The sequence below is a fragment of the Dipodomys spectabilis genome, unplaced genomic scaffold, assembly GCF_019054845.1.
Source record: "Dipodomys spectabilis isolate Male_0828 unplaced genomic scaffold, ASM1905484v1 ptg000148l, whole genome shotgun sequence".
In the NCBI taxonomy this organism is placed as follows: domain Eukaryota; kingdom Metazoa; phylum Chordata; class Mammalia; order Rodentia; family Heteromyidae; genus Dipodomys; species Dipodomys spectabilis.
Window position 1 is genome coordinate 1,075,680 of NW_024870825.1, and position 288,358 is coordinate 1,364,037.

Genomic DNA, 288,358 nt, shown 5'->3' on the forward strand with positions numbered 1-288,358 from the left:
AGGCCCAGAGTTCAAGGCCCAACCAACAAAAATAAAGATGAAGATTAATTTTATCATGATGCATCAATCTCACCTAGGATAATGCATTAATAGTTTCACTTTATCAATGATGCAATAGCACTCTATGTCTCTCTAAATACTCACGTGTATGTGGTGTGTGTATGTGTATGTATGTGTACATGCGTAGCTTTTTTGCCCAGAGTCAGTGCTCTACCACTTGAGCCACAGCTCCACTTCTGGCCTCTCACCGCTCACCTGGAGATAACACCTCTCAGATTTGTCTGCCTGGGCTAGCTCTGAATTGCTATCCCCGGCTCTCAGATTCCTGAGAAGCTAGGATGACAGATGTGGGCCACTGGTACCCAGTCTGCTTTGCTGAACTAAATTCAACAGAAACTTAAAGAAAGGCGTGCAGTCTTTAAGAATTCATGCTCCTCCGAGAGAGGGGTGACACCATCCCAAAAGCAATGTACTCATTACCTTTCTTCTGAAGCTGTAAAACCCTCTGTATATCACCTTTATAATGATAATTTAAAAACTTTAATGGGCTGGGAAGGTGGCTCAGTGGTAGAGTGCTTGCCTTGCATGCTTGAGGCCCTGGGTTCGATTCCTCAGCACCACATAAGCAAAAAGAAAAAAGCCGGAAGTGGCGCTGTGGCTCAAGTGGTAGAACACTGGTCTTGAGCTGAATTGATGAGCGACAGTGCCCAAGCCCAGAGTTCAGGCCCCATGACCGGAAAAAAAAAAAAAAAAAACCTTTAAAGAATATGTGCTCCTAGAAGTCCACTAAATTCTAATGCTACTAATGAATAACAATTATATTCATTATTTATTATATTATTATAAATATTATAATAATTATACTAGATATTATATTGTGATAATTATAATATAGCTATATGAATAGTAATTAATATAGCACTTTAGGACTTGTGAAGAATACCATTAACTCTGTGTCAGTTGATCCTCATGTCACCCCAGGATGAATGATTTATCAGTTGCCCAGGTAGAGAGTCCAGGTACTCAGAAGCTGCTGAGGATCTGGGGGAGAAGGTATGAAGGACAAGTGTTTGCTTCTTGAAACCTTTGACTTTCCAATTTGACCTCAGGAGCAGCGCAGAACCGTTCTTCAAAGTCTGCTTTTCGTCGTGGCTCACGTTTGCAGTGGACTGCCTTTCTACTTCTGCCTGTGAGGTGTGCAAACGCTCATTTAGAAATGCCAGTTGTGGGGCGGGGGGGGGGGGGGGGGGCTCCGTAGCACCTTTTACAAGAGTTGGGTGATTAACATTCATGGCCTTGGCCTATTTCCATCCCAGAAGGAAGCCTGGCCCTCGCCTGCTCAGCCTCCCTGCTGCCCGGGTCTGCCCCTGCAGGGAGGAAAGCCAGGCAGGGCCCGAGACCCCACACAGGACAACCAGGCAAGGGGGAACATTCTCACTGTGTTTTCCTTTGAGACATCTGAGGACCACCTGGATGCAGAAATCTGAATTTGCTCTTGCCTTCAAAGGAGAGGAGAATCAAGGCTTAGGAATAATTTACTTCAATCAGGTTCAAGTTCACCTGCCTGGGCTGTTTATTGTAGAGCTGTTTTGTAGACCTGGCATCTTTCTTCTCAATGTGAAAGACACCAGTTGGGGGAGATGCCCTCTCCCCCTCACCGAGCTGAGCCTGCTAGTGGAGTGGCTCAGCACTGTCTTCTGAAGGGAGTTCAAAGGCTAATGTATCACACCCAGGTTGTAGCTCCCTTGAAAATATATCTGCCTGCTAGTCCTGTAAAGAATAACCGTAACAGTCAGGTGTCAGGGCTCAGGCCTCTAATCCTCACACTCAAGAGGTTGAGATCTGGGGATCTGAGCCAGCCCAGAGAGAAAAGTTCATGAGATTCTTCTCTTCAATTAACCACCGAAAAGCTAGAAGTGGAGGTGCAGCTTTACCGTATCTTGTATTCTTTTGAAAATATGTGCTAGGTGATAGGTGAAAATCCACAAAGTAGCAATAAGTAAACTGTGATAGAGCAAAGGACGACTGCTTTGTGATGCTATGAATCTAAAACAATATAATGTTCACATTATTCAAAAAAATTCTATAAAAAATATAGGGTGGGGGCTGGGAAGATGGCTCAGTGGTAGAGCCCTTGCCTTGCATGCATGAAGCCCTGGGTTCCATTCCTCAGCACCACATAAGCAAAAAGAAAAAAGCCAGAAGTGGCGCTGTGGCACAAGTGGTAGAGCTCTAGCCTTGAGCTGAAGAGCTGAGGGACAGCGCCCAGGCCCAGAGTTCAGGCCCCATGACCAGACCCCCCCCCCAAAAAAAAAAGAAAAGAAAAAAGAAAGGAGTTGGACAGTTATGAAGGCCACCCGCACTTCGCGGCCGTGGTAGGGAGAGTCGGGAGTGGGTGAGGCCCAGCACTGTACCTGGGCCTAAAGGCCCCAAGTGCCAGGGCTCCATGTGCCTCATTCCTAGGTTACTCTTCCCAACCAAACCTGCATGCAGAAGAATTGTTGGCCACAAGCCAGAGGTGCTGAGGAGACTGCCACACACTCTCCCTCCTCCCCAGGCCAGGTCCCTGGCTGAGGTTCAATAGAAAGGGCAGAAGGAGGAACAGCAGGAGGAGGAAGAAGAGGACGAGGAGGAGGAGGAGAAGGAGGGGGAGGAGAAGGAGGGGGAGAGGGAGAAGAAGAAGAGGAGGAGGTTGGGAAGATGGCTCAGTGGTAGAGCGCTTGCCTTGTGTGCCTGAGGCCCCTGGGTTCGATTCCTCAGCACCACATAAGCAAAAAGAAAAAAGCCAGAGTGGCGCTGTGGCTCAAGTGGTAGAGCGCTAGCCTTGAGCTGAAGAGCTGAGGAACAGCGCCCAGGCCCAGAGTTCAGGCCCCACAACCGGACCCCAAAAAAAAAAAAAAAAAAATATATATATATATATATATATATATATATATATATATGGTGAAAAAACTCCTAGACATATTTCTAGGAATACAGAGATATCCTTGGCCAGAGTAATTAAAGTATCATTGCAAATGCTGATAGAACCCTAAGGTTTTCACTGGAAAATCAAATGATCACTAGAAGAATTTTCCATTTGATTTGTGAGTATGTGTGTGTGGAACTCAAAAGCCAGGGCACTCTGCATGTGCTTTCTTGCTCACGGCTATGCTCTACCACTTGAGCCACACCTTGACTTCCAGCTTTTTGCTGTTTAAATTAAAGAGTTATATGACCCTCAGATCTCAGCCTCCTGAGTAGCTAGGATTCCAGGTGTGAGCTATAGGTACCTAGCTTGATTTTTTTTATCTTTCCTGAAGAAGAAAGAAAGAACGAATGAAAGAAAGAAGGAAAGAAAGAGAGAGAGAAAGAAAGAAAGAAAAGAAAGAGAGAGAGAGAGAGAGGGAGAAAGGGAGGGAGGGGGAGGGAGGGAGGGAGGGAGGGAGGAAGGAAGGGAGAGAGGAAGGGAGGAAGAGAGAAAGAGGGAGGGAGGAAAGAAGAGAGGAAGGAAAAAAGGAAGGAAGGAAAATGAAAGAAAGAGAGAAAGAATGAAAGAAAGAGGAAGGAAGGAAAGAAAGAAAACAGAAAAGTACTTACTGGAATCCTAAGAGGCAGATTCCAGTTCTTCTCAATTAGTGAGTTTGAAATCAAAATAAGCATTAAAGCAAAGGGGTGGGGGTAAGGCATTGGATCAGAACTGGTGCATGAAAGATTTTTTTTTTTGCTTCCCTACTGGGGATTTGTTATCATTTCTTTTCTTAAGCAGCAATCATACTCTTAAACCAGTTTTGAAATGCTAAAATAATTTTAAGATGTCAGTGGCTAACGTTTTTTTTATATTAACTAAGCTGAAAGTTGTCCAAACTCCTTTGAATAAGAGATTTAAGAATGAAGGCCGTACGCCTTTCAGAGGAGACTTTCCTTCTCAGTGGAGCAAAGCACCATTTCCAAAATATCTGGCTGGATCTTAAAAGTCATTCGTGACAGGTGATAATTGATTACATATTGCATTTTGCCAGAAACGCTAATGTCACTGGCACATAAAGACACAGCATTACCACGGGGTGCATGCAGAGGCCTGGAGTACAAATAGAGGGCTTCATAAATTATATTTAATGTTTCATGGCTCTTCTTTAACTAAACAAAGTAGGTGTAGAAATTATTTTTAGGTAAAATATATTTCTGTACAATATAAAAATCCAGCCTCTGAGTGTATGTATAGGAAAATGAAAGCAGAATTTTAGGTCATGTGTGGCATTCACATTAAAAGCAGAAGAAGAAAAGAAAGCCAGCACCAGCGGCTCACACCTGTAATCCTAGCTACTCAAGAGGCTGAGATATGGGGATTGCAGTCTGAATTCAGTCCATACAGACAAACTGAGAGACTCTTCTCTCCAATTAACCCGCAAAAAATCAGAAGTGGAGCTGTGGCTAACGTGGTATAGCACCAGCCTGGAGCAAAAAAGTCAAGAGAGAGCAAGAAGCCCTGAGTTCAAACCCCAGTCCCAATACAAAAAGAAAAAAAAAAACTAAGAGGTTCTCATATCAAAGGGGGCAAAAATCACACTGAAACGTTCAATTATTTCAAGCTCAAACACTACACAAAATATAAATAGGATCATTACAATAACAAGCGTGCACACACCCAAATACACACACATCCAACTGAACAGGAAAATTGTCAAGTAGATAATACTTAATTATTAAATTCATTTATATATTTCAACTCAAGCTGGACACCATCACTTTGATTTCATTCAAAGGTCAAATTCCTCTACTTGCTGATGTCCAGAGAAACAAGAGAAGGAGTTGAAAGTAAATGAGAAAACTCTCAGAGCTGCAATGTGTATCCCACACTTCACATTCTACCCTCGAGACTGAAAGCAACAGACCAGCAGCCTGGGTCAAATTAGGCCCAGACTAGCTTCTCTTGGCACAGATGATGCCTGCTGTTTTGTGCTTGCTCTTGTGATTTTGTTGATGTTTCTTTACAAAATTTACACACGTCAGTATTCAGTATGCAGGCAAATGGTGGCCATATCCAGGCAAATGCCCAGGTTTACAGTCACTATTCAGTGGTGGTGTTTTTCGTGTGTGTGTGTGTGTGTGTGTGTGTGTGTGTGTGTTGGTACTGGGGCTTGAACTCAGGGCCCAGACATGGTCCTGTAGCCTTTTTTGCCCAAGACTGGTAGGCTACCCCTTGAACCACAGGCCCCCTTTCTGCTTTGTGCTGATTAATTAGAGATGAGTCCTTCCCAGGATGGCTTTGAACTGTGAGCCTCAGATCTCAGCTTCCTGAGTAGCTAGGATGACAGGAGTGAGCCACACACATCTGGCAGTACAAAACAATTATTCTTTCCTTGCCTCCAATGGGATCTTTGCTTGCATTGCTTTACCATGAGCCCTGAATGTGCTGAGCAGCGACCCGCCAAGATGCAGGACCTAATGGGCTAAAGTCAAGCCAGGCTGGCAGCCAAAAGAATAAAAGATCTAGAAGATGAAGAGGAAGGAGGAAGAAAGAGATGGCAGAGAGGGGCTACGTAAGAGACTGATGGTCTAGCGTTTGTTAGGAAGAGATTAAAAAAAGAAAAGATGGGGCTGGGAAGGTGGCTCTGTGGTAGAGTGCTCACCTCGTGTGCATGAAGCCCTGGGTTCAATTCCTCAGCCCCACATACGCAGAAAAAGCCGGAAGTGGCGCTGTGGCTCAAGTGGTAGAGCACTAGCCTTGAGCTGAAGAGCTGAGGGACAGCACCCAGGCCCAGAGTTCAGGCCCCATGACTGAAAACAAATAAACAAACAAACAAAGATGATGATGATTTAGAAAGTCTAGTGACTATTAAGGAACACAGGGAATGTCTCCTGTGCTGCTTGTTGGAGACTCTTCCGGAAGCACCAGACGTGTCAGTGCTTTCTGGAGTCAGGTTTGTAGGACTCTCCTACTTCGCTGTGACCCTGAACACTGATAATTTACAAATTCAGTGTCTGCCACTGTGTGTTTGTTGGGACTTCTGAAGGGGGTGTTTCAGACTCGCTGGACCCCACAGCCACATGGCCACAAGCTCACGGAGTTCACACTGATGCACTGGGCCGTCGACTCCTCATCCTGGTGTTGAATCATATTCAACATGGAATATGATGTTCAACTCACCCAGAGTTCAGGCTTTGACTCTTTGAAACCTTTAAAATCATCAAGAGAAAGGCTTACCAAACTGACATATTTTTTTTTTTTGCTCAGCTTAAGTATAAACATTTAAGAAAGAATATCATTGTCCCCAATGAGACTATTAATTACTTATAGCAGAAGTACATACACTATTCTTTCCTGACATGCAATCTGTTCACAAAAATGAATTTTTATTGCATCTAAACAACTAAATGTAACTTGCTAGGAATAAATCTAAGTCCCTGGTCTTATTCTGTGTAATTCTCTGACCTCCAAGCTTTGGAGGCAAACCACTTATGTGACATTACATTACTCCAGGGATTGGGCCATTTCACTGCTACTCGCATTAAAAAGTGGCATGTCACCTGACCATTCTAACCCTGAGTCCTGTGGACAGACAATCGTGCAGATACCACAGCACTAAAAGCTCAGCCAGTCCCATGGTTTGCCTACCCATTCAGGGCCAATGAACTCTGCGGATGCACACTGCATTGTGGGAATATCTCAGAGATGCTCCTGCCACCATGTTGCAGAAAAGCATTCTCCAATAAACAGCACCAAACACTTGGTATCCTTTTTTTAATATTGTAAACTCAGCTCCTACTGATGGCTTTTATCAACATAAGCATCAACTATATACATATACATTCTAAGAGCAATAAAGAGTGTAGCAGTAAATGATAACAGCTCTCAGGATATCTCTTTATATGAACTGACATCTCTTGACGATTAATTCCATCTTTGTAAGTTCCTTCTATTCCACAACTCCAGCTCATCACCAAGATCACAATGGGCTTTCCTTTGATGTACTTCAATCTACACATCTGCTTCAGCTTCTCAGCCAGATGTTCTGATTTATTTATATTCTTTCCTTAAGTTTTTGAGATACTTCTGCTCTGGGGAAAAGACGTATTAGTACAATAAACTATATTATGCAAGATGTCAAAAAAAACTAGTGTGTTCACCAGAATTAAGCATAGCTGCCTTAATCAACTAAAAGTGATATGATTCCAGAAATTTTCTTAGACATATACACATATACATGAGCTCTTCAATCCTTCCTTAATTCACATTAGGGCCCCGTTAATAATGAAGTACTCATTGGTACAATGCAAATAAGCATTCTTAAATTGTTTCAGCTGCTTCCAATTGTACGATACAATTCACCCAATTCTATCTGTGATCATTGTGTGTCCATAATCATATCCAAATCACCTCTGCAATTGTTTCCATAGGAGGTAATCCCAACTGCTGATGTGTGTGGAGTATTTACCATGTATCAGAAAAGTACTGTCCATGACACAGACACCTCCCTGCACCCTCACAGATCTGTGCAGATAAGCACTGTGACAGTACCCAAATTAGAGATGGGGAAACTGAGGTTGCATGGAGGGGTGAGCATCTGCAAAGGGCAGCATAAGGAATTAGGTCTGGAACGGCCAGCTTCTCTCCTTGCTTCTGTGGTATCTGTTGGACACAACTTTAACCCTAAACAGAATGAGTTCTATACATCAGGCATACATGACTGGACACAGCTAGCTCGGTATAGCCCTCCCTCTGGCAGGGAGCTGGGTGGGGGGAGTGGGTGGCAGGGTCTCAGAAAGACAGTGGGCACTGTTATTTATTTATTTATTTATTTCCCAAGCCCAGGCCCACAAGTGAGGTGTCCTCCCAGAAAATGAACTCTTCCTCAAGATCAATAATTCAAGACAATTATTTTGTTCAAAACGAACACAGGTCTATCCTGGAACAAATCAAACAAGTCCCTTAAATTTTTTTAAGTCAAAAGCGACAATTCCAGAGCTGAGCTCTGCTGCAATCCTAATTGCACATCTAGCGGATCACAGCATAAAGCCAGCCCAGACCAAAAAGGAAGAAAAAAAGTCTTTGAGATTCCATCTCTAAACAACAAAAAGGTAGAACTGGAGGTGTGGTTCAAGGGACAGAGCACCAGCTGAGCAAACAAGCCGAGAAAGTATAATACCTTGAGTTCAAAGCCCAGTATCAAATCTCCCAGTCCAATTTTTTTTGTATTAATTTAAAAAGTGAGGTCTCCAGAAGGTTCTGTGCATGGCCAGCTTTGCCCATTCAACCTCTCTGCGAGCAGAGTCCCTCAGACCCTGACCCTACCCAATGCTCTCTCACCCAAGGCTGTCTATCACGGCTTCAAGACCACTGTGTCTTCTTTTCCCAACTCCTTGCCTCCAGTTTGGTCCACACCTATGACTTCCTTTACCACTTAACCGTTAGATGACTAAAACAATCTATATCTAAATGGGTGTCTCTCAGGTGACTGCCTGATCATACGGAAACCATGAAAAGTCGAGCATTGGTGGCTCACGCCAGTCATGCTAGGCATTCAGGAGAATGAGATCTGAGGATGGAGGTTCAAAGCCAGCTCAGGGCAGACAAATCCAACAGATCCTTGTCTCCAAATAATCTCCAAAAAGCCAGAAGGAATAGTGTGGCCCAAATGGTAGAGCACACTACCCAGGCCCTGAGTTCAAGCTTCAGAGCCATCAAAAAAACCAACCAACGACCGCCACCATCTAGCAAGTTGTCTCCTCGAACTCCACAGGCCAAAGCCTGGGCCCTCCCTCCGTCATCATCACCCTGGGCACTCTGCTGTGTTATGTGCTCTGGTCACTAATTTCTGAAGCCATAGTCCCTCATTTTCCCCATCCTCATTTTCCCTCATCAGTCCAGGCAGCTCTCAGGCCGAAACACCATGGGGGTGATTCACCCAAAGATGGCTCTCATCTACCTCCATCGCTGCCCACCTGGTCTTTCTGCCCTCTGGTCTTTCTTGCTAGAGGGATGGTTCTAAACTGTGTGTCTCAACATCAAATCATACTACCCGTTGGTGTAAAGAATACATACCTGGTGCAGATACCAGTGGCTCACACCTGTAATCCTAGCTAATCAGAAGGTTAAGAGCTAGAGGACCGTAGTTCAAAAGGTAGAGAGTGGCCCATAAGACTCCATCTTCAATAGCCAGCAAAATACCAGACTGGAAATATGGTTCAAGTGGCTAAACAACCAGCAGAGAGCAAATAAGCCAAGCAAGAGTACAAGGCACTGAATTTAAACTTGATCACTGGCACACACAAAAAAATAATAAATAATAAATTTCCCCAATAGATAAACACCAACTTTAAGGAAAAAAGTTTACATATCTTAACCTTCTTTTTTTGTTTGCTTTGTTTTGTCTGTCATAGGGCCTGGACTCTGGGCCTGGGTGCTGTCCCTCAGCCCTTCAGCTTAAGACTAGCACTCTACCACTTGAGTCACAGCACCACTTCCGCCTTTTTCTGCTTATGTGGTGCTGAGGAGTCAAACTCAGGGCCTTGCGCATGCAAGGCAAGCCTCTACCACTGAGTCACCTTCCCAGCCCATCTTAACATATTTTAAAAGTCACTTTATGACTCAGAGCCCTGTTCAGTATGCTAGATTTCATATCTACAATCTAAACTCTGTATCAAAATCCAGATTATTTGAAAGTCCTTACAGTGTCCTGCCCCTGGACCTCTGTAAATACTGTTTCTTATGCCCGGAACAGTTTCTATTTTCTTCCTTAGCTGAACTCAAGCCTTGTATCAGATGACATCAGAGCCCAGGAAACGCCGAGCACCTGCTTCACTTTTGCACGACAGTCCAATCTCTCGCCACGCTCTGGCCCCACCTCCATGTATGGTCAATAGCACTTTCTCCTCTAATGCTTATTTTCTTTCCTCAAAAAGAGTCAGACCCCCATTCCCCAATCATCCATCTGCAGCCATGCTTCCGTCCCATTGGACAACTTACCACCTCTATGATTGTTGGCTTTTTATTTGTCTCGGCAATTAAATCATGGTGTCTTTGAAGGCAGAAGCCTCACACAATCATCCATGTGTGTGTGTGTGTGTGTGTGTGTGTGTGTGTACCCGCACAGGACCTAGGTACTGTCCCTTCACTTTTTTGCTCAAATATCGGTGTTCTACCACTTGAGCCACAGCTCCACTCCCAACATTTTGCTGGTTAATTAGAGCTTAGGGTTCCACAGACTTTTCCTGCCAGGACCAGCATTGAATGTTCATCCTCAGACCTTAGCCTCCTGCACAGCTGGCATTACTGGTGTGAGCCACCTTCTTACTTACCCAAGCACACCACTCCCAGCAGACAAGTGCTGGTGCACAGTGAGTTTGTGTGGGAGCATCCCGGAGCCCCGGCTGCCCGTGCGCTGGTGTGCCCACAGAACCAAGGGAGATTTGACTTGTGATAAGCCCATAAGTCACCCCTTATTTCACAAGGGAAGAGGCGGAGGTCAGGGAGGCCAGGTTAAGGCTGTTTCTGGGAATGACATGATGGGGAGAGGCATCCTGGTCTCTCATTTCAGCACCACTCAGTTGCCAACAGAACGCAATGCAAGCTACTCACCAATGGCAGTCAGCGTTCAAGCCAAATAGTGTAATATGTCAACCAAAATTGTTTTATAACTCCTTGTGAAATAAAAGCTGAGTTTTCAAAGACACTTTTCTTAAGTCCTTAGCTTGGTGTCTCCTGCTACAGGCTGTACACTTAGCACAGTTTACAGCTGAGAGATTAAACAGCAACACAACTAGACAGCAGGGTATCTCCTACTACCCAGCCCAGGTCTCTGCAGGGATTGGAGTGCAGGGCCGGGAGGATGCAGAGGAGGCAGCATCTCCTCAGCCCCTACCTTGCAAGGTTCTCAGTGCTGTGCTCGCTGGGAGAAGGTCACCCAGAGTCAAAGAAGACAGAGGTAGAGGCCAAGCCCTTGCGGCCCACCCCCGAAATCCTAACCACTTAGGAGACTGAATCTGAGGATTGCAGCTCAAAGCCAGCCCAGGCAGGAAACTCCATGAGACTCCTATCCCCAGTGAATCTGCAAAAAGTCTGAAGTGGTGCTGTGGCTCAATGGGTAGAGCACCAGCCTTGAAAAAAAAAAAACAAAAAACTAAGGAACAATGCCCAGGCCCTGAGTTCAAGCTCCAGGCTTGGCACAAACATACAAAGGAGTAAGAAAAAAAGAAATCTTGTGGACTGATAACATTTCTATCCCTAAAGTGAAGAGCACCTACAGCTCAGGAGGCCGCATCAGGATGTGTCCACCAGGGTGCTGGTTCTCTCTATCTGGCCTTCTGGAGTTGCAAAACCAGAGTCACCAGAGAGCCTAGACTATACTGGCACCACGCAGGGTGGTGGGCGGTGGGGCTTCCCGGGAATGAGGCTCACAGGACTCCAGGCTGCGTGGAGAGTGTGTGGTTTGGATCCTTTCCACAGACTATTAAATCATACAAGAGTTCTCACTCATCCTCGTCGTGGAGGTCACCGCGTGACTTCTCCTCTAATGAATTCTTTATATTGGCAGCTCTCCTGGTTTCCTCCTTCCTCCCTGGGTCCCTCACTTCCACCCCTGTCCCCTCACGCACCCCTCCCTAGCTCCAGCTCCTCTGCCTGGCGGAAGCCGGCCTCTCTCCTCTGCTCTCTGGGTGGGAACATGTGGGAACGCTTCCCCTGACTGAGGACCTGAGCTTGCTCAACACCTGTGCTGTCCATCAGCTGCAGCAGGAGTGGGCACATGCGTTGTGCATGTTGGCTCGGGGTCCCTTGCAGGAATGGCCCCCCCCCCGCCTCTCATGTGTCTTCAGACATGGGGACATGGGGAGCAGGGGGGAGCGGTCCAGGTGTTGATCCTGACATGCTGGTTAGCATCCATTCTTCCACGGCAATTTTGTGCACTACAGGGTGTCTGTCTTCATGAATCAGAGCTTGGACTGACTTACAAGTCTGAAGCTCAGAAGGGAAACAAAGGAGCGGGGTAGAGAGTGAAAGAAAGAGGGGAAGAAGAGAAGAAAAACCTTTCCCTGAAGGCATTGTCTATGACAAGTACTCCCCTGACTGGATCATGTGAGGATGATGTGAAAGCCTTGCTTTCATTGCATATGTGCTGGTGTTGGGACTTGAACTCAGGGTCTCACACTGTCTCTTGCCAGTACTGGGCCTTAATCTCGGGGACTTGTACTCTTTCTGGGCTTTCTCTCAGCCCAGTGTAGATACACCTCCACTTTTGACTTTTTGCTGGTTAATTGGAGATAAGACTCTCACCTCATGGACTTTTCCACCTGGGCTGGCTTTGAACCATGATTCTCAGATCTCAGCTTCCTGAATGGCTAGGATTTACAGTCATGAGCCACTGGCACCCAGCTAACTAACTTTATTTCCACTTTAGGATGGAAATCACAGGGGCAACAGCTCAAAAATATGGGAAATCAGTAAATAAACATTGTGGTTGATGAGCATTAGAAATGCTGGATAGAAGAATTTGACCAAAACAGCTTTTCTACCAAGCTCTGCCCTATTCTTGGAGCTGGTCATAAGACATGAAGAAGATAGGAAGTTGTGCTATGGCTCAAGCGGTAGAGCGCTTGCTTTGAGCTAAAGAGCGCAGGGACAGCATCCAAGCCCAGAGTTCAAACCCCACGACCGACAAAAAAAAAAGACATGAAGAAGGTAGATAGATAGATAGATAGATAGATAGATAGATAGATAGATAGATAGATAGATACGCCACCATCCTCTCTGTCTGCACACACCAGTGTGAGTCACCATCCACAATGGAGCAGCTGTGTCCCAGCACCCCACCCCTTTTCCATTTGGAATGCCCACCATAGGAACAATAGCCAGGAAGAGGAAGTGTAGAAAGAACCTAGAGAGCAGGTGTGAAGAGTTCTTGCAAATAAACCCTCCCCAGAAATCTGCAGAGCATGTCAGAGGTAGAGGAAGAAGAGGGATGAGCACCCTCAGATAATGGTGAAAAGAGAAGCCCTTAAAATGACCCACACAAGCTACGTCCTCTGTGTTCATAAGACAGTGAGGACAGCTGAAGGACAATGAAGAGGAAAGATCCATTTTCTCTGATGGCTCACACCTGCCATCCTAGCTATTCAAGAGGCTGAGATCTGAGATCACAATTCAAAACCAGACCAGGCAGAAAAATCCATGACACTCTTGTCTCCAATGAGCCAGCAAAAAGCCAGAAGTGGAGATGTGGCTCAGGTGGTAGAGCACCAGCCTTTGAGTGAAAAAAAAAGTCTTGGAGAGGAGACTCTTACCACACCAGCCTCTTTGCTGATCCTCCACTCTGTCAGGAAGCATCCTTCTCTCACCCAGAGCACAGCTTCGCCGGGCTGCAGACACGTGCCCTAGATTGGCACCTGCTCTCTTCTCTTTCCCCTGTGCTCCGGGGCTGAGGCATGCATCTGGACTCTGAGTGGCTGGTGCAGAGCTTGGTCCACTGGTGGAAATCCAAATCCACAAGAGCCGTCCACATGCCCTTGTTTAGCCATCACGGGAGGGCTTTCTCTCAGCCCCAGTACCTCTCTCCTCCTGCTTTGTATGTCAGTGTCCTCTTTCCCCAAAATGATCCAGAGAGGCAGCACCTGGCCCCTTGATCGCTCCCCACTGACTCCTCTGTGCTTTTGAGCACTTTTCTCTGCTCATTCCCCAAGGGCAATGTATGGCTCCACACAGCTTCTCTGATTCCAATCCGGCATGCGTCCCACAGTTCCTGGTTTCCCCACACTCTGATTTTGTGGGGCCTGTTGCCTATTCATGGGTAACCTTTGACCGGAGGATTCCCCATGCTCCAGCAGTGTGCCAGCACCCCCTTCCCCTCTGCTAACATCTTCCATCTCCGCCACACCCGTACCCCCACCTGTACATTTATCCCATCTGTGTCTCGGCCTCGGATGCTTGTTCATTCTGTCTTCGGTGAGCTTTCTTGGGGAACATTAGATTTGAACACATGGCATTGGCTCCTCCTAGCACAATTACTATGGTGGGATTTCTTGGAGATTTTACCACCCTGCATCTCCCCTTATGTTCAATCTATAAAGTAATATTAGAAAATATCAGGATACAACCTATAGGGTAAATTTAACCATCTTGAGTCCTTAGTCCTAGAAATAACTGGATGAATAAATTCATAAGTGGAGAAGCAGCGGGAAGCAGTTGGGCCTCCGTCTGTGGCCCACACCTGAAATCCCAGCTGTTCAGGAGGCTGAGATCTGGAAGGTTGTAAACGGAGGGTAGCCTGGACAGAAAAGATCCAAAATAACCAGCAAAATGAAGGGCTGGGAGCAGATCACAAAGGCTCAATAGCTATGTGCACAGGATCATATAAAATGGAAACGAGAGGATTTTGTTGGTATTATTGTTGCTATTTTTACTGTCTTGTCCTTTTGTCTTGTTTGATAGATTGTCTTTGGGAGGGGAAGGAGGGACACAGGAAAGGTGGGAAGAGGGATGAACAAATATAGCCATGGTCCTCACTAGACATGATGCGGAAAACGAACTCTACAACTTGTGGGTGGGAGCGAGAGAGAAAAACTGGGAGAAAGTGAGGGAAGGGTAACACAGTTCAAAAAGAAATGTACTCATTTCCTGACTCACATAACTGTAACCCCTCTACATACCCTCTCTACAATAACAATAAAATACATTTTAAAAAATCAAGTGTGGAGATATGGTTCAAGTGTAGAGCACCAGCAGATCAGCCACAAATTAGCACAAAAAAAAATTCCCAGAGAATAATTCCAAGTTCTTTATGTAGATGCGGCGCCTCTAACAGAGGAGCCCACAGTGGGTCACATAGAGTCTTCTTCCCAAATACACAGTACGGACAGTTGAAAGGGCATTTCTCCTTCATAGAGGAAAAAAACAGCCAATCACTGCTTTAGCCAGGTGATTCAGGCTATCATCACCAATCACAAATTGTGTTAATAGCAGGTGTGTTCACAAGAGGCAAGGAAAGTGACCCTTGATATGTCTGGTCTTTCTCTGATTCCATCGCTTCAGTCTAAGAATGAGGGGGAAAAAATCAGATCAATCAATCCTGAGGGACATCAGACAGACTAGTATATCATCTCAAAAATTTTGAAGTCATGGAAAACAAGAAAAGTCTGAGAAATGGTCAAATTAGAAGAGCCCAAGGAGAACTCTAAATATAATGCTGCAGCATAGATGGAGACCTGAAAGCTATTAGTTAATAATAGAACCCCAGGATTAGCTCATTAGTTGAAACGAGTCTGCCATGCTAATTTAAGATGCTAGTAGGAGAAACTGGGTATGCATCATTCTGCAACTTCTCTGTAACTCTAATGCTATTCTAAGATCTACTTTGCATTTTAAACATCCTAAAGTTTATTTTTATTTATTTACTTATTTATTGTCGGTTATTTATTTTGTCGGCTGAAGTCAGGGCCTGGGCATTGCCCCTCAGCTCTTCAGCTCAAGGCTAGAGCCTACCACTTGAGCCACAGCGCTACTTCCAGCTTTTTCCTGCTTATGTGGTGCTGAGGAACCGAACCCAGGGCCTCATGCATGCAAGGCAAGCCATTTACCACTGAGCCAACTTCCCAGCCTCTAAAGCTTATTTTTAAATTGATGAACACCAGTGGCTCGTGTTTGTAACCCCAGATACTCAGAAGGCTGAGATCTGAGGGTCATGGAGCCAGCCAGCCCTGGCAGACAAATCTGAGAGACCCTTATCTCCAACTAGTCAGCAAAAAGCAGGACATAGAGGTGTGACTCAAATGGTAGAGTGACAGTGTTGATGGGGAAAAGCCAAGTGAGAGCACAAGACCCTGAGTTCAAGCCAAGGTACTGGTATATACCAAAAAAAGAGAGGAAGTTACTTAAGAGGATAAATAGGCCCAAATTGTGGGCAAGTGGCCAGATGAAGGATTAAGATGGTGACTCAGGCAAAGTATGTATGGTTATACAAAAATTATCATAAAATGAAATGGCCCTGGATAACTAACATAAGCTCCTAAAATCATAATAATCATAAATGTTTCCAAGTGTGGATGACCGGGAAGCTGCGTGACTTGCTGGCGATCCAAAATAGAAGCCCAAATATTATAGCCAAGGAATAAAGCACTGTGGGTACCTTTGGAGCATACTGCCACTCACCAGAGAAGGAAGTGAAGCCCAATGGAAGCACTGCGCACACAGAATGAAGTTTTGCCTTGTTTAATGCAGGGAAATCCAAGAAAGAGCCAATGGAGCTGCTGTTTGGGTAGGGAGAGTTAGAAAGAGCTGGTTCCCAGAAGGGAGGTGATGGAAAACCTGAATAGACCCATTCAGGAAGAATGGGCACAGAAAGCAGCCTGTGGCACCATATTGAGAAGCTCTTTTGTTCCGCTGATTGATGGGTATGGTAGCTGAAATAACTAATGGATTTTCTTATAGTCTTCTTTCCTTCAGAATATTTAACTTCCAAGTTTTTTCTTCTGTCCTTGCATTCAGTGTGTGTGTGTGTGTGTGTGTGTGTGTGTGTGTGATTTGAACTCAGTGCTCTTCCTTGACTTTTTCACTCAAAGCTGATGCTCTCCCACTTGAGTCATGCCTCCATGTCTGGCTTTCTGCTGGTTCATTGGCTCTAAGAGTGTTGTAGATAGGTCTGCTCAAACTGGCTTCACACTGCAGTCTTCAGACCCCGACCTCCTGAGTAGTTAGGATCACAGACATGAGCGAGCTACTATGAGTTTTTCAGAAGGTGGAAAGGTTGGGAAGAGAAGAAGAAAGAAGTTGAAAAGGAACTTGGTAGACATGACTCTTGACTCAAGCCTTCATGTATAGTTCTATGAAATCCATCAAGTTCCAGACAATCATCTTTCCCAAGGATCACTCCAGGTTCTAGCGTGGGGTAACTAAGTGTAGTCTGACAGGTTGAAATAGGTTTACTTAGAGTTCTTGTACACACACACATACACACACACACACACACACACACACACACACACAAACGCAAAACCCTTGTCATTTAACATAGCAAAAAACATATCAGACATCTAATAAAACATTAAGAAATTAAACATATAGCTAAGCTTTAAAAAAATGACTGACCATGAGTTATGGATTTTTAAATAGTCCCCAAAGAATTAAAGGCAAATCCCTTTCACTGGAGGTATTTAAGATTACTTTCAAAGAAAAGCTAGAGTGAGAGAACACTGGAGTGAAAAATCCCACACTCACAAATGTGAAACAGATGGATTTCAGCTTTGTCTATTTTTAATACATACAATTCCTATTTTTCTGATTCATTGGGAAAAAAGAAGCAATTTGGGAATTTAAACTCTCTTGCCACAAATAAGATAAAAATTAAGTCAACGGTACTTATTATTCCACAGATTTCAAGATGTTACAGCACAGTTTTTGGTTTGGTGGGCCATTACTGGAACTTGAATTCAGGACCTGGGAACTGTCCCTTTTCTCTCCAGACTGGAGCTCCACCACTTGAGCCATCCCTTCATGTCTGGCTTTTTGCTGATTAGTTGGAGCTAAGAGTTTTACATACTTCTCTGCTCTGCTCGGCCTAGAACCATGATCCTCTGGGATATGAGCCATGATCTCTCAACTAAAAGTTGTTTTTATCATTGACATCAACAGACAGTTGTTAGAGAAGTTCTTTAGAAAATGATGCAACATTCCCTGACACCCACTTGAGACTGAGACTGGCAAGACCACAGCTGATTTTAATTCCCAAAATTATTCAGAGAGAAAGAAAGAGAGGGGGAAAGGGGGAGGAGAGGCGATATCTGAAGGAACTAGCTTCTAAACAATGAGAGGTTTAAAATATTAAAGTCAACATTAGAAATCTCACTCCACTCCAGACTGAACAGGGCACAAACTGACCACTGGATGCAGGTGTAATATGCTCCAGATGTTCTATAATATTCCAGATGTTCTATAGTATTCTATGTAAAGGCTTGAAACACTAATATCAGGGCGTAAACAAGACATACACATAGGGGAATGAACATGTCATTCAGCCTAGACTGCCAGCTGAGGAAATCTGGACATGTCTGTAATGTCTTCTTAACCACAGGTAAGCGACATGTATCCTGAATCTACAGAATCCTGGCCCCAAAGCAAATTTACCCACAGCTCCTTGTGTTCCCTGCAAACAGAGGAAATACTGCAAGGATCAATAGACACTATAGCCTTCCATGTGTGAAAAGGAATGTACTTCACTACTGAGTAAGAATTCACAGAACACTATGCAATCAAAGTATACAGCTTGAAGCTGAGCGCTAGCGCTCACCCTGTCATCCTAGTTACTGAGGAGGCTGAGGTTCAAGCACCAAGTTTCAAAACAAGCCCAAGAAGATAAAGCCAAGAGACCTTATCTCCAGTTAAACAACAAAAAGCTGCACATGAAGACATGGCTCAAGTAGTAGAGCACCAGTCTTGAGAGAAAAAGCCAAGAGGGAGCATGAGGTCCTGCGTTCAAGCCCCAGTAATGGCACCAAAAAAACAAAAACTTGCAGAATTAAATCAGTCCACAATCATAAAGAAACATCCTCAAAGTGACTCTTGACCTTGACATATTAAATGCAAAAATCCTACTGGAAATATTAAATCAAACCAGGAGTCCCCATACCAATGGCTAAGAACATTCTCCAAATAAAGTCGTTTTGTTTTAGTCACTGACATATGGGAAAATTTATGTAGTAAAGTATATGCTTATAAAGTTTCAACTTATATTTAGTGGGGGAAACAATTTATTACACTGAAAAAAAAACATAAATGTGTGACAGATGGTAATACTTTTTTCCCCTGCTCTTGGCATGGTATCCTTTTTGGTTGGATGGCCTTTGCTTCTTAGAACTATGAACTTTGCCATTCACACCTATTTTCTGAAATTAAACAGACCAGTTCTGCCATGAAGCCCTCTATAAATTTGGTTACTGTATAATATCTTTACATTTTGTATCATAAATTATCTAGAGTACCACTTTCCTTAGAATAATGAAAAAGACCAAAAACTGGGCAAGAAGGAATTCTGTAATAAGCCCTCTATTTTCAATTCCTTAAATCAATATGGGTAAACTTTCCATATTTAAATTTCGTCTGCTAGGACTTTATAAAGGAAACGAAAAGATTATGGTAGAACTGGATTCTTACATCCTGGGCTCTTTTATTTTATTTTAAATTGTCAAGTCTCACCAGTACCAGTGGCTCACACCTATAATCCTAGCTACCCAGGAGGCTGAGATTTGAAGATCACAGTTCAAAGCCAGCCCAGGCAGAAAAATCAGACTCTTATCTCCAGTTAACTACTTTAAAAATGCCAGAAATGGAGCGATGGTTCAAGTGGTAGAGCGCTAGCCCAGAACAGAAAAGCTCAGAGACAGTGCCTAGACCCTGAATTCAATCCTCAGGACCAGAACAACAACAAAACAACAACAACAACGAGACAATTTTCACCCTTTTAAAATTATCTTTAGTTGCACAAAGGGATTTCCATTCAATTTGTCAGTTTGCAAGCATAATGCATCTATGTCACCTGTCTATCTCTCCTAGCCCCATCCATCCCCCCCTTTCTTTTTGTCAGTCATGAGCCTTGCTGTCCCTGAGCTTTTTTGCTCAAGGCTAGCATTCTACTTCTGATTTTCGCTGAGGGTTTCATGGACTTTCCTGCCTGGGCTGGCTTTGAATCACAATCCTCAGATCTCAGCCTCCTAAGTAGCTAGGATGACATCTGTGAGCCCTGGCACCAGGCTGGGATGAATTTTAACCTTATAATGCTAGGAAACTGTGCATGGTGCAGCCATGGCTGGATTGATGGTTGCTATGGAAACCCTCAGGCAACTCCTCTGTCACCACCAGGCATCAGCCTAATCATGACAAGAAGAGCAGGTGTTTGGATACGAAGCAGGGACTGGCTGTATGTGGAAACTCCTTGGAGTATATAACTAGAAATGTCTTTAAGTCTAAAAAAGGTTTGGTTTTTGTTGTTGTTGTTGTTGTTGTGAAAGACCCTTTGTACAAGTTACGCTTTTCTTTTGTAGCACTACTAGAGAATTCAGGTGGAAGAAAAATATCGTATTCCATTGGCCCAAATTAGGGACAGGAGTTGAAAACAAGTTCCATCATCAAAACTGACCCCCTGAGGCAGGAAGCCTAGGTGAGCCGGCTATGCATCTCTGTGACAAAGCAGGAAAAATCATCAGCTGATAAACAGGAGAGGTGCTCACTTTGGTTTGTAGTATCAGAGGTTTCCCTCCATGGAAAGGTGTGTGTGTTTGTGTGTGTGTTGTGCTGGGCCTCAAGCTCTCCCTAGGCTTTTTTGCTCCAGAGAGGCTCTCTACACTAACTTTACTCACACCTCCACTCTTGTCTGCCCAGACTGACTTCACCAGAATCCTTACATCTCAGCCTCCTGAGTACCTGCGCTGCATTTTATGTCCCTTGAGACAGAAAAACACCACTCATCAACTCTGAGGTTTGTCCCATTGAAATGTATTGTTCTTTTTAAAGATCAGTCCGTCCCTCCCCCCCTCCAGAGAAGGTGTCTTATTTCAACAGGCCTCTCTCATTTCTTTGTTGGTTGGTTGTTTCTGCATATGTGGTGCTGAAGAATGGAACCCAGGGCCTCATGTGTGCTAGGCAAGCCATCTACCACTGAGCCACCTTCCCAGCCCCCTCTCTTTTCTCAGCAGTGGTACTCTATAGGGTAGACAGGCTATACTTGACTGCGTCCTCGGTTCTGATCCTGGCAGAGGTGAGATTTAATACATAGAACCTGGCTGTGAGAATTAACTTATAGAACCAGGAGTGAGCCGGGCGCCATGGCTCTCTCCTGCAATCCCAGCTGGTCAGGAGGCTGAGGTCTGAGGATCGCAGTTCGAAGCCAGCCTGGGAAAACAACTAGGAGAGACTCTGATTTCCAATTAACAACATCCACAGCTTCTACTCTCGGAGCTGTGGCTCCAAGAGGAAGGGGCCCGCCTGGCGGGAGGGCCTGCGGCCATTTGGCTGGGGGTCGGCAGGGGGCTGCGGCATGGGGTGTCCCCAGCGCATAGGGTCTGAGCCTCCTTGCAGTCCCAGGACCGGAGCTGGTGTCCAGCGAGAGGGCGGGGCAGGGCATCCGTGCAATCGCTGTGGCTGCGGCCAAGGCGGGGCACAGGAGGTGCAGGGGTTCAGGGGTATGGGGGTGCAGGGGTCGGTGGGGGTGTATGGGGGCACGGGGATACAGGGGTTCAGGGGTGTAGGGTGCAGGGGTGCGGTGGGGTGTATGGGGGCGCGGGGGTACAGGGGTGCAGGGGTTTGGGGGTGCAGGGGTGCGGTGGGGGTGTATGGGGGCACGAGGGTGGGGGGTCCGGGGGTGCAGGAGGTGCGGGGGTGCGGGAGAGCAGGGGGCGCGGTGGGGTGTATGGGGGCGCGGGGGATGGGGGTGCAGGGGTGCAGGGAGTGCGGGGGTACAGGGGGCGCGGAGGGGCGCGGGGGCCGCAGGGGGCTTAGGGAGTGCAAGGGCGCCTGGAGGGTGCAGGGGGCTTGGCCCGCCCGGGCTCTGGACCAGCCGCTGGGCACCGCCCCCAGCGGTTGAGCCGCGGGCGGGGCGTGCGTCTGGAGGGCGCCGGCGTCAGGGGCGGGGCGCGGTTGCCATGGCAGCGGACGCGCGGCAAGGCCGCCTCCTCCTCCGCCGCCGCCGCCGCCGCCGCCGCCGCCGCCGCCGCCGGGTCCCCAGGCCGCGGCGCCCCAGCCCTGCGCATGGCCCCCAAGAAGGAGAAAGGCGGGGCTATCAGCGAACCCCCGAAGCCCTGGGAGCCCTCGCTCATCGCCGCGCAGTTCAATCAGGTGAGCCGAAGCCGGGGGGCCCCACCCCACCCGCCAACCCCACCCCACCCCACCCCACCGACGGGCCCCACCCCACCCCACCCTACGGACCCACCACACCCCACCTACCGACCCCACCTCACCCGCCAACCCCAACCCCCACCCGCCGACGGACCCCACCCCACCCCACCTGCGGACGGACCCCACCCCACCCCACCGCGCCGAGGGACCCCAGACCTGCCTTGGTCTCGGCTGCCCATGCAGCAGTCCAGAGCCAGGCCCTGGCTGGACAGAGAAGGCCTCAGACCCGGACCCAGAGGAGGAGGCGGAAGAACGGCCGGGCCGGGCCGGGCTGGGCTGGGGGCTGCACCATTCCCAAAGCCCGGCGCGCCCCCTGGGCGGTCCTCTCTTCTGGCACCTTGTGGTCCTATCTATGGCCTCAGAGTAGACCTGATGAGGCCGAGTGCAAAGGGACAGAGCAGAGCCCAGGAGGGCCATGGGGAGGGCGGCCGTCCTACCAAGGACCCGAGGAGGCTCGGCCCAGATGTCCTTCCATCGGTGGGGGCAGTTTTTGTTTATTTTTATTGATTTGCCAGTCCTGAGGCTGGACTCAGGGCTCGGTGCTGCCCCTGAGCTAGTGGTAGGCCGGTGCTCTTCCACTTGAGCCACAGCACCACACCTGGCTTTTCTGCACATGTGGTGCTGAGGAATCGAACCCAGAGCTTCATGCGTGCCAGGCAAGCGCTTTACCACTGAACCACCTCCCCGCCCCATAATTTTTTATTTTTGTGGTTGTGCCAGTAGTGGCAAGTGTTCCCTTGGGTTTGTCGCCATTTGCTTTGTGGGGTGCCAGAACTGGGGCTCATCCACCCTTTTCACTCAAAGTGGGTGCTCAACCACTTGAGCCATAACCCCACCTCAGGCTGTTTTGCTGAGTAATTGGAAATGAGAGTCTTTCAGGTGTATCTTCTCTGCTGGCTTCAGACTGGGCATCCGGCTCCAAGTTTTCATGGGACTTGAAGGTGAGGGAGGTAGGGCCAGGAGCGGCTGGACGGCTGGACGGCTGTGTGGACGTGGGAAGAAAGCCTAGGAGCAAACGAAACAGCCATACACGGCATGCACCAATGACGTGACTAAAACCTAGGAAGAAAGAATTCTTATGTCCAAGGTCATTTTTAATGCAGATTAAGAGTTGGTTACACCCGTGATCAGCTGGCTCTCTGGCCATTGGACTATGGGGTTCATCTTTGTCTGCGGCCAGCCCTGCCACGTGACTCCACATTGTTGAAGATCTGGAAACTGACCAGCTTACCCACACCCACCTTCAGCCAGTGGAGAACAACAGCTCTGAACCACAGCAGGAACTCATGCCTAGACTGTGCTGTTTCTGAGACCAGGCACTGGAGAAGAGAAAGGCTGTTTCTAGAAATTCAAGTCTGCCATAATCAACGGTTTTTAAAAATGGAAAGAGAGTCTGGGCACAGGTGGCACACACCTATAATCTTAGCTCCTCAGGAGGCTGAGATCTGAGGATCGAAGTTCAAAGCCAGCCCAAGCAAGAAGTCCATGAGATTCTTGTCTCCAATGAGCCAGCAACAAGCCAGAAGTGGAGGCATGGCTCAAGTGGAGCACAAGGCCCTGAATTCAAGCCCCAGTACAGGCACAAAAGCAGGAGGGGGGGGGGGGGAGAAGTTTTTTTTTTTTTTCACTTAGGCCTAGAGTTTGTACTTAAAGAAAAAAATGGATCTTAAAGTCTTGTCATTCCTCCTGAGAAATATTAACCTATCTACAGTTTCTTTCCACTGGAGTTGTCTTTTCCTATGAATTGTAATTCTCTGTGATAGAGAAATTGGTCCTGCTGCAGAATGGCATGAGGAATTTGATTCTACTACTAATGGGGCATTGTGGATTTGGGGGTCATTTCTATGACTTTAGAAATGATGCATGTCTAACTCAACAATCCCCAGTTAGTCTCAATTTCTCAAAGATGTTTTTCAAAGTGCTTTTGTGAGTCAGAACCAGTCAGAATAATTTCCCTCCATTCTCATTGAGATTATGGAGGCCAAGTCAGGCTTGGGGTGAACATTCCAGGCTGAATTATATACTGCTGAACAGCCAAGTCTGACACTACATTTGCTTTCGTGTTGCAAGTATGCAGTTATAATTTTCCTAATTGAATGGAAAACCTAAAGGCACTGCTCCCGCCCCCGCAAGACTTGAAAACCTGAAACAAATATTCAGCATTCTTGACCCTACACAAACAATACAGTTTCAATAAATCTTAGGTATGAATAGAAAGAATTTGAACTCAAAGCAATATGTACATTATACCTTGGATAGAATGAAGTCAATCTTCTTTCTGTTCATTGGAATATATGTTTTCTTATTAGAAGAGGAAAACAACTCTCTTCCATTTCTTCCATATTTTTTTTTCTCTCAGTTTGGTTTTGTGTCTGATACAAAAGGAAATTTTTCAGATGAACCCAGCAGTCCAAGGCTCAGGGGCCTAGCCTAACTACCAGTGTAACATACTCTGAGTGGGGGTTAAAAATGACTGTGAATGGGTGAATCCTCTCTCACTCTCTCTCTTTCTTTTTTTTTGGTCAGTCGTGGGCCTGAACTCAGGGCCCGGGCACTCTCCCTGAGCGGTTCAGCTCAAGGCTAGAGCTCTACCACTTGAGCCACGGCTTTTTCTGCTTATGTGGTGCTGAGGAATCGAACACCCAGGGCCTCATGCATGCAAGGCAAGCGCTCTACAACTGAGCCACCTTCCCAGCCAGGGTGAATTCTTTATTAGTAGAGCATTCTGCACATACAGTGTATGAAGGAAGACTATTATTGCTTTCACTCATAATTTCTTTCCATGTAATTGCTGTTTGTGCACAGGTATGTCTATGTTACGTGCACATGTGTGTGATAGGGGTGGGTGACAAGGAAGGAAGTCTCTGGTTTTCCTAAGCCAGTGTTTAGCGTTAACTTCTGTAAGAACCCAACTCAGTAGGAGGGGTTTATTGTTATTGTTTGTCAGTCTTGGGGCTTGACCTCCGGACCTGGGCACTGTCCCTGAGCTTTCTCGCTCAAGGCTGGCACTCTACCACTTTAAGCTGTAGCTCCACTTCTGGTTTTCTGGTGGTTAATTAGAGAGGAGTCTTACAAACTTTCCTTCTGTAGCCAGCTTTGAACCACGATCTTCAGATCTCATCCTCCTGTAGCTAGGATTACAGGGGTTTTTGCTTCAATTTGGCTTTTGGTTGTGTGTGTGTGTGTGTGTGTGTGTGTGTGTGTGTGTGTGTGTGTGTGTGTGTGTGTGTACTGGTGTTTGATCTCAGGGCCTGGGTATCATCCCTTAATTATTTTGTTTGAGGATGGCACTCTACTTGAACCACAGCTCCACTGTCAGCTTTTTGCTGGCTTATTGGAATAAGAGTCTCAAGGACTCTCCTGCCCAGGTTGGCTTTGAACCGTGAACCTTAGATCTCAGCCTCCTGAGTAGCTAGGATCCACTGGTGCTTGGTCCAAGTCAGTAGTAATTTTAAGCTCAGGTTCATTATGGTCTGAATTAGGTTTTAAACTCACATTTGATGAGTTGATCTGTGTCACTGTGGGCTGTCCTTGCAGGCTGGACCATTGTAAGTTTCAGTTGGTTCTAGAAATATAATACCATCTAATAGTCTAGTATCAAGCACTAGAAGACTACATAGAGGGCTGGGAAGGTGGCTCAGTTGTAGAGTGCTTGTCTTGCATGCATGAGGCCCTGAGTTCAATTCCTCACATAAGCAGAAAAAGCCAGAAGTGGTGCTGTGGTTCAGGTGGTAGAGCACTTGCCTTGAGCTGAAGAGCTGAGGGACAGTGCCCAGGCCCAGAGTTCAAGCCCCAAGACTGACCAAAAAAAAAGATTACATAGGGACTAGAAGTTAAGAAGATGAGCTGAAGAATTCTTTGCAAAATCTCATCTTTCACTGGGCTGTAAAAACACAGGTAGAGTTTGTCAGATGAAAAAGGGCAATGATTTTAGGTAAGGACATCAATTTGTGCCTTAAACAAATCTGAATTCTTAAGATTGAAAGAGAGCAAATGTAGATTAGACAATATGGGAAGACTTAACTCCTGTATTCATTCTGTCTATCGAACGATTATTTGCTGTCTTTGCTACCCATATTCCAGAACACTCAGCTTAAACAGTACATGTGAACACTTCAACTTAAATTCTATGAAAAGAGCCGGGCACAGGTGGCTCATGCCTATAATCCTAAGTCAAGAGGCTGAGCTCAGGTGACTGCAGGTCAAAGTTAGCACAGGCAGGAAAGTCTGAGACTCTTAATCTGCAGCTAACCAGCATAAAACCGGAAGTGAAGCTATGGCTCAAATGGTAGAACCTAGCCTTGAGTGGAAAAAGCCAAGTAAGGCACACAACCCTGAATTCAAGCCCAGGAGCAGTGCAAACCAAAAATTACATAAAAAGGAAGTAGATATATTGGCCAAAAGATTATGAAAATGCACTTTGATATAAGGACAGGGATATTCTGTTTATGACTTTGAACAGCATCAGAAGTCTGGCACTTCCTTTTACCCACCATCTTTACTTCGATGAAAGTGTGCACTGTTAAAATTTTTATTTTCTTTGCTTACATTATCTACACAGGGTGATGGGGAGGATTTGATTGCCTGTTCCTCTTTTCCTATAGCAGTGGCTGCCATTTTCTTCTCTGTGATTGCAGTTATCTTCAGCCCGCTATGGTTAGACAATGGGAATGTGCAGAAACAAACAGTTCACACATTTTACAGGACATAATGTTCTGTGGAGTGTTTGGAGCAGCACCCTTCCCATGCCTCCGTGCCCTGCTTCACACCATCCCTCCTGCACATGTCACCTGCATGTGAGTCACTCAGGAGCAATCCTGAATCACAAAGAGGCTCTGTGCTGTGACCTCTCTCGTTTGGTCTCCCAGGGCTCGAATTCTCCACTCTCTATACTATTGTGCTTAACAAGAACCCTAATGCCCAAGAATAATGGTGCTGGAACTTAACTATGCCCAAAACGATCTGAAAGAAGCTTCTTTAAGCAAAAAGGCAAAAGCTGTTCACTTAATAAGGAAAGAAAAAAATCTAGTGCTTAAGTTGCTGGGATCTAGGAGGATCTAGGAAGATCTAGAAAGATCTAGCCAGCTAAATGAGCGAGAGACCTTGAGTTTGAACACTGGTACCATCAAGACAACAACCCCACAAAATGTCACAGTAGATCAGTCAGAAAATATGAGTAGTACTTGAGATAATTGCCTGAATCCCATTTCACTCTCTGGAGATAATTTACCGGCCAACCCAGAGGCATCCTGAGTATCACTGTGTAGAATGTGAACGGCGCCATCTCTCCTGATGAGACGCCAATTGAGGAATCCTATTTTTCACTTATTAACCCTGGCTTAGTGATAATAGCTGAGTTATATACACTTGGAAAACAGTCACAAAGCTTAGAATTCTTGCCAACGTTTGGAAAGTGGTTATGAGTTGATGATACATTGCTGACATATTAATACTTCAAACCTGTTAAGTAAACAAAGTCATAAAGCAGACAGATACTAAGATGATAGGGAAACTGAGTCAAAGTAGATTTTCAAGGGAAACGTTGCAGTTGAACTCAAAGTGCTTGAAACCGTTATAAGTGTACTTTGTCAAAGAGGGAGATGCATTTTATTGGCTAGAACTCTTGAGCAATTTTTGAGAGGCAGTGAAGGGCGTTTTTTTCCCCCGACATTTTGATCTTAAACAGTAAGCTATTTCTCATGTTAATGTGTATTTAAGACTTACTGGAAATACTCATAATATGAGCTGAAGACGGGCGTCTGGCGGCTAGCATATTTCTGAAATTGGGTTGGTTTTTATTACTATATTTTTCTGAAATACGCTTTCATTGATATTTACAAAACAAATTGCCGGTTCACACAAAGGTTGTTTTAATAAAAGCCAAGGAAAACAACGGAGTTGCTAGGAAGAATGTTAAGAGGGAAATGGACTTTTCATAACCTCACATTATAATTTCTGTTTGTTGGACAAAAACGTATTCTTTGAATGAGTTTGGAACTGAAGGGAACTAGTATGTCAAAATATCTCCCTAGATGTTATATGTGATCATTTTTATTGCAAGTGAAAAAAAATTAAATATAAGTCAAGTGTAAGTGCTGCCAATGAGCTTGGCAGAATCCTAGGAAAATGTTAGTTAAGAAATGGTGAATGTTGACTGTGGTTCAGCTCTGGCCAGAAAAACCATCATTGGCCCCCAGTTCCAACAGGATAAAATCCAAGCTGTTCCATGCAGCTTTCCTGGCCCGGCCACTCATGGCCATCCTCTGCCCATCCACTCCTATCTTCTGGTACTCCAGGGGGTGTCTGTGTGATGCCCCAGGTACTTGAGAGGCCCCAGCTGGACAATCGCCCAGCCTCCATCCAACTCCTCATCTGCATCTGTAGATCAAGTCATGCCATCCAGGCCTTGTTCCACTGAACTGCCTCAGTGTTTACTAACTTTAGACACTGCCTATCCTGAGTTCCTGCTCAACAGTCTCAGCGTTGTCTACCTGACCGACAAACAACGCCCCTCACAGCATTGCAGAGCCAGAGAGGACACCGGGAGCTTCGTAATGCCCTTTCCTCCTTCCCGTCCTGAGCACACAGTGTGCTTTGGTGAACACCCACTGGGTAAAATCCACTACCTGCGTGCAGGCTGCTCCCGGAGTTTGTTTTCTCCATCCACATCCAGGGCAGTGGTAACACACTGAAGAGATCTCATTGAAGACACATGTGAACGGCGGTCACGCCTTCCTTGCAGACAGTAAAAACCCTGCTGCGTGGACTCTAAGGCCTCCCGCATGTGGTGTCTAGAACCTTCCCCCATCTGGATTGGAAGTCTGGTTTCCCCTTCCACCCCACTCTTGGCCGACTTCAACCTTCTCTTGCTGAACGACATCACCAGTCACCATGACACCTGTGAGGGCCCCCAAACTCATAGGCACTTGCCCTTCCTTCTTTCACACTGTAACCCACTCTCAGTAAACCCTGTTGTCCCTACCTTTGAACTGATCTCCAGTCTCCCCTCTTGGCACCATTCCTGCTGCTTCCCACCACCCTGCACCCCCCAGCCCAGCAATCCGATCCACAACCATTTCCTGCCCTGACTACAAAACAGCTGCAGAGGTTCAGAGCTCAGTCTCCCACTCCCTCTCTCACTGCCTGCCATGGCAGAATCCAATCTATCCAGGAGCTGTGGGGGTTCTTTTCATAGCTCTGCCGCCGCCTGAGACTCGCAGCCTGGGCTGACTTCCTTGTTCCCCGTTGTCTTACTCCCTGTGCTCAGGCCGCCACCACAGCCATGCCCGTGTGGCCAGAGAGCCTCAAGCCTGTCAGGAAGAACATGCGACCTTTCAGCCCTTGTTACTGAGTCCTCTGCCATGCAAGAGCATCCACCCTGCCTATAGGATTCTGTTACAAAAATGACCACATCTCTGATGACCCTGTTTGAACAACTCTACCCGCATGCCCTGAACCCGTTCATTCACTCCTCCTCCATCTCCTCCCATGGCCTCACACAGGGAGGGCTTTGGTGCCGGCACCGGTAGCTCACAGCTCTAATCCTAGCCACTCAACAGGCTGAGATCTTGAGAATTGTGGGTTGAAGCTCACATGTACTGACAAATCTGTGAGACTCTTAATATCCAATTAACCAGCAAAAAGCCAGAAGTAGAGCTGTGGCTAAAGTGGAAGAGCACCAGCCTTCAGTGGAAAAGCTCATGGAGAACGCCCAGCCCCACAACTGGCACCAAAAGAAAAAAAAGGGATAGTGTCTTTGTTTATACTGGGTAAAAAGAAGAGAATAAAAATGCTTATTGTCTAACTTGTACATATCTTGTGAATTTCAGCACAACCTGAGGAAATGTTTGTAGGACATGGTTTCCCTCTGTGGGAATAGCTGTGTGTGTGTGTCTGTGTGTGTGTGTGATATGACTCTCTGTGATGACACTTTTGCTCCTTTAAGTCAAATTTAACTGGTTTGGGGTGTTGGGTTTTTTTCTTTTCAACCTTTTCCTTTTTTGTACTAGGGATCAAACCCAGGATGGTGCACTTGCTAGGCAAGCACTTTGCCACTGGGCTACATCCCAGCTCTCTTTAAGCCAAATTTAAAGGAATGAAGATATGTGTACCTGAAGAAACTTTCTCTTGCTGACACCCTCATGTGTTCAGTAATCAAGAACAATCACATCTAGAGAGCAAATATTTTTGGTTGTATGGACCACAATTCCTGGAGATTTGAAGTCCAGAACGACCTGGGCCTCAGCTGGTACTCTCTGCTCACATTTCTGGGCCTGTGTGATACGGAAGTCACTGTCATCTGTGATTACTAGAAGAAGTTTGCTCTTTGCTTCTTGGTCAAAGTCCTTTCCTTACTGGTATCTCAGCATGGCATCATTACCCACCCGAGCTCTCTTTTTGCTCTAGCAAAAACAGAGGCATCCAGCATTTCCTCTCTCTTTAGAATTTTAACTTACCAGGGCAGGGGAAAGCTTCAGAATAATCTAATTTAATGTGGTCAGTGAAACTTTTTAGTTCAATGAACAAGCAACTGGAAAGCAATTTGTTTGGCATCAAGAGCAACTGTGGTTGACCTGGTGTATTAACATCTCAGCTTGGATTAGAAAAAGTGGGAGTTCGGCATGGCTTTGTCAAGCAACTACATTGAAAAACAGGATTGCGTGCCTATTAAGCTAACGTCCTATTCACAGCATGGGGTATGTAGAAAGGAGAGGAGTAGGTCCAATAAATGCAAGGAACAATGAAGTGCTCTAACTAGTCAGAGGAAATGGACACCCTGAGTTCTAAAAGTGTGGTCCCTGGGCCAGAAGGAGCCCATCAGTTGGGAACTTATAAGAAATGCTGATTCTCAGGCTTCACCTTAGACTTTTTCCATTGGAAATTCAGGGAGATTTGCGCTTGAGTAAGCATGGCCGTGACTCAGGCATGAACTAAAGTGGCAACTATGATGTAAATACAGGTCTGGCGGTGGTGGTAAGTGGGTTGGAGCGTTTAGAGTGATCTTTCACCTGCAAGGGGGAGGCATGTGGAAGAAATGGATGAGTTAGCCAGAGAGCTGAGGGAACAGCGGATCCTGGATACCACAGCTAACAGCTAGACTCTTCATTAGACGTTTTACATACACCTTCCTGCCTACACACCCCCTCCCCCTCAATGACCTTCAAAGTAGTATTCCCATTTATGTGAGGAAATTAAGGCTCAAGAATTTGTACATTGCAATTGGCCCAAGAGCTGTAAGAGTTTAGAAAGGTACTGAAAATTCCATGTGAAAAACATATTAAGAAAAGCTAAGTGGCAGTGGCTCACGCCTGTCATCACAGCTACTCAGGAGCCTGAGATCTAAGGATCTCAATTTTGAAGCCAACTCCAGCAGAAAAGCCTGTGAGATTCTTGCTCCAACTAGCCAGCAAAAAAGCCAGAAGTGGAGGTGTGGCTCAAGTGGTAGAGCTCCAATCTTGATTGGCAAAGCTGATGATCAGCACTTGGGCTCCGAGTTCAAGCTCCAGTACTGGAACACACAGAGAGAAAGATGGATAGATTAGAGATGCAGAAGGCAAAGGCATGAGTATCCCCCCCCTCCCCCCGCATGAGTTGTTTGCAGTAATCCAAATTTAGTTATCGGTCGTACCCTGAGTATAGTCATGAAATTAAAAATGGGCAATTTTTTAAAACTCTGGAAAGCTGTAGCTCAGGGTCTCTTCAGCCTGTTCTGGGTATCTCCTCCCCAGATGGACGCCATGTCTGCACCCCATTCCCAGTGCAGGGCCCAGGGTTTGTGATTCCTCTGTAAACACGAGTTGAATGCAGGACGCCTCTTGGCTTGTTCTCCTCTCCTGAGGGCCCAGGCTATGAGCGCTTGCGTGTTTTTCCAAGCCCATGTGGTTGGAATCAGGACTAACAATCTTTTTATTACACCATTGAAAGAGCTATTGTAAGGCCTCTATTAGGGAAGCCAGAGGAGAGGAATAATTATTATGAGTTACTACCCTGATGTCTCCAATAAATAGATGCCACAGACCTGTGTAATTGGAGATAATTAAGAACCATAACCAGACCTGGGGCTTGAGATAGATCCTGACTGTTGCCTGTGTCTCCTCGGCCGTGTGGTCGCGTGGTGAGGTTAAGCGGTCTAGAAGTGAGAGTTACAAGGGCGCGGTGGGCTCCTGGAGCCAGGGGCTAGGAGGAAGCCACGTTACTCGCACAACTGAGAGTCCCTGCGAAAGTCACAGGTCACCTGACTGCCTTGTACTCTGGGCTCTGAGTCCCCATCCGGCTGCAGCCCAGGCCCCTGTCCTCCCTCCAGCTCTCCTCCACTCCCTGCTACCCAGAGCTCCTAGGACAGGTGATACTGAGCTGACCTTAAGATCAGCCTAAGAGGAAGCTCTCTGGATAGTCATCTGCCCACCTGGAAGCCACTCTCTCCCAGATCTACCAGGTTGGATCAGCTCGGTCTGCCCTCCACCTGTCTACCTGGGGTCCTGCCCCATCTTTACTCAATCACAGACAAGTCTGCTTCTTCAGTGTGCTTCAACAACTCCTGGGTACCAGGCAGCAGCAGTCAGGGTGCCAGATCTGGAGAGGAGAGCATGGCACTCCCTTGTTAAGAGCTAGCCAGGGAGTGAAGGAAGGGGGGACTCTATCCCAAAAGAGATGTGCTCTTTATCTGACTTATGAAACAGCAACCTCTCTGTACATCACCTCTGTAATAACAAAATATATAATAATTCTTTCAAAAACTAGTCAGGGACCCTAGGTACAGGCGGCACATGCCTATAATCCTAGCTACTCAAGAAGCTGAGAGCTGAGACTCAGCAGCCAGCCAGGGAAGATAAATCTGCAAAACTTTATGCTGTAATATCCTGCAGAAAACCAGAAGTGAAGGCATGGCTCGAGTAGTAGAGCACCAGTAAGTGACAAAGCCAAGTAAGAGCACAAGGCCCAGAGTTCAAGTCCCAATACCAACACAAAAACAGACTAACTAGGACAGTGGATGGAACCAGACACAATATTGTTGAGTTGATTTCAAACTCTTAGTCATCTTTGTTACATCCAACACGTTGTTTTAAATGCTTGGAGCTCTTCTCCTCCTCCTCCTCCTCCTCCTCCTCCTCCTCCTCCTCCTCCTCCTCCTCCTCCTCCTCCTCCTCCTCTTCTTCTTCTTCTTCTTCTTCCCCCCTCCTCCTCCTCTTCCTTTTTTCTTGAACTCTGGGCCCTGGGCTCCTTTTGTACAAGGCTAGCACTCTAGCACTTGAACTGGAAGTGTCCAGTTTTCTGTGGTTAATTGGAGATAGTCTCACAGACTTTCCTGCCCAGCTGGGTTTGAACCACAATCCTCAGATCTCAGCCTCCTCAGCCTCAGCTAGGATTATAGGTGTGAGCTACCAGTGCCCAGCTGGAGCTCATTTTTGTTAAATGGAGGCAGGAAGCAGATTCCTGCCACTGGCCCAGGATGTGTTACCCCACGTTTTCCTGATTCCTCCTAAGAGAATTGTTGGAGAGACTCCATCATCCTCCCCCACCGCAGCCCACGTTGCCGCCTTCTAGAAGAACAGGCATGGCCCGACATAACCTGGAGACCACACTTCAGATCTCAAAAGTCAGAATGCACAAGCAAAGGGTGTTTGTGTTTCCCAGTGTGGAAGATAATCATGAGTGTCATCATTCTGTTGCCAAGATATTATTTGTTGGCGTTTTTTTAATTTGGGATACAATGGGATAGAATTTGTTACCAGGACAGTCTTATACTCTTGTATTGGTCAGAAGTCACTTGGGTATCGTATACTTTCTCCAATGGGTATGGAAAATAAACTCTGTCAGTGTTCTGTGTGTGTGTGTGTGTGTGTGTGTGTGTGCGCGCGCGCATGTGTGTGCGTGTGTGCGCACACATGCACGCACGTGTGCTGGTACCAGACCTTGAACTCAGGGTCTGGATGCTGTCCCTGAGCTTTTTTGCTCAAGGCTGCCACTCTACCAGTTGAGCCACAGCTTACCTTTCAGATTATTGTTATTGTTGTTGTTAATTCATGCTGTACAGCCTTTCCTGCCTGGGCTGGCTTCAAACTGAGATCCTCAAGTCTCAGCCTCCTGGGTAGCTAGGATGACAGCTGTGAGCCACCGGTGCCCCACTCCTAACAGTGGTTTTTGTAGGGAATAAATAATAAATGAAGTTACTTGCATTTAGTGCAAAGAGCAGGTTCTCCCTGAAAATTAACCAAGCAACAGCTGGGTGGAGAGGAGGGGCAGGCTGCTTATGTTGGTACCAGGCAGTGTTTGTATAAGGCAAAGCAAATTCATAGTGTACACCATAGTACATGGTAGTAAATGACCTTTACCTTAGAGGAAGGAGAGAAAGGAAGGGAGAGAGGGAGGAGAGAGGAAGAAGAGGGGGGGGTGAGAGGGAAGGAAGGAAAGAAGAAAGGAAGGAAGGGAAGGAAGGAAGGAAGGAAGGAAGGAAAGAAGGAAGGAAGGAAGAAGGGAAGAGAAGGAAAGAAGGAAGGAAGGAAGGAAGGAAGGACAAAGGAGCAGCAATAGAATAAAGATCCCACTCTAATACTGAGTATTGGAAATCTATCTGCATTTTTAATATACAAGATAGTGAGTCAACATTGAAAGGACTGAAGGAATATAAAAGAACTTCTTGAATCTGAGGGAAAAAATTGATGAAAGGTTGTAGCTTTTAATACAGGATGATGAAAGAGCTCTCCTTTTCTCTGGGGTGAGTCCCTGATTCCAATTTTACATTTGTGGAGCAATTAGCAGGACTCCTCTTGGCTTTCCTTGGTCTTCTCTCTTAGAAGAATGTCTCTGATATGTAATATTTGTCTGAACCCCCCCCTTTAAAAAAAACTTGTTTCCTTTGAGGTTTGCCTAACTTTTTATGTTCTGAAGTTCATTTTGGACCTCAGATTTTGCTCCAAGCAATAAAAAGAGTTGGATCGTAGGAACATAATGGAGACGTAATTTTAGCCAACTGTGGGGGGTGGGGCAGTACTTAGGTGTGTAGTGGTTTCTGTGGTTTTTCCGTGGAGTAGAATTCTCTACAAAGCTTTTCCATGTGGTGTTTTAATAGCTGTCTTAAAACTCTCTGATGCATGGAACAAAACTGAATTGGGCTCATGTGCTACATTGGTGCAATGGGCCAAGGACTCTCTGAGAAATGAAAGAAAAACAACCAAACAGTCAAAGCCAGAGGCAAACTGTCCAAATAGGGGCATATTTAATTGTGTATGTGTGTGTGTGTGTGTGTGTGTGCGCGCACGCGCGTGCACATCACATGCTAGTTGTCAATGGCTTGAATTATAAGCCTCAGGCTTTCACTTCACTTTTTTTTGCTCAAAGCTGGCACTCTGCCACCTGAACCATGCCTCCACTTTCAGCTTTTTGATGGTTAATTGGAGATAAGAGTCTCACAGACTACTGAGCAGGCTGGCTTTGAACCATGATCCTCAGCTCCTGGCAATGTCATTTATTTATTTATTTATTTATTTATTATGTTTTGACCCCATTTAGTCAAAACTTCATGTAATAAATCCATGAGTAATAATAAATCTGGGGTTACTCTACTTAAAAATGGCCCAGTCACAATGGAAAGACTTGGAAAAAATCATTAAATAAAGTAATCCAGACGCAAAGAAACATAGGTCCCCTAGTTTCTCTTATTTGCAATAGTTAATATACATCTAGGATAATCTTAGCAGATGAGCAGAATAACGCAATAGCTATGTCCATGTGACCATATAAGATGATGCTAAGCGAAATGAACTCCAAGGCATGGACACAAGAAGTTTTTCTTTGTTGTTGTTTTTAATGAACTATGTGATTTTTTTTTTGTATCTTTTGTATGTTTTTCCCCCTATGGTTTATCCCCTGTTGTCACTGTGTTTGATTTTGGTTCCCTGGTATTATATATAGATTTATCTGAATTAGGGAAGGGAAGGGGAACACAGAATGGTGAGACAAAGGACAAGGGGGAACCAATGCAACCACGATATTCACAAGACAATATGTTGGAAATGATCTGTACAACTTGGAGGGGGGCTGGGGAGAGGGAAACTAGGAGAAAAATGAAGGAGGGGGTAACAAGTTCAACAAGAAATCTACTTATTACTTATGTTATCATAACCCTTCTGTACTTCACCTCGACAATTAAAAAAAAATGGTCCAGGCCCCAAATCCTTGGGTACATTCACTTACCTGATTGGCAAATCTACCACCAAGAACCTGAGCTGAATATGTGTTGCGGAAGAGAACTTCATTCTGTCAGAAGGAAGGAATCAATTCTGGAAAGATCTATTAGGGGACGTGGGTGACAGAAGACAGCATCAGGCCTGAAAACCTGTCTGAGCTGTAGAGAGGAGCTCACTGAGGCATCATCAAAACTAACCTTCAGCTCTTTGTATTGGCCATGGTTCTCAAGAACTGGCCCTTTGCAGCTTCTGTATTTCGGATCTAGATTTGCAAAACTAACCCGCTTAATAGTGGTGATTCAGCCAGCAGCCAGCCCATCCAGTTTTATGCATTTGGAACACGTAAGCAGATCCTCACGTCGGCTGGTAAAGCGTGCGGCTGCCTCCTGCCCCTGCCCCCAAGAGGCTGTGCCAGCACCACCACCTCCTATGTCAGACAGTGCATAAACCTGCAGCCGGCACTGCTCACTCGACTCAAAGAGGTTTCATAGGATCCATTTTGTAAGACTGCATAAAGCTGGGTTACAAAAAACATATTTTTTAAAGCAGACAGCCATTGATTTGCCACAGAACAGGGTGGAGGCAGCAACAGAGAGGGAAACAATTATAGAAGTCCAACACATGTGGCTCACCCTGTAATCCCAGCTACTCAGGAGGCTGAGATCTGAGGCTGAGGTTGGTTTGAAGCCAGCTGGGATAGGAAAGTATGGGAGACTCTCTTTGTCAACAATGAACCACCAGAAAACCAGAAGTGGAACTGATGGCTCAAAGTGGTAGAATACCAACCCTGAGTACAAAAGCGCAAAGATAGCACCCAGACTCTGAGTTCAAGCTCCAGGATCTCACACAGACACACACACACACACACACACACACACACACACACACACACACACACACACACACACACAAATAATAATACATGGTTGTCAGTTTGGTCTAATGAAAATTTTTCTTCAGCTAGCCCAAAGTCCATACTGACACTCCCTTGCTGACAGAGACTGGAAAACCCGGTCTAAGCAAGTGTGTCACATGCCCCAGTGTCTGTGGATCTCCCTAGCACATTTCCATTTCCAGCAGTCAGAGAGTCCAAGTTTGCCCATCAGTACCGTGTTCAACCGCCCATTATAAAACCAGGCTTTCAAGTGCCCCGTGAGGCTATGTGACACTGTTGGGGCCTCCACCAATCAAAGTGCTGCTGGCTGCAATCTCATCCCTGCAGAAGGTTCTGGAAGCATCCTCTCAGGCACTGGCCTGCCTCCAAAGGTGAAGAAGAGAACATGGGTGCCATCCGTGGCCTTTCCCCGTTATCTGCATCTTCCTTGGACAAAAACTACATATGTTTTTTTGTTTTTGTTTTTTTCAGTGTCCTGCGATCCTGTTAGAAGGTGGAATGCCGAAGTCAAAATGGGGGAAATTTTAATGCATGGAAGAAAAATTGGTTTAAATTTCCCCTTTGTGTGTCTCCCTGGGACAGGAGGCTTGTGGAGACAGTCAGGCTCTCTGCGTGTGCAGGAATGCTTTCTTGCTCTAGGAGACTAGTATGTAAGTGTTTGGGTTAAGACGCCCTCCTGCTAGGCTTCAAATTAGGTGAGACTGACAAAGTAAATAAAAGGTAATGGATTGTGTCCATACATGACTTCATTCCATCCCCTGGATGACTTGATCAATAATGGCTAGGCAGGGTTCGGCAGTAATCATGGGTAATGCGTGCCTCCGAGTAATTGAGAGCGAGGCCAGCCAGACCCAAACCTCCCCCTTCACCACGGAACACAGCCAGCGCACACTGTCTTTTCTTTTCTTTCTTTTTGGTTTCTTCCTTGAACTCAGGGTCTCATGCTTGCTCATTTCGTGCTCTACCACTTGAGCTGTAGCTTCAGCCCAGCTTTTTCCTAGTTAATTGGCCATAGAGTCTCGAGAACTTTTCTGCCCTGGCTGGAACCTTGATCCTCTAGATCACAGCCTTCTGAGTAGCAAGGATTACAGGTGTGAGCTACCAGTGCCCAGCTCCAAGGTGGTTTTTCCTCAATGATTTGTGTTTCCTTTCTCTAGGCCTTACCCTCATCACAGGGAAGCTCTGGATCACAGATGGGTGTGGCCTGGGCTCACAGGTGGCACTTCACAAGGTTGTGCGCCTCTCCTGCTCCCCGCCCCTCCCCTCCAATGGCTAGCCATTTGTGTTCGAATTTGGTTTCTCTTCCTCCTCTATGAACTGAAACTTGCAGGCTCTACGTAGCTGCACAGTGGAGCATGCAGAGGCATGGTTATGGCTGCGGGTTACTGTCCATCTACTGGTGACAATCTGGAATCTACACGTTTCCCTGAGTAGTAAGAGGAAGATTGGGAACGCCTGGACAGGGGGGCTGCCTGCCCTGCTCCTGGTGGCTGGGGAGCTGGCATTTCCTAGCATCTCGCGCCCCCTGCTGCCCAGGGCCGCAAGTGCACCTGTCACACCCAGCTGGGCCCTGAGTGGCCTCTGCTTTGCCTGCTGCTGGGGTTCGGGTCCTGTGTTCCCATCAGACACGAAAGCCAAAACTCCCACAAAACCCTTCTCGGGCTTTGCAAAAGTCGGTCCAATTTCTGGAGCAAGTGTTTTGCGGATAAGACGGCGTCGACAGGAACCGGCCCCAGCTGGCCTCTTCAGACCCCTTCTAGGGGGTCTCACAGAGCACTCTGCACCCATGTGCCCTGCTGTAGCTCAGGGGGACACTCTGGGACCCCACAAACTTCAGTACAGTGCCTCAGATCGCAGGACCACTCCTGAGAGATTCCTTTAACCTCTGATCCTTTATAAAGATACTGTTGTTGTTGTTGTTTTTTTATAAAAAAGGTGGTTATATGATGTGCTAATGATTTAGTACCCAATCTAGTTTTCAATCCTCTAAGCATTTTATTATGCAATATATTATGCAACATAAATCTTCACTAGTAATCTAGGGTAGGTTAACGTTGATATTCAAATCCCAGAGACTTGCCCTCAAGAAGGTCTGAAATGATGATTTATGTAAGCCTTGTCTATCAGGGCTATGGATTTCTATCCCAGATGACCACGAACCTCATGGGTGTCGAATGTCCCTGGACCCGTTCTTCACACCTATAAAGAAAGCATTAGGGCCCCTGTCACCTGGCCTTGGTAGGGATCCATTCAGATACCATCTGCTTGGCATGTGGCAGACACAATGCTCAGGTCCTTCCTCCTTCCTTCCTGTCTGCCTCTGACAGCAGATACTAGAAGGCAGGTAGGAGATGTACCCCAGTACCCAAAGCACTAAGAGGCGGCCTCTTCTTGTCCACATAACTTCCACGTATTTGCAGAGACAGCAATATTTGCAGCAAGGAGTAGACGGAGAGGCAGAGAAGAACATCAGAATCTTCAGTGTTGGAAAGTGTGACTGCCAGGAATTGCAAGGTATTGCCTTCCTGCAGCCAGGACCAGCCTTGAGCAAAAAAGCCAAGCAATAGAGCAAGGCTCTGAGTTCAAGTCCCAATGCTACCACAAAAGAAAAAAAAAGCCCAAGCAGCTAATTCCTTGCTCTGCCCTAAGGGAATTGCTTCTTCCCCAGCAGAAAGGATCACTATCACAAACAGAGAGGAAGAAATTACTAAACAAGGTCATTGTCTTTGACATTGTTTTTAATTAAGTAATTATACAAAGGGATTTCAGTTCTGGAAGTCGTGGGTAGGATGTGTGTCAATCAGTGTCACCCTTGCATTGTTCACTGTCTTGAGTCATTTACTTCTTTAAATTATTGGGTGCAAATTTCACATCCAAGTATAACTTTGATTTTCATTTTCTTTTCTTAGTGGTGATACCCCTGTGCTGTATTAAGAGGAAAGATGTACTCCAGTCCTTACAATCTAATATCAACAACAGTCAACAATTATTTCTTGGATTCTCGCTATACTCTTAGCATCATTCAGTCTCAGAATGTGCCAGGGAACGAAGCTAAGCCCCCCTGCCTTTGTTGTCTTTGTTGTGGTTGTGGTGATGGTGGTGGTGTACTGGACCTTATTGTTGCAATGATGGTGAAGGTGGTGGTGTACTGGACCTTGTGGTGGTAGTGGTAGTGGTGATGGTGGTAGTACTGGACCTTGTTGTTGCAGTGGTGGTGGTGTAATGGACTTGTGGTGGTGGTGGTAGTGGTGATATACTGGACTTTTTTGTTGCAGCAGTGATGGTGTAATGGACCTTGTGGTGGTGGTGGTAGTGGTAATGGTGGTGGTACTGGACCTTATTTTGGTGGTGTGGTGATGTACTGGACCTTGTTGTTGCAGTGGTGATGGTGTAATGGACCTGGTGTTGGTGGTGGTGGTAGTGATGGTGGTGTACTGGACCTTGTTGTAGTGATGGTGGTGGTGGTGGTGGTGGTGATATACTGGACTTTTTTGTTGCAGCAGTGATGGTGTAATGGACCTTGTGGTGGTGGTGGTAGTGGTAATGGTGGTGGTACTGGACCTTATTTTGGTGGTGTGGTGATGTACTGGACCTTGTTGTTGCAGTGGTGATGGTGTAATGGACCTGGTGTTGGTGGTGGTGGTAGTGATGGTGGTGTACTGGACCTTGTTGTAGTGATGGTGGTGGTGGTGGTGGTATACTGGGCCTTGTGGTGGTGGTGGTGGTGGTGTCTGGACCTTGTGGTGGTGGTGGTGGTGTACTGGGCTTGTTGTGGTGGTGGTGGTGGTGTACTGACCTTCAACCCAGGGTCTCATGCTCTCTTGGCTTTTTTGCTCAGGGCTGGTACTCTGCTGCTTGTGCCACAGACTCACCTCCAGTTTAGGGCTAGTTAATAGGAGATGGGCCCCTCCTGGGCTTCCTGGAGGCCCTGGATTTGAACTCTGACCCTCCGCCTTCTGCTTCAGAGTCTCTGGGTGACAGCAGGATTTTTGCTTCTGAGAACAACTTCTCATGTGTATTTGTGACACAGACCTTACACACCCGTTCCAAGTCACTAACATAAACCATGCCTTCCTCAAGAGCTTGATGCTCGGGCCTGAAATCGGGCACAACGCCACCCCCAGCCAGCACTGCAAGGTCAGCGCAGCCCTCGGAGGTCAGCCCGGCCCTTGGAGGTCAGCCTGGCCCTCGGAGTTTAGCCCAGCCCTTGGAGTTCAGAGCAGCCCTCGGAAGTCAGCGCAGCCCTCAGGGGTCAGCCTGGCCCTGGGGGGGGTCAGCCCGGCCCTGGGGGGTCAGCGTGGCCCTTGGGGGTTAGCCTGGCCCTCAAAGGTTAGCCCAGCCCTGGGGGAGTCAGCCTGGCCCTCGAGGTCAGCACGGCCCTCGGGGGTCAGCGCAGCCCTCAGAGGTCAGCGTGGCCCTCAGAGGTAAGCCTGGTCCTCGGGGGTCAGCCCGGCCCTCGGAGGTCAGCACGGACCTTGGGGGTCAGCATGGAGCCTCCCGCCCCTGCGCCCTCCCCAGAACACTGGCTAATGCGGCTGGCTTCCGTCACAGAGCGACTGGAAATGCTCGGTGGCCTTCGTGGTTGGAAACCAGATTGAAGATGAGCTTCTCCTCATCGAGGCCCTCACCGCGGTGGTTCAGATCCCCCAGAGGAGACTCTTCAGTGTGGTGACCTGGCCGGACATCCTCCAGCAGGTACCTGCCGTGCCTCGCCTCTGTGCATGCGCCAGAAGGTGCCTGATACCCCTCCCAGCCCCACCTCCCTGCCTCTGTGCATGTCCCAGAAGGTGCCTGACCACCCCCCCCCCCCGCCTCCTAGCCCCACCTTCCTGCCCTGCGCATGCTCCAAAAGGTGCCTGGACACCCCCTCCCCCCAATCCTCCAGCTGCCCCTCCCTGCCTCTGTGCCCTGGCCAGAGATTTCAGTCCAAATACTGGGTGTTTCATAAAATTCAGTGCAGTCCTTCAAATCAAATACATAGCTAGAGACAGCAACTGGTGCTGATGCCTATAATCCTGGTCACTGAGGAGGCTGAGATCTGAGGGTCCCGGTTCAAAGCCAGCCCGGGCAGGAAAGTCCATGAGACTCTGATCTCCAATGAACCAGCAAAAGGCTGGAAGTGGAGCTGTGGCTCAAGTGGTAGAGAGCCAGCCTTGAGTGAAAAAGCTCAGTCCCTGAGTTCAAGCTCCCAGAGTGGCTATGCACAAGCACACGCACACACACACACACATACGCACACACTGCAACAGACTCACACACACATACACACACATACACACTGAAACTCAGACTCACACACTGAAACACAGACACACACACCGAAACAGACACATACACACTACATACACACAGACTAAGTTCAGTTGTCTAGTCGGGAGGCGTCGCTGCCATTAGGATGTGATCCCTTCACCACCCCTTCGCTTGTCACAGTGCTGACGTCAGGCTTGCTGAGCTCTGTGAGGTTATCTGGTGAAAGATTAAAGAAGCATAAAACACTGGGCTCAGAGAGCCTGCCAGAAGGTGCAGGACATGGCAGAGGCAGCTGTGTCCCAGCTAGAGCCACCCGGAGCCTGCTGCACCACTCCCGGCAGGCAGCTGCCTGCTGCTTCCTGGAGGCCCAGGTCCTGGAAATGAGTTTTGTGTGTGTCTGCTTCCTGCAGGTCAGCCTCTTTCCAATGAGTCTATTTACTCCTCTTACAGATCAACGAAATAAATGCACTTATTGGAAATGTCCCAGCCAAAAAGGGGAAGAAGAAAGTAAGCATTGGCCTTCCATTATTCTACGAGGTAGGTGTGCCACAGAGGTTTCTAGAAAAATGACAACCAAGTGATCAGTATCTTATTTTTCAACTTCATTCTTGGGTTGAAAGTAAATTTCTCATCCTCAATGAAGATGTTTGTTCCTGATGGTGAACACACACACACACACACACACACACACGCACACACACATACATACATACACACATGCACACATACACACATGCACACATACACACATGCACACGCACATGCACGCACAGTTTTGCCACACAAACAAAATCCACCTTTAGGAATAAAATTGTCTCTATTTGTCATTTGATTAGCAGTTAACTCATGATTAATTATTTAGTAATTTAATATTGGTATTGATTCTTATTATAAATTTAACTATAGTAATATTTACTTATTTATTATTTAGTTGTTTATTATTTAAATATAACTACAGCCACTTAAAATTATAGATCAGAAACTTATATACAAACTGTTTGATTGTACTTTTCCATGAAAACTACTGTGCGTGCTGTGTGATGGTCCCATGTGTGTGTGTGTGTGTGTGTGTGTGTGTGTGTGTGTGTGTGTGTGTGTGTGTGTGTGTGTGTGTGTGTGTTCTGGAGCTTGAACTTAGCCTGGGCTCTGTCCCTGTGCTTTATTTTGTTCAATACTAGTGTTATCTCACTTGAACCACAGCTCCACTTCTTGCTTTTTTGGTAGTCAAGGGTCTCATGGGCTTTCCTGTCCAGGCGGGCTTCAAACCACAGTCCCCAGATCTCAGTCTCCTGAGTACCTAGGATCACAGGCATGAGCCACCGGCACCAGCTTGTGAGGGTCCCTTTCAATCAGGGATTGATATTTGAGTTGTACAAAGCATTGGTTTAATGAACAATACACAAGTTCTCTGACAAGACAGAACCACAGCGAGAACAATTGTCCGTCAGCTCGTGGACTTGGCACCTTACAATCCAGGGGGAGGCAGTGTTCTTCAGACTGAGGATAGGGCCTGTCCCAGCTCCACTCGCTGCTTATAGCAAGTGTATGCAAAGGGTTCAGAACCAGCGCTCAGTGCAAGAGGATTCCCCAGCCCACCCTAGGCCTGCAAGGAACGACAGAAACCCTACATCAGATCCTGGTGTGTGTGTGTGTGTGTGTGTGTGTGTGTGTGTGTGTGTGTGTGTGTGTGTGTGTGTGTGTGTGTGTGTGTGTGTGTGTGTGTGTGTGTGTGTGTGTGTACCCAAGCTTGAACTCGGGGCCTTTTGCTCTTGCTTAGTTGGCACTCTTATCACTTGAGCCTTACCTCCACTCTGGATTTTTGCTGGTTAATTGGAGATAAGAATCTCACAGACTTTCCTGCCTGGGCTGGCTTTGAACTGTGATCTTCAGATGCCAGGCTCCCCTTCCCTCCCACCCCCAGGAATGAGTATTACAAGTGTGAGGAACCACCAGTGACCAGCCTTAAGACAAATTTGTTTCTACTTCAGTCCATTGATGTCCATGTCACGTGTCTCCGGTCTGGAATGTTCTGTCATGATCTCTTGGGCCCTGCTTGGGCACAGTACTACCTGAACCAGGCTCCCCGGGTGTAGCCACGGCCTCCAGCCCTCTGGGTTTCATGGGATTACCTCTGCTGCCCTGTTCTCACTCCCTTTGTGCTGTCCTATCCCATGTTGGGCTATTTGGAATGTGCACGCTCAAGTTGAAATATGATGTGATACCTGCCTCCAAATGATCGGAATTTTTCCTTCTGAAGTGGTCATAGCCATCCCGGGTCCAAGTCTCGGGCCTGGGACCAATTAGCTCCCCCAGAGGAGGCTTTCTTCTTCAAAGATGCCCGGCGAGAATCAGATGATAACAGGCCTCGTTTAATCCGGGCAGGCATCCCGACTTGATGTGGGCTAGCGCCCCGCGACAGCCCCGCATGGGTGGACCGCCCTCCCTGCCCAGGGAGCGCTGCGACTTGGCCCGCCTGGCCCGCCCTCGCCTGGGGAGGTCCCCCCACATCTGGAGCCCCCACATTCTTCCAGAGGAACGTTTGGGCAGCAAGCGTCCCACACCCTCCCGCACACCCTTTCTGAATGGTTCCAGAAGCTAGGGGAAGGCAGGGTGGAGTAGCTAATGCAGGCGTTCATTAACATCATCACTGCCACAAAGGAATGGGAACAGATAGCAAATGCAGGCTGTGTGTGTGTGTGTGTGTGTGTGTGTGTGTGTGTGTGTGTGCCTGTACTGGGACTTGAACCCAGGCTTTGTCCCTTAGTTTTTTTCATTCAAGGTTGGCACTCTACCACTTGAGCCACAGCTCCACTTCAAGATTTTTGCTGGTTAGTTGAAAATAAGAGTCCCCTGGGCTTTCCTATCCCAGCCAGCTTTGAGCCACGCTCCTCAGATTGCATCCTCCTGAATAGCAGGATTACAGGAGTGAGCCACAATGGCCGGCTCCAGGACACTCTTGTGGGCTTTCAATCAGGGCCTCGTCGTTCTGACTTTAAACACAATGAAGCACCACTGTGCTTCCCAATCTCCTGTTCTCCTGGCCTTTGGTTGATTACAGGAATCCAACAAAGCTGAGACTTCATGGCAGTGCACTCCACCCCTGACAAGTACCAGAGTGCCAGGACCTCGGCCCATATTCCCAGGGACAACCCTAGATGTCCGGGGTAGGGCTGCATTCCCAAGCAATGCACTCAGGGTTTGGTTTGGATGGTTTGGTGTTGTGTACACACCGCCTCATTTCAAATTGTATAATTTCCCCCCCTGAAACCCAAGAATTCCATCTGGCCGTGAGACTGTCTCTGTGAGATACTCTTTCTTTAGAAACCAGAGTACTTTGAAAAGCAGCTATGCTGCGTGCTCATGTCGCCCCGCAGAGAGAGGGCCACGGCTCATTTGCCTGTTCATCCAGCTTTTCCTTTTGGACCCCTTGGCCTGCTTGACTGGAGCAGCTCCAAGAACTCAGATGGGGTGGACATGTGTGCAGCTGCTTCCCAGTCCTCATCCCCAGTATGGGCGATGGGTGGTTCTGTGCACTGCGGGCAAGTGTCATCATATATGCAGCCCCGATGGGGCCACACGTCAGTTTGGAAATGGATATGTGAATATTACCTGATTATACACTGACCAGATCCCACATATAAGCAAGTCCTCATGCAAGCACCCTATGCGGGGCAGGGGGAGCCCACATAACCCTGAGGCACACCCCCAAAAAGGGCAAAGTATCCGTCCATAAACCCAGTGCACAGTAGCCCTTCCATAAATGTTGCTTGAATGAGTGAATGAATGAATGAATGAATGATTCAATAACAGGAAATAGTCAGTGGAGACTCTGAAGGACAAGTGAGAGGTATACAAGATGGAAAAGAAGATGAGATCACTTGCCGGAGTGTGGGCAGAGGGAGGGGAGGGACTCAGGCCAGAGGGGAAGATGGCGTTTGCAGGGAGGACTTGATGATTCTGATTTGTAAAAACAGCCTCCCAGGCCAGGCACTGGTGGCTCACGCCTGTAATCCTTGCTGCTCAGGAAGCTGAGCTCTGAGGATCACAGAACAGAAAAGTCTGTGAGACTCTTGCTCTAGTTATGCATCAAACAGCCAGAAGCAGAGATGTGGCTCAAGTGGTAGAGCATCAGCCTTGAGTGGAAAAGCTGAGTATGATCAGCCAGGCCCTGAGTTCAAGCCCTCGTATACACACACACACACACACCTAAACATGGGGGAAATGTACATGTTTTAGAGTCATAGCTGAGCTTAAACTTACTTGCTGAATCTGTTCAGACACTTCCCTCTGTGGGCTTCCTGACCCATATGGAGCACTGTCACCATCATCGGAAAGGGAAGCACTGACAGGCTCCAAACCTCCTCCCACATGGGATGGAGTCAAACACAGAAGGTCCACATTTTAAGGTGGGTGTGGAAATTTCCCACTCGTCCCAGTGATTTTGGTAAAGAAGGAAGACAACACTAACCAGTGGGATGTGGGTGGTTTTACAGCATATGGAAAGTTCTTCGGTTCCATTCCCTGTTTCTATTCCCATCAGAGAAGTCCATGAGACTGCTATCTCCAAAATAACCAGCAGAGACAGGGCTGGCGCTGGCTCAGAGCATGAGGCTCCGAGTACCAGTGCTCACGCCATACTTTGGTTCCCGGTTCCTGGGTGTGGAGACGTTCCCGACCAGCTCCTCCCATGCGTAATTAGGCAGAAGACACACTACATGGGAGAAGACTCCCATGCCATCTAGCCTACCACCCCTTCCCACCTCCCTCGTTTGTGCACAGTGTCTCAAATGAGCTGTCGATCCAATCAAATCGGAAGCCCTTTTAAGGGTGGCCCCCTGTCAAAATGAAAAATGGAAAGTTCATGCCGCGGGTAGAAATGTATACTATGTGAAAGTATTTAAGGGGTTTGGCATTATTAAAATGGCAGGTGCCCTGGGAATAAGGAGAGCAAGATGTCACAGAAGGAAGGAAGGGAAGGAGAGAGAGGAGGCCTTCTCTGGCCTTTCCAACCCTGCTTTTTGAAACAAAACAACCCCCCCCCAAAAAAAAATTGCTGGAAGAATTGGAAGGTCGCCAACCTAATGCCATTACTTCATAGGGCTGAGGGACACCCCAGGAAATTACAGGCTACTTCGTTTACTTGCGGGGAGAGTATTAAAAGCTGCTGCAGGAGATCGCCTAATGGGGTGCCTCAAAAAAAAAAATACAGCTTGATTAAGGCCAGCCTGGCCCACGCGTGGTTTTCTGAAAGGGAAGGTCATACCTCGGGAACTTGGTGAAATTCTTTGAAGCTGCTAGGGCCTGCACCGTGTTGAAAGACTGTGCAGCCCACAACTGGAGTGTCGTGTCTGTGGTTCATTGGTGTTTGGGGGTTCCCAATTCCCTAACCACCAGCAGAGAGAAGGATAGGGGGAAATCACCTCTGATGGTACACGCTGGGAGCTGGAGCAAATGAATACGGCCTGATACCTATTAATGTCGAATCACGACACTGAGGACCATTTGGCTGTTACATATCTAGGAATTACTGTCCCCCAAACTGTCCCCCAAGGCTTTAGAGGCCTTTCCCACTCACAGAAAGGAAGAAAGTGCTCAAAACTCACAGAGAAAAAGGTTAGGGGGAGTTGGAACCCAATGAATCTTGCCACATGGAGAAAGAGCAGTCAATCGTGTCCACACCTGGAAGAGGCCAGCACAGCCCAGCAGAGAAAGTAGCGCCCAGGCCTGGATGGAGAGGGGTGGAAGGCCAGGGGTCTGCTGCTTTACGAATGGGATCAGGGTGCAAATATGTTTGCTCCTCCTGGGAAACTTGGGGCTCTGATTCATAGAAAAGTGCAACTCAAGCAGAAACATGGGGAGACAAATCCCAATTGTGCCAGAATCATGTGCCAGCCTGGCGCTGGCAGCTGACAGCCCAGGGGACAAACAGGCATCAGGACAAACAGGGTGACAAGCAGGCCCCAGAGGCCCGGCACAGCACTGAGACTCAGACTCAGGACAGGTCCTCCTAGGAAGTTTGTATTTCTGTTTCATAGGAAAGAGGAAGCCAATGATAAGACTTTCCAAAGGAGGGGAATATAACCAATGGTGCTTTAAAACAAAACACTTTCTGGGCTGGGAAGGTGGCTTAGTGGTAGAGAGCTTGCCTTGCATGCATAAGGCCCTGGGTTCGATTCCTCAGCACCACATAAGCAGGAAAAAAAAGCCGGAAGTGGTGCTGTGGCTCAAGTGGTAGAGTGGTAGTCTTGAGCTGAAGAGCTGAGGTTCCCGCCCAGGCCCAGAGTTCAGGCCCCACGACCAGACCCAAAAACAAACAAACAAAAACACTTTCTGGCTACTAAATGAGAACCAAGGTTTGTAGCCAGCCAAAGCAGAGAAGTAGATGAGATTCCATCTTAACCACCAAAAAACTGGGCTGGAAGCATGGTTCAAGTGGTAGAGTGCCAGCCCAGGAGCAAGAAAACCGAGCAAGCAAGCATGCTTAATAAGCATGCTTAGTGCCTGAGTACAAACACCTAGTAGTAACAAAAAATGAAATGCATATATATTCATATCCTTCACTATTCTCTATAACAGAAGATATACATCTATATATTATATATTGTTATGTACAGGGATATCTATATAGAGATATGTACATATATGTGGCTATGTATTTATCTATAGAGATAAATTTATATACAGTAACTTTTAAAATGTTGCCAGTGATTCACACAGGAATTGAGTTGGTTTCAGTTGTGCTCATTCATGCATGGTTTGTAGTGTAAATTACTTTTTGCTATAAATGTAAATTAAAACAACAACGAACGGTCCTGTTCGGCTCTGGTGGCTCACACCTATAATCCTAGCTACTCAAGAGACTGAAATCTGAGAATTGCAGTTCAAAGCCAGCTTGGGCAGACAAATCTGTGAGACTCTTATCTCCAATTAACTAGCAAAAAAAAAAAAAAAGCCAGACATAGATAAGCCAGACAATGATAAGACTTTCCAAAGGAGGGGAACATAACCAATGGTCCTTAAAAAAAAAAAACAAAAAACACTTTCTGGGCTGGGAAGATGGCTCAGTGGTAGAGCGCTTGCCATGCATGCATGAGGCCCTGGGTTCGATTCCTCAGCACCACATAAGCAGAAAAAAAAGCCGGAAGTGGTGCTGTGGCTCAAGTAGTAGAGTGCCAGCCTTCTGCAAAAATGCCAAGCAAGCACACAAGGCCCTGCGCTCGAGATAAATACCGGCACACAAAAAAAGCTGGAAAAAAAAAAAAACCATCATCCTAGAATTTTACAACCCAGTCTTACACTGTCATCATTCTGCATTTTCCCATCTAGATCATTCCCCTCACTCTTACACCCCACCTTTATTGAGTTTCCCATCTGTGCGAGGCCCGGGCGGTGGAGGTGTCGACGCGCTCAGCCCACCTTGGCCTCCATCCTTTGTGCATGGTGTGTTGCTTCCTGTGGTCCTGTGTCTGGGGACACCTTGCAGGAAGTCTGATGTCGAAACTACGAAGTTGAGCCTTGGGTGTATCTGAGACTGCTCTTCACTGAGGCTCCTGGCTGATCGCCTTATGGGACACAATACACAGCAAAGGGCAATGATGCCAGGCATGGTGTGGAGGGGAGGGAAGGGGGAGGAGAGAGGGGTGGAACCTTCCAGAAGTCATCAGGGATGCAGCAGAGATACTGCAGGCCCTGGGTCCTCAAAGGGAGAGATTGCCTGGCTGGAATTGAGGTATGGTAACGATTTTCATGCTTAGACACATTTTTTGTGTGACCTCTATTCCTGGAATTCTTTTTCCTTACAATCTTTGATTGTAAGGAAAGGAACAAGAAACATCAGATAGGTCAAGGGAAAGCACTCTGTCTCTGAGGTCAAACCCCAGTTTCAGCACTAAATAATACATACATAAATATATAAATAGGCATAAAAGCTGGGATCCTTCCTTCCTTCCTTCCTTCCTTCCTTCCTTCCTTCCTTCCTTCCTTCCTTCCTTCCTTCCTTCCTTCCTTCCTTCCTTCCTTCCTTCCTTTCCTTCTTTCTTTCTCTCCCTCGAAAGAGGGAGGTACTGAGGTGCAGGTACTGGGGCTTGAACTCAGGACCTCACACTCTCACTTGGCCCGTTCCCCCCACCCCTCAGGGCTGGTGCTCCACCTCTTGAGCCACAGCTACACTTCTGGTTTCTTATTTCTGAAAGAAGAGTCTCACAGAGTTTCCAGCCCAGGCTGGCTTCAAACGACGCTCCTCAGATCTCAGCATTCCTGAGTAGCTATGCTTACAGGCGTGAGCCACCTGTACCTGGCTGGAAGAGTATATTACTGGATAGAAATGTATTTCTGTTTAATGAATAGATATTGTGGATGTTCATTTAATGACTTTCAAGCACATATGATAAGCTCATGCAAGTTCATTCTCCTGTTTCTCACATATGATTGGTCAGGAAGTTACCCTCAACACCCTCAACCCTGGTTGAGCAGCGCGGAGCTCTCTAGGAGCAAAACATGGGCCCTGTACTCCTTCTGGAATGTATATATAGAAATATAGTTATAAATTTGGTTATGGGAACTAGAATACCAAATCCTACAGATTCTGACCAAGGTTAAGGCATGGTAATGCATGGCTTTAGTCCCAGTTCCTTAGAAGGTGGGGATAGGAGGCTCAAGGTCCAAGGCCAGCCCAGACAGAAGTTGCAAGTCGTTATCTAAAAACCAAAATTACAAGAGCAAAAGAACTTGGGAGTACTTGGTAAAGCACTTACTTAGCAAATGTGAGGCCCCAAGTTCAAACCCTAATGCCACAAAAAAAAAAAAAAAAGAAAGAAAGAAAAAGCTGAACTTGTTCAATAAGCCCTGTTAGTAGGTTCATATTTCAGCTTCAAGCTTGGTTGGATCGCAGTGCTGAGGCTGTTTGAAATCTGTAAACTCTGACAGTGACCTAAACCAACAACCGCTATGCACAGCCCTCCATGTGGTGCCAAACACGTCATGTGAAAACCAACGAGCTTACCATAGCCTCAGACAGCATTCGTCTGGAATTTATATGAGCCAGGCAGCCGTGGCTCACACCTGTAATCCTAGCCTGACTGAGGTGGCTGAGATCTGGAGGATCATAATCTGAAGCCGGCCTGAGCAGAAAAGTCCTTGAGACTCCATCTCCAAAATAACCAGGAAAAGGCCAAGCTGGAGGCATGACTTAAGTGGTAGAGCACCAGCTGCACACAAGGCCCTGAATTCCAACCCCAATACTGCCAACAGAGACAGACAGAGAAAGGAGGAGGGAGAATTCATATGACAAAGTCTACATCTACATTTCTGTGTTTTCATCCCAGGATGTCTTTAATTAGATCCAGCTCTTATTAGAAATAGCTGCTTATCTTAGCTATTCCCAGTCCTGCTGCTACCCTGCAGAGTAGCCAAGCGGGGCGGGAGGGGGGAGGGGTGGATCCGAGGTGACACAGGCCTCTGGGAAAACCGCAGAGCCCCACTGTGTTGATGAAGACCTGGTTTGCATTGTATGCCTCCAGACTTGTTTTAGACTATCATTGTGGGGGGGGGGGGGGGAGAGGAAGGGGGCGGGAAGAGGACAGATTTGATCTGAATTTAATGCAAGAGGCTAATATATTACTTTTTGTAACTAATAAAATTTCAGGGACTGACAGCAAATTTGGGATTTGCGTTGCCGTCAGTAAAATGTCTGCTTTGAATTAGGCAGCCCGATTTCTTCTTCCTGCCCAACTTGTTTCAATTTCCCGTGCACAAACCATGCATGGAACATTGCTGAGGCTTTCCCATGCTGGCTCATTTCAGGATCCTCATTTGATGAAGGAATACACACACACACACACACACACACACACACACACTGGTCCTCTTTTCTGAAGCAAGTGAAGGAGATACACTAGTGGGCTATGCAGATGCCTTCCGCCGCTGAAGGCTGAGACTTATTCGTCACAAGCTGGGGAAAGTCTCAGCCTTGCCCAGGGCCAGCGTCCGGTTTTATGAACACAGTTCCTGCCCTGGGTGTAGGTGGAGAAGCAATTGCCGGGCTGTGATTTAAGAGGTGCTGGAAATTCTGCTTGTCCAAAAATAGCCCCCACCCCCGCCAGTTGAGTTCAGGCACCGTGTCCATAAAAGCCAGGTTTAAATGAAATGAAATTGTGCATTGAGAATGGCGAGCCAGCTCTGCTGGTCTCTCTGGATGCTGTCCCTTTTCCAGGAAGCTGGGTCCTGGGTCCAGATGGGGGGGTGGGGGAGGGGTCAGGGCGGGGAGGTCAGCCAGGCCCAGGGTTTAGGGCAAGACATGCATTGCTGGGAGCCATCTCTGCCAATCTCTTTACTATCCACTCTGCCTTTTTTTTTTTTTTCTTTTTTCCACTCCTTGCCATGCCAGGGCCTGGGCACTGTCCCTGAGCTTCTTTTGCTCAAGGCTAGCACTCTACCACTTGAGCCACAGCACCACTTTCAGCTTTTTCTATGTATGTGGTACTGAGGAATCAAACCCAGGGCTTCATGCATGCTAGGCAAGCACTCTACCACTGAGCCACCTTGCCAGCCCATCAACCTCTTTTCTTGCATAATATTTTCTGGAACATGTGATTTCTTCAAATACATTATACTATTTGCTGGGACATTTCAAGAATGAAATAATAAGAATTCGTGTTTCAGGGTATTTGTTATTTATTAGTATTTGTGCCAGTGCTAGGTTTTGAATTCAGGGCCTCATACTCTTGCATGAATTTTTTTCCCCCACAAGGCTGGTACTCAATCTCTTGAGGCAGACCTCAACTTCTGGATTTTTGCTGGTTCATTGGAGATCAGAGTCTCAAGAACTTTTCTGCCCTGGCTGGCTTCAAACTGTGATCCTCATACATCAGCCTCCTGAGCAGCTGGGATGACAGGAGTGAGCCAGCAGTGTCTACAGCTAGTATTTTTTTTTCAAGTGCAATGGAGAAAGGTGAACACTGAATTTAAAAAAAAAAAAAAAACCAACAACAAAAACAAAAATCCTCAGCCTCCACTGGGAAGGAAGGCCATGGTGGGCACGCGTGTGGTAACTTCCAGTGCAAGTAGTGGAACGGGAGATCCATGCCAGGAGGTGATCGACACCTCAAGTGAGCAGGGGTGCAGAGGCTTCAGGGATCCCCGTATCCACATCCCAGCACAGCCACAGGCAGTGACTGTCAGTGTCGCGGTCCCCCGTCTCTATTCAGGAAATGATTTGGGCCAGAAGAAAATGGAGGAAACGGAGGTGGCCGCCAGCCAGGGGTGGTGGGAACTGCGGGCCCCTCAGATTCAGGGCGGGCGGTCCTGAGCCACAGGTCCCCACTGGGCTAAACCCAGAAGAAAGCAGCAGCTCAGCCCATTGTTCTGAAGGCAAAGGGCAGAGGCAGAAGTTGTAAGAGCAGGGAGGGTATTTCATTTAAACACAAGATCTTAGGATAAAGCACTGTCATCTCCACAGCAGGCTGGAGACCGGGAATAGGGGAGGCGGGGGCAGAGGAGGGTCCAGCCGCTCCAGCCAGGGGTGAAGAAGCCCTCAGGGGTCACCACACACGCTGGTCAGGAAGAGAGCTCTGAAAGTAGACTGCCTGTATTGGAATCGCATCCCCACACCAGAGAATTTCAGAATGCGCTGGAGAGCACGCAATCTCCTGGGAGCAGGAAAGTGTGCCGGACTTCTTTTGAAGGTTGCCATGATTATAGAACCCTCTTGAAGATCTATTAATCCATTTTAGAAGGTGGGAGCTCTTGCAGCTAACGACAGCAACAACAAAAATCCTAATCTAAGGAAAGAAAGAAAGAGAAAGGGGGGGGGGAAGGGAGGGAGGGAGGGAGGAAGGAAGGAAGGAAGGAAGGAAGGAAGGAAGGAAGGAAGGAAGGAAGGAAAGATGGCCATCTTAACAGCATCCCACGTGCATCCCACATGCCGACGCACCCTGAAGAAAACCCCTCTTCAGTGTCTTCAGCTGCATGGTTGAGCTCTGGGTCTCTGTACTTTTGCAGATACACAGAAATACTCTGTAACAAATAAGACATTTTGCTTTTTCCTTCTTTAAAGATGAGCCACACCAGGTGCTGGTGGCTCACGCCTGTTAGCCTAACTACCCAGGAGGCTGAGATCTGAGGATCATGTTTTTTTTTTTTATTATTATTGTAAAAGTGACATACAAAGGGGTTGCTGTTACCTAGTCAGGTAATGAGAACATTTCTTTTTGAGCAGTGTCACCTCCCATTTCCTCCCAGTTTTCCCCTCCTGACGCACAGAAGTTGTATAGTTCGTTTTCACCATAGTATCTAGTGAGTATCAGTGCTGCATTTGTGCACCTTTTGTTAACCAGCAAAAAGCCAGAAGTAGGGGTGTGGCTCAAGAGGTAGAGTACGAGCCTTGAATAACAAGAAGAGAAAGAGAGTGTTAAGTCCAGCAAATATTTCTGATATAGACCCAACCTTTCTGACGGAGATTGTACGGATTCGATTGTCAAAATACCCATCTCCCCAGGGGATTCATTACACTCCAAAGTATCCCTGCATGTGGAAGCGTGGATTGGGCCTGCCTTCCATGGATCCGCTCTGGCTACCCCAAAACTCCCTGACCGCCCCCCAATGAGGCCTTAATCCCTGTCAAGTGTTGTTATGCAGCCTTGGGGTTGTTTATTTAGTTTCAGTAACTCCTTGTTACTGCCAAGTATTATTTCATTTCAGCACCGATGTAAGGGGTCCAATGGCTGGAACTATTTTACATCCCTGACATGGCAGGGAGATGGAGACCGTTTCATTACAGACAGCTGAGCGTGATGGCCGAGCCCCCGGCCATGCGTATTTATCATCATTATTAACTTCTCACCAGGCTCAGCCGCGTTCCAAGGGCCTTAGACAATGTGATCTAGAAGGACCCCGCGTCTCCTGTCACCTTTAAATTTATGAATGGACAGTTTAATATTGCTTGATTGTTTTCTTTTCCTCTTCTCAGAGGGAGAAAATATGTTACTGTCACTCACATTTTTTTTCTATACTCTTTTTTTTTCTCTCCTGTTTCCATCACTCTCCCCCCTACCCCCGTTACCCCAATCCCTCCAGGTGGTTTTCCAATTATACCTCGTTGGAAATTATTCATTACTTAAAGAATGCGAACGGGATAGACCAGACACACGAAGGACCCAGTAGTCCATTGACTGAAATGTAGCTGGCACTTCATAAATGCAGGAGGAATGGGGCTGGGCGGGCAGAGGGAGCCGGAAAGAAGGTTAAGCAAATGCAGGAGGAATTAAGAACAACAGAACTCTCACTTCTAAAGTCCTCTGCCTTCTGCCCTGTGCTGTAACAGAACGTGTTTCTGTATTTGTATTTTGTCGCTCTCCACCTTTCCATACTAGAGCCAAGCAGGTGAATCTTGTAATCTCCAGCTGATAGGAACCCTGGCTGCTGTCCTCCCCAGGCCTTTCCTCTCTTTCCTGACCCAGGCTGTGAGGCCTTTAAGAGTTACAGTTCTGGGCCTGAGGACCATTGGCTCACACCTTTCATCCCAGCTACTCAGGAGACTGAGATCTGAAAATCATGGTTCAAAGCCAGCCCAGACAGAAAAATCTGCGAGACTCTTAGCAATTACCCAACAAAAGGCTGGAAGTGGAGGTGTGGCTCAAGTAGTAGAGCACCAACCTTGAGAGAAAAAAATCCAAGTGAGATCTTGAGGTCGTGAGTTCAAGCCCCAGTACCAGCACATGCACAAAAAGCTGCTTGCTCTATAGGCTTCTATTGAGCGAGCCTATGAAATCAGGAAGAAAACCACACAGAATTTCTTCCTTGTTCCTTCTTTCCTTCTCTCCCTTCCTTCCCTTCTCCCTTCCTTCCTCTTTCTTTCCTTCCTTCCTTCCTTCCTTCCTTCCTTCCTTCCTCTTTCTCTTTCTTTCTTTCTTTCTTTCTTTCTTTCTTTCTTTCTTTCTTTCTTTCTTTCTTTCTTTCTTTCTTTCTTTCTTTCTTTCCTTCTATCCATCCATTTAACCATCCATACATTAATCTAACCTTCCTCCTTTCCTTCATTCTTTTCTTTCTTCCTTCCATCTACCCCTCATTTATCCACCTATGCATCCAACCAACCTTGCTCCTATCCATTCATCCATCCACCCATTCAATTATCCATCCATCCATACATACATTCATCTTTTCATCCTTCCTTCATTCGTCCATCCATCCATTCACTCACCTATCCATCCATCCATCCACTCACCCACCCACCTTTCCTTCCTGCCATCCATCCACCCAACCAACCACCCATTGTTTAGAAACCCAGCACTCTACAGTTCTGACCCACCAGAAGTAACTTTGATGGCCTGTAGAACCCCTTTCTCTGGGGTACGTTGTTGGGCTCGAGCACAGTCTACCATTCATAGACTACTGGGGACAGGGCCAGGAGAGCACCTCCAGCATCTCATCCATCACATGAGCCAGGCAGAGGTGCCACCTCCCAGGTACAGGTGTATAGATTGTGAGGAAGAAAGACTCCACACACATGCTGGGTAACACGTTCCAATGCTGACTTCACATCAGCACTGCGTTGTCTTCATAGTGCAGGGAGATGCTCCATGGTGCACCAGTGGCTCATGCCTGTAACCCTAGCTCCTTGACAGCCTGAGGTATGAGGCTTGTTGCTCAAAGCCTTGGTAGACAAATCTGTGAGACTCTTAGCTACAATCAACTACAAAATCTCAGGACTGGAAGTATAGCTCGAGTGGTAGAGCACCAGCCATGAGCAAAAGAAGCTTAAAAAAAAAAGACTGTGAAACCCTGAGTTTGGGCCCCATAACCAGTACAAAATCAATCAATTAATTATCCAGGTGAGAATGCCTTGGATCCAGAGGTTACAAAGCTGCTTGGTTGTCAATACACTGTTCGGCTAGTAGTAAACAATTCTATTTCAAACCAAATATTCAGCTCGGTGTAGCAGCTCAAGGGAGGCTGAGGCAGATTCTAGCTTAGTAGGCAGCCTAGGCCACATAGCAAGCATGAGGCCTGCTCACCTCATCTTGCAAGAGCCTTTCTCAGAAAAGAAAAGAGAGAAAGAAAGAAAGAAAGAAAGAAAGAAAGAAAGAAAGAAAGAAAGAAAGAGAAAGAAAGGAAGGGAGAGAGAGAGAGAAAGAAAGAAAGAGAGAGGGGGAGGGAGGGAAAGGAAAAGAATTACACCAAATATTGACCCTGACAGAGTCTAGACTGGGTCACATGGCCCTCATTGGCAGTGAGTGCCTGAGCTGCACTCAGCATGAGTTCCCTCCCTCTGGCACCATCACCCCTGCAGGTGCCCTCCAGTTCTGTTCCCAGGAACTCCAGCCATCATGCTCCTCTCCTAACTTGTTCCAGCAGGAGCAGAGCAGCCGTGAGAATGAAGCACTCTGCCTCCTGAGGACTGCTCACAGAACACACACCAAACTTTTCTGAAGCGTGTCTTTGCTATGCATGTGCCAGTGCGTGCACTGGTCCCAGGGTTTGAATCTGGGACCTGGGCACTGTTGCTGAGCTTTTCTGCTCAAAGCTAGCACTCTACCACTTGAGCCACAGCTCCACGTCCAGCTTTTGGGTGGTTAAATAGAGAGAAGCGTCTCATGGACCTTCCTGCCTGGGCTGGCGGCTGGCTTGGGACCTCAGTCCTCAGATCTCAGCCTCCTGAGTAGTTAGGATGACAGGCGTGAGCCACTGGCACCTGGCTTAGTCTCTTTGCCCTGTAGAAAAGAAGCATGTGAAGGAATCTCTCCCTGGCCCTTCCAATCTGGAAGTTCCCTTGTGCAAGCTTAAGAGGCGCATTCCATTTGGACACACCATCATCCTCAAGGTCCTGTTAGTGACAAGTTCCGTAGGCTCCTCCCTTTCTTTCAGCTGGTTCCCTGGACCTAGGGGTCACCAAACCCCAACCAACAACAGGAGCAAAGCGCAGGGGAAACCCTGAGACACAGTGGACATGGCCATTGTCTCAGACCCCGGGGCCTGAAATCGACACCATATGCACTGTAGTTTCAAGCAGGGGGGGAAAGCCACATGTCAGAACACTTTGTAACACCTAATTCATCCTTAAGTTAGAAATACATATGATGCTCCCTTGAAAAAAACAGAAGTTGAAAAAAAAAAGTCTTTTAACTAGGTTATTTCTGTGACAGTCCTTCAGGTAGAGGTGAACTTTACTAGGGAGACACCACGATGAAAGAGCAACACGTAACCCCCTTCGGCGGTATATTTTACATGATATTTTTTTTTGCAGTAAATAAAGTGGTTATAGGGCTCCAAAGGGAAGGGCCCAGATGTTGGAGAGTTGTGTGAAATTTAGGGGAAACAAGCTATAAAAAAAATACAGTCATAAAACAGGCTGTCAGTGCCATGCATCTGGACAATACAGCTGTATGTTCCCAGCGGCTGTCGTCACCCCAAGAAAACTCAGTAACCTTATTTCACCCCAATTAGGCTGCACACCAACAGGAGAAATGTTTAAGTCGCAAGAGGGGAGCAATATTTGTATGGCGCCTGTGTGTCAAGCAGCTTTTATCTTGCCTCTGAATTCCGTCTCCAAGAAATAAAAGACTCCTAACATCATCATTCCTGCTATTATAAAAAACCCTGCTGAATGTCTTATGTCCTCGTAAGTCAGAGTGTGGCAGCGTGGACCACTGGCGACACCAAGTAACGACCGGCCTTGTGTGACGTGAAAGCGGCCTGTCGCCCGTGCCCCCCTGGACCTCCCTGTCTTTCCTCTGCCCTCTCCGGAAGTCAGGATCCAATACCGCCACAGGATGATAGGACGCAAACTCCAGGCCTCTCCCCCCGGCTTGGCTTTCCTGAACAAGGCTGCTGCTCTATCATGCAAGTGACAGCTCCACTGCTGACTTTTTGCTGGTTAATTGGAGATTTTAGTCTACCTGAGCTGGCTCCTAATCCTGACCCTCAGAGGTCAGCCTCCTGAGTAGCTAGGATTTCAGGTGTGAGCCACCAGCGGTGGCCTCTTTCTGTCTTATTAGGAAAAGGAAAGTGATATCTAGACAACCAGACCTATTTAAAAATCACCATACAGTGTTACTTTTCCTAATAATTGTGTTTCTTCACAGGTGTTAGTAGCAGCCAAAACAATTATGGACAGTGGAGAGAAGTTAACCCTGCCACTGATCGGGAAGCTCCTGAAATTTCAACTTCTCCAGATTAAACTAAAGGATCAAGACCGCCGAGAAGGCGAGAAGAAGGTGGGTGAGAGCGGCCGGGTTGTCTGCAGCGGGCAGTGAAGGCACAGAGCAGGCTTCTCCAGAAACACACTCTTCCTCCTGAAGCCACTATTTAGTGTTAGCTGGCATAGTTAGGTGCAGTTTCAATCCAGGGAAAAGACTATCCAGAGATCTATTGGGGGGATTATGAAAAATCCACTATGGGGGAAAATCGATGAAAGTGGTAATATTCAGAACTTGTTAAGATTCTTGTTATTGTAGTGTTTTTGCGTAATTGTGGAAAGGAAATGACCCAGAAACAGAGAACCAGGAGAAACAAAATGGGAGGAAAGCCACTCAGGGCAGGATCCATTTGCTATAAGTGACGTATAATATATGGGTGATTATTAAAATACAATAACATGACATAACACAGTGATTGCCCGAGCAGAAACCCATCACTCCTATGTACATATACATCCAGCAGTTTCTTTTCATGTGGACTTCTCATTTATTTCAGTTTGTGGAAATTGATCGGTCTACTTTCACAACTTCACATTTGCATCTGAAAAGTAATTTAAAATTCCTTGAGCAAAGTGATGCCAGGTTCAAACCCATTTGTTACGATCATTACACAAAATGTGAAAGGCTTTTCTTATTTTCCAAATCAAGTGGAAATCATTTTGTAAAGCCAAGATCATGCTTCAGGACACCCATAGGTCACACACGCGTGTGATTGTACATAGAAAATGGATTTGCACGTAAGTACTTAGGATTTCAGGCAGAAAAGGCAAAGACAGTGGAAAAAGAAAGTGTGGAAATATTCCCACTTATGCCTTCTTCACTTGTAAGACCCTAACAACTTAGTTTCCTATCTGAACCCAAGTTCTGATGAATAGTTGTAGTCATTAAAATACTACTACTACTACTAATAATAATAATAGTAACCATAGATGGGTATGGTGCTCACATCTGTGCTCACACACTCAGGAGACTGAAATCTGAGGATGGAGATTCAAAGCCAGCCCAGACAGGAAAGTCAATGAAACTCTTATCTCCAATTAACCAGCAAAAAGATGGAAATGGCACTGTGGTTCAAGTGGTCAAGCAGCGGCCTAAAGTGCGAAAGTCAAGCAAGAGTGCAAGGCCCTGAGTTCAAGCCCAATGAATGACGCACGCGCGCGTGCACACACACACACACACACATTTTTGCAGTGTTATTTTGCTTGGCATTTCTTTAAATTGTGAATGGAAATAATACTGTTACAGAATTCTAAAGATGCAGAAATTATTTATTTGTTAAAATTTCAACATCCTGAGGAATCAAGGCTTAAACTTTAGATACTAAAGTCAAAAGTATTAGATGGAGGAAGATAACTCTTTGAGCCAACAATTACATAACCTAATTGAAGTTCTCAAAGCTCCAGCCTCCAATCTCTGCTGCAACCCACGAGAGTAGGTGCTAAAGAAATTGACCTTCAGGGCTGGAAGCGTGGCTCCATGGTAGAGTGCCTGCCTAGCATGCACGAAGCCCTGGGTTCAATTCCTCAGTACCACATACACAGAAAAAACCAGAAGTGGTGCTGTGGCTCAAGTGGTAGAGCACTAGCCTTGAGCAAAAGAAGCTCAGGGACAGCGCCCAGGCCCTGAGTTCAAGCTCCAGGACTGGCAACAAAGAAAAAGAACAATTTGCTCCAGGGAAGTTAGAATGAACTTGTGACTTTGAAATTATGTAATCATTTAATCACAATCAAAAAAAAAAGAACCTCGGGGAAGGGAGGGAGGGAGGGGATGGTAGGGGGAAAACAATGGAGAGGGTAACAATGTTCAAGAGGAAGTGTACTCATTACCTCACTCATGTAACTGTAACCCTCTGTATAGTAGCTTTACAATAAAATAAAATTAAAAAAAAAAAAAAAAAAAGAAAAAGAAAAAATAGAACAAAGAAATGGGTGAAAACCGTTTGAAGCAGAGTACTCTCCACAAGTGCTCGGCCCTAGCTGGAGGAAAGGAGACATGTAGGGTCGGGTGATCCATGTTCATTTCAGCTACTCAAGAGGTCACTTGGTACAATTGAGGAGAATGCTTGTCATCCAGGACTTTGTCAGAAAGCAAAATGAATAGAATGTCACATGATACTAAGCAGTGCATTAGCAAATGAAAAAAGAAAGCAAAAAGGTTTTCCCAAATGTCTTCCTCTTTACCAAACCTAAAAGAAGGTCTGGCACTGCGGGAGGGGACCTGAGCTTTTGAACCACAATGTGAAATCTACATAGATGATTTCCTTTCAAATGCTAATTGCAGTATATTGCTCACATCTGTACAAGCCCAAGAATGTTTTTGTATCTTCTGCGTCTAATTTTGGAGATTGAATTTTTAAGAATGAATGCTTTTGAAATATCCAATGCAGTAATTACAGAAAATATCAGGGAGAAGGCGAGGACAAAAATAATAATAATACTAAGGTCTCTGTTCTTTTTCCCCAATGGAACAGATGGAATGTCTCTCTATAGATTTGATCCTGCTTTTAATCAACGGTAAATCATAGTTTCCTTTGTCAAGTACAATCGAGATATTATTTTACACCACTGAGTTTACTAAGTTGTAACACGTTAGTCTGGGATATGCCTTACATAGCTTTTGCTTTCTGTTTTGAAAGACAGCTTGCTGGCTAATTAATATTAGGGGGGAATGATTTAAAGCTTTAAAGCCTGTAGCATTGAATTTCTGAGACATAAATACTGCCTTCTTGTTGAAGAGAAGTGGAATCCATTTGAATGTATTTATCTCCGTAGGAACACTTTACATCCAAACACACATTTGACAAAGAAATGTACTCTATAAGAGTATCTTATTATTTTGGAATTTCTGAATGTGACTATCTCTCACTTAACAATCTGAAATTTGATTATTAGTCCATCCTTAAATTTCAACATGACAGTGTTTTGTTTAAAAATGAGTTTTCCTTATTTCTCCTTAGCGTCGATTCTGTATTCTCAGTTCCATTATTATTAATATGATTTTAAGTTCACAAATGCCACAGACATTTGTAGAAGTGACATTGTTGTTTGGTTACTGATCTGAATGATTTTTTTTTTTTTAGCAATTATCTGGATTTTTATTTTCAATCACATTAACTCCTGATTTTTATGCTTTAAATCAATTATAGATATTTACTTAAGCACAAAAAGAAAACATTTAATCATGAAAATAGGTACAATACCAAAAAATCATTAGCCACTTAAATAATTGGCCAGACTAAATCCAGTCTTCCGTCTCTGAGCTGAATTGAGAATTTTGGCTCGGGTTTTACGAACACATGCACACAGATTCCAACCATGCTTTCAATTTATGAATTCACAGAACCAGTCCACATCCTCTTGGATTTTTTTTTTTTAGTTAGAATATCTTTCCTATAAAATCTTCCATATATCTTTTACATCTAACTCATCTGCTTCCACAACAAGTTGTTTTATTTCTTGATGAAGCAGAGAGGAAAAGAAAGTATCTATGAAGAACTGTGGACAGATAGTATTTGGTAAACTCATCTTAAAACACTTCAAAATTAAAACACCTGTGGTTCAATGATACCACATAATGAAACCCAACCCACCCAGAGCCTCCCCAAAAAGAGGAACAAAGAGGAATTAGAGGAGCTTTCACAAAGGTCCTCAAACTTACTCCGGTCAAAACTTACTCCGGTGGAAACACTGGAGATCAGCCAGCTCGATGCCATTTTGTGTGTGTGTGTGTGTGTGTGTGTGTGTGTGTGTGTGTGTGTGTGTGCGCGCGCGCACATGTGTGTGTTTAGTCTTAAAGGAAAGGCCGTGGAGACATACCAGGAAATTAGTTAGTTTGGATTCAGTTGTGGTTAAACTCCTCAGAAACTATTTTAGGAAATCAAACAGAGGAGGAGCAGGAACTCGGTACAGAGGGACCCGAGTGGTTTGAGGAAAGAAATAACTGGCCCCACTATGGGAAGGAATCTTTTGAGGCTGGATTGCGGAGATGAGTGAGTCCACGAAGATGAATGGAGTCACCGGGGTCCACAACTCCCTGGCTGGCTTATCTGGCTGTTTCTCTCATGGGCCTCTGATGGGTTTCATATTCATTAATAAAACTTTTTATGGACTTCTAGAACAATGTAAAAAAGAAAACCCGCAGAGGTTTAAGATAGCTGTGGTCTCCGCCGCTGATCCTACATGCTGACGGGCATCTGGACACGCCATGTCATTCAGTCTTCTTGAATGATGGCATGAGGTGTCGAGAACTACATCCAAGATGCAGATGGTGGAGGGATGGGGTGGGAGGGAAGTGATTTCCCAAGCCAGATAATGAGTCTCAGAGATGGAGCTGGGAGTCAGACTCCAAGGGCTACGACACTAGCCACATACACACCTCCCTCCCACCCCACTTTTGCTCTGAGGGCTGCTAAAGACACTGGCACAGGACCAGAGCTTTGCTACCCAGCCTGCCCACCCCCCGCTGGGGCTGCACACGGCATCCCAAGGGGAAACGTGGGAGTCAGGGTCAAAGCAAGGAGCAAAACTCACAGAAGTTGAAGATCAGCAAGACAGCAAACTCCCACTCCAAGGTCCACCCTGCTGTACCTCCAGTTCCTCCCTCCTGCTGAGGTCTCAGGTCAGAGCTAGCCAGAACCAATGAATCCAGGAGATACTTAGCTCCTAATAACCAACAAAAGGCCAAAAGTGGAGGTGTGGCTCAAGTGGTAGCATGCCAGCCTTGAGCTGAATGAGTATGAGGCCTTGGTTCAAGCCCTAGTAACAGCACATACACAAAAAAAGCTGTACCCTGAACATACAGTCTGGCACTATAGGTCATTGTGTGGAGTCATAAAATTACATCATTGGGACAAATGAAACCAGTGCCTTCCTAAGCATGTATTTCCCACAACATAACAGCCTCTGGAGAAGCCAGTCTGTGATCCAACTTTGTGTACTATATTTTCTGTCCAGTGGGGGATGGGAGAGAGAATAAAGCAGGTCAGAAGATAGGCCATGGTAGGAGGGAACAAACAAAACATTTAGAAAAAAAATAACAGTTGCAATGTATGTTTCCTTTCTCCTTCTTACTTTACAGGACTATGGTTATTGCAGAAACATTTCTGACCTAGCTTTTGTCAGTGAAAATACATCATACGTTCACCCATTATGCCAATTATCCACATCTATCATTAGTATTGGTTCCCACCATCTTTTTTTTTTTTTTTGGGTCCGGTCGTGGGGCCTGAACTCTGGGCCTGGGCACAGTCCCTCAGCTCTTCAGCTCAAGGCTAGCGCTCTACCACTTGAGCCACAGCGCCACTTCCAGCTTTTTTCTTTTTGCTTATGTGGTGCTGGGGAATCGAACCCAGGGCCTCATGCATGCAAGGCAAGCAGTCTACCACTGAGCCACCTTCCCAGCCCCCACCATCTTCTTAATTACTCTTCTATAACATTAAAGCCATTTCTATAGCTTGGAAGAATAAATAGTAATACTCTGTGGTGTGGAAGTTTCTCTATTTGGAATAAGGCCTGCACAGATTTCTGGAACTGGATTAACTGAGTGTGCTTCCACAGTGAGTTCTGTGGCCCAAGTCTCCATTTATAAAAGGCAAATGAGCATGGAAACTATTGTACATTATGTACATCCGTGGAGACTGAAGCACCCAGGAACTGATTCAAGATAGGAGTTTTGTGGAAAGATCTGTTTACTATTGGGTAACCTGTCTACCAATTTATTTAATCATGTTCATTGTTTCTCAGCCTATCTCTTGGGCTTCCAATACGGGGAGCCGGTAGATGGTTGATGAAGATGAGTAATGACGAAAACTAAAGCAAGACTCGGGGAAAAAAGTTTCTCATGAACCCCATGAAGATGGAGCAAGTTAGTTGACCTTCCTGAGTAGATGGCTTCTTATCCCCATCTTTAACAAGATCATTGTAAAACCCGGGCACCTGTGGCTCACAGCGTAATCACAATTCAAAGTCAGCATAGACGAACTCTGACATGTAATGAACCAACAAAAAGCCAGGAATAAGGCATGACTCAAGTGGTAGAGCACTAGCCTTGAGCAAAAGAGCCAAGTAAGAGCACAAAGGCCCTAAGTTCAGGCCCTAGTACCAGCACACATACAAAAAAATCAAGACCAAGTTGTAACTGACTACACAGATTTGCTATTAACTATAAGAGTAAGATGAAGTATAACTGGTCATCTTCCAATCCCCTGTCTTCTAGGCACACCTCCCATTCATAGGCAGAAGGAGAAGAATGAATAACTCTCTGAATTTTCACATCAAAAAGTCATTTAAGGGCTGGGAAGGTGGCTCAGTGGCAGAGTGCTTCCCTTCCATGCTTGAGGCCCTGGGTTCGATTCCTCAGCACCACATAAGCAGAAAGAGCCAGAAATGGTGCTGTGCCTCAAGTGGTAGAGTGCTCACCTTGAGTTGAATTGCTGAGAAACAGCATCCAGGCCCAGAGTTCAGGCCCCACAACCAACCAAAACACACACACACAGACACAAAGTCATTTAAATCTTTAGCCCATTTATTAATGGGGTTATTATTTCTTTGAGGATTTGTTTGGGGTGGTTATTTTTTTTAGCTCTAGGTATATTTTAGGTATGAGGTACTGCCTGATGCATAGCTAGTAAAGATCTTCTTCCAATCCGTGGGCTTTCTGTTTATGTTGCTAGCTATATCGTTTGCCATGCAGGAACTCTTCAGTTATCCAGCCTTTCATTGATTTGTTATGTTTCTGGATCTTTACTTAGGAAGTTTTGACCTGTGCCAGGGAGCCCTAGTGTTTCCCCTACCCCTTCCTGTAATATTTTCAGGATATCTGATCTTACATTGAGGTCTTTGATCCATTTGGATATGGAATCAACCCAGAATAGATCAAGAAAATGTGGTGTATATATACACAATGGCATCCTTCCATCAGAAAGAATGACATTGCCCCATTCTTAAGGAAATGGAAAGACTTGGAAAAATCATATTAAGAAAAATAAGCCAGACCCAGAGAAACGTAGGCTGCATGGTTTTCCTCTTTTGTATTAACTAGAATATGTCTAGGGTATTCTTAGGAGAGGAGTACAATAGCTCAATAGCTATGTACATTTGACCATATAAAATGATGCCTATTGAACGGAAACAAGGGTTTTTTTTGTTGTACTGTTTGCAGTTATTTCTTTTTTCTTTCTTTTTTCTCCTCTGGTTTGTTTCCTGTTGTCACTATTTTTGATTCCAGTATTCTTTGTCTTGTATATAAGTTTATTTGATTTGGGGAATCACAGAAATGGTAGGACAAAGGGTGAACCAATGCAACAGCGATACTCACTGGACACTATGTTGGAAATGAGCCTTACAACTTGTGGGGAGGGGGCTGGGAAGGTGGCTCAGTGGTAGAGCACTTGCCCTGCATGCCTGAGGCCCTGGGTTCGATTCCTCAGCACCACATAAGCAAAAAGAAAAAAGCCGGAAGTGGCGCTGTGGCTCAAGTGGTAGAGCGCTAGCCTTGAGCTGAAGAGATGAGCGACAGCGCCCAGGCCCAGAGTTCAGGCCCCATGACCGGACCAAAAAAAAAAAACCTTGTGGGGAAGGGTGCAGAAGAGGAAGATGTAGGAGAACGTGAGGGAGGGGGTAACACTGCTCAAAAAAAAATGAACTCATTACCTGACTTATGTAATTGTAACCCTTCTGTACATCGCCTTCACAATAAAATTTAAATTAAAAAAAAAAGTAATTTAAAAATGATATGATTGAGGCTAAGATCTGGGGATTGTGGCTCAAAGCCAGCCCAGGCAAAAAAGTCTATGAGCTGCTTATCTCCAATTAACCAGCAAAAGGCCAGAAGTGGGGGGTGTGGCTCAAATGGAAGAATGCTAGCTTTGAACAAAATTGTTCAGAGATAGCACCCAGACCCTGAGTCCAAGCTCCAGGACTTGGCCTCCAAAATTCATCCATCCATCCATATATATACACAAACGTACGTACATACATACATAAAATATGATCTAAACACTTTAAAGTACCTAATAACAAGGTTGCTTAATACAAGGCAGATTTTTTTCTTTCTGCCTTTATAGTACCTGAGCTGGGCGCCGGTGGCTCACACCTGTCATCCTAGCTACTCGGGAGGCAGAAAAGTCTGTGAGATGCTTATCTCCAATAAACCACTCAGAAAACCAGAAGTGGTGCTGTGGCTCAAGTGGTAGAGCACTCTCCTTGAGCTGAAGAGCTGAGGGACAGCGCCCAGGCCCAGAGACCAAGCCTCATGACCGACAAATATAAATAAATAAATATATATATATATATATATATATATATATACACACACATATACACATATACATATATACACACACATACACATATACATATATACATATATATACAAATACATACATACATACATATATATCATGCCTGAGATCTGAGCTTTCTGTAGATGTCTCTGAGGCTGGCGAGAGCACTAGTTTTATTTGTTGCTAAGACCAGGCACCCTCATCTGCTCTGGGTTAGAAACCCCGGGCCCAGTCGGGCCCTCTCGGTGGAAGGCATCCAGATGCGTCGTGTATACGCTGCACTTTAAAGTAGATGTATCCTGAAACGGATTCACTCCCTCCCCTTCATGTGTTGGGGAACAGCATGCATTCCCCAAATGCGGTGGAAAGGGGGCGATCGGGGTGCCCTGCCTCCTCGAATGGAGGGACAGGAGTTCCCACCATGGTGGTTGAGCTGTGAACAGCTGACCACAGGATGGGAATTCCACATGGAGCTCAGGGGCCAGCCTTGCTGCGTGCTGGTGCCCCGGTGGAGCCCCAGCCCCGACACCAGGACAGAAGGAGGGGACTGCTCAGAATGAGAGAAAAGGAAGAAAGATGGGAGTAGTTGCTAGGAAGGGGCACTCTACTTCTAGGCTAAGGTACTTTCAGGGGTCACACAGAGCCAGAGCCCGCCTGGCTGAGCCTGAATGTGGGAGGTGGGGTCAGCCCTGGCCACAGGGGAGAAGCAGGGAGATGGACGCTCTGGTCGGTCCCGTGAGGACGGAGGGGAGGGAGGGGGCCAAGGATTGTGCAGAAATCCATGGATGGCATCCCTACCTGGGCCTGAGCCCAGCGGGGCCTGGGCTCTCTCTCCTTCACCTTCTCCCCCTGCTCTGCCTTAGGGGGCCTCCGCCTTCAGGCCTCAGCTGATATCCTGACCCTGCCATTTCCACCCAACGTGGCTCTGCCATCTGTCTGTCTGCTTTTCTCCAGTCCCTGGCCCTTGAAGCCAGTCACTCTCAGGTCTTCTTCAAACCCTGGCTGGGTGGTCTGGCTTCCAGGCTTCCAAACCCAGGGCGCTCCCCGCACTGGCCTTCTGCCTTCCCCAAGAATGGTCATTAAGTGGAAAACTTGATTCCCTCCCTCAAAGACAGGAAGTCCGTACAGCAGGGGCTGCCTCTCACAGCTCATGCCGGACCATGCTGAGCTGACCCCAGGCCCTGACCTCACCCATCCCCATTCCTGAGCATGCTGCACTCCCGTGGGCCTTCACACGCATCCTCACTGACACACACTGTCACACGCATTCACACATGCTCGCACTTGTTCACACCATGCCCATTCACACCATACATACATGCATACTCACACACCTTCATGCATGCATGCACACATACACATGCTGTCATGCATTTACACACCACGCACTCATTCACACACATGCACATGCATGTTCACACACACCTTCACATCATGCATATACGCATGCACTCACAATTCATGCGTGCATACTCACACACCTGCTCATTCACACACATGCGCACACACATGCCCATTTACATACATACACTCACGTGTGCGTTCACACATTCACATTTACACACGTGTGCACTAACTCATGCACAGCCACACATGTACTCACACACATGCACTCATGCTCATGCACATGCATACACCTATGCATGCACGCACACACACACACACACACACACACACACACGTTTTCCACTTTCCCCTCAAGGGTCACCTCCATGGGACCAGCATCCATCCCCACCTGACAGAGAGGTCATTGCACTCTCTATCACCACATCTGGTTTTGTCCTTCCCATTCATTCCTTCAAATTAGTCCTTGCGTTCTCGTCCATTTGTCTACATGTCTCCTCACCTTTCTTTCTGCGAGGCTGTGAGCTCTGAGGCGTGGGGCTTGGCACTGACGTCTGGTGTGGCATGGCAGGAGCTGACCCGCCCTTCCTTCCCTCTGCATCCAAGGACCAGGTGGAGTGGGAGACACTCCTCTCCCCACGCCCCACTTGTACTCCTTCCCCCCGCATCACACACGGGCAGCTGGCCTGGGCTCTTCAGCTTCCCCTCCCTCCTCCAGCGCCTTGGAGGTTTTTAAACATAGCCATGATCTTAGGAAAGCCGGCGTCAGAGTCCAAGCTAGACATAGAATAACTTATATTGCTTTGGCATTTAGCTGTATGCAGTGTAGAAAAAATAATAGGAGCATATTCTAGAGTTTCTGTACAGGCATCTTCCAGTCCAATATGACCAAATTATTTTCATGAGGGTGGATGGAAAGAGGGTTCCATTGTGAAATACCGTGGTGGGAGGGGGGGATTTTTGGTTTGAAAATTGAAATGATGGGATCTTTAGGCCATGACCTGAGTTCACAGTACAAAAGAAGGAAGGCGCATGCCCAAGTGAGCCAGGGAAAAGAAGTGGAATCTATGTGGGTCGGGATTTCGATGGTTCGGGAGGGGAGGTGATGATGTACTTCTCTCTGCAGATGTCGGAGGACAAGCTGAAGATGGAGAAAGACAAGGGGAAGGCCAAGTCCCCCAAGGAGAAAAAGGGCAGCTCCCCCAAGGCCACCAAGGGCAGGGGCAAGGAGCAGCCCGAGTCCATCGCCACCATGAAAAAGCCCACCCAGCTGAAGCGTAGGGGAGAGGAGGACGAGAGGAAAGCTTACATCGGTCAGTAGCACACTGCTTCCGTTTTCCTGTGCAGAATGGTCGTGATGGTGGTATGCATCTGTGTGTGGTGTCTGTGCGTGCGTGCATGCGTGCATGCATGTGTATGTGTGTTTGCTGGGACTGGGGCTTGGACTTGGAGTCCCATGCTCTCACTTGGCTTGTTCATTCAAGGCCAGTGCTCTACCACCTGAGCCTCATCTCCATTTCTGTTTTCTTTTTGCTGCTGAATTGGAGATCAAGGTCTCTTGGAGCCAGGCACTGGTGGCTTTCACCTGTAACCCTAGCCACTCGGGAAGATCTCCAACAAGCCAGCAAAAAACCATATGCAGAGCTGTGGTGAAACGTGCGCTGTGTATTTAATCTTTTTAACGTCACAAACGCATCCTGGCCGCATGGCTGAGCTCAGCACACAGGCCGGCTCTCCCGCACTCTACACAGAGCTACACTCAGAACTTGGGCAAGGAGCACATTCACATCCAATATTTCCCTCTTCTGTAAACACCTCTCCTTATAAAATACTGCAGAGCTGCAGCTACTTGTAATTCAGGAGCAAAGCCAGATGTTGCTCAAGAGAGATTAGAACCCAGGAAAAAAAAATCCCAGGCTCCACTCTGACCACACACACACACACACACACACACACACACACATTCTCCAAGCCCCCAGGCCCTGTGTTAGCTTCGTCCTCCTCTTTCCACCTCCGTCTCATTTGCAAAAGTGATTTACTATTTTGTAAAATGGCCACGGAGTTCTTCCTGTGAGAGCGATAATGAGAGTCAGCAACACCTCCCCCCCCCCCCCCCCCCCCCGGGTGGCCGAGAGGACCCAGTGTGTGTGCATTGGCCCCACCCCGCCATGCCCGCCCCACCTACAGCTTGCCCTCTGCCGGCTGCTCTGCTTTATGCTATTCTGAACAGATGATGAACCTGACGATGGCGCCCAACATTACATTATCGTGGTTGGCTTTAGAAACCCTCAGCTCTTAGCCATCATGACGGAGCTCGGCATTCCCATCACCAGCGTCATTAAAATATCTTCAGAGAATTACGCTCCTCTGCGGAGCCACCTGGCAGAGCTAAACGTGCAGCAAGAGGCTTTGCTTCTGCCGGAAGGTAAGCAGCCTGCCATACTACTTGTCCAATCTGCCCATGTTCCCTGCTGTTCTTAAAGGTCCCAAACCTAGACCTACCATACGGCCACTATTCAGTCCTTTCAAGGCTCTGATTTGCTGTTCATTCTACTTGGAGCAACCAAGAGCCATACATTGTGCACATGAAAATCAGACTGTGTTAAACAGGGAACGCAGACCCAAAGGCTGGGCTGTCCAGCTACATGTCTCGGGAGTGTTGATCTGCAATGGGCTGGGTGGATGCCCGCTGACCATCCATTCTTCCAGACTCCCAGCACCAAAGGGCTTGAGCAAGATCCCAGGCTCACCTTCTTGCCCCTGGCTCCCTGTGACAAGTCCAGGGCGTTCTGTCTCCTAGCCCTCAAGCCAAGAACGGGTAGATGGAATCCCAGACCTGGCACCAGGGAATCATCCCGCTCCCTCTCAGCCCTGGGGTCATCATGCTCAACATTGCACTCCATGCCTGCTCCCCTCCCCGGCCTGGCGCTGCCTTCCGCACCCCCCGTCCCCCGGACTAGACTGGAAAGCTGCCACGGTCTCCAGGTAACAGCCCAGGACTCAGTTCTGGTCTGTGCCTCCCGAAGTCCCAGCCTTCCTGCTTTGATTGTCATTCATGGATATTAGTCGCACGGTGCTCTGTAGCATTCACAGCCACATCCTGATTCCAGCAGCACTACACTTCTTTCCTGCTGTCGCTTTTCAGAGGAAGTCCTCACTACTCCTGGGCCCAGGATTTAAAACTAGCTTGAGGCCAAGGTTTCCAAATGCGTGGACTCAGCCATTCTCACGCAACCATGGAAGTGTGTATTTTTCCCCCATTTTGCCAAAAAGAATTCTACTCTCAGAGACAATTATTAAGTAAAAGAGTTGAGGTCCAAACCCAGGCTACTCCCGACTGTCACACAGGACAGTCAGGTAGATTACTGTTTTCTTAAATATTGTTATTGTCTTTGAGTAGTTGTACGAAGGAGTTGCCTTTAAACAAAGCAGTTGATGAGGTTAGAATTATTTACTCCTGACTCTGGTGACAATACGCTGCATGGGTATCAAGACATATTCTCTTTATAAGCACCTCTGTGTGCAAAAGAAATTAATATAAAAGTAGACTTTACAATAAAATAAGCGAGCTCTTAGTAGCAGGGCCCACTACGGAGTCGTAGGTGTAATTGTAATCAATGTAATACCGCAGGCAAAATTTCACGTGTAACTTTATAGAAATCTGTCAGTATTTGACAGAAAGCAAGTGCCCACAGAAGAGTGTATCTGTTCTCATAGATCCAAAAGTTACCAGAAGCATAAATCGCTGGCCCAGACTAGTTTTAGTCATGTGAGAAGAAATGAGTCAACGGTACTTTCTGCTCACGTCACTGTAGTTTTGGTGGTACCTCGGTTTGAACTTAGGGCTTTTGGCTTGTTAAGAAGTCATGCTACACAGTCACACTTCTCAGCCATCTGCATTTTTGACTAACAAATGTGGTCACAAAGTCAGTTGGCTGCACGTTGATGCAAAAGTTTGGTCTTACATTGATACAATCTAATTGCGATGGAAATCTTAATCATCTTTACGCTTCACAACGTGTGACCTACAGCAGAACCTTCCTGTGCCTTCACCATGAAATGAAGAGGTAGGATAACTCATATTTAATATCAAACTCTTTTGGTTTTATAATCTTGTTGGACACTTTCACAGACTTCCCCAAGCTACATCTCTTTGTTCGCATGTTTCTGCTACATAAACATACCTTGTAACACCCGTGACTCACTACATCTGGTTAGAGTGGGAAGAAATTCAATGCTCTCATTTCATAGTAAAACTTGTTGCTATTTTTAGAAATAGAAGCTGAAAATCTGAAGAGAAGGAAAGCCATAAGGGAACTTGAAATTTTCTGGAAGTACCTGGAACCAATCCTAAATAATGACAAACCTGAAACAAATCTCTTTGATGTGGCACGACTGGAATGCATGGTCAAAGCCATGGATTTTCCTTCCGACTGGTCAAACCTTGGGATGATGGTTAGTGCCCACCTTTGGGAGAATACGGGGTTCCAACATACCTGGGTGATGCGTTTGCTGTGTTCTTTCCTCCCACATTCGACTCCCGCGCACTGCTGGTGCTGCTTAACCTTCCAAATCACCGACTATCCAGGATGGTAACCGTCAGATTCTTAGTATATGACTTGATGATAAAGAGTAAAGACAGCCAAGCACAGGTGGCTCATGCCTGTAATCCTAGCTACTCAGGAAGGAGGCTGAGATCTGAGGATCGAGGTTCAAAGCCAACCTGGGCAGGAAAGTCCATGAGACTCTTATCATAAATAAATAAATACCCAGCAAATAAATAAATATCCAGAAGTGCAGGTGTGGCTCAAGTGGTAGAGTGCCAGCCTTGAGCAGAAGAGCTCTGCAAGAGCTTAAGGCCTTGAGTTCATGTTCCAGTACCAGCATAAGAATAAATGAAAAAGTGGTAGTAGCTGCTATATTTTACATCCCGCCCCCCAAACACAAATAAAAAAATACTAGAAGATGTTCGAAGAGTTTAGACTGAAACTTTATAGCAAAAAAAAAAAATTAGCAGCTTAATTGAAGTACTGGTTCTTAGAGAACATTCTTGGCTTCAGATCTAGAAGATTCTAGACCAGTATTGTTTAGTTGGGCCAGGAAAACACTCAGCTCTCTAGAGAGCTATCAAGGCCTGTGTGGCCCCGCTGGTCCCTCGGCAGCCAATCTGCAGAAGGGCTGAGCGTCCTCGTTGCTCCAGGCATTAGTCTGGGTCCAGCTATAGAAATCTTAGAAAGCCCAGGCCGGCTTCTCTGCGAGCTCCGGTCACTGGAGGTGCTAGGGTGACCTCAGAGGCTGCTCAGCAATGAAAGTGAATTCCAACATAAATTACCCACAACATTTGGGGGGAGGTTGAACTCAAGGTCTTGTACTCTCAGCTTGCTTGCTCATGGCTGGTGCTCTACCACTTGAGCCAATGTCTCCAGACCAGTTTTTTGCTAATTAGCGATAGAATCTCACAGGCTCTTCTGCTGAGGCTGGTTTCAAGCTGAGGTTCTCAGATCTCTAGCTCCAGAGGAGCTAGGATTACAGGCGTGAGCCACTGATGCCACACACACACCCACTCAAGTTCATTTTAAACTTAGGATCACTTAATAAACATAAAGGTGACAAACCTCTAACAGAAACAGAGCACATTCATAGTACCATGCTCTCGCCTGTTATCTGCAAGTTCACAGCCGCCTCGTATTCAGCACAGGAGCCAGCCACCTGGTCCTTGTCCTTCCTGTTTGGATGAAAGCATTGTGATCTTCGGTGGCAAACGGTCAGTCAGGCTGTATTTCTGCAGGAGAAAGGTCACAAAACCCTGACATCAAAAAATAAATGCCCATTGAAACGAGCTAAGGCCTCATGAGAGACCTTTGCAGCGTCTCAATTTTAAACTCTGGCTGTGGAAATCGCTTTCTGAGGCCTTATGCATAGCATTGCTGTTGGATATTCAAGTGACAAGATGTCCAAGAAACACAAGTGCAGGGTTCTCTCTGTTAGAATTTAGGCAGAGAATACCAGGAGAAAGGGGAACGGAAATCTCTCAGTCTTGGTGTGAAGTCCCTCACGTGAGAGAGAAGGTCAGGTGTGCTAGGAGGACAGGCTGTGCCTCCTGCTGCGCTAGCTCCAGACTCTGATTGGCCGGCCCACGGAGGCCATCTGGCGTCCCTCACTCCCTCAGCTCAGTCCCAGAGCAGCCTGGGTAATCCTGCCTTGCGGCAATCAGTGTTTTCCTACTCAAGAAATAAAACCAACTGACCGGTAATTTGTGTGCCAGCCCATAAAACGTGGGAGTTAGAGAAACCACACCTGGGTGATTTCTTGACCAGTTTTCCCTCAAGATAGCACAAGAGAAGGGAAGGAGGGGGGATGGAGGCTGAGTGTACACTCACCGTTGCGTTCTTGGGTGGGCGACCCTCAAAGCTGCACGGCCTCTGCCTAGCCCAGCAGTGAAGCATCTATCGCTTGCCTTGGGCTAAGGTAGAAACACCCCCCTAACACATTCAAGCAACTGAGAAACTAAACACACAGGCCAGTGGTTCACATCTGTGGTCAGCTACTCAAGAGGCTGAGATCTGAGAATCACGGTTCAAAACCAGCCAGGGCTGGAAAAGCTGTGAGAGACTCTTGCCTCCAATTAGCCAGCAAAACTTGGCAAGTGGAGGTGTGGTTCAAGAGGTTGGGCTCCAGCCTTGCAGTAAATAAAGGACAGTGCCCAGGCCCTGGGTTTAAGCCCTAGGACCGACACCAAATAACAACATCAAAACCCAATAGTCCAGAGTGCAGAGCTCGATGCTTGTTGGTTTGCAGTTAGTACTCACTGACCTCTCTTCCACCAGCCTAAGGGAGCAGTCTGCACTATAATGAGCAGGGAGCAAGAAAGGGTTCTAGGCTGAGGATGGCTGCCAAGGCCGGTGATCCCTAAGAGACACACAAGTGGAACTCTCTGCTTCCAGTACGCTGTCTCTTGTGTAGGTGGAGCTGGGCACAGTGATTTTTGAAGACGTGGCCTGTTTGATGTATGACAGCCTGGACTGGAAGAGGCAACATCAGCACTATCTGAGAAACATGCAGATCATCAACATCCCGCAAGTGACCAGCGAGAAAGCTGCACTAGAATCCATACCAGAGGTAGGCTCTAGCCCACGGGTGGGCTGTGATAACATGACCCACGCTGAATGCTAGCACTGTGTGCAACGCTGCCAACCCCGCTGCGAAGATTCCCTCTCCTCACTGAGGCTGACTATTGACTATGCATGCATTCATGTATGGCTGAACCTGTGGCCTGGGTGCTGTCCCTTGGCTTTTTCACTCAGGGCCGATGCTCTACCACTTGAGCCACACCTTCAGTCCTGGCTTTTGGCTGGTTAATTGGAAGCAAGAGTCTCATGGACTTTTCTACCTGGGCTGCCTTTGAATCTGGGTCCTTGGGTCTCACTCGGCCCCCTGAGGAGCTGGGATCACTCGCCTGAGTGCTCCAAGTCCTACTGAGCTCGTGAGGCCCGGCTCTCAGGTGATTGGTCTCCATGATTCTTACTCCAGACCTCACCGCCTGTGGTCCCCACCCTTACAAAGAAGAAAGTGTTGAGCGAAGAGCAACCAGCTTCACACTCAGTGCCTCCAGGCGAGTATGAAAACTGTGGCTGGAGGCCCAGCCTCCGAGGCTGCATCTTGGGGAACATGACGGCCTCTGCCCTCCACGTTGCTTCCGGCTTCTCCTCCATCTGTGGTTCCCATGAGTAGGGGCAAAGAGCGAACGCATGCATGAGCATTTCCTTTAGGCCATACTGGGTTTTCAACTCAGGGTCTTCTCAGGCTTGCTACATAGGTGCTCTGTCACTTGAGCCATGGCCCCAGTCCCTTTCTGCTTTTTGCAGATAGGGGTCCTTCTTTTAGCCCGGGGTCAGCCTGAGACATGATCCTCCTACCTAAGCCTCTCCTATAGCTGGATGTATAGCCATGAACCACCCCTAGTCTGACTCTCTGTTGAGATGGGGTTTCTGCTAACTTTGTGCCTGGGCTGACCTCAAACTGTGATCCTCCTGATCTCTGTCTCCTAAGTAGGCTGAACCACAGGTGTGAGCCACCATGCCCGGTCTATATTTACACTGGGAAATTTTGGCAGAAGAAATGAAGAACATACAGTAATTGTGTGTTTTTCCGTAGCTTCCGTCAGCGGTGTGGAAGTTGACATGAGGTATTACAACGACCTGATGAACCCCATTCCAGAGGAGTTTGTTTCCATCCCCCTCATCATGCACTGCATCCTGGAACAGGTGAGCACACCCACTGCCTCTCCAGACCCACGCTGGGCCCATCAGCCCGCAAGCATGAGGATATTTCTAGAATTCCTAAGCTTCGGCCTTCTGTCTTTTGTTCTGCTGTGGAAGAGTTCACATAGCATTTCCCAGCATTTTGGTAGAACACATCCCTTAAAAAAAAAAAAGTCACCATGTAGACGGAGCTCAGTGGCTCACACCTGTGATCCTGGCCACCTGCGGGGCAGAGACTATAATGGTCACGATTCAAGACCAGCCTGGGCAAAGTTTTCAAGGCCTCATCTTCACATCAGTAACAGAAAAAGAGTCGGTGTACCAGTGCAGGCCTGTTGTCCCAGCTATGAGAGACGCCCAGATAGGAAGCCCTGAGGCTGGGCCAGGGCACAAGGCTGACGGCTGTATCTTAAACACAACTACAAAAAGAACAGTGGCTGCAAGTGTAGCTCAAGCAGTAGAGTGGCTGCCTAGCAATTGTTAAGGCCCTGAGTTCAAAACTCAGTACTGGCCAAAAATTTTTTTAAAAAATCACAACAGCAACAAAACCTGTATGTGCCTCATATCGTTTTAGTAAAAAGAGGAAGAAGACAGGAACAAGTAGATGGCTAATATTCTGCAACTCAAGTCTTCAAACGTTTCTTTCTATTGTTTGAAGAGACTTTTCATAGTACTTGGATTTTTATATAAATAAATAGTCCCTTTTCTTCTAATACTGCTGCTGACGGAGGGCTGAGATCACCTCTCCTGGTGCAGCTGCTAGGGTTTTTTCTTTTTGAGGTTTACTGTCTGCCGTTTGCATTTTTGGTGTTGGTGTCAGTGCCGGCGTTTCCTGCCCCGGCCAGGGCCCTGCCTGTCCTTTGGCCATGCAGCTGGTTCCACCTCTCTCATGGCGCCGTCAGAAAAGGAAGTAGCTGGGCATACATGACACTAAGTTCCCCCCTGCCTGGTTTTCTCAATAGGTTGTGGCCAGTGAGGAGGATCGTGTCCCCCCAAGCCTGGTGGAGCTGCCCCCCAGAGCCGACGGGCTGGACCACAGGGTGGCCGCCCACATGGTCTCCATCCTGCCCTCCCTCTGCCTCACCGAGAAGGAGAGAAAGGTCAGACCGTGCGAGACAGCCAGCGTGGGTCCTGCTCTCAAAAGCACCCATATGATCTCTTTAAATCCCTTCTGTTTCGATTTTACTAGAATCTCCGTGAACTATTCTCATCTGAAGAGGAAAGCAAGAGCAAGGCAGTGCCCAAAGGGCCGCTCCTCCTGAACTACCATGACATCCTCGCCCACAAGAAGTACGCGCTGAAGGTAGCAACACGTTGGGCAAAGCACAAGTGCTCTTCAGCAGCCAATGCAATGTCAGCTAGAAAACATCGCCCATGTTGATAAAATTTAACACGTAGCCGAGCACTGGGGACACAAACTTGTCACCCTAGCTACTCAGGAGGCTGAGCCCTAGAGGATCATAGTTCAAAGCCAGCTCGGGTAGAAAAGTTGACAAGATACTAGCTCCAAAATGACCAGGACGGAAGTGGCGCTGTGGCTCAAGTGGTAGAGCGCTTGCTTTGAGCTGAAGAGCTGAGGGACAGTGCCCAGGCCCAGAGTTCAAGCCCCACGGCCAACCCAAAAAAAAAAAAAAAATGACCAGGAAAAAAATGCTGGAGGAGGTATGGCTCAAGTGGTGGAATCTCACCCAAGCAAGCAAGCAAGCTGAGTGAGCACCAGGCACTGAGTTTAAACTCTGTACCACCAAAAGGAAAATGCAATGAGCAGTAGAGAGAGAAATAAGCAGGCAGGCAGGCAGGCACGCACGCATGCACGCACACACACACACACACACACACACACACACACATATAATGAGCAATGTAGTGTCTCAGAAAATTGAAACACAAGGGAGAAATTACAACAGCAAAGAAAACCTGCCTGGGAACCCATCAGGTTAGTTAACACTGGGCAATTCTGACTACCGCCAAATCTGCATCAAAACTCCATTGGTATTTTCTGACACAGGATGTGCACACATATGAGGTCTTGGCAGGGGAAGTCAGGAGTTACATGGGCACCATGAATGTCTGGCTGAGGAGGAGCTAGCTTTCCTGACCTGCAGCCACTGACACGGAGGCCTCGCTTCTCACTTGAGTTGCCAGACTAGTGAAGGGATTCCGGCGCTCAGGCCGGCTGGCTCTAACGGCCCCTTGTCACACTGCTTTTCTGTCAGGACCAGCAGTATTTTGACCCGATCCAAATTGAGCAGGAAATGCGAGCCAAGTCTCCGTTGTGGGATTGCCTTCAGTTCCCTCTGCCACCGCCGTGGAACAGCACCAGGCGCCTCGCCACGATCCACGAGCTCATGCACTTCTGCACCAGTGGTAAGTGCACCGGGGTGTCCTGGCACAGACATACTTCAAGTCATGGTCATGGTGCCCCCCCCTTAAATCCCACTCTCAGCCGGGAGCCAGTGGCTCGTGCCTGTCACCTTAGCTACTCAGGAGGCTGAGATCTGAGGATCATGGCTCAAAACCAGGCCGAGCAGCAAGGTCTGTGAGACTCTTATATCCAATTGACCACCAGAAAACTGGAAGTGGCTCTGTGGCTCAAAGTGATAAAGTACAAACCTTGAGCAAAAAAGCTCAAGGTCAGCACCCCAGGTCCTGAGTTCAAGGTCCATGACAAGCAAAAAACAAAAACAAAAAAGAAACAGAAACAATGTTCTGATCACTAAGGCAGACAGACATTTTGATGGACCACAACTTTTCTTACCTTGAGTAATCTCATATCAGTGGTATGATGCTTGTGGTGTATAGTGTCCTACAATTGGATGTACTAAGTTTTCTTTTCTCTGCATTTCCTTAATCAGAATAAACTCCCTTCCTTCCTTCCTTGCTTCCTTCCCTCTTTCTTCCTTCCCTCCCTCTTTCCATTTCTGCTTCCTTAATTTCTCCTTCTTCCTTTCCTCCTCAATTCATTCCTTCTTCTCCTCCTCTGTCCCTTCCTTATTTCTCCTTCCCTTCCTTCCTTTGTTCCTTCTTTGTTCCTTCTCCTTCCTTCCTTCTTTCAGCTTTTTTGCTTATGTGTGGTGTTCTACCATTTCAGTCATGCTTCCAGTCCCTCTTTTTGCTGGTTAATTGGATATTGAGTCTTTGGAGCTGTAGCCCAGATGAGTTCTGAAGTTCTGTTCTCCAAACCTCAACCTCCTAAATAGTTAGGATGACAAGCATGAGCCACCAGCCCAGGGAAAAAGTAGAAAGCAGCAGTTTGTCAGGGGAGGAGGCCTTTCCTGAACCTAAATGAACAGGAAATTCTACTGAATGTAATAGCCTGGGCTAGACACAGTGAATTACCTCTCTGGCATAAATTATAACAGCATTAAATGGTACATTCACTCTAAAATAAGCTTTAAGCATAACCAACATGGTGCCTTGGAGAGTGCATGCAGATGAAGGTGGCTGGCACTGGACCACGTGGCCCTTTGCTCTATTATGTCTTCATGGTGTAGCTTGCTTACTGTTGGGGACCTTTGGTGATTGTTGCAAGCTTGTAGAGACCAGGTTCAGTCAGGCCAGCACCGCCCTGGCACCAAGTCCTTATTATCATCCTGGTCAGCAGAGCCCTTGTGTGTCCCTCGGCCCCTTTGCCCCACACCATCTGCTCCTGCTTCCTTTCAGATGTTCTGAGCTGGAATGAAGTAGAACGGGCCTTTAAAATATTCACCTTCGAGAGCCTGAAGCTCTCCGAGGTGGATGAGGACGGGATTCTGCAGCCTTCGGGGATGACGCACACCACTGAGGCTGAGACGGTCAACATTCCGTGGGACAACCCTGCCAGGTTTGCCAGGCAGATCCGAGAGAGCCGCCTGCAGCAGGCCCAGAGATACGCGGAAGAGGCCAGGCAGAAACTGGCATATCAGAAAGGTGTGGCCGGAGAGGAAAAGCACACTCGCAGTGAATAAAGCACACCTGCAGTGACTAGCTGCCGGTCTCCCCAGGCCCGCCCTTAACCAAGCCTCTTTGTATTGCCCAGACACCAACCTTAAAGACAAAATCCTCTTCGTGGACCAGGATTGGATAACAGCTGAGCCTGACGGTGGTGAGAACAATGAAAATCTCTCAGCCCCAGCTCAGTCAGATGCTGACAGCAAGAAACCATCCGAGCAGAGGACTATGAGGTCTTCAGACCCTGAGAGCAGGGACCTGACCCAGCTGGAAGTCGACACAAGCACGATTACCATGTCTTTGGGTGAGTAAACATGTGAGTAATCAAAGGCCTGGGTACCCGTGGCTCACACGTGCAATCCCAACTCCTCTCTCAGAGGTTGAGAGCAGAGGATAGTAGTCTGAAGTCAAGAGTCCCTAAACAAAATAGCCAGCAAAAAATGGGGCTGGGGGCATGGCCCAAGTGATAGAACACCAGCCAAGTAAGTACCTGAATTTAAACCCTAACACCACACACACACACACACACACACACACACACACACACACACACACAATCAAATGCATGAGAGGGAAAATAAAAATAAAAGAACCAAGAAAAGATAAGAAAATACAAGGTGGGCTATTTAAATTTCATTTGCTCACTTTGGTTGCAAAACCAACACCTAAGTTATTTTCCCTGAGTATTTTCAGTCCTCTTTATTCAACACATTTCAGAACACCATATGACATCTTAGAACATTCTTCCTTTAGAAAATTTAACACAACAAACAAAACTAACACTTTCATCATTGTTATTTCACCAGTTATGGCGATTCAACACTGATATATCTAAGAATTACTTGTAATGGCACAATGACATGCTTGGCAGAGGGCTTGGTACAAACAGAGGGGTCGGCGGACATCTCCCTCCCTCCCTCTCCCCCTTTTAGCTTCCTTCCATCATCATCTATATTCTAGAGTATAGCATTATAAACAGTGTTACTCTAGGAGAAACAAGCATAAACTTAAATGAGGTCAGTTTTGTATTGTCCTGCCTTATACCCAGCTTTTAGATGAATCTAACTAAAATAGAGCTGCTTTATTCTCTGCTGATAACCTCCCACCACCCTGACCTGACACCTTCAAAGCAGACCTCACCTCTGCCCACTTCCTGTGCTTCTGCAGTAATACCAAATAACTTTCTCCTTTGCCTTTTTGCTCACTCATTCTCTGCTCTGTCAAACACAACACTGGTACCTGTGGCTCACGCCTGTAATCCTAGCTACTCAGGAGACTTGGTATCTGGGTCATGATCCAAAGCCAACCTAAGGCAGAAAAGCTGTCAAGACTCCAAAGTTAATTAACCAGCAAATAACCAGGCTGAAGGCGTGCCTCAAGTGGTAGAGCACCAGCCCAGGGAGTTTGAGGTCCTTAGTTCAAACCCCAGTATCACCAAGGGGAAAAGTGTAAATCAATGAAATATAAAACATAAATATTGGAGGAAGACTTTTTTAATATAGAAGTTACATTATTTGAAAATGAATATTAATAAATCCCTTATACAAGGCTGTTTATTAAAAAAAGGCACAGCCATACCAGGAATAAAGTCATTATCATAAATAAAATCCTATCATCAGGTGCTGGGAGTTTCTGATATCATTTGTCTTTATGGCATGACTTTATCATTTGCTGCAGGTGCTGGCATATGCCTTTAATCCCAGGTATATCAAAACCTGGAAGCAGGAAGCTACCCAGGGCAAAAGTGTGAGGCCCTGTCGGAAAAACAAACTAAAAGCAAAAGAGCTGGGGGCATGATTCAGATGGTACCAAGGATAAGGCCTAAGTTAAATCCCCAGACCAAAAGCAAAAGTTGTGTCAGAGATAAAGAAAGGGACATCACTCAGGTCCTACAGACAGCAAAAAGATAGAACAGGAACATGAACAACTTTATCCCACTACAATTGGGAATGCAATGGGCAAAGTACTGGAAAGGTATATCTTGCCAAATAAAATGATTCAATAAGAAAGAGGAAACTTGAGTGGTCCATAACTGATTCAGTTGCTCACAAATCCTTCCAGATAGACCACACCCAGCCCAAATTATCTCACAAAGGTTTTTCAAGCAAAGTGAAAAGTGAAGCATCCTGCCCTTCACCATTCTGTGAAACCAGCCCTAACTCCATAATAAAATACACAAAGATAGAAAATTATGAAACAAACTCATCCATGAACACAGGCACAGCAGTCCTAAGGAAAGCCTAAACAATGGTTCTCTCAATATGTTACATGCTACTAATTCTCCATAAGCAAAATATGAATGAGCAGTAACAGAAGGAACACATATCAGTGAAAATACATACCCACTAAGGTGCAAAAACACATAATCAGTTCAGTATATGCATAAAAGACACATAAACAGCAATTTATGAAAAGAATCTTAGCAAGCTGGTATCAGAAAGACAATTCCTCAATCCTATAAAGGTTATTTTTTTTTAATTATGGCAATAAACATTACGTATAGAGATAAAAAAAATGGAGTAGCTTCTTGGTACCCACTGAGAGCCCTTGTATTGAAGGTGCTGGCCCACACAGTACGACAAGAAAAGGAGATAAAGGTACAGGACTAAAGAGGAGAAAACAACGCTGTCATTATTTATAAACATCATGTATGTAGAAAGGCCAAAAGCATCCATAGAAAAGATTGGAATTCCCACTCAAGCTTAATAAAAGATGATTGAGGTGCTAGGTGTTTCTTTATAATGGCTCAGTATATGAAATACTTATATTTTTTAAACTCAATTGAATTTCATAATGTTAAAAGGCATGAGAATTAAGAGTTAAGTGGCAAGTGCCACAGGAGAATAGACATTAAGTCAGTACTGACTAGTGGCAGTCTTGCCTTTGGTTTCTATGGACGGGGTGGAGTCAAGGGAAAGCCGCCTGCAGATCTCGAAAGGAGACAAGTACAAGAGAGGCTGGAGAGGGGGGAAGGCAGCCTGAGGTGACAGCCTGCTGCCATACTGCAGGCACCATGCTGCCTTACGTAGGTTAACTAATACTTTATTTAAACATCAAGCCCACAAGTTCCTGACAAAGGTAAGTATCGCCCTCAACCACATTTAGATAGGAAATCAGGGTAGAGGAACGTTCTGTCATCAAATCAGCCTGGCTTCCACTGCGCCCGAGTCTTCCTCAACTCAAGAAAGTCTAGTAGGTTGGCCATGTTTCGCATCTCTTCTTCGTGATAATTCTTTCTTTATGGTGGATTTTTTTTTCTTCCTGCTCTCCCTCCCTCCTTCCTCCTTCCCGGATGCAAACCTGAGTTCATATAGAAGCAGAACAAATGAGAATGCTATGAGACCTTCCAGCTCATTCTTTAACTGTCCTCCTTCTCCTCCTTTTTTTTCTTTAAAACAGCTGATTAAAGCTCTGCTCAGGCAGCTTTTGCCACCTGGTGGTCAGACTACATAAATCTGTGCTCTGGATCCTGGTGGGCAGTCCATGTCCTTGTAGCAAGGTCCTGTACCCTCAAGGCGGGCGCCTCTGGGGCCCCTCCAGCCTCGCTGGGGCTCTCCAGAGGACAGGGATGTCATTGTCGTTGTTGTTGTCGTTGATCTCACATAAAGGGAGTCACTTTCATTCTCCTTAAACAAAGCAGAAATTATTCGTGAACGTGTTACAGGGCCAGACTGGTATCAAACACATTTATATGTCTGATCCTGGACACAAAGGGCTGAATAGTTGTGCTTTTCTGGATTTCCATGTGAGGCTGTTTTTGAACTTGACAGGGCCTATTGGATATTTATGGGGAAACCTGAAGGCTGACGGCTGCAAGGTTGTAGGTTTAGAGGTGCCCTTTATGCTTGTTGGGTGTTTTTTTAATAAACTAACTGCTCTGCAGAGGGATCTTGTTATCTGTAAAGTAAAACAGATTACAAATGCTGTTTTTCAAAGGGATGAGAAAGCATCCATTTCCAGATGTGTCAAAAACTACTCCATCACACTGTCAAAGGATTTTGTGGTCACAGAAATCAGACAGAAAGGATTTATTTTTTCTTTAAAAAAGTGGGGGGAAGAGGGGGATTCTTGCTTTACTATTAATAAAAGAGTTCAGCCTAGTATTAGAATGTTCTATCTTTTGACAAAAATAACGGATGCATAGTTTTTTTTAGGACATATTGTCTGAACTGGAGAGTTTTTCTGCTGGATCCCTAGACACAAGAGGGAGGAAGAAATGTGAGGGAAATCTGGCAGACCACAGACAGAAGAAAGTGAGTTTTTACTCCACAGATGTTGTAACCATGGCTTCAAGGACACAGGGCGCGTGGTGGTCAATTTCGTAATCATTGGCTTGAGTTTTCTCCTGAATGGATCGTTGTATAAATGCTGAACTGACTCGGGCTTTAGAGTTGTCCTCAAGGCAAGATGGAACATTCTGGTGCCGTCATCTTTACCAGCCTAAGGCAAAATGGAGCCAGGAGTGAGAGCAGACGCAGCTGTTGCTATGCTTCTGAAAGATGGAAACCTTGGGGGGGCCCTGCCTAAGCAGAGTTACCTGCTCCCTCTAGAAAACGCAGCACACAAAGCTGTCTTCTGTGCTCACCTCCAAATCAGCCGGTCTTACAGATTCTCTTGCACAGTGTTGCTCTCGCTAAGGCTCTGGTTTCCATATGGGATATAGTATTTAAGTTTTGTTTCCTCATCCAATCCAAAGACAAAAACCATAGAAAGTCCCCACCAGGTGCTACCATTGCTTAGGGCATGGTGAGGGAAAACCAGACAAAATGGCCAGGCAGTGACTTCACTGCCTCTCGAGGCCACAAATGTATCATAAATTGGACTGGATGCAGATCAACAATGCAGCAGAGGGACAGGCAGGAGGTTCTTGAGAAAAAGCTCAACATCTGAGAGCAAGAGAGATGGGCAGAGGCTGACACGACAGACAGGCCTGGAGGTCTGTCTGAAATGGCAAGAATTGGGAGGTGCATGGGGAAACGCCAGGGCCTGGCTGCATGCCTTCGTAGGAGGCCATTTGCAGTTAGCCTCAGGATCGGAGCGGGCTGTGCAGCAGAGGAAGTTCTCCCAAGACCCGCCCTCCCACGAGGGTCCATTTCCTGTTGTTTTCTCCACTGGAGATCTCACACATGGGCAGTCAAGCACTGTGTAAGGCTTGTTAGTTTCTCTTGCTGGTGAGATAGCATCCTTTGGTAGGGTTTTCAAGCAGGAGCAGTGTCTGTCTGTCTTGGTAGTTCCCTTGTCCAAGGTCCCTGGGCCTGTCCTCGTCCACCATCTGCCAGCTTAGACACACTAGACCCTGAAAAGGCTTTGTGACAGCCGCTAGCAAAGGAGGAATGGCACATACAATGCTGTGGGTTCAGGTATTGATTAAATAAATACAATGAACAATCTTGCTGGTTGTAAAGCTAACAGTACTTGGTGAGCAGTAAGTGATACACGGCCTGAAAGCAAAATACTTGCTCTGATTTAGAGCATGGCAGATAAAAGCCAGGTTCCTTTCAAAGCATTTACTCTGACTTCCAGGTAGGTACTGATTTAGAAATATTGGCACAAACACATTCGGGAGGCAGGAAACATGCCTTTGAGGAATCAGCTTTTCAGCACAGGAACATAGATCATGCAGACAACAAAAAGGCAGAGCACCAGGTGAGGGAGGAAGAGAGCTGGAACACAACTGGATGTTAGTGTTTTTGATTTACAGAGCAGACCGTGAACACAGAGATGAAAGATGAAGCAAGCACAAAGTATGCTACTCCTGAAACGGTAAGGAATTGTTTTCCTGAGAAACACTGACAGAGACAGAGACAGGCACAGGGACAGGGACAGGGACAAGGAAGAAAGAAGGAGAAAGGAAAGGAGGTGGAGATAGAAGAGAAATAGAAAAAAAAGAGAGAGAAAAGGAGAGGCGCTTAAAAGAAAAAGATCCTTGTCTCAGGGAAGTAATCACTCAGATATCCCCACATGGGGAGAAAAGGGTTAATTTTCCTAGCTTTGCCAGCTTAAAGCGGAACTCCCCAGCTCCCCGCTTCTCTTTCTCTCTGGGCAGCCTGGCTCGGCAGCCTAGCACACACCTGCTTACCATACAGCCATGTAGAACCAACTTCGTCTGGAAGGGAGAGCAGAAAAAAACCTGCCTGTAATTGCTAACAGGACTCAGAAGAGTATAACCTAACAATAAAAATATTTAGATTATGTTGCCCATAAAAAAAAAAGTCAAAGGCGTACTCTTTCTGGCCGCAGCTCTTCTAAACTGTTGCCATATGCATTTGTCCCTACGCAGATTCCTCCCTAGATTAAATGGAGGACCTGCTGTTAGTTGATGGACTCCAAGGGAGCTCCCATTGGACTTAAACAAATTATGACCCGAATGGTGGGGTTGCTGTGATTTTTTTTTTTAGAAACCCAAGAAGATGGTGGTAGAGGCAGATTTGGAGGACATAAAGAAGGCACAGCAGCGCAGTCTGATGGACTGGAGTTTTTCTGAACATTTTAAGCCTAAAGTCCTGCTGCAGGTATTTATGGGCTGCTGGGTAGGGGGGAGACAGCTGGATGGGTCTGGGTGTGTGTGTGATGGAGAACAGTTCACCCCTAGGCCCTCAGATCAATATTCCCATTTATTTTAGCTATAAAATGAGTTTGTTCTTGGACCGAGCTATGCAATCCCAGGAAGTCTCCAAGATCATTAAAAACATGCTTTTGCAAAAGACGCTTCGATAAAAATCATTGAAGGAAGAAAAAAAAAGGAAATATGCAAAATTACTGCACATGTTTTCTGGGGTGGGAAGAAAGTAGGGTTTTACAATATTGGGGGGTAAGATTTTTCCAACATGCAAAAACATATTCTATTTATTTTATTACATTTCACAGTATTATCTGTGTTGTGAAATAGGAGTTGCTAGCTATTGCTATCTGGGCGCCGGTGTCTCACACCTCTAATCCTAGCTACTCAGGAGTCTGAGATCTGAGGATCCTGGTTCAAAGCCACTGAGGCAGGAAAGTCTGTGAGACTCATATCTCCAGTTAACCACCAAAAAGCCAAGAGTGAAGCTGTGGCTCAAATAGCTGAGCTCTAGCCTTGAATGAAAAACCTCAGGGATAATGCAAGACCCTGAATCTGCACCTAAGAAGAAGAGGAAGAGAAGAAGAGAAAGAAAAGGGGTGGGAGAAGGAGGAAGAGGAGGAGGAGATAGTCGCTTTATATAAAAAGCCAAAGTTAAAAAGAATTTTCCTTTAAAATTCAAAATTCCTTGCGATCTATGCTTTCCTACAAATGATGGAAGGTCTAATTCCTAATTGATCCTATGATCCCATAATTTTCTTTTCACTGGAAGGTTTATGATCTCCGTGTACCAGACCTGTGTCTATTGAGGTTCTCTTTCTGTGTGACTTCCTGGTGATCACAGTGCAAGCTGGCCTTCCCTCCCACCCTGAATTCTGGGAAATGTTCTATAACCATTTCCTTGATAACCTTCCCCTTCCATTTTTTCTCTTTCCCTAGAACTCCTATCATTGTGATGTTAGACCTCCCAGACTGAACCTCTGATCTCTTTTCTTTTTTTTGTGTGTGTGTGGGGGGGGAGGGTCCGGTCGTGGGGCCTGAACTCTGGGCCTGGGCGCTGTCCCTCAGCTCTTCAGCTCAAGGCTAGCGCTCTACCACTTGAGCCACAGCGCCACTTCCAGCTTTTTTCTTTTGGTTTTTTTTTGCTGTTTTGTTTTGTTTTTTGGGTCTGGTTGTGGGCCCTGAACTCTGGGCCTGGGCACTGTCCCTCAGCTCTTCAGCTCAAGGCTAGCGCTCTACCATTTAAGCCACAGTGCCACTTCTGGCCTTTTTCTTATGTGGTGCTGAGGAATCAAACCCAGGGCCTCAGGCATGCAAGGCAAGCGCTCTACCACTGAGCTACCTTCCCAGCCCCCAGCTTTTTTCTTTTTGCTTATGTGGTGCTGGGGAATCGAACCCAGGGCCTCAGGCATGCAAGGCAAGCGCTCTATCACTGAACCACCTTCCTAGCCCCTGATCTCTTTTCTTTTTTCTCCCAGTTTCCACTTCTTAGTCTTTTTGCCCTGGAAATATTGACAGTTTCAATCTAGTCCTTATACTGATCCCTCTATGTCTGTCAGCAGAATTTTAAGTGTATTTATAATTCCAAGTGACCTTTTATTGGACAATTTTAACCTTTTGGATATAATATCCATGCAAGTATAAAGCCCTTTGAAGTTATTTTCTCCTTGAAGTGTCCCCAGTTTTTCCCCAAATTCCTTTTCTTCTGTCTTTATATTGTGGGGGGGAGGAGGGAAAGAGGAGTGTATTAGTGTTTTCGGCTTCTATTTTTCAGGTTCAAAAGATATCTAATATGTTCTTCCTCGTTCATATAAATAATGGAATATTAAAACTATGCTAGGGAGTGCTGTGGGGAAGGGTATCATCTTAGAAAGTGCTAGGTGGTGTTGGGGGGGGTGAGTAAGCTGAGCTTTGTTGCCGATAATTTGATTGAATGTTTCCTTTAGTAGACCCTTCACTATTGGAATATTAGGTCTGTTCTCCTGGAGCATTAAGATTTTGCAGGGACAACAAAGATCTAATCTGCCTAAAAACTACGAATGAGCATGTTCATCAGGGTTTGGGGAGGTGAGTGGTAAGAGAAGGAAGCGAGCCTCCTGTGCTTTCTACACCCACATCTTGCAATGCCGCAGCCCCGGGTCACAGGGCAGCGTGTGTACACACGGGCGAGTATAAGTAATATGCACAACCGATTTCACGATTGGGTATTAAAAACCTGTTGCAACTCAGCAGTAGTTTTCACACTAGTTATATTGTAAAATGCTAGGACTCTATTGTATGTGCCAGTACTGGACCTTGAGCTCGGGGCTTTGTGCTCTTGCTCTGCTGTTTTCACTGAGGGCTGGCACCACGTGAGCCACAGCTCCACTTCCAGCTTTTCTCTCATTAACTGGAGAAAAAGAGCCTCACAGACTTTTTTCCGAGTGGGGTAACTACAAAATTGAGAATTACCCACGTGGCTCAACTTTGTGGCTCACCTTATATTCCTATGAGATGGGCACTGACTTCCAACATTTACAGGTCCTTTTTTTTTTCTGGAATGTTCTTGTCCTCCATGGCGTCTGGCCTCCCCTCCTTAGGTCACCTTGTATAGACTGTAACCATCCTGCCTCTGCTGGAATGGAGGACAGACAGTGCCTGTTGGGACGGCCAAGGGGACTTGCAGGACCTGCTGCAGTGACTGAGTTTATCTTGCAGTGTTCCCTGATCCCATCCACCACCCTCCTGGCCTGCAGCATTCTCTTGAATGTCAGCCTATGCCATGCTCACCGTACTCCAGCCAGACCCTCCACAGTTCAGATCTTCAGTCAAATTCATCTGAATCCCAGAATGCTCTCTAAAACTTTGAACTAGATTTAGCTGGAGAAATTGATCTACCTTGTTAATTTTTACTGCCCAGAGCCCAGGGCCTGGCCTTGAGCAGGTACTTGTTCTGTTTGAGATAGTTCACTAAGTAACTTGTAAAACCCAGGATATTAATGCAGAAGAAGGGGAAGAGGATAATTAATAGAGGGGACAAGATACTGTGTAAACATTTTTAATTTTGACTTTTTATTATCTTTAAGTAGTTGTGCAAAGGGGTTTCAACTCAGCATGCCTGTTTATGAGTACAGTACATCCTGATTAATGTCACCACTTCCATCTTTCTCCCCTTCCGCCCCCACTTCCCTACAACCCATCCTGTCGAGTTACCTGGTTCCATTTCACATAATAGTCAATGTACATTGAATGTTATGACTGTTGTTGTCCACCTTTCCTCTCTCTGTTCATCTGCTCTCCCCACCTCCCCTTGCCTCCCCCTCCCAGTCACACTGGTTTCAGCTGCAGCCTATTTATTCTGTTAAACTATAACTCCTTTTTCAAACAAGTTTTACCATTGGAATCCTCCCCTACATATCTCATACTTGAACAATTTGTGTATATTTGTATACGACCCTGTACACACCTGTAACCCTAAACTTCAGGAGGCTGAGCTCCAAGGATCAAGGTTCAAAGCCAGCCCAGGCAGACAGATCGATGAGACTCGTTTCTCCCACTAACCAGCAAAAAACTGGAAATGGAGGTTTGGTTTAAGTGGCAGAACACCACCATCCTTGAGCAAAAAAAGGCAAGTTGGGAGCAGAGGCCCTGAGTACAAGCCTTAGTACTAGCCCTGAGATTGGAGAGCTTGGTGCTGTATTTCTTAATGGGTGAAGGCTGCAGAGGTCTTACTGTCCAACAGGAGGAAGGCTATATGATCTTCATACACAGCCACATATGTGTTCCGACTTGATAGTCTCAGAGGAAGGGAAGCTACACGTAGGCTTCTCCTATTGGCTCTCAGGGAGCAGATGTAAAAATTTCAGTGCCACGTCATAACAACACCCCAAGGGGGGCCTAGATGGGGAAGTTGGTACATTGCTTTGGCCACACTAGCAGTGCAGAAATGATAGCCAGAGTGATGTGATTGCTTCGTAGAGAACTGAACTCTGCCTACCCTGATTGATATGGAAAACGCAGGCCCAACAAAAGCTACAGCTATCCACTGCCTTTTCAAGCGAACACTTCCCTGTGGCTAATGGGTGTGGAGAAGGACTGGGATCAGCAGCTCCCCCTGCTCTGCCAGTCCTAGGAAGGTTTGTGAGGAATCAGATCACACTGTGTCTCAGCACGGACCACCGCCCCACCCCCTCCACGAGGTACCACGATCTGGTGGTCGGTGGGAGTACCCTGCCCAAGGTGGGCAGTGTGAGCGCAGTAGCGAAGAAAGACTGGCCTGAGTGCCAGCACCACAACTGAACACTCCCAGGCGAGTTCCTTGTCCTCTTTCAGACACAGTTTACAAAGCAACACAAGAGCACTAAGACACTGAGTGGGGAAAAGTAATCGCAGCCATTGTCTCCTTCCCCTCAGGCTGCCCTGACAGGGTGTGCCACACAGGACAGCTGAAACCACAGACATTTACTGTGTTGGTAGAGAAAGAGGAGAGCTTGGAGAGCAGCTTTGAGGAGCCAGCCCAGGTGGGCACTGGGGAGGGCCTGCTCCCTGGCTGACAGAAGGAGCCTTCCCCCAAGTTCTCAGGCGGTATAGAGAGAGCAAGGTCTCCCGCTCAGCGGGGTGTGGCCGCAGATCCTGAGGGCCTGATCTCCCCTTGCAGGTCAGACGAGGTTAGACACACAAGCCGACCTTCTTTAGAGTGCTGAGTACTGTTACATGCTACAGTGATTGCCACACATGGGTTGAGCTTTCCTTGAGTCTTCAAACACTCGGTTTGTTTGTTTGTTTGTTTGTTTTGGCTTGTTAGCAGTTATATGCAGAGGGGAATTTCTCCATGGCCCATCAATTTCACTCCCACTAAGACACAGCTTCCCCACCAGGCTTTCTTCTTCTGTTTCATAGGTGTGAACAGTCTGTTTAGACAGAATCCAATCTTCCTCACCACCCTCCCACCCACAGCCTCCTCCTGCTAGTTCCCACCCACCCACAGAGTCTGTTTCTTTCTCTCTCTCTCTCTCTCTCTCTCTCTCTCTCTCTCTCTCTCTCTCTCTCTCTCTTTCTCTCTCCTGGGCACTGTCCCTGAGCTTCTTTTGCTCAAGGCTAGTACTCTGCCACTTGAGCCACAGCGCCACTTTCAGTTTTTTCTGTGTATGTGGTACTGAAGAATTGAACCCAGGGCTTCATGCATGCTAGGCAAGCACTCTACCATTAAACTACATTCCCAGCCCCTGCTTCTCTTTCCTATTCATCACCAGCTTTTGTTGAGGTTCTCTGTGCTCCTCTCATACATACCTGTGATGTGTGTCATGCTTTCTGTGAATCATCAGAACTGTCACAGTCAGGCCATTCCCCTTGGTTTGGCCCTTCTCTTATGCCTGGCCACATGGAGTGGAGGACTCCCGTGGGGCTATCCTGTGGCAGTTGCTCAGATGACCCTCTTGAGAGCCTACAGTTCTGATCTCAGCTGCTTCATGCTAAGCACAGTTCTGGCTGAGAAGGGTCAGTGCCAGCCATGACTATTTCAAACATCTCATCTTGCATTGGTCTTTTTGCTATCATTAGCTTTGGTGAGCCTTAGAAACCATTTCTACCAGGCTGCAAGAGAAGGGGAACACTTCCCCTGGTGATGGAGAAGGCCTGTGACTGGTGCAAACATAATCCTTCATTTGCATGAATAGCTGTACAGTGACTAGTACAAAAGGAGTACTTCCCCTGGTGATGGAGAAGAAGGCCTGTGACTGGTGCAAACATAATCCTTCATTTGCATTGAGTGGCTGCTGCACTGTGAGGAGCACAACACCCTTCTCCCACCCCTTTACTGGCTAGGTCCAGACTGTGCAGCTCACTTACTCCCCAAGTCAGTCAGGAGAAACTCTCCTGTGCTGCCCTGAAGTGTTGCAACATTGGGCCCAATGGACAGTTTCTCCAGAGTAGTAGATTCTTTGCCCACTTCAGATCTCTTGCACAAGTAGAGAGGGCTGAGCCGGGAACACTAAAAGGAGCCGGCAGGGCAGCAGCAGGGCAGGAAGAACATGGCTGAATGGTTCCAGAGAGTGGCCAGGGCGCAGAGACAAGAAAAGACGCAGAGGACCCTGCGAATACCGAGCCAAAGATGGAGGGTGTGAGCTCCAGCTGCTAGAAGAGTTCTGGGGTGCTGCCAAGCCCCAAGGCCAAGAAGAGCCCTGTCACCCAAGGCGGGGGAGCTGTGGCACCAGCTGGGGCGGCTAGATGCTGAGGACTGCCCTGGCTTCCCAGCACTGGGCCACCGGAAACCGAAGCCCAGAGCAAGAAGCCCCAACCTCCAGGGCCTAAAGCACTGGCCTCTAACCACAGCCTCCAGCTCTAGAACTTGGGTCTACACACCTCGAAGTCTCTCAGCCCAGCTCACAGGCTCTCAAGCCCTACGTGTACTGGAACAACTACTAACCTACTTGCCATTTCTACCCTACTAGAGCAGAAGGACTCCAGTCAGCCACAGGGCAAAAATCCTATGAGGGGTCAAAGGGTCACTATGCAAATTCAGAGTAGGCAGGGGTACCACTCAGTCCCTAGCACCTATTTACCCGGAGTTTTCAATGACATCACATGATAAAATACAAGCTGGATCACTGCTTGACTTAGTTATCATTGGCCATTCTTCAGGAAGAACACTTCTAGCAAACGTCTCTTTGCTTGGATGCTGTTTGTTTTTTCTGTAAAAGTTTCTGAAATGTTCCCCAAATGTTCTCTCTTAGGATCTCATTTTTCTACCAGTTAGGAATGAATCCCATGGAATACAAACCAGACTAACAATATTAACAAGAGGGAAAACCAGGAGAGGGAAATAAGGAGGACCAAGATAAGCTCAACAGGAGATCCATCTCCTCCTATAATGCAAAAATAATGAATAATGATGCCATTGTAAATAATAATACAGCAGTGTCATAATAAACTGCAATAACTTTAATTTTCAGGTTCTCCAAGAAGCTCACCAGCAGTATCATTGTGTGGATTCTTACTACCATACCCAAGACAATTCCTTACTTTTAGTTTTCCATAATCCAATGAATACCCAGCGTTTGCATTGTGAATTTTGGGATGTTGCTCTTCACTCTAATGTTGGATTCAGGTAACGAATTTAGAGAATTCAGTTAATTCAGTAGTTGAATGAGTTCATTGTTCCTTAGTTGCTTACATGATTCAAATGGATGCAAACATTGATGTATTGACTTCAGTGAGAATGCATTCTCCACCTCCTCTGTTTTGCCTTGTCTAGGAGTTATTTAGAACTTGTTGCAAAATCCATTCAAGATTGGGTCACAGAAGAAGAAGCTAAATATCAGGAGCGTAGAATGTCGGAGGAGCTCGAGAGGGCCAGAGCTGCTGCTGAGCAAGAACTAAAAATGTTGGCTACTGTCAGAAATTCTACTAGCAAAACAATTTCCCCCAAAAAATCTAAAAGTAAATTACCCACTCAACTCATTTTCTGTGTGTGTGTGTGTGTGTGTGTGTGCATGTGTGTGTGTGTGTGTGTGTGTGTGTGTGTGTGTGTGTGTGTGCATGCCCCGATATTGGGGATTGAACTCAGGGCCTTGTTCTCTTGCTTAGATTTTTGAGGGGTCAAAGTTATACTCAGTTGTGCCACATCGCCATTATTATTTTTTGTTTGCTTTTTTTTAACCAATTCACTTTATGCCTAGAATAAACTCCAAATACATTCACCTACCTTTTAATTCACTTAAGACTTAATTTTTCAAAATTGAAAGGAGTTATCCACAAAATTCCCATGATCCTTTGTTTTCTCTAATACATGGAAGAGTTACACTCCACTCATGTTGAGATGACTCCTGAGAGACAGTGAAATGTTCTCCAGCTTCGGCTCCACTTCCTGTGCAACCCGTACACAGATATGATGTGATGTGTTCTCAAACACCAAGTGTCTTTATCAGTAGGACTGATGTGATTCCTACTCAAGATGTGTTGACAATATATAAGAGAGGGCAGACACTGGTGGTCATGCCTTTGGTCCTCACTACTCAGGAGGCTGAGATCTAAGTATCAACATTTGAAGCCATCCTGGGCAGGAAAGTAAGTCTGTGAGAACTCTTATCTCTAACCAGCAAAAAGCTGAAAGTAGAAAGAAGTGTGGCCCAAGTGGTAGAGTACCAGTCTTGAGTGATAAAGCAAACTGGAACTCAATCCCCGAGTTCAAATACCAGTACCAGCACACACACACACACAGACACACACATGCACACGCACACACACACGCACACACACACACACACACACACACACGAAAAAGAAAGAAAAAGAAAATTGAGTTAGTGGGTTTCCATTCGAATAATGACAGGTTCCAACAGTTCTGTTAAATCCAGACCCTCCTAAGTGGGCCTGCTAGGGGATGTAGAGCTAAAGGAAAGGCCATTTTTGGAGGGAGACAGCGGGCAGAGATTGATAGGATCTTAGATCAGTCCACAGCTTTAGTTCCATTTTCTTTTTCACTAGTTTTCATGGCTTAGAACCCATACGGCAAAGGCAAAAGAGAATGGGAAGGGTTTGAGTAGATATTTAGAAGTATACTAGAAAAACGAAAGATTTGAAACAGTTGGGCAGTTCAGCTAGAAAATAAAAAAAAATTTTCCTTGAGTTTTGTGCAAAAGAAATGCACTCTCAGTTAATAACATTCGATATTTATGAGAGCCAAATTTGAGAGTGATTTCTCATAAAGAAGCATGGCTATGTAGATTCCAATTTTTTTGCCATCTCTATCGATTACAAGAGGAGTTAGCAAATAGCCTAATTATAAAGTAAAACTTAAACGAGATTGCTGACATACTGATTCCACCAAAATGTCTCAGCTTCTTCTAGAAAAAAAAAATGTATGGGACTCTAGGGACTAAAGGTAAGGCTGCCTTCCAACTCACAGCTCCGGGGCAATCCTGGCCTATTAGCAGAGCGGCGACTGTGTTTCCTTCCCAACACTAAGGAGCAAACCAAAAACTTCATCATCTAGAAATTTCTGGAAACACAGGTAATTTCCGGTTTAGGGCTGTTCTGTATAGCATTCAAAGTCCTCTCAGAGAAGGTTCACAACTTCAAAATAAAGTGACTACAATGGCAAGAGAAGGACTTCAGTTTGAGACACGTTAACTGTGTTCTGGGTGGTCCTCAAAGTTTAACCGTGAGACAGCATTAGGAAAAAGCAAGGTGTGACAGACCAAGTCACCAACAACAGGGTACATTGTCCCCAGAGACTGAGAACCCATCACCCATTGGTCTGTCATGTCTGTGGAGATAACAGGAGAGGCCAGAAATAAATGGATGGATGGACGGATGGATGGATGGATGGATGGATGGATGGATGGATGGATGGATGGATGGAGAGTTGAACTTGATAGCCTTTGAGATCCCCTCTACCCAAGAAATTTGATTCTTCTGTTATCTATGAGAAATGCTGAATGACTAAGAACTTTTGTTTCCTCTGGCTATAGTCACCAAACTATCCAGCAAAACAGACATATCAGAACAAGATAAAGAAAAGGATGAGATGCCCTTTGTGTTAGAAGGCTCTCTCAAGGTAGGTGACCCAGTGAAAGATGTCTGGCCCCACTCACAAATCCATTATCTCATAATGCAAAGTTCACAGCAAATGACATTTTTGGCCAAATCTTTAGCATTCAATGACAGGAGGATCAAAGGATTATCTGTCCACCAAGTGGTGGGCTGGTCGTGGGCTCTTTCCCTTAGCTTTTTAACTCAAAGATGTTGCTCTACCATTTAAGCCACACCTCCACTGTCAGCTTTTGGTGGTTAACTAGAGATGAGTCTCATAGACTTTCCTGCCTGAGCTGGCTTTGAAACGTGATCCTCAAATCTTGGCTTCCTGAGTAGCTGGGATTGGAGGCATGAGCTACCACTGCCCATCTGTGTCTTCTTTATTGTCTATATAACCACATCACATTGTACCTTGATCATAGCTATTATATTCTTTCTCTCTCTCTCATTTGTTTTTGTTTGCTTATTTTTAAGTTGAATATTTTAATTACAAAAGTAATATGCTTTCCTAACAATTCAAAATCGTATTGCTGGATTGTCTTAAGTGTCAGAGATAATATTAAATTTGGGGGGTATACCCAAAAATACTCAGCATTTTTATTTGTTTGCTTATGGTTTAGGTTGGGTTTGGTTTGGAGGTTGTGTCCTGGGGGCTTCAGGTCAGTCACACTTCTAAAGTGGAGATACTTTTGCCATCCCTGAAGGGGCTAGGGGGGGTTGATGGCGGTGCCCATGTGCAGGTATGATAGATATCTAGCTCTTCTCTCCTTCCTGAAAGCTGGAAGCAGGGAAGGGCCTGAAAGTTCTAAGCTGTGGTCTTGCTAATGACTAGCTTCCCTCCTATCCCATCTCATCTAGGAGTTTGCCAAGAGTTTTGTCTCATTGGAACAAAAGACACTCAGGTATCACTCATGAAATTCCAATGGACTTAGGAGCTTTGTGCACAGATCCAGGAATGAAGACCAAATATCTGTTTCTTATTATATCATCATATCATACTTTTGATTTAAATCAGTTGTTTGTTGTCTGAAAAAAATGGCTTTATTTTGCCCCTAGTCATTAAAAATAGCTTTTCATTTATGAATCTCCTGGTAGACTCCTTTATTTTCTTAGAGCAGTCAAGACATTGTCCCACATTTCCCTGGCTAACCCAGCGACTGTTGACTGCTCTCTAATCTGACCCTCTTTTACAGACAGTTTGTCTGTTTCCTGTAGCTGCTTTAAAAACACACAGATGGCATGTTCAGCAGCCATTCTCAAGAAAAAGCAAAAATGTACATAGATGTATACACATGCATAAGCTGAACCACACCTGTTACTGATAGTGTGTTTGTAACTTATAAGTGATGTAACTTATAAATAGTAATAAAACATACAGTACTCTAATCTTTATTGCAAATTCCACATAGCCAATTGATTCTTTTTGTGTATGTGCCAGTACCAGGTCCTGAACTCGTGACTTTTCCTACTCATGCTGGTGCTCTACTACTTAAGCCACACCTCCTGTCCCAGTTTTTTGATGTTTAATTAAAGCTAAGAGTCTCACAAAGTTTTCCACTGGGTCTGACTTTGAATTGTGGTCCTCAGATCTCAGCCTCCTCAGCAGCTTGGATGATGGGCCTGAGCTACTGACACATGATACAATGATTCTTTAAAGAAAAAAAAAGGTTTTAGAAATCAATTTTTGAAATTTTTGCTCAGATTGTTTCTCCAAGTATGTAGTCTACCATATTGTTGATAAGTCATCATTCAGTCATCATTGATAATGGGTGTCATATGAAAATCAGTGATGAGAGCCTTTAAGAAGCTGCTAAGGGTGCAGGGCGCTGGTGGCTCACTCCTGGCATCCTAGCTACTCAGGAGACTAAGATCTGAGGATCATGGTTCAAAGCCAGCCCAGGCAGGAAAGTCTGTGAGACTCTTACCTCCAATAAACCACCAGAAAACCAGAAGTGGTACTATGGCTCAAGTGGTAGAGTGCTAGTCTTGAGCTGAAGAGCTCAGGGACAGTGCCCAGGCCCCGAGTTCAAGTCCCATGACTGACAAAAAAAAAAAAAGAAGCTGCTAAGTAAGGATCACTAAAACCTGAGCAAAGGAAATTGCATCTGAAGCTAAGAGAATCTGCAAGGCAGGAGAGAAGGGAGGGAATATCCTGCATAGAAGTGGGATGAGAGGAAGAACCCGAGATACGGCTGAGGGTGTCAAGCTGTGTATGTTAGTGAATCAGAGAACCACTTACATAAATGACGCTCAGTGCTCTCCAAAGTCATTTTGATGAAATCCATGTTTAAAGCTGCTGCAGAATACCCTGAGTCCATTTTGCACTGACTTTGCAGGCGTGGAAGGAAGAGCAGGAGCGGCTCGCGGAAGAGGAGCGCATAAGGGAGGAAAAGAAGGCAGAAAAGAAGAGCAAGGAAGCGAACAAGCAGAAAGGCAAGGAAAAAGGAGCGAAAGGAGCGAGCAAGCCTGTGAAGAAGAAAACGTCTTCCAAAGAGAAAGATAAAGAGGAACTGATGAAGATCGCGGAACTGGTTCAGGAGATCCCCCAGGCACCGGAGCCCCAGCCTGACATAGTTTACCAGGTAGAGTCCAGTCTCTCCATTGCTTGGGGTGATTTTTCATTGTTTAGGGGAGGGGAGGATGGGGGGTGTCTTCTGGGATCCCAGAGCTAAAAAAGACTGTACTCCACCTTCTCTGATTCAGAGCCTTCTTTTCAGCCAGTCGCCACGACAGGACCAGGCTCGGTTTGCCTTGAGTGTTTGGAAGCTAGGTTGGAAGTAGCACTAAGGCTGGCTGTGTCTCGGATAATGGCATTATCTGAGGTCATCTGGTTATCTCCCCGAGGGCACTCAGGTTCCTGACTCATAAAGTCTCTCTCTCTTTTTGTTAGTCAAGGGTCTTTTTTTTTTAATTTAATTTAATTTTATTTGTGAACATACTGTACAGAGGGGTTACAATTACATGGGCAGGATAATGCGTACATTTCTTACCAAGCATTGCAGCCTCCTCCTTTGGTTTACCCTTCACATCCCTTCCCAGCCTCCCCCCTCCCCCCCAATCCCAATCCTTCTCCTTCTCCCCCCTTCCCCCCCCCTGCACCGACGTTGTAAAGCTCGTTTTGGACATGAACTCAGGGCCTGGGCGCTGTCCTTCAGCAATTCTGCCCAAGGCGAGTGCTCTACCACTGGAGCCCCAGCTCCACTTCCAGTTTTCTGGTGGTTCATTTGAGATGAGAGTCTCATGGACTTTCCTGCCCAGGCTGGCTTTGAACCCTGATCCTCAATCTCAGCCTCCTGAGTAGCTAGGGTGACAGGTGTGAGCCACCAGTGCCCAGCCCCATTCTGTTTTTAAGGTGGGATTTTTGGCTAGCAGTTCTCCCAAGCTGGCCCAGAGCTATGCTCCCATGATCACCACTTGCTGAGCAGCTGGGATCACAGGTGTACACCACCACACCCAGCCTTAAATCACTTCACCACAAACAGAAAATGCATGAATGAATGAGAAGTTGGTTTCTTCTAATAGTGCAGTCACCTCCCTTGGACCAGATTATGAGGACGTTCACTCCAACAGAGTTTAAAGTCGCAGATCTTTTGGGGCTTGGTGGGGGCAAAGAGGGGCAAAGTCTTAGAGCTCATGTCCTGGGTCTAGTCCCTCAGCAACTGCCTAGCTAGCTTGAGGCTCTCAGTTCAAATTCCAATACTGGTTTAAAAAAACTTCTTAGGCCTTCGTTAATTCTGCCTGTTATAGGACAATACCATCCCAGCACCCCCCCGAGGCTGAGGCAGGATGATGGTGAATTCAAGGCCAGCCTGGGCTATATTATGAAACCACGCCACAAACAAATAATTCCCAAAGACAAATTTGGACCTTGGCTTCAGAGGGACAGATAACTTCAAAGGGACAATAATACTGTTCAGCAGAAATTAATTGGCCAACCAAGAAAGGTTGGCTGTTATCAATTGTAATTTTATCCACAAGACATGATACTTTGTCTTCTAGTTTCGAGGCTACAACATGGGAGATACACCCATTCAAATCTCAGGGGTAAACTACTACCTGTACCCTTCTGACGGCGGGGAGATTGAAGTAGAAAAGATGACATTTGAAAAAGGTACATCTTGAAAGCGGCTGGTTGGGGGCTTGGAGATATCAGGGTGTTGTGGAGTGTGGCAGATGACAGTCCTCTGTCCTTCACGCGCCCTCCGCGCTGTCACACTCGACCTTCTGGTGAAAGGGACTCTGCAGGCACAGGCAGCCGGGAGTGTGTCAGGAGCACACTGACGCCTTCACTTTGCTTGTTAAAATATCGGTACATCGTCTATGACATAGGATACAAGGAGATGGTTGCTAATGACAACACATACTCTTCAGCTCAGAAACCAAGCATTCACTGCGTTTCTAGCACTTTTCCTGGCTTTTGCTTCTGGAGCCCAGAGTTTATGGGCCTACTGTTCTTATTATGAATTTTTTTGTATATGCATGCAATGCATGTAAATGTCAGGTGGTTCATAGAAAATACAGTCATTTCATCCTAATCCCATCAAATTTGAGGATACTTCAAAGCTGAAAAATAAAGGCTGGATTTTAAAAAGTAAAAGAAAACAGAAAGGTTTAAAAAAAAATCAACCTGGGTGCTGGTGGCTCATGCCTGTAATCCCAGTTACTCAGGAGGCTGTCTGGGGATTATAACTCAAAGCCAGTTTGGGGGGGGGTGGAGATGGGGGGAGTCTATAAGACTCTTATTTCCAATTAATCAAGAAAAATCCAGAAGTGAAGGTGTGGCTCAAGTGGCAAAGCACCAGCCTTGAGTGAACAAGCCAAGGGACAGCACCCAGGCCCTGATGCAAGTGTCTCCCTCAGACTCCTTCCTCGAGAATTGCTGACTTACTCAAACCAAATTCTAACCTGTCAAGGTGCCCTGGTAACATCTTACGCCAGCCTAGCTCCCATCCCATGGCTTTTCCATAGGCTCCACTTTTATTAAGGTGAAAGTGAAAAAAGACAAGCACAGTTTCATCATCCACCTGAGGGACCCGAAGGAAATCGTGAGAAAGCAAGAGGACGAGAGGGACAACGCTTCCGAAGACGACTATGAAGACGAGGAGGAAGCAAAAGATAAGGAAACAAGTAAGTGGCTACAACGTGGATCCGTTACTTAAATGTCACAAAACTTCCTCGTGATGCGGTGTGACCGCCAAGCAGCACACCTTGCCTTGAGAACAATTTTAGGTCCACAGCAAAACTGACAGAAGTTGGAGACATTTCTACACACACCTGGCCCCCTGCATGCAAATAGCCTCTCTCTGACTGCCTCTGTTGCCCTCCATCTCTCTCTCCCTCCCCGCTCTTTCTCCCTACCCCCCTATTACCCGTTTTAGCAGGATCTAGAATTATCTAGTGCTCTGGAGCCACATTTAGAAACCAAGGACCACCTAAGAGAGAGTGCCAGTATTCCTCAATATGTCCATTGACGAAACAGAAAATCAACCATCAACAAATGAAAGGAACACTTGATTTCTTCTCACTCATTTCCTTTTTTTTTTTTTTTTAGTTGGTTGTGAGGCCTGAACTCAGGGCCTGGGTGCCGTCCCTCAGCTCTTTAGCTCAAGGCCAGCGCTCTACCACTTGAGCCACTGCACCACTTCTGGCTTTTTCTGCTTATATGGTGCTGAGTACTTGAACCCAGGGCCTCATGTATGCAAGGCAAACACTCTACCACTGAGCCACCTTCCCAGCCCCCTCTGGCTCATTTCTTCTCACACTTACCCCTATTGATGACAGTGGGTTGTCTCCCACGACCCTTGTTTCCTTAGGTTTCACATGTGGTGTTTGTCATAGGTCCCATGTAGCAAAGTGGCACAACCTACTCTCACTATATTATACAGAGATTGGCGTCTCCATCCTCAACCAACTCCTGGCAACCACTGGGCAGTTGGCTGTGTCCACAGTTTGGACTTTTCCAGAATGTCATATTGTGTGGATCACACAGGGGGTAACCTTTTCATTGGGGTTCTTTCCCTTAACTATATGTGTGGAGAATTCCACTCTGTCCACCCATGACTCTATGGTTTCCTGAGTAATATTTCACTGTCTGGACATACCACAGTTTATCCATTCACCTACTGAAGAACATTTTTGGTTGTTTTCAAGTTCTGATAATTGTGAACAAAGATTCTGCACACAGCTTTGTGAACATGAGATTTTAGTTCATTTGGGTAAATATGAAGGGACATGGTCGCTTGGTCGGGTGAGAGTGAGTCCACTAAACTGTTTTCCAAAATGGCTCCCCCTCAACCTTCCCCACAGCTCTGCCCACAGCAAGCACCAAGCGTTCCTGTTGCTCCACATCAGCACTGTCAATGATTTTGATTTTCTCCATTCTGGTAGGTGTACCCTAATTGTAATTTGCATATCTCTGATGATGTGATGTCCAGCGCCATTTGCTGTATGTGTGTCTTCTTCAGTGGTGCTGTCTGCAGAGCTGTTTGGCTTATCTCTTACCAGGCTTATTCATTCTCCTTTTTGTGGAGCTTTCGGGGTTCTTTTTTTTTTTTTAAGTTTTTTATTGTGAAAATACTGTACAGAGGAGGGGGTTACAGTTACATGAGCAAGGTAATGACTACATTTCTTATCAAGCATTGTTGCCTCCTCCTTTGTTTTTCCCCTACCATCCCTTTCAGAGTTCTTTGTGTGCTGTATATAATAGTCCTTTAGCAGATGCATGCTTTGCAATATGTTCTCCCAGTATGTACCAGTATGTTCCCACTCACAAATTATTATTTTTTATTCCACTGACCACTGGAATTACCCAGTTTAGAAGTTATCTCTACTTGGGTTCCAGTACAGAAAATCAACATTTTACCGTTTTCACTGCATGTTAACAGAGGAAATGAAAACAAAGCAACAAAAAAAAGAAAATTTACAAATCTTCTCATTTGTCTTAGACATGTATATTTCTAACAAATTTTGCTTTAAAAGGATGTTTGACTAGAAAAAAATTTTAAATGTTTTTAAGAATGTAAAGAATTTACAGTTGGCACTTGTATCTTATACCTGTAATCTCTGCTGCTCAGGAGGCTGAGATCTCAGGATTGCAGTTCAAAGCCAGCCCAAGCAAATAATAATAATAATGAAACTTGTATCCCCAATTTAGCAGCAAAAAGTCAGGATTAGAGCTGTGGATCAAATAATAGAGCACTAGCCTTAAGCAAAAATAGGACAGCGCCTAAGCCCTGAGTGTAAGCCCTAGGACTCTCTCTCTCTCTCTCTCTCTCTCTAACACACACACACACACACCACACACACACACACACACACACACACACACAGAGTAAGGAATTAAATATTTAACAGTATGGCTTAAAATGTGGGGAAATGGAGATTTGGTCTGAAGCTCTTGGGAATAGTCTAGCAGAGCAATAATCTGCACTGAGGGCCAGGGCATTCTTCTTTCTGTCATTCCTTATGGCAAGAGCCTCTGGCTCCCAGCCCTGAGTACACAGCAGGAACTGAACCCATCACTTCTCAGCTAATTGTGGTAGAATAACTAAGACCTCCATCCCCATCTGTGCTGCCCTCTGAGTTATGCTTCCATGTCCTTTGAAGCAAAAGAAATATCCTTGATCTGATTTTGTCTTTTAGAAGACTCGGACACAAAGAACATCATTGTCAGCAAGTTTGGATCCTTTTCCGCCGTGTTAGAAAATGGAATCTGCCTTTCAATAAGCTACTATGGGCCAGGTGGAACGGCACCAGGTAAAATAAACACAACAGAAGGAACAACTGGCCAGGCAATGGTGCCCACACCTCTAATCCTAGCCACTCAGTGGCCTGAGATCTGAGGATCGTGGTTCAAAGACAGGCCAGGCAGACAAATCTGAGAGACCCTAATGGTCCAATTAACCTGCAATATGCTGGAAGCAGAGGTATGGCTCAAGTTCTAGAGCACCAGACATAAGCAAAAAAGCCAAGGGAGAGAGTGAGACAGCCCTCAGTTCAAGCCACAGTACCAGCACAAAACTAATAAATTATTAATAATAATAAACATCTGTACTCCCATGGCCAGAGATCCTTGCCCGTCTTCAGTCAACATGCTCCTGATTTCATCCCTTTTTCAGTATTTTTTCTGCAAAGCTGAAATGAAAGGGGGGTTTTGTGTGTGTGTGTTACATATGCATGTATACATGTATGTACATATACAACATTTCATACAGAGTAAAATGATTGGCTCATAAATATTTGACCTCTTGCTCAATCTTTTATACCTGTATCATCCTATATGTTTACACACACATATAAATATTCCAATCATTGTTAATTGGCCTGCAAAAATATTCCTGTCAGTTGGTTCCAAGAACACATGGTTTGCCACAGAACCCTCTTGGTTTTGTTCAGAATCATATTTCTAGGCATCCTGTAACTATAAAGCTGCTCTCTGTGAGTCAGAATGTTCATCTTATAGGAGCCACCCGCTGGACAAATTCAAAGATTTCCCCATAAACAGATTCTCCAACTGGAAGCCACGCCCTTTCCAAACACAAAATAGTAGTCATTATACCAGGAGCCAATTAGGAAACCTGCAGCTTCCCATGCCATTTAAATAGAATTAATCGCGCTGGTGGCTCACACCTGTAATCCTAGCTACTCAGGAGGCTGAGATCTGAGGATCGCGGTTCAAAGCCAGCCCGGGCAGGAGACACCGTGAGACTCCTATCTCCAATAAACCACCAGAAAACCAGAAGTGGCGCTGTAGCTCAAGTGGTAGAGCGCTTGCCTTGAGCTGAAGAGCTGAGGGACAGTGCCCAGGCCCAGAGTTCAAGCCCCATGACCGACAAAAATAAATAAATAAATAAATAGAATTAATCACAACATAATGTTGAATATAATACAAAATTCTATATAACCTTAAAATTTTGTGTTAATTATCTGCTCTACTATTTAGTTTTCTGCAGAGACAATATTTGTATGAATCATTCCTGTCTTGTTTCTTACCTTAGTAGAGTTTGAAATGTCTCTGGCACCACCGCCAAGAGTCAGAAATGTGGATCTGTGGCTCAAGTCTGTAATCCTGGCTACTTGGGAGGTGGAGATGGGAGGAATCATGGTTTGAGGCCAGCCAGGGGGAGAGAAGAGGTTCCAGGGATTATATCCTGACTTATTGTAGAGCATGAGGTAGCACCTGATATCCCAGCTCTACAGGAAGCACAGGGGCTAGGCACAGGGGCACACACCTACCACCCTCAACTACACAGGGATGTACAAGGAGGAGGAAGTCAGCCTAAGCTGGCCAGTGTAGAAAGTGAGGTCCTACCTTGAGAATAGCATGGCAAAAGGGACTGGAGGAATAGCTCAAGTAGTAGAATGCCTGCCTAGCAAATGTGAGCTCCTGAGTTCAACACCCAGTACCCCTCTCTCTATAGATAGATATGGAGGAGGAAGGAAGGAAGGAAGGAAAAAAGGAGGGAGGGAGGGAAGGAAGGAAGGAAGGAAGGAAGGAAGGAAGGAAGGGAGTTTGGATCTGAAACGGAGAAGCAAGTCCATGCCTTACGATATAAATTTTGGGTAGAAAAGCATAACAGGGGTCAGTGCGGGAGGATGAGGACAAACTGAGCAGTGAGGTAAGGAAACAATGGGGAGCAGGCTTCAAGAGGAGGAGGGTTCTCTCCCGAGCTCCCCACCTGAGTTCTCTTCTCATCTGCTCTCCTGTTACAATTCTAGCAATCCTCTAAAGCCCAGAAGAGAAGAGATAAAACATAAGACAACTGTTTTTTTTTTTTTTCAGTTCAGCCAGAAATGACCATATTTTTGGGCTTCGTGGTATCCTTTATTATATTTCTACTTCACCTATCTTACATTCTGCTACTTGGGCACGGATCTGAGACCCCATAAGACTTTAACCCTCTTTTCATATTTCCATGCTTTTCACATCGGTAGTGGCAAGGCTGCTGCTCTGTCACTGAGGGCTTGACTCGCCAAATCAGGCCTACCAAAGGATTACCACTCTCTCATTCCTACCGAAGGATTACCACTCTCTCATTTTCTGTCTTTAGTCATGATTTTCAGATAAACTATATCACACCTGAAATACAGCCAAGTGATAAACATGTTGAGCAAGGGGAAAACTGTTACCCAGAGAGAGAGAGAGAGAGAGACAGAGACAGAGAGAGAGAGAGAGATGGGGGGGTAGGGAGAGAGGGAGGTTGTGTATTTACTAAGAGTGCTGAGTACAGCTGTCTGACTTTCTGTACTTTCTCTTTGGCTGCCACAGAGGAGAAAGACCCCGCCCTGGAGCCGATGTTGAATATTCCTTCGGCCCACACCCCAACAGTGGTGCCCGTGGTGGTGACCGCGCCACCAAACAAAGCCAAAGCCAAAGCCAAAGGCAAAGAGAAACCCAAAGAGCCTAGCAAAGAGGAAGAGCACCCCAAAGAAGAAGAGAAAAAGGTCGCAACCCTTGCCACTCTGCCCTGCTTCAGTGTCACATGCATCAAATCCATGCCCCGTCACGAGTGCCTGCATTTAGGAGCAGGTGCATTCTCATTCCTGTGACCGCAGCCTGGGACCAGGAGGACTGGCCACAGGGTGGAACCCCCTCTCTAGGAGACATGGCCACACACAAGCGGTTCCAGGTCATGCACTTGAAACCCAGAAGGACCAGTTTGCTCTTTTTCCCACTACGGTTCTTGGGTTTTCTTTGCTTTGAGCTGGTTAAATTCCTACTGCTCTAACATAAGTTCATTTAGCTTGTTTGGCAGACAAATGGGACAAGAACTCCAGTTGTTAGACTGGCACTTAATGACAGAGTGAGAACGCAGCCCGACTAAGTACTGGCAGCTGGCTGTTGGACACCACACACACACACACACATACACACACACACACACACACACACACACACACACACACACACTTTGATTTTGATCTTTTCCTAGTAGAACACTGACCAAAAGGGAGCTCTAAAAGTGGAATAACAAAGAATCTGCTGGTGAATGTTGACTCCTACTGAATGTGGGCTTTTGCTACTAAAAGTGTATTTTCAATTCCTTAGAAGAAAGAAAATACGTTTAAAAAAACAGTGCTCGAGAAGCTCCAATTTCAAAGTCTGTCCCTTTAACAGACAGAGGTGTAACTGTCACTCTGCTTCAGAGTGATATCTGGATAATTCCACTGAGCTCCAGTCAAATGCATGAGCACTGATGGAAAGATCACCGGTCATTCACCTAAATGTGATTGAGCCAAAGGCAAATCCAATGTCGCTCATCCCCAATTCTCTGTATTGACTGCAGTGAGGTGTGAGGGCGATTCCTGGCCTCAGGTTTGACCCGGGAAGCTTGAGTTTCAGTGTTTTTGTTCCTTCTACAGAACTTCATTAGCTTTAGCCTCTTTGTTGTGCTTCAGTTTTATTCTGAGTTCTTTTGTCCTTGTTTGGCTTGGGAGTTTTGTTTTGTTTAGTTTGAGGCAGGGTCTCACTAGGGCTGACCCCAAACCTGCTACGTCTCTCTCAGACACACAATCCTCATGTCTCAGCCTACCAAGAGCTGGAATTGCAGGTGTGTATCCCTACACCAGCCTTGCTTTTTATTTTTAGTTCATCTTCAGTAATTGTTCATATTTTTCCATTAGTGACTAAGAAAAGATGGAACAACCTAAATTATCCATCACAGATTAGTTAGGATAAACTCAAGAAAGACCCAGTTAGTGGGATCTGCAGGTATAATAAAAGGAATAAGTTCAAAGTATTGAAGTGGTTCTCCTTAGAAATGGTACCAAGTCACTGCTTTCCTCAGTACATGTGACAGAGCGAAGGATTCAGGCCTAACTGGCACAGAATTAATTGGAGTGGCCTCACACACACACGCCCGGTTCTCATGAATTGGAAGCAACCTTCTATTGTCTTTTTTTCCTCACATTGCTTTTAGTTGTTACAAAAGCAATGCATATGTATTATAAGAAAAAAAGGACAGATGTTATCAAAACACGATAAACTGTAAGAATTGCACACAGAAAAGGCTGTGGCGTGCTCGTACACCACGCTCTCTCTGCCGGTCACAATGCATTGGCCTTGCAACCACAAAGCACCTTAGACGGTGATTTACAAACAGTAGAAGTTTGTGGCTTAAGTGAAGCTTTGCTCCTGTTGAGGCCCTAAGCCCTCCCTCAGTTCCCTCCCAATTATTCCTATTGCTCCTAATCTCCTCATTGTCTAGATACCCCTCTGCAGGCAGCAGCAGAGGCCTGAGGTTGGGGGGAGGGGGCTGGGGACCTATGGCAGGTTCTACTCAGGTGTTCACAGGCTCCCTCCCCAGGGCCCTCCCCAGCCCTTGGCTGAGTTGCGTGCCTTGGAGCTCATTGAAAAAGCAGCATGCAATGACTCATCTGCAAAATTCCTTACAGGAAGAAGTAGAACCAGAACTTGTTATCCAAGAGACTCCGTATGTTCCCACCTTCCAAAACCTGAATGTGTCTTGCCCCAATGGGCTCCTGTTAACCTTCCTTGGGCAAGAGCTTACAGGTGAGTCCTAGCTGTGTTTAAGGGGCAAAAAAAAACCTGTATATAAAATAGATCACAAGCAGGCAGGGCAATGCATGTTTGTAAGTCTGGCACATGGGAGGCCTGGGGGCTGGAGGATCAAGAGTTAAGAGGCCAGCCTATGCTACATAGCAATAGCTCTATGGGGAACACAAAAACAAAAGCAGACCTCCGCTGAAAACTGTACATTTTCCCTAGCAGGTAAGCACATCTCTTGTTAACAATGAACTGTAGATTCGTTTCAAATAAGGAGCACAATGATAATGCGTGTTTTTCATGCACTCACTATGGCCAGATGCCGAATTCTTAACGTACATGGAAAAATACACTCGCTACTAATAACTGCATTTTCCAAGCTCAGGATACTGAAGAAGCAGGATCACTAAAGACCCCAGAGATTGGGTTAGGATGCTGTTCTTGGGCCAGGCGTGAGGAGCCAGGGGCTCTCACATCTCCTAGGTGGGCCTGTCTTCCTGCCTCTCAGAGGACCACAGCGGAATAACCATCTGGTTACTAAGGACAGAGGACAGTGAGCCACGATAGAATGAGGAACATTCATCTATTTTTTTTCCTTCCCTTTTTTTTTGTATTATCTTTAAGTGTTTTACAAAGGCATTTCAATTCAGCATGTCAATTTATGAGGACAATGCATCTTAATCGATGTCACCCCTCACTCAACCTCACCCATCCCGTCACAGTTCACTGATGTACATTAGATATCATGACCTATGCATCTGCCCTTTCTCTCTCTAGTTGGCCTGATGTACTCCCCTCACACCCCCTCCCCACCTCCCCTGACAAAATGTATTTCAGCTTCCAGGTATTCCTTTGGTTAAACCATTAGTTGCTCGAAGGAGTTACACCATTGGAATTCTCCTGTGCATGTACCATTTGTGTGTCTATGTATATGATCTCATATATGATTTCATCTGATATCTATATGGAAGCAGTAATGTACCCTTTGTCTCTCTGACCCTGATCCACTTCACTTAACATAATATTTCCAAGTTCATCCACTTCTCTGAAAATCACATAGTACATTCTTCCTGGTGGATTGAAAACCAGGCTTACCGGCCACGTGTCCGTGTGTCATTTTACGGGGTCTGTTCTGTTGCAGTGGTCTGCTGGTCCCATTGGCGCTAGAACATTCAGGTGGATAGATGAGGACAAATAGGCTTCCTTACTTAACAACACAGGGTTTCTTCACTGGGGCCTGGACTAGACTGTTGCTTACATGAAGACTTGCTCTTGCTATAGAAGTAGACAGCGTAATGAAGCCACTGGGACCGAACTTGAGTTCAAGCTGGCCCTGAGAAAAACGAAGTACATGACCCTTTTATTTCAATCGCTGGGACCATGTGTCCTCATCTGATCAAAATCAGTTAGATGTTAGCTGGGTACTGATGTCTCACATCTATCATCCTAGCTACTCAGGAGGCTGAGATCTGAGGATCACTGTGTAAGCCAGTCCCGGAAAGACAAGTCCATGAGATTCTTATCTCTACCCAGCAAAAAACCAGAGAGAGGTGTGGCTCAAACAGGCCTGACAGTGTCAGCTAATTTTCTAGTGTAACAGACTAGCTCTGTTTTGTGTTTAAGATCAAAATACCCCAGATGAGGAACGGACCTGGGCTATCACGGTTCGTCAGAGCTACCCCCAGAGGGCCCAGCACTATGAGTTCTACAAAACTGTGATGCCGCCCCCCGAGCTGGAGGCCTCCAGAGTTATCACCAGCCAAGGCACGGTTGTCAAGTACATGCTGGATGGGTCCACCCAGGTAAAACCATGCTTACACAGACTGCTCTTCCATGTGGAGATGGGCTGACAGGGAGAAAGCATAGCATAGCATAGTATAGCACAGTATAGCATAGAATAGAATAGCATAGAATAGCATAGCACAGCATAGTATAGCACAGCATAGAATAGAATAGAATAGCATAGTACAGCATAGAATAGCATAGCATAGCATAGAATAGTATAGCATAGTATAGAATAACATAGCATAGCATAAAATAGCATAGCATAGAATAGAATAGCATAGCATAGAACAGCATAGCACAGCATAGAATAGCACAGCATAGTATAGAATAGAATAGACTAAGGAGGCACGAGTCACTCAGCCTTGTATTCTTAGCTACTTAGGAGACTGAGACGTAAGGATTGAGGTTCAAAGCTAGCCACAGCAGGAAAACCCCTGAAACTCTTATCTCAACTAACCAGTAAAAAGCCAGAAGAGAAGGAGTAACATTGTCCAAAAAAAAGAAATGCACTCATTACCGAGTTAGGAAATGGCAACTCCTCTGTACAATACCTTAATGATAATACAATCATATATTTTTAAAAACAGAAGTGGAGCTGTGGCTCAAATGGTAGAGCATCAACTCTGAGGAACAAAAGCTAAGGGACAGCCCCCAGGTCCTGAGTTCAAGCCCTGGCCCCAGCATTAAAAGAAACAATTAGCTACAAAAGAATAGTTGAACCAGATAGACCTTAGCCTCCCCTCCTTCTGTTCCCTGGAGCGGTATACATAGAGCCAGATGGAGGCTTATGCAACGCCTAGAGCCTCTCTACCTAGGAGACAGAAGTTAAAAGAAATAAGCGATGAGGGCTGGGAAGGTGGCTCAGTGGTAGAGCGCTTGCCTTGCATGCCAGAGGCCCTGGGTTCGATTCCTCAGCACCACATAAGAAAAAGGCCAGAAGTGGCACTGTGGCTTAAATGGTAGAGCGCTAGCCTTGAGCTGAAGAGCTGAGGGACAGTGCCCAGGCCCAAAATTCAGGCCCCACAACCGGACCCAAGAAAAAAAAAAAAAAGAAAGAAGCAATGACCATTTTAAATGTAATCAGTCGAAAAACTGAAAGTTGTCCATATGATTTTCCAATCACCTGGAGTAAAGGTGATAAATGGAAAAATAAACCAATCTAACCACAGGTAGAACACAGAAACAAACAGGACAACAGGTAAATGGAAACTAGGAAGCCACTTGCCTACCCTTCGGTCGCAAGTAGTCTGGTGCTGCATCTTATTATTTTAACCCCCAAAGGTCAGCCACACAGGGCTGGTTAAGCAGCCTCTGCCTCACTTGTGTTCCCTTTAGATTCTCTTTGCAGACGGCGCTGTGAGCAACAGTCCAGATTCCGGTCCCGTGTGTGCCTCTCCCGAGACATCCACAAGCCCCCACAACGGAGATATGGTGGACACAGCTTCTCAGCAAAAATCAGAAACCGTCCCGTCGGAGATTGTCATCACAAAGAAGGGTGAGCAGCAAAGCCTCCCAGCTTGTTCCAGACAATACTTCTCCTTGCCCTGAATACATTCATGAGTGTCTATCGGAGCACGGATGGAGTTTCGTGCTCAACCCAGAACCACACCCTGTTTCATAAACAGCTTCCCTCCCGCTCCAGCAATAGATGATGAACATTAGCCGGGTGCTGGTGGCTCACGCCTGTCATCCTAGCCACTAAGGAGGCTGAGATCTGAGGATCACAGTTCAAAGCCAGCCTCGGGGGAAAAAAAGTTTTGGAGATTCTTTTCTCCAGTTAACCAGTAAAAATTGAGAAGTGAAGGCATGGTTCAAGGGGTAGAGCAGAAAAGGCCAACCCAGAGTGTGAGGCCCTGAATGGCCCTTCTGGTCTTGGTCTCAGATTTTGAGGAAGTAGATGAGCTTTCATGTAGCAACTTCCAAAGCAGAAAGGGGGTGAAGACAGGAGCTTGCTTCAGGAGTCTCTCTTCACCCAAGAAGGCTGTAGCTCCTACTTCACCCTCAGCCATTGTCTCTTAATTTATTTTTTTTTTTGTCAGTTGTGGGTCTTGAACTCTGGGCCTGGACACTGTCCCTCAGCTCTTCAGCTCAAGGCGAGTGCTTTACCACTTGAGCCACAGCGCCACTTCCATTTTTCTGGTGATTCATTGGAGATAAGAGTCTCACAGACTTCCCTGCTTTGGCTGGCCTTGAACCTAGATCCTCAGATCTCAACCTCTTGAGTCGCTGGGATGACAGCTGTGAGCCACTGGTGCCTGGCCTCCATCCTCTCCTTATTTCTTATTGACTAGACTCAGCTGGGCACCAAGGCTAGAAAAACAATTACCTGACATTTGAGGTCTTTTTGTTAGAAGGGGAGCCCTGTAGTAAGGATAAAGAGAGAGGATATAATGGAGTCAGTAACTGTCTCCGTAATCAAAATCCCAGCACTGCTTGTCCCAGTGGCCCTGGTTCATAGCACAGAGAATGCCTGTCTGCTCACCTAGGCCAGACTAGACCTTATCCACCCGGTCACATTCCATTTGACAAATAATTAATGCATCCATTTCTTTTGCATTTAGTTGATTACCTAGTGAGGTTAAGTATTTAAAGATGTTTATTGGATTTTCACTCATTTTGTAAATAAGAAAGACTTAATCAATTTCATTATGTTTCATACACCATCTATTTCATTACAATGTTTTCTTTGAAAAAATTGAATTATTTCAACTTCTTTCTACATTTCTCAATCTAAGAAGTGGTTTTAGTTTGTTGTCATAGTTGAGTTTTAGCTAACTACTTGAAAGTTGTTGAGACATAATTTATAGCCTCATCTCTAGTGAAGGTTGTTTTTTTTTAAAGAATTCTGTGATCGAAAATAGAATATTTACTATAGTTGGTACAGTGTTTTCATGATATTTATTAGATGAAACTTGTTAGTTGTGTTGTGCAGATCTAAACTCACATTCAGCAAACGTCTAGAAAGGGCAGGACAGTAAATATTTTAGTCTTTGTTGTCCATAAGGTCTTTGTCACAATTATACAAGTCTTCTCTTAGAGCACAAAAATAACCATAGACAAGTACACAATAAAGTGTGGCAGTAAGATTTGAGTTGCATATAATTTTCACGAGTCAATTTCTTTTCAGTTGTTTAGAAATATAAAAAAGGATTATGACATCACAGGCTGTATAAAACAGACAGAGGCTTTATTTACAACCTTTATTCCATATTTTTAAACCTTTTTTAATCTACTGTATCAGTTTACATGCTTAAATTGACTGGAAGGATGAAATTGTCTCATCAGTGCTGTGTTCCTTCTGATTTAATATTAAATATTAATTTTCTTCATTATGAAATTAATTTGTTTTCATAATAGTTGTCAGATTTACCTTCATATATTTTTAAGGATATAGTTTTAGATACTTACAACTTTAGAATTATCACATCTTTATGGTAAATAAATCTTTTCCATTATTTTACAATGGCTTTTTGGTTGTGATGGTGGTTGTGAGGCTTGAACTCAGGGCCTGGGGCACTGTCCCTGAGTTCTTTTGCTCAAGGCTAGTGCTTTACCACTTTGAGCCATAGCACCACTTCCGGTTTTTGAGTGGTTCATTGGAGTCACGAGGACTTTCTTGCCCAGGCTGGCTTTGAACCTCAATCCTCCTCAGATCTCAGCCTCCTGAGTAGCTAGGATTACAGGCATGAGCCACCGGCGCCCAGCTTATGCTGACTTTTGATTGTGGCTTTTTTTTCCTCCTGATGTTCCTTTTGCTTAATGTAACTCCAACTGTTCTACTGGAAAACTTTTCCTACACTTACTTTTCACGCTCGGTGGTTTACATTTAGATGAGTCTCTTTTCAAGAGTACATCGATGGATATTTCACGTCTTAAATCTGAATTTCTTGTTTTTCGGTACTTTAACCCATTAATTGCATAACTCATCGTTCCTGACATTTTCCTTGTAGTCCTCATCCTTGAGCGAAAATTTTACTAAGCGTAGAGTTCTAGATGAACAGTATTTTCTGGCTGTGCATTGACAATGACCTCCTCCCCCTTTCCCCAGCCTGAAGGACAGCATCATGGGGGAAGTGGGGGTGCGAGGTCAGTTACTGTAGAGCCCTCAGTTCACAAGCACCCAGGGACACTGCATGGACCATGACTTTCCAACTCTTTTGGCCTCCAATGTTGCTTATGAAACGCTGGCTCTCAATCTACTGGCCATGGCTTTAAAGATGTAATGGTCTGTGTTTTCCTTATCATTGCGTGGGCTTCTGTGGATGTGTCCAAGCAGGAATTCACTGGCCTGCTTGTTTACCTCAACTCCACTGCTGTCCGGTTTCCCTTCCCCAGGTCACAAAGGTCACAAAAGCCAGTCATCTGGCTCGCATAAGAATGAGCCCCACGAGCCGCCCACCATGGAGGCGCCTCAGGTGGCCACACCCATGGAGAGCCACCTGGGCATCTGGTACACAACCACACCCGATGGAAAGCGGATTGGCACCAAAGGGCTGGAAAGAATCCAAGACTTGGTCCCGTTCCTGTCCTTCCAGGCCACAGACCCCATCAATGAAACGGTACGGCAGATGGCTGCGTACTACAAAATTGCCTATGCCCTGAGAGTCTTTAAGACAGCATATAGGGGTGGGGAAGGTGCCTCAGTGATACAGTGCTTGCTTAGCACTCGTGCAGCCCTGGGTTTGAAAGCCAGAAGTGGTGCTGTGGCTCAAGTGATAGAATGCCAGCCTTGAACAAAAGATCAAGGACAGTGCCCAGGCCCTGAGTTCAAGCCCCAGGACTGGCAAAAACAAAAAAAAAGACAGCATATAGGAAAGTGTATAGAAAATAATTTTAAATAATTGTTTAATATCTGTATTTTGATCTGGCTGTGCACACACATACACAGACATTTACAAGTACAAACACTTCACAACACAATATGTTTGACTTAACCTGTAAGCTTTATTACATCCTTAATGAACAAAAATGTCCATTTTGCTCAGTGATTCCTATCACCAATAGGGAGGAACAAAGCAATCGATCTCTAAGAGCTTGAGAGTCAGCATAGCAATGGCAGAAATCCTGCTGTGTCCAGGCCGGCTGCCACACTTCCCCTCGGCCAGCTCAGCTTTCCATCTTCAGATAGGACATCCAAGCCAGGGAAGTTGAAAGGCTTGCCCAGGATTGCTCAGCCAATGGCAGTGTCAGAATGCAGGCTCCAGATGGCCTGGGGGGATCCCACACATCCCCTGCCAGGCAAGAGGCCAACATGGTCTTGTGGCCAAACTGGACAACGGGTAAATGGGTGGTTTTTTTCACAACCCAGACCTCAAGTCTTATGTGTAGAGGGAAACACTGCCCTGTGGAAAGCCCTCTGACACACCTCCCTTCATGCATACACTAGAGAGCCGAACCACTACCAGAAACAGGTGGGAACATGGATACCCGGGTATTCAAACTCAAGTCTGAAAGCTAACAGGCTGTCCCAGGCACTGCCCCTTGTCTTTCTACCAGACGGATCCAGCCGTTTGTGTTCTTCTCCAACCTTCTTTCCATCTGTCCATAATAACATTCTCCACCGGCACAGAAGGGATTATGGTTACACTTGACAGTGGAACTCACAGCCCAAGGCAGACCTGCACCCACGATAGCATGAACTAGTGGTCGGAAAGGATGCCACGGGGAAGGCCGTCCATTCTCTTCCCGAGGCAGCCCAGGCCTTGCGTGTGGCTTCCTGAACCCCAAGGTCCCAGCAGCATGCGTGGCAGCACAGAGGAGTGTACACGCATGTGTGGACCAGCATGGCAGAGGGCAGCTGCAGCCTCTCCAGTCTCCATACTGTTCAGCGGCCTGGAGGCCTAGCACCTGTGAGCCAACTCATAGCCCCACCATCCAGGGATGCCCTGCAGAGGATCTTAACTCTACCTGCCAAGGGTCTAGAAGCAGTTTTCCCCAATATTCGAGCCGATCCACCAGTCCCGATGGAACCAAATGTGTCCCGCCTCTTACCAAAGCAATTGTTCTAACTTCTCTAAGACTCAGCCTCCACTTCCTCATCTGTTAGATTTAATGGGGTACTTTCTGCCTCAATAATGTGGAAAGTGGTAGTTTGGATAGATAAGCTAAAAAACTTTCCCTTGTTTTGGTTTGTTGTCATCTGTATGCTTGTTGTGTCAGTACTGGGGTTTGAATCAGTGCCTGGGTGCTATTTCCTAGCTTTTTTTGCTCGAAGTTCCAATCAAAGCTGATGCTCTATCACTTGAGCCACAGACCCACTTCTAGTTTTTTGCTGGTTAAGAGTCTCCCAGACTTTCTTACCTGGGCTGGTTTTACACTGTGACCCTCAGATCTCAGCCTCCTGGGTAGCTAGGATTACAGGTGTGACCCTCAGATCTCAGCCTCCTGAGTAGCTAGAATTACGGGCAGGAGCACCCAGTGGATGTGGCCTCTGAACTCTTGGGGCTGAGTCAGGACGAGCAGGGGCCACGTGAGTGAGTTCTGCCTTGCATGCTCAGGTGATGACCACTCGAGAAGACAAGGTGGTCATTGTGCAAAAGAAGGATGGCACTCGGATAGTGGACCACGCCGACGGCACCAGAATCACCACCTTCTATCAAGTGTATGAAGACTGCGACCCCCCTTCCCGCGATCAAGAAATGAGTACGTTTTCTTGTCAGACACGTAACCATCTTTTGTAACTCCTACCACGAGAAAGGTAGAATCTTCACACCTGAACAAGGCACATACACACTCATTTTTTAAAAAGACTTATGCAGTCTAAACCTGGGTCTATTAGAACCTTGAATTATTATTGTTATTATCATTATTGATATCATCAGCTTGACGCCTGTTGTCTAACCTTTGCTCTGCCCGTAGCTGACAGTCCGGGATCTGTCACGCGGAGGGTGAAGTGCATGCGGGTAGAAAGCCTGCACCATGCCACTGTCATCACAAACTGCGAGGACAGCAGCTGCTGTGCCACCTTTGGGGATGGGACATCCATCATCGCAAAGCCACAGGGCACCTACAAGGTAGGTCCTTGCCTGCCCCAGGCCCGTGACTCCCACCGACCATCCTAGCTATGCTGGAGGCTGAGTTCTGATGATGGAGCTTCAAGGTCAGCCCGGGGCAGGAAAGCCTGAGAGACTCTTATCTCCAGTTAGCCACCAAAAAGCTGGAAGTGGAGATGTGGCTCAACTGGTAGAGTGGTGCCCCCTTTGAGCAGCAAAAGCTCAGCAGAAGTATGAGGCTCTGAGCTCAAATCCCAGTACTAGCACCAGAAAAAAAAAAAAACCTTGTTTTTAAATGTTTTCCTGTCTTTTGTTTCCCCTTGCAGGTGTTGCCCCCCAACACGGGCTGTCTTTATATCGATAGAGATTGTTCGGCCACGTACTTCCATGAAGCGAGTAGCAATATCTACCATCCTTTCCAGAAACGTGAGCAGCTCCGGGCCAGCCGGTACATCATGAAGCACACGTCTGAAGTGCTCTGTGAGGTCATGGACCCTGAGGGAAACGTCTTCCAGGTACAGAACCCCCGGGCCTCAAGAATGGTGGCCTCCTCAGCCATCGGGTAACATCAGGGTGGACACGTGTCTCCCCTGCCCTGGGGCGATAGATGTACTTTGTGTTCATACTTTGGCCAGAAATCATCCATGTCAATATCTTTGCTTTTTCCAGTCACTGTGTGTGTCTGTGTGTGTGTGTCTGTGTCTGTGTGTGTATCTGTCTGTCTGTCCATCCTGGAGTTTGAACTCTGTCCCTGGGCTCTGTCCCTGAGCTTTTTGTGCTCAAGGCTAGCACTCTACCACTTGAGCCACAGCTCCACTTTGGGTTTCATTGGAGATTAAGAGTCTCAAGGACTTTTTCTTCTCTGGTTGGTTTCAAACCTCAGTCCTCAGATCTCAGCCTCCTGAGCAGCTAGGATGACAGGCACGAGCCAGTGGTGCCCAGCCCCTACTCACTTCCTAACAAATGTGTTCCAGTTGGTTCTCATAGCCAGTGTACAGTTCACAAGTAGAACCAAGCTGCGGGTTTTCACCTTTAGGAACACAGTTTAGAATCGGGCTGATACTGATCTTCCCAGTTCTCAGACAGGAAGTGGAGAAGTGGACTGTTGTGGTGCTTGACTTCTCGTTCAGTTACTCGTGTACTTTTTCTCCTAGGTCATGGCTGACGGGACAGCCTCAACTATGTTGCCTGAAAAAAAACTGGAAGAGGAGTTGAATATACAGACTGAGGGCTATGAGAGTTTATCATCGGTTCACCTGGAAAAGAATCATATGCAGATCTATGGGGAGCATGTCCCAAGGTAAAAGAAGAAGAATATTATGACTTTTCTGGGGGGAAGAGGATTTATCAGGGAGAAATGACAGAGAATGAGAGAGGGAGAGAGAGAGAGAGAGAGAGAGAGAGAGAGAGAGAGAGAGAGAGAGAAAGAGAGAGAGAGAGAGTTCTCACTTCCCATGCAGGAAACAGGAGTTAAAGACTGCACAACTTCGATTCCCAATTCCAAAGTTGATAGAACAAGCATTTTCGCTAGACCCTTTGCAGTGATTTCGCCTGTTGCATCCCTGAACAGGTTTTTTGTTATCTATGCCAACGGATCAGGGCTGGAACTCCTGCGGGACAGCGACATCGAGGAATACCTGTCCTTGGCCTATGGAGACTCGACCTCAGTGGTTCTCCACGAGCCCATTCAGGAGCAGCCCGGTACGCAGCGCCCCCTGCTGCCCCTGTGGTGCTCAGAGATCACACTGCACGCTGCCCCATCCACCCAGGCTCTCTTGCATCTCCCCTGGTCTCCCTTTGCAACTTCCCTGCCCTCTGCCATGCACCTGCCTCTCTGTCTGTCTGTGGCTGTTCGAATTTGTGTTTACATCTTGCTATTTCTCAAGCCACAATGTTGGAAGTGAGTTTCACAAGGCAACCACCACTCAGGGGAAGCAAGCTGATGACACACGCTCAAAACGCACTCCTCCGGTGCGGCCTGAGCGTGAATTCTATGCTAGGCAGATTTGTACCTGCGTTGTCTGTGAGTTCACAGACAACTTTGTTAACTTGAAAAGATTGCTTTAGTGAAATTGAATATAAAAAGAATAGAAATATAAGTAGGAAATATGTTTTATCTGGGCACTGGTGGCACATGCCTATAATCCTAGCTACTCAGGCAGACAAATCCGAGAGACTCTTGTCTCCAGTTAACCAGCAAAAAGCTAGACATGAAGTGTGATTCAAGTGATAAGAGTACTAGCTTTAAGTGAAAAAGTCAAGAGACAGCACCTAGGCCTTGAGTTCAAGCCCAGGTACAGACACACAGACACACACACAATTTATTGAAATATTTGGAAGTATGTGGATGTGGCTGTTGAGGGCTATGAGGTGACAATGAGTTTTCTAGGCAAACAGCCTCACCTGGTTTGATTACAAGGTCCTACCTCAAAATCACTGCAACTCACTAACCTTTCTGTGGTAATTCCCAAATGTTTGCTGACTTTAGTGAATGCTGCTGAATGGGTCAGGATAATTCTGGTTACCTGTCTCTGAGCCAGGCACCCTGAGTATCACTGTCCTGCGTCCCTTCCACGAAGGATCACCGTGGCTGCTGAAGAAGGAATTAGACAGCGTGGTTCCACCCAATCTCTGCTCAAGGCCGTGGGACACCTTCCCCTCAGTGGAGGTATGCACCTTCCTCTGTACTCACTCGATTTGCATATCCAGCCCTGGACCGGAGTCTCTGATCCTTTCCCACGTACTCATGAATTTTCACCCTACTCTAAGTTGCTCATGGACTTAGATTTCAAGACTTTTGACATTTGTAGATAGAATACAGAATTTTAGAGGAACGTGTCTGGCTGATTTCAGTTTTATCCTTTATTCAATATATTACAAGCTTGAACATCTTCCTATAATATTATTCTAACTTATCCATGATGCACCTCGCTCCTCTCCTGCCATGGAATTAGGATTACTACATAATTCCCTCCCCTTTTTTAGACTCTGTGTGTGTGTGTGTGTGTGTGTGTGTGTGTGTGTGTGAACTCCAGGCCTGCACACTGTCTCTAAGCTTTTCAGCCCAACGCTGGCATTCCGCCACCTGAGACACCTTCACTCCCTACTTTTTGCCGGTTAATTGGAAAGTCTCACAGACTTCCTGCCAGGGCTGGCTTTGAACAACAATCCTCAGATGTCAGCCTCCTGAGTAGCTAGGATTACAGGCTGAGCCACCTAGAAATTCCTGTTTTTCTCCTTGCAGTTTGAGGCCAGCTCATGCAGGTACAAGACCCTATCTGAAACACAAACTAAACAGTCAAAAGAACTGGGGATACAGTGTAAGTGGTAAAGTCCTGAATTCAATCTCCAGGAAAAAAAGAAAGGAAGGAAGGAAGGGAGGGAGGGAAGGAGGAAGGAAGGAAGGAAGGAAGGAAAGAAAGAAAGAAAGGAGGGGGAGGGGTGGGAGGGAGAGAGAAGGGAAAGAACAGGAGAGGAAAAAGGAGAGGAAAAGAGAAGGAAGGAAAGAGGAAGGGAAAGGAAAGATTCCACATTCTTGGATACATACTCATAAAAAGGATACCTTTTCTGTATTGTTTTCTATTTGTAGTTTGTGGAGGGCAAGGATCTCTCTCTCTCTCTCTCTCTCTCTCTCTCTCTCCCCCCCCCCCACCTCCCCCCCAATGAGTGGGTCATTCCCAGGGCTGTAGATGCTGCTTTTTCTGGAAGCATGGCTTCTTTTCCTGGGCGGTCAAGGACGGCTGGTGTGGCTTGGCACCCCTGCCCTTGCTTTGTGTCTATCTCCTTTGCTACCTAAAACTGTGGGCCTACTGCTGCTCAGCTGTGCCCTCCGCACAGGCCTCCTGCAAAGGGCACTCACCTCAGATGGCTAATCCTCCCCCCGGGTGCTGAAGGCACCTGGACAAGGGAAACTAAGACATGTGTGAGATGTGTGGGCATGGTGTAACCTTCAGATTGCCAGCAACCAACTCTTACAACTTCCTGTCCACATCGAACAGATGACATCTCCACATCTCCTCACTGCCTCGAAGCAACCAACTCCAGCCGCCCAGGTGTTCCCCGATTCCCCATATTCATCACAGCGATCAGGACCACCGGGACGGACCACCAAGCCCCTGGTCACAGTCAAGCCCTCCTCCCCAAGGCAGCAGCAACTCCTTTTGTTCCCAGGGCTCTTCAGGGCTGATCCACCCAACCTCGCTTCCATCATGGCTGCTCAACTCCGGCTTCCATTCCTTTCCCTCTGTAACCTCAATTTCTTGTTAGGTTCTTAGGGGCCAGCCTTGTTTCCCAGTGTGGCCACACAGAGCAGCAGATTTCTTTCCTCCTCCTTTGCTTTTGCCATTTTGTTCTGGGACTGAGGGCCATACACGGTCCCTGTAACAACTCCTAGCACAGCAGCATAGCAACACCATCACCCAGGAAACCAAGGAAAAGCCATTGCCCATGCAGTCTGAATTCTTGCTTTGTTTTGCTGACAGAGAAAAACCCCAGGGCCGCCATTTGGCACGCAGATCTGGAAAGGCTTCTGCATGGAGACGAAGCAGCTGGTGAGCGTGCCCGCACCCGTGCTCAAGGGCCCCGATGTGCTCCAGATCCGCCAGTTCTTCCAGCATGAGGTCATAAAGGATGAGGTGAAGCTGAAGCTGCAGGTTTCCCTGAAGGTAAGGAGACCCGGACCGCATGCAACCAGGAGAGCCAGACGCCAGCGGATCCTTCCTGCCGGCTCCCAGGACCTCAAAATAATCTCGCCCCACCAATATTTAGGGCCACATATGAATGTCAGACATCCGGGAGAAGGCTGAGAGACAGACATAGACATAGTTAATATTCTGCAGGCTCACGCCTGTCAGGAGGCTGAGATCTGAGGATCACAGTGTGAAGCTAGTCCTGGTAGGGCAGTCGATGAGACTCTCACCTCCAGTTAACCAGCAGAAAGCCAGAGTGGGAAGTGTGGCTCAAGTGGCTCTAGTCTTGAGGGAAAAAGCCAAGCAAGAGCAGGGAGTCCTGAGCTCAAATCCCCACTACCGACCCACCACACACACGCACACACACACAGACACACACACACAGACACACACACACAGACACACACACACGCACATACACACACACACACGCACACACACACACACAGACACACACACACACACACACAGACACACAGACACACACACAGACACACACACACAGACACACACACACACACACAGACACACACACACACACACACACACACAGACACACACACACACACCCCCACACACAGACACACACACACACAGAGCTACACTTGTGGACTTTTATTGTTAATGACCTACTAAGAAAAGGGCTCACCAGAAGGCTTGACAAGTAACTGCTGGTTGAGCAGTATGAACTCCATACTGAATCTTTTGGTAGAATTTCAAGTGGATATTTACTCTGTTGGTGTCTCACCTTATTATTGATCGGTATTTGTTTTATCCTACTGATGTAGGACTACATAAACCATATTCTAAAGAAAGAAGATGAGCTACAGGAGATGACAGTCAAGGATTCCAGAACAGAAGAGGAGAGAGGCAACGCTGCGGACCTCCTCAGGCTAGTTATGGTGAGCGAAAACTCTATACACCGTTGAGTCAATATTACCCTAAAGAATAGCCATATATATTTTTTTTTTTTTTTTATTTTTTTATTTTTTATTTTTGCTAGTCCTAGTCCAGGCCCTGAACTCAGGGCCTGGGTACTGTCCCTGAGCTGCTTCGTCTTCTTTTTTTTTTGCTCAAGAATAGCATTCTGCTATTGAGCCACAGCGCCATTTCCGGCCTTTTCTGTGTATGTGGTACTGAGGAATTGAACCCAGGGCTTCATGCATGCTAGGGAAGCACTCTACCACTAGGCCACATTCCTAGTCCCAATAGCCAGATATTCTGACACTACTATGAAGCATTTCTTTCTCCCTATATTTCCTTATTCCTGTGAAAATAACTATTCTTTTTTATTTCTGTGCTGGTACTGCAGCTTACACTCTTATTTAGAATTACTGCTCAAGGCTGGTGCTCTACCATACCCCCCACTTACATGATTTCCATTTTTAAAGTTGCTAGATAAAGCCAGGCACCAGTGGCTCATGACTGTAATCCTAGCTACTCAGGAGGCTGAGATCTGAGGATCATGCTCAGGCAGAAAAATCCATGTGATTCTTATCTCCAATTACCCAACAAAAGGCACCAGTGCAAGTGAGACTCAGCAAGTAGAACCCCCGCTTTCAGTGAAGAAGCTGAGAGAGAGCTGAGGCTCTGAGCTCAAGGCTCAGTTACCAGCACAGACACACACTAAAATTGCCAAGTAAAAGGAATGACCAAAAATGCAAGTAAACATTATATTGGCATTAAAAACTAATTCATTTTAGAGTTATTTTCATTTAGAAAATCAATGTAGGCCCCACTGCTTCTGAACAGAGTGACTTTCGTGTGAATTGTAATCCTTACCACGTAATTCTGTCTTCCTTCCAGTCTTTCCCTAAAACAGAGGAGACTACAAAAGCTAGTGCCACTGAAGGTAACTTTTTCTGTAATACAAAATATCATTACAAATTCCAAAAAGTAATCTTAAATGCACTTCAATATTCTCTGATTCTTCTGTTCCTGCATTGGCCATGTTGTACTTTGGCATTTATGTATTATTGTGTCTAAGAGAGCCTCAAAAACCATGGTTGTTTAATGAATGAAAGATGCTCTTTGACTTCTTTGTTGACCTCAGTCATTTAGCAACACAGCTAACATACAGAAACAGTCAACTAGCCAAAAACTCATCCTCTGAATACATACATAACATTTCCAAGCAACCATACAGTTATGACCCCAGCACCTGTGCTACTGTGCACTCACTCTTACAAGGTCTCATTAAAGTCCCTTGCTCAGAACCCAGCAACATGGTTTCACTGTGTCGCAACATGGAGGCCACTGCCTTCATCAGCCTCCAGACAAGGCCTGGTTGCCGGTCCCATCCAGCACACAGTGTGACAGCTGGAAAAGCTTCGATATCATTTATATAAACATATGCTTACACCTCCAAGAGAGGTGAGCAATGAAGTTGGTCAACCTCTGTCCTCCATGTTTAACGGGTCAGAGGGCATTAGCTTGGCAGTTTTCCGTGTGGAGCAAGGGGCACATTCCAAGGGTCAGGTCATGGGAAGCTGGGGAGCAGGAAGCACACACACGGCTCATCCTGTGGAAGTGGTGCTGTGGCTCAAGTGGTGGAGTACAAAGAGGGTTGGGGACAGTAGCCCAGGCCCTGAGTTCAAGCCCCAGGATTGTCTTTTGACAGGATCACCACCAAACACTCAGAATCCTGCATCTTTACTCACACATCTCTGATCATATAAAGTAATATTTATCCCAAATGAATTCCAGGAAAGGGAAACAAGAGGTATTTTCTTTTCTTTCTGTCTTGTCTGTTCATTTGTCTGTCTTTGGGAGGGTAAGGGGAGCAATGAAGGAAGAAGGGGTGAACAAATGCAGCAGTGGTACTCACTGGATACTATGCTGAAAATGAACTCTACACCTGTGGGTGGGAACAGGAGGGAAAAACAGAGAGCAAGAGGAGTGACATGTCCAAAAAGAAATGTGCTCATTACCTGACTTATGTCACTGTAACCGCTCTGTATATTACCTTTATAATGACAATAAAAAATTATAAGGCAAACAAACAAGGCAGGATTTCTCTACTGGCATCAGGCATTCACATACACACACACATACACACTTCCTGTACCCAGTCATAACCTTCAGGGGGCTCTATGGTCACACTTGGTGTGTCTTCCACAGTCCTTGTGGGTCTTTTTAGTTTGTGCTGTGTTTATTGTCTGTGTAAAGTTTTCTCCTCTTGGTGTGTGGGTGTCGGTATTGGGACTTGAACTCAGGAAGGACCTTGTACTGTCCCTTTGCTTTTTCACTCAAGGCTGGCACTCTACCACTTGAGCCACAACTCCTCTTCAGATTTTTTGCTGGCTAACTAGAGATAAGAGTCTCAGAGACTTTTCTGCCAGGACTGGCTTCAAACTGTGATCCTCAGATCTCAGCCTCCTGAGTAACTAGGATGACAGGCATGAGCCACTGGTGCCTGGCAATTATAGTTTCTTCAAAATATTTCAGTGGAGTAACTGTGATCTGATTTTGTCATTAGGCTGTAAAGAAATTAGAATAAATATTCAATGCATGCATTTTCAAGTTGCAGCCCACCTAGCTGATTTATACAAGAAATCACTGCCTTCTGCTCCACCATGTCCGTCAGAAACATTTACGAAAGATTTTTTTGAAAAGAAATGGAGGTAAGCTCATCCACAATTACGTTTTAATTAGTGACAGTTATACGGTGATGAAGGGAGAGATGGGAGGGTCGTGACAAGTGACACCCAGCTCCGAATTCACCGACTTCCCTGCCCTTCTCTCCCGTGCTCACCGTCTATCTCACACTTGAGAGCCTCATTCCTGAATTTGCACATCCTGTCTTTTCTTCTCCCATAGGAACACAGAATCAGGAAAGCACTGGAGAGAAAAACTAGAAAAACAGAGGTAATTATTATTATTATTATTTTGTCGGTCATGGGGCTTGAACTCAGCCTGGGCGCTGTCCCTCAGCTCTTCAGCTCAAGGCTAGTGCTCTACTACTTGAGCCAAAGCGCCACTTCTGGTTTTCTGGTGGTTCATTGGCGATAAGAGTCTTCTGGACTTTCCTGCCTGGGCTGGCTTTGAACTGCGATCTTCAGATTTCTGCCTCCTGAAGGTAGGATGACAGGTGTGAGCCACCATCACCTGGCAAACAGAGGCAATTCTACAATATGAGGAGCCAGAGTCATGGACTCTTAGAGTTGGTGGGCTATAAAGTCCTATTGTAAGGCTCCTGGCCTCTGCAACATTGCTGTCTTGTGTGTGTGTGTGTGTGTGTGTGTGTGTGCGCGCACACACACACACACACACACTTGCATACACTGCTACTAGGGTTTGAACTCAGAGCCTAGGTGCTTTCCCTTAGCTTTTCACTCAGAGCCTAGGTGCTGTCCCTTAGCTTTTCACTCAAGGCTGTCCCTCTACTACTTGAGCCACAGCTCCACTTCTGACTATTTGCTGGTAATTTGGAGATAAAAGTCTCACAGATTTTCCAGCCCAGGCTGGCTTCAAACCTTGATCCTCAGACCTCAGCCTCCTGAGCAGCTGGGATGACAGGTGGCCCCGGGGGTTGTTGAAATGAGATGCCTGGTCCATCTTCAGGTCCTGCTTCAGGTCAGGCCATCCTGAACAGGGGTACTCATCTTCGAGGGAAAGTATCTCCAGTCAACTATGGTTTGGTTACTAATAGACTGTAGTGTGCTGGTGGGTTATTTCACCTCTAGCAAAGCTATCTCTGGGATTGCAGATTTCTTGTGTATAAAATCGTGGGAAAGATCGAACCACTAAATAACTAAAACTTCTTTCAACTCTCAGTACGGCCCACTGGCTTCCTAGTAGGTATAGAGAACATGCCATGCTTGGGTAGTGATATTGTTTGGAGTAGGTAATTTGGCCTATCTGAAACTTGTAGTTTTCATGTGTGCCGGTTCTGGGGCTTGAATTCAGGGTCTGGTCACTCTTCCTTGGCTTTTTCACTCAAGGCTGGCCCTCTACCATGTGAGCCACAGCTCTACTTCCAGCTTTTGGGTGGTAAATGGGGGAGATAAGAGTCTCATAGACTTTTCTGCTCAGGCTGGCTACGAACCATGATCCTCAGATCTCAGCCTCCTGAGTAGCTAAGAGTACAGGTGTGAGCCACCAGCATGTGACTATTTTATTTATTTATTTTGTCAGTTGTGGGGTATGAGCACTTAGCTCAGATTTGATATTTTGGCTCTAAAATTGTGACTATGTTGCATCCAGTGACTTCAACCCATACCTCATTGGTCTTAGGCTGCCTATTGCCTTCCTGAAGGATTCTGGCATTACAAAGAGAACACTACAATGATAACTTATTTTTTACTTTATAACCATCTCTCAGGTTTGGGTGTCTGCTACCACTCCAACTGAAATTACGAAAACAAGTACTTTCTAGCTTTCATTTAAACGTTACAGAACAGAAGACCCTCAAAGGTTCAGACATTGTAAAAACATCCCTTTGGTCATTTATCATGAATGACTGAAATAAAAATCAAAATATATCAAGATATTATGATTTTCAGTCTTATATCACAGTCAGATTTTCAAATCAGCGTATGTGATTCCATTTCATAAGTAGAAAATGAACTCAAATAGTTGAACAACAAACAAAAAAAGTATAAAGCATTTATTCTTACCTGTTATACTGTCAACAATTGCATTGATTTTTTCTGTGGAATTTAGAGCTACTACATAAGCAAATAACATTTTTAATGTCTTGTGTCTCTTTTTTCATTATTATGGAAATATCAACTAGGAGTGAAATTGAGAAAACTAAAAAATACCTAAGGGAAATTAGGGAGAAAACCATAGAACCCTACTTCACAGCTGATTTGGGACTGTTATACAAGTCTCAGGTAATAATCGACCTTAACTTCTTTATTAAAGTTGATATGTTGTATAATTTGTAACCTAACTTTCCAGATGTTTAAATCTTTAAGGTTTCAACCTGATGATTAACCCATAACTAACTTTCAAACCCATATTCTCATAGGAATACGATTAGGGGTATTTAATGCCATGTCCTCTTCTACCAGTATATTATGATCACGACCCCGCCACATCTTCTGTTATAAACATCTTTTATCCTCTCCCATGTATTTTAAGGTCTTCTTTGCACTCATCCCCATCACAATTGTCAGCAGTCAAGCCCAGCTTGAGGTCTGTGTTAGAACTGCCACACCCACAGGTAGCCCCTGGAGATAGAACACTCTCCTCCAGCACTCTCCCCTAGACCTCAGACACTCTCAGCCTTTCCTCATTGCCTGTTCTCAGGAACCGGAGGCAAAGGGAATATTTTTGTGTTTAAAACACCATTCAACTCAGGAGGCTGAGATCTGAGGATTTTGGTTTGAAGCTCACCCAAGCAGACAGATCCCTGTGATTCTTTTTTTTTTTTTTTGTCGGTCGTGGGGCTTGAACTCTGGGCCTGGGCGCTGTCCCTCAGCTCTTCAGCTCAAGGCGAGCGCTCTACCACTTGAGCCACAGCGCCACTTCCGGTTTTCTGGTGGATTATTGGAGATAAGAGTCTCACGGTCTCTCCTGCCCGGGCTGGCTTTGAACCACGATCCTCAGATCTCAGCCTCCTGAGTAGCTAGGATTACAGGCGTGAGCCACCAGCGCCTGGCTCCCTGTGATTCTTATCTCCAATTTACCAGCCAAAAGCCAGAAGCAGAAGTGTGGCTCAAGTGGTAGAACACCAGCCTTGAGCACAAAAACTAAGAGGGAGCATGAGACCCTGCATTCAAGCCCCACTGCCCGCACACATGCATGTATACACACATACACAAAAGGATGCCATGCACGCCAGAGGCTGCCCAAGAAGAACTCACAGGAAATTATGTCCAAATGAACAAAAGCTACATTTCAATTCATAGAGTTAGAGAACTCTATTTTTCAGAGTCTTAAAGACAGGCTTTCAGCGTGGCACAGTGGTGTGACATTTGTGGCAGTTGTCTTTTCAGCCACATGAGTCTAAAATAAGTTTTGTGCTTTTTTCCTTTAAGTATAATTATCTGAACAAGCTTTCCAAAAACCTGCCTCCTATCACCAAGAAAGAAGAAAAGACAAGGGAATCGATTAGTCCAGATATATTTGATCTTCACTCAGGTAATACCTGTGTGTGGTTCTCTTTCCTCTCAACCCCACCTGACCCAGGAAAGCCTGGCAGGAGCCTGGAGGAGGCAACAGGTCAAGCAGCTGTCTGTCTTAGCAACAGGGGAAAACAGAATACACTGACACCTGCATAGTACAGGACTGGCTGAGTTACATTACAAAAAAGATAGCCCAGTACCGGTGACTCACACCTGTAAATCTAGCTACTCAAAAGCCTGAGATCTGAGGATTGTGGTTTGAGGCCCAACCCATGTAGAAAAGTTCATGAGGGCCTTATCTTCAATTAACCAGCTAAAAGCCAGAAGTAGAGCTGTGGCTCAAGTGGTTGAGTGCCAGCCATAAGTAAAAAAGCTAAGGAAGTAACTGTGGTTCAAGTGGTAAAGCACTCGCCTTGAGCTGAATTGCTGAGAGACAGCACCCAGGCCCAGAGTTCAAGCCCAACGATGGACAAAAAAAAAAAAAGAAAGGAAGGAAGAAAGGAAGGAAGGAAAGAAAGAAAGAAAAGCTAAGTGAGTTGAATTCAAGCCCCAGTACTGGCATGCGCACGCATGCACGTGCACGCACGCGCACACACACGCATCTCATAGTTACAGGGTTATATCTCAGTAACCATTACTATATAAAAACAGAGGTAGATCACCTGACCTCTTCACATACCACAATTGTAGTATTTGGTCACAGGAACCACAAAGACCCAGCCAGCTCTGAGGAATTAAGAACCTTGAAGACAGGCCCCCGTTGGCTAAAGGCCGCACTGTGAGGAACCGGCCTCTTCTTCAGCTCTCTCAGTACAGCGTGAGGAAGGACTCAGTGCATTGCACAGCACACCGTTCCACCCACTCACACCTTAGAGCCACCATCATATAATTATCCAAAACTAGTGTTTTTTTCCATGTCTGTTTTGGGTTTTGTAGGGTCCAGCTCCTCCACAGTCTCAGAACAGGAATCCCTCAATACTTACAGTATCCCCACGTCAATGATCTCAGAGGATACCAAGAGGTCTCCGACCCAGGATGAAAACGACCACCTCACAAGAATCACTGAAGGTACCGCCTGGCAAGCTCGCCCCTCTGCGTCCTCCACATGAGACGCTGTGACACTGTGGGGTGTGCCGGGGTGCCAGGGCTGGGGTGCAGTTGGCAGTCATGGGACACCTCCAAAGGACCCAGGATCTATGGAGACTTGCAAGGAAGGCTCAGCATGTCACAGTCGCTCCAAAGATATCCAGAGAATGACAAGGCCTCGACTTGGTTGGTTTTGGGTTTTTTTCCTTTTTCAGATTTGCTAATTTTTTTTTATTGTGAAAATACAGAGAGGTTACAATTACATGGGCAAGATAATGAGTACATTTCTTGTCAAGCATTGTAGCCTCCTCCTTTGTTTCCCCTTCCCTTCCCATCCTCCCCCCACCACCAAAGTTGTAAAGTTTGTTTTCAACATAACAACTTGTACATCTCATTGTTGCAATGGGTCCACCTGTATCCCTATTTAAACGATTTGATTTTCCCCTTCCCCTCCACAAATTATACCGACATCAAATACAGTGATAGCAGGGGTTATACCATGGAGGAGGGACATACAAAGCAACAAAGAAATAATCTTATAAATGTGTTAGAAACAATCGCATGAAAGAAAAAAAAAAACATTTGAATATATAACTTAGGTTTCATTCCCCTAACATCAACTTATCTGACCTTTTTACTTGACTCAGACATATACTAGATATTGCAAATAAGGGAAACCATGGGACCTATGTTTCTTTGGGCTTGGCTTACTTCACTTAATATAATTTTTTCCAAGCCTTTCCATTTCCTAACAAATGGGGCAATGTCATTCTTTCTGATGGAGGCATAGAATTCCATTGTATATATATATACCACATTTTCTTGATCTATTCATCTACTGAGGGGCATCTGGGTTGGTTCCATATCTTAGCTATAGTAAATAATGCTGCAATAAACATAGTCGTGCTGGTAGCTTTAGTGTGGTCTTGTTTGTAAACATTTGGGTAAATGACCAAAAGTGGGATTGCTGGGTCATAGGGGGAGCTCTATGTGACGTCTTTTGAGGAACCTCCATACTGCTTTCCAAAGTGGTTGAACAAGTTTACACTCCCACCAACAATGCAGTAAGTTTCCCTTCTGTCCACATCCCCTCCAGCATCTGTTGTTATTAGAGTTCTTGATTTTAGCCATTCTAACTGGGGTGAGGTGGTATCTCAATGTTGTTTTGATTTGCATTTCTTGTATGGCTAGGGAGATTGAGCATTTCTTCATGTGTCTATTGGCCATCCTTCTTTCCTCTTCAGAGAAGTTTCTCTTTAAGTCTTTAGCCCACTAATTTATTGGGCAGTTGTTTCTTTGAAGATTTGTTGTTGGAGGATTTAATTTTTTGAGTTCCAGGTATATTTTAGATATGAGACCCTTGTCTGATGTATGGCTAGTGAACATCTTCTCCTAATCCGTGGGCTTTCTATTGATCTTGCTAGCTATGTCCTTTGCCATGCAGAAACTCTGCAATTTCATGCAATCCCATTTGTCCAACCTTTCTTTGATTTGTTGTGTTTCTGGGTCTCTATTAAGAAAATTTCGGCCTGTGTCAACAAGACCTAGGGTTTCTCCTATTCCATCCTGTAATGTTTCCAGAGTATCTGCTTTGACTCCGAGGTCTTTGATCCATTTGGAGTTGATTCTGGTGCAGGGTGATATATAAGGATCTAGCTTTAGTTTTCTACAAGTAGTTAACCAATTTTGCCAGCACCATTTACTGAAGAGGCTCTCTTTCTTCCATTCTATTTTTTTAGCTCCCTTATTGAAGATTAGATGGCTGTAGGTCTGTAGGTTCATTTCTGGGTTTTCAATTCTATTCCATTGGTCCTGAAGTCTGTTCTTGTGCCAGTACCAAGCTGTTTTGATTACTATGGCTTTATAGAGTTTGAAATTTGGTATTGATATTCCTCCAGCACTGTTCTTTCTGTTAAGGATCGTTTTAGCTATTCAGGGTCTTTTATTGTTCCATATGAATTTTTGGATTGCCTCTTCTATTTCCTTGAAGAATGAGGTTGGAATTTTGATAGGTATCGCATTGAATTTGTAGATAGCCTTAGGAAGTATTGCCATTTTCACGATGTTGATCTTTCCAATCCAGGAGCATGGGAGTTTTTGCCACTTTCTAAGTTCTGTTTTGATTTCCTTTTTCAAGTTTTTAAAGTTTTCATTATAGAGGTCCTTCACTTCTTTGGTTAAGTTAATTCCTAGGTATTTTATTTTTTGAGGGGCTATTACGAATGGAGTTGCTTTCCTAATTTCAGCCACATTTTTCTCATTGTTGGCATACAGAAAAGCCATTGATTTTTGAGGGTTAATTTTATACCCTGCTACTTATAGAACAGGAGTTTTGCCACGGATATGGGTGAATTTAGAATTTCACTCTGAGCCAGGTGCTTGTGGTTCACGCCTGTAATCCTAACTATTCAGGAGGGTGAGATCTCAAGCTGGGCAGAAAAGTCTGTGAGACACTTCCCTTCAATGAACCAGCCAGAGCTGGGAACAGATGTGGGCTCAAATAGTAGAGCATCAGCTTTGAGTAATAAGCCAGGTAAAAGCTCAAGACCTTGAGCTCAAGTCCCAGTACCAACAAGAAAGAATGTTTTAAAGACATGTAACAATAATATCAGAAAAGAAAAAAAAATTAGGTGAGAGAGAAGGGCAGGATGACATTCTATAATGTACCAGAAATTTGTGGGATTTTTTTTTAAGTTTTATTCAGACATCATAGGGAGATTTTAAGTAGGAGGTTTTGCCAAGCACATGCCAGGGCCCTGAATTCAAATCCCATTACTACTCCTCCTTCACACACACACACCCCAAAAAAGGTGGCACTTAACAGCATCTGCACTGCTTACCTCGCGGGGCTGCAGTAAGGATCAGTCTTGGGTAATATCACTTACAAAATGTACATATATAAGATGAGGATTTAAAAAAAAAAGGCTTCATTCCTTTAAAAGCAAAGAAGCCATGTTTCCAAACTGTTTAATATTCCTGTAGACTCCAGGAGAACCTCAAATCTTAGAAAAATCCATGTGACATAATTTCAACTTTTTCTCTACCAGAACTGGAATCTTCTGAGACCTGGAAAATCCCAACCCAGTCATTATTGCAGGATGTGGCCGGACAAGCAAGGAAAGAAAAAGTGAGGCTGCCCCACTACCTGCTGAGCTCCAAGACCAAGAGTAAGCCTCTTGGAAAGGTAAGAATAGACTTGATTCCCAGAACCAGGCAGGCTCTTCCACAACCCTTGGCCTTGGAGGAGCTAGGATGACAGGCGTGGTTGTTTCTATTCATGTGTTCTTCCCCAAAGATCCATGACTGTGTCGGGGGCAAAGTGAACACATCCTCCATCGCCTCAGCCGTCAAGAACAACGCCAAGGCCTCCCCTTTCGGGTTCTATCTTCTGCCACCATCGGTGAAGTTTGGAGTGCTGAAAGAAGGACAAACCTACGCTGCCACAGTAAAGCTCCAGAATATTGGCGTAGACTTCTGCAGGTGAGCCACTGGCCCGCATCCTGTACCATGTGTGCTCCGTGGTGGGGCTCTGAACACGGACATCAGCAAGGGCATGCTCGATCCTAACCATGCCTTCATCTCCATCCTTCCTTCACTTACTCCACTCAGGGGAGATAAGAGTCTCATGGACATTCCTGTCCTGGTTGCCTTCAAACTGTGATCCTCAACCTCAGCCTCCTAAGTAGTAGCTAGGATTGTGGGTGTGAGCCCCTCCCCCCAGCTACTTTCTGTCTGGAAAGGCTTGAAATTGGTCGCAGTCATCTTCATGCTGATGAGAATGGTCGTCAGAAAGACAGTTATGAAACGAGCCTTAAGTTTGTCTCTCAATTGAACAGGAAGGCTGATTTTCCAGAAGGTACAGACTTCGTTCCAGTGTAGTGAATACGAGCAACTTCCTAATTCTGTGAAGATCTCAGTGTGTTCAGTGCTTCTTTTTCACGATGGCACAAGTTTACTTCTATCTTTTTTCCTGGTAGGTTTAGAGTGAAGCAGCCCCCACCCAGCACTGGACTGAAAGTGACTTACAAGCCTGGACCAGTAAGTGCAGCACGTGTGCGTGTGCATGTGTGTGCGTATGCATGTGAAGGCGCTCGCTTGCACAGGTGTGCGTGCTTCCAGTGGAGGGGGTGTAAGTTAATCTACCACTCTGGTTAAGCCACGTGGAATTACAATACTTCTACTATCATAAGCAAAAGATTTTGAGCCAGGCACCAGTGGCTCAGGCCTTTCATCCTAGCTACTCAGGAGGCTGAGATCTAAGGATCATAATTTAAAGCCAGCCGGGCAGGAAAGTCTGTGAGACTCTTATCTCCAATTAACTACCAGAAAACCAAAAGTGGTGCTGTGGCTCAAGTGGTAGAACGCTCACCTTGAGCTGAATTGCTGAGGGACAGTGCCTGGGCCTAGAGTGCCCCATGACTGACTCCCCCCACCCCCCAAAACAAAAAAAGATTTTGATAAAACATACAGCTTGAAGTTTGCCACTCGGTAGAAGAATCATGGCTTTGTATCTCCAAGATGCTGGCTGCAGCTCCACTCAGCTGCCCTCTGTGCAGTTTCATACAAGTATGTGAAAGTTACTTTGTGGCCAGGTGCCAAAGGTTCACCTGTAACCCTAGCCACTCAGAGAGCTGAGGATAAAAGTTCAAAGCCAGCCAGAGCAGGAAAATCCATGAGCCTTTTATCTCCTATTAACCAGCAAAAAGCTAGAAGTAGAATTGTGGCTTAAGGGTAGTGTGCTCGCCTTAAGTGGAAAAAGCTGAGCAAGAGCAGAAGGCTCTGAGATGGAGCCCCAGCCCCAGCACAGGAGAGAGCAACTACTCATCCTGGGCGGGAGTGATGGGAGCCTCAGGGGTGCAGCGGCAGGGATGACTGGTCTGGGGAGAGCCCATGGTGCTCCCTGGCCTGACGGTCTCAAAGCACTGCCAAAGCCTTCTCTTACCCACACAAGAGGCTCGGTGCAGGACGCCATTGCTTAGTGCAGTTGGTGGCTAGTGCTATGACCCTTGGCTTTCCTCATCTTCAAACAAGGGCACATTCAGGGCATGCTCTTCCCCGCGTGCAGCTCGGCTCTGGCCTGGGCTTCAGAACTCAGCAGTGTGCCAGCAGAAATGGCAAGGAGAACATGCACGTGGACACCAAAACCACGCACTCAGGGTGCCTCTCGGAAATCATTTATCACTGGGCTGCGTCAAGATTTCAGAATCTTTCCAATATAAAACAACCCCCCATCCCCCCAAAATCAAACCCTTCCTCCCCTGCTCTTGGAAGTTAGTAGATCTCATTTTAATCTAAAGTAAGATCATGCCAAAAGCTGCAGTGACTGTTGGATCAACCCTCCTGTGCATTAAAAACTCAGTACGTGTTCTTTGAACTCACTCTAGATGGTTATTGGTTTTGATTTTCCTTTCCTCTTTTGGACAGTAGGTTTGGGCTCTGGTAAGAAATATAATGTATAGTCTTCTCTGTATGTAAATCTAACCAGTGTTCAGTTTGGTTAGCTGCCAGTGCTAAATGAATGTGCTCAGAGCCCCAGCAAAACTGCACTGTGGCGGTGTCTAGCTCCCTCGGGGACTTTTCATTATTACACAGGCAGCCCTGTGTGATGGTTGGGCTTGGAGGACAGGGCGTCTGATTTCTTCCTGAACATTGATTTTTAAAAAGGGGGGGGGGGCAACAACATTTTTAAATCTTATTATTTATAAAATACTGAAAAACCTTTCCTTTACAGCCAATTGCTTTCCATGTGCTAATTTCTCCATGGTTTTTCTTTTTTCACATAACTGCTCCCAAGTATGTTTTTTAACCCCTTCATCCCTCACCCAAAGGCAACAGTAATAGTTGGCTAGGGTTCTCTGCACAGACCAGGACAAGAAGCCTGTGCCTTGCTATGTTTTATTATTACCAGGTTTTTTTCTTTGCTTGTTTGAACCTCTCGGTGCACCTTCCAGACCTCAACAGCTTGGCGTGCACATGCACTCTGTCCCCACTTGCCGGCTTTGTCCCTTGCTACCTCCTGTGTTAAAAATGCTGAAGACCAAGGAGCGGGGTGAGGAAGTCCAGAGGATTCTCCTGGCCTCCTCCTGTTTTTTTGTTTTGTTTTGTTGGTCATGCAGCTTGAACTCTGGGCCTGGGCACTGTTCCTCGGCGCTTCAGCTCAAGGTGAGCACTCTACCACTTGAGCCACAGCACCACTTCCAGTTTTCTGGAATTTAATTGGAGATAAGAGTCTCACAGACAGGCTGGGAAGGTGGCTCAGTGGTAGAGCGCTTGCCTTGCATGCATGAGGCCCTGGGTTCGATTCCTCAGCACCACATAAGCAAAAAGAAAAAAGCCAGAAGTGGTGCTGTGGCTCCAGTGGTACAGCGCTAGCCTTAAGCTGAAGAGCTGAGGGCCAGCGCCCAGGCCCAGAGTTCAGGCCCCATGACTCGACCCAAAAAAAAAAAAAAAAGTCTCACAGACTTTCCTGCCTGGGTGGGCTGGCTTTGAACCTCGATCCTCAGATGTCAACCTCCTGAGTAGCTAGGATTACAAGTGTGAGCCGCAGGCGCCTGACTCATCATTTAAGATTAAATTTGTATCTTTTTTAGATGACGTTTACCTTCATAAATATATATACATACACATAATGTATTCTAACTGCTGACAGTATCTTACTAATTTTTGCAATTGTATTATCTTTAAGTAGTTGTAGGTCTTCATCTGTAAGGTTGCCAGGAGAAAGTTACTACTGACCATCAAGAAGTAGCAACCACTCTGGGTGTTCCCAACGCCTATCTTCTATGCCACCTCTACCACCCTGGCACTTAGCTTCCCTCCGCCTTTCCCAAATAGCACCTGGTTCACCCATGTGCCCTTGGCAGCTTCCCATCACTGGGACAAAGTACTGAGGTGACAACTGAAAAAGAAGGAAGGTCTGTTTTTGGCTCAGACTCAGGTTTTAGTGCCTGAACATGTGACTTCCTGCTTCTGCCCGTGGGGCCAGGAGGCAGAACACCAGAGCCGGGAGCACACGGCACAGCTAGCCTCCCCACACAGGAAGCAGACAGAGAAGGTCAGGCACACTCCTAAATGACGATCCTTCCTCTCAGCAGGGCCCTCCTCCCAGCGCCCACACCCCGTCCTGACTGCACACACAGGTGCGCGGCCTTTGGGATGACTTGCAGACCAGAGCACAACATCCTTCCAAAGTTTCTAGTGGGTTTCCACTTACTCCACGGGACTATACCGAACCTAGGAAATCATTCCGCCACAATGCTTCCCATTTAATGCCAAGCTTAGGTACAAGGAAGCTGAAGTGACTTACCAAATTACTGTGAAAACCCAGGATTTGAACTCACCTAGCTCTGACTGTAACTCTGCCTTGTGACTCACAGGTGGCGGCTGGTTTGCAGGCAGAGCTGAAGGTGGAGCTCTTCGCCACGGCCATAGGGGAGGAAGGAGCCAAAGGAACTGCCCACATCTCTCACAATATTGAAATTATGACGGAGCACCATGTCCTGCTCCTGCCTGTGGAAGCAAATATCCTTTCAAGTTCAGTCCAAGCAATCAGAAGCGGGATAGACATGATCTGTGAGCGAGAGAACAGAAAGCCAAATGTGTCTGCCTCCAAAATCTGAGACTTAAATTGCACAGGACAAAGTCCATGTCTTTATTCAGTATTTAAAAGCATCTAGCTGTATCTAAAAGATACCTGGCTCCTAGCACATTAATAGCAACTAAAAATCAGGCAGTTATCAATGCTGTACTATAGGCTAGCTACGGGGATATCAGGCAATCGGAATACCTCAGTCTTTGAAAACTCTCATCTCCACGGGCAACAGTGGTTCTTCCTACAATCCTAGTTACTCAGGAGGCTGAGATCTTAGGATACCCGCTCCAAGCCAGTCAGGTTTGAAGAGATTTTTCTTTAATTAACCAGCAAAATAAAGCAGGTTGTGGGACTGTGGCTCATGTGGGAGAGCACCAGTCTTGAGTAAAAAAGTCAAGTGAGACTGAGGCCCTGAATCAAATCCCAGGATGGGCATAAAGTATAACCAGTACCCTTTGTTTTAGGAAGTAGGGATAAAGCAATTAACAAAAGACAAAGCTCTACCTTTACACAGCTTATACTCAAGTGAGAGGAAACAGCACACAAAGTGAAATATAACAAGGGTAAGAACAATGTAGAGATGGAGGGGTTGCCGGTGTTAAGAAGGGAATAGTATAAAATAGTGTGACCTTTATGTCTTTCTTTTAAAGTAATGTTTTTATTTTTTGCTTGTACTGGGGTTTGAACCCATGGCCTGTTAGTTGTTGGGCTTGAACTCTGGGCCTGGGCACTGTCTCTCAGCAATTCAGCTCAAGGCAAGCACTCTACCACTTGAGCCACAGGGCACTTCCAGCCTTTTCAGCTTATGTGGTGCTGAGGAATTGAACTCAGGGCCTCATGCATGCAAGGCAAGCACTCAACCACTGAGCCACCTTGCTAGCCCCTGGGCCTTACAATCTTGCATGGCTTTTCACACTGAAGGCTAGCACTCTACCACTTGAGCCATAGCTCCAATTCCAGCTTTTTGCTGGTTTATTGCATATAAATCTCCTAAGACATTTGTGCCCAGGCTGGTCATGAACCTCCACCTTAAGATCCAGCCTCCTAAGATTACAAGTATGAGCCACTAGCACCCAGCATGACACATTCCACAGAAACATAGGAACTAGCCTGAGAACTATTTCCCTCTGGGGATGAAGCCAAGCCCCGCCACCTAGGAAACATTCTGATCCACCCACCACTGAATTACTTGTCTTGGCCAGAGAATCCTCTTGAATTTATGCTAAAAGATGCACTTATGATCATCTTACTCTTCCCTTGCTGATAAGACACAGTCAGGTAGGCAAAGACCACCTGGCATGGTAGTGGCTTGCTGCAGAAAGGACAGAGGTACAAAGAAGAGAAACCCACAAAAGGCATCCCAAGACATGTTTGTACATCCCGAGACCCCAGACACCATGCACGCAGCATCCTGTTGGACACACAGTTACCCAGCAAGGTTGCTAACCATGAAAACTCTTGAGTTTAAAATGTTACCTGGGGCTGGGAGCCAATGGTTCATGCCTGTAATCCTAGCTACTCGAAAGGCTGAGATCTGAGGATCAGGGTTCAAAGCCAGCCCAGGCAGGAAAGTCCGTAAGACTCTTACCTCCAATAACCCACTAGAAAACCAGAAATGGCACTGTTACTCAAATGGTAGAGCACTAGTCTTGAGCTGAGCTAGTCTTGAGCTCTTCAAGCTGAGAGACAGCACCCAAGCCCAGAGTTCAAGCCCCACAACCGGCAAAAAACTAAACAAAAAAATGTTACCTGGATTTTGTATCTACAAGTCATTTAGTCAGGAAAATCATAGTCCTTAATGAGGATCTCACCAGTTTTAACCAGCAGTAACTATGATAATCACCAAAAAGATTTTCCCCGGGGAAAAAAAAATCCCATGATCCAAAAGACTTCCACGATTTCTTCTTCTGCACTTGGAGTGTTCATGTCTCGGAAGGTTTCTCAACATTAGACCCAGTAAGTCATAGATGGTAATCTGTCAACCACTCAATTCTAAAATGACTCACTCTGAATAAAAGAAAATATTGGCTTTCAGTAACAGCAAGTTGCTCTTTCTCTATATATGTTCATTATAAATAACATGTTAACTGTATATAATTTATAACTAGGTATATATAATTCTATATAATGTTAAATATATATCTTACATAGTAAAATCAATCTTCATGTTATATATTGTGTACTATTGCATTGTATATTTCTAGAAACACATTTATTTATTTATAGCAAAACTAATTCATAGCAAAACTAATCTTCTACTTAAGACCGATTTTATCAAATTTTCCATTTCCTACTTTAGAAGAAACAGGCCAGAAACTAAATGCAAGAAGTAAACCCACATTTTGTGATTCTTAAGTTTATTTTTAATGTGTACATACATATATGTGCTGGTACTGGAGTTTGAACTCAGGACCTTGCTCTCACTTATTTTTGTGTGCAAAGCCTGTACTCTACAACCTGAGCCACAGATCCATTTTCCCACTTTTGGCTGCTTCCTTGGAGATGAGTCTGATTGGTCTGCTGGGCTGGTCTCAGATCTAAGGGTCACGGCTCAGCATGTTTATTCTTTATCACACGCTGTCTTAGTTGTGCTGATCAAAGGTAACCTTACTCTCCACATAGCAGCAGCACATACGTGAACTCCGAGGTATCTGGACTTGGAGATGCAGTTAAGCCAGTGGTTTCCAAACTTTTTGGACCTAAGACTCCTTTTTTATTATTAAAAACTATTGAGGATTCCAGTGAGGTTTTTGTAGGTGAAATCTATTCCTATTTACTCAATTAGAATTCAAACTGAGGGGCTGGGAAGGTGGCTCAGTGGTAGAGTGTTTGCCTTGCATCCATGAGGGCTTGGAGCTGTGGCTCAAGTGGTAGAGTGTTCACCTTGAGCTGAAGAGATGTGGGAGGCCCAGAGTTTAAGCCCTGCAACTAACAAAAAAGTAAAATAAAATAGCCACACCCTGGTGGCTCATGCCTGCAATCCTACTCAGGAGGCTGAGATCTGAGGATCATGGTTTAAAGCCAGCCAGGGCAGGAAAGTCCGTGTGACTCATACCTTCAATAAACCACTCGGAAAACTGGAAATGGTGCTATGGCTCAAATGGTAGAGCATTAACCTTACGCTGAAGAGCTGAGGGACAGCACCCAGGCCCAGAGTTCAAGCCCCATGACCGACAAAAAAATAAATTCAAACTGGGGAAAGCGTAATTCTCTGAAACAAATAATGAGCCCACCATCCTGATCTTAATAACATCCTTAATCAAAACTATTTTCCCCCAATGAAGAGTGAAATTAGACAATCTCACCAATCTCTTTAGCATCTGGCCAGATGGGACATAGCTGAATTCTCTGTCCTCTCTCCTCTGTCTGTTTTCTCCTCCTTACAATAGTGCTGTCAGAATCAGAGTCCCTGGAGAGCCTACCTTGTGTCCATGAGAGACAATAGCAATGTCTCCTATGCTTTTCCCTGCTGTCCTAATGACTTACCATAAGCCAGGTACCTTAAAGCAAGATGAGGCTAAAGCTGCAAGTTGTCAGACAGGGCTGGTTCCTCTGGCCTCCTACAGGAGGTGTGGCTAACATGCTACACCCCTAGCCTCAACTGCAAAGGCTGAGGGAAGGCAGGGGCAGGGAGCCCCAATTCCAGCACAAAAGAACTAGAAAATATTAATGGGGAATTATTCATCTAATGCTTTGAGGCATAAATCCAACAAGTACAAACAGGATATGGATTTAATCTCTCTTTGCATCATGAATTTCAAGATATTTAAGTAATTCATCTCATGATGGCAGGGATTCGTGCCAAAACTGAAGACTGATTCCCCGGACATCACCGGAGACCATCAGGCTATCTGCTGTCTGTCCACCCTCCCCTTTCCAGAGCTATCTTGGGAACCGCCAAAACTCATTCTTTATTGTTACAATGCCCAACGGTACCACCACCACACCCCCTACCTCACTCCAGTAATTGTGTCATGACTTACAGGTCTGGGATTTGGGACACAAGTCTCCATCCAAGCCACATACAAAACTAGCATCTCTGAGCCAGAGAAAATGTTGGCAACCTAACTCAGAAACTTGGATGAAGTAGATTCATAGAAAGATAAGAGAACCATCTGAAAGATGCAGAAACTATGAATAGACCTGTAACAAATAGTCCAAATTAGTAATTTAAAAATCTGCTGCCTCGAAAGTCCATTGTTCAGAGGTGTTTCTCCCAACCTTTTTCTAGAACATTCCTACTTTTCAAAATTCCTATCATGTAGACAGATGCCACACAAAGTATACCAGTCACCTAGACACCACTGCATTACTGAGAGAACTTTGCCTCACTATTCTCTGTAAACAACTATTTTATTTGGGAAAGTATAAACAGCAATGAGGAAACACAAGAGGTTTGTATAAGTTGCTCTAGATAGATTTTCCTCTTCTTTTAGCCTCAAAAATCCATGACACTACATGTACAGTAAAGTCAAGTACCTGATTGCCTCTGAAGTAAAGCAATGGAAAATAACAAAGTATACAATACCTCATGTGCCACAAAAATAAATAAACCTTTGAAATGTTATTCTGAACTCTAGTAATCTAACTACCTAATTTAAAAAAGATTCTTTGCTCCCTGCTAGCATGTAAAAAGAAAAACTTCTGCTGGGATCACCCTCAAGAGCACAGGAAGGGTTTTTTTTTGTTTTTAATCTAATCATGCTCCTAAGCCCAAGAAACGGAGCCGGACCACAGCCGCCCAGGAGCTACATGGAGAGCCCTTCTGTAACACGGACTTCTGTTCTGTTATTTGCTGCTGTTAAGATGACGGCCAGCCCAGTGTCCTTGCAGGTCGGCTTAGAGTTCCTTTACATGGAAAGTAGAAAATGGTACACTTTCAGTTCTAAGTCAATGTTAAAATCATCTTTCTCCTGTTTTTCCTCTTCCTCTTCTTCTCTTCCAACTGGCTTGTAGCTTCGGCAAAGAACATAACTTCACTCTTTGCCTCACACTCCCTCCTGAGATAATCAAGACCAGCCATATTGAAGCCAATTATATCCTGGAAAAGAATATGAGAGATTATAAACTTTCTGCCCTTTAGAGGAACCTGGCTGTATCAAGAGTCGGAAATGAATGGCTTCTTTTGTTGTTAATTGTGCTAAGGGCTTTTCTTCTTTACATGTGTGTAGGTGGGGTGGGGGTGGTAGGGTGGGGAGTTCCAGTCACTGAGGACTGAACTCAGGGCCTTGTGCTCTCTCTTGGCTTTTCTGCTCAAGACTTGGCACTACACCACTACAGCCACACTTCCACATCTGGCTTTTTGCTGGCTAATTAGAGGTAAGATTGAAGGATTTTTGTCTGCTTGGGTTGGCTTCAAACAGTGATCCTCATATCTGTCTGCTGAGTAGCTAGGACTATAGGTCTAAGCCACTGGTACTTGGCTTACCTTCTTTTGTTTTTAAAAAACCTATTCCTACAAGCTCCCATAAAGAAAACTTTCTCTCAAATACAGCCATATGTGATGAGCATAGCAAAGACCAGGCACAGCATACTATGCTACCTCTAAGTCACACACACAGGACTCTGCCTTGTTTACTCTATACAAAGACACTTACCTGAACTTGTCTCACTTTTGAAATAGTTGTTTCCTTCAGTTTCTCTATCACAGGCACAAGCATTTGGTTGCTAGTAATCTGTCCAAAGTGAATCCTAACAGGAAAACAAGAGGGTCATATGTTGCAGAGAGAGGTTGGGTCCTATCTGTCCCTCCTAGAAACAGGGCAAGTGGACAAAGCACCACCAACACAATACAGACTCCTTTCATTATACCACAGCAGCACAGGAATGCTTCTAGAAAAAAAAAATCCACCTAATTTAATTTGACAACAATTCTTTAAATACCATTCTAAACCTTATTACCCATGCAATTCATCTCCAAGCTATTTCATCTTCTAGCATCCCACCACATGACCAGAGGTGACAACATACAGAAAGCTGAGAGACAAAACAGAGCCTCTTCAGAAATGCTAACATGCCAGGCTCTGGTGGCTCACGCCTGTCATCTTAGCTACTCAGGAGGCTGAGATCTGAGGATCGCAGTTCAAAGCCAGCCCAGGCAGGAAAGTCTGTGAGACTCTAATCTCCAATGAACCACCAGAAAATGAAGTGGTGCTGTGGCTCAATTGGTAGAGTACCTGCCTTGATCTGAAGAGCTTTAGGACAGTGCCCAGGCTCAGAGTTCAAGCCCCACAATCAATAAAAGACAGGAGGGAAGGAGGGAGGGAGAGAGGAAGGCTAACATTTTCCTCCTGAGACCCTAACAGGAGAGTCAAGCTCTGACCTGGAATCCCAGGAGACCCCTGATGACCATGTGTGCTTCCGCTCAGGCAGTGCTCCTCTTACCACCGCAGGCACAGCAGGCACTCACTCCTGCCCAGTCAGAAGCACACATGCTGCAGCACTAGAGATCATGACGGTAACTCACACCATAAATCCTTTGTATTTAAGAGTTGAATAACCACATGTTCTAGATGTGCCTACATCTCCATACCTAGAGAAATAAACTGTTCTTCAACAGGTTCTAAACAACATAGCTCAGAAGGAACGGCAAGCGAAGCACACTGGTTGCTCAGGCCTCGGCACGTGGTGCGCTGGGCAGCACAGAACCAGGGCTCCGGAGGCCCAGCGCGGGCAAAGCGCGGGCAAAGCCACATGAGACTTACAGAAGGTGGCCATCACTCCTCTCACTAAAGGCAAGCACAGTTCAAAAGGCAGTATTTCATTTCAGATAACACCAAAATTTCCTGTCTCGGAAGCTGAAACCAGACTTTTAAAGTGGGTCACCGAGGTAGAGCAGACAAACATGATACTTTCTTTGCCAAGAGATCTACCTGAGGAGAAAGAAGAGACAGCGACAGAGAAGTTCAATGTCTGAGCCGAGCTGGATGAATTCATTGAGGAGCTTCAGGATGTCAGGGACGTAAGAGAAAGGCAGCACAAGCAGAGACTCTTCCAGTTCGCTGGAGAAGGAAAAACAAGTGTAACTGTGTGACATTCCTTAACATTCACAGCTAGGGAATTTTTTCCTTCACTTCCCTTTCTCTGCTTCTATATTTGAAGAGACTTCCCTCATTTTAGATTTTAAATATACTTGTCCATTCTGCAAATGATTCTTTCAAACTTTTTCTTTTTTTCTATTTACTATTTTGGGGCTTAGAATATTTTGTTCCAGAACATGTTGGAAAATTCCTCAGATAAATAATGTTCCCAGAGCCTTTTGTTGACTATCTGATGTTTATTCAATACTTCTTTCCCCATGTATGTTGGTTTCTGGGCTTTCAAGCCAGCAATGGTGACTGAATCTGACACTAATTGTACCTACACTATCTATCTGTGTACCTTACAGAACTCTCATCTCAGAGACCAGCTCCCCCTGTCACAGTCCTACCATCAGTTGACCAATTCTAATTAGAAATCTCAAGAGGATTGTAACTGGGGTCAGAAGTCAATTTATTAAAGAAAATGAAAGCCAGGCACCAGTGGCTAATGACTGTAGTAATCCTAGCCACTCAGGAGGCTGAGATCTGAGGAGGCTGAGATCTGAGGATTGCAGTACAAAGCCAGCCCGGACAAGAAAGTCTGTGAGACTCTTCAATAAAAACCACCAGAAAACTGGAAGTGGTGCTGTGGCTCAAGTGATAGAGCATTAGCTTTGAGCTGAAGAGCTGAGCGACAGCACCCAGGCCCAAAGTTCAAGCCCCATGACTGACAAAAAAAAAAAAGAAAATGAAATCTTAAAAATGTACAAGTAGCTAGTACCACTGATCACTTTCCTTTACATTGCTCTAGTGATGCCCCGGCATGGTAAGTATATATTATGATTCATCAGGGAAATAAGCTTCAGTAGGTTTCATGGAGATAAAACCAAAAGGTAAACTGTCACACTATTTCAGGGCTAGGGGCATGGCTCAAGCAAACATGAGGTCCTCAGTTCAAATGCCAGCACCACCAAAAATCGAAACAGGAAACCCATCAAGAAATGTACAATTCTGATTTCATTAATCAAAAGAAACTCTCAGGTAAGCACTCAATAAATGTTAGTACATGGAAAATTGTAACTAGAACTCACCTTGACTTGATTCCTTTAAAAATCTCCAGTACATAAGCTGAAGGCTACAAGAGAAAGATAACACCATCAGAAACATTCTTGATTGGTTTCTACTAAACATGTTTAATTTCTATCTCTTCCCAAAATAAGGACCCTCTCTCTCCCTTGAGAGCAAGGCCTGCATGGCTCATAGTTGACTGAATTTATGTTTGTAAGCCATGGTTCCTCCCAGCCTCGTTACCTTGTAAAGAAGTTCCCTTCTTTATAAAATGGAGATATTCTGACAAGAGTACTGAATGGGAGATACAAGTAAAATACTAATTGGTGCTTGCTAGCTAAGCATATTCTACTGTTACTCCTTGTCCCCAACTTTCTCTCTGATTTGTGTTGACTTCTCCTCAAAAGACTTCTAAGTTCATTGAAATGAGCAGACTCTAAAAGTCTTTGAATACTGAACATAAATAAAACACCAGAAAAAAAAGACAGAAAAATGTGTATACAATCTAACCAAAAAGTAAGTTCCACTGAAATGGTCCTTCAAAAACCAAAAATACCAAGCTGGGCACCAGTGGCTCGTGCCAATAATCCTAGCTACTCAGGAGGCTGAGATCTGAGGATCATGGTTCCAAACCAACCCAGGCTTCTCCAATTAACCAGCAAAAAAGCTGGAAATGGAGCTGTGGCTCAAGTGATAGAGTGCTAGTTTTGAGCAAAAAAAGCTCAGGTACAGCACCCACCAGGCCCTGATTCAAGCCCCAGTACGGGCACTAAAAATAGTACAGACCATTGCCTGCATTCAAGGAAGAGTTTCAAAGACAGAAGATGTCCCAGCATGTTGAACCCCCAGTAATGCCTCTCCACTTCCTGTTCTTGTCTCCAAAGGTAACCTTGAGTCACCGAGGAAAAACACATTCAACTCACTGAGATGTTGCCATATGCCCTCAGGATGGGGTTGACAGGAAGAGGAACCTATGAAAAGATTATTTTAACAATCATTAGAAGCATGAGATTCTCATGGTGCTCATTAGAGTAATGAAATATTTTACAACTTTAGAGAAAAACCCTAAGAACTAAGGGTAAAACAATTATCAGGTATCCTGGTTGTAGAAACTTACGTTTCTACTCAAATCACCCCAATTCATTTCTATATAAATTTCTATACAAATCACCCCAATTCATGACTTCCTAACTTTCCCTTTGTATTAATATTAAGCTTCCATATCTTCTAAGGTTGAGAACTGTCATTGAACTAGGCTGCATTTATTTCATTTCTGCTCTGGGTTGATAAAAATTCTTAACTGACCGCTGTCTCGGGAATCACATTTATTGAGATGTCCAGTACACAAATGAACAGACAGCACACCTCTTTCCCTGCAGCTTTACAAATGGCTCTGTGTTCTTTCATTTTTGCAGTTTCTTCTCGGTACAGCTCGATGGCTTCCATGATCCTCTCAGCCTACGGAGATGAGAAAAGGAAAGCAATCGTACAACACGAACTGTCCTCCCAGGACATAGCAACCTCAAGTCCTGATGTGAATGAATATAGCCCCAATCAGTTTAATAAATATGTGCCAGAAGAGTGCCAAGGAGCAGTTAAAGATGTTTTTCATTTTAACTTTGTAGGGCTGGGAGGAGGTGTCCTGGGCCACTATAGTCAGAACAGAGTCACTGGAACTCCAGTAGGGCAGTTCCCAAGAACACCTATAAGGTGCTGCCTTGCCAAACCCATACTGACCAGATGCAGGGCCTCTCTGAACGGAGGCTGTGATCTGCACCTTAAATCTCACCAACTTTTTGACCCAAAGGAACTATGCACTTGAAACACCGACTTTTAACAAAAAGTCAGAATCCTAATTAGGAATGAGACATCACATTTTATACCAACTTACCGCTTTCACTGTCTCAATAGTTTTCTTTCCGGTAAAGTAACTGCCACCTTCAGTCTCACCTGGAACCTACAAGAAATAAGATTTGTAAACAGTACCACGAACAAGAGTTAAAGGGACAATCAATAAATCATATATCTGAAAGAACAAGCATTGTTTTATGAAAATGGTAATAGCTCTCAGTTACCATTAACTGAGTGATGACAAAACTATGTATGATCACAAAAGAACCCAACTTTTCACATCTTTTCTTACATTTCTTTGTTTCTTTGGGTCCAGTCGTGGGGCCTGAACTCTGGGCCTGGGTGCTGTCCCCCAGCTCTTCAGCTCAAGGCTAGCGCTCTACCACTTGAGCCACAGCGCCACTTCCAGCTTTTTTCTTTTTGCTTATGTGGTGCTGAGGAATCGAACCCAGGGCCTCATGCATGCAAGGCAATTGCTCTACCACTGAGCCACTTTCCCAGCCCTCGACCTTTCTTTTTTCTTCTTTTTTTTTGGGGGGGGGGTGCGGAGGGGGAAGTGCTGGGTCTAAACTGCTTGTTGGGTAGACTCCAACCTGAGACCCTTAAGATCCCAGCCAGATTTGCTCCACACTTTGTCCACTATATACATTATATATACACTACAGAAGAAAAATCCACAAAGATTCCTCCACCTCTCAGCTGGCAAAGAGGTGCACAGCATGGCACCTAACGCCAGGTCTGATTACTGTAAAAATCCTCACCCATCAAATATTTACTTACTGCTGGTTGGTCTTCTTTGGCCACACCCTCCTCATATTCTGCTTCCCTTTGCTGCCATGAAAGACATTAGTTTGAGAGAAAGTAATAAGTGTTTTCTATAAAAGTACAATGAGGTAGTAGGAAACTCACCCTCTCTCTCTCCCCTTATTCCCTCCCCCTACCCTTTATTATGCCAGAGCTGGGCCTTGAACTCATGGCCTGGGTGCTGTCTCTTAACTTTTTTGTTTAAGTTGGTCTTCTTCCAGTTGAGCTACAGCTCAACTTCCAGTTTCTTATTGGTTAAATGGAGGTAAGTCTCATGGGTTTTTCTGCTTGGGCTGGTTTTGAACTGTGATCCTCAGATCTCAGTCTATTAAGTAGCTAGGATTACAGGCGTGAGCTGCCAGCACCCCATGTGAAGGCACTTCTTTAGGAACACAATCCCCAAATCTTTTCCTGTTTGGCTTCTGAAATGGAATGATGTTGGATAGTTCTAGACAGAAAATTTTAGCTGGGGCAGACTTTCGATGACCCTCCCTTCCTCTTCCTCTCCCTCCCCAGAAGATTTAAATCCAAACTTAAAAGTCATTACCATTTCTCTTTCCTCCTCTAGAATCAGAGGTTCCCTTGTTCTCTCCCAAAGTCTCAGAGACTTGTCATGAGACGATGAGACAATATAGTCTCCACTGGGACTCACGGCCAGGCACCAGACTTCCTGGTGGTGCCCCTGGACAAAGGAAACACAAACATAACCCAAATAAGAGGAACTTCTCCATAGCTCACTTCCTGCTTGGATTAGTGGACAATCAATGAAAACATATTTTTTTCCTGGTGCTTGAACTCAGGGCCAAGGTACTCTTAGCTTTTTTAACTCAAGGCTGATACTCTATCACATGAGTTACAGCTCTACTTCCTGATTTTTGGTGGTTAATTGGAAATAAAGAGTCTCACGGACTCTGTGTGGCTGGGCTTCAAACCTTAATCCTCAGCTGTCAGTCTCTTAAGTAGCTAAGATTACAGGAGTGAGCCTTGGGTGCCTGGTTATGAAAACATTCTTAAAAGTAGTTCTGAAGACCTGGGCAGCAAATAGGGCAAGAGGTTACCTCTAGCGTTTGTATGTGTTCAAATTTGTCTGCATCCCACTGCTTAATCTTATGGTCTTTCCCAGCAGTGAAAAAGAGGTGAGACTTTGGTACAAACCGCAGGTACATGACACTGAAAAGAAGAGTAAGCTATGTGTTATCAAATGCCAGAATAGATAAGAAGAGTCTTAACACATGTTAATAGTTTTGTCTTGCTAGTTCCAGAGTGTCTATTTTTGGAACTTTGAACTCATCGTTCATTAATGTCTATATCTATATCCTTCTAGGGAGCTAGTATTCACATACCACTCAGAGAAGGGCCTTCAAGAAGATCATACCTACCTGTCATCATGGGCAAAAAGGGACTTGTGACAGTCCCCAAAGTCCAAACCCCAGATTTTCACATTCCTATCAGCAGAGCCAGTAGCTATTAATGCCCCATCCTATGAAAAAAAGAAGCAAAAGAACATTAATTCCAAAATCCTGTTAAGTCATTTAAAAAGTTTCCCCAAAGGCATTCAAATAAAGCCAAAACAATTTCCTCACTCTATGAGGAGCACCTGCTTTCTTGCTTTTACCCACAGAGCTTGCTTAAAAAAGCTTTCAAATCCTAAGTGGTGGCAAGGTTCACGGGATAGAGTGCCAGCCTTGAGTAAAACATCCAAGTGAGAGTACAAAGTCCTGAGCTCAAGCACCAGTAGCAACGTGCGCACACATAGCACAGTAAGTGAAAGCAGAAACTCTGTGTTCCGTATTTTTCAAGGGTGGTCCACTTATTAAATGAGAATATCAAGACACAATGAGGTTGGGAAATGTTTATGATCTAGCCTTGTATCCTTGGCTCCCTATGGTGATTTTCTCTCATTTTCCCTACATCAGTGCTCAAATGGCTGTGAGCACACTGGTCGGATAGCTGTGGCCATCCTTCCCTCACACAGAGTATACCCAATGTTAACCCAAGAGCAAACAGTAGGTGTTCCCTTTTCAGAGCTGCTTATTCTAGGGCATTCTATCTAGTACAAAACTTTATAGACAACCACTATTTGGGGAAGCTAAATCAAAGAGCTAGGAGTGACAAACTGAGGAAATTACTGAGAAAACATGAAATAGATATACTTAAAATGTAACAGATACTACTTTGTGATTGTTTTAGAGAGTGACAACCACATGATAAAAATGCTCTCAAACTGAGGTATCATCAAGCCAAGAACCGAGGAAAGTCCCTGCTTTAGAAAAGACAACTTTTTTCCGAGACTCAACGCATTACTCACATAAGAGATGTCCATACAGATGACTGGCAGTTTGTGTCCATACAGTGAGAGGAAAAACTGAACATTAAAAAAGATAATGCATGGAATAATTTTATTACATGTGGGTTAAAAGTTATAAACCTAAAATGTAATGAACATTTCTGGGTTACTTTATAATTCCAAGACAAACCAAAGACAGCTTACTTAGAGTACTACTATGGAACTGAAGACTCCACAGACACTTGCCACAAGCCCAGGTCTCAGTCAGAACACACCACAGATATTCTCTCCAGTTTCCTTCGCTGAAAGGACTCTGGGACACTTGTTCCACAGAAATACTGCCAGGCCAAATCCAGTCTTATTGACACTCTGGGCATAGGGCACAATAACATGTTTTGGGGTTCTCTAATTTTAATCAAAATCACCAGGTGTGACAAAATTGCCTAGGCCACTAGCAGTGTTTTAAAAACTACTGGCAATGACAGGTTTTCAGTCTACAAAATCTTAAAACAAACTGATGATCCACTGAATTAATACTATTACTTGCTCTAGCACAACCATGTTTTCATTCAGAAACAAATTTTTAGAAAATATACTATAGTTTAAACTGGGTATGGCCAAGCCCACTGCTTTATAACCTCAACACAAATTGTAATAACATCACTCAGAAAGAAAGAAAACACCACAGGAACAACAAGTGTACCTTTAATGTGTCAACATAGAATATCTTCACAGTACAGTCCAACAAAGACACAGCCAACAGCTTCTGATTAGGAGAATAACTGACACACAGAACATCTTCATCTAGCTGTAAGGTTCGAGTCTGTTTCACTGAAAGTCTAGTACCAGCCAAGGCATAAAAAAAAAAAAAAAAAAAATTAATATATGAGTACTCTACCCATACAGACAATTTCAAACCCCACACACGACAGAGGTAAGTCAAGCCAAAAGGCTCTTCAATGGCTCCCATTTTCACTCTGAAAAAAAAAGGGTACAAAAAATGTTCACTCAAGCCGGGCGCCGGTGGCTCACACCTGTCATCCTAGCTACTCAGGAGGCTGGAAAAGCCATGAAACTCTTAACTCCAATAAACCATCAGAAAACCAGAAGTGGTGCTCTGGCTTAAGTGATAGAGTGCTCACCTTGAGCTGAAGAGCTGAGGGACAGCACTCAGGTCGAGTTCAAGCCCCATGACTGACAAAAAAAAAACAAACGAACAACAACAACAACAAAAAATATCCACTCACCTTTTTTGGCTACTGTTTTCATCTTTCACCAACTCAAAGTCCCAAAACTTGACAGACTTATCTGCACCACCTGTCACAAAGCCACGCTGAAAGGTAAATGACATTTTAATGAAAAACTACTTTAGTATAGAAACTAAGCTAAGAACGAAAAAAAATTTTTTTGAATAGGAAAAGTGGGACTTCTCAAACCCCTCCTGTGTTGTTCTGATGCTACAAATTTCATTTGACATTTTTAGCACAGACTAACACAGAGATGGACCTTTTCGAGGGAAAAGGTCAGTGATACTTTTGTTACAATCAGAAAAGAAAATCCTTAGTGAACACTACTGGGTTTTCTATAAGCAGTGAAACTAATTTACAAACACACTGAATGGATGATCTAATTAAGCTTGACTAAGGGAGTAAATGCATTCCTGCAATGTCCTGTCCTTCCTTAAAATGTCTGAGATGGTTTTTCAAGATCAAGATAGGTGACATGTTGAAGGAGAGTAAGAATCTACCTCTACAGCATTGCTCAGGAAAACATTTTTCTTTGAGAAGTACCACAAGCCACTGGTAAAAACATACAACTGTATGTAACCTGATACTACACTGGCATTGAGTGAGATTAACTGAACCGGAATTTTTTGACAGTTACTTATGAGGGATGGCACCATATATGACATCTAAAGACTAGACTCGTGCAAAAAAAAAAAAAGCTTTCTTTAAAGAAATCCTGACAGAAATCTTCCTTATGCAAAAATTAAACCTGATGTGACAGTTGGTGCTGAAGTCTGGAACTGTAAGACTGGGTTGTGTTACCTGATCTGGAGAGAGGGACACGGCCCACAAAGCCCCGTGGTGGGCATCTATGGTCTCCAGCAGATCTCCTGAGGCCAAGTCATAAAGCTGCAGCTTCCCTGTCTAAGACACAAAATGAACACAGCCCTAATTAGTGCACATGCAACTTCCACGATCCAAGTCCATAGACTTCAGAAAACATTTTGTAACTGAGCAGCTAGAAGGTGAGATCAACTGCAAGTTGGAGCCTCGGCTACAATAATAAGACCATTATCTCAAAACAAAACCTGAAAGAAAAAAAATAACAAACACCAAAGACCCTATTCCATTTTTTTTTTATTCTTCATCAACTACTACCACTGCCCTGTCTGCTGTCTTAGCAGCTGAACTATCTGTCAGTTCTTTGCTATGGCCCAATCTCTGTGCTACCGACAGCATTCTTTAGCTCTGAAGTGTGCTAACATCCTACCTGCAAAATCACCAAGGTGAACAGGGTTCAAGTAACACACCCAAAGGTTGCATAGCTAGTAAGTACCACCACAGTCAGTGTTCAAATGTGGGTCACTGTCACACCCTGTCACCCAGATGAAGGAATACTAACAGGATTTATGCAACTTGCTCCAAATTATAGAACCTGAACCCAAACTCATGTCTACTGAGGTACACGCAGCAGCCCCCTGCTTGATGAGCATCTAGGAATGAGGACTTGCTTATTTATCTGATTACTTAACAGATACTTATACTTATCAGATACTTAACAGATACTCATCACTTAATGTGGTTTAACATCAATTAAAACAATTTTATGTGTTCATAAGAAAATGAAAGAATACATCATCAAAATAAGTAATATTTTTCTTCATAATCTGATATATGGTTTTGATGAAAATAAAGAAAATAAAGCTTTTAAAAAAGAGCTAGGTTTTACCAACACTTTAAGATCAGAGTAGAACCTACCCCTACCTCCACCCAAATCCAACAAACACCTTGGTCTTACCTTGGTCCCTATGACCACCTGCCTATCACCGGGAACAAAGAACGAGCAAAGAGCATATTCGCAGGTCATTGTGCGAATGCACTGCAGTGTAGACCTACAAGAGAGAAAGAATCCACTGCTTGTGTGTAAAGGGGACCTTGCTTTCCCACCTTGAAGGTCAACATGCATGCTGACCCACACTTCACTCCAGAAGGATCAGCCTAACTGTGCATTTGTCAGGATGTGTCTTTCCGTTAAATATCATATATATCCAGTGTTTCACAATACTCAAATATTTACTAAATGCCCAGTAAATGCCAAGTACAATTCTAGGTGCTTCCAGTGGATAACGTAGCATCGGTCCCTAACCTCAGAAGACTTAGCATTTGTTGGCAAGAATAAATATGTAAATAGAAGTATCAGATGACAGTAGGTGCTATGAGGAACAGAATGCTGGATAAAGGGGATAAATACAGGGCTAGGGAAAGGAAAGGAGTGCTGCTTCAGAAGACAAGAAGAAAGCCTGTAGACAAATGGGGAAGGAGAGTGCCAGGCACAAAGAAGAATGGTGAGGCAGAAGCAGGCATACTTCAGATATGTTTTAGGGTTATCAAGTAGACCAATGTTACTCTACAGAGAAACTGAGGAACATAGTAAGAGGTAAGTCATATAGGATTTATTTATTTTTGGTGTGCTGGGACTTGAAGTTGGTGCTTTGCATTCTCCCTCAGAAGAGCCTACAGAAGGACAAGCAAAACACTGCAGACCAAGCAGGAACCCTAAGAATAACCTGGATGAGATGAGGGTGGCTTAGATTAAATGATGACAGCTCAAGTGATGAACTGTGGTTGGGATTCAGGATAAAGTTTGCAAGCAGAGCTGATAATCTGGTAACAGATTGGATGGCCTTGGGACAAGAGATAGAATGACTACAAAGGCAGAGGCCAGAAAATTGAGTGGATACAACTATTTATACTAAGTAATGTTTGTAGAGAGAGTAGGTGAAAATTTTTGGAGAAATAAAGACCATGAAATTGGTTTGAGATCTATAAAATTTTAGATGCCTAGTTAGATATCTGAATGGTGACACAAAGTACTACGGTAGGTAAGTGTGATCTTCAGGGGAGGTTAATGCTAGATATTCTGAGTCATGAGATACAGAAAATTCATTTCCAGAGAACACATAAAGGAAGTTCACAAAAAAAGATCCAAGGATTTGCCCTGAAATACTTTTGTAACTTGGGTCACTAAAGACAAGGATTCAGACTCAACTTTCCTGCTCAAGAATGGCACTCTACCACTTGAGCCACATCTCCACTTCTGGCTGCTTTTTTTATGCTGGTCCTGGGACTTGAACTCAGAGCCTGGGCACTGTCCCTGAGCTTCTTTTGCTTAAGGCTAGCAGTCTATCACTTGAGCCACAGCTCTATTTCTGACTGATTGGCAGTTTATTAGAGCAAAGAGTCTCAGGAACTTTCCTGACCCAGCTAGCTTCAAACCATAATCCTGTATCTCAGCCTCCTAAGCAGCTAGGATTACAGGCCAGAGCCACCAGTGTCTGGAGAGGAGTCTGTTTCTTCTAAGAGGGAAACTTTTTTGCATGCAAATGGTTCACAAGAAGAAAATGGCTAAAAAGGAAGAGAAAGGGCTGGGATATGAGGTGCAGTCAGCTTTGATTGTAAGAGCATAGGAAGGAAAGACAGAAACATGGTTAGATAGATAACCTAGCAGATAAAAACAAAGGCATGTAAAATGATTCAGATGTTCCCACCTTTCATTAAGCCAGAAAGGAGGTCATCTGCTGAGAGACGTTGGAAGTTTCTGAGATCTCAGGGAAGATGTGTGAGACTGGGGAGAAGTTACAGTAACATTTTTCAATGGCACTTAAGAGACCACCTATTAAAAAATGGCCAGTATAGTTGTCTTCCAATCAAGGACAGTTACAACTCTGATTAGGAAATAGCTTTTTTTTTTTTTTTTAAACAATATATAAACAACAATATAAGCTCTACAGGTCAATGGACAAAATGCACCCAACACATATTCTAAGAATTGTATTTATGGCCTTGAGGATGCCAAAAAATAATCCAAAGGGAAGGAAATTCCACCAGACAAACCTCTGGGGGAGAGAGCAAACCTGTTCCAGATCTTAACAGACTCGGCTGCCGCGGACAGCACAGCGATGTTATCGGAGCTGAACGACAGAGTGCGCACGTCGCTGCGGTGGCCCCCGACGAACACCCTGTTGGTCCTGGAAGGCTGAGGGGCCGCCAGGGATGTGTTCAGGGTGTACAGCTCAACCAAGTTGTTCTGGAGCAGGAAGACCACCTTTAACTCTCCTTGAGGAGAGTGAATGAAGTCGAAGGACCTGCAATGGAAACATTGTCAGGAACACTCCAAGCACCCACAAGCCTTGCACCCAGAGTCCATTTGTTCTAGGGGAAAGCCTTCACAACATCCTCAATCTACAGAAAGCCAGAAGAAGTGTAAAGGATTCAGAAACACGAGAGCTGAGTACTGAGCAGTAGCCAAGTGTAGCATTTAAATCAAAATACCTGGGGCTCATCTTGCTTCACATACATATCTTCGTTTTGCGTATTTTTAAAAATGATTTTAAAGCCTTTCTGAACATAGCGCACACTTTTTTAAGTTGGCAACCAAAACAGCTCAAGGATAATAAAACGTTATTACAATAACGCAAACATGAGTAGGAGGCGCAAGTGGGGGCAGCGGGCGCAGGAGGCAGCCCCATGTCTCAGCTGCCATCATCAGACACGATCCATACACACGGTTTGCAAACAGAATGGCAAAGGCAATACTTTATTATATGTTTGCCTATTTATTTTGGCCATACTAGGGGAAGTTGTTTTGTTATTTTGCTCATGCAAGGAACTCAAAACCTTGCATTCTCAGTCAGCTATATCATTTGGGCCACATGTCCACTTGCAGAAAAATTTTTTTTGGTTGGTTATGTGGCTTAAACTCAGGACCTGGGCAGTGTCCCCTGAGCTCTTCTGCTGAAGGCTAGCACCCTACCACTTTGGGCCAAAGCTCCACTTCCAGTTTCTGAGTAATTACTTGCACATAAGTCTCATAGGAACATTTTTGCTGGGGTGGCTTTAACCACAATCCTCCTGAGTAGCTAGGATTATAGGTGTGAGGAACAGGTGCCTAGCTCAATCCTAGGGTTTGAATGCAGAGCCTTATGCATGCTTGGCATTTATACTAATTGACCTATGCCTTTAGGTCTCAGCTTTAGTTTTTATTTTTCAGATAGGATCAATTTTGCCCTGTTTACCTGACTGTGATTCTTTTACCTACATCTAGCAGGGACCACAGCTAATTTTTTTGAGACAGGATTTCACTAATATTTTTGCCCAGGCTGGTACCTCCAAGTAGCTGTGATTCTAGGTCTGTTTTACCATGCCCAGCCACAGCTTAGTAATCTATAATGACTACAGACACTCTATTTTCACTCACTTGATTTTGGAAGAAGCTTTGATATTAGTCATGCGCTGGATTTCATCTTGAAGAGTCATTTCAACATTAACTTCAAGGTCCTCTTCCTCTTCCTCCCCTTGGGAAGAATTTAATCTATACAGAAGAAAAAAATACTATCAACTATCATTTTTCTCTCTTTATTTTTTTTATTTTTGGGTCTGGTCATGGGGCCTGAACTCTGGGTCTGCGCTGTCCCTCAGCTCTTCAGTTCAAGGCTAGCGCTCTACCACTTGAGCCACAGTGCCACTTCCAGCTTTTTTCTTTTTGCTTATGTGGTGCTGAGGAATCGAACGCAGGGCCTCATGCATGCAAGGCAAGTGGTCTACCACTGAGCCACCTTCCCAGCCCCAAGCTATCATTTTTCTAGAGGTAGCTTTTTTTTTTGGTCGGTCGTGGGGCCTGGGCACTGTCCCTTAGCTCTTCAGCTGAAGGCTAGCACTCTACCACTTGAGCGTCAGCCCCACTTCCGGCTTTTTCTGCTTATGTGGTGCTGAGGAATCGAACCTAGGGCCTCATGCATGTAAGGCAAGCACTCCACCACTGAGCCACCTTCCCAGCCCCTACAGGTAGCTTTATGTAACTTCCTTGAATGCAAACTCTGGCCCCAGGACAAGCAAGCTGAGTGACTTGGGGGAGGTAATTGAACTACACAGCCTTGTCTGAGAATTAATCAAAGTAGATCAGCACTCCCCACAGTGGTACAACAACCCATGGATTTTGAACTCAACAACCCCTTACATTTCCCTAAATGTAATACAAATTATTCACAAACATTTCTGATAAATGTTTTTAACTTCAGGATTTTTTAAAACCCACCTTACTAATCTGTACTTAACAATCCAACCATGTCAAATGTACTAAGTCTAAAACACTATGCTAATGTTTAACAAAAAGGGTTGAAACATGTCTGGACTGGAGTGTGGATACCAGAATGTGGACAGAGAGGAGGAAGAAGGGTAAATATAATTAGAGCAATCTGTGCAAACATATGAAAAGGAACAAGTGAACTCAAAGTGACTGGCTTAAAAATGGAAAGCAGGGAGGCAGGAGGAGGGAGAATGACAGATGACTCGGACTAAGACGCATTATTTACATAAATGCATATGCTAAAGTAAAATCCCCTTAAATAACAGATACAAAACAAATACAATCACAAGTTACACTAAGCCAGATCACTGGAGGGTTTTTTTTTGTTTTGTTTTGTGCTGGTACTGGCTGGGGCTTGAACTCAGGGCCTTATACTCTTGGCTTAGCTTTACTCTTCAAGGCTGATGCTCTACCACTTGAGTCAAACCCCCACTTCTGGCCTTTTTTCTGGTTAACTAGAGAATCCTTCTCAGATTTGTCTGCTTGGGCTAACTTTGAACCTCGACCCTCAGATCTCAGCTTGCTAAGCAGCTAGGAATACAGGCATTAGCCACTAGGGCATGCCAGATTACCTATTTCAGATAAATTCCAACGATTATAGAATGATTTTCTATAGTTACATGACTTATTTCAGAGTAATATTGTCCCCCAATCTCAGTTACATAAATGTCCAATCGTCTTTGCAGGTTACCACTATATTACCAGCTCCATTCCTTACAGGCTGCTACCATTAAAAGCACATTGCTAACTTCTGAGTGTGGAAAGGCTCTCAGAATTCAAGTTCAAACATGAGGCTGGAGCTGTGGCTCAGGGAGTAGAGTACTTGTTTAGCAAGCAAAGACTTGAGTTCAAATCCTGATACTGCTTGAATGGACAAATAAATAAAACTTGGTTAGGTCATAATTCTTCTCTAGCTTTGGACAACAAACATTCAAAGCAGACCATTTTTCTCATTAATATGTGGTATCCTCAGGATATTTCATTATTAATAAATAGTAATTCGACATACTTTGCTTTCTTCTTAGCTTTCTTCAGCTTCTTGTCCATTTTCTTCTGAACTTCTTCTTTGGAAAGTACACAGAACACTTCTAGCACTGAGTCGGTTCCCTAGAAGGCAAAAAGCTGGTATAACTTAGCTTACTATGTTCAGTGAGCAATAAACAGCAGCACTGATTTTTCTGCTAGCTCTACTACTACAAACCCAGAGAATTGGGTTTGTCTCACCTCTAAAGTTAGAACATCACTTTACAGCATTGCTTTGAAGACTAAATCAGATGTGTGTGCTTTCACATGGCAGGACAAGCCAGTGTTTCATAAATGCTTGATAGTAAGAATATTAAAAGTAACAACTTTCAATGCTTTGTTAATAAAAGCCCAGGATTACAGATCGATTATATCACAATATTAAGATTACGAAAAGAAAAATCCATCTCTATGCTATGAAAGAACAACTCAGTCTTGTTATTTCCTCCTCAGCCCATACTCACATGGCAAGCAAGAATCCTACCGGTCTTGTCGACTGCAAGGCTGACAACTCTGTCCCTTCCTTGCCGCATAATGGAGCCAGCTTTCTTGCATGAAAGAATACGCTGCAGAGAACGCAAGTGAACAGGAAGTTGTGCTACTACATCTTTGAAAAGATACGTTTCTACAAATTTAACCCACAAGTACTCCCTAAAAGGGTGACAAGGATGGCAGATGCAAGCAACTGCGGCTCTTGCTTTTCCTGCTACACAATGAAGAACAAAACTGATTTACATCCTCGGGAGTTTCATCTGTCTCAGGCTCTCCATCCATCCCGGAGTCTCCATCCTTGGCTTCAAGTCTCTCTTGCTTTCTCGGAGAAGATTCTCTGATTTTCTTGGGATTGGGCTCTTCTGGGTCCTCAATCTGCTTCATTAAAAAATGGGAAAGAAAACTAGACTGCATTCCAGGAGGTGACTTTGAACCAAATAACTCAAAAACCTTTCCAAGGGTCACTAATAGCATGATCAGTGGTGGTTTATTGGTCATTCTTTTGTTTTTTGCCATTACTAGGACTCTTAAGTCAGGGTGTAGACATTGTCCTTTAGCTTTTTCATTCAAGGACAGTGCTCTGTCCCTTGAGGCATAACACCACTTCTGGCCTTTTACTGTTTAACTAGAAATAAGAGTCTAGAGCTGGGCACGGGTAGCTCATACCTGTTCTAGCTACTCAGGAAGCTGAGATCTGAGGATCACGGTTCAAAGACAGCAGGAAAGTCCGTGAGGCTCTTATCTCTAATAAACTACTCAGAAAAAGCCAGAAGCGGAACTGTGGTTCAAGTGGTAGAGCACTAGCCTTGCACACAGAAAGGCTCAGGGACAGAGCTCAAGCCCTGAATTCAAACCCCAGGACCAGCAAAAAAATAAAAAAGTTTCTCAGGTTGACTTCAAACCACAATCTTCCTGAGTAGCTAGGATTACAGGCTCAGTGGTCTTGACCAAATTTCTATAAGAGTATCAAAATTTACTAAAAATAGGCTTGGTCATATACAATAAAACATTCATTATATATTGTTTCTAATAACTTCCTATAGTACAAAGACTACTTGTTGGAAGTGGAAGAGTGGCTCCAGGAGTAGAGTGCCAGCCTTGAGTGAAAGAACTATGGGAAATCAGGAGTCTGGCCCTGAGTTCAAGTCCTGGTACCAGTGAAAACACACACACAAAGGGCTACTGAATAAAACAATAATGTAAAATAAAGACCTACTCTTCATTAACTTTAATATTCTGGTTTTTTTTCTTGGGGGGGGGGGGGCCCTTGAACTTAGGGCCTGGGCACTGTCCCTGAGCTTTTTTGGTCAAGGCTAGCACTCTACCATTTTGAGCCACAGCTCCACTTCTGGTTTTCTGGTAATTGTAAGAGTCTCCCAGACATTCTTCCCCCAGCTGGCTTCAAACCACGATCCACAGAGCTCAGCCTCCTAAGTAGCTAGGATTTATAGGCATGAGCAAACAGTGCCTGGCTTTTTTTTAATGAAAACTCTACCATATTCTAGAGACAAAGATTCTCATAGGTACTGCAAGACATATTTCATCTTCTCCTTAAATACAGCAAAGATCAATCCTTATCTAGGGAACCCATCTAAGTAACTACTAGATACAATGTTGTATCTCTAACTCCAGCCCATGGTCCTTAATTTTTCTCCCACACAAATTCTTTGAGAAGCAGGTATAAGTCTTCCCAGAATACATATATTTATAAACAAGTAAATAGAATGTTATACTGTGAAGTCCATCCATGATATTCAAAGGCCCAAGGTTACCAAGCTACTAACGCAATAAGCTAAATATCAGCACTACCAGAAGTTGTAAATTAAAATTTACTCTTCTCAGCTCAAATATACAAGGACAATGAGCAAGGAAAATCTTCTACGTGTATATAAAGTACTCAGTAATTACATCTGATTTTATATTTAAGGAGTCTGTGATATTGACCCACAACCTGGGAAACAATAATTACCTCCTGCAGATAGGCTAAGTCCCAAGCTCTCAGCTCACTGTCTGCAGCGCCAGTGATTAGCCGCTTTTCTTCCGATACCAGAACCAATCCCCACACCTATGGTATACAAGGATTCACATGATATTTAACGGGTTTCAAGTAGCACAATGCTACAGTCCAAAAGGGTCAAGTATACTTTAGTGCAATTTCTTTGGCATATGAGTAGAATTGTGGCTTACGTGATGCTAGCAATTTCTAACCTTTTATTGTCCAATTTAGATAATAGCTGTTCTCCATAAACCCTAACTACAGCCAGTGTCTAGCAAATAAAAAGTGCCCCAGGAAGGTCTATGTAAAATTGCAGCTACTATAGCCACAAAGTGAATAGCAAAAGTAACAATATCATTTCAAACCAAAAGTCAATGCACACCCTTCCTCCTCACTGATTACAGGTATAGTTTTCAAAGTGTGATTTAAAAAAAAAAAAAGCACCACAGAATATGCAAGGTACATAAAATATTCTCTGAACTTGACTGAATAATCTACATACAAGTAACCTGCAGTCACAACTTGCCACTTCCACATCACTGGACAGACTCAGTGCACAGTATTATTAAGTATTTCTACAATGAGTGGTGGACACTTTATGATGAGGGAGCTCACAGATTCATAACTATCGAAGGCTATTTTTCCTTTCTTCATTTCAGAGTTTTGCTACATAGTGCAGAATAGCCCTGAACTCAAGATCCTCCGCCTTCATCACTCCAGTGCTGGGATTATGGATGAGTAATGCTGCCGCCATGCTAAGTTCTCTTAAATGCCAGAGGGCTAGCTCCAATGGTTGGCACTGCTTAGACAAAATCTCACTACCTCTCAAGACAGTAAATAATGATTACTATTAGCAATACAGACAAAAAGTCAAAAAAAGGCCAAGGAAGAAAAACATCTTTTCCTTGTTGCCTTGCCGTTCTTTTCCCAGGCTCATGACCCTAACTCGTACCTCAGTTCGGTGGCCAACCATTGTTTTGAAGCAGTGCTGGTTATCAAGGTCCCACCATTTCACCATGGTATCTTTCCCACTAAAAAAAAAAAGGCAAGGAGGAAAAATTGTATTAGGTCAAGTCATTAAACTCACAGGGAAATCAAGGGCTCGTTCACTGCTGTAAAAAGATAGTATACAGCAATATCTAAAGCTTCAATTCTACCTGACCTTTCTTAGGAGAAACAATGGATGTTAACTTTCCACATTATTCCTTTTTTGTGTGTGTGTGTGGTTGGTTGTGGGGCTTGATCTCAGGGCCTGGGCACTGTCCTTGAACTCTTTTGCTCAAAGCTAGTGGTCTACCACTTAAGCCGTAGCACCACTTCCCATTTCTGAGTAGCTAATTGGAGATACAAGTCTCATGGGGACTTTTTTGCCCACATTGGCTTCGAACTGAGATCCTCAGATCTCAGTCCCCTAAGTAGCTAGGTCCACACGATTGTTCTTATGCAAGAGGTCAGATGTATCCATATAGACACAAAGAAGATGCCGTACTCCAAGTACTAAAGAACACAGAATGTGATCCATCATGTCTCCCCCAACAGGTCCATCACCATGCCACTGACATTCTCTCAGCCTGCCTACCATGCAAGCATTTGAGACCTCCAGGCTCGCATGCCTAATGAAGCCTGAGTTTTGAAAATGCCCCTTCTGTGGTCTCTAAAATCTGGACTCCTCCAGATTTCTGTATGAGAGCCTGAGCTTCAGGTCTAGGTCCTGGCTTATCTTAAGCATTTCTCATCTGGTTTCTGTCCATTGCTGGTCCTTCACTCCATTCAATACAAATCAGAGAATGTCTACTTCTAAAATTCATAAGCTCAGCGTTCTCTAAAGAATCAAAACTAAGCTCTTAAAACCTCCCATGAACTGGTTCCAAATACAGTCCCTTCCTACCAAGTCTCATTGCTCTACCTCTTCACTAACATGACAGCTAATAAAATCCCCCTCATGAGCAAGCTGGGGAAAAAAAACATGGCATACAAAAATCCATCCCATAGCCAGCTGCCACTGGCTCATGCTTATAATCCTAGCTACTCAGGAGGTACAGTTCTGAGAATTTCAAGTTTGAAGCCAGCCCATGGGGCAGACAAATATGAGTCTTACTTAAACTACCAAAAAGCATGGAATGGAGGTTTGGCTTAAGTAGAAGAGTGCCAGCCTCAAATGGAAAAGCCAAGTGAGAGTTCAAGGCCCTAAGTTCAAGCCACAGTACCAGTATGCATGCGCAGGCAAGCATACACATGTACACACACACACACACACACACACACACACACACACACACACACACACACACACACACACACACACACACACACACACACACACACACACACACACACACACACACACACACACACACACAATCCATCCTATTGGTCCTACCTCACAATGTTATTTTTCCCACTCTATTTCCCAACCAATGACATACACAGAACTTTAGAGTCATTCTCTCACAGAACATGTTACATGCAGAGGACACACTAGTTACCTGCATTCTACCCCACAGGAACAAACTCATATCTGGAACAGTTTTCCTAACATTCCCGAATCATCGCTGTGGTTCCTGAGGGTTTTAGCCTTCTTAGAACTTCAATAGGGTAAACCCTATGTTTCCTTCCTTCCTTCCTCTTTTCCTTCCTTCCTTTTCTTCCTTCTATTCAGAAGGCCTATGAAGGACATCTCCCCTCAAAAGACAGGCTAAACACCTGTATTGAACAGCTAGTCTTCCCAACAGTGAAGGGATCCAGAAGACAGACAACTCTCATTTCTTAACAAGTGTGGTAAAAAGTGAAGGAACACGAAAAGTGACTATCAAAATTAAGAACAACAAATGATCAAAGGAAAACTAGATGGTGCAACTCTGGATAACTCTTTGATACTATATAAGCAGGACAGAAAAGAGGAGAGAAGGCCGGCGTGTGGGCCTGGGCATAGTGAGAACTTCATTAAACAATGAAGCGAGTTCCTCTTCAGAATGCTAGGGAATTTACCGAGAAGCAAACCGGAAATGAACCCATTGCTTCTTTACCTGGTAACTAGCAGATTCTTTTCTCGTAGGAACAGAGCTTGCGTGACAGCATCCTTGTGTCCCTTTAGGCGGTACAGGCCACTCTCATTGATCACATCCCACACAATAACATCTGTATCCTAAGGGAAAGAAATGATGCAGAGAATAGATTTTCTTTACTACAAAATCCTCATTCTTTTCTTTAGTGATATAGAGGTTTGAACTTGGAGCTGTACGCATGAAAGGCAAATGTTCCACCAGTCACATCTTCAGCCCTTTTGCACACTTTGCTTCTGGACCAAGTGCATGCCCAGACTGTGATCCTCCTATTTTAGGATCCTCACTGTAAAAGGGATAATAGGTATGTGCCACTGTACCCAGCCTCTTACACAGAGATGGAATCTTACAGACTTGGCAACCCTGGCTGGCCCAGAACAGTGAGCCTCCTAATCCCAGCCTGCCACACCGCTAGGATGACAGGCACGTGCCACTGCACCCAGCTACTGGTTGGGAAGGAATCTCATACACTTTTCTGCATGGGCATTCTGCAGTCATCCTAATCTTAAGCCTCCCAATTACAGGTGGAAGCCACAGGTACCAAGCAGAACTTAATAATTACAAGGGCAACACAAAGTCCTAGAAAACCTGCAAAGCATACAGAACATCAAAATGAATCCCATCATTCACAAGATACTTTGTTCTACATTGTTCTAGTCACACCTGTGCGGGTACAGAAGTATCTAACACTCACAGACCTGGGTTATTTTCACACCATTCTCCTAACTCTTTTTCTACCATCCACATACTATATCCTATTTTGAATCAGGAGAGTCCCAAGTTTCACCCAGCACTACGTGAACCAGTGTGAGCATAAGCCTTACATTCTTTCAATGCATCCAAATCAAGGCCCCTGTCCTTAAGTCTCACCTTGGACCCAGAAGCCAGTCTCCCTCCTAGCTGATCATACTTCAGAGTAGTGACAGCGGCTCTGTGTCCATTGAAGGTCACGTTCCCTTCCCCGCTGAGGAGACTAAAGATTCGGATGGAGCCATCCTCGTAGCCCACAGCTAAATGCAGCCCATCTGGGGAAGGGCACAAGCAAGTGACTTCCTGTTTAAGTCCCTGAAGGATGAGGATCTGTAAGTTCAGAAACAATGTGGAGAAGTTACACGTTATCAAGGGAAAAGTGTGGAGTGGAAGAATTAGGAACACTTTATAAAACTGAGAATATGACTAATTCCAAATCACTCTTGTGAATAATTGCACTCTATGCTCAGGAAATGGTAGAAGTATTTCCTCCAGAGCTCAACACTGGAATAATAAATGCAAAAATTACCCAGGCCATGAAATAAATTAGTAGGTCTTTAATTTGGGCTTACATCAAGTGATTTTCAGTACAGGGCTTATAAACCTCTCCTTGCTTTAACCAACCCCCATTATTAAGAAGAAATTTGCACAATACCGGAGTATTAGAATATTATGGTGGTTTTATCCGAGAGACTCCAGGTGACAGGCATCAAGATAATAACCCTTTTGGAGTTACATAGTGAATACATAAGTTTAAAATGCCTGGATTTTCCCACAGAAATGCTAAGCCTAAAAGCCTAGTTTTACAGCCTCTGGGCTTCACCTGTAGAAGAATACTGCTCTGTCTATTACAGCAATACTCCCTTTAAATGTCTTGATTAAATAAAAAATAAAAACCTGGCTGTGACAAGTTGAAGAACTTAAAAAACGGAATTGGTACAGAAAAACAAACATGTAAGGAATCAATAGGACTACAAACCGTGAGTGAACTATGGAAATCACTGCCCACGCCCCCCCCCCCAAAAAAAACCCAAAACACCTCAGAAGTAAACTCCTTTTTGGCTGTGATTTTCAGAATGTGGTGGTGAATACAACAGAATTGGACCCTTGGCCCCCTAGACTCATGCAGAGTAAGTCAAATTTCTCCCATTTTGCCTTTACATAAATGAATACCAACTTAACCGACTTCTGACTGACCTTCTCGCCTTTCCTTAAGTCCCAGATGAAAACATGTTCACAGGCTGGCACTGCCACATAGCGACCCTTCTCTCCACGAAGTGTCACAAAAACAATGTTACCCTTTTGACTGCCAATAAGGCCAAAGACTGCACTTGGCACATAACGCAGGTACTGTTTGGTGAGCCCCATGGTATGACGTCTGATAACACAGATGAGGCAATCTGTGGATATAAATGAAGAAAATCAGTTCTTGAGGTACCTTTGTTTCGATAGGCTAATAAACTCCAACTATCTTATAGGTAGTTAAAAGTATTTAATTTGTGGCTTCTTAACCTTTAGTTTACTCTGAATAGATCACTCACAAAAGTACCGGGATATGGCTATTTCTAAAAGTCACTGTTGACTTAACATGTAATCCCTCATTCGTCAAGCTTTAGGTTGTTTAGGTCATGCTGACATCATGAATAGCTGACTTTATAAATGCTTCTATGAAGCTACATAATTCACTTCTGTCCATTTAGATGCCATCAAATTCTGACACTGAGATGGATAGCCTAGGACTGGACATACTGACCATTGAGAAGAATCTATTGTGAGCCCACACATTAAATAGGCACTATGAATACACATTACTAAATAGGTACAAAATCCAACTCTTACGGCATTTGCCTTCTAGTTAGAGGTGTTTTTAAACTCCAGACTAGAGGCTGGGAAGGTGGCTCAGTGGTAGAACGCTTGCCTTGCATGCCTGAGGCCCTGAGTTCAATTCTTCAGCACCACATAAGCAAAAAGAAAAAAGCCGGAAGTGGTGCTGTGGCTCAAGTGGTAGAGCGCTAGCCTTGAGCTAAAGAGCTGAGGGACAGCGCCCAGGCCCAGAGTTCAGGCCCCACAACTGGACCCAAAAAAAATAAAAATAAAAATAAATAAACTCCAGACTATCCAAGTCAGCTACAGGACTTACAAAACACTGTAGGGGACTACCTCACCCCATCTCCCTGGCACCTCAGACTCATTCACCAAGTCTATGAAACTGTCTCAGGAAGGGAGTCAGGAGAGTAGTAGTGCAGTGAAACTATTGGAATATATTGTAAACACATGAAAGAAAGGTAACGATGAAATTCTCCCCTTTATAACTAGTGTACAGGAAGAAAACTAAAGAACACAGAAGTCTTGGGAGAGTTTTATCGTTGTCAGCTTTTATGTTTGTTGGGTTTAACTATACTGAGTCTATTTTTTTGGGGGGTGGGGGAAAAGTTGGCCTGGACACTGTCCCTGACCTGACAGCTGCTTTTGCTCAAGGATCCAGTTCTACCACTTGAGTCACAGTACCACTTCCAGCTTTTTCTGAGTTTTATTGGAGATAAGTCTCACAGACTTTGCAGCCCCAGCTGGTGTCAAACAGCAATCCTTAGATCCCACCTCCTGAATAGTAATGATTACAGGCATGAGCCACCCACCAGCACCCAGTTTACTGAATCTGTTTTGTTATTATCAGTACCAGGGTGTGAATTCAGAGCCTCAAAACCTGATGGCTCGAAAAGTTCATGAGACTCTTATTTCCAACTAAACAGCAAAATGCTGGAAGTGGAAGTGTGGCTCAAGTGGTAGAGGGCCATTCTTGAGCAAAAAGTCAAGCAAGAATAGGAGGCCTTGAGGTTCAAACCCCAGTACCACTGCAGACATGCACGCCTGCACACATATACACAATACTGGTCTAACAACCCAGTAATAAAGAGATGCATCTGATAGTTCTGGAAAGAGATAAGGAGATCCTACTTCAGAGAAACAATCGGATTAAGTGAGCCGACATAGGAATGGTTAAAAAGTAATTGTGGAGTTAAGACAGGCTGCTGCTGCTCTACCACTGAGCCACATTTTGCCAGTTTTGTCACCCAAAGCCAATTAACCCTGACCAGGTGACTAATTCTTGCCCAATGCTCCTCTAATTATGTTAGTAACTGTCATCGCTATGTTCTTGGACACAATTTTCTGTGGAGAACTCCCAGAGTAGGCGGAAGCAGAGGCTCGGGGCTCCTGTTACCTCTAGTTCTGGTCTTAACCCTTACCAATTAGAGTTCCACATACGTATTGGACACACCCACTGAATACCCTGCAGGTTCACTTTTAACAGCTCTGTTTGAGAAATCTTGTTTTCCTAAACGTGTCTCACTCCCCCCTACGCCACTCCCACCCCCTCCCCCCGTTCTAAGACACACAAGTTTCCTAGCTATTCAGGCTCAAAACTCTGTACTAGTTTTGAACTCATTCGTATAAATAAGTAAACAATACCAGTAATGCTTGGCCAAATGGACTAAGGTACTGGAGATGATGTTAGTACACGCTCTCGGACATCACCCCCCACGGGAATAAAGCAGGTGACTATTCTTATCCCCACTTTACCGTAAGAGTACCACCGCGTCTAAGCTGGGTCTCAGCGTGCGGGGCACCCCGGACACCACCCAGCACCCGCGCCGCCAGGACCAGCGGCTCCACCGCGCACGCGCCAATCCCCAGGGCCGCACGCGGACCCCGGAACACGGCTGTGGGGACGCCCGGGGCCAGTCATCCCGCTTCTCCCCACTTAGGGACGGGCTGCAGACGCCCTCGAGTCCCGTCTGCTGCTGCCCCACTAGGCCTCACCACGAGCCCCGGAGCAGAGGCGCCCGCGCACCCCGGACTCACCTCCGCCTCCACGAGGCGCAGCCGAAAGCACCCCTCTCCGGCCCCGCCTTTTCCGGTCCGCCCGGGGAGCCTCTTCCGCCCGAAGTTTCCTTTGCCTTCGAATCGGAAGTGGCGAAAGGGCGCGCGCTCTGATTGGTCCGCGGTGTCTGGGAGCGGAAGTCAGCGTTTCGGAGCGCCCGGCGTAGGTCTCTTCCACCCTGAGGAGACTCGGGGGCTGCTCTGCCCGGGCGGGTGACGGCTGTGAGGAGATGGTACTCTGTCGGCTTCTGTCAGGAGCGTAGCCCGCGCTGCCGCCGCCCAGATGGAACCGCCCGAGAGCTGTGAGAGGCGGGACGGGGGGCCTGCGGGGCGGAGCGCGCCTTCTGGGGCTGCGGGCCGGGGTGCGCGGGGCTCGGCCCGGGGCGGGGTGGAAGGGGAGGCGGTGCGGGGCTCGGCCCGGGGCGGGGTGGAAGGGGAGGCGGTGCGGGGCTCGGCCCGGGGCGGGGTGTGGGGAGGCGGTGCGGGGCTCGGCCCGGGGCGGGGGTGGAAGGGGAGGCGGTGCGGGGCTCGGCCCGGGGCGGGGTGGAAGGGGAGACGGTGCGGGGCTCGGCCCGGGCGGGGTAGGGGGAGGCGGTGCGGGGCTCGGCCCGGGAGGAAGGGGGGGAGGCGGTGCGGGGCTCGGCCTGGGGCGGGGTGTGGGGAGGCGGTGCGGGGCTCGGCCGGGGCGCGGGGGAGAGGGAGGCGGTGCGGGGCTCGGCCCGGGGCGGGGTGGGGGGAGGCGGTGCGGGGCTCGGCCTGGGGAGGCGGCGCGGGCGCGGGCAGGGAAGTCAGGCCTCCTGCTGCGGTTGCAGTCCTCCGTCCCAAGCCCCCCCCCCCCCCCCCCCCCCCCCCCGTCACCGCCCCTGCGGAGCCGCCGCTGCACGGCTGGGTGATCGGCGCCGGGCGGGAGCGGGCCTCGGTCGAGCGAGCACAGAATGCTGAGTGGTCCGGATCCCCGCAGTCCGGGGTGACATTGGCCGGGCTGTGTGTTTGCCACCCTTGGCCTCCGGAGAGGAGGTGCCTGGAGTCGGGGCCCTCCTGCGGGTGCGGCGGCCCGGTGGGAATGGGCGTTTCTCCGCTTGCAGCCCTTTTATCCTTAGGTTGCAGGCAAGTTTTAGGAGTGAGTTCTGACGGCTCTCAGTGAATTAAAGCTGACCTGGAACTAGAAAAGAAGTATGCCCTCACCATGCAAGCCAGCCTAGGAATTAGAAGTGTCTGCATTTGTCGTGTTTTTAAGACGTTCAGGTAACCTTCCAAATACAAGAACACTGTAACAGGAATGATGGATGAGACTGGAAAGCTGCTGTAGCTTTAGAACCCAGCTTGCTGTAGGGGAGCCAGTGGTTCGCGCTTGTCATCCCTTCTACTCAGTGGGCTGAGATCTGAGGTCGCCCTTCAAAGCCAGTTAGATCTGAGATTCTTGTCACCAATTAATCAGCAAAAAACAAGTGGAGGTGTGACTCAAGTTGTAGAGCACCAGCTTTGAGCAGAAAAAAAAACAAGGGAGAACTCAAGAAGACTTTGAGTTCAAGCCTCAGTTCCAGCACCAAAAACAATAATAGTAGTAATAATAGCAGTGAGATCGCTGGGAGGAATGAGATCTTAGAAAAGGAACTGTGGCAACCAGACAATTATTTCAGGGATTCTAGCAGGGAGGAGAGCATTTTTGATGGGTGCGTGTGGTTAATGACACCTATAGTTCCTCTGCATCATCTTGATCTGGGTGGGGGGAAAGGTGGGAACCATTCCTCAGTGGAAAGCTGTAGTTTAGATTCTAGTGATACCTCCTTGGAGTATTTACTTCTAAGAAAGCTATCTTACAACTGTGTAAACTATGGATAGCTGATGTCAATCATAAATGATGTTTGCAAGTTGTCTCTTGGAGATTCCATGGGAGCTTTTGCCTGTTTTTGGACATTTTATTTCAATATTCCTCATCTGTTAATATGACTTCTGTGATTGACTCTATATACCACCGCCAGGTTGCTTTTTGAAACAAGTGAAATTTGGGGGGGGAGGAAGGTGGATGGATGGTGGTACTGGAGCTGAACTCTGGGCCTAAGCACTGTCCCTTACCTTTATTACTCAACACTGGTGCTTTACCACTTGGGCCATGCCTCCACTTCTGGCTTTTTTTTCTCCCCTCTCCCCCCTCCTTGGAAATGCACCTCTCACATCTCAGTCTCCTTAACAGCTAAGATTACAAATGTGAGCCACCAGCTTAGGCTGAAGCAAGTGAAATCCTGATCCTCTTCATTTTTGTATTCAAATGAGTCAGTCTTTAAAAAACTTAACATTATTAAAAATTATTAGAAGGAAAGTGGCGCTGTGGCTCAAGCGGTAGAGAGCTCGCCTTGAGCTGAAGAGCTGAAGGACAGACAGCACCCAGGCCCAGAGTTCAAGCCCCACGATCGACAAAAAAAAAAAAAAAATAGAAGGAACAACCACAGATGGAAAATGTTTGTGAGTTAATACCTCCTATAAAATTCCTTTACATGCTACTTCAAGGATACCCCTACTTACTAGAATTTCAGATCATTCAGTGCTTTAAATGTTACCATTGAAACTTAGTGCCATTTTTTTAATATGTTAATATATAACCAATATTGCTGATTTACTATGAGGGCATGTGCTGTAGGAGTTTTTGAATGATAATTTAAAATATGACCTAGTCCATTGATGGGTCCTAGAAATCATTTTATAATACTATATTTATTGTGAACACATTGTACCATTTCAGTTAGTATTTTTGTATCTGGGCAACTTTTTTTTAAGTGCCATTAAGATAATTTAAAAAAAAATTTTTTTTACTGGTTTATACCAGTTGTCAGGGTTTTCATTGTTAAGTTTCCACACATTTACACTGTAGGTCAATGTTTCAACCTCTCTATCACAGAACCTCCCTTCTAAGAAATAGTGGGTTTCCTTGTTCTATTTTCATAGTTTCAAATAGTCTCTTTTGACAGTATTTCATCTTCTTTATCTTCTCTCCCCTGAGCACAACTTATTTCATCCCCCTATCAGTCATCAGTTTTTCTTGAGTTTCTCTGTGCTGTGCTTGTGATGTGTTACACAGATACTCTTCTTTATGATTCTTGAGTGCCCTGAATCTCTTAATATACTCTGAACTTCTAAATATTTAAATTCAAAGACATAAATAATGTCAAGCCTGTAATTTGTGCAGTGAAGTAGAGCTGGTACTTCTTTGGAAACAAGATGCATAGACCAGCTCTATGTATTTTTTTTCTAGCTCTATGTATTTTTATCTAGGCTTATCAAGAGCATTTTGAAGAATAATAAGTCAAAAGGTCTAATTTTTCCTTTTAAATGATAATAGTTTCTTTTTACACACACACACAGACTTTTTTTTGACAGTGATGCAAAGTGTTCTGCCTAATTCTGTCTAGTCTTGAACAATAAAATCTGTTCTAACCATTCTACTTAATCATGTAAAGCAATATTTAAAGAACTTCTTAAACTAGAAGATGACAGAATGTGGGTAAAAAAGAAGCTACAAAGAATTGTTTAGATTGTATCATTTGAATTGTGAGGAATATATAAATGAAGATCATACAGTGCTCCATTTGCTTTCCTGTCTTTGGGTATGTTCTCTGCCACTAAAGTACTAAGAAAGTATGGCTAAGGGAAATGAATCTGAACCATATTGAAACCTGTTTGTGTCCCATGGAGACTTTTGATCCTAGGACATTACTAGGCTTCTGCAGACTGTTTTAAAGTTCGATGTGTATTTGTGGATTTGTTCAAAGTACGAGACTGATAAGTTCATTTTCAGCAGAAAGTCTTGTTACTCTTTAATCTTATCCAAATTCCAGCTTCCCCTCCCATAACCTCACTTGAGTTCTCTGTAACATTCCTTCTGTCCAGTCTTAATCTAAGACATCATCTCAGATCTGTTTGCAAATCTCTGCTTGTATGAGCTCACACACACACATTTTGTGGATGAAAAGTATCTATTTTCCGCAGGATTCTTAGACTGGCCTGTGACCCTAAGTCAGGAGCCCCTTCCTGAATCCCTGCATGTGTGTGCACACAGTGTAAATTTATTTTTTAGTAAGAAAAATCAATTTCTGGGGCTGGGAAGGTGGCTCAGTGGTAGAGCGCTTGCCTTGCATGCACGAGGCCCTGGGTTCGATTCCTCAGCACCACATAAGCAGGGGGAAAAAAGCCTGAAGTGGCACTGTGGCTCAAGTGGTAGAGCGCTAGCCTTGAACTGAAGAGCTGAGGGACAGCGCCCAGGCCCAGAGTTCAGGCCCCACGACCGGACCCAAAAAAAGAAAAATCAATTTCTTTATATGGATGGAACTGCAAAAGAATGCAACCCTTATTGAATACAGGACTCTGTCCATAAAATGCCATTCAACTTTGCTCTTCCACAGAAACTGTGAACATTACTCACTTAACACCTATTGTCTTGTGAGCCACAATGATCCACCCACAGGTACTGACCAGAATATGATTCAAGACACAGGAGAACACCGGACTTATGTCAAAGAAAGTAATAGAATTTTGAGGAGGAAATGATAACTTTTTTACAGGCAGCTAAGATTTGAGTATTCCTTGGATTTGGGAAAGTTTCTATTGACCCTGAAAGTTTAAGAATTGTACTAGAAGCAGTTAGCAAAAGCAAAACTTCAGGAAGTTGGTTAAATGGAAGAAGAGGAAGTAGAACAGTAAAAGCATGTTATGGGGGGGGGGGACTGGAAAAACAAGGGAAAAAATGAATACTAATAGTTCCCCTCTATAATCCTAGCTGCTCAGGCCTCTGAGATCCCAGGATCGCAGTTCAAACCCAGTCTAGGCAGAAAGGTTTGAGACTCTTAATCTTTAAGTAACCACCAGAAATCTGAAAATGTTGCTGTGGGTTCAAGGAAGAGTTCCTTTCTCTGGACTCCTCAAGTCTTGAGCCTGTCTTCTTCAGAGAGACATAAAATATGCAATAAGTCATAATAGCTTTAAATATTCTATTGAGGTCACACAGCCTTGTTTGTGCAATATCCTATTGGCTATATATGCCAGCCCTATTCCTTGTACAAGGGCATAAGTGCCAGGAATAGATGTCATTGGAGGACATCTTAGACACTGCCTACAACAGATACAGCTATGAATCACTTAGAAATCCATCTAGAATCAGTATAACTGATTCAGCAAAACTGATCAGTTGTGCTGATGAAGGTCCTGGACATTTATTTGGGCAGCAGTCAGGATTGCTGATTATGTGGGAGTTTCTTTTCCCCCTTACTGCCACAGAAATAGAATTGGAGAAAACAGATGTTGGGTTTGTCTAGGGATTAACAAGGCACTACAAAGGAAGTCCTGACATTGAGATAAACAACAGATCAGCAGTTTGTGTTTGGCTTGTTTGGTATTTGAATCTGGGCCACCCGTGGGGATAGAACTTTATCTCAGCAGTGGCACAGGTGACTTCTACATTGGCACTGAGAGCTATAAGAAGTAATTCAAATGTGCCCTGCTTTGTGCCAGGTGCCTTGCTATATAATTTTGACATAGATTATCTTATCTGTTCCTCACAGTTACTCCGGGAGTTAATTTAACCCTATTTTAGAACTCTGGCTTAGAGTCAACTATCTACTAGGTTGTGTGTCCTGGATGCAAACTCAGGCCTTCTTACATCAACCATAAGAGTGAGAAATAAGTTAGTTGACAGGCTGGAGTGTGGTCCAAGTGGTGGAACACATGCTTAGCAAGCACCAGGCCCTGAGTTCCATCACCAGTACTGTGCCCCGCCTCCCAATAAAAAAGTTCCTAAAGAAATAGTTTTGTCCTGGAAGTTGACACTCACATTAGGAAACAATACCTTTAAAGGGTTTAAAATATATTATGATTAAGAACCTTCCCCATGAAGGTGCATTTTTTTTTTTAAATTACAAGTTTGGGCAAAGTGTCCTTCCATTGGGTCTAGGCCACTGCCCTGATGGAAGAGTCCAGCTTTGCACTCAGTTCGTTGAGACTAAGTCTGAGTACTTGAAAGCATCCTAGCAACACTTGTGCACCCCAGTTTCAGAGTCTGGCCCTGGACTAAACACCTACTTCTCGGTACAATTCGCTTATCTCCAAGCTACTTTCTTTTCTTTTGTACTGGTTTACTTGAGTTCAGAGCCAAGGCATTGTCCCTTAGCTTTTTTATTTAAGGCTGGCACTCTACCACTTGAGCCACCCCTCCCCTTCTGCCTTTTTTGCTAAATAATTGGAGATAAGAGCCTCTTGGATTGGTGTTCCCTAGACTGGCTTCAAACCATGCCTAGAATTATAGGCATGGATACTAGCACCCAACTCAAAGTAACTTCTAAGAAGGATGAGTATAAAATCCTCTGGTACAAATTTATTATGGTATACTCTCCAGAGCCTTTTTTAATTTGTTATATAAATGATGACATTTCATATCCAACAATATGGATTCATGAATTAGCATATTGTACAAAGTCACTGTTCTTTTTTATCAGTATTCTCTCAGAAACACCAAGTGATAATCTGTAGAAGTGTATACCTGTTTTCATTGACTCTTAGAACAAACATTAGGATCATTTTTTAAAAAGCTTTTCAAAAAAGAAGTCGTCCAGTCAGCTTTCTTTTCCTCTACTGTCTGCTCTCAGGTCTAATTTCCTAACAACCTCCAGCTTGCCCACCCCCACTGAGCAGTTCTTGGTCAGGTAACCTTTTAGTAGCAGTTGCTTTAATTCTAGCTGATCCCTTCCAGGCATATTCTTCCCTAACACTTCCCTCTTCCCTTCTCTTCCTACTGAGGATCTAACTGAGACTCTTTCTTGCTTCCAGCTGGAATTCTACCATTTGAACCATGCCCAGACTAGCTTTTGACCAGTTAATTGATGATAAGAGTTTCAGGGACTTTTCTGTCCAGATTTGCTTTGAATCATCAGATCTTAGCCTCCTGAGTAGCTAGGATTACAAATGTAAACCACAGGAACCAGACTTAGCAATCATTTTTTTATCTCACTTTCTGGCCTCTAAATTTTGCTATAGGAATATGTTCTTAGAACTCTTTTTTTTTTCCTGTTTGCATTTATGTTTTAAGCAACTTTGTGTAGTTTCTGTAGCTTTTTGTTGTTGTTTTAGTCAGTCATGGAGCTTGAACTTAGGGCCTGGGCTCTGCCACTTTGAACCACAGCACCACTTCTCCTTTTCTGGTGGTTAATTGGAGGCAAGACTCTCATGATCTTTTCTGCCTGGGCTGACTTTGAACCACAATCCTCAGATCTCAGCCTCCTAAGTAGCTAGGATTACAGGCTTGAGCCACCAGCACCAGGCTTTAGTTTCTGTAGCCTTAAATGCTACCATTGTGCTGCGACTTCTCTGAGCTCTAGCTTCTTCATCTACCCAGTTGTCTGTGTGACTTTGGCCAAGTAGTAAACATCTCAGTTTAGCACTTCCAGCAAGGGCCTATTATCAGTGAACCCCACAGCTTTTGTCCTTCTTCTTTGTAAACAGCATTAATATTAATATCTACTTCATTTTTTAAGCAAAAAGTTTAGGAGCTATCTTTGATTCTACCCTTTCTGTATTCATTTAGCAAATGGTATAGGCTCTATCTTCAAAACATACTCCAAATCTAACATTTCTCATCACCACCATTTCGCCAAAATCATTGAGGTCATTTTTCTACTGTTTTTTTTTGTTTTGTTTTGTTTTTGTTTTTTTTTTTAAGTCGTGGGTCTTGAACTCTGGGTTTGGGCTCTGTCCCTGCACTCTTCAGCTCAAGGCAAGTGCTCTACCGCTTGAGCCACAAGCACCACTTCCAGTTTTCTGGTGGTTTATTGGAGATAAGAGTCTCACAGACTTTCCTGCCTGGACTGGCTTTGAACTGAGATCCTCAGACCTCAGACTCCTGAGTAGCTAGGATTATAGGCGTGAGCCAAATGCCCTTCTAATCTTTACTTGTCTTGATTTCATAGTAGCTAACGAAATCTTTTTAAATATTATATTTAGTCATCTACCTTAATCAAGATCCTCTTATAGATTCTTTCCTCTCATTTAGACTAAGATGTAAAGTTTTTAGCCTGGCTTACAAGCTATCATGTGGTCTTTCCCTCAGCCTTGTGACCTACATTCCTTCACTAGTCTGCTCTAGCTAAACTGACCCTGGAGCTCTTCCTGGAATACAGCATACTCCTTCCTGCCCTTTGACCTGGTTATTTCCTGTCTGAAATACTCAGAGTTTTATGTGGCTTGCTGTCTCACTTGAACTCCATGCTCAGATGTCACTTTTCTCTCATAGTAGTCATTGTTCAGACCTGTTTTGCACCGAGTCAAGTCTATCATTTATCATCTCTTCCCTGCTGAAGCAAACACCATGGAGGCAGGGACTTGCTTTTTCCCCTGGAACTCTAGTACCTCAGACCAGACCTAACCCATAATGGATGCTTGCAAAGATTTACTGGATGAATGAGTGTACAATTTTACTGACGCAGCCATATGATTTGTTTGCAAACTGAGTGCCTGCCCATTTTCTCTGGTGAAACTGCCTAGGATCTCACTCCAGTTCCTGACACACACTGTGTGTCTTTCTATCACCCTACACCTCAGATTGCTGTATTTTCTATACAGCTATCTGCCTACCCTAAGACCATATGGTGTGGTATATGTTATCAGATACATCACAACTTACTGTTTGTCAAATCCTGTTCATTCTTCCACTATCTTTTTGAAATCCTTGCCTCCTCCACATCCAAGTCCCTTATTGCTTAGTTGAAACCTTTCCCAGTTGATTACCCAAACCTCTCTGCATTTCATTGGTTCTTATAATGTATCTCTTTTTTCAAGTGCTTCCTATAGTGGTTGCAAGTTTTACATTCAGTCTTTGATTCCTTTTAAATTCACTTTTGTATAGTGAGCAGTATGGGCTCAGTTTGTGTTTCATATGTGGATTACCAATTTTCTCAGCACCATCTGTTGAAGAAGCTTGTTTTTAGTCTCCTTTGTAAAAAAAATCCAATGACTATAGCTGTGTGAGCTTGTTTTGAGGTCTTCTGTTCCATTCATCTTTGTGTAAGGTGTATTAAATAGGTAAGTTTCATTAGGTAGCCAATGAAGAGACCACCAGGCAGTATTCAGGCAGTAAAGGCTTATTTAACAAACTGCTGCCCCCACTGTGTATGGCGGAGAGGCATGGCCAAAAAGGGTAACTGACCCACTCCAGGGCTAGGACTTACCTAGGCCAGGGACGGGAAGAGGTGTGGCCACACTGGATCTGGATGTGACCTCAGCGCCTGGGACACTCCTGTGGTCAGATGGGAGGACTGACCAGGGGTGGCCAGGATGTGACCTAGCAGGAGGAGAAGGTGACTGCCACCAGGTGTGCCAGTTACCTAGATAACACAAATACTTGGCAGAAACTTAACCAAGAGGTAGGGAAGTGTCTGCCCAAGGCCTGCATCGCCCGGGGGCAAACCTCACACTATCTGTCTTTTTTTTTTTTTTTGGGGGGGGGGGTCCGGTCGTGGGGCCTGAACTCTGGGCCTGGGTGCTGCTCAAGGCTAGCGCTCTACCACTTGAGCTACAACGCCACTTCAGGCTTTTTTCTTTTTGCTTATGTGGTGCTGAGGAATCGAACCCAGGGCCTCAAGCATGCAAGGCAAGCGCTCTACCACTGAGCCACCTTCCCAGTCCCTGTATCTGTCTTTTTGTGGGTACTATGCTGTTTTTATAGCAAGGGGCAGGGGGTGTAAGGAATGGAATTGTTTTTCTGATTTCTCTTCATCTTGTTAACCGTTGACATACAGAAAAGGTACTGGCATGTTAACTTCATATCCTGTTACTTTGCCATGTTTATAAATCTGTGAGCTGTTTCCTAGTATCTTCAGGGTTTTTTAAGTATAGACAAATAGGGATAATTTGCCTTCTATAATTCTTGTCACATTGAATCTTTAAATTAACCTACTGTTTATCTTTGCATGTCTTGCATTGCCTGTCACTGTTTTTTCCTCCAGTGTGGGGACTCAGTGAATATTGAATGAATAGTCCTATTTCTGGAAAGTATAAATGGTTGGTCTCATGATCATTTTAACGGCTGTAATTCTTTGGAAAGAGTTTATGCCTAAGTAACTCTCCTTTATTCCTATTCTTAGAAAGTTGTAGAAGTTCTCTATTGTCTATTGTTTCTAATGGACCATTTAAGTGGCTGTACATCACATAATGTACTAGGGGAGCATTTCACAGTAGAATTTTGTTTTTTGATTTAGTGGAAGTAAGGCAACATTTGTGTTTCTCTGCTAACATGACTCAATATTTTCATTTAAGCTAAAGTCTCCCGGAAACACTGAATTGCTGTGGGACCTGGGAAAAGCCAAGCTGAAGTTCCCATTCCATGGATCCCTTGGGTGCACCTTCCCAGTTTGTGGAAGTGGACACACTACTAAGCTGGGGTGACTCCTGTGAAGACGAATTCAGTCCTCTTGCCACCACGGCTGAAACGCTTTCTGAAGACACTATTAGATCACCTTTTCTTTTCAATAAGGATATCAATGGAAAAGTGGTTCTTTGGTAATTCTTTGATTAGATCATGCCTGTAAATGTCTTTCTACAAGCCCTAGTGTTGGGGAGATGTTACCTTTGAATATACAAAACAGCCTTATGGAGGTATAATTGATAGATAGTGACTACACACACAGATGTAAAATGTACAGCTAGGTGAGTTTTGACGTAAGTAAACAGCCATGAAGCCATTACCACAAGTAAGATTCACAAGGAAGTGAATATATTTATCACTAGCCAGTAGAAGTGGTGCTTGGTCCCTGTGCAGTCCTTCTCCCCCTGCCACATCCCAAGCCACTAGTGATCTTCCTGTCACTATAGATTTTCTAGAACTTTATAAAAAATGGAATTATGATGCTTTTGGGTTTTTGGCAGTTTTTCTTCCCCCAGTACTGGCCTTGAACTCAAGGCCTTGTATTCTTTCTCTCTTAGTCTTTTCTGCTCAAGGCTGGCAGTCTACCACTGAGCCATACCTCCACTTCTAGCTTTTTGCTGATTACTGGAGATAAGAATCTCGTGGACTTTTCTGCCAGCTTCAAACCTCAGATCTTGGTCTCTGAGTAGCTAGAATTACAGGTGTGAGCCACCAGTGTCTATTTTGTGGTACATTTTTGATCTGGCTTCTTTTAAGTAACATAGTTATTTTTGTACATAACTAATATTCCATTGTTTTTTCTATTTAAATAAAATTTATATGCTGTGCAATTCACCAATTAAGTTGTATATTCTAGTGATCTTTAATATATTCATAGAATTTTATAACCATAGCCATAGTTAATTTTTGAACACTTCTATCAGGTCAAAGCTCTCCAAGTCCTTTAAGGATTTTTTTGTTGTTGTTTTTGTGTATCCTGGGGTACTAAACTCAGTACTGGTGCTTGAACTCAGGGCCTGGGTGATGTTCCTGAGATTTTGTACTCATGGCTGGCCCTATATCAATTAGCCACAGCTCTGCTTCCAGCATTTTGGTGGTTAACTGGAGATAAGAATACCACGTACTTTCCTGCCTAGGTTGGCTGTGTCTTCTGAGTGTCTAGAATTAAAAGCATGTGCCACTGGCTACTGGACCAGTCCTTTCATTTTGTGAAACAACTAATCTTCTCTTACCTCTCTAGGTTTACATATCCTAGGTGTTTTGTATAAATGGAAACATTATAGGAACATACTTGGAGTTTTTGTGACTTAGCATAATGTTCTTTATCATGTGGATTTACCACATTTATCAACCCATATTAATGTACATGTGGGATGTTTCTGCTTTGAAAGCTATTATGACTAATGCTGCTGTTTCTAAATTCTTTAAAGCAACCAATTTTACCTCTGTAAGCATTGTATTATAATAAAGTTTATGAGACAGTTTCCTCAATTTCAGTATTAGAGAAGATGTATCAAAGCTCTTACATGGCAGAAAATTTTTTTGAGTCAGGAATTTCTTTTATACTGTTGTTTAACTTGTGAACTAGCAAAAAGAGTGTAGAAGGTCAAAGATAGAATGTTCTGAAAAAAAAATCCAAACTAGGTCTCTCCTCTCCCTCTTCTTTCCCATTCCTGCTCTTTATTTATATATTGCTTTTCAGGAAAGGAGATGTGGCACTACTGAACTGTACGGCCATTGTGAACACCAGCAATGAGAGCCTCACAGACAAGAATCCCGTGTCAGAAAGCATCTTTATGCTTGCAGGGCCAGATTTGAAGGAAGACTTACAGAAACTTAAAGGTGGGTGGCTTTTTTTTAGGAAACATTTTTATGAAAAGGCTGTTTTGTGGTTCAGTAAGAAAATTGTGTTGTATGCACTGATGTTCTTTTGTTGAAGCTGAAGACCTCTGCTTCCTATCTGTATTCCAGTGCTTCACCATTTTGATGACAGAAGAAGCAGAGATGAATGCTTAACTGAAAATGTCTCAATTCTTAACGCTCTTTTTTAGTGCTTTGGTTTTTATTGTTGTTTTTCTAACACTTCCAAATTTATTTATGTTTCCATTGGCCTAGGTTGCCGAACAGGTGAAGCAAAATTAACCAAAGGATTTAATCTAGCGGCCCGGTTCATCATTCACACAGTGGGCCCTAAGTACAAGAGCCGCTATCGCACTGCAGCTGAGAGCTCCCTGCACAGCTGCTACCGAAACGCACTGCAGCTGGCCAAGTATGGATGTTCATTCACCCCTGCACCCTGTGCGCCATACGTTATAAAAGGGTCCTGGCTGTCAGACTTTGAGAGGCTTAGATAATTAGGATCTAGAGGATAGAGTTAATAATCTTTTCAAATTCGGTGGGATAAATGTACAAATATGGTTGATTTGAGAATGTAATTTTTTCCTGTTACTAAGTTTTATATATCCCCCAAAGAGTGATTAAAGTATATATTAAGCCAGGCACCAGTTGCTCAAGCCTGTAATCCTAGCTACTCAGAAGGCATAGTTCTGAGAATCAAGGTTCAAAGCTGAGCCCAGACAGACAGATCTTAGAGACTCTTAATCTCTAATTAGCTGGCAAAAGCCAAAAGTGATGTGGCTCAAAGGAAGAGCACCAGCTCTACCTTGAGGGAAAAATCTAAGAGACAGTGCCTAGGCCCTGGTTCAAATAGCAGTAATAGCACAGAAAAAAAGAAATATTATATTAATATAATTATCAAATAGTGCATTTGGGTTAACTTACAGTAAATACAATGAAAAGGTAGAGAAGTTGATTTGTATTTTGAAACTAGTTATATATTACATGTGTCTTGTCTTGCAACTTCTTTATTTTTCAATTGCAGAGAACAGTCGATGTCTTCAATTGGATTCTGTGTCATCAATTCCGCAAAACGAGGTTATCCTTTAGAGGATGCTACACACATAGCTCTTCGTAAGTTGCATTGGAGGTGCTGATTATAAATCAAGTCTTTGATATTTGGGGAGTTGCTTGATAAATAGTTGCAACCAAAGAAGATTCATTGGTTAAATGGCCTTTGCACCCTAGAGGAAAGTTGAATTGACAGGTTTTACAGATCTCAATTTACTTCCTCAGGTTGACAGTTGAATCTTAATCTGCAGGCATAACAAAGCCAGCACACAGTACTCAATAGGAACGTAATATGAGATAACCTAGGCAATAGGCATATGTAGACTTGGAACTAGAACACAGGGCAGTTAAGCACTTACTGTGAAAATCTGTGTGAGCATTGAGAATGTGAGAGCAATTAAGCAAGTATGTGAGCAATAGAATTAAAGTGTCATGGGAACCATTGGAAGATGTTGGAGTGAAAGAAGGGAAGGGACGTGTCAGAGCAAACACAGGGTTCTGGCTTGGGTGTTTGAGTGGACATTGGTGTTCTACAGGGAAGGACGCCTAGCAGAAGAGAAAGGTCAGGATTTGGGCTTGTTGGAGTCGGATTTAGACACAGGGTGGGGTGGGGGTGATCTGGACATGTCTGGTTGTACATGTCCGAGTGTACACATCCAATAGGTAATTCAGATTTTTTGTTTAGAAAACACTATCTTAAAGATGTGGGAGGCGTCAGCATTTGAATTAAAACTGAATCAAAACCAAATAGTAGCTTAAGAATAATAATGCCGGGCACCAGTGGCTCACGCATGTAATCCTAGCTAATCAGGAGGCTGAGATCTGAGGATCAGGATTCAAAGCCAGCCCGAGCAGGAAAGTCCATGAAACTCTTATCTCCAGTAAACCACCAGAAAACCAGAAATGGCGCTGTGGCTCAAGTGGTAGAGCACTAGCCTTGAGCTGAAGAGCTGAGGGACAGGACTCAGGCCCAGAGCCCAGAGTTCAAGGCCCTCACCAACAGAAATAATAATAATGCATATTAAGAAAGTAAATGTCATTACTGACAGACTCTGGAGGGCATTTTAAAAGACAAGGGCAGGGATTGTTTCTAACATACTTGTAAGATTATGTCTTTGTTGCCTTGTATGTCCCTCCCCCATGCTATAACCCCTGCTTTCACTATATATGATGTTGGTATATGTGGAGGGGAAGGGAAAAAACAAATTGTTTAAACAGGGATACAGGAGGACCCATTGCAACAATGAGATGTACAAGTCGTTATGTTGAAAAATGAACTTTACAACTTTGGTGGGGGGGGGGGGGGGGATGAAGTGGGGAGGGGGAGGATATGAAGGGATGGGAAGGGGAAACAAATCAGGAGGCTACAATGCTTGATAAGAAATGTGCTCATTATCTTACCCATGTAATTGTAACCCCTCTGTACAGTATTTTCACAATAAAAACATATTTTAAAAAAAAGACAAGGGCAGGGGCATAAAGGACTAAAAGTATGGCAGCTCTCCAGTAAGTTCAGTCTTACTTGTTAGACCTTCTTATTAGCAAACTGATAGGGGAAAGCCAAACAAAGAAAAAAGAATTCGTTGTTGGGGAGACAGGGGGTTTGCAGGAGTGAGAGAGGAAGACACTGCTTGCCACGTGTGCTAGATTGTTAGAGACACTGCTAAAAGTTCTCAGTATACTCAGGCTCCCGCTGCGTGGGCTTTCAAGCTGGATGAGGCCCAAATGCAGAGCTATACTGGTAAGCAAGCATTCCATGCAATTGCTATTACACTTGCTCTGGAGGAAAGCAGAGCCAAGACGATTTTCCAAAGGGTGATCTTGGCTGGCCTCTCTGATAAGGAATTACTGAGCACATACCTGAAGGAAATGAACAATCTGTTCCAAAAAGAAAACTTTGAAGCATTTGCTTTATTTCACAGTCATCCCTTACTAAACAATCTTTCCATTCTCTTCCTTAGGTACTGTGAGGAGATTCCTAGAGATTCATGGGGAAACCATTGAAAAAGTAGTATTTGCTGTCTCTGATCTTGAAGAGGTATGGTGATAATTATTTTGTACTTTTTATTTTCTGTTTTTTACTCTATTGATCTTTGTCTTGTCATTGTCTACTTAGTGAATTTCCTGCAAAGACTAATTATCTACTTATGTTTGGCAGTGGGACTTAGCATTCATTCATTGAAAGCAAATTTACACTACAAACTGAAAACAAGGGAAGAACAGTTTTGTTGGAACTTAACTGCCTAGCTGCTGTCACTGGCAGCATCTTACTGAGTGCAGCTGCCTGGCCTGGCTGCCTGCAGTGTGGCTGCAATGCATAATTTAGGGGAACCCACTGTGTTGGTGAAGCTTTGCTGTCTGCTTGACCTGGAAATAGGAGACAGCCTGGCCAAGACTAGGACTCAGAGTCCTGAAGTTTCTGGGTTTCATTGTACCCAGTCAGGCCTAGTAAGTTTCAGTTGAATCTATAGCACTTTTGGAATACCAAGTCGTTCTTTTTCCCTTTGTAAGTCTTACTTAGTTTTAGAGTACTCTAACTCATCTGATAGTATTTCATGGTTTCATAATCCCTTGACCAATGGCTTAACCTCAAGAGTGCTTTGGTAAACCAGGAAACGGAAAAGCAGAAATAGGATTGGTTAGTTTGCATGGCTAAGATGTACCACAAGTAAATTGTTTTCTGTCTTTAGGAATTAGCCAATCTTGTCAAGCCAGCTTCTTCTTACGTCAAATGTCATAAATACAGAAAGTAAAGGAAAAATGGTTAGTACACAGTTCTTCACAGCAGATATGCACATAACCAGCCAATAAGCAGAGTAAAGATGCTTCACAATATTAACCATGATAAAAACAAATCACAATTAGACATCACATCACCTTCAGAAAACAGTATTCTGATTCCTGAAAACCCTAGTTATTGGCCACTGCTGATGAACTCGGATGTATACAGCAGGGAATCATGTTCACACACAAATCTTTAGCTGAGTATTTATAGCAGCATTATTTGTAATAGCCGAAAGATAGAAACAACTCAAATTTTAATTGCTAAAATGTAGTATAGACCTGTAATAAAATAATGTTAATAAAAGTAAGGAGTACTGACACCTGCTGCCTCAACAAGGTAAGTCTGGGCAGTGTTATGCTACATGAGAGAAGACAGACACAAAAGGTGACACATACATTCGATGGTTAATGAAATGCCCCCAGACAGGCAAATGTAGAGGCAGACAAGTTATTTAGTATCTCCCAGAGACTGGGAGGGAATAATAGGGAGTGACTGCTCATGGGTTTGGGTTGATGAAGTGTTCTGTAGTTGGAGAGTGGTGGTGATTGTATACCTTTGCAAATATATTAACAACCACTGAGTTCTATGCTTTTGAAGGGTTAATTATGTCTGATTTGGAAAGCAAGACTGTAGAGTTCCTATGTCTTATCTGTGGAGAAAAGGATCTAGTCATGGTGCAATGCAATAGAGAAATTGGAGGATGATTTCTTGATGGTTTCCTTGTCCTTCTTTTTCTCTTTTCTAATTGTGGCTTTTTAGTGTAGTTTGGAATATGCTATATGCTATGAGTAGTGTTGAGTAGTGGTTAAGTCCTTAGGATGATGCAAAGGAAAATGCTGCAAGTGGGAAAAGCAAGCTGGGGAAAAACCCATTTGTCCTTTGGATTTTGAGATGAATGCAGTTAAACAACCCCTAGGAAATTGTGTAAGAATGCACTTTATTCTTTTTCTTTTTTTTTTTTTAATCATAAAAGTTACAAAATAGCAGTCCTGTACAAATACTTTAAAATACTAAAGAAAAAAAAAGAAAACTCTCAGAATTAAACCTAGGTCAAATGAAAGCTGGCACAAATGAAAGCTGAACTTAAGGAATTAGCATCTGTGCTGTCTTTTTTGTGTGTCTATGGCTAGGGGTTTGAATTCAGGGCCTGAGTGCTGTCCCTTAGCTTTTTCACTCAAGGCTTACACTCACCATTTGAGCCACACTTGTACTTCCGGCTTTTTAGTAGTTAATTGGAGATAAGCATCTCATGGACTTTCCTGCCTGGGCTGGCTTTGAACTGCAATCCTCAGATCTCAGCCTCCTGAGTAACTAGGATTACAGGCATGAGCTGAAAGTGCAGGTGGCATCACACCTGTAATAACATTACATAGCACTGTGGCATCCACATGTGGTGAGGTGGATAAGATGAGCATTCTGTTTAACTTGACTTGCTAACAGACCTGGAAGGGATCAGAGGACTCAGACAGCAGGCTGAGGACCCCTGAAGCTGTTAGGTCTTTCCTCTTGATGGAGATTGTCTTCATAGTAGGACAGCACTGAGAGCACTGCCTAGGCTGCCTCAGTACTTCGTTATTTTTCACGGAGTACCTTGCTTTTCTGACACAGGCTACTTACCAAAAGCTGCTACCTCTGTACTTCCCAAGGTCATTGAAGGAGGAGACTCGGACGTTACCCTTCCTACCTGCAGATATTGGAAATGCTGAAGGAGAGCCGGTGGTCCCAGAACGACAGATTAGAATAAGTGAGAAACCTGGTGCCCCCGAGGGTGAGTTCTGCAATTCTACCTTCCTTCATTTTCCTGTCAGGAAAGCTGAGGTACTGATGGAAGGAATACCAGCCATTAGAGAAGTAGCAAGCTCTCTGCTAGCATGACTAGAATCTTGTTCTTCAAATTGAAGCAATTATCTATAGATAGGTATAGACAGGTATTATGTCAAGTTTATGTTAAGGCAGCAGAGACTCAGAGAGGGGCCTGATGACTTTCTAGGCCTAATAAGGAAGTGACAGTTTCATGTTGAGATAGTAGCCAGGCACATTATCATCTGAAATTTTATACAGCTTTCACAGCATCCTCTAAGAGCCACACAGCAATACTTCAACCATTCATTTCCTTTACACTTGGATCACACAGGTTAAAGTAGTATATAAGAACCTGTCTGAGGCTTGTGCCAGTCCTCACACGTACCCATGTATTACGTTATAAATCCTTCTGGGGAGACATGCCTCACATACATGAGTGCTAGGACAGCATCTGCAAGATTACTGTGACCACTTCTTGCTTAGGTCAAGTTAAGTGGCAGGAAATACAGATGTTCTCAGATCATGACATGTTCAGTGTGCCAAGCTTGGCGAGACAGGTTATACACTTGGGGGATCCTCCAGCAGGGTAAATCTTTGCAATAATATCAGTCACAAGAAAAGCCTCATTTCTATCACCCACTTCCACACAATGCTTTCTCCATAAAAGGAAGTAACAAGAGTAAGGAGGAGGGAACATAAAACCAATTTGACATGGCATCTCTGTAGAGTAGGTAGACCAGCCACAGTGACCTCCTTCTCAAGGAGGTTTGATTTCAGTTACATGTCATAATGTATTGAGCTTTATAAAAATGATTATGTTGGTATGACCAGGATCGAAAACCAGAATGGTAGAGTACTATTGAAATTTGTTTTCTCTTTGTGTATATATGGTACTGGGGTCTGAACTCAGGGTCCTGTGCCATATCCAGGCAGGACCTCTATGACTTGAACCACTGTCCCAGACCTTGAAACTGAACTATTTCTATCCATCACCTTCCTTAGGGTGTTACCTGACAAAAGGGCCAGAGTTTATGCTCTAGTCAAGTGCCTCCTCTGTAACAGTACATGGTCCCAGGCATTTGCTCTTTATGCTTTTGCTGGTTGCTTTGGTACGAGCTGTCTTGAAGACATCTACTTCTGCCTTTTTATGGATGATCTCACCCCCTGAGGTACACCTAGGCCATCTAAATCCCACCTATCTAAAACTTGAGTCACACATGGACAGGCACTTTGTTTCATTCTTTCAGTTCTTTAAGTGCCTAGGTCTTGCTTCAGTCTTATTCGTGGGAACATTAGACTTCAGTCCCAGTTTTCTGAGTCACCTTGCTGTCATTCCCACTGCAGCACTCACAGTCCACCTCGTTCACCATCCAGTGCTCTGTTGATAGTAATATTTTATTATAGACAGCCAAGAAGAGGAGGATGAAGGCTTGGGAGTGGACCTGTCATTCATTGGCTCCCATGCTTTTGCTCGGATGGAAGGAGATATTGATAAGCAGAGGAAGCTGACGCTCCAGGGACAGTTGTCGGAAGCAGCCCTGCAGAAGCAGCACCAGCGGAAGTAAGCAGGGGTTATGGGGGTGGGCAGGATATGCTGACACCTGCCAAAGCATCTGTGTGCTTGTGCATCCCCCATGACAGCCAGCGAGGAAGGTGCTGCAGGGCTGAAAGCTGAGTGATTGCTGTGTGGTGAAGTCAGTGTGAATGCAATGAGAGTGCAGAGTCATTGCCCCATTGACTGTGGCTCCTCTACCTCCAGGTGAGGGTATCTGCTAACAACAGAAACAAGGGAAAGGAAAGGACAGTCACAGCAGCAGTGCTCCACTATATGGTTAAAGCTATTAAAGTTTTGTTCAGTTTAAAAGAGGTATTTCTCTTCAATTAATCTGAAGGACCTTACAAGCATCTGATTCATTCTATTTTTTTTTTCAAGTGTTTTTAAAGCGATTTTGAAGAAACCTTTTTAGAAACATAGCTGCAGATTTTCTACCCCTGGTTATCCTTTTCCTAAGATTTATAGTCTTAGGGAAGGTGTGTGCTTTTCTAAATACTTTCTTAAAAATAGTAATATCTATCATCTAATAATATAACCTGTAAAGGGCTGACCTCTTACAGAGCTGTGTTAAATAAGACTTTGTAATGAGTTTAGCATTGCATCTGGTACCTGTCAATCTCATCAATTGGTCTCTGCTGCTTTCTTCAAAACTGAGAAAGCCATGGTTCCTTCACTTTTAAGCTTTGTTATCTCCTGATCCTTCTGTTTGGAAGGCTTGCATCCTTCGATCTTACCCACACCTTGGGTGTCAGCTAAGGAGTGATTGCCTCTGGAAGCTTACGTTACATCTAGAACAGAGCCTCCTCCTGCGTGCTTTTACACACCTTGCACTTAAAAAAGAATCTCTGGCATTTATCATACTGTTTGTGTGGTTGGTATCCACTCATAAGATGGACGTTGGATTAGTTAATGTCTGGGGTCTCTTATACAGAATTAAATTTTGTATATCCTCAGTGCTAGGTCTTTTGTTTTATTCCTATTAGATTAAAAAAAAATCCACATTGCCACTAGAGGGCATGAATGAATAGCTTTCCACAGGATGAAGTCACAAATGCTAATTTTAAGTAGTTTCTAAACTTGGACACGTGTGACAGTCATCTGTCAGGCATTTTTCCTGAAGTACAGTGACCAGGCTCCCTCTCATGAATGATCCCTGTGTCCATTGTAACCCACATATTACCTCACAGCACATGGGCTGCCAGTACTTCTCCAGCTTCTTAATTTCGGATCCCCTTAGCACTCCTAATAATAGTCAAGTTTTTCCTTCCCTCTTTATTCCCCCCTTATATGGATACCCACAAACATTGGGGTACCAGCATTAAATTCTTGTGAGAATTTAATATTTTAGAAATTAATAGTAATTTACCCAGTTCCTCTTAATAAGGAGTCCTTCATATCTGTGAGTTCTACATTTTCAGATTCAACCAACTTTGAATAGAAAAGATTCAACAACAACAGAAGAATAAAAGCAGAGAAGACAGTGGTAGTTTTCATAGGCCTGATGGGAACTGGGGTTGGGAAAAAATGTTGATCAAAGATTATATGTTGTTAACCACAGGAAAGAATGGCCCATGTGTGAAGGAGTCGATGTGCTAAATTAGCTTGCTTTAGCCATTCCACAAGGTGTGTGTTATCATGTTGGATTCTGTAAGCATATATAATTTTTGTCAAAAATAAAAAAACTGGGCACTAATAGCTCACACTCATAATCCTAGCTACTCAGGAGTCTGAGACCTGAGGGTCACAGATTGAAGCCAGCCTGGACAGAAAAGTCCCTGAGACTTACTGTCAATAAACTACTCAGAAAAAGCTGAAAGTGGAGCTCAAGTGGTAGAATGCTAGAGCAAAAGAAGCATGAAGACAGCATCCAGGCACTTGAGTTCAAGCCCTAGGAGTGGCACACACTCACACACAAAAATTAAATGAGAAAATAAATCTCACCAGCGTCTGGCAGAATAATAGTATTTAAAATAGTGTTTTTGGGTGGTTATTGATTGTTGTTTTTGTTTTTTTAGTTGACAATTGTTCCAGTAGTTTTTTTTTTGTATTGTGAAGGTGATATACAAAGGGGTTACAGTTACATAAGTCATGTATTGAGTGTATTTCTTTTTTAAACAGTGTCACCCCTCCCTCATTCTGTCCCAGTTTTTTCCTTCCTGACCCCATTCCACTGCAAGTCATATGGTTCATTTCCAACAGTGTCTAGTGAGTACCATTGCTGAATTAGTTTACTCTTTGTCCTACCATTTCTGAACCTCTCCTTTCCCCTCCCAAAATCAGACCAACATATTCAAGACAAAAAGTACAGAAATAAAAAACAGCGACAAAGGGGGGAAAAACAGAAAAGGAAGAAAAAAAGAACCACAAAAAGTAAAAAAAAAAACAAAAAAAAAACTCGTTTCCATTTCGTAGAGTTTATTTCAATAAGTATCATTTTATATGATCATATGAGCATAGCTATTGAGTCACTATGATCCTCTCCTAAGAATATCCTCCTTTGTTCTCACTATGTGAATGTTTAGAGTGCTCTTTTTTTTTAGGGGGGGTCTTTTTTTTTTTTAGGGGTCCGGTCGTGGGGCCTGAACCCTGGGCCTGGGCGTTGTCCCTCAGCTCTTCAGCTCCAGGCTAGCGCGCTACCACTTGAGCCATAAAACCACTTCCAGCTCTTTTTTTTTCTGCTTATGTGGTGCTGAGGAATTGAACCGAGGACCTCATGCATGCAAGGCAAGCACTCTACCATTGAGCCATCTTCCCAGCCCATTAGGGTGCTCTTTAATTAATCGTGTCCAAGTGTAATTTTTTCTTTCCATTGGATTTACTTATAGTTTTATAGGCACATTCTAATTATTACAAATGAGGGAAACCATGAAACTTATGTTTCTTTGAATCTGGCTCACTTCACTTAGTGAAATTTTTTTCCAAGTCTTTCCATTTCCTTACAAATGGGGCAGTGTACTCTCTGATGAAGCATAGAATTCCGTGTGTGTGTGTGTGTGTGTGTGTGTGTGTGTGTGTGTGTGTGTGTGTGTGTGTGTGTGTGTGTGATATTAATCCATTCATCTATTGAGTGACATCTGGGTTGATGCTATATCTTACCTATGGTAAACAATGCTGCATTGAGCATGGCTGTGGCTGTGCTGGCAGCTTTAGTGTGGCCTTGGTTGTGATCATTTGGTTAAATGCCCAGGAGTGGGATTGCTGGGTCTTCAGGGAGTTCTATGTTTAGTCTTTTGAGGAACCTCCATACTACTTTCCAGAGTGGCTGAACAGTTCACCAACAGTGTAGTTAGCGTTCTCTTTTGGCCAAATCCCCACCGGTATCTGTGATTGTTAGTTTTTTTTATAATGGCCATTCTAACTGGGGTGAGGTGGAATCTCAATGTAGTTTCCATTTGCATTTCTTGTATGGCCAGAGATGTTGGATATCTCTTCACGTGTCTATTTGCCATTCTTATATGTTCTTCTAGAAAGTCTCTCTTTTAAGTCTTTAGGCCATTTTTTTTTTTTTGGTCCGGTCATGGGGCCTGAACTCTGGGCCTGGGTGTTGTCCCTCAGCTCTTCAGCTCAAGGCTAGCGCTCTACCACTTGAGCCACAGCGCCACTTCTGGCTTTTTTCTTTCTGCTTATGTGGTGCTGAGGAATCAAACCCATGCAAGGCAAGCGCTCTACCACTGAGCCACCTTCCCAGCCCCTAGGCCATTTATTAATGGGTTGCTTCTTTGAAGATTTGTTTTTGAGGGGTTTAATTTTTTGAGTTCTAAGTATATTTTTGATATGAGGCCCTTGTTTTAGACATTTTATTTAATTTTATTGTAAAAGTGATGTACAGAAGGGTTGCAGTTACATAAGTCAAGTAATAAGTACAATTCTTTTCGAGCAGTGTTACCCGCTCTCTTATTTTGTCCTGCTTTCCCTTCCCCTGACTCCCTTCCCCCCAAGTTGTAAAAGTTCATTTCCAACATAGTGTCTAGTGAGTGTTACTGTTGCATTGGTTCACCCTTTGTCCCACCATTTCTGTCATTCCCCTTCACTTCCCTAAGTCAGATATAAGACAAAGGTACCAAAATCCAAAGACACAACAAATCAAAGGAAAGCAAGGTAAATGGGATTGCATTATAGTGCAGAGCTTCTGCATAGCAAAGGACATAAAGCTAGCAAGATCTATAGTAAATTGGGAGAAGATCTTCACTAGCTATACAACAGACAAAGGCCTCATTTCAAAAATATAGTTAGAGCTCAAAAAATTAAACCCCCCAAAAACAAATGCTCAAAGAAACAACCTCCCCATTAATAAGTGGGCCAAAGAATTCAGAAGATACTTCTCTGAAAAGGAAATAAGACTAGCTAATAAACACATGAAGAGATAGTCAACATCTCTGGCCATAAAAAATACGCAAATCGAAACTACATTGAGATTCCACTTCACCCCAGTTAGAATGGCCATTTTCAAGAAAGCTAGCAATCGGGGGCTGGGAAGGTAGCTCAGTGGTAGAGCACTTGCCTTGCATGCATGAGGTCCTGGGTTCGATTCCTCAGCACCACATAAGCAGAAAAAAAAAAGCCAGAAGTGGCGCTGTGGCTCAAGTGGTAAAGCGCTATCCTTGAGCTGAAATGCTGCCCAGAGTTCAGACCCCACGACCAGATCCCCCAAAAAAACAAACAAAAGAAAGCTAGCAATCACAGATGCTGGTGGGGATGTGGCCAAAAGAGAACGCTACTACACTGTTGGTGGGAATGTAATACTGGTTCAGCCACTCTGGAAAGCAGTATGGAGGTTCCTCAAAAGACTAAATAATATAGAGCTCCCCTAAGACCCAGCAATCCCACTCCTGGACATTTAACCAAATGATCACAAATAAGGCCACACTAAAGCTGTCGGCACAACCATGTTCATTGTAGCATTGTTTACCATAGGTAAGATATGGCATCAACCCAGATGCTGCTCGGTAGATAAATGGATCAAGAAAATGTGGTATATATACACAGTGGAGTTCTATGCTTCCATCAGAAAGAATGACACTGCCCCATTTCTAAGGAAATGGAAAGACTTGGAAAAAATCATATTAAAGAAGTAAGCCAGACCCAAAGAAACATAGGCTCCATGGTTTCCCTTATTTGTATATGCCTGGGATAGTCCTTATAGAGGTTCACAATAGCCCAATAGCTATGTACATATTACCACCTAAAATGGTGCTAATCAAAATGATCTCTACAATATGGAAACGAGGGTTTTTTTGTTTTGTTTTTTACTGTACTGTTTACAGTTCTTTTGTCTTTTGTGTTTGTTTATTTTTCTCCTCTGGTTTATTCCCTTTGGTCACTGTTTCTGATTTCAGTACCCCTTTGTATGAAAGTGGGTTTTTTTTTACCTGAAATGTAAGCTATTTATAGCATTTAATCATAAGGATTGTTTTGTAGTTGTGTGGTATGAACACACCTTTTCTTAGTAACTCATGTCTATTTTATCAGTAATAGAAGATTCAGCATGACATTATGGACTCTTTAACTGCTTCTCATTTTAACATGACATCAGTTCTGTGGATATGAACAATGGGTTACATATGTAAATGCAGTATGCACAAATTCATTATAATGATTGCATTCTTTATTTGTCTAGTTATAATCGCTGGTTATGTCAAGCAAGATCTGAGGATCTGTCTGATATTGCCTCTCTGAAAGCCTTATACCAAACAGGTGAGCCTGCGGATGTGGGAACTTACCTTTCAGCACCCTACCCAGCATGCTTTCTGAGACTTCCTTCTTTGAGTTCTTCCATTCCACTTATGAACAAAAAGTTTCTGTGCTGACATACATAGTTTTTACCCATCATCAGGATCTTAACATCCCAGCCAGGCACTCAGGAGGCTGAGTTCTGAGAATCGCAGTTCAAAGCCAGCCGAGGCAGGAAAGTCCATAAGACTGTTATCCAATTAACCACCAAAAAACTGGAAGTGGAGGTGTAGCTCAAGTGGTAGAGTGCCAGCCTTGAGAGAAAAAGGTAAAGGAGAGCGATAACACAATTCAAGCCACAATACTAGCACCAAAAAAAGGGCGAGGGGAGGGGGGGAATGTCCTAACCTAAATATTTTCAGTTTAAGGTCTTAAATTGCCAATTTCATTTCTTCCTAGTGACCTTTTTCTTTTAGAACTTTTTAATGTTCCCAAAAAATGCTAATACTTAGGCTAGGAATGTGGCTTAGTGATAGAGTGCTTGCCTAACATGCTTGATACCCTGGGTTCTATTCCTCAGTGCCACATAAAAAAGCTGGAAGTAGTGCTGTGGCTCAAGTGGTAGAATGCTAGCCTTTAGCAAAAGAAGCTCAGGGACAGTGCCCAGGCCCTGAGTTCAAGCCCCAGGACTGGCAAAAAAAAATGCTAATGCCTGTTATTACAGAGTTTAGTCCTTACAGAAATATATAATGGGAACAGCAAAAGCTCCTGCTCCCATGCTTCCTCTATTATATTTCTTTTTCAGACAATATTTGTTAATTTTCATGTTTGAGTTAATTTTCATATTTTTCTGGGTCACTAACGTTATTAAAAGTTATGATGAGCTTAAAATGCTATTTGTAAGAAGATCAAAAAGAAACGTACACATGACTTATAAAATGGTAACCTCCCCTGTGCATTGCCTTTATAATAACAATAAAAAGTATTTTTTAAAAAAAGGACCTGGGGCTGGGAAGGTGGCTCAGTGGTAGAGCGCTTGCCTTGCATGCCTGAGGCCCTGGGTTCAATTCCTCAACACCACATAAGAAAAAAGCCGAAAGTGGCGCTGTGGCTCAAGTGGTAGAGCGCTAGCCTTGAGCTGAAGAGCTGAGGGACAGCACCCAGGCCCAGAGTTCAGGCCCCACGACCGGACCCAAAAAAAAATTTTTAAAAATAAATAAAAATAAAAAAAGGACCTTAGTCCCGTCCACATGTCAGTGAGGTGAAACTGGACAGTAGACAAACAAATTAAGAATGCCAAATAATTGACAAATGAACTGCTTGGTCAGTGCTAAAAACAAATAAAAGCATTTTCTAATGCAAAAGCCAAAAGATCCCAGGTTGACCGTGATCTAAAATCTTGTAACAGATCTTACCTTTTTCTGTAATACTGGGTTTGAACTCAAGGCTTCTACTTGCTAGGCAGGTGGCTCTACTACTTGAACTCTACCTCCAGGACTCTTTAATTTCATTTATTTTTCAGATGGGATGTCTCACTTATGCACACAGTCCAGCCTCAGGCCATGATTCTCCTACCCCAACCTTTGAATAGTTGGGACCACCACACACATTGAGAGTATATCTTCAAGTCAGGGCAGTGACCAGAATCTCATAAGCTTAAAATAAGAGATGGGGGCTGGGTGGGGAGAAGGAAAGAGGAAATACAACAATGAAATTTGAGAAACTTCTTGGTTTTCACCCTTTTAAGTATGTGTGCGTGTGTATGTGTATAAAGAGCACAGAACAAGCTATGCCTTAGAGTACAGTTTGTGGGAGCCGGTGTCCTCTCTCTTTGCAGGTGTGGATAATTGTGGTCGCACAGTGATGGTGGTTGTTGGAAGAAACATTCCTGTAACACTGATAGATATGGACAAGGTAAGCCAGGAAAAGGTTCTGTATATCAGAAAATTTCTATTTGCAATCACTTGTTTTGTGTTCATAGTAATCGATGTTCATTCTCATCTCCTGTGCTGATCTTGGTGTATACTTTCAAGGCATTCCTGATACTGTGATGTTATCATTTCATGTAGAGTAATAAGATACAGTGTAAGTTCAAGCCAGATAGCAACTAGAAACAGATTGTTCTCACAGTGTCCTCCTCTGTCCTCTGTCCTCTTGTCCATGTTAATGCCAAGGACTTGCTGAGGAGGAACTGGAAAACAGCCTGTTTAATGTGATCCCTTCAGCAGTTCCTTCCTTGCTGCCACTTTGTAATTGTCTGCAGCTTAACCACTGGCTCATACCAGCCCTGCCTTGTTGTTTATCTGTTTTACTTTGAGTATTTCTCTTAAATTTCTTATAATGGAGTATTTCTCTAGCCAACCTAGGTCAATTAAATTGGGGTCTTTCTAAACTCCAGAATGCCACCCATCAGAACCTGTTCCATTAGCATTAGAAATGCTAACAAAATTAGCTCTTAAAGCAAGCTGTATGAAGAACTACTCACAATATTCTTCTATAGTTGGTACATTAGGATATGAGTCTGTATCTGAATAGAAGCTGCAAAAATTTTGATTGAATTCAAGGAGAAACTCCCAAGAATTACTAGAAGTCTAGAAATGCTGCTTCTAAAGGTTTTAGCATTTCCTAGAGAAAGGAAGTCTGGTAGTTAACTAAAACTCTGGGGATTTGTTTATTTGTTTTTATCTTTATAAACTTGTACAAAGGGGTTCTAACTCAACATTTCAGTTTATGATCAATGAAGAATTTTCTGATATAGGAAGAGTTATTTCTGAGGAGACTGATTTATGCCTTCCATCACTTAGAACAGAACTATGGGTTTTACCATGGCCTTTGTGAGAATTGCTCAACTCTGGGAAGATTCTTTTTCCTGGATGTGTTTGGAAAGAGTCTTGGTACTCATCGTTTTCATATGTCCATCTGCAGTGATTGGGTCATAGGTTAGGTTAATATTGGGGTTTTCTCCCTTCTGTCAGCCTCTGTAAAACAGACTTCTTCTTCCTCTTTTTTTCCTTACAGGCTCTCCTGTATTTCATCCATGTCATGGACCACATTGCTGTGAAGGAGTACGTCTTAGTCTATTTTCACACACTGACCAGCGAGTACAATCACCTCAACTCTGACTTCCTAAAGAAGCTCTACGATGTTGTTGATGTCAAGTTAGTTGTTTTTCCAAATTATGGAGGAGGGGATATTAAGCGACAGCAAAACTCTTAAATATCCTATAAAAGACTATTTCACCTGACAGGTTTTTGTCTTGCGTAGATTAGATATTTTATTCATAGGATGCCTTCCTTAACTCAAGCTTACTTTGCATTAATATAAATTTATATGTACTCATCTCACTTTAAATACCTTGGGAAAGTTGGGGATCACTGCTAGTCTTCGTATGTAAAATGACAAAAAAGAACTACCTTCTAATTTTCTGATATGTTAATATTGCTTATTTTAATGTAACCCATGAGTTTGTTAGGAAAGATGGTATTTACATTTGAAAAGTAGAGGAATGATATTTGGAAAGGTAAAGTACATCATGAAAGGTCTCACTACAGTAAATACAGAATTTAGACGTGACAGATTACTGTATTTAATAAAAGTTATTTTGATTAAATGTATTTCCCTTGGTAGAACAGTGTGTATTTTAACTGGAAAATACATGACACTCCACTACAGCAAGGTCATATGTGATACTTTAGATTACTCACTCATATCTTTTCTAAATAAAAATGGCATTCTGAGCCAGGAACCGGTGGTTCACTCCCATAATCCTATCTGCTCTGGAGGCTCAAAGCCAGCCAGGTCCATAAAGTCCATATGGCTCATCTCCAGTGAACCAAAAAATCCGAAGTGGAGCTGTGGTTCAAGTAGTAAAGTGCCAGCCTTAAGCAAAAAAGCTACAGGACAGCATCCCAGGCTCGAGGTTCAAGCCTCAGGACCAACACCAAAAAAAATTTTTTTTTTATTATTTGTCTGAAATCCTTTTCAACTCCTTATCAGTTATTAAAATGCTCAGGCATGCTCAGCAGTATGGATGGAGAAGTGCATAGGAGTCTGATTCTGTGGCAGTACACTTGCCAGTCAGTGACTTAGAGTTCAAATTGGACAGTAGTGGCATTCATTTCAAGATGGTTGAGGATTACGTAAGCAATACCATTCCCATCTCATAGTGAACCATCACAGCAGATTCTACTATAATATGACCATCAAACTACCAGTTTCTGATCACAGTGCCCTTATTAAGTGCAAACATACTTTGTCCTACCTTGAGGTGGCTTTGTCACAACCAGTGGGAACAATTAATGTTTTCTATAAAATAGTTGAAATAATCAAACATTCTCTGACTCAATTTTGACAGTTCACTTAAAATTCCATATATAAACATGTGCTTTGAAAAAACAATTTTGTCAGAATAGATTTATATTCAAGTAAGAGCTAATTTCTACAATTCTCACTGATGTCTTAGGGGTGACTTAAGTCGGCCCTCTTATTTATTTGTTTTGATTAGGTACAAAAGGAATTTGAAGGCTGTTTATTTTGTTCACCCAACATTTCGCTCAAAGGTACGTGTTTTTCTTTGGGGACTAAATCTGGAATTTAAACCTGCTTACCTGCCAGAACATTATGCACTTCAGCATTGTAATTGTTGCTATCATTGTGATTGTGAATTTACCTTTTCAATTGATCCTGAATTCTGGTCCTGGGGCTTGGTAGTGTGATGCTGCCATCTGTGGACAGTCTTGTCAGCCATTGTCTACCAGACACTGATGACCAACACCTGTAACCTTAACTATAGTGGCCTGCCTTGTGTTCCTTCCTAATGAAGGACAGCCCCTCTACCTCTGCTTTGGTTCCCATGGTAACGATGGCACCAGTGTTAGCTAATATTTCTATGAGTACTCACCTTGTGTTCATTCTTCCTAGGCATTATCTTTTGAAATAAAGACTTATCCCATTTTACAGGGAGGGGAATTAGACTAAGCAGCAAAGGCTGAATTTGAATCTATTTCCTCCAGAGCCTCTCTTCAACAATTAGTGTCTTTTTTCTTCCCCACTTTACTCATCTAAATCTCAAACTCTGTTTTGGGGTTTTTTTTCTTTCGTTTTGTTTTTGTTTTTGTTTTTTTGCCAGTCCTGGGGCTTGAACTCAGGGGCACTGTCCCTGAGCTTTTGCTCAAGGCTACCACTGAAGCCACAGCACCACTTCCAGCTTTTTCTGTGTATACGGTACTAAGGAATAGAAAAGCAGGTAATAAAGACCAGAAGGTGCACTGGGTTTAGTAACTCAGATTAATGGGTTTGGTGAAAACAGCTTCAACTGGCATACTGGACCAAACTGGAAGAATATAAGGTATATGAAATATAGAGATTGTAAAAACCATTAATCTGAGTTACTAAACCCAGTGCACTTTCGGGTCTTTTATTACCTGCTTTCCCTACCTAGTAAAAGCCATTGTATTCTCTCTCTATAAATTTATAGATTAGGAAAATAAGAGAATAAAACTTACTTTCAGTAAAACCCAACATTTTTATAGTAAAGTCAAAGCCATAAATGGAGTATTTCTATCCAGGTATATCTCATTCCTGTACGATTACTTGAAACACAGTGTTAGGAGGCTCATGGTTCAAGCCCAGTCGAGACAAAAATTTAGAAAGAACCTACTTCAAAGAATACTCCAGGCATGGTTAGATATGCCTGTCATCCCATTAAGGTAGGAAATAGGAGAGACTTATAAGCTAAAGCTTCAGGTACTAGCATCCTTACTTAATATGTGCAATACTCTGAGCTCAGAACCCCAGTGTGCATTAATAATTAGGTGAAAATCTTTAGTATTCACAAACTATCTCAGTTGTCCTTTCCCAAATCTTTAATTTTTTTTCAGTTTTTTTATGGTAGATACTAAATAAGAAAACTTTGCCTTAATATGCATCTTAGAATATAAACAATTGCCTTTCCTCCCCAGCCCACCTTTGCACTCCCATTTCTACCCCACCCCACTCTCGCATGCCAGTGTCCCAAGTCATGGACTTGACTGCTCAAGAGAGACCTAGGAAACTACAGTTGTGTCTGATTTTACCTTCACTGGCTTACGTTATTTTTCCCTTGTCTTAACCAGGTATCAACGTGGTTCTTTACCACCTTTTCTGTCTCAGGACTGAAGGACAAAATCCACCACGTGGACAGTCTGCACCAGCTGTTTTCTGCAATATCGCCAGAGCAGATCGACTTTCCTCCCTTTGTCCTTGAATACGATGCCAGGGTGAGTACCAGGTGTTCTCCCTCACCCTCATGAGGGATGCTCATGCAGGGTGCTCCCCAGAGCACGGCACTGCACGTGTGGGAGCATAGCTCCACATCAATGTACTTTAGTCCCATTGAACTCTTTTCCTACAGTAACTCTAGGAACAGTCTCTGTGATGCAACAGTTTTTTCCTCCAGATAAGCATATCAGGGAGCGATGTTGCTGCTGTAAGTTTAAATCCCGTATCGTTTTGCTGGCCAGTCTCCATCACATTTCAGACAGATAGCACTGCCTGATTTTCTTTAGATCAAATGGCTTTTCAGCTGCATGAGAGCTAGAATTGATTGATGTCCATTTGCAATAAATCAGATAACCTAAAACATAACATAACATAAATCAAATAACCTATCCTATACTTGTTACCTTGCTAAAAGTTGTATTTTTCTAAAGGCTTGTGTAATGCCTTTAAGAGCCCCAGCTGATATTATTAATACTGCTATAATGTGTATATTCATTTGTAGATCTATTTTTTTCAACACTAATGAAAGGGCTTCTTCAGTTGCATCAAAGATCTTATTTCATTGTGATAATTCTCTGTCACCTTAATAATCTACAAAAGCTCTAAAGCTCATCAAGCTCTTTGTGTAACTGTTGCTGATTACATATCTTTATGCATGAACCACAAAATATATTTAAAATTTATATTGAATTTGAAATGAATTATTCTACCATAATTATTATGCAATGTGGATATAGCCAGAAATCTTGCAACATGTTTGTCCAACTTCTGTTATGATTTCTGTGTCCTTATGTGAGAGTGGAATGTTTACTACATTGTAATAGCTAATAAAATTTTGTGTTTGGCTGTTGCAGAGAATTATAATTGGAACAGCTGGGTCATGGGTGCAAAGATTGTTTATTCTATGGGAATTTAAATAACAGCCTTATTGTTAGGCCTTTGAACTGTTTTCTTAATGCTTAAAAAACTAGTAGGAAGGCTGAAGGTGGCTCAGTGGTAGACCGCTTGCCTTGCAAGCCTGAGGCCCTGGGTTCGATTCCTCAGCACCACATAAGCAAAAAGAAAAAAGCCAGAAGTGGCGCTGTGGCTCAATGGTAGAGCACTAGCCTTGAGCTGAAGAGCTGAGGGACAGTGCCCAGGCCCAGAGTTCAGGCCCCATGACCGGACCCAAAGAAGAAAAAAAAACTAGTAGGAAATATGATGCCAGAAATTTAGAAGACAATTTATCAATTACAATTCATAATTTGTAAATTATTCTTAGTTGGACACCAGTGTCTCATGCCTGTAATTCTAGCTACTTAGAAAGCTGAGATCTGGTTTGATACCAACCTAGGCAGAAAAGTCTTTGAGACTTATTTCTTAATTAACCAGCAAAAGGCTGGAAGTGGAACTGTGGCTCAAATGGTAGAGTGCCAGCCTTGAGTAAAAAAAGTCAGGCAAGTGTATCAGGCTCTGAGTTCAAGACTGTTTTCTAGAAATACAGAACTATAACTGTACCACGTGGTTGTTACTTTAAGTGTGTTACCTTTCTGCTACATACAGACATAAGAACATAAAAATTAAATAGTGCTTCAAATCTGATGACAGGCTTATTTAACCATTTCTCTTTTTTTTATCCATGCTGGACTATGCCTTACACATACTAAGATTGTTTTTGGTAAAAGAGTAAAGTGAAGGCTGGGAAGGTGGCTCAGTGGTAGAGCGCTTGCCTTGCATGCCTGAGGCCCTGAGTTCGATTCCTCAGCACCACATAAGCAAAAAGAAAAAAAAAAAAAAGAGTAAAGTGATATCTGGTGGCAAATTTCAGTGACCTTAGAAAAATTTCATTTCTGAGATTTATATGACTTGGCAGCCAATTTCATACAACTTGAAGAAATCTAAAGAATTTGGAATTTCTATCTTTGAAGATAATTAAAAGCTAATTCTTCTCTGTCTAGATAAAATAATGCTGAGGCCCTGTCAGGAAAGGAACCAGTCAGCGCTCTTATAAATAAGGTCAGAGAAGACAGTGTGCATATTCCCCTGGAATCAGTTCCTTAGCTGCAATGATTGTTTGCAGAAGTAGGGAAGAAGCTGACTGCTGACAGTCTCGTGTTCAGTGTGAGATTAGAGGAAGCTCTGTTTTGTGTCATTGTATAGTCCACTTTGCTCTGTAGATCTTATTAAGGGGTGGTGCTAAAATTGAGAATTTTTCTCATGTCTTTCTAGGAATGTAGCCAGTTCTAGAATTTATTTAAATTCTGTACATATATCCACATACCTGGTCTGATTAGCAAGAAGTTGATTTTCCTAATCTGCTCTTATTTTCCTGGTGCTAGGAGTCAAAATCAGTTTCTGCTCCAGAGCATCTACTCTGATGACTGGTCAGCCTCTCACTCAGACACTCACATACACAGTATCTCATTTCCTCCTGTGCCCAATACATGTACACGGGCAGGTGTACATGAGTAGTATATGCACTACCCATAATTATCATAAGGTAAATAGACTATAATCTATTTTCATCCTACCTCACATTCTTTACTACTGTCTCACATTGAATCTAAGCATCTTCTGTTTATGACTTACTGCAGAAAAAAAAAATTGGCAAGGAAATTCTTCCCTTAAAAATGAGAAGCCAGTCTTTTGTCTCATAAATCTAATCTAAGGTCCTTCGACCATGAAATTAACTATCTTGATTTGTGTTATGATTAATCAAAGCAAGGAACAAAAAGTTTTCCTTGCATTGGATTGATTAGTTGCCTTCCAAATTTGATGTGAATTTTGGCATTTAGGGCTCCATCTTGATCTGGAACTAAATTCCCTAAGAACTTTAATTTTTACAAGCCTTGCAACTCAAGCATGTCATGAAAACTCATTTCTGTCAAAACAGTTATAGTTATTAGATTCTTCATAGATAATTTTGTTGCTGTTTCATAACTATTAAAATTCCAAATGGGCGTGGTGGTACACACATAATCCCAGCACTTGGGAGACAGATTTAGAGTTTGAGGCCAGATGAGGCTATATTATTAATTCAAGGACATCCTAACCTTCACGCAAGACTCTTAAAAAGAAAAATCCCAGGCTTTTGCTTGTGATCCTCACTTCTTAGGAATCTGAGATCTGAGGATCATGGTTCCAAGACAAAGCTGAGAGACTTTTTTTGCCGGTCATGGGGCCTGGACTCTGGGCCTGGGCACTGTCCTCAGCTCTTCAGCTCAAGGCTAGTGCTCTACCACTTGAGCCACAGCATCACTTCTGGCTTTTTCTGCTTATGTAGTGCTAAGGAATTGAACCCAGGGTCTCATGCATGCAAGGCAAGCACTCTACCACTGAGCCATCTTCCCAGCCCCTTCTGAGAGACTCTTGTCTCCAATCAATAAGAAGCCAGAAATGGAAGTGTGGCAAAAGTGGTAGAGCAAAAAATCTAAGGGAAAACACCCAGGCTCTGATTTTAAGCCCTAGTATTGGCACACAAAACAAAACTAAAAAAAAAAAAACCAAGATCCATGGGACACCTGCTTATCATGCCCAAGCTTTGAGTTTGATCACCAGCACCACAAAAAGTTTCAGCACAGAGTAAAACAGCACACTCTAACAAAAGAAAGATTTGAGTATTTTCAAATTGATTTGGATTTGAAACCAGACTTGACAGATTACTGTCTCCATGAGTTTACAGGATGATCACTGACAGTCTCTGTGAGATCTTCACTTTCCTCTTGTGTAATGAAAATGTTACCTATTTGCAGCACTACATATATGAGGGGTAAATGGAGCCAGGAAATAGCATATGAAATATTCAACAAGTTCTGTCCCTCCGGCATCATCAGCCCTTATTGCCCCAAAGAAACTGGTGTCCTAGCTGCGGGCCTGCTTGGTGCCAGGCATAGGCTGGGAGTTTCACACGCTGTCTCCTGGCTCAGGTCACATTCCTACACATTCCCACTTGAATTCGCCTTGCCACCACCTCATCTGCTTGTCTTTTCTTCTCTCCACAGGAAAATGGGCCTTATTACACATCTTACCCTCCATCACCAGATTTGTGACCCACCATCGTTCACTGCTTCTTGAGGCCAAGGAGCCCACTTCTGCCATGAATCGCTCCCTGTGGAAGTGCTGTTCATTTTGCTGTACAGATCCAGAGAGCCTTTTGTCCCCTCCTCTCTGGTATTTTTTTATTGACTATATATTTTCTGGCACACCAGCAATCTAAAGAACTGGTAGGCTGTTCTGAACTGCACACATTTTAAATTTGTATATTTGTATCAAACGGAAATGGTCATTTTTAGAGTGTTGTTACTGGATACTGGGGAGCAACTTTTGAACATCTTCAGTTTCCCGAAGGACCTTGGAATCTGCATTACACAGGCCATCAACATTGTTGACATCATCACTTAAATGTTGCATGCTTCCTTTGTGTATTTAATAAGTGTTCCTCAAAATATATAGAACCAATGTACACATTGGGTGCACTGTTTGTTTCAGATCCTGGTGTTAATACCTTTTCTATGGAAGATCTTTAGAGAATAGGGCCCAAGAATGTAGAAATGCATGTGATCAAAAATATAGAAAGCATTAGCAAAGCATAGCACTTGGAATTTTACTGCTTTGATGTAAGGACTGCTGGGATGCTGAGATGTAAAGATTGTAGTTCGAAGCCAGCCCAGGCAGAAAAGTCTGAGACTCTTGTCTGTAATTAACCATCAAAACTGGAAGTGGAGATGTAGTTCAATTGGCAGTTCAATTTGTTAAGATCGACACAAGATCTCTCCTGGGTGGGGAAACAAGAAGACAGTCTTGCATCTCTTTCCAATAGTTGTGGGTTACCTTGCCATCTCCTTACTCAAAAGGCATGCATGTGTTATCACTTATGAGGAAAGAGCATTTCTCAAGACTCCATCACTTGAGTCCTTAGAGTTCTAGAACCAGGCATAAGTTGTGTTTGGTTCAGTGTCTCTTAACTTGTGGAGGAGGTGTGAACAAATCCAAGGACCTGATGATTTGTTTCTCCCTACTACTTTTGCCACTGTCTCTTTGCTTACTTGTGAGTAAAAGTTAAAATCAGCTAAGCTGGATACCAGCAACTCACACCTGTAATCCTGCCTACTCAGGAGGCTGAAATTTGAGGATCCTGGTTCAAAGCCAGCCAGAGCAGGAAAAGTCAATTCCATGAGATTTGTCTCCAGTTAACTAATAGAATTACAGGTGGTTCATACCTGTAATTCTAGCTACTTAGGAGGCTGAGATCTGAGGGTCGTAATTCAAAGCCAGCCCAGGCAGGAAAGTCCATGAGATTCTTATCTCCAATTAACCACCAGAAAACGAAGTGGCGCCGTGGCTCAAGTGGTAAAGTGCTAGCCTTGCACTGAATAGCTCAGGGACAGAGCCCAGGCCCAGAGTTCAAGACCCATTACCAACAAAAAAAGCCAGGGGTCTCCAAGTGGCAGAGCACCAGCCTTGAGTAACTAATGGGTAGTTCAAGCTCCAGTACTGACACCAGAAAAAAAGTTATACTAGCTGCCATACATAGTATCATAAAGATACTGTTTCAGAAGAGCTTGGAGGCCTTAGGATGAGAAATAGTAAGGAGTTTGGTGGTGGTGTTTCTTCTTTCAGTTAGCTTTTCACTGGAAACACATGCTCACAAAGGAATGCTACAAGCACTCTTCCATCTTTGACAGCTTTTTAGTGATTCCTTTTTGGTGGAGGGGAAGAAATGGTGGCAAGAACAGTTAGGGAAAAATCTCTACCATGGTGACCTCTGTCCGGCTTTGTCCAGGATTTCCTACGGCCTTCTGTTTCTGCAGTGCTACACTTGAACGAGAGATAGCTGTTGCCCATTGTAAAGATTTCCTTTCAAATTAAGGCCAGACCGTTATGATGACCATCTGGGTATCTTTGATTCATACACCACCTACCTCCTTGTCTCTCATACATTTGCAGTTCAGAAAAGAAAAGGCAGAGCCCTTCTGCCACCATGCACAGGAGCAGTGCCTCCAGCACAGAGAACCCATGATGCTTTGCATGATCAATTCCTAAGGAGAGAAAGAAACACTTCTCTTCATTTATAGTACTCAGCCCTACAGTCAGGGAACCAACTGCACTTAGTAATTTTCCATATGAACAAGAAAGAGCTTCACATTTCTCTTTCTTTTTTGGGTAAGTATTGTCATTTCTCATAAGTATTGGACACGTTTGCTTTGGCCACATTTTCTTCATATATGCTTACATGTTAGGACTTCCTGGTGTGCTTCCTGGATCATTTGGTCCAGTTAGCTATCTGCTCTGAGTATCTTTCTCAAAAGCATTAATCCTTCAGCCCCTTGAACCTTAAAAGTTGGGTATTTTAACTTCATCTTCTTCAGCCAACTCTAGGATCCTTTCTGCAATGTCTTTTCAAGCTACCACAACATGTCAGTGTTTCTTTGTTGAAGCCAGGCATGGCTACCTTGAATGTGCATCTGGCCTGAACCATTGCCACTATAAAAGCTACTTTGCCATTTGAAAGGAGCAAATTTAAATGAATATTTTATTGTTGTTTGTTTTTGAGACAGTCTTATTATGCAACCTATGCTGGTCTTGAACCTGTAGTCCTCTTACATCTCCCTCCCAAGGGCTAGGGTTACAAGTGTGCACTACCATGCCTGGCTATGTTCAACTTCTTACTGGCAATACTGAAAGGATATCCCTCTGCTTTATTCATACCAATCTACTAACAATGAGTAGTAGTAACAATCAGAATTTCCAATATTTGCCAGGTACTGGTGCCTGTAATCCTAATCCTAGCTAGGAGGCTGAGAGCTGAGGATCATGATTCAAAGCCAGCCTGGGCAGGAAAGTCTGACACACTTACCTCCAATTAACCATCAGAAAACTGGAAATGGTGTGGTAGAGTGCCAGCCTTGAGTGAAAGAGCTCAGAGATAGCACCCAGGCTCTGAGTTCAAGTCCCAAGACTGAGGGAAAAAAATTCTCAATATATACTGGGATACTCTACTGGATGTACTAGGGTATAGAAGTAGCTTTGGAATATATACATAATGAATGGTTTCATAATTTAATGATGTCTAAAGAAAAAGAAGGGTCACTTCATAGTGAAATAAGTTTGGTGTTGTCTAAAGTGTCACATAGTGAAGTTTCCTAGAGGGGAAACATTGTGATTGCATAGCATTGGGTACGCATGGACCTTGGGGAAAAGCTGGAGAATCACAGGTGCCTTTTTCAAGGACATGCGAAGGGATCAGGAGTGATGGACTGGGAGGAGATGACCACTAGTATTTAAGGTTCATCTAAAGCCCCCACCAAGTTCTCAGCACATGGGAACATCAGTCATGCCAAAGATAGGTGAGCCGCTGAACAAGCTGCAGAATATAGTGTATGAACTCAGTTGTGCATAGTATGACATCTGCAACACAAACATGGTTCTTGTTTAATACAAGATCTAAGTCACTGGGCCATTAAGATGCCCTCAGGAGAAAAGCTCAATCTTTATTAGACTCATGAGTGCACATGGCTTACTTTTTGTGGTTTTTCCTCTCCTTTGATATATATGGGATTTCACTGATTGAGGCTTTTTGCTTTTTTCTGTTTTTGTGCTGATCCTGGAGCTTGAACTCAGGGCTTGTCCCTGAGCTTATTTTCTGTTCTCTACCACTTGAGCCACAGCTCCATTCTGGCTTTCTGGTATATAACTTACCCATTTTCTTGGTTGGACCCAGAAAGAAGAGAATAGGAATGTAGTGCCCAACATTCTACAGTAATCCAAGCAGTCTGTTAGAGGCTAGAATCATAAAAATTATGAGCTACTTCAGCCAAGAAGAAGGAAAATATAATGAAAGAAAGAACCCATTAGGGACGATGTCATTTCACTAGAGAAAGGCATTGGCACATGATCACAGCCTTGCCAGGGTCATGGCATGCCTTGAGAGACCAGTAAACTGAAACTCAAATACCAGTCAGCCACAGGCACAAAGTGTACACTAAAGCAGACAATGCCACATGTCGGTGCCCTCTGCTGCTCAATCTTCTAATCTCTCTCTCTCTCTCTCTCTCTCTCTCTCTCTCTCTCTCTCTCTCTCTCTCTCTCTCTCTCCTCTGTGTGTGTGTGTGAGAGAGAGAGAGAGAGACATACAGAAAGAGCATGTACTGGGGCTTCAACTAGGGGCTTCAAGGTTGGTGTCTACCTCTTGAGCCACCCCTCCACTTACAGCTTTTTGCTGGATAGTTGCAGGTAATAGTCTCGTGGCCTTTCCTGCTTGGGCTGGCTTTGAACCACAGTCCTCAGATCTCAGCCTCCCGAGTACCTAGGATTGCTGGCATGAAGGACTGGCATCAGATTCTGAACATACTTTTTAAAGTTTTTGGTTCCCCTAAAAGTCCCTTCTATAAGAATTACTACTTAAGAATGACTTACTGGACATGAACCACTTCAAAATGAAAAGAATCCACGGCTATTAAAATAACATCCAATTTTTAGTCTTTAGAAGTACAGCTGTGAGGGAAAAACCTCATCTTCACTCCCTGTAGGTCAGTGCGGTTACACCCCCTTGGAGAGATGGCTGCTGTATGTCCTCTCTTTCCTAGCAAGTACTAGGGCTTGAACTCAGGGGCCTGTGCTCTCACTTGGCTTATTCTGCTCAGCCACTTAAACCACATCTTCCCTTCTGGCTGCATGGATGATTAATTGGAGGAAGGAGTTGCAGGGATTTGTCTACTGAGATGGGCATTAAACCTCCCCTTCCAGTCTTCAGGCCCCCGTTAAGTCAATGTGAAGAGCTATTAATACACAGATATAACAGTTCAGATAGCAGTGGCTTTTATTTTCTCCTGTTAAAACATTGGTTGATGTCATGCCTGTATTATTTATATCAGGACTTGGACATCATGACTCTAAGGAAATAGTAGGATGGGGAGATTAGTGTTCTCAGGATGCTGTTGAAACCTGCGGCTTATCAAACATGAAGGACTGTGCTCACCAATTCCCTTCTCCCACTCTTGGTGACATCCCCCCAAAAGAGAGTTTTAAAGCTTAAGTACGTTCTGTCACTGTTCCTATGACAAGCCACATTACTTTGGTCATGTCATGCCTTCTTTTTTCTTTGTGCTAGTACTGGGGCTTGAACTCAGAGCCTGGGCTCTGTCCCTCAGCTTTTTTGTTCAAGCTGGCACTCTTTAACTACTTGAGCCACACTTTGGCTTTTTGCTAGTTAGTTGGAGATGAGTCTCAGAACCATCTGTCTGCCTGGGCTGGCTTCAAACTGTGATCCTCAGATGTCCTGTTGCTTAATGCATCATCCCTAGTGTCTTCTTGAACAATCTTTGACAGATAGCAAGCTCTCAAGTAATTGTTGAAAGAGTAAGTGAGTTGTGTTTATGAATATGATACCAAAAAAGCAAGCTCTAAAGTCATAAGAACAGGGGAAATTACATGGATTGAGTTATGTGTTTCTGTGGACAGATGGCCAATTTTCTAAAATTCTATCTACCAACAGACCCAAATGATTTTTCCTTTGGTTAGCAGCATTGCTTCAGTTATCTTTTTTTTTTTTTATAGAAAAGTTTCTCTTTTTTGAGCTTTTTAAAAAATTATAAATGTGAGGAGTTACAGTTATGTAAGTCAGGTATGGAATACATTTCTTGGCTGGGAAAGTGGCTCAGTGGTAGAGCGCTTGCCTTGCATGCCTGAGGCCCTGGGTTTGATTCCTCAGCACCACATAAGCAAAAAGAAAAAAGCCAGAGTGGCGCTGTGGCTCAAGTGATAGAGCGCTAGCCTTGAGCTGAAGAGCTGAGGGACAGCGACCAGGCCTAGAGTTCAGGCCTCATAACTGGACCCAAAAAAACAAACAAAAAAGATGTCATTAGCCAGTATTGGACTTCATGTCCAAAAATGCATTATTAATAGCCAAATACTGTACTAAGAAGTCATCTTAGACCTCAAGCTATTGTGGTTTGGAAAGCAATCTGATGATGAAGCAGCTTGTTGAAAAGTTGTATCCAGGCCCTGAAGTGGTACTGACACCAAAATAATGAAAATAAGCCATAAAGTATTAGAGATCAGAGCTGGTACATAGGTTTTATTCAAACCTCAGTTATAATGCTGCTCCATTCAATGTCTGTTGGTGGTTGTGTGTGTGTGTACACGCATGCCAGTACTGGGTTGTCCCTTAGCTTTTTCTACTCAAAGCTGGTGCTCTACACTTGAGTCACAGCTCCATGTCTAGTTTTTTGCTGGCTAATTGGGCATAAGAATGTCACAGACTCTTTCTGTCTGGGCTACCTTGAAACTGATCCTCAGGTCCCAGCCTCCTGAGTAGTTTAGGATTAAAGGCATGAGCTGCTAGACCCCACTCAAAACTCTGCAGTCTTAATATTAACGTCTACCCTTTGAACTTCTTGTTATGGGACCGCTTGCACGTTCTCTGGAGGGAGCCATCAGCTCCCTACCAGTGTCCCCTTACCCAGCCAGCCCTATTCAGCATTACGAGGCTGATGCATGATTTACATGGGCCTGCTTGTCATTTCAGTCCTTTCCCTGTCTTGCTAGTATGTATCACCATCTGCATGTCTGAGCCAGGTTAGGGCAGGACATTTCAGAAACTTACTGATCACTGTGATGGCACTAAATTCAGCCTTTAAAGTCTAAGTATACAACCTTCATGTGTATGTGTGTGTGTGTGTACGCACACATGCATGCACATGTGTGCATGCATGCATGTGCATTCATGGGCATATGCAGTGTGCATGCCAGCCCTAGAACTTGAACTCAAGGCTTTGCACTCTTCCTTGGCTTTTTCTGTTCAAGGCTGGCACTCTACCACTTGAGCCACACCTCCACTTGTGGCTCTACTGATGGGTAATTGGAGATGAGAGACTCATGGATTTGTCTGCTCCAGGTTGGGTTTTTTTTTTTTTGCATGGCAGGGGGGGTTCCGGTCGTGGGGCCTGACCTCTGGGCCTGGGCGCTGTCCCTCAGCTCTTCAGCTCAAGGCTAGCGCTCTATCATTTGAGCCACAGCGCCACTTCTGGCTTTTTTCTTTTTGCTTATGTGGTGCTGAGGAATTGAACCCAGGGCCTCATGCATGCAAGGCAAGCGCTCTACCACTGAGCCACCTTCCCAGCCCTCCAATCTTCAGATCTAAGCCTCTCATGTAGCCAGAATTACAGGCACAAGCTACCAGTGTCAGGCTTGAATGGGTTATTTAAAGAAGATGGAAATGGAGGATAAAAATGCTGTATTTGGTTGAGTGAGAACATGCCTGTCTGAGCTTTCACAAATTGAAAACTATAAAGCTGTACTCCCAACTAGTAAAATACCACCACATCCTTTGTGAACCAAGACCAGACCCATAACCCTGGATATTTTAAGGATTTACCAGAATTATATCATTTTGGAATAGCCAAATCTAATATAAATGCAAGAGCTTGGCCAAGAAAAAATTCCTAAGAAGAACACGATGCTACAGAAGCAGTTCGCGGAGTCCTGGCTGTCTTCGTCGGTGCTCACATTCTGTGGCAGTGTGAACAGGGATTGGCAACCAACTTTGGTGGTGGGAGATGAACAAAGAAGCAACCCTGGAGTGAAGATTTCTCAAGCAGAACTCTTACGGAATGAGTTGGCGTAGGCTGGGACACTGTGTTCAGTGATAAAGGTCAAATGGTCTGACCGGCACCCAATGACTGCGTTCTCACTTAAAGAAATCTCATTTTTCTGTGAAGTGTTGAAGCAAACACATTCCAACAGAGAATCCTTAGTCCTGACCTTGTTCTAGATAATCTATAGACAAGAATATTAAACTAATTTTCTTTTTTTAATGGTTATTATAGAGTTGATACACAGAGGGGTTACAGTTATAGGAATCAGGTAATGAGCCATGTCTCCCTTTCCCTCACTCTCTTCCCAGTCTTTCCCTCCCATCCCCAGACACAAGATATCCAGTTCATTTTCCACACAGTGTCCGGCGAGTATCACGGCTGCATTGTTCTTCCTTGTCCACCTTTTCTGTGTCCTCCCTTCCCTCCCAAATACACACACACTAACAAGACAAGAAGAAAAGAAAAGAAAAGCAGCAACAATGGCAGCTGAAGAACAGTCTCTTGTTTCCTTCTCTTGGAGTTCATTTCATAGAATATTATTTCACATGATCATATGCACATAGCTATTGGGCCGTTGTCAACCACTCCTATGTATATAATATTTTTCAAGCAAGAGATTTGCCCGTGTTATGTGATAGTTACATTTGAGAAGACTGGGATTGTATTTTTATTTGAGGCTAGCTAGGAGATTGCACATCCATCGCTCTATGTAGGATGCCCATGTTTGGTCAGGGTGCCAGTGAGGCCTGAAGGTGGCTAGTTTGTCACAATTCAAATTTGGGATTATGTTGGACTCCAGTAGATTTGTGCATGTGTGTGTGTGTGTGCACGTGTGCATAAGCTTGTGTGTACACTAAGGCCTTGACTACAAGATGAAGCATTGTCCTATAGCTTTTTCACTCAAGTCTGGTGCTCTACCACTTGAGCCACAGCTTTTGGTAATAAATTGGTTAATAGGAGTCGCATGGACTTTTCTGCTTATACTCATTTCTAACAGATCTTCAGACCTTAGCCTGCCGAGCAGCTGGGATTACCAGCATTCAGCTATTCTGCTGTTTTGTATATGAGATCCTTAGTAAGCAGGAAGAAGCTGAGTGCATTAAGGTCAGTAGAATAGCCGACATTTACAGTCTCTTGTCATGTGCCAGTAGTGACTGCAAATAGAACAATGTATTTGAGTTCACAACAATCCTGTGAGTCTAGAACTTTTATCATCCTTACTTTATTGCTGACATAAAGGCACACAGAGAATTAATAACTGGAGCCACCTAAGGGGCAAGCTTAAATGAGATTCAAACCTGGTACTGAAGACTCTAGGCCCCTAATTCCTGTTGTGTCAGATGAATAGGCAATCAGCCTATGGCTCATGTCTGTCATCTTAGCTACTCAAAAGGCTGAGGTCTGAAGATCAAGACCAGTTCAAAAGCAGCCCAGGCAGAAAAGTCCATAAAAAGCATCTCTAATTAACCACCAAAAAGCAGGAAGTAGTGACATGGCTCAAGTGGTAGAGTACCAGCCTTGAGCAAAAAAGCCCAACAAAAGCACAAGTTCCTAAGTTCAAGCGTCATTACTGTCGTACACACACATATACACACACTACCCTTCCAGAGTCACATCAGGTTTCATACACCTTACAATGAGCACCAGTCCTAAGAAAGACCCATCAATTGTTAGACATTGGAGAGTTTCAAGGTTGAGCTTCATCCGCAGTAACCAGGAATGTGCGCAGAACTTTATGAGAATGTATACTGGATCGTAAAGTTGAGTGTTGTGCTCTGTGACAAAACTCATAGGGAGGAAAACTCCAATATGAAGAAACTCGTATTTGGATGATGGCTACCATCCAAATAAATAACTGCATGGCCCAGGAGGAAACAAGAACTAGGCATTCTCCTTTTCCAACTCAGAAAAGAATGTTCTTGATAAGGAGAGACCAGGATTCAGACTTCAGTGTGTAATGAGTCAGAAAAACAATGTTTGATAATGCTTATCTGTTCTCCTTATAACTATCAGATATATAATCAAGTCAGAAAGATGACTATATCAGGCCCACTCACTCCCTGAGAGACAGGAGCCTTCACACAATTCTGTTAAAAGTAAAACTCAAACTATATTACAACTTTATTAAGGAAGAAGCTGTATGGATGGCCGCTCAAAGCCCCTGTGAGATTCTCAGATGCTTCAAAGATGGGTGGTGAGCTGTAGCCAGGGACTGGTGTCTCACGCCTGTAAGCCTAGCAACTCAAGAGGCTGAGATAGAAGGAACATGTTTCAGAGCTAGCCCAGGCAGAAAAGTCCATGAGACTGTTGTCTCCATTTAGCCACCAAAAGCAGAAATGGAGTACGGCTCAAATAGAGTGCCAGCCTTGAGTGAAAAAGCGAGGGGGCAGCTCCTAGGTACTGAGTTCAAGAAACAATACATACATGTACACACAGACAGATAAGCTGCCTTTGAGGAACAGAGAGCGATTTCCTTGAAGAGTTTCCTGATTCCATGTGGAGCCCAGTCGTTCCCAAAGGGCCTTATCCAACCAAAGGCTCAGTGAGAACAGGCAGAGCTTGCCGTCTTCTGGCCAGCGGGGCTGCTCCGCGCTCCAGAGGCGAGCCTGGGAACTGAGGAGCTGGGTTCAGACGCTGCACCCTGAAGAAGGAATTGCCTGACGCCTGAGCACTCAGACCTCAGTGGTGTCCAGTAAAAGCACACTGGGTGGTAAGGCCTTGGGCCAGCAAGTGAGAGTGCTTCCAGCCACACAGCCTGCAGAGGACCGGCTGTCACTGAGCAGGCCTCAGGAGCCAAAGCGCTGTCCCTAGAGTCCCTCAGGACTGGCATCTGAGTATTGAAGCATAGGAAGCCTGGACATCCACCCCCGTTGGCATCACAGGCCCTACTTCAGTGCAAGGACCTTCAAGAAAGACCACGTCTCTCCTTCCAACCTTCCGTTCTACGAGTCCACATCTGCTGCTTCTGTCATCTTTGCAGCCTCCTTGGGGGAAAGAGGTACAGCTGTGAGCCGAGTGCTGGTGGCTCACATCTAATCCTAGCTACTCAAGAGGCTGAGACCTGAGGATCTTGATTCAAAGCCAGCCCACGTGAGAAAGTCTATGTGGCTCTTAGCTCTAGTTCATCAGCAAAAAGCCAGGTGTGGAGCTGTGGTTCACATGGTAGAGCTTCAGCCTGAGAACAAAAGCTAAAGGAGAGTGCCTAGGTCCTGAGTGCTGATGCACAGTACACACACACACACACACACACACACACACACACACACACACACACACACATCGTCCTGAAAAACTATGTTGCTCTGAGAGTAGAGAATCCACCAAATCTAGTGAGGTCCCCACGGAGGGCCAGGGTGTCTCCACGGCAGCAGTGAGGCCCAGGTGTGATTTTTCCTAAAATCTTCACATCTCAACATGCTGGGTGAGGCCCAGGAAGGCTGGAGTTTTGTGTGAAGATGCGCTGGCATGGAGAGAGTTGCCATCCGCTGCAACCAAGGCGTTCATTCCCATGGCACAGCTGGGGATTCTCAAGCTTCACCACACGTTGGACGCCCTCTCTCATTCCCAGAATTGGTACATTTTATCCAGAAACGTCTCCAAAGCAGACACACTTCCTCCACACGCAATGGGAAAGCAGCCTTAGCAGGGCATTCAAAGCTGAGCTCTTTTACCCACATGGGGTAGAGCTCGCTGAGCATGAATGCTCCCATGTCCTCCTCCTCGCTGACAAGTCTGTGTGTTTCATTTGTGACTAGGGCTGTCAGTTAGCCTGCTTCTCTCTGAGACGCTGATGGAATGAAGTTCCCAACCCTCCAACCAGAAAAAAGAAAAAGTTCCCAACGAAACAGGGCCGAAGTCCAGTCATGGATCACGTGCGTGGCATGAGGGCTCTGGGCAAGGCTGTGGCCAAGCAGAAGGGCTTCGCCATCCAGAAAGCTGCGTTTTGTTGCTGGGCACCTAAGAACTCCAGCTAGGCCAGGGGAGATGAGAAAGGAGTTTGATGGAAGACACCCGGCTGGCTCATCATGACTATCTGAGTCTGTTCTGTAATCTCTGTCTTGGGGTGTAGTCTAATGGAGACACTAAACATCAATCTCAGAGGGTCATCTGAGAGGGGGTAGTGATGGTGTTCATTGGTGGATGTGAGGGACGGCAGGTCCTTCCCACAGAGCCTCCCTCAGACACCAGGGCCTCGGTAGATCGGAATACATCAGGCTTTCTCGCGAGACCCCCTGGGAAGGAAACTCTGACACCAGAGAACAGGGCTCAGGTCCCCTTCCCAGAGACACCATGGAGGTTTCTCTACCAGAGGCGGTCTGGCTGATATCTGGCCTGCACTGCTGGACCAAAGCTGAACTGAGAACCAAAGGAGCAGAAAGAGAAAAGAGCCAACCCCAGCCTCCGAGATTCAGCCTGGGCGCACATGTGGAAGGAAGGGGAAGATTCCTGCTGGTTGCTGAGACTGCGATGCGAAGTTCATGGGCCGGGGTGCTGCCTCTGGTTCCAGTCAACCCGGGTCCACTCCCTGGGGCTTTGGAGCAGCCAGCTCCGCTCTGGCACCTTCTTTTCCCAGCTTGCTTTTGCACTCTGCCAATCAGCTCCACCCTAGCCCTTGAATACACAGCAGCGGCTGCCAAAGGCCCCCAGACCTCCCCAGGCCACCAACCCCCCGAGCCTCCATGGCACACTGTCAGAGGGTTACTGACATTGACTTCGGCGCTGACTTCATCGCAACTGTTGCTCCATCTGTTTCTGTATTCTCTTGTGTGCGCATGCGTGCATGTGTGCCAGTCCTGGGGCTTGAACTCAAGGTCTGGGCACTGCCCTTGGGCTTTTTTGCTCCGTCTGGTGATCTACCACTTCTGGTGATAGCTCCACTTCTGGCTTTTTGCTGGTTAGTTAGAGATAAAAGTCTCACAGACTTTCCTGCATCCACTGGCTTTGAGTCTTGGTTGTCTCAGCCTCCTGAGTCTGATTACAGGCTTGAACCCCCAGCACCCTGCCTGACCACCGTTCTTTATTTGGAAACCATCTGCAGTCCACATAGAAGAAACAGGACATATCCATGAACTCAGTATTTATAAAGATGCTTGCTGTGTCCATAGAGAACAGGGACAGGCCTGAGCAAAAAGAATCTGCCCTTTGGTTCTTCCACATATAGCTTCTATTTTGTTTAATCACACTGGGAATATTCCTGCTTTAGTGAAGGGTTTTTTTTTTTGTTATTTGTTTTTAAAAACCAAAGTAGTACTAGTTGTAGTAGTAGTAGTAGTTGTTGTTGTTGTTTGCCAGTCCTGGGGCTGAACTCAGGGCCTGAGCAATGTCCCTGAGCTTCTTTTGCTCAAGGCTAGCGCTCTACCACTTGAGCCACAGCGCCACTTTCAGCTTTCTCTTTGTATGTGGTACTGAGGAATCGAACCCAGGGCTTCCTGCATGCTAGGCCAGCACTCTACCAATAAACCACCTTCCCAGTCCAAAACCAAAAGTTTTTAATCCATAATATCCTGGACCCATTCAGGGTTTGTCTAATTGTAGCTGTTGGAAGGTATGTCCAGCAGCTGCTGGGAGGAGGCAGCTTTGCTCTAGAATAGTGATTTTTTTGTTTCCAGTCCTAGCTCTAGAGAAAGGGAGTTATGAAAAAGTCCTCGCCCACTCACATCCTGCTCCTTCCTAGCCTACTTCTCTCAAGTGTCCTCATTCTCACCACAGACTGTAATATTCCCTCTCCCCACTCTCCTCATTCCCCTTCCAGCCCCTTCTTCCTTTGCTCACTTTGCAGAGTATCCCTGAGAACAGCAGCCCCTAATGCTGACCTGGTGCCCTCTGGTCATCCATCTTCTCCTCAATATTGTTCCCAAGAGGAGCCCAGAGCACTCTGGTAAGTCCTGCAGAGGCTGTAGGCAGACATACCTACAGCCTTCTGTTCATCTGTCTTAGTAGTCAGCAAGCACAGCTCAATAAAGTTTTATTGGGACACAGTCATGTGCACAGTATCCATGTCTGATTTCACAGCACAATGGCAGAGTTGACTAGTTGTGATAGAACCTCGTGGCTTGCAACAAACCTGAAATAGTCACTGTCTAGCTATTTACAGTAAAAATAAACATAAAAAAATAAAATTTCTGACCTACAGCTGGGCACTGGTGGCTCATGCCTGTAATCCTAGCTACGCAGGAGGCTAAGATCTAAGGATTATGGTTTGAAGCCAGCCCAGGCAGGAAATTCTGTGAGACTCTTATCTCCAATGAACCACAAAAAAAACTGGAAGTGGTGCTGTGGCTCAAAATGGTAGAGTGCTATCCTTGAGCAAAAGAGTTCAGGGAGAGTGTCCAGACCCTGAGTTCAAGCCCCATGACCAACAACAACAAAAACTATTTCTGCCCGCAGTATGCACCATCGAGGTTACCGTGGATCTGCTCTGTCAGCGTGGTTTCTGGGTTCTCTGCAGAAGTTGCTTGGGTTTTTGGCATTGACGAGCCCCTTACAATAGAGAAGTCCGTGAGAGATGCAGTCCCAGTTTCTAGCACCCTGGAAGTAGCATAGCAAAGCACTGAGCACAATGGATAGGAGGCAAAAGATGGCACTCTTCCTGGTAGGAGGGAGCAGGGTGGCAAACCCCCACAGCAAAGCCCTTCCGTTTTCTCTCCATTCATCTCAGGGGGAGCTTTCTGGAACATTCTTCTACAGTGCAACCACTGACTAGCAAATGTGTCCCTTTGCTGATTGAGCCCAGCCCAGGGTCCATGGCTTCCACTTGGTCTCAGAGCTTTCTCATCTCACATGAGCGTGAGATGAGTGTTCACCCACATATCACCAGCTGTTTAGTGTTAGGGTCAATTGAATAATTATATGCACAATGATGAACGTATCCACTACCGTGCTCTTCTCCTACATAGTCAGGTATAATTAGTACTCCATGCACGCTTTGCTCTACGGAAGGCACAGCAGTGCCACAGGCCCCTCGGCGTTCCTTCCCTTCGCGCCCGCTCCACGGCGTGGCCCCGAGGCGTTCAGATGCTGGCATCAGAGCTCAGGGCAACTGGGATTCTTGCCGTCCCTGTGTTGGAAGCATCCCCGAGCCCCTGCAGTGTGCCGATGTCTCGGGGTCACCTCCCAGGGCTGTGCAGAGGCCAGGGCCTAACTCAAAACAGATCTGCATCGCCATGGTGCCTCTAAACAAATGCATCACGTTGCTCCTGCATTCCAGTATTACGATGGTCTCTGAGCCGTGCTGGGCCTCTGCTCTTTCTCCTCTTGGACCTCGTTGCTCTCCGCTGTTGATCTTCAGGTCTTTGAGAAGAGCCTCCGCACTCTTTTCTGGTGAGGTGCTTCCGTTCTTCATGTCTGCTGCATCTCAGCCATCCCCCACACACGGAAGAGCCCCTGTGTGTGCAGAGTAGACAAGACATCGCTTTGCAGCTGGGTGAGAGAGAGATAAAAGAACCCAACGTGGGCATGGTTCAAGACAGCTTCCCCAAGGAGTGCCATCAAGGTAGAGGTAGGGAGAAGGACGTGAACTAGGAATAGCACTCTAGGTAGGAAGGAAGCATAAACCTGCAGGGGTAATGAGAGGGCTATGGGTTTAGGAAGTGTAATCTATCTTCACTAACCTATGGGACCTGCTGGTTGTACCTACAGTCTTGGAGTTCCCTGCCCTGCCAACTTAGCATTGCGGAAGATGGCTGCCTTCCTAGCCAAGTTGATTTTCCCACTGCTCAGTTCTGTCTTCTCAAGGTAAGGAACTGAATGTCCACGTGTCTTTCTTCACCTTGGTGCGTGCTCTGTCCGTGTGAATCAGCTCTCCACGCGCTGTGTCTGCGCCTTGCTAACATTCACTATGGTTTATTGAAACTGACAGTATCATTACGTAATCGTGATTGACAGACCGCTGAAAAGTGTCACTTTTGCTTGCCCCTGCGTAGTTTTAACTGTGAGAGGCCTGGAGATCGAGACTCCTAGTTCTCAGCAAGGAAAACAAAAGTCCACAATAGTTAACTGGGTCTGTACTCAGCTTGATGGTTTTCCCCAGATGTGCTCAGCTGAGGCCGGAGGCATCTGGAAGTGGGAGCACGTCTGGTCAGATGGCAATAAAAGGAGGCTCCTTTGGCTGGGTTTGCCTGCAGAAGGACTTCCAGGAGCAGCAGGGAGGGCATCCCAGGCCACTCTGGGAACTGGCGCGAGGCCTGTGGTTTTCGCCTAGCCGCATTCTAGCTGGTTAGAGCAGGATCTCGGCCACAGAGTTGCCTGCCCAAAAAGTACCTGCCCGAAGCAGGTGCGGAGCCCAGCCGTGCCTGAGCCCATCTACCGAAGGTCCTCGCCTTCTCCCTCCAAGGCCTTGCAGGACGCTTCTGCCCCAAATACCCAGCAGGAGCAGCAGCCGTCTGCCTGCCCTTACACGGGGCTTCAGACCACCTTATTGAAGAAGTAAATGTAAAATCGTGCCAGGATCTGCCCAGCCTGGAGAGGAACACAAGAAGGCAGGTGGGGGGGGGGTCAAAGGAGATCAGTTTTGAGCCAACAGACTACTTGTGACCTTTCCTGCCATAAAGAAATCCCTTACCATTTTGGAGATCATGTTTTGTTAATAAAAGTAATATTGGGGGGCTGGTGGCTCAGTGGTAGAGCGCTTGCTTTGCATGCCTGAGGCCCTGGGTTCAATTCCTCAGTACCACATAAGTAAAAAGAAAAAAGCCAGAAGTGGCGCTGTGGCTCAAGTGGTAGAGTGCTAGCCTTGAGCTGAAGAGCTGAGGGACAGTGCCCAGGCCCAGAGTTCAGGCCCCATGACCGGACCCAAAAAAAAACAAACAAAAAACAAAAGTAATATTGGGGGCTGGGAAGGTGGCTCAGTGGTAGAGTGCTTGCCTCCCATGCATGAGGTAGAAAAAGTCGGAAGTGGCGCTGTGGCTCAAGTGGTAGAGCACTAGCCTTGAGCTGAAGAGCTGAGGGACAGCACCCAGGCCCAGAGTTCAGACCCCACGACTGGGGGGAAAAAAAGTGATATTGTTGTTGTCATGGTTTGTTGTCTTTTTTTTATTATTATTTCTCTCTCCTTCCAGACTTTTTCCTTTTTTGTCAGTCATGGGCATTGGACTCAGGCCCTGTGCTTTTTCGCTCTAGGCTAAAACTCTACCACTGTGAGCCACAGCGCCACTACTAGTTTTCTGGTGTTTAATTAGAGATAGTCTCACAGACTTTCCTGCCTGGAGTGGTTTCAAACCACAAGCCTCAGATCTCAGCCTCCTGAGTAGCTAGGATGACAGGTGTGAGCCACCGGCGCCCGGCTGTCCTGATGTAGTTCATTGCCTTAGCAATCCTTGATGAATTAGGTGAGGTTTATGAGTTAATTGCTTAAAGCTCTCTACTCCCAGGACTTTCACGATGGATGCTGCAACTCACCTGATTGCCAGCCAATTCAGAGTATCTAACACCCTTTCTGTGGAGTGGCCTAGTGTTTCTAGAAAAGGAAGGCAAGAACCCCTCACAGCTGGTAAGGAGCTTGTGGACCATCTGGTACTGCCTGCAACACCCAGAGCCCCTCAACCCCTTCTAATTGTTGTTTGTTTGTTGTTGTGGTGGTTGTTTTTAGCCCGTCCTGGGGCCTGAACTCAAGGCCTGGGCACTGTCCCTAAGCTTCTTTTCCTCAAGGCTAGCACTCTACCACTTGAGCCACAGCGTCACTTCCAGCTTTTTCTGTTTATGTGGAATCAAACCCAGGGCTTCATACATGCTAGGCAAGCACTCTACCACCAAGCCACATTCCCAACTCCACTTCTGGTTTTGGGAATTCACTTCTGTGGGAGACAGGATCCTCCAACTCATGCTTTTGAGGGCTTGCAAGTTTTCTTCTATCTGCAAAAAGAAAATCTGCCTCCCTGAAGATTCTTTTTACTGAACCAAATTAGCTACACCCTCCCTGCTATTTTAAGTCTAGCCCAGTTTCTTTGGGACAGTGGATTGCCAATTATTGATTTGTACAAATGTTCTGTTGCAAATGTCATTTTCTGTGTCTCCTAACACACAGAAGCAAGCATATCCATACCTAGAAGAGAAATCATTAGACAATAGGATTAAAAAATTTATAGTGTAGGTGAAAAGAAGAATCACACTGTTTTTCAAAGTAATCTGTCATTTTCCACTCCAGGAAGAAAATGGTTTGTGCATTTCCTTTCTTTCTTCCTTTTTATTCCTTCTCCTTTTTCTTTCCTTTTCTTTTTTTTTGTGATGGTACTTGGGCTTGCACTCAGGGCCTTGAAGTCTTGCTAGGTTTTTAGCTCAAGAGTGGCATGCTACCACTTAAGTCACACCTCCACTTTGGCTTTTTGCTGGTTAATTGCAGATAAAAGTATCTCAGATTTGTCTATCCTGGCTGCCTTCAAACTGCAATCCTTGGATCTCAGCCTCTTGAGTAGCTAAGGTAACAGGTGTGAGCCATCAGCAACCAGCCTTTTCTTTTCTTTTTAATGCCTTTTGAAGAAACTTTCCAATTTAATCGTTATTTTTCTGGCACTTGTCTTAAGACATTCTTTCTTCTCCCAACACCAGAATGACATTCTCCACATTTTATTTCATATTTTTAAAGCTTTGTCTCTCACATTTCATTTCATAATAGATCTAGAATTAATTTTATATACGGAGATGGTTGGGATCAAATTTATTTCTTTTTTAAAAAATTCTTAAAGTAGCATCTGTTATCTGTACAAGGGTGGGGGGAGGTCCACTGGAACATCTCTATACATACATACAAAATACTCTGATCAAGCTCAGCCCCTCCATCCCTCTCCTCATCCCCCTCCTCCTGCTTAAAACAGAGTCAACAGGTTTCATTGTTATATTTTAATACATACAGATTAACTATGTGGACTATATTCATCCTTATTCACCCTCTCCATTAGCCCTTTTCATTTCCACCCGTGCTGGCTCCTGAACACACCTGTTGTACTTCCCTGTCATTCATTTTTCATCATTTTTTGCTGCGTACTAACTGTACAAAGGGATTTCTCCAAGGTGCTTCACATATGCACAGATTTTACTGTAGCCAGGTTGAATGAGGAAAGAAGGATGGGATTTTCCATCACACCAATCTCCATACCATGATGGTCAAACAATTAAAAAAGATTCCTCTAGACATAGAAGCAGGAGATGAGGGCAAGACCCTGGAGAGCTCCTGGGATTTCTCGGGCCTCTGGTGTTAATTGGTAAGAGAGTACCTGTTGGTACTCTCTTGGGTGCATTTGGTTTACGTTTCAAAGGCCACATTCCAAGAGGTAGATAAGAAGATATGGGATAGGGTAAAGGTTAGACACACAAAAGAACAGACCTGCGTCCTGTTTTGGGATCAGAATCCTGTATCTCTTCTGCTTTCACCTGCAGGACAGCCGTTCAGCAACAGCAAACACAAACCAGAAGCTTGCCCCTAGCATCAGCTGTCTCCACACACACCAGAAAGGAGGCCCGCCCACCAGAAAGCCTTCTCATTCTCACAACTGAACCCAAGGCCAAGCCCTGGAATGGGGAAGACAGTGGGAGAGATCTAGCATGGCAGACCTGGGCTCCACCTCCCCAAGCATGTCTAGGTCAGGTGCTCTGTCATATTTCTCTTCTCATCAACTTTTCTTGTCATCTTTACTTATGTTCCCATCTTGCCTGAAGTCATCTCTTTTGCCAGATGCAAGGACCAAGGTCCACTTAGCTGCCCTAAACTTGCTGGTGACATCTTCGGTGCCCTGAATGGAAGGCAGGGATTAACCATGTCTTTCTGTGACTTTGCTTACATCGTTTGCTGCCGTGACTCAGATCAAGTGTTAAGAAGGTTTCATACAGGAGTTCAGGAGATCGCTGGCTAGCTGTGGGAAGGGTCTGGCTGTCTCTGAGGTCAATGTAAAACTCTATTGGTGGTGATAGTTGTGGTAGGTGTTATAACACCAGACATGGAGTTATATTCCACTGGTCTCCGTTTCATCTGAGTACCGAGCCATTTGGAGCTGCATAAAGAAGTGGGTGGTGGTCCTGCCCTGGGAGGGCAAGCAGCTGTTCCTCGGGAGGGGAGGGGCGCGGATGTCCTGGGCTTTGCACAAATAGAGGGAAGCGGAAGGAAAACTCATGTGAACCTCCTCGAGGGAACTCAGCTGAGCAGGAAGCTGGGGGGCGGGGAGGGGGAATCCTAAGGATGGAGGACAAAACCTTTGAAAGCTGGGAACTGATTTAATTGGGGCTGAGACCTCAAACCAAGGTGGTTCTTACATATAAAAATGGCAGAGAGATGGAAGTGGCACTGTAGCTCAAGTGGTAGAGCGCTCGCCTTGAGCTGAAGAGCTGAGGGACAGCGCCCAGGCCCAGAGTTCAAGCCCCACGACCGACAAAAAAAAAAATGGCAGAGAGACTCCCCCACTGCCCCCCTGCCCCCGGAGGCTGGCTTGGAGACCCCTGGCAGAACAGTCCTCTCCTAAAGACAGGGCATGCCCTACCCACTTGCCATTCTTGTGTTATCGTCAATGTCTGCTCAGCGTACATTGTCTCCTTCTCAAATTAGTCACTTGATTTTTGCACTATCTCCTCAGAAGACAGTGTTCTCTTTTTACTTTGACAAAGGGTCTATTGATAAATGGGGTCTGGCCTTATCTATTCCATTCTCTCCATTTCTGCTTTGGTAGGGACATTAGGAAAGCCAAGGAACAAACAACAACAACAAAATCCCACTTTGGGATTGTTGGTGGTTCATTGGAGAGAAGAGTCTCACAGGGGTTTCTCACAGGCTGGCTTTGAACTGTGATCTGCCCATCTCAGCTTCCTGAGTAGCTAGAATTACAGGTGTAAGCCACCAGTGCCCAGCAGAGGTATCCTTTTCCTTCAGCTGAAATCAGCTGACAGTAGATCTGGGTTTAATGGCTCCTCCTAGCCAATAGGCTAGTAGCAAAGGCCCACATTACAGCACTACAAGAATGGGGTTGCATTAGGGCAGAATCTGCTGCAGAGAAGTTTTTGCAATCTCATAAGCAAATGGACTCTCTCTCTCTCTCTCTCTCTCTCTCTCTCTCTCTCTCTCTCTTTCTCCCTCTCCCCCTCTGTTTAGGAAGTCAGAGAGTAATTACCAACATCTAAAAATTAACTCCTGTTTATTGGATTTACCAAGATATATTCATTTTCTGTGCCTTCCTGTGGGCAGAATGGCCTTTGTAACATTTTTCATATTTTGTTTGTTTTTGTGTTTTGGCACCAGGTACTGGGGTTTGAATTCAGGGCTTCGCACTCCTGCTTGCCTTTTTCACTTAAGGCTAGCACTCTACCACTTGAACCACACCTCCACTTATGCCTTGTTGATTTTTTTTTTTTTTTTTTTTTTTTGCTGGTTAATCAGACAGATTTGTCTGGCCAGGCTGGCTTTGAACTGTGAGCCTCAGATCTGTCTCCTGAGTAGTTAAGATGACAGGAGTGAGCCACCAGCTCCAGGGTCCATGTGTCTATTTTGCTCAAACTAGTTTGAGTGGAGCCTTTGTCAATTCCAGCCTGAGTCCTGGCAGCGTATAATTACTAGAAGAATCTTTCAGATAACCTTTCTATAACCACTATAGAAAATTAGACCCTTGGGCTGAGAAGGTAGCTCAATGGTAGAGCACTTGCCTTGCATGCATGAGGCCCTGGGTTTGATTCCTCAGCATCACATAAGCAAAAAGAAAAAAGCCAGAAGTGGCGCTGTGGCTCAAATGGTAGAGCGCTAGCCTTGAGCTGAAGAGCTGAGGGACAGCACCCAGGCCCAGAGTTCAGGCCCCACGACCGGACTCCCAAAAAAAAAAGAAAGGAAGAAAAAAAGAAAGAAAATTAGACCCTTTACCTAGTTATTGAAGGAAATAACAATTGTTTAAAATTAAGATAATCATTTCAAGGAACTGATATGGTATGTCAATGGTTCATCTGTAGGAGGCATGCCATTTATATGGCAACAATTAAAAGGGTAATTAATTAATTATCTCTGCACAAAGTTGCTACCATTTTGTCCTGATGGCTTCACAGAACCACCACTTTGCTTTCTAACGCGTCTATTTATCAGGGTAGATTTTTTCTTTTTTTTTTTTCTTCTTCTCCCCAGTTTTATTTTTTTTTTTTCTTTTTCTTTTTTTTATTGTAAAGCTACTATACAGAGGGTTACAGTTACATGAGTGAGGTTATGAGTACACTTCCTCTTGAACATTGTTACCCCCTCCATTGTTTTCCCCCTACCATCCCCTCCCTCCCTCCCTTCCCCGAGGTTCTTTTTTTTTTTTGATTGTGATTAAATGATTACATAATTTCAAAGTCACAAGTTCATTCTAACTTCCCTGGAGCAAATTGTCTACCATAGTCTGTAATATATAACAGTGTTCACATGTTATATACCATATTTGTGATCAGCAGCATGAGGATATTTAGTAGTGGTTCAACCAGATGAGCGGGAGTTCTTTGTTTCTTAAGTCCTGTTAGTTTTGTCGTATCACCTAACCTTTTGGATTTAGCATCCACTTATGAGGGAGATCAGGGTAGATTTTTGAGATTCTTTTGTACATATGTTTCCCTTGGCCAGCTATAGGACCACAGATAGCTATTTCTTCCCAACAAAAGCTTTACTTTATCTGCTTTAAAAGTGTGATCTGTGCTCGCCTTGAGCTGAAGAGTTCAGGGACAGCGCCCAGTCCCAGAGTTCAAGCCCTATAACCGACAAAAAAAAAAAAAAAAAAAGCCCATGCTTGTGGCTCACACCTGTAATCCTTAAATCCTGGCTACTCAGGGGACTTGAGATCTGAGGATCACAGTTCAAAACCAGCACAGGCAGACAAGTCCTGGTGAGACTCTTATCTCCAATTAACCATTCAAAAAACAAACAAACAAAAAAACCCCATGGTTGAGGGCTAGCCTTGAGTGAAGGAGCTCAGGGACAGCACCCAGGCCCTAAGTTCAAGCCCCATGACTAACAAAAAATTAAAATTAAATGAATAAAAGTACACACACACACACACCCTACAGTTACAGATGGCTATATTAGTAAACATCACCAAACAATTACAAAAGAGCTAATGCCAATTCTATGCAAAGTCTTCCAGAAAATAGAGGACATTAGAATATGTTCTAAGGCACATTATGAGGCCAGGACCCTTTACAGAACAGTAGTAAAAGTCATTCTGAGAGAATTACCTATGGATGTCACTTGCAGATACAGAAGGAACATGCTCACCCCCATTTTACAACAGCACATAGAAGTGACTATGTAACATCACCAGGCTCAGTGCTGCAGGGTGGCTGCAGCATTGGAAAATCAGTCCATGCAACCTGCCATATTCATAGGTTATAAAAATCCTGTGTCTATCTCAATAGCTGCAGAAGGAATATTTGAAAATGATTGGCAGCTATCTGTGAAGAAAGCTCTAGCAAGCTAAGAACAAGAGGAGCGATCTCATCTTGATAAGGTATACCTACCAAAATGCACAAGCAAACACAATACTAGTGCAAAAGAGGATGTCCACTCTCACCTCCTCAATGCTGGAGCAGAGGTGCAAGCCAGTTATACAAAATAAGAAAAAAAAATGAATTATAAATTTCAAGAGAAAGTTGCAATATCATCTTTATTCCTAAGTTATGTAATATCCATGAAGAAAACCTCAAAGAAGCTAAAAAAAGAAAAATCTATTCCGAAGGTATAAAATCATCATTTATTAAGAACAGTTTTCTCCTTCTCTCAGAAGCATTTCACTTCTGCGTCTCCACAGAGCCATAAATAATGGTGGTGGTAGGAAAATGTGCTTCTTTCTTCTGTGTGATTAAAAATGAAATATATGCTAGGTACCAGAGACTCACACCTGTAACCCTAGCTACTCAGGAGGCTGAGATCTGAGGATCATAGTTTTAAGCCAAGCAGGGCAGAAAAGTTCATGAGACTCTTTTTCTTCTTTTTTTTTGTGCCAATCCTGAGGCTTGAATTCAGGGCCTGGGCATTATCCCCAAGGCTCTCTGTGTTCAAGGCTAGTGCTCTACCACTCTAGCCATTGCTCTACTTCTGACCTTTTCTGAGTAGTTAACTGGAGATAAGAGTCTCACAGACTTTCCTGCCCAGGCTGGCTTTAAACTGTGATCTTTAGATCTCAGCCTCCTGAGTAGCTAGGATTACAGGTGTGAGCCACCAGTGCCTGGCCCATGACTCTTATCTCCAATTAACCAGCAAAAAGTCAGAAGGGAAGCCAGGGCTCAAGTGATGGAGTGCCAGCCTTGAGTGAAGAAGCCAACAAGAGAGTGAAATCCAGTACCAACGCTAAGTAAATAAATAAAGGATGCATTAGTTTATCAGTTCCAAATGAAGACGAATGTATAACAATATAAAATGGACTATCTTGGAAGAAATTGACCTAGGCCCACAGAATGCAAACCACAAACAAGACATTGGTAATTCAATAGTAAACAAGTCAGGTGTAGCCTCTGACCTGACAGAACTAACAGCCCCACAGAGTGCCCAGGCCCCTGGGGAGGTCTGTACGGATTTCTGAAGCCCAGAGTTCTGCTCTGGAATTCCGCAAGTGTATGAGTCCAAGAAAACAAGCATATAAAATTCCCTTTGTTTTCCTGTAGGCAAAGATTTCCCTCATTCCCTCCCCATCTACATTTTGACAATGGTGGAAGAAAAGCAAAAGAACAAAGAAACCTAACACCTATTAGAGCACCTCCTTGCCTTAAAACAAAAACAAAACACCCTGTCTTCCTCATAATCAAATCCATCTTGCATGTGAGATCTCTGTGTGCACGCTCTCAGGTGTGAGGTCTCTACGTGTGCATGCTCTCAGGTGTGACATTTCTGCATGTGCACGCTCTCAGGTGTGAGATCTCTGTGTATGCACGCTCTCAGGCATGAGGTCTGCACCTGCACACTCTCAGGCATGAGATCTCTACACATGCACACTCTCAGGTGTGAGATCTCTGTGTGTTCACACTCTCAGGACCTTTCTCATCATTCCCAGGGATGTTTGGAAGGGATGGTGGCAGACACCACAAACCCATTTCCGGAAGTTTGCCTTTTAGCTTTATGGCCTAAGGCCTCCCTTGGCCCTGTGTGTTGCTTCAGAGATTCTTGTTTCAGGAAAGTGGGGCAGTTGTGAAACAATCCAAGCTGGAGTGAGCAGAGGGCTTGGCATCCTAGGAACATTCTAGACATACGCTTCCAAGAACTACCACAAAGAGAGGGATGGTTCCAGGAAAGCAAGGAGTTGTTCCTAGACACATGGGTCAAGCACTTGCGGCCTTGCAGAGACTGGGTGAAAGAGGGAGTGGGGTTTTCTTGCAAATTCATCGATTTGATGCTCTTGCCTTTTTAGGTGTGATCTCCACGGACTGTTCCCCAGACAGAGCCCCATCCAGGCTCTGGTGGCTCATACCTTCAATCCTAGCTACTCAGGAGGCTGAGATGAGGCTGAGCTCTGAGGATCGCAGTTCAAAGTCAGTATAAGCAGGAAAGTCTGTGAGACTCTTGTTTCCAATGACCACCCAAAATGCCTGAAGTGGAGCTAGGGCTCCATTTGTGGCCACACTATCACACTATCTAGTCATTTCAGCCCTGAGAGAAAAAGCCAGGTTAGAATACAAGGCCTTGAGTTCGAGCTCCAGGCTGAGTGCTGACACTAAAAACATAAAATGAGAATACAAATTGTAGTTTAAAAAATCATGCCAGGTGCCACTGGTTCACACCTGTAATCCTAGCTGCTCAGGAGGCTGATATCTGAGAATCACGATTCAAAGTCAGCCTGGGCAGACAGTTCTGTAAGACTTATCTCCAATTAACCAGCAAAAAAACCAGAAGTGGAGTTGTGGTTCAAGTGGTAGAATGCCAGCCTTGAGTGGAAAAGCCAGGCTAGATCCTGAGGCCCTGAGTTTCAGGCCTTGAGTTCAAGCCCAAATACTGCCTCTTTTCCAGACACAAATAGATTGTGCACACCGGGGCACAAAGAATACACACCAGAAAGTCCCTGTCGCAATCAGGAGGAGCAATCAGAGCCTTCTCAGTCTAGGACAGATCATATGTCTTCTGTATTGCCTCTGAGGCCTTCAATGACTCTTCTGTCCCAATCATCTATGTCACACTAAGCAATACTTAATTCACTGTGAATCATTGAGAAATACACAGTTCCATCTAAAGTGAGCTTTCCAAATATCAGAGCTTGCTTAGTATAACCTTAAAGTAAATATAAGTGATTTACACAACACAGCATCTTTCCTTTCCTTTTTCTTTCTTTTTTTTGGGGGGGGGGGGGCGGGGCGTAGCAAGGGAAATGTTGGTATCAGGGCTTAAACTCAGGGCCTTATGCATCTCACCTAGATTTTCTATTCCTCTCACACCAGTCCTCATTCAAAACATGCTATAGCTTCCTGGTATTGATTTTTGTTAAAATGTCCATTAATGGTTCATTCTGGCACATACCATCCCTTATCAGCTCCATGTATATAAACATATGTCACTGCGTATGTTTATACGCAAGGTTGTATTTGGGGTTTAAGATCCACATATGAGAATAAACACACCCTTTTTCTTTTGGGGCCCGGCTTACTTTGACAAGTATGAAATCTTTCTGGGTCTGGCTTACTTGACACTTACATGTCAAAAATACAAGTGACAAGTATCTTCTAGATATGTAGAGTTATGATTGTTGTCATGGTGACAATGAGCCTTTCTGTTCTTATCTGACAGAGGTTAAAACATTCACAGAAGTGGTTGAGTGCTCAGGCCTGCAATCTTGGCTGCTCAGGAGATTGAGATACAGGTCACCGTTCAAGATCAACCTGAGCAGAAAAGTAGGCTGGACTCCATCTCTGAAATAACCATGACAGGACTGGAAATGTGGCTTGGTAGAGTGCTTGCCTAGCATGCAGGAAGCCCTGTGTTCTCTTCTTCAGTACCACATACACAGAAAAGACTGGAGGTGGCGCTGTGGCTCAAGTGGTAAAGTGCTAGCCTTGAGCAAAAGAAGCTCAGGGACAGCGCCCAGGCCCTGAGTTCAAACCCCAGGACTTCCAAATAAGAATTGATCTGGATAGTTCATTGGCAATGTGCATCAAAGCAACAACAGCTTCCAGTGCAGCTTAGGTCACACTTCCATGGATGTTTAAATCTCCCACCAAGATGGAGGAGACTGGAATCTTGCCATCCTCCAGTGTGAAAATTTCTTCGAGACCTAAAAAGAGAGTTGAAGACGGAGGGCAGAGTGTGCGAAGATGCCTTGGGGTGGTGTGAATGGCGTTAGTGTTCAAAAGGGAAAGCAGAAAGAAAGCTAATTGTAGAAATTACTGGCCAGTAAATGGGATAGTCGTGGTAATAAAACAGATGTTAACAGTGAAGATCCACCAACATCTGGAAAGGATAAAGCCTCAAAGGATTTATGGAGAGGCGTAAGTTCAAGGGACTCTGTGGAGGAGAAACCCGAGCAGAGCCAGGTCTTTGGTGAAGGTTCTGGAAGGTGGAGACAGGGCTGAGCTCAGCCTGCCACGCCATTTCCACGTGAAGGCCAGCTCTGAGCGCCTCCGGAGAGAATGTGGCCACACAAACTCAGCAGTGGGCTGGAGGTCATAAATAAAGGCTATTGACAAAGAGGCCCAGAAAGCAAGTCCAATAAGGGGCGTGGAGGCCGAAGCCACTTCCCCAGAGAACACAGAGCAGTCTGGTTTTATTTAATGCCTTCGCTAACGATTTTTTTTCTTCCTGAAAGAAGGAACAAATGTCAAGAAAATGTGCAAAACTATCAACGTGGAGACAGCCATAAACCTCAACTGGTAAGGTTTCCCCAAGAGGACCCACTCCACTAAGAGAGGGAACCGGAAACCACCTAGGTCAACTTAGCGTAAGAAAATGATCTTAAATTAAAGGTAGTCATAATATTCAATGGATGTGTGTGAAAATAGAACTAGAAAAACTGAGGGGATGGGTAGGGCTGGGGGAGATGGTAGAGCAGGAGGAAGGGTGAGCTGGATGCCTTGAGCCCACAAACTGACATGTTGAATTGAAACCCCTTCATACAACTCCCTAAAGATAATGAAAAATTAAAAACAAAAAATAAAACCTTAGAAGAAAATACAGACTTGCTTCAAGGTGGAGGAAGCAAAGGGCAGCTGGTGGGTAGCTAGGGTGGGAAGTCGGGTTACCACAAGGGATAAATAATGCTTAGTAATAACTGGGCACAGGTAGCTCACATCTGCCATCCCAGCTACTCAGGAGGCTGAGGTGTGAGGATCATGGTTGAAAGACAGCCTGGGCAGGAAAGTCTGTGAGCCTTATCTCCAATTAACCAGCAAATTGGCAGAAGTGGAGCTGTGGCACCAGTGGTAGAGCGCATGCTTTGGGAGGGACATTGATGGTAATGAGAATGCCTACAAAACAGAGGTCTGGCTTTGAGGTCTTTAAATGTGTGCTGCAACTTATCAGGAATGAATGATAACTGGCCCATTTGGAATGTAGACTTTTTTTTTTTGCCAGTCCTGGGGCTTGAACTCAGGGCCTGAGTGCTGTCCTTGAGCTTCTCTTGCTCAAGGCTAGCACTTGACCACTTGAGCCACAGCACCATTTCTGGCTTGTTCTTGTTTTATGTGGTACTGAGGAGTCGAACCCAGGGTTTCATGTATGCTAGGCCAAGCTCTCTACCACTAAGCCACCTTCCCAGCGCCTGGCGTGGAGTCATGTATGCAGAACATTCCAGAGTCCTGAGGGTATGAGTCTGTGCTCTTCTGGGTCAGCAATGCCAGAAGTTTGAAGTCCCAGCACCTACAGTGTGCATTCCCCAGCGCACAGTGGCTGTGGGACAGACGCCAGAAGCCTGTGCCTTCTTGTCTGTAAGCAGATTCCCCAGGCGCGGCATGGAGAGCTGCAGGTTTTCTGAGTAGAAGCAGAGCTGGGAGCTTTGCGCTGTGTAGGAAGTTGACAGCTGCCCTGGCCTTGCTCCAGGGCTCGGCTGCCCGGGCCCTGCCTGTGTGCACGGAACCGTGGGCATTCCCTGTGCCGCTGGTAGGAGTCTCCTAGGTCTCCCAGGACCAAACCATCCTTCTTCTCTCTTGCACTTGCCCTGCAGTGCCCACGCGCTTTCGGGGCCCGGCCTGCCGCACCAGGGCTCTCACCTCTCCTGAGCTCACAGCTCCAAGTACGGGGCCTAAGGCACTCAGACCTGGGTCACCAAAAGGTGAAGATAAGGAAAGGCAAGAAAGGGGAAGGCTTAGAGCTGTCCCCCAGCTTCCATCCACCTTCGTCAGGGAGAACCCATCAGTGACTCAAGGTCATCTGAGGTTTCCAACAGCAACAGGAAGAATGGAAAGGATGAAGGAAGTCTACTGTTGGGAGGGGGGGAGGGGAGTGTGTGTGTGTGTGTGTGTAAGAGAGAGAGAGAGAGACTACAAGTGAACCAATACACATATATTAAGAGAGCTCCGGAGAAGCAGTGAGAGCGCAGTAGAAAGCTTAAAGAAATAGTAACAGAGCCGGGCGCTGGTGGCTCACGCCTGTAATCCTAGCTACTCAGGAGGCTGAGATCTGAGGATCAAAGTTCAAAGCCAGCCCGGGCAGGAAAGACCGTGAGACTCCTATCTCCAAAAAAAGACCAGAAAACTGGAAGTGGCACTGTGGCTCAAGTGGTAGAGTGCTCGCCTTGAGCTGAAGCTGAGGGACAGCACCCAGGCCCAGAGTTCAAGCCCCATGACAGACAAAAAAAAAAAAAAAAAAAGAAAGAACAGAAAACTTTCCATGCATAGGGAAGGCAGAAACAACCAAACCCCTGGTGCCAAGAGAACCCTAGATTGGCTTCCAAAGATCTTCGATAAGACATATTATAATCTGACCGTCAAAGTCAAGCCCCAAGAGAAAAATGACGTGTACAGCCCAAGGCTACCATCACAAGACAGTCAGTGGATTTGTCAGCAGAAACCATGCAGGCTGGAAGAGAGCGACGTGATACATTCAAAACGCTGAAAGGGGTGCTGGGAGGAGCGGGGACACCAGTCAAGAACACTGTCATGGCAAAACTGTCTTTGAAAATGAAGGAGACCTGGCCCTGGTGTCATGCTTATAAACCCAAGCTACTCAAGAGGCTGAGATCTGAGGATCATCATTCAAAGTCAGCCCAGGCAGAAAAGTCTTTGAGACTCTTACTTCCATTTAAGCTGCAAGTGGAGTTGTGGCTCAAGTGGTAGAGCTCTAGCCTTAAACACAAAAGCTCCGGCACCCAGGTCCTGAGTTCAAGTTCCAGGACTGGCTGGAAGAAGAAGAAGAAGAAGAAGAAGAAGAAGAAGAAGAAGAAGAAGAAGAAGAAGAAGAAGAAGAAGAAGAAGAAGAAGAAGGGGGAGGGGGAGGGGGAGGGGGAGGGGGAGGGGGAGGGGGAGGGGGAGGGGGAGGGGGAGGGGGAAGAGGAGGAGGGGGAGAGGGAGAAGAAGAAGAGGAGGAGGCTGGGAAGATGGCTCAGTGGTAGAGTGCTTGCCTTGTGTGCCTGAGGCCCCTGGGTTCGATTCCTCAGCACCACATAAGCCAAAAGAAAAAAGCCAGAGTGGCGCTGTGGCTCAAGTGGTAGAGTGCTAGCCTTGAGCTGAAGAGCTGAGGGACAGCGCCCAGGCCCAGAGTTCAGGCCCCACGACCGGACCCAAAAAAAAAAAAAAAAACCGAAGAAGTAGAAGGGGAGGGGGAGGGGGGAAAGGGAAGCGGAAGGGGAAGGGGAAGGGGAAGGGAAAGCGGAAGAAGATTTCCCCCAGATACTAGAGTGGTCGATGGTCTTTATCTAAATCATGATCTTACATATTGAAATATGATCTCTACTGTGAGGCATGGAAGGGTGTGAACTTAATTCAGCATGGTGGGCAAGGTTTGGGCGGTTAGGAGAATGCCATAACACCAAGGTGGGGCATTAATGATTGGAGATGGTTGGCTTTAAGAAGAGGAGACGCGGGGAAAGGCATGCATGTACTGTGTCCATCACCCGGGACTCGGAGAGTGTGAGAGCATCACCGCGTGCTTTCCCGTGATGTCTGGATTGGAGCTGGGGACCCAAACAGACCTCTTCTCCTGGTCACCCGCCCTGTCTATGGTGGTGCTAGCAGACCAGTACAGAAAGGGAGCTTTGGTGAGGCCTGAAAACGCAGTGGAGTCTTTCAAAGCAGATTATATGCGGAAGAGGAAGGATATGAGAGGAAGAAACTGGAGGAGCAGGACAGAAAATACCCAGAGCATCTTGAGTGGTCTTAGGGACTGCTCTGGTACTGGTACCTGCATGCACACTCATGTGCATGTACACACGCACGCAACACACACACATCACCATGACAGCACTAGTAATAATCCCCCCCCTCTTCCATTGTATTGACAAAATGTCTGAGTCAACTTCCAAAGGAGACAAGGCTTATCAGGCTCACATTTCAGAGGTTTTGGCCCATGGTTGCTTGGCCCTATGGCTTTTTGTGCCTGTCAGAGTTGTCTATCGTGATGGGAACAGAGAAAGACAAAGAGAGAGGAGTCCAAGGTACACTCCAATGACCTAACTCCCTCCAAGTATACTCCACTTCTTGAAGTTTCCACCACTTCCCAGTAGCTCCCTGTGTGTGTGTGCACACACACATGCACATGTATGCAAGTGCACATGCAGACACATATGGTATACACACACACACACACACCAGTACTGGGACTTGAACTCAGGACCTCTCACACTTGCTTGGCTGTTCTACTCAAGGTTGGTGCTCTATCACTTTAGCCACAACTCCACTCCTGATTTGTGGCTAGTTAACTGGAAATAAGAGTCAGATTTTATCTGACCAGCTCTCGTGCTGAGGAGCCCAGCTTGCAGGAGTGCACCGCCAATGCACAGTCTGACACGAGCTGATTCTGCAGACGGCCCCCGAGTCTGCACGCCCCCTTCTCTGAGAACTGGTCCTCAGGAGGAGCTGAGCGTGACAGCCAGGCCCCAGCTGCCCACCCAGTCCCGGCACTACGACCATCGCAGGGCCTGGGGTGATGGCTGGAGAGCCAGGAAGGCAGCCGCCATGCCTGGGAGGAGGGAGGAAGGGACAGAGTCCCCGGCTCTCCCTGCCTGGCCTCCAGGGCAGGCGTGGGCAGGGTGGAGGCCTGGAGTGCAGCCTGGCCCACTTCTCGGAGCGCAGATGGTGGGTCCGTGAGAAACGCTGGGCTGTGCAGGGAGAGGCCGTGGCGCGCTGGCAGGGGCAGCCGGCTAATCAGAAGCAGTGCTGGCCTCCACCCTGCCCACTGCAAGCTCAGCGATGGGCACAGGAGGCCAGGGCACCGGGCCAAGCGCCAGACCCAACCGTGCACGTTCAGAAACAAGCCAGGAGTTTTCGTTTCCAGCCTCAGCCCACCCTGGCCCAGCCCTCCGTGAACTCTGCCCAGTCCAGTTCCCTTCCACCCAGCCAGAAAGTTTGCTGTATGCCAAAAGCCTTCTTGCTAGGAATGCTTGAAAAATAAATCCATAAATCAATAACACCGAGAGAGAGTCGGGACAGCTTCATGTTGGCACGAAGACCTGATCAAGGCACCAATAAAAGAATGCAACTGAGTGATTTCCACAACACCTTTGGCATACATACCATAGACCAGGGAGCATGAGCCCCAGTTTTCTCCCTCGACAAAATACAGATAAAGACTGCGACTGGGTGCTGGATTACAGACCCGGGGGTGTGTGGCAGCTCTTTTCTCCCCTACGCTGAGAGGGAGCTAAACCTCTCAACCTTCACTGCATCTCAGAAACAGTTGTTCTGTTATTGCTCTCTCTCTCTCTCTCTCTCCATCCCTCTCCTTTTCCCTTTTTCTCTCTCCCTCTCTACCTCTTATTTTCCTTCCCTCCTTCCCTCCTCTGTCCCTTTTCCTCTTTCTCTCCCTCCCCTCCTCCATCCCCCCTTCCCTTCCCCCCTTCCTTTCTTTTTTTTTTTTTTACAATGCAGCCCAAGCTGCCCTCAAATCCACAATCCTCCTACCTCTGCCCGAGTGCTGGGATTTCAGGCATCTATCAGCACACTTGGCCATACATAGATTTTGTATTGTCCTTTTGGCTACCTACTTCCCTATGTCTTTTGACTGTGGCAATCCTTTTGAACTTGTTGTTTCTATAAAGTTTTTTTTGTAAAGTATTGAACCTCCATTCTGCTCTGCCTGCTAGGTATAACACAATAGTTGGGCTTGTGTATAAGATATATGTGTGTGTACGGGATATACATCTATGCACCGCCCACCGTGATCCTGTATGTATCTATAGTGAAATGTGGAGTTTAAATTACAAGGACACATTGCAACCACAGTGCAGACAGTCACCAGTGGCTCACGCCTATAATCTCAGTTATTCAGAAGGCTGAGATCTGAGGATCGAAAGCCATCCCAAGCCGAAGAGTTCTTGTGACTTTCATCTACAAGTAACCAGCAAAAAGTCAGGAGTGCAGGTATGGCTCAAGTGGTAGAGTGCCAGCCTTGAACAGAAAAAGTCAAGGGACAGAACCCAGGCCCTGAGTTCAAGCTCAAGTACCAGCATCCCCCCCACCCCCCGCCAAAAAAAAAAAAACAGAAGAAAACCCTCATCATGAATTTTGTAATACCAGATGGGCTTCTGGGAACTTATTGCATATAAATCTTGAATTTGAACAGAGAATCTTAGTTATTTTTATGCCAGTACTGGGGCTTGAATTCAGAGCTTGGGCACTGTCCCTTGGTTTTTGTGCATAAAGCTTCATACTACCACTTGGGTTACAGCTCCACTTTTTTTGTTTTGTTTTGCTGGTTAATTGTCATTGAGTCTCAGTTATGTCGGCCTGGGCTGGCTTCGAGCTGGTATCTTCATATCTTAGCCTCTATGCCTCTACCTGGAGCCAAGGCTGTGGAAATGAAGTCCCCTCCCCTCCCATGCCCCGGTGGGTCTCAGCCCTGGCATCCTACAGCCTCTACCCATGCCCTGTGCAGCCTGAGCTTTGGTTTCTCCTTGCTGACAGACAGCCTTGATGGACCAGTACCAGAGAAGCGCAGAGATGGAGTGTGGCCACCAGGTGGCACCACACAGAAGCACATGGTGCTAGAGTCCCTGCAGGGCTCCAAGGACCAAGACATTTGGATGGTGCCCACTGAGCATGGGGTCCTCCGACACCCAGCCCACAGCGACTCACCTTCCCCTCACTCTCTTTGCCCCCACTTTCTCTACCCCCCCCCCCAGAGGGGAGGACCAGTTTTCTTGCTGCAGTTTCCTGGAGTTGCATGGGACTGGCATATACCCCTGCTGCCACGTGCTTGATATTTTGGATTTGGACAAGTGCAAATTAGCCCTTTTATCCAGGTTATTCTTGGTCGGCTGTTATTGCAACTCTGTGTCAAGAGTTAGTCCTTTCTTGGTTTTGATCAGCAAACATTACTTGTTGGGCGGGGGAGGGGTTTGCTTGGTTTTCCTTGTTTTGGTTTGTTTTCTTTTGCCAGTCCTGGGGCTTGAACTCAGGGCCTGGGCGCTATCCCTGAGCTTCTTTTGCTCAAGGAGAGCACTCTACCACTTGAGCCATAGCACCACTTCTGGCTTTCTGGTGTTTAATTGGAGATAAGAGTCTCATAAACTTTCCTGCCCTGGCTGGCTGTGAACAGTGATCCTCAGATCTCAGCCTCCTGAATAGCTGGGATTACAGGCATAAGCCACTGTCACCCGGCTTTGTTTTTGTTTTTGTGCCACTACTGAGGCTTGAACTCATGACCAGGATGCTCTCCTTAGCTTTTATGCTCAAGGTTGGCATGCTACCACTTGAGCCACACCTCTGCTTCCAGCTTTTTGGTGGATAATTGCAGGTAAGAATCACATGGGTAGCCGGGCGCTGGTGGCTCACGCCTGTAATCCTAGCTACTTAGGAGGCTGAGATCTGAGGATCGCGGTTCAAAGCCAGCCGGGCAGGAAAGACCGTGAGACTCCTATCTCCAATAAACCACCAGAAAACCGGAAGTGGCTCAAGTGGTAGAGCGCTCGCCTTGAGCTGAAGAGCTGAGGGACAGCGCCCAGGCCCAGAGTTCAAGCCCCACGACCGACAAAAAAAAAAAAAAGAATCACATGGGTTTGCCTGACTAAGCTGGCTTTGAACCACAATCCTCATGTCTCAGGTTTCTGAGTAGCTAGTATTACATGCGTGAGCCCTGAGTTCAAGTCCCTGTACTGGCACAAAAAAAAAAAATACCTCTAATAGGAAGCAAAGCAAGAATTTCACTCCAGCCATAGACAGAGAAGCCATTTGATTTAATGTACTATGAAGCTATTCATTTCCCCCACTGCTTTAAAATGTTTTATCTTTATTCCTGATTGTTTCTTGTTTGATAGTAGGCAGCAATATTGGCCAAATAGATAATGGACTTAATGGCTCATAAATAAACTCTTCAGTGTACATGGGAGAACAAATGTTAAACATTAAGGATTTTTATGTAATTCAAATGATCTGTACTGGGAGTCTGGGTTTTGATGTATTGACTCTGTGTGTGTGTGAGTGGTACTAGAACTTACATCATGGCCTGGGCGTTTTCTCTCAGCTTTTTTGCTCAAAGATGACCCACTTCCCCTTGAGTCACAGCTCCACATCTGGTTTTTGCTGGTTCATAGGAGATAAGAGTCTCACGGACTTTCCTGACTGGACTGGCTTCAAACTGTGATCCTCAGATCTCAGCCTTCTGAGCAGCTGGCATTACAAGCATGAGCCACCAGCATCCAGCCTTTTATTGCCATTTTTAGAACCTGGTTTGGAAATGAACAGTCCAGAAGATAAGCAACGCTATTTGTACTTAAGTGGAAAATTCCCCAGTGGCTGTACCATGGAATTAGAAAGAGACTGGTTAAGGAGAGCACGGAGAGTTCTGTGAGAATAAACTCTCTGTTTGTCCGAGTCAAACAGTGGCCATTCGGGAGCAGATGCAAAGCACCTGCTGCCTGCAAAGGCGGACTGCAGAGTGGCTCGGCCGAGTTGCTGCTGATAAGGACTGGCCATGAAAAGCTCTCCAAACGTAACGTCTGTGACGTCTGGTCCCACGTTTATCTCCCTTCCCCTGGCTCCTCCTTCAGCGGACACACAGCTGGGACTCCAGCCAGGACTCGCTCCCCACTTCATTTCTGATTTCTAAACACTGACAAGGGTTGAAAAGGGGAGGCCCCTCCAGTCTCCCCCCTCCCTGCTGGGATCCTGCCCAGGCCTGCATCCTGGATTGACTGGGTCTGCCTCTGCCCATAGTGTACAGAGACAACTTCGTGAAAGCTGTTCACGGACAGCGTCAGGGTGCAACCTCAGCCCCAGCGCTACCACCCTCTTCCTGGCTGCCTTTTGGTTTTGGTTTTTTGGGTTTTGTTTTGTTTTTGTTTTTGCTATTCCTGGAGCTTGAACTTGGGGCCTGGGCACTGTCCCTGAGCTTCTTTTTTTGCTCAAGGCTAGCACTCTACCACTTGAGCCACAGCACCACTTCCAGCTTTTTCTGTGTATATGGTATTGAGGAATTGAACCCAGGGCTTCCTGCATGCTAGGCCACACTCTCCCACTGAGCCACCTTCCAAGCCATTTGTGGTTTCTGTTGACGGGTCTCTTCTGCCTGTGGGGTGAGGGTATCTGCACACAGGACATCGGACGTGGAGCCCTCTTACCTGGAGGTGGACTCCAACACCTGGAGCTCCCCTAAACCCAGATTCCAATTCATTGATGAAAACATGGGATCAGGAATCTCTGTGGGTTTGGTTTTCTTTTAGTAAGCTTTTGCAGGGGAGCACTGCCTTGGACTTCCTGAGTCTCAATTGCTTCCCAGGGTTTGGGTTTTGTTTTGTTTTTTTTAGATGAAGGGTTGGACGTGTCCCTGGCATATTGGGAGGTACACTGGTCAGAGTGGGGGGGGGGCTGTTATTGACAGCGGAGATCTGTGTGTTAGAGCCTACAGGCCAACCCAACTCACTGCATGACGCAGTGAATCAAGTTTTACTGCAGCACATATATAAGATATATATATGCCTTGATTTACATTTTGGTTATGATTGAGCCGGTGCAGTGGCTCACGTGGCAGAGTACCAGCTGCATAAGTGCATAGCGCTGAGTTCAAATCTTAGTGTTGAGGAAAACATTTTGACTCTGTTGATTTTTTTTTAATTTTTTTTGGGGGGGTCCGGTCGTGGGGCCTGAACTCTGGGCCTGGGCACTGTCCCTCAGCTCTTCAGCTCAAGGCTAGCGCTCTACCACTTGAGCCACAGCGCCACTTCCAGCTTTTTTTTCTGCTTATGTGGTGCTGAGGAATCGAACCCAGGGCCTCATGCATGCAAGGCAAGTGCTCTACCACTGAGCCACCTTCCCAGCCCGACTCTGTTGATTTTTGTACTAGATAGTAGCAGAGTTGAAGAGTTACAACATAGCAAATCTTCATCCGTAGCCATCTGTCGCCTCCATCCTATGAAAATATAGTTCTCCCCTTTACAGGACACATTTTCTAACTCCAAGTAGAACACGACAATCCAATCTCTTTGACATGAGCTACTGCTTTTCTCTCCACTTCAGTGCTCCTCTTCCCATCCTCTAAGAAGTAGTCAAGGTAACTGAAGGCCAGAGCGTGCTGGTCTCTCTCTCTCACTCTCTCTCACCTATTGTTTTCCAAATACCCACAATGCCCCTCTCTACCCATAAGGCCCTTTTTCTCCCCACTGTGTGTAGCTACATTTGTTGGGCCCATAAGGCACAGCTCAGGTAGGTTTTTTCCTGGACTCCACCACTACCCCTCCCCCTGCCAGATTCCCATTCCAGAAGCTTCTGAGTACATTCCTGTCCATGCAAATACCACATTAAATTCTGATTTGTTATTTAGTCTCTCTCTCTCTCTTGCCCGCTCTCTCTCACTCTCTCTCTCTCCTCAGCCTACAAGAGCCTTTTAGGAAAATACTGGAGTCTTTTTATACCATTTTACAACTTCAATTTCTATTGGCATCCTAGAATGGAAGAACCCCCATAAGTCAAGCCTTGTTGAATTATGAAGCCTGTGTCATAGCCATAAGTTTAGCTCCTATCCAGAATCCTCTGGAAGGGCCTGGGTATAGTCATGGCTAGACAGTGAGATGCCCTTAGCCTGGTCAGTTTGACTGGGGGCCAGAGAAGAGGACGCTGTAGGCCATTCTGTCCAGCATGGAAATAAATGATGGTGGCTGAGAGGAGAGGGACCACTTGGTGAACGTGGTCTCCCGTGGCACCGTGAGAAATAAGGCTGGAGGTGCAAAGGATTTCTTTTCCTGAGAATAATTTCTGTTTCTTGGGGAAGCATCTGCCCTCCCCCCCCCATCTCCAGGACTGCCTGAATCCAATCTTGCCACATGTGATCATTTTTGGAGCAAACTGAGTTGGAATGTGTTTTATGGCTCAACACTATTACATTGGCTTTAAATCAGCAATGACATCTAAAATGTACTTGAAGCTATGTTTATTTCAAAATTCTGGATTTGCTTTTTTTTTTCTTTTTCTTGTGGGTCGTGGGGCTTGAACTCTCGGCCTGGATGCTGTCTCTCAGCTCTTCAGCTCAAGGTGAGCGCTCTACCACTTGAGCCACATCACCACTTCTGGTTTTCTGAGCGGTTTATTGGAGATAAGAGTCTCATGGACTTTCTTGTGTGGGCTGGCTTAGAACTATGATCCTCAGATCTGAGCCTCCTGAGTCACTAGGCTGACAGGCGTGAGCCACTGGTGCCCTGCTGGCTTTGCTTCTAAGAGAGTATTGAGAGGAGGGAAGTATGTGTTGTCTTAAATTTTCCAGATGCCTTCTAGTCAGTGATTCTATTCTCAAGAGTTAAGTATATCTGCCCAGGGCTGGGGACTCACACATGTCATCCTAGCTACTCAGGAGACAGAGATGTGAAGATCATGGTTCAAAGCCAGCCAAGGAAGACAAATTCATGAGACTCTTTAATTAACTAACTAAAAGTAGAGATGTGGCTCAAGTGGCAGAGTGCCAGCCTTGAGTTGAAAAAGCAAGCGAGCTAATGAGGTTCTTGAGTTCAAGACCTGGTATGGGTATCTAAAGGATAAGAAAGGAGTTAATGAAAAGACTAATTGCAGTGACCGCGGTCATCAGGAACACTCAGGAACTGGCAGCAGCAGGTGGGGGGAATAGCAACCATCCTTTGGCCTACCGGAGCAGAGGCGGCGGGCCGGAGGGGGGGGGGTGGTTCTCAGCCCATGAAGGCTGGTCTGGAGAGAAGCGGGAGGAAGCAAGGCTGTCAGCAGCCCTCTCCACTTCCGCACTTCCATCCACTGCTGACTGACTGAGGCCGAAGAGAAGCCAGGAGCTGCAGACTATCGAGTCAGCCAGCATCCCAGTGCCCAGAACGGGGCAGAAGGGATGAGAAATGGACCAAAATGGAACCAATGGCTCTGCAGTGATGCAGCTTTGCTTCCCCCCCCACACACACACACACACTCACCCCATCCTTCTCAGAGCTCCAGGAGTCAGCCTCAGCTGGAGGCAGGAGGAGGGAGGGGGACAGACTAGAACCTTTCATAGTGAGGCCCAGTGCTGGGCAGAATCCTGCAGCCCCTAACCAGTAGCCAGTGAGTAGACAAAGGAGAAGGCCCATGGGCCTTGCCCCACGCCGAGACTCCACCCCGAACATGCCAACCACAAGTATGGGATGAACCTGGGCTTGGAGTATCTAGTGCTGAAATACTGACAAAATGCCAACCTCAGGCTTTCAGGAAACCTGGACTCATGGCACCATCTAGAGCAGACCTTGTGCCAGTGACCACAGGGGCAGAAGGTTTAGCAGCTTGCTTAGCACTTCTGGAAGGCAGGACCAAAAGCAGCTTACAAAACCTGCAGGGGAATGTGAGCACTTCATCTTTCCTTGCGTAGATGGTGGCAGAGGCCAACGAGCACCAGGAACTTGGGAGAGCCATGATCCTGCCCCATGGATAAAATCTGTCTCCAGAAAATGGACTTCAGAGCAACCTCTGTGGATGAACTTAAAATCACTGCTTTAAGGCACACAAAATTCAAGAAAGCGTGGAGAAACATGCAGTACTTCAGCAGAGACTTAAGAAATCAAATAGAAATGTGTGTGTGTGTGTGTGTGTGTGTGTGTGTGTGTGTGTGTGTGTGTGTGTGTGTGTGTACGTGCGTGCACGTGCTGGTACTGGGGCCTGAACTCAGGAACCTGGGTGATCTCAATTGACTTTGTTGCTCAAGGCTAGCACTCTACCCCTTGGGCCATACCTCTATCCATCTCCAGCTTTGTACTGGTTAACTGGAGAGAAGAGTCTCAGATGTGTCTGCCCAGGCTGGCTTTGAACCTCAATACCTGGACCTCGGTCTTCTAAGTAGGTAGGATTACAGATGTGAGCCACCAGCATCCGGCAGGAAAATCATTCTGTTTTTATTTCTCATTTCCTTTTACATGTTCCAGAACATTAGTGGGAAAGACACTGACTTCCTGAGGTTTCTGTGGTGACTGCACAGGAGCTGTTTGGTTTGTGGTCCAAGCATGCCAGTACTGAGGTATATACTAAAGTATTCACATTACACCTCTATATACACCTGTCAAGAAGTATACATGGTGTCTTCATGTCTTCTACATTTCCATATAGTTTACAAGACCGACTTTCTGTTCTGTCCACTGCTATCTCCTCACTACTAACAAGCAATCTTGCCATACAGCGGATGGCTCACAAATGACAGGAGTAAACTAAGGAGAGGGGAAGGATCACTTACAATCAACATACTGGGTGCTATTGCGATGCTGAGTCCATGTTGAGCCTCACGGTGATTCTAGAAAGTTCCAGAAGCTTCTGCTTGCATATGGCCAGCAGGGGGCAGAACCTTTGAGAACATTGCTCCTTTGGTGGCAGCCTCTTCTTTTCTCCATGTCTGTGGGATGGAGGAAGGCCTCTTGGGTGTCTAGAATACCCTGGCAATGGGAGGAGAAAAGAGCTAGAAGGGAAGGCAAGGCAAGAGCTCACCCTATCTTATCCTCATCGGCAGGAGGAGCAGGTTGACCCAACAGGCCGGGTCGGTACCTGTCATACCCATCTCCATGGCCCTCCAGCCTTCCTTCAGGCTTCACTGAGGAGGGTAGTGAATGAGAGCTCAGAACACCCACCTGAGTCTTGAATATGAGTGTCTGTGTTCTCAAGACATTTAGTCCTGCACTCTGAACCTGCGTGCTAACTCTGCTCCTCTAGATTGGGGTCCATCAGGCATGACAGTCACAGGAAGAACGCTCCATGTGACCTCCCCTGTGGAGACTGGGGGTGGGTGGACCACATTCCATCCCCCTAAAAGACCCTTCCAGAGGAAGCAGCTGGGGTGCAGCCGCTCTCCTCCCGTAAGGCGGCAAGGGGAAATAGCTGAGAGAGGAGTGAGTGAGAAAGTCAGGCCTCCTCAGAGAGAGAGAGGGATAGAAATCAATGGATACGACGTGTGGAAGACAACATGGCACATCTTTTTCCCATAATGCCCTGGGGTCTTGCTCAACCAATGAAGAGAGCCAGAGTGGCACAAATATAAACTATCAACCAATCAGCACAAAGCCCAGAGGAGGACCAAATACTGTAAAAACAGCCCTCAGAGGCATCCAGCTCTGGCCCCACCCAGGAGAGTCTGGACTCTCTACCTTTGCTTTCAAATAAACTTGCTCTGTCTGCTTAAGGGGGGAAAAAACGTGAGTCCTTCTTCATTTTTAAACTAAACTCTAGATAATTCTACAAAGTTCTCTCCAAACAGGAAAGGTTATACCTGCCAACCTAAGTCCCGGCATTGCTGTGGGTGGCAAAGGACAGAAAGAATTTGGAGAACCCAAGACTTCAGCCATCTTGTTGCAGGCTCTCAACTTGGACCAGCTTCTGGCTCTCAATTTACCAGATTAGATTCTACTTGGTGAAAAGCCAGGCTCATGGTGCAGTGAGAATCAAGCATGTTGGTGATTTGACTTGCTGTGCAAGGTCTGCTTCAAATGTGAGGGATTCTTTACTAATGATGTGTAAGCTGAGCTGGGACTTAGACGTTAATGTTTCCGATTTCTTCCCAGTTTCTGCAAGAATTTTGATAAACACTTCTATACGTGTTAATCTTCCCTCTCTACATCAGTTAGCCTGATTTTAAGTGCTGTGCTTTTCGGACAAAGGAAGAAAGGAGGGTCCATGAACGAGAGAGAGAGAGAGAGAGAGAGAGAGAGAAGGACTCATCAGTATACTTTGCAAAACACGTACGAGTAAAAAAAATTTCATTCAGGTTGGGTTGAATCCAAGCAAACTCTCAGGGTCTGCAGGAGAGGAGAGAAAAGGTGATATCCTATCGCTGTCTGTGCTGGTCCCCTGAGTGCACGCGCTTGCTTGCTCGCTCGGGGTGAGTTTGCTTTGAGGCCCGCGAGTGAGATAAGGTGATTGTAACACAGGTGACTCGAGAGGAGAATGGATGTCACAGCACGTAGCTGCATTCCTTTCATCCCAGAAACTGCTGTGACTCCATTGTTCAGACATTCATCCATTCAGCAAAAGCCCTCCACCAGCCCAGGCTCCGCAGGGCAGTAGAGGAGGCTGGCTCAGAATGGGGCTGGACCCGCAGTGTATTAACTACTTGTATCATCACTGTTACCAAAACCTGGCACAAACAGAAGAGAGATCTGCTTTCGTGGTTAGAGCGTTCTGTGCGTGGTTGCTCATCGGTGGCCAGCTCGTCGTGGTGGCAGGACTGTATGGCAAACTCTAATCTTTTGGTTTTCAATTTCGTTTATTTATTTTAGTGTATGTGTGTGTGTGTGTGTGTGTGTGCGCGCGCACGCATATGCTCTAGTGTACTGGGGCTGGCACGCAGGGCCTCCAGCTCTCACTTGGCTTTTCCACTCAAAGCTGGCAGGCTACCACTTGAACTACATCTCCACTTCTGGCTTTTTGCTGGAGATAAGAGTCTCATGGACTTTGATGCCCAAGCTGAGTTGGAACCATGATCCTCAGATCTCAGCCTCCTGAGTAGGTAGGATGACAGGTGTGAGCTACCACGCCCAGGTGCAGAAGCTGTTCTTCAGTTCTTGGTAGAAAAGAAGCAGAGAAGGACAGGAAAAAGCCAAGACAAGATATCTCCCCCTCCCCCATCCCACAAGGTCTGCTCTCAGTGATCTGCTTCTTTCAGGTAGACCTCCTAAGGTTTCTAGAACTTTCTAACATAGTCTCACCAGCTGAGGACCAAGAATAAAGCAGTAAAGATGTGGGGTACACCTCATACCTAACCCATAACACGAACTCTGTCGACGGGCTGGTTTGGGGGATTGTCATGCTTTAGTAAGAACTTGGGCTTGTGATAAAATCATCGTCTCTCTCTCTCCCTAGAGATGACCCACCTGGAACCTGTTGCAAGTGTGTTCCTTTCCTAATCAACTTTCAAAATAAAATTTAAAAATAAAATAAAATAAGCTGGTGCTGGTGGCTCAGCCTGTAATCCTAGCTACTCAGGAGGCTGAGATCTGAGGATCGGGGGTTTGAAGCCGGCCAGGGCAGAAAAATCCTCATGAGACTCTTATCTCCAGTGAACCACTCAAAAATTGGAAGTGGCGCTGTGGCTCATGTGGTAGAGCGCTAGCCTTGAGCACAGAGGCTGACAGACAGCACCCAGGCCCAGAGTTCAAGCTCCACAACCAACAAAAACAAAAACATTTTTAAAAACCACCATAACACTGGGCTGCTGTGCTGCTCTGAAGCCTCGGGCAGGTAGCTTGGTGACGACTGACCACTGAGAAAACTTCCTCATATCTCAGCTCCACAAGCAGTTTGCCCTTCTTCCTACATACTTGAACTTAAGGCCTGATGATGAACATTGGGGCAATGGTTTTGATTTCTTCTTGTTGTTAACAACAAAGACAGCTCTCTGGGCCTGCTAGTCAGGGCAGGGGGCAGGTGAGTGCACTGGGGGGGGGGGGGTGTGTGTGACATTATTACTTTTCTCTCAATTGTTCACTTACTTATGCATCTCCTCCCTCCCCCACTTTCTCCCTCTCCCCCCCCCTCCCCCCGCCTGTTCTACTGCAGTGAATCTGTGTTGAACAGGACCCCAGGCAGGCAGAAGGGCGACCTCGGCTCCTACCATGACCCCGTGGTGATAGGTGCTTGCCTCCCGTCGGCAGTGCAGCTGGCACCCTCTCGCCTGTCATCCCAGCTGCTCAGGAGGCTGAGATCTGAGGATCTTGGTGTGAAGCCAGCCCAGGCAGAACAGCCTATGAGACTCTTACGGCCAACGAACCAGCCAAACAGAAGAAGCGGGGCTGTGGCTCAGGTGGTAGAGTGCCAGCCTTGAGTGAAAAATGAGCAACAGGCTGGACCCAGAACTCTCCACCACAGCACACGGAGAGCAGAGGCTGGTTCCACTTGAGAAGTCAAAACACAGATTCAGAAAAGACGCTTGGCTGCCTTCGGTGGCTCACACCTGAGACCCTCGTCAGAAGGCTGAGATAGGAAGATCGTGGTTGCAAGCCTAGGGGTCAGTCAAGTCCAGGAGACTCTAATCTCTAATTAACCAGCAAATATCCAGGAGTGGAGGTGTGGCCCAAGAGGTAGAGTGCCAGCCTTGAGTGAACAAGCCAAGTGAGAGCATGAGACCTGGAGTTCAAGTCCTCTGCGCTGGCCGTGCGGGGAGGGAGCGCAGAGGAAGCAGCGGGCAGGAGGAGAAAGCACTGTTTCCAGGCAGAGAAGCTGCAGGCCCGCCCTGATGGTTCCCAGCCATTTCTCTTGGAGGAATGGCCCTGGGAAGCCTTCTCGCTCACACTCGAATGTTCTAGAGTGGTTTTCATTCCTCCCAGCAAATGTGTTTGTTCTTGCAGTGAAAGGCCAAGGAGGCATGAGCTGGAGAGGAGATGGCCAGCCCAGCAGCCTGGGAGGCTGCTCTCCAAACGCCTCTGGCAGCGCTCCCTGGAAAGATGCCCATCTCTCCTAGTGGGGGGCATGGCAGTTACCCCAACAGTCATTTGCCCAGGAACAACTTCCTGAAGCCCCACAGGGCCTCTAGGGATACTAGGTAGCACTTCCAGATCTAAACAACACAGACAAGAAGGATAATAAAATAGAGTAAGTCTACAAAAGCTTTTAGAGACATTATCTCCTTAGGTCTTGGCAGTGTGGTGGGTGGTGGGGAGGTTTGATGAGGAAAGGGAGCGTGTTAAAATTTACCTATGAGTGCTTGAAGTGAGGCATGGGAAGACATGGAAATGATGGTGAGAGGGGAGACGTTCATGCTCCCAGATCCCTAGAACCACAGGCAGGGAGAGCACAGCCCGGCCCAGGGCCTTTATCTGGGTATTGGAGCAGGGGCGAGAGGGGCCTGGCTGGCCTGGGAAGAGCCAGCATGCTGAGTTCCTTGAGGCTTGGGTGGGGTTTGGGTGACTGCAGCTCTGAGAGCAGTAAACTCCACTCCAGAAGTCTCTCCTTGGGCAGAAAACCATTGTCAAGGCCTTGCTAGGATCGGTTACATCAGTTATTGGCCCAAGATGACTAAGAATCAGAAATGATCTTTGAAGCACTGAAGTGAATTGTCCCTTGCCTTCACAAGCTCAGTAGGCTTTACCTGTGGACACAGGATGGTCAGCAAAGAATGAGGTGACCACAGCGGAAATGCTTCATGTGGGGGGGGGGGCACTGAATCCCGACACTCCCTGTAGGACAAATGCTCCCACCAGATGTCAATGCAGCCATGCCTGTCCTCCCTCCCTCCCTCCCTCCCTTCCTTCTTCCTTCCCTTCCTTCCTTCCTCCTCCCCCTTCTTCCCTCCCTCCCTCCCTCCCTCCCTTCCTCCCTCCCTCCCTTCCTTCTTCCTTCCCTTCCTTCCTCCCTCCCTCCCTCCCTCCCTTCCTTCCTTCTTCCTTCCCTTCCTTCCTTCCTCCTCCCCTTCTTCCCTCCCTCCCTCCCTCCCTCCCTTCCTCCCTCCCTCCCTTCCTCCCTTCCTTTTTTTCTATCTTTTACGCTAGTACTGGGGCTTAAACTCAGGCCTCACGCTCTTGCTTGGCTTTTTCACTCAAGGTAGGCACTCTGCCACTTGAGCCACGCCTTCACTTTCAGCAGTGCTCACTTTATGGCCAGTATTTGGACCTACCATGGTCTGGAGGTGGTCTGGAGGAATTATCTAAGAGAGGACTACGTTATGAAGCCTGAAGAAATTGGGCTGTCCTGTAAAGGGAGGATATGTTATTAATGATTTTATTTGCTAAGTAATCTATGGTCTAATGGATAGCCGATGGGATCTTATAACATTGTAGAAGACATGGAGGTCACCCATCTGTCTGGACTCAGAGAACAACATCTCCATGCCATCACCGCAGCGAAGGCGGCTTTGAACCCCAGACATTTACAGTTGTGGTTTTATGTAGGCGTGTCAGTCCCTACTGGCAGGCGCATCTTAGGACATACAGGATAAAGCGTGTGTGTGTGTGTGTGCGCGCGCGCGCGTGCGCTCGCACGTGTGTAATGCTAAGCAGACTAATGTCTGCCTCGTGAGCTGCTGCTTGCACTGAAGTCAGGTGTCTTTCTCTGTGTCCAAGCCCCAAGTATCCAGGGGCCTCAGCCTCCCTGAGGATACCAAGGAGCTCGCCACCACCCTCAGCCCCCAACCCCCTTCGGGAGGCCCTGCTGACCAAAGGCACAAGCAACGCCGTCTGCCTTGAATATGGGCAATGAGAAATTCTGCAGGGAACTTAAAACAATAATACAGCCAGCTCCAAGCCGCTCTGCTGCTTATTACTACCGCATGTGACTACAATTCCAACCAATGATGAACTCCTCCTTCCCAGAAACACTTGTTGGTCTCCGTTCTAACCATTTACTGGGATACTGATGACTTTCCTTCCTTCCTTCCCTTTTCTTCCTTTCTTCCTTTTTTCCGTCCTTCCTTCTTTATTTTTGTGCCAGTACCGGCGCTTGAACTCAGGGCCTCAAATTGTACTTTGGCTCTGTCACTCAGTGCTAGTACTCTACCTCTTGAGCCACAGCTGCTGGTTAACTGGAGATGAGAGATTCTCAGAGTTTCCTGCTCCAGCTGCCTTTGAGTCACAATCTTCAGATCTCAGCCTCCTGAGCCACCAGCACCTGGCCTTCGCTTTCATAATACGCACAAAAGCTTCAATTGACTGAATCTTTATTTCTCCTGCTTGCCTACACAGAGGTTACTTTGATGTCCCAATGACAGTGCTGCTTCCATGTATATCAGTTCTGTGACCACAGCTGTGTGGAATGAGGGCCTAACCATCTGCGATCAGCCCAGCTCATGCCGCGTGCTCCAGTCCACGGTATCAGATAGTCCTGGATTTAAACAGAAACTTTGCCATAAGCAATTGTAGCAGAGTAGTTGCAAAAATGAAGAAACAAAACTTGAGTTGCTCAGGAACTCTGTCATTTTGGTGAGTGACAGGAGGATGGTATTAGATCTAAGAGGACTGGACACCATCTAAAAAGCAGGGGGTCACAACCTTAACAACATTCACTCTGAGTTTTGTAGGACAACAACTTTGGACATTTAACAAGAAATACTAAAAATCTAAGATAAATTGTCCTCTTTTTCTTTTGTACCACACTGGGGCGTGAATTGAGGTCCTTGCACTCCTTCTTGGCTTTTTGGTTCGAGGCTGGTGCTCTATCACTTGAACCACAATTCCACTTCTGGCTTTTTTGATTGGAGACAAGAGTCCCTTGGAAGCCGGGCGCCGGTGGCTCACACCTGTAATCCTAGCTACTTAGGAGGCTGAGATCTGAGGATCGGTTCAAAGCCAGCACGGGCAGGAAAGTCGGTGAGACTCTTATCTCCAATAAACCACTAGAAAACTGGAAGTAGTGCTGTGGCTCAAGTGGTAGAGCCCTTGCCTTGAGCTGAAGAGCTGAGGGACTGAGCTCAAGCCCAGAGTTCAAGCCCTACAAGCGACAAAAAAAAAAAAAAAAGAGTCTCATGGACTTTTCTGTCCACAAGCTAGATTTGAACTTCAATCCTCATATCTCAGCTTCTGGGCTGGCTTTGAACCTCATATCTCAGCCTCCTGAGTGGATTATAGGCGTGAGCCACCCGCCTGGCATGAACAGGTCTTCATGTCCTCGTTGGAGCCTTGCTCCTCCACCCCCCACCCCCCACCCCTGTGCCTGCAGTGGCAGACGCTGTTTCCCCTTTATGGCCTTATTTTCCGTTCTAGAAGCTACAGAGAGGAAAAGTGACTGCTGGCTCCTGAATGTCAGTGGCCACGGGAAGTCTATTTTCATACCAAACCTGGTTTCCTGGTGGGCACAAATTGTGGCCTGCTAAAATAGCAGCTCTGACAGGAGTGTTTCTAATCTGCTTAGATGCACATCGAATCAGGAGCTGGCTTTGGAGTTACACCAGCTGGCCATCGCTGAGGAGCTGGAAACAAGGCTGCTTTTACAATGACCCGCCCGGGCAGGAAAGTCTGGGAGACTCTTATCTCCAATGAGACACTAAAAAGCCAGACGTGGAGCTGCATGCAGCAAAACTGGTAGCCCGCCAGCCTTGAGCCAAAAAGCTAAGGGACAGTGCACAGGCCCTGAGTTCAAGTACAAAGCAAAAGTAAAAGGAAATCGTGAATTTTCAAAGATTTGTTCTAAGCTAGTATGGAGTCCCACTTCTAACTCTCACAGAACTCCCTGCTTCTGGGCTTTAGGCTGGACAGGACATGCACCTCTGTTCCTTCCAACCTCACTCCAATCACCGCTTCCACGCTATAAAAGGCCCCTAAAATTCAGGAGCATAAATATTTTGGAGCTAAAAAGGACCAGTCTTGGAAGTTGTGGCTCAGACACTCACAGAAGCAATGGAGCCTGAAATAGTTGTAAGGCTGTGAAACAGCTCGGAATAGCTTTTGGCTTCACCACAATTCCAGGCTGGACACACACACACACACACACACACACCGGTGCCCAAGCCCTGAGCTTACACAGCCAGCCTGGGTGTGGTGGTGAAGTCTTTAGGAATGGGGACAGGGGAATGAGTCACCGAAGAAAACCCAGGACTCTGCTTGTTTGGGAAGAGTGGCAGCCCTGTCAGAGCTGTGCTGAGGGACGGTGGACAGTCAGTGTGGGATGAGGTCCGGAGAAACCAAATTGGCCATAATTGTATATTCTGAGACAAAGAGGGGCTGGAGGGAAGAGGTAGCAAAGTCGTCCACTAGTAAGTGCATGACCTGCCCTGGTGGGGGGCTGGAGAGCAGCACCTCACATGGCGTGAGACCTCCTCTTCCTCCTCTTCCTCCTCCTCCTCCTCCTCCTCCTCCTCGATTTTCACCATGACAGAGGAAAAGGCCCTTGTCTCCCAGTAAGCAGGAGTGGAGGCTCGTGGGCATTAAGAAATGAGGGTCAAGTGGGGTGCCAGTGGCTCACACCAGTAATCTAGCCACTAAGGAGGCTCAGATCTGAGGATTGAGGTTTAATGCCATGAGAGAGACTCCTCTCATCTCCAATCAAACACCCAAAATCCTGGGAGTGAACGTATGGCAGAGTGCCAGCCTTGAGTGAAAAGCTGAGCAGGAGCTTGAAGCCCTGGGTTCCAGCCCTAGTACTAAAAAGAACTCATTGGTTAACTGACTGGGGTCGATGGGTGAATCGTGGAGCTGGGTTTGAATGTCGGTGTAACATGTCTGCACGCTGCACTTCAGGTGGACCTTGCATGCGCCAGGCTTCTGACCTTGTGGAAGGGACGTGGGGGCCAGAAGGCTTCAAGGATTGGAGACCCATCTCCAGAAGTACTCTGGGAATTCCTCTGGGGTGCTGGTGGCATCAGCGACACCAGAACCAGATGGGCAGGGTCTGGGGAATCCGGGACCCTCTGGTGGGCCGCGGTGTTAGCCCTTGCTCCTGGACACACACCCACAGAGGTGGCAGGCACCAGCATCCCGAAGGAGTCCCATGGCCAGCCCACTCCCCTTGGGGTCCACAGTACCTGCTACCACCACCCCATCTCTGGAACCCCAATTGTCAATGACAGGAGGCACTAGGTTCACACACACACACACACACACACACACCAAGACAGCAGTTTCTTGGGGCCAGATACACCTCCAGGATACCCAGTACATCCTTCTGAATGGCCTGGGAAGGAAGCAGAGAGGGTGGGTCACGTGGGAGGAAAGCTGCCCCTTGAACTCTGACCTAGGTTATTGGGCTCCATTCTTGCCGAGCATCCTCAGCCTAGCCCTAGGCCGGCACCCCTGTGGCTGGCCTCAGTCTCTCCCTTCTCTCTGGGGTAAGCTGTGTCCACCCCCACCCCCTCCCAAAGTGTACCCTGTTGGGTAGGTAGGCGAGCCAGACCACCACCAGCAGGGGGTGATGGGGAACAGATTCCCATAGACAGACCCCCTGGCCCAGCCAGCCCCCCCCCCCCACCACCCCTGCACAACAGCTCCAGGAGGCCGCTGGTGCTGGGGAGGTCCTGTGCTTGTGGTTTGCTCTTGAGAGAAGTTAAAGTGTCAGCACATCCTGAGTCATCAGCCCCTTCACCAGGGTGAACGCTGCTCCCAGCTCTTCTCCGACACAAACAGGTGAGTAAAGAGCCAGGCGGACTCGGAGTGGAAATCCTCTGTTGTTGGGCACAAGTGTTATGTAATGGCAGCTCCTCGCTGCTTGTCAGGGGAGGCGGGGATGGGGGACTCGGGCCCAGTGCAGGAAGTCACAGACACACGCCAGGAGCCCCAGAACCCGCTCCACAGCGGCCCCTTTATGACTTTCCACAGAACTGACTCCCTGATGACCTCAGAGATACTATGAACTTTATTGTCTTCTGATGGTGTGTAATCCGTCCATTTCCTTTCGTCTTGGAGTTGGCTGATTTAGGAGTGCCGCTCAGCGTTGTAGACGTACGTGTTTAAGCAGCATCATAAAAATAAGTCAAGTCAAACACTGGTGGCCTGTGAGCGTCCTGCCCCCGGGCAGGTGCACCCGCACTTAAGCCTGGACAAACTGTGCTTGAGACCCAGAGTGTCTTTTAATTCCCTCCCCTTCCTTCTTCTTGCTTCCTCTCCCTTCCCTACTCTCCCCTCCTTATCCCTTCCCCTCCCTCTTCTCATCCGGTCTGATGAGGACCAGAGCCCAGAGTGTGTCTGGTCGGAAAGCAGCCATGGTCCTCTAGGCCTCTAGGCCGACCCAGCGTGTCTGGCTGCGACCTGCTACCCCGCACCCTCTTTCCACCACGTCTTCTGTCACTGTCCAGTGAGTGTACTAATAGGGAGCCCCAGCCGGCAGCCAGCCCTCACCAGGAAGAAGCCAGGCTGGTCCGTGCCTGCATGACCTCCTTCCTCAACAGCATGCCCCATATACAGATGCATCAGACAGAAGCTTCCAGAAATCCAGGCTGTCACGAGAGCTCCAATTTCTGAATTCCCAGCCTGTTGAGTTTTTTTTTTCTTTGCTCAAGGCTGGTGCTCTACCACTTGAGCCACAGCACCACTTCTGGCTTTTTGCTGGTTCGTGGGAGGTAACTGTCTCGGGAACTTTTGAACCGAGATCCTCAGATCTCAGCCTCCTGAGTTGCTGGGATGACAGGCGGGAGCCACCAGCCCCCCCTTCCCCGTTTGGTTTTGAGGGTACAGATGGATGGTCTGCTCCGTGAAGATTTCCCCTTCCCCACACACACCTTTTTGCTTGTCCCCATGAAAGTGCTTGGGTGAATGAAGCTTTTTTTTTTTTTTCATTCTGCAGTGCAGAGAGACACTGGATGCTTTCTCACTGTGTCCCCCTTAGAGAAGAGAGAAGGCGGGGGGAGGAGGGGGTCAGGGAGCGTTACACAGCACCCAGGAAGCACCCCAGGCCGGCACCGCTCAGATCTCACAGTTTGTAGTAGAGAAACTAATTTTTAAAGATGTGTCACATGTGCAGCAGGAAAAAGGCAAGAGGCTGCGGGGGAGGTGGTGGCTGAGGCTGAGGTACCCACCACAGCGAGCGCCCTCCCTCCCCAGGCTGAGGTCCCCACCACTGCCAGCGCCCTCCCTCCTGGGCCTCTGACAGGCAGAGGGAGGGAGCCAGCCCCGACAACCCCCCCCCCCCCCCCCCGGGATCATGGCAAGGCCCCTGCCAGGAGGAGTGTTCCCAACGGCTCAGTGCAGGGGCCTGGGATGAGAAGAGCCCCAGGAAGAGGCTGCACTGCCTGGTAACTCTCTGAACACGCGGGCAACCAAAGGGGAAACGTTCCACTTGAGAGCTGTTCGGCTAGCCGGTGAGCACAGCCACTCGGAAGGCTGATTGCTGAGGATCTCGGTTCAAAGCCAGCCCCAGCAGAAAAGTTGGTGAGACTCTTATCTCCAATGAACCAGCAAACAGCTGGAACTGGAGCTATGGCTCAAGTGGTAGAGCTCCAGCCTGGAGGGGGAAAAAAAAGCTAAGGAAGAAGGTGAGGCCCTGAGTTCAAGCCCCAGTACTGGCATGCATGCTCACGTGCATGCATGTGCGCGCACACACACACTCACACACAACATGTGGCTGTCTAAAGATAATTTCTCATCGTACAGATGATTGCCAAGTATTTCTGGTTCCTGGAGGGCCACCATGAAGCTGAGGGTCCAGAGGCTGAGTGGGGTCCAGAAGCCGTGCGTGCGGGGCCCAGCCCTGACACCCTAACCCACCTGCCACCCCCTAGAAAGTCGCATTGCCACTGGGCCCACAAAGTCGGAGCCAGCAGCCCCTCCACGTGGCTCTTGGGACCAAAGAAGGGACAGAAGACACCCCCAGCTGCCCATGGCCAAGGCCCAACCCCCCCCCCACCTTTCCCACCCATCCTGCTTGTGCTGCAGCTTTTCTCAAATACACTCTCTCCTTCCCTCCCTCCCTTCCACTTTCCCTCCCTCCCTCCTTCCCTCCCTCCCTCCTTCCCTCTCTCCCTCCCTTTCCTCCTTCCTCCTTCCTTCCTGCCTTCCTTCCTTCCTTCCTTCCTTCCTTCGTGCTATCACGTGTTTGAAGGGTCATTAAGTGGAGGAGGGCTCATCTTATAATCTGCACCACTTTCTAGAAGAAACTGGAACCCCAGGGTAAAATGTCAGGGAGCCCAATTTCAGCTGAGAATAAGGACAAGTATTTGAGTAATGTGAAGATACGGCAGCCTGCCGAACACACAGTAAGTCCTTGTCCCTGAGGTATTTAATCAGCAGGTGTCCTGGGTGCTGGCAGGCCAGATAGACCAACGGCTCCTTGGGGTGCGTCCAGCTCTGCGTGGTGCTTTGACGTCCCAGAGGAAATGTGACTGGACAGAGCCTTCTAGAGAGGGGGCCGTGACCTGGTGAGCAAGCCACTGGAGCTCTGGGCTGGGGTCTTTGGGCTCTCTACCTTGGACTGCCTTGACCCCTTTGATCTGAGCTGGACTGGATGTATGTCCTAGTACCCAGAAACCATGACGATTGTTTTTGTTTTCTTTCATTTCAATTTAATTCATACTTATTTAATTTAGTGCCAGAACTGGGGCTTGAGCTCAGAGCCTCATATTCTTTCTTACCTTCCTTTCTTACCTTTCTTGCTCCCAACTGGTGCTCCACCCCTTGAGCCACACCTCCAGCCTGGCTTCATGCTGGTTCATTTTGAAGGTAACATTTTGCAGGCCTTTTTTTGTGTCTCCACCCCTCACCAGCTCCAGGGGCAGGGTATATTCAAGAAAAGAAAGGTGGCTCATGCCTGTCACCCTAGCTCCTCAGGAGTCTGAGATCTGAGGATCGTGGTTCAAAGCCAGCCCAGGCAGGAAAGTCCATGAGATTCTAAGCTCCAATTAATCTCAGAAAAAGCTATAAGTAGCACCATGGCTCAAGTGGTAGAACACTCATCTTGAACAAAAGGAGCCCATGGATAGCATCCAGGCCCAGAGTTTAAGGCCCAGGATGGGTTTAAAATAAGTTATAGCCCATGGAAAATGGCTTTCTCCTAGGAGACCCTATGTTCAAATTTCTGGACAGCCTGGGTATTTATTGATCTAGCATTTACCATCTCAGGTCCTGGGAAAGTTAGCTTCAGTCAAGTTGGTTAACGGAGTTTACCCATCTTGTCTTCACTTTGAATGCTCGGCTTTTATTTTGTCGACATTTGGGGCATATGCCACCATTTTTAAAACTATTATTTCACAGATTCTAGGGTCTTAAGGAGCACAAAAAGGAAAATGGTAGCAGAAGGCAAAGTCACACACTCCTCTCCCTGTCTGTGTTGTGGTGGCTCATGCCCATTGTCCTAGGAAGCTGAGGTCCTGAGGATGGGGGTTCAAAGGCAGCTTGGGCACAAACAAAGGTCCATGAGACTCCATCTCCAAAATAACCAGCACAAAGCCGGGCTGCAGGTGTGGCTCAGATGATAGAACACTAGCCATAAACAAACCATATGAGCCAGCAGGAGGCCCTAAGTTCAAGCTCTGGTACTGCCAAAAACCAAAACCCAAATGGCAACACTTCAAAGAGAAGGCAGCAGCCCTGGCCTTTGGCTCTTCTGGAGGACCGAGGCCTGCCCTGGAAGAAACAATGGCTTTGGAGCAGCTTAATCGGAATGTCACAAAGCTATCGGGGACCTGTTTCTGGGAAGCAAACATTGCCTCTTATCCAGCTTTTCCTTATTTGTGAGGTTACCGCACCTGCCCTCCTTCCCTCCCCACTCGCTGGCCACCTGGAGCGAGCTGGGCCACTTCCAACAGGCATTCTGGTCCTGCAGGGCTGGGAGGGAGGTCAGAGGGAGCACAAGACAGAACGCTTGCCCAGCAGGGAACCCCGAAGGAGGGGGACATCCTCGTGGGTCCCCTGTGCAATCTGGGCAGGCTGGCTGTTTCCCTGGAACCTCTGCCCACGGAGGGGACCCAGCCTCTGAGGGGGGAATGAGGGTGGAAAGTGGGGCTGGGGGGGCAGCTGTCACTCCGTGGGGTTCCCCACTTCCTGGAGGAAGTAGGGCGGGCACCCCCTCCCCCAACAGATGAGCTGGGCACCACTAGGCAGAACCTGGGATACTGCCTCTGCGTTGCTTGGCACCCTCTGCTCACCTCTGCCCTCCTGGGGGCTGCAGCTGCTAAGTGGGTGGGCAGCCTGACCACGGAGGGGCCCGGATACCCCCAGATCTCCTGATGGGCTCAGCTTCAATAGCTGGGTATCCGTGGAGCAATGTTGAGGAAGGCCAAGCCAACTGCAGCTTGGCCCCTCAGCCAGAAAAAAGCTGGAAGTGGAGATGTGGCTCAAGTGGGCTGCAGCCTTGAGTATGAAGGTTAAGGGAGAGTGTCCAGGCCCAGAGTTTAAGTCCTAGGACCAACGGGGGGGGGGGGGGGAAGCAAGGATGCTTGACCCTCAGCTGGCAAGGCAGATCTGAACAGGGCCATCTCAGCCGTGGTGATCAGCGTCTCACCGGACCTTGGCTCTCTGCGGAGAGGTGAGAGCGGCTGTCCCGCCAATGGTGAAAGTCTACCGTCTTTTCACTCTCTTCAGGGATAACACAAATCCATTAGATTACTCAGCACAGCAAATAAAACACCCCCCAACACAAACTCTAATTCTGTTCTCTTCCCATTCCACTCCATTCTAGTCAGTTTTATACCAGGACAGACATTCAACGCAGGGCCTAGTGCTGGCCCTTTGCTTTTTCCTTCAAGGCTGCCATTCTACCACATTAGCCGCACCTCCACTTCAGCTTTTAGTCAGTTCATTGGAGGTAAGTGTCTCATGGACTTTCCTGCCTGGGCTGGCTTTGAACCTCAATCCTCAGCTCTCAGCCTCCTTAGTAGCTGGGATTCAGGCATGAGCCACTGGCACCGGCTCAGTGGGTGTTTTACAAGTGGCTGGAGGAGCACATGCAATGAAATGCACAGTTCTGACCTGGGTCTTGTCTCTTATACACACGTGTGTGTCGGGGGCGGTGGTAGGGGGAGTCACGATACAAGGACATTAACTTTTGAGCCCAGCAGGAGGCAGGAACTAGAGGGTGGTAAGTGCTGGGGGGGGGGCAGAGGGGAGCACCCATGGCTTCATCCCTGCCATTCATGAGGCTGACATTCTTCCAGACGTCAGCCTCCAGATGTCCGGATGGGCCCAGAGTGATGGCATGGAGACCCCAGAGCTAGCTGACACCTCTCTGTCTCCACTCTCCATTCTGTGTCCCAACTGGGGAAACCGAGTCAGGGGTGTGACCTGGCGATGGTTCGGGGTACCTGGCCTCCCCTGCAGAGGTGCGTGGCGCTGAGCAGGCGCCAGAATCCCCACACTGTTCAGACTTCATGAAGACTCGGGAGAGGGAAGAACACACAACAGTCCAAGAAACACTGGTGGCGAGCGGCCCGGTGTCCAGCCCTGGGTTTGTAGGACAAAACAGGCCTTGGGAAGAGAGGCCTCTCCTCTGGGCTGCTGGCCTGCTTGCCCTTCATCTCCATGTCCAGGGGTCCCTGCTCCCATCTCCAGACTGCTCAGACTGCACCTTTGAAGAGCCAGCCAAACCTCCGCTTCCCAGAATCCTCTCTGCTGTCACCTCCTTTCCTCCACAGCGTGCAGCGTCTTCCTTCCCCCCTCTGATCCCCTCGGAGAGCTGGCCCCGAGGCTCCCCCTTGGTCCTGTGCCGCGGGTCCCCGGGGGCCACGGGTCACCCCTGTGACGGTGACAGACAGGGAGCAAAGAGAGCCAAGCAAGCCCTCCTGTCCACACTGGGAGCAGAAAATAGAAAACACCAGAGGAGGAAGTGTCTGGAGATGGTTCTGTTTGCTGGGGGCTTCAAGTTTAACCTAGGCTGGAAGTTGGAGCTGGGGCCAGGCTCAGCGATTTCCAGTCCATCCCTTGGGTCACAAATGGGGAGGTCAGGGCCCAAGACACCCCACAGCCCCACTCCGCTGCAATGCGTGGGGCAGGGTGGAGCCGGAGCCCTGGGGCAGCTTGTGGAGGTGAGCCAGTGACCCCATCTTTCTTTCCTTGGACCCCGGGAGACTCTGAGCACCCTCCCAAACATACACACACTGTTACTTAGCTCACACAGCAAGACTTTCCATGGTTAGAACAAAGCATTCTCCACCCGCTGAGCGCCAAGTCTTGCCTACCAGACTTGCTGCTCCCAGCGGAACCAAGTGAGCCAAACCTAAGCCACCTTTATCTGCTTTATCTTTCGCAGGGAGGGCAAGAGAGGGAAAATGGTTTTATATATCTCAAGGGATTTGGCAAAGAGACCAATTCCTTTTCACATTCTGCCTCTCCTTGCAGACACCGGTTCCCTCTACGTCTTATCTCTGAAACTCTCCGCTGCCCACAGGGTAGAGGCCTGCACTTTGATCTTGCAGATGGACGGGCTTGGGGGAGGGGGCAGGCTGGCTGGCCTGCCATCTCCACGCTGCCTTGGTCCAGGTATAATCTCAGAAGGGCCCCAGCCAGGAGACTGTGCAGGACGAAGTCTGTGTAACGGCACATGGCAGCTCTATGTGTGTGTGTGTGTGCCAGTCCCAGGGCTTGAACTCAGGTCCTGGCCACTGTACCCTAGATTTCTTTTTGTTTTGTTTTGTTTTGTCGGTTATGGGGCTTCAACTCCGGGCCTGGGCGCTGTCCCTCAGCTCTTCAGCTCAAGGCGAGTGCTCTACCACTTGAGCTACAGCGCCACTTCCTCCCCTAGATTTCTTTTGCTAAAGGCTGGTCGTCTACCATGTGAGCCTCACCTCCACTTCAGGCTTGGAGATGAGAGCTCATGGATTTACCTGCCTAACGAGGAAGTGTTATATGTCCCCTTCTGATCTGCTCCGTGGGAATTTACCCTAAGAAAAATGCATAGAAGATATGGGAAAGGATAGAAATACAAAAGAAATACAAAAAGAACGCAAAATATGAAGCAAGGCTGCTCACCACTGGAAATGGCACTGATACAGACTGTAGAAAGCAGGGAAGGACCATCCGCAGCGGCGGTGTAGTATTTGTTACACAGCTGTACCTGATGTCATAGACTGCGCTGGTCTGATATTGGGGGCTCACGCCTGTAATCCTCACTACTTGGGAGGTGGAGATCTGAGGATTCTGGTTTGAAACCAGCCTGGACAGAGAAATCCAAGAGATTTTTTAACCTCCAATTCACCAGCAAAAATCTGGGCTGGAGGCATAGCTCAAGTAGAGTACCAGCTGTGAGCGAGGAAGTCAAGCAAGGGTGCAAGGCCCTGAGTTCAAGCCTTGGCACAAAAGAAGTGAAAAGTTGTTGGGAGATAGAGGGCAAAGGAAGCTGTTAAAGATGGGCAAGTGTGTTTATTGTGTGTTTTTAGAAGAACCAAACAGGTAGGCCGTGGTCAGACCCCTCAGAGGCAGCCTTGTTCACAGCAAGAGTAGACAGCTTCATTCCTCACCACCACGACTTGGACTTGGTACCTGCTGCTTTCTCTCCTGGCTAGCACTCTACCAACCGAGCCGTGCCGCCAGCCCCCATCTGGACATTTCTAACATCGTTCTGAGGCCGTATACAATGATGAGTGTGAGCCGACGTCTGTAGGCAGCTGACAGGCAGTGAGGCCTGGACACGTCTGTCCCCTCACGGAACCAATGGCCCCACAGGACTCCCCCCTCAACCCCCAGCCTGGGGGGTGTGGTCCCCACCCCGTGTCTTCAGGAAGGTGAGGGAGATGGAGGCGGGAGTTCTACAGATGTGTGAGTTTAGAGGTTTTGCCACATAGATCACGAAACGTCAGTGAAGGAAATCCCCGAGGCTGGGGGAGGACTGAGGGAGGGAGGCGACGGTCTTGTGACCACAGGGGCCCGAACCCCAACCTTAGCCTTCCTGAGTCACATGCTCCGGGTGTCCTCCCCAGCATGTCATGACAGGCGTCACCGGCCTGGGGCAACAAGCCCCAGTGGAGGCTCGCTTCCTCTTCCCCCACGGGGACGGAGGAGCTGCCAGCAAGCACAGGACAGGAGCCCCAGGGTGACAGAGGTGCCGCAGGCCGCAGACCTGCTGCCACGTGGCTGAGGACTTGGACACAGGCTGGGCTGGGGAGGGGAGGGAATCGCCCAGTGCTGATAGATCACAGGCTCTGGCTTATACCCATGGGTGGGAGAAACTGAGTCCTCCTTCATCCAAACAAGGTTCCTGACAGTGTGGACCTACTCCATCCCAGCCGCCTGGGCGACGGAGGCCCAGAGCACCAAGGTTCACAGGAGGCAGAAAAAAAAGTTTATGAGACTCCATATCCAAAATACACAGCAAAAAATAAGTCAGACTGAAGGTGTGGTTCAGGTGGTAGAGTGCCAGCCAGGCAAGCATATTGAGCAAGGAGCATCCATGCATTCAAACCTGGTAGGCAGAGAGAGAGAGAGAGAGAGAGAGACAGACAGACAGACAGACAGAACGAGGAGAATCTGAGGGGATCCCAGGACAGCCCAGGGCCCCCACAGTGGCTCTTCAGGTTGCCCCTCAGCCCCACACGCAGGCCCTAGGTGCTGGCATGGCCGAGGACGGTGGAGATGGTAGCACAGGCCTGTCATCTCAGCGATGTAAGAAGAGGTCCAGGCTGATCAGACCAAAAAGTGAGACCCTAACTCAAAAATAACCAAAGCAAAAGGGGCTGGAGGCATGGCTCAGTGGTGTAGAGGCTAGCAAGCAGGAAGATCTAATTTCAAACCAAAGAAAGGAGAGAGAGAGAGAGAGAGAGGAGAGAGGAAGGAAGGAAGGAAGGAAGGAAGGAAGGAAGGAAGGAAGGAAGGAAGGGAGTGTGTACAAACAGATCCATAGAAGAACGCTTCCATAGTTGAGAATTTAGTTCCTCCATTGGCAGAAGAGATAAAACCCCTAAAACTCCTGTTTTGATTTGCAAGTGGGCCTCCAAGATTTCCTATGACTTGGACATGAACATCTGGGTTTTCTGCCTCCCTTCTGCTCTCAGGGGTGAGGAAGCAGATAACACTGAGTCCGGCACCGCCTGACTTCCCAAGCAGCGGGTGACCAAGTCCTCTGGGTGTCCAGTTCCCTGAGCAGCCTCATCTGGGCAGTGCATGAGGGGCCGTGGGGCTGGGAGCCGGGCCTGCCCACTGGGCGTGGGGAGGGCGGCTGAGACCAGCAGGTGGGTCTGAATCCAGAGAACATCTGCATTCTTTTGCTGCTTCTTCTGGAAAGTTCTAGAATGGAACAGGACCTGGGGGCAGCCAGTTTATTTGTGGAAAGTCCAACCAGTGCTCTGCAGACATGTGCAAGCCAAAAAGAGAGGGGGAGAAAGGAATGTTCCTCCTGCCCCCACGAAGGGCATCTTCAAGACCAGCTTCATGGAAGTGAGAAGCGGCCGGCCAGGGCTGCGTGTGTGTGTGTGTGTGTGTGTGTGTGTGTGTGTGTGTGTGTGTACTGGGGCTTGAACTCCGGGCCTCACACTTGCTTAGTTTTTCCACACAAGGATGGTACTCTACCGCTTGAACCATACCTCTACTCCTAGCTTTTTTTCTGGTTGGTCAATTGGGAATAAAAGAATCTAGGATTTGTCTACTGTGATCCTCAGATCTCGGCCTTTTGAGTAGCCATTATCACAGGTATGAGCCGCGGATGCCGGGCTAAAGCAGGGATTCTGTGCAAAATCCAGCAAGCAAGGCACTCAGGGAAAGCTTTAGAACTCTGGCCGGGGTAAGACAGACACGGTTCTCCCTCCCCCCTTCCCCTCCCCCCTCCTCCTCCCTCTCACCATCCCTGGCCTGAGCCACCTGCCCTATGGTATCAAGGAAGGAAGGAAGGATGGAAGCCTTTCAGCCCAGGAAAAGCTGGGTGCCTGGGAAATTCACACAGACCCCAGCAGAGCAGCCCAAAGGCCCCAGTGCCCGCTTCCGCCACGCCAGGTTAGGCTCCTCCAGGACAGCCCTCCTCCCCTGCCCGTCCCTTGCTGTAAGGCCCCCGTCATTCTACACTGAGTCCCGCTTCCTGCTGCCCCCTCACACACAGGCCCTGGGCCCCCTCCCCCCCCTCCCCCCTTGCTCTCTTGGCGACCCTCCTCCATCCACAGCCCCATCCACCCTCCACCCACCCATCCCCCGCCCAACACCTCCTGGACGCTGGCCCGCTCAGCCATTGCTGTCACCAGCAGGGCTCAGCTTCTCCTACGGGGAACACGAAACCCCCAGCACCCCCCTGCCCCCCACCCCTGTGTGATTTGTTTCAGGGCTCAAGGGCAGCACAGCCACCAGCACCGGGGACATCTGCCAGCAGAGGCCTTCCAGGAGCTCTTGCATTACCAGCGGAGCGCCAGGAGCACGGAGAGGGGAGGACTCAGGCCAGGCCTCATCTTCATCTTCTCTGCGCTGTCACCACTGTCTCAAATGCTGTCATCACTACAGACACAACACCCACAGGACAAGCCAGGCCGCACCTGCAACACGCTGCTCGAGTAGCAGGACAGCCGTGTCGGAGAAAGAAACTGCCACAGCCACCCACACACTCCCACAGTCACCCAAACAATCCCCACAGACACCCACAGAATCCCATAGATACTCACACACTCCCACAGACACCCACACAATCCCCACAGACACCCACACAATCCCATAGACACCCACACACTCCCACTGACACCCACACACTCCCACAGACACCCACACAATCCCCACAGACACCCACACAATCCCATAGACACCCACACACTCCCACAGACACCCAAACAATCCCACAGACACCCACACAATCCCATAGACACCCACACACTCCCACAGACACCCAAACAATCCCACAGACACCCACACAATCCCAGACACCCACACACTCCCACAGACACCCACACAATCCCCACAAACACCCACATAATCCCAGACACCCACACACTCCCACAGACACCCATGCAATCCCACAGATGCCCACACATTCCCACAGATACCCACGCACTCCCCATAGCCCCTTGGTCTCTGAGTGGAACTAGCAGCACACATCTCACACACACACACATCTCACACACACACACACACACACACACACACACACACACACAGAACTCATGCACTCTTTTCTGCTGATACTAGGGTTTGAACTCAGGGCTTTCTTGGTTGGTGCTCTGCCACTTGAGTCATGTCTCTGGCCCTGCTTTTTGCTGGTTATTTTGAAGATGAACTCTCATGGACTTTTCTGCCTGAGCTGGTTTTGAATTGTGCTCTTCAGATTCAGTTTCCTGATTAGCTAGGACTACAAGCATGAGCCACCTAAGTTTAGAAGTACATTTTAAAAAGAGAAGTAAAATTAATGTTCAAAACAAATACTCATTTGATTTCTTGTGTAGTTGACGTATCTTATATATTCCTTTAAGTTCAAATTGGGAGCCAGGGGCTGATAGCTCACATCAATCAGAGGTTAGGGTTTGGGGAATCGAAGTTCAAAGCCAGCCTGGGCAGACAGGTCCCAGAGACTCTTCACAGTTAACGCAGCAAAATAAAAAACAGAAGTAGACTGTGGCTGGAGTGGTAGAGTGTCAGCCTTGAGTGGAAAAGTCGAGGGACAGCATCCAGGCCGTGTCCCAGTCCTGACACAAATAAGTTCTTAAATACAGACACAAATCCACATAGAATAAGCATGAGGCAGAAATAAGGAGGACACAGCCAGCACCGCTGCATTCCATCCTGCTCCTCCTGAGCCAGAGGCCCTGGGAGTGGAGCCCTGGGGTCAGGAGACTCTAGGGGAGAGCAGGGGCCTTTGGGATCACGAGTGGGCTGTCACCCCAGGCAGGGGATTCACGGGGAGGCTCGCTTCCTGCCTGCTTCCTGCCCGGCTGGAGTGGTTCTGAGAATTCTGCCAAGCCCTGGGGGAGGGGCCGTTTCATAAATAGTGAAACTGCCTCGGAGGCCGCTTCTGTCCCCGGTTTTGGGTTCTCTTGAAAGCCACACCTGCACACTGGGCAGGTTTTAGTGACTACACTGGGTGTTCTTCAGGCCCTGGACCTGTGTCCATGCAAATATGCAACACCTGGAGCCCCGGGCAGCTCTCCCTCCTCCCCCCTGCCTGTGTCCAGCCCCATCAGAGGAGACACCACCATTCCACAGAGCTGGCCCAGCTCCCGTGGCTCACCCCTGCAGTCCTGGCTACGGAGGAGGCTGAGATTGGATGATCATGGTTACAGCCAGCCTGGACAAAAAAGAAAAAATCCTTAAGACTCTTGTCTCCAGAAAGCAGAGGCAGCCGGGTGCCAGTGGATCATGCCTGTAATCCTAGCTACTCAGGAGACTGAGATCTGAGGATCACAGTTCAAAGCCAGCCCAGGCAGGAAAGTCCGTGAGACTCTTATCTCCAATAAACCACTAGAAAACCGGAAGTGGCACTGTGGTTCAAGCAGTAGAATGCTTGCCTTGAGCTGAAGAGCTGAAGGACAGCGCCCAAGCCCAGAGTTCAAGCCTCACACTGACAAAAAAAAGAAAGCAGAGGTATGGCTCAGGTGGTAGAGCGCCAGCCTGGGTTGAAAAAAGCCAAGCCTTGAGCTCAAGATCCAGTACTGGCCCATCCCCAGGGCTGACGGAGTCTGTTGGGATAGTCAGACTGAGAGGTAACAATGGGGACCCCTCCCCATGGCATGGGGTGCTCAAGAGACCGGGAGGTAGGTCCTGGGTATTGGCTGTCACCTGTGTTGGCCGCTGTGTGTGGGTGTGTGCGTGGGCCCTCTAGGTAGATGGACCATGCAGCACCCTTCTCTACAAGTTGACGCTGGTGTCACCCTTGCTGCCTGAGTCACAATGCAAGCCCCGCACTGCAAAGCCATAGCTTCTGTGGCTCCTGTGGCTCCTGTGCCTCAGGCCACCAGCAAGGGGGGTTGCTGGCCTGGGGGTGAGCACCTTGTCCTTGCCCCCTCCGCCCCCCGCCGTGCTCCTCCACACTGAGCCTCAGGATGAGTGTCCGGGTGGATGAGCAGTGCACGCACATCCCTGCCACCGGGGTGCTTCCTTCTGAGGAACGGCCGTGCCGCCGCTTGACCTTGAACACATGGAGTTAGGAGCTCTGGAAGCATCCACGGCGAGCAGAGGGGCCCCCACACAGCCCAGCCTCCGCCAGCCCACATCCACTTAGGATGTCCACCCTTCCCTGACTGGAGGTTGAAACGGCGCCTCCTCCGGGATGCTTTCTGAGATTGACCCCGCCGCTAGGCTAGAATGGCATGGCTCACTGTCTCGCTAAGGTCCTGCGGCCTCTTGCCCACTGCAGGGAAAGAGTTCATCATTGTCCACCCAGGCCGATCATCCACAGGGATGCAGGCCTGAAATGCAGGCCAAGGGCATCCTCCCCTCAGGATGCCACAGCCAGCCAAGGAGTCAGGCCACTGTCCCGAGTAGAAGACAATCCGAGGTCCGGTGGTGGCCTCGAGGCCATGTCGTGTTCCTACGTAACACTGACGTGAGTAGGGAAAGCTGCCTTCACAGCAGGCTGTGCCCGCGCCCTTCTGTGCGCAGGGCTGGAAGGTCTGGTCTGCCAGAACGCCCAGCAGAGCAGACGTGAAGGACCAGCAAGTCTAGTGTACAACTGGAAGGCTTTGCGTGGCTGCTGGGGAGGGGGAGTGGCAGGGAAGGGAGGAGGAAGAAAAGGAGGAGGAGAGGAAACAGAGGGACAGAAAGATGAGAGAGGGATTTATGCATCGTTTATCAGAAGTCTACCGGATCCCTGTGATGTGAACTTAGCCTGTCAGTTCTGAGCTGGTCTCGGGTCGCCTCGCGCATGCAGGGTTGCTGGTCTGTGAAGCCACGGCAGGGGAGGTCCACACACTGCCAACACCTTCCCGTGGGTTTGAAGCCACGTCTGCCAGGCTGGCTTGCCTAGATCTCCTGGGAGAGCTGGGTCCCCCGACACCTGGGCTGTGTGCAGAACACCTGCGGGCCCCGCTGGCTCTTGGAGCAGAGGATCGGTGCTCCCCACCCAGTCCCCACGCTGAGGACAGCTCCACGTCTGGTCCTTCACCTGGGCCACGAGGGGCTCTGCCACCTGAGCTGGGCTGGGGGGGGCAAAAAGAGGGGGGAAGGGGAGAGACTAGCCCCCTCCTGGAGGAGGAACCCAGGCCCACTACCCCCATCCAACCCGCCCAAGGACCCACAGTAACCATGCCACCGCCCCCCCACCCAGTTCCACTCTCCAGGCCCTCCCATATCCTCTGTCCCCCACCCCAACTCTCGCTCCTCCTCCGTCTCCCCTAACTCCAGCCTTTTTGTTTTGTGTTCTACCTCTGGAACCACACCTCGATCCCTTTTGTTTGGTGTTGTGATGGAGTCTTCCTATACATCCCAGCATGGCCTCAAACTCAAAATCTTCCCGATCTCAGTCTCCCAACGGCCAGGATTCAAGGCATGCACCACTGCAAGCAGCTCCAGCCGCAGGATTCTTCTTCATGAGCTCCCATGGAGAAGGAGCAAGACTGGCCCTCGACCACTTGAGCCACAGCTCCACTTCCAGCTTTTCATGGTCAATTGGAGATAGGAGGCTCACAGACTTTGCTGCCCAGTTTGGCTTCAAACCTTGATCCTCAGACCTCAGCCTCCTGTGTAGCTAGGATTACCTTCACAACAGGTGTGTGCATGTGTGAGGAAGCACACTTGTAAGTGTGCATCCGCACGTGAAAAGTCCTGAGCACACAGCCCGCTGTGCACGTGAGGGATTCCCCAACAATATTTGCCTAATTGCCTTATAAAGGCAGGAAAGTACACACACACAAAGAAGTCTACAATCAGGAAAGGAAAGTTGTTGAAGTGTGCAAGGGGCCCCTCTCTGGGTGTGGCAAAGCTAGCCAGCTCTCCTGGCCCGGGACTACAGGGCAACCCAGCAGCCCAGTACCAGGAGGCCAGGCCAGATAACAGATAAGTAACCACCTCGTCATCCACTTAGCTACTCTTTCTTACACTGCCAAACAGAGCCCTTGCTTCCAACCAGCGTTCCTCCCAGCTAGTCAAGAGATTGAATAAAAAGCAGATGAAATATGTGTGTGTGTGGGGGGGGGGGGGGTTGGGTTGAGTACTAAGGCTTGGACTTAAATCCTACACCTCTGGTTGGGCTTTTTTTTTTTTTTTTTTGGTCGGCCGTGGGGCTTGAACTCTGGGCCTGGGCATTGTCCCTCAGCTCTTCAGCTCAAGGCAAGCGCTCTACCACTTGAGCTACAGCGCCACTTCCGGTTTTCTGGTGGTTTATTGGAGATAGGAGTCTCACGGTCTTTCCTGCCCGGGCTGGCTTTGAACCACGATCCTCAGATCTCAGCCTCCTGAGTAGCTAGGATTACAGGCGTGAGCCACCAGCACCCGGCCTTGGTTGGGCTTTTTAATTCAAGGTCGGTATTCTACCATTTGAGCCACGGCTCCAATTCTGACTATTTGTTGGTTAATGAGACATCGGAGTGTCATGGGGTTTTCTGCCCAGGCTGGCTTTGAACCATGACGATCGGATCGTAACCTTCTGAGTAGCCAGGATGACAGGAAAGTTTTGAGAGTCGCGGGGTCCTCTTGCTGAGAGTGTGTCCTCCCAGCCAGGCCTACAGAGCTGGGGTTCGCTTGTCCCCACTCTCCCAGCAAACATCATCACCCTGGGACCCAAACTCTGTTCCATCAGCCACAGACTCCCTTTATTCTACTGTCATTCAGAAACAATATCTGAAATAAAAATACAATGTACTAGCAGGGCACCCATGGCTCACGCTTGTAATCCTGACTCCTCAGGAGGCTGAGATCTGAGGATCATGGTTCAAAGCCAACCCTGGAAGACAAATCCAAGAGACTCTTATCTGTGATTAACCAGCCAAAAGCCAGAAATGGAGGTGTGATTCAAGTGGTAGAGTGCCAGTCCTGAGTAGGAAAAGCCAAGGGAGAATATGAGGACCTGAATTCAAGTCCCGGTACAATAAAAAATAAAAAAGCAACATACTAACTGGAGTCAACTAAAACCCCCAAACAAAACAAGTCTTCCACACCCTAGTCTAATAGTCTAAGGAAATGACAGGAAACTTGGACTTGGTCTCTCATTGAACCCATGTGGACAATCTTTTTTTTTTTTTTGGGGGGGGGGTTTGGGTCCAGTGGTGGGGCCTGAACTCTGGGCCTGGGCACTGTCCTTCAGCTCTTCAGCTCAAGGCTAGTGCTCTACCACTTGAGCCACAGCGCCACTTCCGGCTTTTTTCTTTTTGCATATGTGGTGCTGAGGAATCGAACCCAGGGCCTCATGCATGCAAGGCAAGCGCTCTACCACTGAGCCACCTTCCCAGCCCCTCCATGTGGACAATCTTTTAAAAGTTCAAGCAAGGGCTGGGAAGGTGGCTCAGTGGTAGAGCGCTTGCCTTGCATGCATGAGGCCCTGGGTTCAATTCCTCAGCACCACATAAGCAAAAAGAAAAAAGCCGGAAGTGGCGCTGTGGTTCAAGTGGTAGAGCGCTAGCCTTGAGCTGAAGAGCTGAGGGACAGCGCCCAGGCCCAGAGTTCAGGCTCCACAACTGGACCCAAAAAAAAAAAAAAGTTCAAGCAAATCTGAAGTGTAGACATCGAGTTGATTGTTCTGATGTTTCTGGTTGCTTTAGTTTCTCACCCCATGTCTGAGTTTTTCTGTCTTTTTACAAGCCTCTCAGTGTCTGGCCATCTCTGCCTCTGCCCTTTCTTCCTCTGAGTCTCATGGCTGCAGTGGGCACCTACCTCCAGGGCAGGTGACAGCTCCCAGGGCCTGGCTGCATCCCCAGCCCCAGAGATCAGTACCTAGGGGAGGAAGATGGAGAGGCTGAATTCTTAATTAGAACCTCAGGCCATCCCAATCCTCTTGTGAGGACTGAAATGAAGACTGCTGGTATAGATTTGCACATCATTGTGTGTGTGCATGTACACACGCACGTGCACACACACAAGCGCGCGCACACATGTGTACACACATACCCTTTGTTATCCATCAGCTAGTGTGAGGCTGGGTCTTTGCGGCCTGCCTTACCTGTAGTCTTTACACCAACCACCGCCGAAAGCCCCGTTTTTACAGCTGAGGAAACAGAAGTCACTTGCCAAAGGTCACAGAGTTTGGAAATAGCTGGGCAAAGTCCACTCGTCCGGGCTCATTACTTCTCACCACCACCTGCTCCCGGCTAGCATCAAGAGACCCTGGGAGCCACATGGGCTGCAGTGGACCCGGCTGGCTCCCCTTTCCCTGCTCTTAGAGAAACCCAGTGTTTTCCAGACACCCAGCTTCATGGCTGGAGGTGTATTTAGTGGTAGTGATTCTCTCGTCTTTTTATTTTTATTTATTTATTTTTACTATGGCTCTCCATCATGTCCTGTACACACACACACACACACACACACACACACACACACACACACACACACACACACACACACACAGAGCCTGATTTAGTTTTATTAAAACTAGAAATGAATCTGACAACTCCTAAGTATAATCTGTAACCCTGTGTGTGTGTGTGTGTGTGTGTGTGCGCACGTGCGCGTGCTAGCACTGAGACTTGAACTTAGGCCTGTGTACTCAGGTCCCTGAGCTTTTTTTTTGGGGGGGGGAGGGGGTGTCCGGTAGTGGTGCCTGAACTCTGGGCCTGGGCACTGTCCCTCAGCTCTTCAGCTCAAGGCTAGCGTTCTACCACTTGAGCCACAGCGCCACTTCCGGCTTTTTTTCTCTTTGCTTATGTGGTGCTGATGAATCGAACCCAGGGCCTCGTGCATGCAAGGCAAGCACTCTACCACTGAGCCACCTTCCCAGCCCCCCTGAGCTTTTTTTTTTTTTTTTCTCAAGGCTCTCTACCACGTGAGCACCACTTCCGTCTTTGGTAAAGTGGAGTCTCACCGACTTTCCTGCCCAAGCCAGCTTTGAACTATAATCCTCAGCTGTCAGCCTTCTAAGTAGCTGGGATTACAGGCCTGAGCCCCGCACTCGACTCTCTCCTTCTTGAACATTCACTATGTCTGGCTATCACCTCCCCCGCCCGCTGACAACCTACACAGCTGCTTCACACACAGAGGCTGAGTCCCTGGGAGCCAGGCCAGCTCACTCCCAGAGGGACTGGACTGTCCTTGGGCCTCAGCCTGGGTACAGTGGATTCTACTTCCACCTGCCTCAGGTTGAAGTGTAATCAGCTGTACCTCCGGGTGACGGCTTGCCTTCAGCTTGGGGGAGCAGTATAAAGCTGGGTCTGTGGCAGGAAAGACATGTGACTCAGCGATGAAGGCAGCCTCTGCCTCACCTTGGAGAGGGACAGAGTAGAAATGTGGGAGGCAGAATGGTTTTGTCTGTGGCAGTCTGACATCTACGCAGGGATTGGCTAACTCCTGCCAAAAAAAGCCAACTCATCCGTTTGTGAATAACAATAGAAGCTAGCCCTGTGCTGGTGGCTCACACCTATAATCCTAGCTAAGATCTGAGGACCAAAGATCAAGCCAGACCAGACTCTAACCCTCCATCAGTTAACCAGCAAAAGGCTAGAAGTGGAGGAGGTTTTGCTCAAGTGGTAGAATGCCAGCCCTCAGCAAAAACGACAAGGGAGAGCATGAGGGCCTTGGGTTCAAGTCACCCTATGGCACACAAAAGAAGAATGGGAGTGAAATGTGTATGTAGTTGAATGAAAAGAACAGTTTGTGTCACCTTCTGATGCCCTCAGATAATGAATGTTTTATTGGAAGTAGCTGTGGCCGCTAATTTACATCTCGTCCCTGACTGCTTTCCTGAAATGACGACATGGGTGGGTGGGTGGGTGGGTGTGTGGGTGTCGCATGGCTTGTGGCCTGCACAGCCTAAAATATCACTTGTTTAGCCCTGAGTAGAGTAAACAAAAAAAGGCATTGTTGATCTAGATCTAGAAAAATCATCACAATGTCCCCAGTCAGGGACTTATCAGATGGGCACCTCTGGCGGTGTCACCAGGAAGTCACTAACCCTACATGGCTGCTTGGGACCCCCTCCCCCCAGCTGCCACAGATGGGGGGAGGGGAGAGGGGGCACTGACCTTACTCCATGCACAGGGGCACCTAGGGTGGGGCCCTGGCCTCGTGGTAGAACACAGCTGTGTTAGAGAATGAGGGAGCCAGCCTTTGAGGGGAGGGGATGCTGGGGGTGGGGCTCAGGCTGTAGAGAAATACCTGAAACAGCAGCTTTTTTTGGGGTGGGGGGAGAGAGAGAGAGAGAGAGAGAGAGAACACCCCACCCTTGCTTGGGAAGGCCTCTTTGTCATCACCATTATTGGTAATGTGCGCAGCTCAGCAAAACTGGCAGTCACACATCACAAAAGCACCGGCCACTGGGGACCAGAGGGTTCGGGGCCTCTGCGGGGTGTGGAGTCCGGCTCCCCACACACAGGGAACTGGCCAGGGAAAGCCCGGGCGGCTCCCGTGTGACCCAAGCTCTTGCTCACCTTTCCGATGGTGTCTGCCATTCTCTGCTTTACCCCTGGCTGCCGGTTCAGGGGCAAGGGCCCCCGGGAGGAGAGGAGCTGGCCACAGCCCAGGAGGGAAGCGATGGGTGTCTAGTGTCTGTTTCCAACAGGCGACAGGACACAGCCCACTGGCTGCTGTCCACACGTCCTGGGCTGGCAGCTGGGTCGGAGCCACACAATCATGCCCCTGTGGGTGGGCAGTCAGTCTCAGGAGCTGTATGGGCTGTGGCATGTTGCTCAACCTCTCCGAGCAGTGGGAGATACAACCAGGCACCGGTGGCTCACACCTGTAACCTGAGCTACTCAGGAGGCTGAGATCTGAGGCTCCCAGTTTGAAGCCAGCCTGGGCAGGAAAGTCCGTGTGACTCATCTCCAATGAACCACCACAGAGCTAGAAGTGGAACACCAGCCTGAGTGAAGAATGCTAAACAAGAGTGCAAGGCCCTAGTTCAAGTTCTGGTGCTGGCACAAGCACATGAACACACATCCGTACGTGGGGTTACAGGGATGGGTGCTCATCAGTGCTCCGGTGCTTGAGGTTCAACTCCCAGTACCACAGGCACTGGGGTTAAGAAGAGCCCAGGAGGGGAACTGATCGCCCTGACTGGCAGAGCTGTGTCGCCCCTGAGCTGCCTTTCCTGGCGTTTGTAACTCTTAATAAACCAGTTTGTGGGACTCTTGACCTCCTGGTTCAGTCCATGGGTTTCTACACGAGTGCTTTATCTACCACTTGGGAATGCAACTCCCTAAGGACATGGAGCGCTTCTGGCAGGCGGAGGTGGCAAGCCCTGGAGTGCCCATGCTGGGAGCCACGGGCAAACTAGCTGGGTCCGCTGCGGAAGGCACTAAGCTGCTTGGATTGCTGGGCTGTCTCGCTGGATGGGGGGAGCAGAGCTGAATGTGGAGCCACCAGGAGCTCACCAGGGAAAGCAGAGGGGTGCTGGGTCTGAGCCCCGGCCTGTGAAGCCCTGCCCCCTCCCCTCGCCGTGCCACTGCCCTGCTGCCCATCTGGGGCAGTTCCTGTCCCCGGCTGGCGCTCAGAGAAGAGGCTTCGAGCCCGCCCCACAGGACTGCGAGCCTCCCACCCAGCATTGCCTGAAAATGGAGACAATGCCCAATCCAGAAATTCCCCCAGATTCAAATGGCAAAGTCCAAGAATCATTTTGCTTTCTGTAAGGACAGAAAAGCAGCCTGTTGAAAAGCACACTGCCGGGGGCCAGGGGAGAGAGAGGGACATTTCTTTCTACACCTGGATCATGTGGAAGCCCCAGGAACCAGTCCTGTGACAGAAGGGGACGAAAGGCCAGAGCAGGAGAGAAACTGCGGGGCGCAGCTGCTGGAGGGCACGAAGTCACAGGCTGGCAGAGAGAAGCAGCCCCGGGCTTCCAACCGCCCAGCCTCCCAGCCCGGGCTTTCAGGAGCCAATGTAAAGACTCTTTTCCAACAGTCTTTGCCTCCCTAGTATTTGCTTAAAGATAAAATGAGCCAACTCACACTATATTTAGTGTGTGAACTTCCACAGGTGTTTGGCTGGGTTTTGCTCACATGAAGCTTGCTGGGCCGGGCCCCTCTCGGTTTCACTGCCGAGAGGCGCAGGTGAGCAGCTTCCCGGCCTTCTCTCGCAGCAGGAGGTGGAGCTGGCCTGGGCAGAGTGAGGGATGGTTTCTATTTCCATTCTAATTTAAAACCTCAAAGCCAACACAGCAGGTCCCCTAATTGCAGTTTTTAAACTAATGAATTTAAGTCAGTGGCCTTGGCCTTCTATGGTCTTCAAAGGCTCCCATGGGGGCTTGGCTTTTGCTTCTAGTGCCTTCTACATGCTGCCCACAGGAAAGTGACACACAGCAGAGAGGGATGTAGACACCAGCGGAGCTGGGAGCCAGTGGCTCACGCCTGTAATCCTGGCTACTCAGGAGGCTGAGCTCTGAGGATCACAGTTTGAAGTCAGCCTGGGCAGGAAAGTCCATGAGACTATCAGCCCCAATCAACCAGCAAAAAGCTGGAAGTGGAGCTATGGCTCAAGTGGTAGAGTGCCAGCTTTGAGAGAGAAAAGTCAAGTGAGAGTGCAAGGCCCTGAGTTCAAGCCCAAGTATTAGCACATGCACACACACGCGCACACACACACGTGTGCACACCTGCACACACACAAGCCCTGAGCTGCTTCAGGGCACTGCACCCCGGTGCCAGCGGCCATTACGTCTTGGTCTCCCCATCTGGGTACAGCCATCCAGTCTGCATTGTTGGGAGGTGACATGCTCAAGTTTAACGTAGGACTGGGCAGTTGGTGATGAGTCCCTGCACATGTCACTGCCCACCGTAACCCCTGACCTGACACACAGGGGCAGGAGTACCTGACACAATCCGCTGGCCTGTGCAAGGCATGTCTCTCCTATCTAAGTGGAAACGGATCTGTTGCCAGCAATTCACCACCTCTTAGGCCTGGAGAGGGGCTGGTGTGACACCCATGTTCACACACACACACACACACACACACACACACACACACACACACACAGAGGCTGCAGGAGGGGTGAGCTGTGTGGCCAGACGTTTGTGCTCAGGCTCAGGACCCTAGCCGCACGGCATCTCGGGAGTGTACACAGGGGATATGGGCTCCAGTCTGAGGCTTCTGGGTCGGAATGAGTCCCTCGGCAATGCGCACACGCAAGCAATTCCATTTGCTCCTGGCTTTGTTTCCAACAGACGGCTTTAGCAACGCTTCGTGCACTGCTCCTGTTGAAGGGGTGGACTCCAAGGGCTGAGGACACAGCCAGGCGCCAGAGGCTCTCAGCTGAAGCCCCAGCTGGCTGCACAGGGATTGAGAGTAGGATCATGATTGAAAGCCCAACGTGGGCAGGAAAGTTCATGAGATCTCAAGCCGTAGCTGGGCACAGTGTCATGGCCTCTTATCCCAATGTGGAAGGCTGGATTGGGAGGATCAAGGTTCCAAATCCACCCAGGAATAAAAACCAGTGTGAGTCCATCCCCACGGAAGGGAGGCTGGACATGGTGGGGCGTGCCTGTGGTTCAGCAAGGGTGGAAAGCTCAGGCCATCCAGGCAGGAAGCAAGAGTATATCCTAAAAATAACCTGTGAAAAATAGGGCTGGAGGCATGGTTCAAGATGAAGGGCACCTGAACAACAAAAATATGGTCTATGTCTCTCTGCCACAGACACGAAGCCCTGGCTGTCTCCTTCCCTACGCAGCCTCTGGAAGCAAGCAGGTGAGCCTCGCCTTTCTTCTCAAACTTCCTGCGAAGGCCAGGGTGGCCTTCTTGGGAGGGAGAGGCTGGTGATCCTGTCGGGGCTCCCGCTGGGAGCAACTGTGCAAAGCTCAGTCAGCAAAGGCGTGAAGTGAAGCCTCCTGGCACAGCGCAGCTGCCCTGGACTTTTGGCCCAGAATCTAAGAAGAGCTGGGGCTGAGTACCCTTGGGCCGCTGCGCTTTTCTGGAGACAGTCGTTCCCAGGGCCCTGTGCAGGCCTGTGCTGAGGAGGAAGCGTGGGGACAAGGTGGCAAGAAGACAGCACTGGGACCCCATCCCCTGCCATCTCCCCGGGACAGGCTGTCACCGGATCTTTCCAATCCCAGGAGATGGCCACTCAGTCCCCTGGGATTGACACTCCCCGATTGGTGGGGGAGGGGGGAGGCCTGTTCTTTGCATCTCAGTCTAGGTGTGACCAGCAACTGACCTGCAGCTCTTACCTGCTGGAAGGACCAACAGGACCTGAAGTCACCCACCAGGTGAGTGAGTAAGCGAGGTGCCATGGAAGTACCACCTTTGATTCTTACCGGTTGCTTGGCAACTCCTGGAGGTCCTGCGGTTGCCTGGCAGTCCCTCTGAGGTTGTTACCCCTCCCCACACCTTCCAGCAGAGTGAGCTCAAACTACTATCCCCACCTACTTAGAAGTGTTGCTTCTGAAATCCTGCAGAGCCAGGCACCAGGGGCTCATGCCTGGCCACTCAGGAGGCTGAGATCTGAGGATCCAGGTGCAAAGCCAGCCTGGGCAGACAAATCGGAGACACGCATCCCCGATTCACAAGCAAAAAGCCAGAAGTGGAGCCATGGATCTAGCTCTAGAGCACCAGCTGTGAGAGAAAAAGCTAAGCAAGAGCATGAGGCCCTGAGATCCCCCGCATGCACGCGCACACGCGCACACACACACTCCATTAATGCGGGGAGTTGGTGGTGGTCAGGATAAACAGGGCGGAGTGAAGCCTGCAGCCCAGATAAAGGCTTAGGACCAGTGGCCTCAGAGGACATGACTGCTCACTCAGGAACTGTGTCCTGCTCCCCTCAGGAGCCAATCTGCGTGTAAATACCACCCAGGACTCCAATGCCTTCAGGCAGCAGAATGAGGCATTACAACACACTCGGGTAAATACCCAGGATTCAGCCTTCTAGCCACCCAGGGCCCAGGGCCAAGTCCTACAGGGATGAACGCATCAAATCCAACACCCCAAACACCGAATGTAAGCCAGAGTGTGGGAGAAGGAGAGGAGGAGACAGACAAGAGTTCACAATGTAGGTGGAGAGCTGCGCTGAGCCCAACGCAGGCTGGCAGACACTCGGGGTGCAGGTGACACTGGGAGCCACAAGAGGGGTGACAGTTGGCTGAGCTTTTCAAGGCTGGTTGCGTGGTGGGGTGCCCAGAAGAAATTGTGCACCCTCTCAACTTAGAAGGGGTCAAACCACATGGATTTACAAGACTGGCAGGGCACTGGTGGCTCACATCTATCATCCTAGCTACTCAGGAGGCTGAGATCTGAGGATGGCAGTTTGAAGCGAGCTCAGGGAAGAAAAGGCTAAGAGACTCATCTCTAAGCATCACAAAAAAAAGCCAGAAGGGGACCTGTGACTCCAAGTGGTAGAGTACCAGCTTTGAGTAGAAAAAAAAAAAAATCAAGCAAGAGTTCAAGCCCCAGTGCCAATATAAACTATATTAGCAGTGTCCTGCAATATGGATGAGGTTTATTCTCTCACTGCAAGAAGCAAGGAGCCAAGGGCACCAGAGAAAACCTACTAACACTGAAGCTGTATTTCAAGACAACACCCAGGGTAAGAATTTTCCCAGAGCCTAAGGACCACGATGAAAGCCAGTTGCAAGTCAGCCAGGCTGCTGGAGAAGGAATCTGTGGTCTCCAGTATAACCACACTCAAGCCTCCAGCCAAGGCAGGCTGGCCATCACCGCCCAACTCCAGGTTTTCTCAATCTTCAAGCAAGGTGACCATTGCAGGGACACACTGTGGCAAGGACAAACAACAGACAGGCTTCTCACTTTTAAATATACTTTTTATTTCTCAAACTCAAAAGCTTTATTTCACCAAGTGCGAACACATTTGCATTGACAAGAGAGCCTCAGCTTCAGTAAGCAAGGTAAGTGACCAGTACTAAGGAGGAGACCCACACCACCCACCATTGCGGAGGAATACTTTAAGGCAAACTGAGAGCGAAAGAGCTTCCCGTTTGGTCTAAGAGGTATTGGACTTTTATATTTGGATATATAGAGGTGCTTTAGGAAAATTAACTTTTCAACTTAAAAAAAAAAATAAACGAACAGGAAGACCAGGTAGGTGGGATGGAAAAATAGCCATTATAATGAGCCCAGATCTATGCTTTTCAACCACTTCCTCTTTAATGGATGGTCACTTAACTTTCCCACACAAATACATACACACGGAAACCCGCACCAGCTCTCCACAGCCCAGGCAAAACTCCAAGCCCTTTGAGTTTCTGGAGTGATGGGTGGGATGCTAGTATTCCACTGACCTGCGGCACTTTGGGAAGCAAGGCTGAGGGGGTAAATAGCATGGGGACGCCTGCCCCCCCCCCAGGGGTGGTGGGCCCTGGAAACAGGCCGTGTGCTGCACGGGTGGTCTCTGCAGGTGCTTCCTCAGTGCAGCCAGTGCGTGTTCTTAGCTCAGGTCCCCCATCCTGTCCCCACCATGCTGGGTCCCTGCAAAGGAATCTGGGAAGGCAGTCCCTCGGCCAGATGGGGTACGGGGAGTACAGGCAGCTCAGCCTCGCTGGACCCGGTGGTCCAGGTGGCATTAGGACTTTAGCAGGTAGTTTGGGGAAGTACAAAATGCCTGGAAATCAAATGAAGCACCCAGAAGACAGGCTTAGGTTCTTAACATTCTTCTCTTAAAGCACTTCCTGCCAAAATGTCAGTCATGTATGGCTCAGCATGGAAATGACATGGAAATGACAGGGACACCTTTGACTTGACTTCCCTCCTCCCGGAGGAGTTCTCTGAGCGCCCCCCATGCCCTGTGGCCAACTCAAGCTGCATATGAAATCAACTGTGTTGGGATGGGAAAAGGGCGATTGATCAGACAGCTAAACAGCTCTTAGGTTATTTCTGCCCATAAAAGCCACAAGCTGGGCGCTGGAGGCTCATGCCCGTAATCCTAGCTACTTAGGGGCCTGAGATCTGAAGATTGCACCAGGCAGGAAAGTCTGTGAGACTCTTATCTCCAAATAACCACTCAAAAAGCCAGAAGTGGTACTGTGGCTCAAGTGGTAGAGTACAAGCCTAGAGCTGAAAAACTCAGGGACAGCACCCAGGCCCAGAGCTCAAGCCCCAAAACCAACAACAACAACAACACTAGGAGCTAGGCCACAAAGCCACATCCACTTCAGAGATAGCACAGACACACCCTTATTTAGTTAGGAAACCCAACTCAAAATGAAAAAAATCCCTAACAACATTGTTGTTCAAAGACAGACTCTGAAAACAAGAAAAACATCTGACTTTTCACCATCGTGTGATGAAAAGGGGAATGGTGGATACCAGTTGAATACCTAAGCCTCATAGATTTGGATGACTGATATAGATGGACTTGGAAGCTGCGGGCCTCCACAAGCTTTTGCTTGGACTGGATCATATCAGAACCCGGAAGATCGGTTCCATGAGGCTCCCAGTGAGTCCTGAAGTCAATCATATCAGCAAAAAATAAACAGTGTCTGGAAGTGAAATGTTGGGAAGAAGACTGTAAAAAAAAAAAAAAATTGGAAGCTTAGGGGGAAAAAAAAACCCAGACACTAATTGCTACTAATTAATGACCGACCTCAACTTAAAAGTAAGCTCAGCTTCATGGATACAGAAAATATAAGATGTCTAGGCTTCAATCAAAGCAAAACAGAAATGAAAAAAACCTCCCTCTTACAAATAAAAGAGCAAGATTATGAGAAAACACTTCCTCCTAAAGAAGTCCAGTTCAGAACAAAAACAGGGCAAGCGCATCCCCGCAGCACAGAGAGAGATAAAGAACTTCCTGGGTTCTTGAAGCATGGATGAGAAATACCACAGACCACAGATAGGAATAAGGCTGTAATCTAGTTGTGCTGGCTTTCTGTGGGACTGTGGGAGAAGAGAACCTCGAACTCTATACACGCCTCTTTCGCTTCTGGTCAGACTGACTGGGAAAATCACCCATGATGGGATTTAGTGAACAACCAAAGGATTTCCCAGGCTTGATGATCCTTTTTGCTCAAATAGCCAATGAATAAGACTGGGAAGGTCAGCTGCCACCTTGAAATGCCTTTTTTGGAAGTCTGTGGTGAAAAATGTCCTTTCTTTAGTCTGTTCCGAGGACTGGTAACTCAGGATAAGGGTCTCAAGCTGCTGTACTTCACAGTGAACAGCAGCCCTGCTCTCATGTTCTTTTCTGATGTCCAGTGTTTATTCTGTTACTACTGTGAATGAGCCTGGGCTCACTGGCTTTTACTCCACTGAGGACCTAGACCATGACAGGATTCTTGGGAGGGGGAAGATGATCATAAGTCACTGCCTACACCTCATAGATGTGGACAACTCTAATGAGGGCGGTGTGAGCCTTGACAGCTCCTTGCTTGGAACTTTACCTGGGTTATAGCTGAACTCTGAACAAGCCAAGAGAAAGACTGCAGCTGTATCAACTGGAAAAAGACATGGCGGAAACACCAAGGATTGTGTTCAGGAAAGTTGAAGCAGACTCAAAAGAAAGAAAAAGACACCCCAAAGGAACACGTCACACTTCAAATGGATGATCATTTGTAAAATCTTGCTGATCTCTGTGAAGACCTCATACTACCAAAGAAACCAAACTCCAGCTGGGACGCTCAGCCACCAGCAGCTCTGGGTGCCGGTGATCTCTGTAAGCACAGACATGGTAACAAGGACATTGAGAAGTTTTAGCCCGTGTAAATGGAAAATGTATTTTGCAGTCCAACCATAGTGATCAGGTGATCTTGGAGGAGATCATTATCTTAGATGTAATCATCCAGTCAAAGTCCAGAAAGAGTTAGGCCATCCAGTAGGGGGCTAGATCAGACTTTTGTTTTTCTTAAGATTATTATAAGGTTTATTAGAGGGGCCTATTTCCCAGGAGAGGGAGCACATGGCACCCATCCCAGGGAGTGGCAGGGGAAAGACCTTGACTTTGCCAAGAGTAAATGAGTTCAAGCACAATTGAAACAGAAATGATTCGAGGAATCTGAATTGCAAAAGAAAAGGCTCAGCAAGCCCGCTGCTCTCCAAGTCTGCGTGTGAAAGCTAAGCAGAATGGAGAGGAGAGTTTCAAAGGAAGAGCATGCAGGAAACAAATCACCAAAAGTCTAATCACAAAAGTGAGGAATCAGAAAAGGCAAAGCAGTACCTTGAACAGGAAACATAGATCAGCATCCATCACAAGTGAAGACAGGGCACATGCCATGAGGGGCTGGTGGAAGTTGAAAAGCCACAAATTCAACAGCACAATCAGAGCCGTAGGAATAGACTTTTTTTTAAATAGCTGAGCCAAACTGGATCTCCATGAAACTCTCAGTCACAAAGCCAGTAATATCAGCAAACAAAAAACCACCGCCAAAAACATGACCTTTTTTTTTTTTAAAAATCAGATCTGATTCTGACACTTCTATTCAGATCTGTCTCCTGAAATTTGGGATCTCCACTTTCTGGAACCTGGAAAAGTTGGAATCTAAGCCTGAAGCAATGGAAGAACTTCAGAAAGCAACTGGAATGACAGGCGTGAAGATACTATGTGACTGAGCTGACATCACAAAGGTATGAGGTCCTCACTTTCTAGATGAGATCAAAACATGACTTTCATCAGTAACAAAAAAAAAGGCTTCTGAATATACCAAAATGTCTATAAACCACCAGTATGAGTGACAGAGAATGTACATAAAACAAAAATCCTCATGATTTTCTTAAAATTTAGCAAAGTCCACAAACCAACATTATACTTATTTCCCTTTATAATTCTCATAACTTAAAAAGTCAGTGGATAGGGGACAGGAAAGAAAGAAAAATGTAACAAAATCAGAAAGCCCACTGCTAAATAAAAGTTCCACCGTTCCTTAGAGATCTCCACAAATAACCTTGAGAAGTTGCCAGGTCTTTGAAACACCTCTCCTTTATGACCCCCTCCCCGCTGATTGCCCTGAATTCAACTGGTCCAACTGCAACATGCTCCAAAGTCAACTGTGAAACGCTGGCATCAGATTCCACAGCTGACCGACTCTCCATCTGATGAAGGCTGTGACTCTAACCTTGCGAACAGGAAGTGCTTTCAACTGACAGACTATCCACCCGCAGGGCTGGTCCCGATGAGGAGCCCCAGGTCAGGTACCCAGGAGGCAAGGGCCTCGCGGTCACTAGGCTCTCCTCTCACGCTGGATACCCATACTTGAAGGTAGGCTTTAGGAGAAGGATGTAGGGGCATCATAAAATCAGATGGTAGCACCAGAAAGTTCACTGGAAAGAAAGGAGAGGTGGCAGCTCACAGCAGCACGTGCTGAACAGTGCCTGCCACGGAGGAAAGGGGCTCAAGCTAGAGGGGTGTGACTGAATGATAAGCAGACCCAGGGGTTCACACCAATTCCATTAACATATCACATCACACAGGTTCTCACAGCACACGGTGACCCACATCCCCAAGTGACAGGCTGGGGAGATGAAAAAACAAAACTACTTGTGTCCCAAACCACACGTGTGAACCATCTATCGGGGGCCAAATGCCACCTTGCCTAGCGATTGTCCCCACCGCCCGGTGCCCAGGGGCTCTGAGTGAGCACATCGCTCAGACCGTCTCACGTCAGCACCGGAATTCCTGAGTGAGGAATAGTGTCTTATCACCAAGGTAAGACGAAAGTTGGAGACTGAAGCTCAGCACCAGGAATTTAGTGCATGGTCTCCTGCCAGCTGAAGGGGAGAGGAACTACTCCTCATTCTGTTGCTGTTTTCCCTGGCTCCCAAGAAGCCGGGTGGGGAACCTGGCATCCAAGAGCGGTTCAGAGTCTGGAGCCAATGAGAGACTGCTTACATTCCCATTAGAACTGGCACCTGAACTTGAGGACCCTCTTTCTCCTGCCAAGTTTGATGTTAACACACACATAAACACACACCCCACACTGGAACCTCTGGCCTGGGCGGTTCAGTACAAGTTCAGGTAACTGGTTGCTTGTGTGGGCAGTATGGAAGGCAGATTGCAGCTAGGATTTCCAGACATCTAAAGTTCAAGGTTACCTAAGTCTACACCAAGCACGAGTCTCACAGGGCAGGCAAAAAGACATCCCCAGCTCAGAAGGGATGTACTTTGGTCAGTGCGGCTTTTTACCTTAGTGGTCCTAGAACACATGTCAATTCTCAAACTACAAAAATAGCTGATCAAAAGGTTTGTAGGATGGCCGCCCTGCAATGATAGTGAAGAACTCAGGGAGGGAAGGGGGTGGATTCCCGAAACTGTGTTACCTTCCCTTCATTCTCAAAGGGTTATGACAGATCTGGAAAGAAAAGAACAAAATAAACATACAGAAGTCGAAAGAACTCTAAGGGCAAACTGGAAATTTAATGACTCGATGCAGACCCCCTCTTTCTGAACTTCTCCCAGCAGACGCAATACTGATTTCTGCTAGCCAGCATGTTATACTAGCATCGTCACCTCTCAAAAGCTTTGGTTAAACAAATCTGTCATTTCTGTGCAAATAGGCTGTCACCAGACCACAGCGGCAGCATTTCCAGCCCACAGAGAGTCAAAGTCAAGCTCATGTTCATCCTCTGCTTTCAACACTGAAGCACCTCAGGTATCCCCAGAGGAACTCAAATGCAACATGGGTTCAGAGGGAAGTAGAAGCCAGATCCACTCACAAGTGGCCCTGGCCATCGTTCAGAAACCACACCATGTGGACACCAAGCTAGGCCTCCCATTTCCATCATGTCTTCTTCAGCAAGACAGTCTCTAAGAAAGCACACTCCAGAAGAAACCCGAAGGTTTATATTTAGAAAAAGGTCAGCCACTCATTTTCTACCAAGCATTTCTGCATTACGTAACTTCCCTGCTTCCAGAGGAAGCAACAACAATCAGGAATTTGAATATTTTTTCTTTTTTTTTTAGTTTTAGAAAATGAGAATCAGGTACATGATGAAATCACATAAGAAAACAAGTTGGATGACAATACTGAGTGTCTTTACTTCTGATACAAAGCGAGGCTTTCTATAAAGATTCCACCAAAAAAAATTTTTTTTAATATAAAATTTCATGTAAACCTACTGGAAGAAGCAACAGCAGCTTTGGCCTCTCTCATAAGACAAGGCCGGCTTCACTGTAGAGATGAACACTGTTCTAAAGTGCAGTCTAAACAAAATCCGCAGAGCCAAGAACATCCTTCCTGCACTTGATTTGTCTGCAAAGACATCAGAATTATTTCAAAGTGTCTCAGTGATTCCAATGCACATAAGGCCAGATAACTCGGGTCTCCACAGGGAGAGGAGAAGAGTGTCTACAGCAATACCACGGTCACTTGGCCCTGCGGAAATTCCCAAATTCATCTGCTACCAAAAGCACCCGAAGAAGGAAATGACAATATTTGGAGAAAACAAGGCGAACAATGACTACAAAACCAAAAGGCCAGAATATTTCAGCGAAACAGCTTGTCGTAGGTGGAATGTGACTAGAATGGGCCTCCAGTGTTCCAGTGAAAACACAGAAGACCCTCGTGTCAGCCGCGACAGTGACTCCAGACGTGACACTATAGCCAGTCTTCAGAAGAACAACATCCAAGTTAGCCAGGAGAGCGCTCAGGAGGGGCAAGTGCCATTTAGTAAGAATCCTTACAGAAACAATGGAGAAAAGAAAAAGAACATTCATATTGCCTATGTACAATCACCACCCCCCACCACCACAATTCTACTTTTACATTATATTCCACATTTTATTTTTGTTTTCAAGTTACATTTTCAAGAAAAGGCCATCCTTTTTTTTTTTTCTCCTCTCTATAATATCTTGTAATTCCTCAAGATAGCACAGGGTCTAAACCATAAACCACTTCCAACCAGAGCCGAAGTCTCCAGCAATTACCTTTGGTTTATTGATCAGAGAAATCCTCCGTTCCTCTGATAGGGACTAAACATATACCGCTGAGTCCCGGGAACAAAATTCCAATCACAAGAGCACCCTCTGTTTCTCTCTTTTTTTTTTTTGGCCTGATTAAAAGACACACAATAGGAGAGACACTCAGCACAAATGACATGAAATTGCTGAGAATCTCAAGCAAGGGCCAACCACAGCCTGCCCTAGAGTAGCTTACAACTTCTCCTGTGTGGCCCAGGCTCTACACCAAA

The 288,358-nt window shown here is 46.1% G+C and overlaps 4 protein-coding genes across 7 annotated transcripts in view; 2 read left to right on the forward strand and 2 right to left on the reverse strand.

Annotated features, from left to right (window-relative positions):
- Positions 1-21,706: 21,706 nt before the first annotated feature.
- Spag17 (sperm associated antigen 17) lies at positions 21,707-140,932 on the forward strand. The gene is made up of 49 exons (XM_042692290.1): positions 21,707-21,793; positions 41,486-41,629; positions 42,635-42,721; positions 59,260-59,391; positions 70,125-70,311; positions 71,229-71,423; positions 73,272-73,453; positions 75,962-76,117; positions 76,529-76,715; positions 77,153-77,262; positions 78,222-78,359; positions 78,449-78,562; positions 79,476-79,626; positions 80,923-81,168; positions 81,278-81,340; positions 81,383-81,493; positions 86,891-86,952; positions 87,588-87,701; positions 94,678-94,832; positions 94,980-95,168; positions 97,202-97,283; positions 99,598-99,843; positions 101,261-101,372; positions 102,230-102,403; positions 104,906-105,016; positions 107,529-107,707; positions 109,655-109,772; positions 111,390-111,568; positions 112,887-113,046; positions 115,887-116,110; positions 118,049-118,193; positions 118,410-118,564; positions 118,870-119,058; positions 119,698-119,843; positions 120,114-120,244; positions 121,084-121,211; positions 123,025-123,207; positions 124,020-124,133; positions 125,038-125,083; positions 126,755-126,854; positions 127,051-127,098; positions 128,969-129,068; positions 130,218-130,320; positions 131,241-131,372; positions 134,438-134,574; positions 134,686-134,870; positions 135,368-135,428; positions 138,767-138,911; positions 140,793-140,932. Exons 1-49 carry the CDS (start codon positions 21,707-21,709, stop codon positions 140,930-140,932), a joined length of 6,783 nt encoding a protein of 2,260 aa, XP_042548224.1.
- Positions 140,933-143,315: 2,383 nt separating this feature from the next.
- Positions 143,316-170,652, reverse strand: Wdr3 (WD repeat domain 3). 3 transcript variants are annotated; one of them, XM_042692254.1, is made up of 27 exons: positions 170,566-170,652; positions 167,902-168,104; positions 166,825-167,034; positions 165,919-166,037; positions 163,845-163,923; positions 162,866-162,961; positions 161,140-161,271; positions 160,869-160,970; positions 160,391-160,488; positions 158,494-158,607; positions 157,151-157,381; positions 155,035-155,128; positions 154,059-154,160; positions 153,258-153,343; positions 152,714-152,849; positions 152,032-152,088; positions 151,103-151,203; positions 150,782-150,893; positions 150,271-150,405; positions 149,700-149,750; positions 148,960-149,025; positions 148,434-148,526; positions 147,992-148,039; positions 147,092-147,135; positions 145,854-145,982; positions 144,579-144,672; positions 143,316-144,022 (listed from the first exon to the last, which is right to left on the reverse strand). In XM_042692254.1, the coding sequence occupies exons 2-27, from the start codon at positions 168,070-168,072 to the stop codon at positions 143,867-143,869; spliced, it is 2,856 nt and encodes a 951-aa protein (XP_042548188.1). In that variant the 5' UTR covers positions 168,073-168,104; positions 170,566-170,652; the 3' UTR covers positions 143,316-143,866. The 3 variants fall into 3 exon arrangements, with proteins under 3 accessions (XP_042548188.1, XP_042548185.1, XP_042548186.1); XM_042692251.1 differs by having other exon boundaries at positions 161,140-161,274; XM_042692252.1 differs by lacking the exon at positions 170,566-170,652 and adding an exon at positions 170,284-170,339 and having other exon boundaries at positions 161,140-161,274.
- Positions 170,653-170,733: 81 nt separating this feature from the next.
- Gdap2 (ganglioside induced differentiation associated protein 2) lies at positions 170,734-206,407 on the forward strand. 2 transcript variants are annotated; one of them, XM_042692255.1, is made up of 15 exons: positions 170,734-170,885; positions 171,684-171,828; positions 180,877-181,119; positions 182,688-182,827; positions 183,101-183,254; positions 183,867-183,955; positions 185,854-185,930; positions 188,286-188,445; positions 189,885-190,041; positions 195,653-195,729; positions 197,543-197,619; positions 198,724-198,863; positions 200,210-200,264; positions 201,819-201,962; positions 205,944-206,407. In XM_042692255.1, the coding sequence occupies exons 3-15, from the start codon at positions 180,944-180,946 to the stop codon at positions 205,989-205,991; spliced, it is 1,494 nt and encodes a 497-aa protein (XP_042548189.1). In that variant the 5' UTR covers positions 170,734-170,885; positions 171,684-171,828; positions 180,877-180,943; the 3' UTR covers positions 205,992-206,407. The 2 variants fall into 2 exon arrangements, with proteins under 2 accessions (XP_042548189.1, XP_042548190.1); XM_042692256.1 differs by lacking the exon at positions 171,684-171,828.
- Positions 206,408-288,006: 81,599 nt separating this feature from the next.
- The window catches only part of Tent5c (terminal nucleotidyltransferase 5C), an 11,077-nt gene continuing 10,725 nt past the window's right edge, over positions 288,007-288,358 (reverse strand). Inside the window, exon 2 of the mRNA XM_042692309.1 lies at positions 288,007-288,358. This exon is cut by the window's right edge and continues 1,522 nt beyond it. The gene's annotated coding sequence lies outside the window, so the exon portion shown is untranslated.

Excerpts from the sequence above, each read along its gene's own strand:
- Wdr3 (XM_042692251.1), bottom strand. The coding sequence starts at position 168,072 with ATGGGGCTCACCAAACAGTACCTGCGTTATGTGCCAAGTGCAGTCTTT. Across the intron at positions 161,275-162,865 it reads ACTTAGCCTATCTGCAGGAG|CAGATTGAGGACCCAGAAGA; the intron begins GTAATTATTGTT and ends TTTTTAATGAAG. Across the intron at positions 153,344-154,058 it reads TGTCCCTCTCTCCAGATCAG|CGTGGCTTTGTGACAGGTGG; the intron begins GTAACACAACCC and ends TTTACCTTTCAG.
- Gdap2 (XM_042692255.1), top strand. The coding sequence starts at position 180,944 with ATGGATCCCTTGGGTGCACCTTCCCAGTTTGTGGAAGTGGACACACTA. Across the intron at positions 181,120-182,687 it reads AATGGAAAAGTGGTTCTTTG|GAAAGGAGATGTGGCACTAC; the intron begins GTAATTCTTTGA and ends ATTGCTTTTCAG. Across the intron at positions 183,255-183,866 it reads AACGCACTGCAGCTGGCCAA|AGAACAGTCGATGTCTTCAA; the intron begins GTATGGATGTTC and ends TTTCAATTGCAG.
- Spag17 (XM_042692290.1), top strand. The coding sequence starts at position 21,707 with ATGGCCCCCAAGAAGGAGAAAGGCGGGGCTATCAGCGAACCCCCGAAG. Across the intron at positions 73,454-75,961 it reads GGTCAAACCTTGGGATGATG|GTGGAGCTGGGCACAGTGAT; the intron begins GTTAGTGCCCAC and ends TCTCTTGTGTAG. Across the intron at positions 86,953-87,587 it reads AGTATGCTACTCCTGAAACG|AAACCCAAGAAGATGGTGGT; the intron begins GTAAGGAATTGT and ends TTTTTTTTTTAG.